At 48.5% G+C, this 282,258-nt stretch overlaps 8 protein-coding genes across 22 annotated transcripts in view; 6 read left to right on the forward strand and 2 right to left on the reverse strand.

The window, feature by feature from the left end:
• PMPCA (peptidase, mitochondrial processing subunit alpha) overlaps positions 1 to 9,357 on the reverse strand; it is a 12,219-nt gene extending 2,862 nt beyond the window's left edge. The window contains exons 1-10 of one of the 2 annotated variants that reach the window (XM_084820663.1): positions 9,292 to 9,357; positions 7,861 to 8,063; positions 6,307 to 6,386; positions 5,235 to 5,317; positions 4,458 to 4,552; positions 3,225 to 3,325; positions 2,421 to 2,684; positions 2,007 to 2,099; positions 1,800 to 1,918; positions 782 to 872 (exon numbers count right to left, since the gene is read on the reverse strand). In XM_084820663.1, the coding sequence (XP_084676789.1) occupies positions 782 to 872; positions 1,800 to 1,918; positions 2,007 to 2,099; positions 2,421 to 2,684; positions 3,225 to 3,325; positions 4,458 to 4,552; positions 5,235 to 5,317; positions 6,307 to 6,386; positions 7,861 to 8,063; positions 9,292 to 9,338 (1,176 nt within the window). In that variant the 5' untranslated portion in view covers positions 9,339 to 9,357. The remainder of the gene's footprint in view (positions 1 to 781; positions 873 to 1,799; positions 1,919 to 2,006; positions 2,100 to 2,420; positions 2,685 to 3,224; positions 3,326 to 4,457; positions 4,553 to 5,234; positions 5,318 to 6,306; positions 6,387 to 7,860; positions 8,064 to 9,291) is intronic. The other variant, XM_084820665.1, reaches the window with a different exon arrangement.
• A 1,209-nt stretch (positions 9,358 to 10,566) lies between these two features.
• On the forward strand, positions 10,567 to 20,646 carry ENTR1 (endosome associated trafficking regulator 1). 2 transcript variants are annotated; one of them, XM_084820667.1, is made up of 8 exons: positions 10,567 to 10,694; positions 11,595 to 11,755; positions 13,206 to 13,601; positions 14,430 to 14,503; positions 16,037 to 16,148; positions 17,592 to 17,654; positions 18,454 to 18,593; positions 18,855 to 20,646. In XM_084820667.1, the coding sequence occupies exons 1-8, from the start codon at positions 10,616 to 10,618 to the stop codon at positions 18,946 to 18,948; spliced, it is 1,119 nt and encodes a 372-aa protein (XP_084676793.1). In that variant the 5' UTR covers positions 10,567 to 10,615; the 3' UTR covers positions 18,949 to 20,646. The 2 variants fall into 2 exon arrangements, with proteins under 2 accessions (XP_084676793.1, XP_084676792.1); XM_084820666.1 differs by having other exon boundaries at positions 14,430 to 14,569; positions 18,855 to 19,622.
• Positions 20,647 to 21,427: 781 nt separating this feature from the next.
• On the forward strand, positions 21,428 to 52,600 carry SNAPC4 (small nuclear RNA activating complex polypeptide 4). Of its 8 annotated transcripts, none has more exons than XM_084821161.1 (24): positions 21,428 to 21,766; positions 22,305 to 22,565; positions 23,892 to 24,017; positions 25,691 to 25,737; positions 26,745 to 26,912; positions 27,264 to 27,389; positions 28,531 to 28,609; positions 28,765 to 28,846; positions 29,070 to 29,174; positions 30,375 to 30,447; positions 30,914 to 31,078; positions 31,880 to 32,027; positions 33,328 to 33,434; positions 35,487 to 35,581; positions 36,651 to 36,745; positions 38,491 to 38,576; positions 40,101 to 40,571; positions 40,984 to 41,076; positions 41,792 to 42,017; positions 43,445 to 43,515; positions 44,016 to 44,123; positions 45,634 to 45,658; positions 46,736 to 48,477; positions 50,179 to 51,620. In XM_084821161.1, exons 3-24 carry the CDS (start codon positions 23,897 to 23,899, stop codon positions 50,368 to 50,370), a joined length of 4,425 nt encoding a protein of 1,474 aa, XP_084677287.1. In that variant the 5' UTR covers positions 21,428 to 21,766; positions 22,305 to 22,565; positions 23,892 to 23,896; the 3' UTR covers positions 50,371 to 51,620. The 8 variants fall into 8 exon arrangements, with proteins under 8 accessions (XP_084677287.1, XP_084677289.1, XP_084677292.1 ...); XM_084821163.1 differs by having other exon boundaries at positions 23,895 to 24,017; XM_084821160.1 differs by lacking the exon at positions 22,305 to 22,565 and adding an exon at positions 52,511 to 52,600 and having other exon boundaries at positions 21,429 to 21,766; positions 50,179 to 50,390.
• Positions 52,601 to 53,438: 838 nt separating this feature from the next.
• Positions 53,439 to 78,451, forward strand: CARD9 (caspase recruitment domain family member 9). 6 transcript variants are annotated; one of them, XM_084821169.1, is made up of 13 exons: positions 53,439 to 53,527; positions 60,337 to 60,676; positions 61,391 to 61,528; positions 62,756 to 63,081; positions 64,914 to 65,093; positions 67,675 to 67,827; positions 68,501 to 68,626; positions 69,552 to 69,743; positions 70,670 to 70,711; positions 72,093 to 72,141; positions 73,126 to 73,196; positions 74,012 to 74,088; positions 74,863 to 78,451. In XM_084821169.1, the coding sequence occupies exons 2-13, from the start codon at positions 60,412 to 60,414 to the stop codon at positions 74,957 to 74,959; spliced, it is 1,716 nt and encodes a 571-aa protein (XP_084677295.1). In that variant the 5' UTR covers positions 53,439 to 53,527; positions 60,337 to 60,411; the 3' UTR covers positions 74,960 to 78,451. The 6 variants fall into 6 exon arrangements, with proteins under 6 accessions (XP_084677295.1, XP_084677299.1, XP_084677300.1 ...); XM_084821173.1 differs by having other exon boundaries at positions 73,129 to 73,196; XM_084821170.1 differs by lacking the exon at positions 53,439 to 53,527 and adding an exon at positions 58,487 to 58,576.
• A 186-nt stretch (positions 78,452 to 78,637) lies between these two features.
• On the forward strand, positions 78,638 to 82,688 carry DNLZ (DNL-type zinc finger). Its single transcript, XM_084821178.1, has 3 exons — positions 78,638 to 78,905; positions 79,770 to 79,909; positions 80,342 to 82,688. Exons 1-3 carry the CDS (start codon positions 78,645 to 78,647, stop codon positions 80,487 to 80,489), a joined length of 549 nt encoding a protein of 182 aa, XP_084677304.1. The 5' UTR covers positions 78,638 to 78,644; the 3' UTR covers positions 80,490 to 82,688.
• A 443-nt stretch (positions 82,689 to 83,131) lies between these two features.
• Positions 83,132 to 168,595, reverse strand: GPSM1 (G protein signaling modulator 1). The gene is made up of 14 exons (XM_084821177.1): positions 168,447 to 168,595; positions 148,874 to 149,095; positions 148,141 to 148,276; positions 147,023 to 147,165; positions 145,697 to 145,820; positions 143,367 to 143,482; positions 140,598 to 140,753; positions 134,272 to 134,380; positions 129,884 to 129,998; positions 115,447 to 115,517; positions 113,800 to 113,979; positions 89,023 to 89,182; positions 86,760 to 86,968; positions 83,132 to 86,188 (listed from the first exon to the last, which is right to left on the reverse strand). The coding sequence occupies exons 1-14, from the start codon at positions 168,512 to 168,514 to the stop codon at positions 85,967 to 85,969; spliced, it is 2,031 nt and encodes a 676-aa protein (XP_084677303.1). The 5' UTR covers positions 168,515 to 168,595; the 3' UTR covers positions 83,132 to 85,966.
• A 29-nt stretch (positions 168,596 to 168,624) lies between these two features.
• CCDC187 (coiled-coil domain containing 187) lies at positions 168,625 to 241,803 on the forward strand. Its single transcript, XM_084821287.1, has 20 exons — positions 168,625 to 168,836; positions 170,086 to 170,275; positions 177,102 to 177,241; positions 180,329 to 180,444; positions 180,698 to 180,928; positions 185,248 to 185,316; positions 190,871 to 190,993; positions 194,355 to 195,040; positions 196,314 to 196,408; positions 197,325 to 197,986; positions 198,794 to 198,902; positions 219,164 to 219,261; positions 225,326 to 225,471; positions 227,751 to 227,938; positions 229,943 to 230,030; positions 231,944 to 232,096; positions 233,167 to 233,318; positions 236,157 to 236,341; positions 240,110 to 240,245; positions 240,333 to 241,803. Exons 1-20 carry the CDS (start codon positions 168,625 to 168,627, stop codon positions 241,738 to 241,740), a joined length of 5,187 nt encoding a protein of 1,728 aa, XP_084677413.1. The 3' UTR covers positions 241,741 to 241,803.
• A 6,660-nt stretch (positions 241,804 to 248,463) lies between these two features.
• Positions 248,464 to 276,033, forward strand: QSOX2 (quiescin sulfhydryl oxidase 2). Its single transcript, XM_084821257.1, has 12 exons — positions 248,464 to 248,780; positions 254,388 to 254,488; positions 256,262 to 256,310; positions 256,815 to 256,920; positions 258,757 to 258,847; positions 261,260 to 261,405; positions 262,679 to 262,822; positions 263,094 to 263,223; positions 267,771 to 267,893; positions 268,690 to 268,840; positions 274,135 to 274,323; positions 275,189 to 276,033. Exons 1-12 carry the CDS (start codon positions 248,504 to 248,506, stop codon positions 275,728 to 275,730), a joined length of 2,049 nt encoding a protein of 682 aa, XP_084677383.1. The 5' UTR covers positions 248,464 to 248,503; the 3' UTR covers positions 275,731 to 276,033.
• The last annotated feature ends 6,225 nt before the right edge of the window (positions 276,034 to 282,258 follow it).

A 282,258-nucleotide genomic window follows, 5' to 3' on the forward strand; every position in this document is an offset into this window, starting at 1 on the left:
ACTTAGCCATGCTGATAAGTGAGGGAGACGGGGGCTGGCCACTCGCTCGCCTGGAGAGCTGAGCACTAGTAAAAAAAAATGTCCCCCAAGCTCCAGCTGTAACGATCCACTCCTTTAACCACTTGGAGGTTTTAAAAGAGGGCAGTTCATGGTGTGGAAGAAATTCAGGCAATGGTGCAGCTAGGACTAGACCTCAAGCCCAGAGTCTGGGGCCCCAAATGAACACCCAGAGAGCAGCAGAAGATGGAGTAGCAAACAGGCCCAGTTGTTGGTACAGACACTGCTCACCAGAACATCCTTTCTTAAAAAAAAAAGTGCGTGTGTGTATATTATATATGGAAGGAAGGAAGGAAGGAAGGAAGGAAGGAAGGAAGGAAGGAAGGGCAGCAAGCCAGGCGCCTACATGGTTACAGGTGCTCATTTTATTATTTTTGACTTTCAAAATACATTATCTTTTCCTACATCAAAACAGTGCTTCTCCCCTAGTCAGTGTGTTTAGCAGCAGGGTAGCAGAAACAAACTCCATTTTATTCCACAGGGTGGTGCTGTGAGTTAAATGAGTTCAAAATGCAAAACTGCATGTGCACAGAGTATCTCTTTTTTCAAAAGCAGGGCTGGCAAATAGATCTAGTATATCAGGAATGAATCTGCAGTTGTGAAGTATGGAAGCATGGCAGTTGGGTGGGAATGGAATGTCAACTGTGTGCTTAAGGATTGCAAATAATACACTTGGATGTCTAAAGAGGGGCCCCCATAAGACCATGAAGGAGAATTCACCCACCTGTCTGGGGTCTGCACTAGCATGGATGCACAGAAGGCCTGTGTCCTCATAGCTGTGGTGGTACGAAGTAGCATTATACATCCAGTGATGGCTGGAAGGACAAGAGTGCAAAGATGAACTCCCACCAGCACCTCTGTGCTGTGGAACAAACTCCCAACTGGGCCTTTGCGTAAAGCTCCCCTAAGAAGCCCAACTCTGGAGAAGCCAATACTGTAGTAAAAGGAATTAAACTATACGCTGGAAGCTGAGTCACAGTGGCCTGAAGCAAGCTCCTCTTTCTCAGTCTCCCATCTGCAACGTGGCAATAATCAATAATAATAATACAAGCCAAACTTATACAAGCTGTTGTATATTCTGCAAACTTTACATGAAGCACTTTTTAAAAGCCCTGGAGATATCCTGTTCAATCCCCATTTCTCCCCTCCGTGGTTTCTGCAGTTGGTACATAACCACAGCACTTCATCAGACCCTCACACTTTAACCCATTTTGGACATCACAACCACCGAGGTTGTTTGGGTTTTTTTGCAACCCAGACTTTTGGCTTGTCTCTTCCTCAACAACCCAGAGAAACAACCCTTCAACAAACCACAGGTTGTTTCTCTGGTTTGTCGGGGAAAGGTCTGAAAAGTTTCAGACGTGATGCTAAACAAAAACTCTGGATTGTGACATACAAACCGGGCCTCTGTCGCGCTCTACAGAACCAACCATATAGCCAAGACAGCTGCTTTTGGATATTCTTTCACTTTAGGGGCACTGATGTCCGAAAATACAACAGCTCATCTGCAAGCACTGGAAGCTATGTATTTTCATTGATTTATCCACTTGGACAAACCCCTAGACCAGAAATGGGAAGTCCTGCCCAGACATACATGCCCCAAGGCAGAAGGAAACGCAACAAAGACCCCTTGAAGAGGGAACTTCGTGATTCCTACCGATTCACATCCAGCTTGGCTTGACCTTCCCCTCTGCCCAAACCTCCCCATTCTCTGTCATTGGTTGTGCTGCTCCTTGACTCACCGGTTGAGGACGTTGAGGTACAGCCGGGTGAACATGCCTTTGCCGGGTCCTCCAGCCGAAAAAGAGCCTCCTCCCCCCATCATCATGTTTAGGACCGCGAAGGGGATGAAGTCTTCCTCCTAGGCCAGAGGAGCAAAAGACAGTGGCTCACAGCTCTCCGTCAAAGGGCCCAGCCCACAGCCGAGGGGTTCTGGGGTTGACGCTTACCAGAAACGAACAGCTTTCCAGCCCAATCATGATGTGGGTCAATTCGGGGATAGGGGTGGGTCCCAAACTCACGTCAGACATGTCCTTTTCGAGCTGCAGGGAGAGAGACATTCATTGTGGATCTGGCCCTCTCGAGGGAAAGAAACCTGATGCTCAGCATACAGCAAATGCCTCCTCTGTGGAATTCCTTGTTAATGGTCCATTTCCAAGCACAATTCAAAGTGCTGGTGCTTATTTTTAAAGCCCTATGAGAGGGGTGCCAGCCTTCTCATCTTGACATCCCATCCGATGCTCCCCAAAGCCACCCACCTGCGTGCTGCTGTAAGACACCTGTTTATCTGCACACATTTGAGCACAGCCTGTGAATACATCTTTTGTGCAGGCTTAGAACCATGGCAGACTTCTCCTGCTTACCTTGAGGACCCCTCCTGTGTACTGGGCAATTGACCTGTCTACCCCTGTGGCCTTCCTGCTTCCCCACACTGGCTCAGATCCAAGGAGGTACTTCCGCGCACAGCCCACCAGCTGCTCATGCTCAATCCCCACACCAGCCAGCACCATCCTGTCGGGTGTGTAGTAATTCCTCAGGTACGAATGGAGAACGTCCCTGTCAATTTTCTCTACATTCTCGGCCAGACAGAACCTGTTCAGTCCTACTGTGTTTTCTCTGTAAGCTGCCTGTGAGAGACAAGAAGTATGGAGATGGCCAAGTTCAGAAAACAAGACAAAACAAAGGTGATCCACACAAATTCATCGACATTCCCTTGCCTTCTGGAAGATGGTGAGTTCCAGGGATGCAAGCCACAAGAGGTTATGGAATGTAAGCTGCAAGAGATTCACTGCTGGCTAAGAAAGCAAGTTTTCCAGCACTGCAGCAATTTTGTGGTGCTGGGGGGAGTGTGGCCCCCAGTGGGTTTGAGGGGAGGGGGAGTTGGCCCCTGGAAGCTGCCCACCTCTGCATTAGAGGAGAGGTGCTGAATAGTGCAACAGCCTCTCACTGTTCGTGGAATGTTCAGATTCGGCACACTGATTGAAGCTGCCCTTTGGACCGTAACAAATCAACCCAAGAAACTGCCAGTAGCCATAACCGGCCTCTTAGACACTGTGCTTTTTCAACTGCATAGCCACAGAATTTTCAACCACCACACACAGCAATCCATTTCAGCCTCAAGTGCCCGCTCCTGGGACAGATGGAAACAGAACCCTCACAGGACCTACCGCATGAATCATCTCGGTGAGCAACGGCTCTGGATCAGGCCTCATGTTCAGGTCCTCCAGCTCAAAGCGAACCGCCATCCGGGTCATCTCGATCTCCTCATCTGTCCCAAGAGAAAAAGCCTAGAATCCAGCCACCACACATGCAAGGCCAAGCTCCAACCCAGGCCAGGAATGAAACCACGGGCCACGCACGAGCCAACCTGACACAGAAGAAAAATCCTGCCCAAACCTCAAAACCATTTGTCCCAATCTGCAGAGTTAAACCTCCACTGAGTCTCCAAACAGCAAATCTTACTGGACAAGCATCGATGTCTCCTATCACTCTGCCTCTTTCCGGTCCCTGCCCTCCTCTCTCCCACTTAATCTTTGTTCTGTTTCAGCCTCCAGCCACACCTTTGTGTCAATGCACTATCTTGAGCAGTGGCGCAGCTAGGGCTGCCACGGGGGGCCAACATCTGGAGCCTCAAAGTCCAGAGGTCCCTCAAATGACCAGCCAGATAGCAGCAGGTGATGGTGACAGTGACAAACAGGACCAATGTTAGCACCTGGGCCCACGCCACTTACCAGGCCATCCTCTCTTCTTATTTTTAAGTTGCAAACCCATTCATGTTTAGACAGAAAAAAAAGTCCTCTAACTCCCAGCAGGCTAGCATTTTTCTGTCTAAACGTGCTAAGGTCTGTGCCCTCAAAGACATTTTATAGGGGGATGTGGCTGAGCCAAGTATATGCATGGTTTCCAGGTGCTCACATTATCATTTCCACTTTACAAACATCCTTTTTATCCTCTTCAACAAAACAGTGCTTATCCCCAGGACAACAGAAGGAAACCTCATTGTATTCCTAGGCAGTCATGATGATGCTAGGACTGCAGTGGGTTTAAAGCGCAAAACCGCACATGCTCAGAGTATTCCTTTTTTTTTCTTCTTCCAGGTGGCAAACAGTTGGGGGCAGGGGCTGCTTTAACATATTAGGACCGGAGAAGCACTTGTAAAGCATGGGACAGGGCTGGGGGAGGGAACAGAGCTGTTTGTGATGCGCTTCACACCTGCATACACACGGCTGCTGAAAGCCCCCATCCCGTAAGACCATTCAAGTCCAGGGTCTAAAATCACCCAGCAGCACCACTGATCACACCACAGCCATAGCTATTTCTGTATTTGTGGCCACAGAGGCTCAGGGAGCCAGGCTTTGAAATATTCTCTCCTCACAATCTTAAGATGTGTATTGTCTCACCTGAGAGTCTGGGTTGTAGCACCACATCAGCCAGCAAACTGACCACTGTGTCGAGGCCCCGGGCATCTGCAGAAACAGCATACATCGTGGTATCCCTGGAAGGGAAGCAAATTTGTGTTGACACTCAGTTTGGGACATGTGGCCTCCGTGAACCTGTTGCCCATGAGACACCTCCTACAGCCACATTTTATGGATTCTGTTAAGTCTAACGGTGCAGAACTATGATCGGGTAGGAGCCAAATTGCCTCTCTGCAAGCCCTACATGGACCAAATGACATCAGTGGGGCCCTCACTCATTTTGCCTTTCTCCTTGCTGACCCAAGCCCCACCCCCTAGAGGACTGCAATGAGGCTCTGTGGGCCAGATTGGATCTATGGGCCAAAGGTTCCCCATCCCTGTGTTAGCCCCTTCTGAAACTGAAATAAGCAGTCTTAAAACTGTGTATGCAGAAAGATACACTGGATTTGTTTCCAGTCACAGTCCAACATAGCTAAGGCTGCATTCAGGTGAAAGAGAGATCGTAGTCTGCCCTCATAAGCAGAACCAGAGGTCACGCTACGCAGGAGCTAAGGCAAAACACACAACAAACGATGTCAACCAAGACTAGCAGCAGAATATTAGTCACACATCCAGATCAGGAAAAAGGAGAAAGAAAAACACCAAGAAACAGGGGTCCCATCTGTTCAAGTAAAAGCCTGTTTCAGATGTCCATATATGCTCTGCTAGATTTGCAAGAACACCACCTTTTTAGCAGCGGATGCGTAAAGAAAGACGTACCTTGATGCCTGACAATCACAGATGCCACCATGTTTTTCCAAAGTGAGAAGGATCTCATCCTTGCTGCCAAACTGAGCTGTAGACTAAACATAAAAAGGTAAAGGTAAAGGTGTCCCCAACCAGTCGTGTCTGACTCTAGGGTGTGGTGCTCATCCCCGTTTCTAAGCCGAAGAGCCAGTGCTGTCCGAAGACGCTTCCGTGGTCATGTGGCCGGCATGACTGAACACCGAGGTGCACGGAACGCTGTTACCTTTCCCACCGAGGCGGTACCTATTTATCTACTTGCAATTTCTTGCTTTCGAACTGCTAGGTTGGCAGAAGCTGGGACTGAAGACGGGAGCTCACTCCGTCATGCAGCACTCGGGTCTCGAACTGCTGTCCTGCCGACCTTCCAGTCTGCAGTTCAGCGCAGTGGAGGACTTTGATTTAAACCATGGTTTAGCTCAGGGGTGGGGAACCTCTTTCAGCCGGAGGGCCAAATTCAATTTTGGAGAAGCTGTCGGGGGCCGCATGCCAGGGTGCAAAGGCAAAAGGAGCAGGGTGAAAGATACAAAAAATACCAGCTTATTTTAGCTCAAAGCTTCTACTGCTGGGAACTAAGCCTTAGGAGAGGCATTTCAGCCTTTAAGAATGAGGGAAAACTGCACAAAAGCCAGGAAACCACAGAATGCTTGTTTGTCAAGAGAAAGGGGTGGGGACAAGGAAGGCAGTGTGGCCATCCGGAGAATCTTGGAGGGCCAGATTGGAGTGCCAAGTGGGTCAGATTTGGCCCGCAAACCTAAGGTCCAACACCCTTGCTTTAGCTGTCTTTGCTTGTAACAGCTGGGAATTGTAGTCCAACAGATCTGTAGGACATGAGGTTGTGGAAGGATGGTATAGGACATGGAAATGCTGCCATGGAATTATAGGGATATACATCCCTTCATATACTGACAGTGTGGCTCACAGACTTTTGCAACATGAGTCCTACAATGCCAGGTTGCTGTTGTTTTTAGACTAGAAATGCCATTTCTAACCCTCCTGATTGCAGTGAAGAAGTTCAAACACATAATTGTCCCTCCACTTTACTTACAGAAAAAGCCAGCTTTTCCAGAAAGTGTGAAATGCCACCAGTGTATTTTGCTTCATATCTTGATCCTGAATTTATAAGGACTGTTAGCAAAGAGCAAGAAAAAGAGAGAGAAAAGGTCATGGGGAGTTACCCTCCAAAAATGAGCTTTCGTCAAAGCGATACCAGAATATCAACATCAGCCTAAGGTGTGCAGAGATGTCAATCCTGGGTCACAGGACATCGCTTACCCCTGACCTTTCTTTCTCCAACTCTGCATCATTGCATAGCCCAATTTTTCTACTCTTTAAAACCTGCCACCATGCTCCCCTGATGCTCCTGAGGCCTGGAATTCCTACATCATATCTCTTCTCTCTCCCTTCCACTTCAAAATCCACCTTTCCCATGAACCCTTTGGCCTAGCTCAGGGCTGGATCGGTGGGCACCTTTGGGAGCGTGCTGTGGGTACGCTCATAAAGCAGTTGCCCAGGGGCAGGGGGCTTTCCCATTCATAAAATGGCTGCCATCGTCTCAGTAACAAAACACACGCTTCCCAGAAGGCAAACTGGTGAGGCTGAGAGAGGATAACTTACCCAAGGACCTAAATACAAGGGAATACTCCAGTTTCTCTTTAGATTGTAGAAATGACAAGGCAGAGCAGGTAGGGCCTGAACTCCAAAGCACAAAAGCCCCTCTTTGGAACCCAAATAAAGATGGCGCTGGAGGGCAGCCCGTTGCTTTGAGGCAAGCCAGACCCAGTTAATTTTTTTAAAACTACAAAAATATCTTAAGAAACAAAATAAAAGTCAGGAAGGGCAGGGAGCCCCATGGGTACCAAGAGAGGTATCTGGGGGCATATTGGCACCCACAGGTACGATGCTGAAGACCCCTAGCCCCTTAGAACTCCTCTCCACCCAAAGGGGAAAACAGTCCTAGGTACATGTCACTGTTAACCCAAGTCAGGGTGATTCACACTCTCAGAATCTACTTCACAAACATAGCTCCCGCACCCAGTGAGGAGTGGTCCTTGGGATATCTGGAGAATCTTTCCCACCCGTTGAGGCTGAAAAAGCAGGACTGATTAATTATGTGAAGCACAGAAGAGTCTCCCCTGGCCTCCAGAAAGTGGCTGAAAGCCACCACTTCCTGCGACTGGCTAACAGACTTCAACTGCCATGTGGGAAAGAAAGACTGAGGGAGACAGGAGCAGGCAGGCAAAGGCAACCACAGGGCCTGCTCCAGCTGGACTCCCCACCCCCGCCCCTCAGAGATGAGAGGGGAAGCAGGACTATTCCACCAGCCCTGCTGACAGTCTATTTAATTTTCTCCTCTACCCTCCCCATCTTTTTCCTTGTGTGCTGTGTCCTTTTAGATTGTAAGGCTGATTGATTGTAAGATACTCCTTGAGCCTTTTTTTTTTTTTTTTTGAGGAGTGGGACATCCATATTTTAAATAAATAATGCAAAATCTGAGTGCATCTCCCACCCATGGACCATGGTCGGGGGATGGGGCTGCTTGTGTTCAAATAAATCTGGTCCCCCAGGAAAAGCTGCCCAGTTGCAACCAAGAGTTACTTACTCCCAACGGTACAGAACTGTCCAAATTTGTTTTGGGAAGCCACCTGCAGTCCATTCTCTAGGGTGGTAACCTTAGTCTCAAACCCCTCCTGGCCATCAACGGTTGCGAAGACTGGTTTGGGTAACCCTGGCAGAGGAGTTGTCAGGGGGATGCTGGGGTATCCACCCCCACTGCTGTATTTTCGGTAGGCAACCAATCCAAACCTAGAGTGAAAAGTAATTCGTATTTTTATTTATACAAAAATATTTTTATTAACATGTATTTCAGGGCGGCTTACAGGGCTCAAAGCCATTTTTATTTATTACATTTCTATACTGCCCAATAGCGGTATATAAATTTTGGAGGGCTCTTTCCCATACAGATGCCTTGTTTAGTTTATTTTTCTTTTTGTTGCTTGAATTTGTTTTGGTCACAAGCTGAGCACTGCAAATGCTGTGGGAAAACATAAATGTCTCTAATACAGTAAACAACAAAAGACATGCAGACACGGGCACAAATAGAAGACTGGGAGAAAAGTCCTAGCCCAAATTGCTGCCTGCTGTGCTAGCTTTCAACCTGCAGAGCTTCCCCCCACAGAGTGGCAATCAACCATTACTTGGTGTGGTTTTTATCTCATACACTGCCTTCAGAGGCTTCTATCCTTAAAGGCAGCTTAGAAATAATTTAAAATGATAGCTAATAAAGCAGCAGAGTCCATTCTACCGCTGCAGAACAGCACAACATTGTGGTCAAACATGTAGGACTAGGAAGACCCGGGTTCAAATCACCTTCTCAGCCATGAAGCTGACAGAACGACCTTGGGTCGGCCACTCTCCCACGACCTGACCTACCACCCAGGTTTGTTGTCGTGGTAAAATTGAGAAGGGGAAAAAGGAAGAAGAATTATGTATCCTGTCATGGGCTCCTTGGAGGAAAGGTAGAGTACAAACGTCATATACCAAGCCTTCCCCAACCTGCTGCCCTCCAGAGGTGTTGGACTACAGCTCCCATCATCCCCAGGCAGCATGGCCAGGGCAGTGCAATACGTCTGGAGGGAACCAGGTCAGCGAAGGCTGGAGGTATGACGTTTGCACGCCGCCTTTTCTCCAAGGAGTCCAAGGCTGGGGGATAATGGGAGTTGCCCTACACATCAGGAAGGCGCCAGGTTGGGGGGGCTTGGCTGGGAACGCTGGGCGTTGTAGCCCAACACACCTGGAGGTTGGGGAAGGCTGGCCTAGGCACGCTGGCTCCCTCTCCCCCCGCTGGACAAGCTGCACCCCCACGGCGCCTTTTCCCGGGAGGGGAGAACTCTGGGAGGAGGCAGCTTCTCCCTCCTCCCCCGCCCCGCGGCGTGACAAGCGGCGGGCGGAGCCCGACGAGGAGAAAGGGGCGGGCGTGGACGCGCCCGGCTCCCGTGACCCGCTCCCTCGAGCTCGGCCGGACCGGCCTCACCTGCGCGCCGAGCCCCAGGCGCCCCTCCGCGCCGCGCTGGCCGCCATCTTGGGTCCCCTTCACGGCGGCCGCCGGGCGGCCGCGCCGGCCACGCGCCGGGCGCGCGTTGTGATTGGCTGGCCGGGAGGGCGCCGGGGATTGGCTGGCGGCCGGTTTCGCGAGCCGAGGAAAACAGGAGGCTGTGAGTGAAGAGAGAGAAGGCGTCGGCGTCGCCGCACATTTCCGGATCCCATTGGAATGCTGCCCGCAGGAAAGCGGGTGGGCCGTGGCGGGGTCTGTGGGCGGGGCGCAGGCGCAGCAGCAGGAGCGCGTGTGAGGGAAGAGGTAAGGGGGAGGTCTCCGCCCGACACTTCCGGCCCCGGTGGGACACCGCCCGGGGCAGAGGAGGGGCGCGTCCTCCTCCGCCCCCCGAGGACCCGGCTCCGTTTCTTTCCACCTGCTCCGCTGGACGTGCGGAGAACCAAGGCCGCCGTGTTTTCTGCCGTAGGAAAAAGTCCACCTAGCGCAATACCTTTATTACACCGGCTAATAAAAAAATGTGCAAGCTTTCGAGATCTCCAGATCTCTTCGTCAGGCGTTACAAAGAGCAGGTTGGCGGGGCGGAATCGGAGGAAACAGGTCTGGGTCGCCGGGTGGATGCTGTGTTTCCAGAGCGGAGCATCAGCGCTCGCAAGCCCCTTTCCCCCACTGAGGCACCAGCCGGCAGAGCCCTCTGGGAAGCCGCAGAGCCGCCGCCGCCCGCGCGACCCGGCCGGGCAGAGCGCGCGGGCTGCTGGGCGGTACGGGGATCCGATGAAAGAACGGATACGCGGACGTCCTGGCTCCAACGCCCCGCTCCCGCTCGCCGCCGCGCTGCTCTTCGCAACACCGCGCCTGAGGAAGAGATCTGGAGATCCTGGAAGCTTGCGCAGTTCGGGCGGTTTTAAAGCCGGCCCGATGACGGGCCTGCGATACATGGCCTTGGGGACGCTCCGCTGAGAAGCGGGCCTGCCCGCGGGGGCGCTGGGCGTCGTGGGGCCAGGCGTTCAGGGCCCAGGCGAGGGGGGGCTGCGCTGACGGGGCTCCACTTGAAGCGGGGCCGCGCGCTGCAGCGCCGGAAGCTGGGCTGCCGCGCTCCTCTTCCCTTTTCTAGCTCTCCGGGCGGCGCGCGGCGCGGCGCGGCGCGGCGCTGATTGGCGGGGCCGTCTCCGACGCGGGGCGGGGCGCTGATTGGCGGGGCCGTCTGCGACGCCGCGCAGGCGGGGCCCTCTGGCCCGAGCCACGCCCCGCGGCCGCGAGGGACCCGGCGAGCGAGAGACCGGCCGGCCGCTCGCCTGCCCGCCCCATGGCCGGACGCGGCTGCCGACCCACGGGCGCGGCCGCCCTGCGCGGAGGCCTCGAGCGGCCCTGGGGGGCGCCCGCCGGTAAGGGGAAGTGCCTGGCGCGGCCTCTGAGCACGCGCAGAGCGCAATTCTCGCCTTTGCCGCAGCCTCCGAGCATGTGCAGAGCGCATTTCTTGCCTTCAGCACGCCCTCTGAGCACGTGCAGAGCGCATTCTTACCTGGAGGGGGGCTTACAACAAAAAAAAACCGAAATGGTGAAAATATTAGTGCTATTATTTACTAATTTACTTATTATTATTATTGTTAGTCACACGTTTATACTAAACGTAATTAAATAAATGTAAATATATAAATAAGTTATACAGTTAACGTTTCTGTACAATATAATGTTGTATATATCGTCATCACCCATTTTTACTGGCAGCGGAAGCGCTGCTGGCTTTGCTGTAATGTAGTTTAATTATTTATTACTTTACATTGTTGTGTTGTGTTGCATACGCATTTAAGTGCTTCTAAGCATGTGTAGAGTGCAAAGGGAGACGAAGAGGGGCTTCCAGGCTGGAGGGTCAGTGAAAAAGAACATGGAGGGAGCTCCTTCTGAGCATGTTTAGAGTGCAAAGGGAGCCCTCTCCTTGTTTACTTTAAAATGAGCCAGATGGCACAGCGCTTTTCTGCATGCGCGGTGCGCCTTCTTGGGATGGGATGGGGTGGGGGTTGTTTTGGCGAGGCAAGTACATCTGAGCTACAGTGGAGCGAGTGAGAGCAGGCTTTGTTTTAACTAAAACAACCCAAAGGACACGGGCCCCTGCAGCGCGCCTCCTCCTCCCCCAAGGGAGCGAGAGAAGTGGCTGCCGACCAGGATAGATTGCTGCAGTGTGCGGACGAGGGAAGCTCTGAGTGTCCCGCCGGATGGACTCTGGGGCTGCCCGCCCTCCCCTTGCTTCTAATTCTGCATCCCCCCCCCCTTGCTTCTCACCCCAGCTGGACCTCCCAGCTGCCCCACGGAGGAGGCCAATCCCTTTTCCTTCAAGGAGTTTGTGCGGAGCAAGAACCAGACCACCACAGCTGCCATCGTACCAGGCACCAAGGGTGGCTGCGAGGTGCCCCTGGAACTGAGGCCAGGCAGCAGCGCCAGCCCCAAGGTAAGATCATGGGGCGGGTGGGCATCCAGAGTCTGCGGGGTGACATCATGTGCCCCTCACGCCCAAAGACTCCTCCAGTAGGAAGTGGGAGGGAGGGGGGATCCCCAGAAATATCCTGGATCCAACCTGCAGTACTTCTTTATTGATTTGATTTCTCTCCCACCTTTCCACCCCTCAAATGGCACACAAGGCGGCTCGCAATGATAAAATCCAAGGATTAAAACAGCCACCTAATTAAAAGAATTGCCGTAGGCTGTCACGATTAGGAGCAGCAGCATTCTTTCTTTCTTGGTTGAAGAGATGTGGGTGTCTGTGGAATTCTTGCTATTACGTTTGACCTGTTTACTTTCTCCAGAGGTTTATGTGTCCTCTGAGGTTACAAGCGGTTTATGTTGTGGCAGTGGGAGCAAGACAGAATGTCTGGTACTGCATTTTCTCACCAATTGAAAAAGTGCTGAGAAAATGCAGTTATCTAGAACAGGAATGCCACCTTTTGTGGGAAAATAGCTGGATGCCCCCTGCAACCATTTATTTATTTATTATGAACTAACTGCCCAGAGAGCTTTGGCTATTGGGCAGTACAGACATGTCATAAATAAATTTAGGGTGCAATCCTATGCATGTTTAGACAGAGAAAAGGCCCACAACTCTCAGCAAGGCTGGCTGGGGAATGCGGGGGGTTGTAGGCCTTTTCTCTGTCTAAACATGCATAGGATCATGCCCTTAAAGTATTTTTAAAATCCCGCTCCTCAGCCAAGAAAGCTCACAGAGCGACTTACGTATAATCAGTAAAACCAAGGCAGTCTTTCTTGTCTGCCGGCTTGCAATCTAACAAGACACGACACTAAAGGAAAAAGAGATGGGGAGGGAAGAGGGGGGAAAAAAACTAGAAGGGGGGAACAGTTGTGGCTTTTTATTGAGCATGACGCTATTATCTGGAAAAGTCCTGAGCTTTCTTGAGCTGATGCAAAGATGGAACGGTTACCTGACTGGGGTGGCTTTCCAGGGCACTGAGTAGGTAACTGAGACTTAAATTAAGCCGACTCTTATCAGTATCTTGGCAACTAAACTGCGCAGAATGCAACTTACTGTCACTTGGAATGGACACGGGGTTGATTCTCTGCTGTGGACAGAGTCAGTGTGGTGGCTGATCAAATGTTAGGGTCATCTATCTATCTGTTTATGTCTATCTGATATCTATCTATCTGTTTATTTATTACATTCCCATACCGCCCCGTAGCCGAGCTCTCAGTCCCACTCCTCAGTGAAAGAAGCTCCCAGGGCATCTTGCATGCCATCAGTAAAACAAGCCCTCCAGTTTACAATCAGAAAAGGCAAGACGCACAAGGAAAAAGGAATGAGGAGGGCAGAGGGAAAACCCCCAGGAAGTAGTCTTTCGGAGGGCTGCTGGAATGGCCCTGCTTCCCACTCCCATTTTTTGTCATTTTAGGAATCCTCTGGGTTCTCCCTGCTAGATGACAGCTCCTTATCTCCTCAGTCGTTGGGATTGAGCTTGGACCTCCGAGAGCCGTTTTTCCCAGACCCGACTGTGACAAACTCCTTGCTGGATGATGACGATGACGACTGGAGCAGCACATACCAACCCTCAGCCATCGAAGAAGCCCACTCCGCCAGGGTCCCCAGCACCTTTCCCAGCAGCACCTATGACTCTTTTTACTGCGACCCGTCAGATGTGTCTGATCTCCAGCCATTTTCTCCATGGCAGCAGGGAGGGAATGACTGTCTGCTGCGCGGGATTCTTGGGAAAGGCGACCAGAGCTCACCTCGTGATGGAGCAGCTGCGGGAGATGGCCTTTCCCCGCCTCTGGAGCTGAGTTATGAAGAAGTGAGGGGCTAGGAAGCTCTCTTATGCACGGGATCTGTTCCTAATGCTCCTCCCTTCCTCCTAGAGATCCGTGCTAAACAGAGCAAGTCTTCTCCCCAAGCAAGCTGGGAGGCTAAAATCCTCACTGGCAATTTGCAGCAGGAGAGGAAGAACCTAGGGCCCTCCAGAAGTGTTGGACTACAACTCCCAGCATGTCGTAGCCGGCATGGCTGGCTGGGGCATGCTGGAAGTTGCAGTCCAACACTTCTGGAGGGCCCCAGTTTGTGGATGGCTGAACTAGAACAAATCATGCCCCCCTGCGTTCCCCAGAAAGCCACGCCCTTTCCCCTGACCATTTGGTGGTTTTTCAGCTTTTCTACAGTCCCCACCCCCATTCTAAAAGGCTGAAATGCCTCTCCAAAGACTTAATTGCTGTCAGTAAGAGCCTGAAGCTAAAATCTGCTGGTGTTTTTGGTATTTTGGCCTTGCCCCCTTTGACTTGCCCTGCCCTCTAGTGGAATGCAGCCCCTGAGAGCTGCTCTGAAATCGAATTTGGCCTGGCTCTGACCACAATCATCTCTGGATACTTTCTCCCAGTAATTCCAAATTCTTTCAGCGTCTGAATCTTGGAAGCAGAAGAAACTTTGCTGAGGAAGCAAATATAGTCCCATTTGCTTGGTTTCTGCACCTCTGGATGCTGCACGTGGGTTTTCTTGACCTCCCAAAAATGGATCCTTCGATTTTCCTTGATACCAACCATACACTGCCTTAATACGTTCTTGTAAATGATCTTGTTACTGATACGAGGCAAACGTCAGTTGAATGAGGTCCTTTTTTTCTCTTTTTTAGCTCAAACAAGAAAATTCCAAGTTAAGGAGTACCATCAGCCACATTCAAGCAGTTTCTGAAACTCGAGCGGAAAGGTGTGTAAGCTGCGTTTCCAGCAAAATTTGCCCCCAGGGAAGCTGCCTTCGGTGTTTTCTGATGAGGTGCAAGATATAAATACAATAAATAAAATAAGCAGTGTAATAATAAAAAACACTTTAGCATTCTTACAGCTGCAACAGTTAGGGCGCAATCCTACGGGGATAGTCGGATGCCTCCAAACTCGGAGGTGACTGACTATCCAATGCAGGATGTGCAGAGCGCGGAGGGGATCTTCTCCTCTGCACTCTGGCTGCCCTGCATTTGTGGCTAGACAGCCAATTTCAGCTATGTAGCCAGAGCACTTCAAAGCAGGGAGGGGGGAGGCCGGATGGCACATAGGAAGTGTTGTACTGGTTCTTCCGCGGTCCCTTCCCCACCCCCAGGAATGCCCCTTTCAGCCGCTCTGTGCTGCTCTTCCGAGTGCAGAGCCAGGGACGAACTGCGCTGCCTACAAGGGGGAGGGGATGGGGAGTTGGATTTGTGGGTACCGAGTTCAAAGCACCGGCTCCAAGCCTGGTTCCTATAAACCAAAAAATCCTATGTCCATATAGACGCTGTCTAGCAGCCATAGGATTGTGCCCTGAATCAATTAATCATTTGGATTGATTGATTAAAGCTCCTTTAGTCAACTGAAAAGGTGCTCCCAATGAATTGGGCAGCTAGTTTTTTTTAATGCATTTTTATTTAAAATATTTGTATTTTAATACAAGTGCTTATTAAAAAAACACACAGAAGGCAAGCGCCATCTTAAAACAAAGGAAGTATGCTTCTTGCTTTGGAAATATGGTTATATACGTGTAAATCTTTGCAAATGCAATTGCTAGATAAATCAACTTCAACTCATATGATGGATCAACTTAAAACTTCTTTAATCGGGTTGCAGCTGTGGGTCAGTGGTAGAGCCCCTGCCTTGCATGCAGACGGTCCCAGGTTCAAACCCCAGCGCCTTGAGTTGGGCTGGGAAAGGAAGGCCCTTTTCTGAAACCCTGGAGAGCCGCTGCTGCCAGTCAGCGTCACCAATACTGGTCTAGATGGACCCAGGGTGTGACTTGGTATACAGGATTGTCTGATGTTCCTAACTTTTTATAGCACTCTCTAGTGCTCAGAGCACTTCATGGACATACTCCCCATGTCGCAGGCGTATTCTTTTAGTTCAGGGGTCAAATCCGGCCTGTCTGTTGTCCCTTTATGTCGCCACACCATTTCCCCAATGGTCTGTTGGATTCCAGACTTTTGTGCAGTCCCCCCCGCCCCATTCTAAAAGGTTGAAATGCCTCCCCTCCTAAGGCTTCATTACTGGCAGGAAGAGCTTGAAGCTAAAATACACTGATATTTGGGGTAGTTTTGGTTTTTTGCTCCTTTTGCCTTTGGCCCTGCGTACCAGTGGGATCCGGCCCCCGAGAGCTTATCCGAAATAGAATTCAGCGGTTGGGGTGAAAGAGGTTTCACCCTTGTTGTAGTGTCTGAAACAAGTAGGATTGCTGAGCAGAAACAACAAGGCAAACACTTACTCCTCTCTCTCAAACTAGAGTGAAACAGCTGGAAAGAACACTAGAAGAGAGCAAACGGAAGGAAGAAAAAGAGGCCTGTGATTTGGAGGCCATGGTTCAGCAGGTGGAAGAGAATCTCCAGTTAATGACGGTGTGTCTGACGTGCCTTTGGAATCAAGTTCTGCTCTGGATGGCTGTGTAACAGGAGCTGCTCTTAGGTTCTCTTCTTTCCTAGGCCCCCTCTCCTGAATAATACACGGCTTTCCAGATGATGAATTCTCCATTACTCAAGGCTCCTATGTAGCCCTGAGAAAGAAGCCTATCTCCCCGCACCTTACCCCACTCAGACGCATCTCTGGTCCATGGGATCTTGCAACGTGCCGTTGAATATATTTCATCACCGTGCCATCTACCCCATCCATGGGCTTTCACAGTAGCTTTGAAACCAGTAGAGAAGCCAAGATTGTAATTTAAACCAGGGACATTGAACCTCAAGCCTATGGGCCAAATCCAGCCCACCTGAAGTCCTGATCCAGCCCTCTAGGGTTCTTCAGAAGACTATGGTCCCTTTCTCCTGACTGCCGATAGTTGGGTGGTTTTCTGGCTTTTGCATAGTTTTTTCCCCCACATTCTGCAAGATTGAAATGCCTCCTAAGGTGCTGGCTGGGGGAATGCTGGGAGCTGTTGTCCAGGAAGTCTGGCGGGCACCCTGTTGGGGAAGGCTGCATTAACTGGGTGCTTCCAGATGAGCCTTTTATGGTGCTATCACCCTGCCTTATTCACAGAAGTTTACAGGGGTGTCCAGATGTCGTCTTCCATGTGTGACCCTCCCGTGTTTTCTTACTGCCCCTTCCATGTTTTCCTTTAACGCAGAACATCCGTTAAGGAGAAAAAGATGGAACAGTGGCATAAGGTCTTCCGATTGCTAGCACTACGAGCCCTATGTCTAGAAGCATCTAAAATGTATTAATTATATAAAAAAACCTGTTCTGTTTTGATTAGGAATCGTCGTTCATTGTCTTGACGAGATTTATGCGTCATGCAACGTCAGGTGCAAAATATGGCATATTAACTATAGAGTTTGCAGGTTGAGTGTGAAATGAGACAAATTGCTCCCGCTTGTGGCCTGTCTTTCTTGCACCTTGGTCTCTTCCCACATCAATCCAGCAATCTTCACTATAAGAGTGGCACAGAGAGCCATTGTGGTGTAGTGGTTAAGAATGCTGGACTGGGGAAACCCGGATTCAAGTCCCCACTCGGCCGTGACACTTGCTGGGCGACTTTGGGCTAATGGCTGATTCTGAGCCTGACCTGCCTCACAGGGTTTGTGAAGATGAAGCGGAGATGAGGAGGACCATTTAACCCACCTTGAGTTCCCTGCAAGAGGAGAGAAGGCAGGATATGAATGTAATCGATCAGTTACATTTATTGGTTGATTACATTTCTATGCTGCCCAATAGCCAAAGCTCCCTGGGTAGGTCACAAAACCAACCGTGAAACTATAAAATACAGTGACGTAGTAAAACATCTGTTTCACTTTGTCCAGTCCTCATGTCTGCAGAATAAACTGTTTTTGTGCTGCTTTTGATTCCAGAAACGAGCCATGAAAGCGGAAAGTAGTGCCGTGAAGCTGAAGCAGGAAAACGCGCTCCTTCAGGTACAAGCTGGTGCCCCTTTGTCCTGGGCCTTCAAACACTCACACTCGCTGCTCTGAAACAGTTTCTGAGCCCCTGCTAAGAATTGGGGCGGGGTTGAGGGTGTCAGTTGCAGCTCTCAAGGCTTCATCACACAAATTTCTGTAGCTCAGGAGACCAACTTATAGATGGATTATTACCCACTGTGTTTACACACTTCTAGGTGGGTTTTTACACACTGCTGAAGCTTTCCAGCAAACTCGCCCATAGTTCAGTGTGTGTAGGCTGGGTGTAAAAACTACTGATGGCTAGTCATATTTCTCTCTTGTACAACGTCACACACCCACGCTGCAGTATTTATAGCAGGCTTGCCTAACCGTGTGCCCTGCAGATGTGTTGGACTGCAACTCCCATTATTCCCAGCCAGCATGGCCAATGGCCAGTGTGGTGTAGTTGTTATCGAGTGTTGGACTGGGAGCTGGGAGAGCTGGGATCCAGTCCCAATGCTGCTATCAAGCTCACTGGGTAACTAGGCTAGTCACTGACTCTTGGCCTAACCTGCCTTGCAGGGTTGTTGTGTGGATAAAATGGAGAGGAGGAGAGCCATGTAAGCTGCCTTGGGCTGCTTAAAAGGGGGAAAAAGGGGGATATAGCTGCAATAATTAAATAAATAAAAATCTGGAGGGCACCAGGTTGGAACCAGGCTGTTCTAAACTAATACTGCTTTCTGGGATCCAAAGGGTCCGTTGTGTTTGCCCCTCCATGTGTCTCTTTCACTGGGGGAGACACTGCCATAACAGACCTCTCTCCACTTCCCTAAAGGTTCAGATGGAGAACTACAAGCTGGAAAATGAGGCCTTGCGGGCGGGCCATGTGGCAAACCTGGCTGCAATGAAACAAAATGCAGATGTGGCCTTGCACAACCTTCTTGCTGTCATCACAAAGTCAAGATCGTCAATCAAGTAAGGTGTTTGTTTTAATCTGTCACTGGTAGATGAAAATGCCGTGTGGCGGTATAGCCTGTAACTCTTACCGGCTTCCGATGATGTGAGCCGTGGTTGTGGTACAGGGGTGCAGAACCAAAATCCGGCCCTCAAATGGAAGTTGACGCATGGACTGAAAGAGGTTCAGAACCCTGCTACTGAACCTTACTGAAGAAATTAACTTGAGTGCCCTTTGCACATGCACCCTGTTACCTCATCCGGCCCCTGCTTTCGTTCCAGGCAGCTGGTTTCTGGCGCAGAAGACCTGCAGCTGGTGGCCGAACTTCTGAAGTCCATAGACAAAATCTCCGTGCTGCCACAAGATTCCCGATGAAAACCACTACACAGACTCTGGGGACCTGTGGAAATCAGGATTTAAAAGACATTTTGCTATTGCCCTTTAACTTTCCCTGACTGCATCAGAGTCTGCAACACTAGGATACTATGTCTTGATGCAGCATTTTGGACAATGCAGAGGTGGTCGCGTCTTTTCTCACTTCACTAGGACTGGCTGGTCAGCTGCAGATGTCAGGGCTGGACAACATCTTGGGGTCAGGGGCTGCCTTGCCCCCTCCTGGAACCCACCTGGGGCCAGATGCCTTCCCACCTCTGCGTTTGCTGCCATGTACACGCAGAATCGGACTCCCAGGAGGTTTCCAGGAGCACCATTCTCCTTCCAAATATGTAAAACTGTAGCAAAATTGCAGGGGTGGGGGTTCCTGCAGTGGCAGATTCGGCGGGGGGGCATAACATCGGCCGGGTGGTATGCACACTGCCTGCGGGCCACATGTCGCCAACCCCTGGCATAAGATTCTGGTTTAAACTTTCTAGTAGACGCCTGATTTTTCATTTATCATGGGACCTAAAGCATGCTATGTGTCTGAATCTACCTTCTCCGTGGAAAATGTGTTTTGAGTTTACTGCCGTGTGGAGTAAGGCAGTGGCAATCGAGGCCTTTTATCAGCTTTTGTATAGCAACATATTAAAGATTTAACAAATGCTTTCCTGAATTCATTGTTCTAAAGCTTCTGAATTCCTCCAGGTTTTGTAATGGTATTACTTTTAAATCAAAATGGACTTGCAAGTATGCCATACTCCTCTGTTTGGTTTGCTTCATGTATGAAATCCTTTCCTACCTTTCAGTAGCTGCTAGTGAAAATAGGTACCTAACAGTGCAGTCCTATGTATTTCTACGCAGAAGCAAGTCTCATTGAGTTTAATGGAGTTTACCTCCAGGTAAAGGTTTTAGAGAATTGCAGCCGAAGCGAGTGGCACATCTTACAGCTGTTTGCGCTCTACTGCTTTTTCAAAAAAAGACACACGTTTGCTTCAAAAGAAATACACACCAGGATGACTTTATTTTACATAAGTATCACTAGCTTATGTGCGCTGCCTGCTGAACTGAAAGCACATCCCAGTTCATATCAAGGTACTGTGTGTGAAAGCTGCGTCTGGAGAGACAGACAGCAGCTGCCTGTTAGTTCCCTAAGAATATCTGAAATGTTAAATTCCAAATCCTCCATTCCAAATCCTCCTTGCTAAGCTGCAAGGGGCCTGGAGCAGGCGCATGCACAGAGCTCCTGCAAGCTGGTCTGACTTGTGCATCAATTACATTTGTATTGTGCCTTTCCTTTGCTTACAACATTCTCTCCCCCCACCACACACACACCCCTTTTATGCTCACAACAACCCTGTGAGGTAGGTTAGGCTGAGAGAGAAATAGACAGAGAAGGGCTAGCCCGCTGTTGCCCCGTGAGCTTTGTGGCAGGATTGGAACCTGGGCCTCCGTGGTCATCCTGGCCTGATGGTTTTGCTTGAGCATCTGCCTTAATGAAAAGCTGCTTCCAGGGATTCTATACTGACGATGAGATAGAATGGGCTGAAAACTTAATCTGAACGGGGAAGCCGTTAACTGATGAGCCATTACCTCATCCAGTGTCCATGTTTTATTCGTTTTTGTTTCCGTATTTTATTTTAATGAATTTTGTACACTGCCCTGTGCTTTCGTAATTAAATGTCATACTTTAAATTTAAGACAAACCCAAAGCCCTCAGTTCATATTTTTGTATTATTATTTTTTTAGTGCATTTTTATCCCGCCTTTTTCCGTCTCGCAAGGAACCCAAGGCGGCCTACATAATCCTCCTCCCCATTTCGTCCTCGCAACAACAACCCCATGAGGTAGGGTGGGCCGAGAGTCTGCGACTGGCCCGAAGTCACGCAGCGAGCTCCGGCGGCCGCGTGGGGACCGGAGCCCGGGTCCCCCGGCCCCCCGTCCGGCAGTCTGGCCGCTGCACCAGGCTGGCGCTCTCGTCTTAGTTCATCTGGTTATGAAGGGTAGCGAAGGCGGTGAAATTTAGTATTTCAAAACGCCTCAGTTGAAACTTGGCGTTAATGCATAGGGGTACGTATTATCACATTACGCGCATTTATTAGCATGTACGTGTGCATATATATTTGGCTGCCCGGCCTCCACCCGGCTTAGGGCGGTGTACATGGTTCTCCACATGCTATCCTCGCTATTTAAAAGTATTTCACGCCGACTTTCTCAATCCAAACGTAGGCGGCCGTGCTCGCGACGACCCTGCGAGGAGGGCCAGGCTGGCGCGTGCGCGCCAGGCCCAGCTTCCCTCGGCGGCTGAGGAGGGATCCCGGCGCTCCGCTTCCCTGCCTATCACGGAGCGACATCCCGCCTGCCCGCCGTTGATTGGCTGCAGGGACTTGGAGACCGCCCCTTGCCTCACAGCCGTATCCCGCCCTGGTTGCGGGCGGGAGCGGCTTGTGCGGCGCATCACGTGCTACGTGAGGGGCGGGGTGCCGGGGGAAAAGAGTTCGCGGCCTCGCCCTCCGTCGCCCCCGCCACCCTCCTCCGGTTTCCTCAGCGGGCTGCGCCGCCCTTGGGCAGCGCCGCGCACGTGGGCGGGCGTTGCGGAGAGCGCGTTGGTCGGGGGCGGGGCCCAAAGGAAGCTTTGCCGGTGGTTGAGCCGGGAAGTGGGAGAGGGGCGTGGCCGTGCCCCAGGCGTTGCTAGGCAGCGGGGACGGACGGAAGGAAGGAAGGAGGGCAGTTTGGATTCCGTACAGCGCCGGGCCGGCGGCGTGACGTCACTTCCGGGCGGTGCACCCGCACGCTCCCTGCGTCCCGGCGGCTGCTAGGTAGGCATGGAAGCCCTTCACCTGAGGAGGCTGCGCTGTGGCGAGTTAGAGGCCTCTCTGGGCGACCAGACAGCAGATTGGGGAGGGGGGCTTGGAAGAGGGGAGGGGTACACCTGGGGCCCTCCAGATGTGCTGGACTACAATTCCCATCATCCCACTCTAGGGCCCTCGAGGTTTGTTGGCTTGCAACTCCCATCATCTACAGCCCATGGCCTTCTGGGTGTGCTGCTCTAAATCGCCCAGCATCCCCACCCAGCATGCTGGGAGTTGTAGTCCAACACATTGGGAGGGTGTTAGGTTGAGGAAAGTCTCTTCTGCTCCACTCTGGCATTGTGCAGACGTTTCTGACTACAACTCCCATCATCTGACCACTGCCCATGCTGGATGGGGATGCTGGGAGTTGTAGTCCAGCACCCCTGGAGGGCACCAGGCTTGAGAAGGCTAACATCTCTGACTGCAGCCTGCCAGGCACTTATTTAATTTTATTTATTTGTTTATTTGAAGCATTTTAAACTCCTCCACCTCTCACCCCCCACAGGCTCCTGGAGCGGCTTATGACAGTCAGTCAATAAGGCTGTAATCCTATACCCATTTACCTGGGAGTAATCCCTATTGAATTCAATGGGACTTCTGAGTAGACACGTATGAGATCGTGCTCTAAGGCTCTCCTGGTCCTCGAGCTTACAGTCTAAGGAACTTCTATGGATGTAGCAAGCAGGATGGAAAAGCAGTGCTCTCCTCAATACTTGGTGTGCTGCGGTATGCAGGGTGCCTCCATCTAAGTGGCTGGAGCTCTCAGGTAGAGCACATGCTTAGCTTTTGCATGCAGAAAGCCCCAGGTTCGATCCCTGACAGCATTTCCAGGTAGGGCTGGGAAAGGCTCCTGCCTGAAACCCTGGAGAGCCGCTGCTGCCAGTCAGTGTTGATAATACTGGGATAGATGGAGCAAGGATTTAACTCGGTATAAGGCAGTTTCATATGTTTGTTAGCTTAGTGGTAGAGCCCTGATTTCGGTGCAGAAAGTGCCAGGTTTGATCCTCAGCATCCCCAGGTAGGGCTGGAAAAACTCCTACCTGAAGCCCTGAAAACCTACTTCCAGTGAGTGCAGATAATATGGAGCTACATGGCTGAGAGGTCTCTGACTTAGTTGTGTAAGGCCTCATCCTTTCTTACTCATGAAGTGCCTTATCATGGTAAGCAGCTGATCCACACAGTCCATCTTGCCAGTGCTGTCTATTCTGATTGGCAGCAATTCTCTGCAGACTTAGGCTGGGCTGTTTTCCAGCCCTGTTACCAGAAGCCCTTCAACAGGAGCCTGGGACCTTCTGTGTGCAAAGCATGTGTTCCTCTCCCCCTGAACTATGCCCCCGCCCCCATCTCCAAAGAAAGCTCAGATCCTTCAAGGGAACTGAATTCGGCTCCCACTATGAGGCAGCTTTCTATGTTCCTGGGACAGATTGGGGCTTTGAACCTGGGGGTTCCACACCCGAATTATTTAAGATATTTCTAGAATTTCTTGCTGTCCTGTTGTTTTTTGGTTGCCTGTGTCTTTCGTTTGCCACAATTTTCACAAATCCGTGGTTAATGAGATGGCAGCTTTTGAGGCTTGTCTTAATCTGGTGGGCCCTTATTTTAAAAGGCTGAATGGGTGCTCATAACAGACACTCCCTTGTCTATGTTCTCATGGCTCTCTGATAATGGGTTAGATCCAAATTCATGCTGGATCAATTGTACTAGTGGAAGTGGACTTCCTCACCCCCTCCTTCCTATGGCACCCCCTCTAGCTCCCTGGAAATGCTCAACAGAGAATCAAGAGACCCCTGCTGAATGGGGTGAACTGTGGAGGGTGGTCCCCAAAAATTGGGCAGAGGGACCTTCCACGAGCAGAACCCTTCCTCTCATGAAGGCCTTTCCTCTTGGGGAAGGCAAATCCTGGATCCAACCAAAGATGTCCCTGACAATATTGTAGGTATTTAACTTCCCTTTTTTGAGGATGGGTTGATCGTATGTGAAAACTATCTTCTGGTGTATCTTAATGCATAGTTGTGTGATAGGCATGCTTACATTATCTTTTACGAACCTGACCTTTTCTTTGTATCGTTTCCTCTGCATTTTGACTTGGTAGTAGACATGTCAACGATGGATCTAGATGCTGAACGGGAGAAAATCAGACAGGAGATTGAAGAGCTAGAGAGGCGCCTCGATGTTCAAGTATCGGACTCTAGTCTTGAGTCAGATTCTGACAATGAAGGTACAACACCGCCTGAGCATTTTCCTTTCTTTTGCTCTTAAAGCTGTTCCGTCTTTCGGCTTCCAAATGTATTGTAACCTACTCAAGAGTTTCTGCAGTTTGGTGGTGCAGAAGAGCCAAATAAATGAATCCAAAGACTCGTGGGTTTGAGTATCACAGCCATTCATCACCAAGTATTTATTGTACACTTCTCCAAGTGCTTAAAATGCTTTGCGCATTTGCAGTTTTATTATATTTTCAATCGCTTAAGAGGCACCTGACATTTTCTGAGCGCTGTTCAGAGGACAAAAGATATGACAGTCCCTCCCCACAAGCTCACATTCTAAAAGACACAATATATAAGGAAAATATGATGGGGAGGGAAGTAATTAAACTCAGGCACCAATTCTTGGTTCCATAATCTGAACAGTTTCATCTGATCTGGACAGGTAGGCCTCCCTGCATTTAAGTACACACACACAGCAGGCCATAGTTCCCTGGCCAGTGAAGTTGATACAGCATAAATCTGGATCCAACCCAATATCAGGCAGTCATGAGAACATAAATATACTATGTAATAGAGTGTGCTTCCCTTCAGCTTGTTTTTTCTACCTGAAAACAGGCGTCCGAAGCAGCAGACAATACATGGAAAATATATAATAGGCATACGATTCTTTTTTTAAAGTAAGTGGTGATTTATGATGGCCCTACCAAACCTTTCACCCTGCTTCTACACCAACCTCATGCTCATATGTGTTGGACTCCAGCTCCCATTATCTCCAGCAATGTGATCATTTGGGTGAGGCTAGCTGGGGAGTACAGGAGTCTCTTTATCTCCACTCAGCAGCCAGTTGGAGACAAGAGCTCTTTCCTATTGGGATGAGGGGGTGGGGCTTGGGGTGGAAGCTGCTGAGTGATGAAGTTCTGCTGACTTCTGAGTAGCCATGCAGAGGCTTGCCCTGCTTACTCCTGAGTAGACATGCTCTTTGTGCTTACTCCTGAGTAGACATGCAGAGGCATGGTATTTAGGATGATCATTGAAAATCCTGAGTGATTGTCTTGCTTGCTTCTGTGTAGACATGCAGAAGCCTTGCCCTTACTTCTGAGTAAATAAGTAAGAATCACATTTTACCCTTGCCCACTCTGTCTTTGCCTGGCCCCTGCAGATGAAATGCAGCCTCCTTGACCCTTACCAGACTGGAATTTTGCCCTTGGACTGAAAATGGTTCCCCTCCCTTGTTCTAGCGAGGCAATCATGGAAAAGACCCACTCCCCAGGCCTTAAGTGTTGCTGGCATCGATGTGACTGTTTCAACAGCAGCTTTTATGAATTTGTGCTGACCTTTTGGTTTTCAACCAATGACTGACCAACTGATACAGAAGTGATCTTTGCAGCAATCCCTTTAGGCAGACTGGTATTATAAGCCCCATGTTGCAGTTTTCCTAAAACCATCCAGTGAGCTGTGGTTTGAAGTGGTGCTGCCCACTCATTCATTTATTCATTCATTCATTCATGTATTTATTTATTTCATTTCTATACTGCCCAATAGCCGAAGCTCTCTACCAAAGCACTCACTATTTGTTTCCTTAACTGCTACACAGCAATAGCATCACTCTTAGGTTTCCTCCTATCCTTGATAGCTTTCAAAATGTTTCTTCTCCATAACCTGTCTTAATATTTTCTTGCCCTATCAGATGACCTCGAAGATGATGGCGACAATTCTGACACTCGTGTTGACATGGCAAGTAACTAATTCAAACGGTGTCTTTCTGTCATGGAGGTTAGGAAGGAACAGAATTGGGTGACATGTAACACTCGCACACACCTTTCTGTTTAACAGTTCACCTCCATAGTCATAAAAGAACATCGGAAGCTGCTTTCTACTGGGTCAGACCCTTGCCCCATGTGGCCCAGTATTGTCGACACTGACTGACAGCAAGGGCTCTCCAGGGTTTTAGGCAGGATTCCTTCCCAGCCCTACCTGGAGGTGCTGGGAATCGAACCGGGGACTTTCTGCACACAAAGCAAGGGCTCTACCACTGAGCCATAGCCCTTCCCAAAGGGATGGCTGGAAAAGAGTTTGACCACTTCCATGGAAGTTCCCTGCTCATTCTGAATCACTTTTGCAACGTGTCTTGGCCTCTTCTATTAATTTGGGTTTTTTTAAGTCTTCTGGTGGGATTCCAGCGTAGAGACGATTCATACATTAAGTTTTCCACTCACAGGATCAGTCCTGAGAGAGAAATACGATGTGTGAATTGTGTCTCAGCCGCACAAATAGAGCAGAGTGATTTTTTAAAAAAAGCTGTGGCTGGATTCCTTCCATGAGGACAGGGTATTATTTATTTATAGTACGCCACTGGTGTATGTGGCATCTCAGAGAGTAACACAAGTGAAAACAGGACAAGAGGTTCACAGTCTAAATTTCAGCCGTGGCAGGGAGAGAACAGGTGGAAGGGAGAAACAAAGGTCATGAGCCGCAGTGAGAAGCGGGTAGCAAGCGGTGGAGATGAACCAACACAGTTGCACGTTCATGGGCGTTATTTCGGTTGAGGCTTCACAGGAAAGGAGAAATTTCAAGAGGGATTTGAGGAAGGGGGCACGTGAGAAGTATCTTTCACTCCCTGGCGTGCTTAATTAGTCCATTGTTGATTTACCTATATAAAGGAGTTTGCAGTCCCTGCCTTGCATAACATCCATTTCCCCGGCCATCTGCTTAACTCCTCCTCCTCTCTCCTCTTGGATCAGGAGGTGGACCCAGGTGGGGAGAAAGCTGCCGATGTGGACGAGGGTGAAATCGACAATCTCCCTGAAACCCCGGAGACCTGCCTGCAGATGAACCTGGTTTATCAGGAGGTGATTCAAGAGAAGATTGTGGAGATCAACCTCCTACTTGCCCAAAACAGAGAGCAGCAGGTGAATCAAACTGGGCAGTGCTCAAGAGAGCTCAACACCAGGGGTGCAAACAGTGCAGCCACAGACCCACTGCCGCGGAGAAAAATACATTTTCAGCCTTTGCCAGTGGGGAAAAAAGAAACGTAGAAGTGGGGAAACCACCAAAGGATGGGGGTGTAACCATCTGGGGAACCCAGGCCGGCCAGATTTGGGGTTCTGAACCTTGATCGGCACCATGTGGGTTGATCTGTGCATAATGTTGCCTTGGAACATGGGCGGTGGCCTTCCCATCCGTTAGTTCTACGTCGGGCCTGTTGAACATGCTGAGGTGTTTCTAAAAATCCAGTTCCTTCTCTTTGTAATGCCTTGCAGGAAAAGCTGACATGGGAGCTTGCTGGGATGAGAGGGTCAAAATCAGGCCATGGCAAATCCTTGCCCGCAAATATGTTTTTGGGCCATTTTATGAAGCCGTACTTTAAGGACAAAACGTCAGGGATTGTAAGTATATAAGTTGCCAGCTACCAGCCTGCCTGGGGCTCTTCTGCCTTAGCGTAGAGGCGGGTGCCCTCTGTTTCCTCCCCCAGTTTCCAGCCCTCACTTTTCGTGTCAAAATTAGGAGGGTGGATTCGCAGAGGGTGGAGTTCCTCCTCTCCAAAGCCTCTCGTTTTCAGGATTAAGCACTGCCCAATTGCTCTGTCCCATGTTGTATCTCAGGGGTGGTCAGAAGGTGGATCTCCAGATGTTTTGGATTTCAGCTCCTGGCAGCATGGCCAATGGTCACGAATGCTGGGAGTTGAAGTCCAAAACGTCTGGAGATCCACCTTCTGACCATCCCAGTTGTATCTCACTCTCCTCTTTGTTTTCGGCCTGGATTTGTTTTTACTAGAGCCTTTGTATAGATCAGCCTTCCCCAACCTGTCACCCTCCAGATGTGCTTGACTGCAATTCCCATGCTGGCTGGGGATGCTAGGAGTTGTAGTCCAACACCTAGAATGCACCAGGCTGAGGAAGTCTGGCATGGATGCTCTCATTTGTTCCCAAGAAATGTGTCAGAAACTACAAGTGTATAAAGCAAAAGGAGGAGGTCCCCCAGTTGAAGACACAAACTAAACAAACCAATGGGCCCGAAAAATGGTACTATATATAAAAAAAAGGTGCATGAATGTGTGCGCTACATATTGATTCTAGGTAAACGTTCCTCCTATTTCATGTTCGTTAAACAGGCGCAACCTGTCTAGTGTGTTACAATGGGTAAAATCCAACACAAGTACTACTTAGAGTAGACCAATGGAAATGAGTGGAATTTAAGTTAGTCATGACTAATATAAGTCTCATTTATTTAAGTGGGTCCGCTCCAAGGAGGACCTAAGTGGGATTTTACCCAATACCCCCTAGTTAGGTACTATTAGTTCATACCACGTGTCCTTCCAAGCACTGTTGCGTGCATTGCATTTGATATGTGTAGATGACTATTTGGGTGTACGTACACCACACGTGTGTTCGAGGTAAAATATATTTGCCTGTGCACACCCAAGCACTTTGGTTGTTGTATGTAAAAACTACTTGTGAGCACTGTCTTCAAGCAACAGATTGGGAAATGCGGAATTGAGTTGTGACGTCTGCTGGATTCTCCCCCCAGGGACCTCCTGCGAACAGCGACGCCCGTGAAAAGGCAATGCAAGGCATCAAGTCTTTTGAGGAGCTTGTCACTATCAAATGTAAGGGGACTTGGGGTATTATGCTTGGAGATTTAACTTTGAACCATTTGAACCAGTGATGGAGCTAGTAAATTGGCTTGGTTGAGTAGTATCCAGGCACCCGTCTTTTGACTGGATGCCTTCTGTAACCCCCCACCCCTGTATTTTTTCTCCAGGGAAGACCCGTGAGAAGCTACTGCTGCGTCAGTCCGTGGTGAGCGATCATTTGCAGCATCTGCTTCAGCCAAAGCTACTGAAGTAAGTACAGAGTCCAACAAAAATGACCTCTACCAAAGACAGGGGTGTCGAATCTCAGACCCACTGGCCAAATCCCAGTCGGGCCCTCTGGGGTTTGCCAGCCAGCCCCGCCCCTTCTCTCATATTTTCTAAGTTGTGTCCAGCATGTTCTTTACAATGCTGTTTTTTTGTGTGTATTTGGTGTGTGGGGTTTTTAAATTGTTCTAGAAATGCTTCTCAACAGGCTTGACTATCTGAATGAGAAACGGGAAAAATCCAAGGATGAAATGGGAAGACAGATCTTGGAAAAGCAGATCCAAGAAACGGAACGTGAAATCAGTGATATCAAGTGAGAAGATTTGTACTAGGCTTCCTCTTAGGCAGGGTTCCTCCTTTTCCCTGGTAAAAAAAAAAAAAAAAAAGGCGGGGGGGATGGAATGGCACGCTGTTTAAAACAGGGATGGGTCAGATGCAGCCCTCGGGCCAGATTTCAAAAGCCCTCTGCAAGCAACCACATCAGACCTCTGGCAAGAGCAATCTGTCCCTCCCCTGGAAGCCACTGAGCAGAGAGAGAAAGGGCTGGAAGAAAATAAATAACTAAGGGCGCAGTCCCATGCATGTTGAGACAGAAAAAAGTCGTACAACTCTTCGCATGCCCCAGGCAGCCGTGCTGACTGGGGAATGCTGGGAGCTACAGGATTTTTTCTGTCTTAAGTATGCATAGGATTGTGAAGAAATTAGTGAGTTAATTTCTAAGTGAAGAAATTAGACGGAGATAATCTTCTGAAGGTGGCTTGCCGAAGGGCCTGCAGAAACCTGGACCTCTCACTGACCAATGTGTTGGAATGATGTTCCATGAACTTCCACATATGCACACTCACTCTTGAAGCCTCCTAACATTTAAGGCTCAGTCTTTTCTCAAGGAGCTCCTCCAGCATCACCAGACAGGCCGCTTAACAAGATCAGCCTCGGATGGCCTTCCCTCTGTCCCATCAGCCAGGACAGCTGGGCTGATGAGGGAGAGGGCCTTCTCTGTGGTGGCCCCCACTCTGTAGAACTCCCTTCCTAGGGAACTCTGCCATGCCCCCTCTTTAATGAGCTTCTGCCACACACTGAAAACTTGGTTATTCAGGCAGGCATTTGGGGTGGGTTAGGGTATTTTTAAATAATGTTTTAATGTATAATTTTACTGTTTTAAATTGTACCATTGTACATCGCCCAGAGTGGCCGGGTGACTGGCCAGATGGGCAATTAAGTAATTTAATAAACAAATAAACTAAAATAGAATTTAAGCCGCCATGTCAACATGGCGGTGCTAACATGGCTGGAGCTGGGCAAGAGATCTATTTTCTTTTGAGAAAATACACCTAAACGGTGTCTGAGCTAATGTGTGTGTGTGTTGGGGGGTATTCATGGTATCTGCGCGGCCTCTCCTGTCCATGCACAGGCCACATGACAGAGGACGTTTTTAAGGGTGGCACAAGTCTGGGTGCAGGCAGATTAAAAAATGTCCCTCCACTAAACACAGTTGTGTCTCCTCTGGGTCTAGCCTGTTGCCGGAGGAAGCTTTGCTGGGAAACAGACTTGATGAACATGACTGGGACAAGATAGCCAACATCAACGTGAGTAGTTGGGTGCCTCCCACTCCATTACTTAAAAACCTGTGCCATATAAATGGCGGAAGGAGGCTGCCTCTGATAGCTCACATTGCATGGGGCTTTTGTTACTTTTGGGGTTGGATCCAGGATCTGCCTTCCTCAAGAGGAAAGGACCTTCTGAGAGAAGGAGGACTCCAGTCGCAGAAGGCCCCCCCGCCTAGTTGTGGGGGATGCCCCTCCTCCCCCCACACCACAGCTCACCCCCATTTAACAAGGTTCCCTGACTCTCTTTACAGGTTCACACATTAACGACAGCCGTGGGTTAAAAAAAAACCACAGGCTGTTGAGGATGGGGCTACTGTGGGAAGGGGGGTGGGGAAGTCCACTTCCTCCAGTGCAATTGAGCCAGCATAAATCTGGACCCCACCCTTGGTGAGGAAGTGAAATTTGAAGGCTTCTCTTTTCCCTCATCCTCTCCTCATCTCTCTAGTTCGAAGGGACACGCAATGCAAAAGAGCTGAGGAAATACTGGCAGAACTCTGAACACCCCAGCATCAGCAAGAAGGAATGGAGCGAGGAGGAGATCGAGAAGCTGAAGGAAATTGCCGCCAGGCACAACTGCCTGGGCTGGGAAGCAATAGCCCAGGAGCTGGGGGTAAGGCTGGGAAGGTTTGAAGACATGCCGTGCCAGCTCCAGGCTATTGGGAGCCCTTGGGGACCCTCCGTGGGCCCCCTCCCTCAGTGAGTCCACCTTCTCACTTCCATGGTCACCAGCTGCTCTCACTCCTCATCCTTTCCTCATCATTGCTCCCGCTTGCTTGGCAGGCAGAGAGCCAGGGAGCAAAGAGGCTGCTTCTTCTCACCAACACCATTGTCTGGGCCAGTGAATGAGCAGGTTGCAGTGGGGAAGAGGAGGAGCATCTCCAGGGGGCTCTTGTCAGTGGGCCCCTGCTGGGGTGTGGGCCCTCGACATGTGCCTGACCATGCCAACCCTTGACACCATTCCTGAAGACATGCATCATCAGGGTGTGCCAGCTATGTGGGGTGGAGCACGGATCCCCTCCTCTGTGGTTGGAGCGCCGTCTCCGACCACGGATCTGGGAATCCAAAGTTTCCTATCCCCCCCTCCCCCCGAGGCTGCTTAGGGGCCATAGGATTGCTCCCTAATATGGGTTGTAGCATTTTTCTTATGGTCAACTCTTACCTTTTAGGGTTGGGTGGGGGTTTTGCATGTGTGTCCTTGAAGTCTTAATTAGTTTTTTTAGCGCTACGGCAGTGCTCAGTCCAAATTCTTGCGACACTTTCTTGAAGTGTGGTTTACACTAACCCCGTTTTCACCCAGAAGGCCTACTCCAAGTAATTTAGCTCAAACAGCAACCCCTTCTCCCGTTCTCCCCCCCCACCTCCCCTGGCCTGCCCCCCCTCCACTCCCCACACGGTCTCTTGTCCTCCTCAGACCCAGCGCACAGCATTCCAGTGCCTGCAGAAGTTCCAGGCCTACAACAAAGACTTCAAGAGGAGCGAGTGGGCTCCAGAAGAGGACCAGATGCTCCTGCAGCTTGTGCAGGAAATGCGGGTCGGGAAGCACATCCCTTACCGGAAAAGTAAGCCACCCCCGTTTCAGGGGGAGAGATCATCTCCCGCTCGGCAGCGTTCCACCTCCTTTATGCTTCATAGCCTTCTGTGTCAGAGTCCCAGGATCTGAGTTGAGTTGAGTGAGGTGTTGAGTCTGGGGTGGCCTATCAGGTGCCAAGCCACGTTCGAGGTCTTGGCTATTGGCATATAAAATCATGAACAGCTTGGGACCAGGCTACCTTGCGGATTGCCTTTCCTGCTTTAGATCTGTGCGATGGCTAAGATCATTGGAGGGGGCCTTGCTGGTTGTACCGTGACCTGCAGGTTGCCATCTTGCAGCAGCCTGGAAACCTTCTTTGTGGTGGCACCCACTTCGTGGAAAGTCTTTCCCCGTTACGTGTGAGGGAGGCGCCAACTGCAGCATGTTGGTGGTGCCTATTGAACACCAGTCTTTTCGCTCAAGCCTTCCCTGGATGACTGTGCTACCCAGTTAATTTGTTTAGTATGTATTTATTTGTTACTCACTTTTATATACCAGCTTATCTGCTTGAAAGCCATCAAAGCGGTGTACAACAATTTAAAACAATGGCATCTTAAAACAACAAAAAGAACATTTTTTGTGTTGGTTTTCAATATTTCAAATGTTGTAACTGGTGGAGGGTTTTTTTTGTATTTATTATGTTTTCTGTTAATGTTTGATTTTGTAAAGCGCTGGGAGAGGTTTTCTAGATGTAGCAAGCAGTATATAAATTGCTTAAATAAATAAATAGCTTAAATTGAGAACCATCATATTTAAGAATATAAGGACTGTCTTGCTGGCCAGATTCCTGAATGCTGCTGGGGCAGTTTCCAGTTACATCTCTACCAGCCATGAGGATGAGGGGTGTTTTAATCAATAGACGTTGGACTGAAATGCCTTCCCCCTCCTGTCTGGCATTCCAGCTCCCCAGCTCTTGGATGGTTATTACTTTAGAGTTTGCCTTGGGTTGATATCTGAACGTCACGGCTCAAAAGCCAAAGTTGCCAGATGTCGTTGAGTCTTGGGTCAACCTTGCTCAAACATGGTGCATAGAAATGATAGTTCTGCAGGCACCTGGTAGTTGCGCTACACCAGAGGTAGGCAACCTAGTGCTCTCCAGGTCTGTTGGACTACAATCCCCATCAGCCCCATCAGGGATTATGGGAGCTGTAGTCCAAAACACCTGTAGTCCAAAATATCTACCCCTGTGCTACACCCTACGATTGTGCCTTTAAAAACAGGGTAAGCGGCATGAGTCTTCTGTTCCAGTAAAAAGAAAAAGTTGAGCCGAAACCCTCTGCCTTCCACAGTTGCCTACTACATGGAGGGCAGGGACTCTGCCCAGCTGATCTACAGGTGGACAAAGCGAGTGGATCCCAACCTGAAGCGAGGAGCCTGGACCCCCGAGGAAGATGCTGTAAGGGCCATTTCCAGTTGCTGTTGGGGAAATGGGTGAAGACTAGTCAGAGCATAAAGGACCCCACCGGGGAAGTGGGAGCAGAGTCCTCATGGGCCGTTTTAGGGGATTGTGTCCGAGACTAGTGCTCTGTTTCAGAGTCACACCTATGAGTGTGTGTGGATTTGCCTTGCCAGCCAAGCTTTTTGCTTATCTATATCTAAAATTATTTTTGGCCACCTTTAAGGGTGGAGCCCTCTCAAGATAAAAACCATACACAGTGAATACAGTAAAACATCAAAAATTGCCAATTAAAACTAAACTTACCCATATAGACCAATGGCCTCAACTTTAGAGAAAGCCAGTGAAAACTGGGGGGGGTCGGGGGGGGGGAGCTTTCCTGAGTACCTGCAAAGAAGGGGCTTGACAAACCCCTCATGGACATTGATTCCAGAGTTGTGGAGCCACCACTGAGAGGGGCCTCTCCCTTGTATTTCCCCTTCCTCCTTCCCACAAGCCACTCTGTTATGTCCCCATACCAGGTGCCAGAGCCCTGTCCCGAAATGGCTACGGCCAGTCAATGCACCTGTGGCTCCCTGCTCTTTGTACATGAGAGAGGAGCCACCAGGCGCGAAAGGTGGGTGGGACTGGGGAGAGAGCCCCAGCATGGGCCACCCTGGTGGATGTCACCCTGGTTTGGTTGATTTGGTACTTGGGAATCCAGTAGAGGTCTTCGGGGATGCAGTCCTGGTGGGACATGTAGTTCCCTTCAGGCTCTCGGCAGGGATGTTTTGCTCCTCCCTGGGTACTCTGGCTTCAGCCAACAGCTGGGGGATTGGGGGCCCCTGGGTGGCTGCACCCCCTGCTTCCCCTGAAAGATATCAAGGCAAGGCACTGTATGTGGGGCTACCCTTGAAGACGGCTCAGAAGCTGCAGCTCATGCAAATGTAGCAGCCAGGTTGATAACAGGGACAAGAAGGTCTGAACATAGAACACCAATTCTGGCCTGCTTGCACCAGCTGACCCTACGTTTCTGAGCCCAATTCAAAGTGCTGGTTTTGACCTCTAAAGCCTTACACAGCTCGGGACAGCAGTGCTCATCATCTAAGGCCCTCCTCCAGGTTCCTCCTCTGAGGGAGGCTCGTAAGGCGGCAACAAGAGAGAGGGCCATCTCGGTGGTGGCCCCCCAATTGTAGAATGATCTCTCTGATGAGGCCTGCCTGGCGCCAGCATTATTATATCTTTGGGGGACTAGGTCAAGACCTTCCTCTACTCTCAGGCATTTGGTAACATATGATACGGTTTTTTAAACTGGGTCCTGGGATTTTTTATTGTTGATTATTAAAATTGTGTGTGTGTGTGTGTGCACGCGCGCGTGTGTATATATGTGTTTGTTTCTGTTTGTATATACATTTTTTATATTAAGTATATTTTTAAAAAACGGTTTTTAATCTTTGTAAACCACTCAGACCTTTGGCTGTTGGGCAGTATAGAAATGTAATAAATGAAAATGAAACGGAGGGGGAGACCAACCTGGCCCCATACATCAGCCAGACAGGGAGAAATTGCAAGGAGCTCACTTCCCCCTTCCTGCCAGAAAGAAGACTCAGAGTCACCAACTACCTATAGCCCTGGGAATGCAGAAAGAACGGGGGAGAACACTCTGGCCTCATCCATTGCTAAAAAAGCCACCAGCTGCTATTCGAGCAAAAACTCCAGCAAGGAAAGATCAGCCTGGTCCGAAGAGCATTTAAATGCCTGCTTAGAGTTCACCTTGTTCTGGCCTTGAAAAACTGATCTTCCCTTTCCTTCAACTCCCCATTTCCCTCATGTTCATCAGCCTAATGGCAGGGCCTCTGTTTGTGAGCCACTTTGGGAGATGAGAATTGTCTGAAAAGCGGGATAAAAATGCAGCGAATAAGCAATTCTCACATGGACCTCTGTGCTCTCCTTCAGTGCTCCACTTAGCCGCTGCTGCCCTTTGGTCAGAGGGTGTGGGGGGATGATGTTGGTCCGCTTCCTCCAGTGGTGGACTGTTCACAGATGGAATCTGCTTTTGTGTTCCTCCCCTAGTTGCTCCTGAAAGCGGTGACGAAATACGGAGAGAGGGACTGGTACAAAATCCGGACCGAGGTGCCAGGCAGGAATGACATCCAGTGCCGAGACAGGTCAGTTTCACCTTTGCTCCGTTACTGGTGCTATTGGTCATTGGTGTTCAGGTTGTGCCCATTTTGTGCGGGTCAGGCATGTTCCCTTAGGTATTAATTTTGCAAAGGAGCTTAATCTAAGATTCAGTACAAAGAGGAAGGGGAGGGAAATAGAGGGAGGAGGAAATTGGACGAATAGGTGATCCTTTCAGTTACACCAGGGGTCCAGAACCTCAGGCCTCGAGTCCCACTCCAGGGCTCTGGGGTTCCCTAGATCAGGGGTGGGCAGAAGGTACATCTCCATGGGTTATGGACTTCATCTCCCAGAAGCCCCTGCCAGCTTGGTCAGTGGTCAGGAATGCTGAGGGTTGAAGTCCAAGACATCTTGGGAGCTACTTTCTGCCCACCCCTGGCCTAGATGGCCATTCCTGGGAATGATGGAAGTTGCACTTTTAACAGATCTGGAGGTTGGACAAAGATGGGCTAGCACAGAGGTAGGCAACATGGCCGCCCCTGCTGCTGCTCCCACCCTGTTGACATTTGGCAGTGAACCAGCCAAAAGAAATATTCTAAGCTAAATGTGGCCCTTTTGAGTCTCTCTAGTGGTTTGCCGCCAAATTTCACTGTTTGATTTTTTTGCCCCTGTGGGCAGTGTGGTGGCAGGAGCATGGCCCCCTTGGAAGAGAGGTCTAGGGTCTGGAACTTGGCCGTCAAACCCACCAAAGTTGCCCACTCCTAGCAGATCAGAAAGCACGCCACCCCTCCCATGGGAGGAGATGCATCCTGAGATGCAATTTCCGTGTGGTTCAATAAAAAGACTTTTGCACCACTAGAGTGAAGGCGCACAGAAGGATGGCAGAAGAAGCGGAAATGTTTGAAGCACCAGAGGCAGCTCAGCCCTAAAGCAAACGTTGCTGCATTTGGAGGGAGGGAGATGAATTGAAGGAAGGATCAGATATAGTTTTTGCAGCTGTGTTGAATCACAGAGCTTCTAGGATTTATTGACCAAGGTGAAATTGCATGCGGGTTCAGGGATCCTTAGGAAAGCCAGCACAGCATAACCGGGATATCGTTCTCCTTCTCATCGCAGATACTTGCACGCGCTGCACTATGACATTAAGAAGGGGAAATGGAGCGAGGAGGAAGAAAGGAAGCTCGTCGAACTAACGGAAAAATACGGCGTGGGTAAGGTGGCTGCAGCATGACAGAGGCAGAAAAGAAGCCTTAGGCTTTGACTCTCCAGGAAATTTCCCCCCTTTATTTTTGTAAAGCCAGCATGATGGTCTTATCCTTTCCTTTCAGTTAAGGAGATTTTGTGCACAGCCAAGGCAATTTGTCTTTCCCTACATTAATGCACAGAACAGTATCCACAGCAGCAGTGTGGTAGAGAGTCGCGAACCCCCTTGGTGCTGGGGTGCAAAACCTGCAGCCCGTGGACTGGGTCAGCTTCCCGTCCAGCCCACAGACAGATCTCTCCAGTCTGAGATAACAGGTCTAGGGTACTCGGAGAAGCTTCTGCGGAGATTATCTCAGTGGAAGGGCAATTCTGGTGGGAGCAGGCGGTCTTTCACGAACTCTGGTTCTGAGCTGCAGAAAGCTTTATAGCTTAACTCCGGCCCTTTGACTTGTGCCTGAAACACCCAGGAGGCCACTGGGGAGGCACTCGCACTGGTGCGAGGTGTTCCATGTGGCTAGTCCCAGTTAACAATGGCTGTGACCTAAAGCCCTATATGACGTGGGTCCGGGCTCCCTAAAAGACCGCCGTCTGCCATACGAGCTTGCTTGGGTTTTGTGATCTTCAGGGGAGGCCCGTCACTTGCTCCCACCACCATCAGAGGCATGTTTGGTGGAGATGCAAGACAGGGCCTTCTCGTTGGCCACTCTCAGGCTGTGGAACTCCCTGCCAAGTTTGGCTGTGTTGGCCCCCTCTCTGCTGTCCTTCCACTGGCAGGTTAAAGACACTTTATTCCAACAGGCCTTTGGCGTGCAAGCTGGTCTGTTGGGTTGGGTGCTGTTCTTATTATGTCATGGTTGTGTTTTTAATGTATTGTTTTATTGTATTTATGTATTATTATCTATGATCATAAGCCACTGTAAGTGCTATTTTCTTGGTAGGAAGGTGGGATACAGATAAAGTAAATAATAATATTACGTTATAATAACATACGTTATAATAACCATCTAGCCATAGTACTTTGGATGAACTGAAAGCTAAAGGTAATCCTCAATAGCAGCCCCACATAAACTGCATTGCAATCATCTAATCTTGACCATTCCAGGGCCGGGGGTTGAGTGGGCCAGGAGGGGGGAGCTACAGCTGAGCCACCGGCCTCAACCACTGGCTTCGTATATGCTTCTGAGCCCAATTCAAAGTGCTGGTTTTGACCTATAAAGCCCTACATGGGACCACAGTACCTGACAGAATGCCTCTCCCAGCATGAACCAACTCCTACACTGCGCTCTGCGTCTAAGGCCCACCCCTGAGAGCCTCTTCTGAAGGAGGCGTGGAGGGCAGCAACAAGGAAGAGGGCCTTCTTGGTGGTGGCTCCCCATTTATGGAATAATCTCCCTGACGAGATCTGCCTGGTGCCAACATTGTCATCTTTTCGGTGCCAGATTAAAACTGCCCTCTTCTCTCAGGCATTTGGCAGCGTATAATGAGTCTCTTCATTGCCTCTGGCTGATAGTTTTAAATGGTTTTAAATACATGTTGTTGTTGCGCGTTTGGTTTTATGTCATTATGTGAATGGTTTTTATATTTTATGTACTGCATTTTAATTTTTGTGAACCACCCGGAGAGCATCAGCTATGGGGCAGTGTAGAAATATAAGAATTGCAATGCAGTGATGCCACCCGGGCATCTAAAACAAGGGCCGAATCGCCGTCGCGACTTCCTGGGCAATAATCGGCGGACCGCTTTCTCTTCTTAGGCCACTGGGCCAAGATCGCCTCCGAGCTCCCCCACCGCTCAGGAACTCAGTGTCTCAGCAAATGGAAAGTGCTCCTGGGGTATCGGGTAAGTTAAAACTCCCCGTGGTGCTTGGGACTCTTACCTTGAAAGCCGGGATGGGGAACATGTGGCCCTCTAGATGCTGTTGCGCTGCAACTCCCATCATCCCCAGCCTACGTAGCCAGTGGGGAGAGATGATGGGAAAAAGGGAGCTGCCTCCTACTGAGTCAGACCCTGGGTCCGCCTATCCCAATATTGTCGACACTGACTGGTAGCTGCAGCTGTCCAGGGAGTTTTTCCAGCGCTACCTGGAGATCCAACCTAGGACCTTCTGTAGGCAAAGCAGAGGGTCTTCCACTCCCCAGTAAACAGAGCTATGGCCCCCTCCCCAATAAACAAGTGACTGACCATGTGCAGAGTGACTTTCCTAAGAAGCTGCCTTATACTGACTCAGATGCACTGTCCATCTAGCCCAGTATTGGTGACACTGGCTGGCAGCAACGGCTCTCCAGGGTTTCAGGCAGGGGTTTTTCCAACCCTACCTGAAGGTGCTGCCGGGGATCGAACATGGGACCTTCTGCCTGCAAGGCAGGGGCTCTTAACTGAGCTACGGCCCTTCCCTTTAGGGAGTCGTAGTCCAACACTATCTGGAGGGCCATACCTTCCACATCCCTTCGTTAAAGGATTTCAAGAGCAATAGAAGTGAGGATTAGATTTGGTGTGCTAACCCTGCAGTTTTGATTGCAGTGCTGTTCTGAAGTGGGGTATTAATTATGTACAGGTATGACTGGGTGCTTAAATGATCAGAATTAGGATTTTAAGTTTCTTTCTTAGAAACTAGCAAATGGACTCGGCTTTGCACGGGCTAGATTAGCCCTTCATTTGATACTGCAGATCCTTCAAGCAAACTTATCAAGTGTCAGAGTTGTACACATTGTGCCCACCCTGTCTGAATGCAGCTATGTCTGCTGGCACCCCCGGCCTAGTCTCTGCCATGGTGTACCCCTATAGCCCCCTGAGGGAGGGGTCTGTCCACTCTTTTCCTCCCAAGGGGAGCTGCCCCACAGCAGGGGGAGGGGAGAAGCCATATAACTCTGTCTCTCAGCCTCCTAATCTCCTCTGGCTTTGCATTGTATGGACGGCAAAGCTATGTGCTGGTTAAGGAAGTCCACCATCTAGTGACTGAAGATATTACTGCAGGTTTCAACCACAGGAACACATTTAAGTTAATTATAATTATTGCATTTAAAAAACAAAATAACCCAGAGGTACTGGCCCTTACAGGCCTTTTAGCGTGCTTGCCAAGTTTCCAGTCTCGAAGCTGACAGATGGATGGACAGACAGACGCGTATCCTCTTTTATTATGACAGATATCACTTTGTTCCAAATTATGTTGACTGCCTTGGAAGGGGAGGAATTCAGCACATCTACCAAGGGAAGTACACCCTGCCCCTTTCTCTCTCTCCAGTTTTATTTAAAGATGTTGTATCAGGTTGACCTTTATTAAAACAACACCCCCAGAAATCGACAGAGGTGTGTTGCTGGTCTCCCTGAGATTAATTTGTGCTGATGGTGCTTTTGTTTTTAAAGAGGAACAGGAGAAAGAAACAGGAGAACAAACTCCACCGGAAGCGGAGGCGCGTGCAGAGGGCCAGCCCCAGCCTTTCAGAGTCCAGCAGTGAAGATTCAGACCTGGATCTGGAGGAGGGAGACAGTGCCGAGGAGGAAGCGCCCAAGGCCCCCACCACCAAAGCTGACGGCCGCTGGAGAGTGCCGAGCATCGACCTGTGGCTCCCCACGAGGAGGAATCCATTGGACATGAAGCTGGAGGAGCTGGCCTCGGTGACTCTGCTTTCCAAAGGCTTTGACATGAATCGGAAGCGGAAGCAAAACCCCGACATCCTTCTCGACAAGGAAGAGCACCCAGTGCTGGAGGGTCTCGGCGGACTTCTCGACAAGGAAGAGCACCCAGTGCTGGAGGGTCTCGGTGGTTTAGATTGCGGGATTTTGCAGCCAGCCCAGAGCAAGGCGCAGGAGGGATCAGCAGAGGAAGGTAACAGGGTATGTACTTAAAGCAAGAGCTCTCCAGGTCTGTATCTGTTAAGTGTGCCAGAGTAAGAGTGGAAGAAAGCTCCTTCCAGTTCTGATTCTGTACGGCCTCCTTCTCCAACCTGGTGCCTTCTGGGAATTATGCAAGTTGAAGGCCAACATACCTGGAGGGCAGCAGGTTGGAGAACACCACGAACACCACTGCATAGTGGGGGGGGGGCAGGACTTGTGGGCCTCCAAAGTATTCTGCCTACAACTCCTGAGATTCCTCACTGTGGTCTGTGTTGGTCAGGGATGATGGCGTTGTAGGCTAGCACGTCTGGAGAGCCACAAGTTGCCCATCTCTGCCTTAAAAAAAGGAAGAAGGAGGGTGAATTAGAACTCCTATTTGGCTGGTGGGCATTTTCTTCCTCCTCTTCTGCAGAATTCCAGATGCCCCAAGGACTCATGGAGGGTTTCCTTGGCTTACGTGAAATGTGTGTTGAGAAGGAACAGCTACGAGCTACAGAGGAGAAGCGTAAGTGCCTTATTCAAGGGCGTCTCTTGGTTGCCTTAGTGCAAAGGAAATCAACTAACTTTGCTAAAATTAGGTTAAACAACATCAGGTGGGTTACTGAGTTTCTAAACCCCACCTTGGTTTAGAAACTCACTAACCCACCTAATCTTGTTGTAAGGTTTTCAGTTCAGGTTGGCTTTTGGCCAGTGATGTTAAGCTGGTAGCAAGCAAGGCTTTGACAATTTATGTGTTTTTTTAAAAGCAGTTTAAATGGATTTTAATGAGATTCATTTAATTTGGGTGGTTTGGTTGTGTGTGTTTTTCCTTTTAGATGAGATATAAGTTCAAGTCTGTGTATGATGGATTTTTCAGTGGACTCTAGGTTATTATTTTTGTAGTTATTATTTATTAAATTGATTACCTGCTTTTCAATATAACATAATCCCAAAGCAGGGTACAACCAATAAAAAACAATGAAGCCAAATGAAACAGGAGAACAATAGCAGATAAATAGCAGTTTATATGATGCAGGAAAACGAATGCGATCAAAACCTGGGTTAAATTCCTTTAGGGCACAATCCTATGCATATTTAGACAGAATGCTGGCTGAGCGGTGCTGGGAATTGTAGGACTTTTTTCCTGTCTAAACTTGCATAGGATTGCACCCTTAGGTGCTTGGGCGTCCCTCTGCCCAGAAGCAAGTGACAGAGTGTGCTCCTCCTCTGTCTCTTCCCAGCGAGAAATCACTAGAAAGAAGCGTTTCGCCTCCGCTTCACAGACAGGCCTCAGGAGGTCCTTGGTCCCAGCAGCCAGCGAATCTTACAGAAGCCATGGGCAGAAGGATGGCATGTGGAAGACGACCATCTACCGGAGGCTGATGATGGCAGTGGCACCCTGGGCTGGAAGTGCAGTTCAGACCTGGGCCCTTCAAGTCAAGATGGAAGCTTCTCGCAAGTCAAAAGGTACCTTACTGTCCAGCTGCGTTCAAGCAGGTTAAAGTCTAGGGAGCGAATGAAGGATAGTATGACAGTGGTCCTTTTATGCTGTCCCATTCATACAAGTTAAAATAAATCTCTCGCGCACAGTGTTTTATGTCTTTTAAAATATATATATAACCAAATGTTTCAGTCCAGCTAAACCGGGGTGCAAAACTATATGTGTGTGTGTGGGGCAGTTTGCAACCTGCCAGGGTCTTCCACAGGCCAGATGATATCAGTGGGTGTGGCCACACCCACTGACTACATTGCCCTGCCCATTTTTAGCCTTTCTCCTGAGAGAGGCAGCTGCCCTTCCTAGCGCCAGCTGATTCCCCAGCTGCCTGCATCCTACCAGAGTTTGGAGATAACAGCAGGCCTTCCTCTGTTGGGTGGAACTCAGAGGCCAAGCCCTGTTCCCTGGAGGATCCCATGGCTCTGTGGGCCGGAGTGGGGAGTCCAGTGGGCCAGGGGTTCTGCATCCCTGAGCAAAATGTTCGGTTCGGACTCCAAACCTTTTAAGCCACCAGAAGCCTCGAAGGGAGGATTTGAACTTGTCTTCCAAAACCCTCTTAAGGGCTTCCCCAGCTTCCATCCTCCATTTAGCAGCTACGTTAGGCTGCCTCTTAGCATGGGAGCTCCAGGGGCTGTTTGAGACCACTTGTGCCCTTCTGCATTGCACCGTATTCTCAGAGGTAGGCCGTATTAACTACCCTTCCATGTAATAGAATTGGGGGCTGCAGGAGGTCAGGAGCTCCTGACACTCCCTTTCAACCCTTTCCATATATCCGTCACAAAAAACAATAAATTGCAGGGGTGGGGGGGCTATTCCAGTGACAAAATAGTGTGCTTTGAGTGAGAAGAAGCCAGAACTGTGTGGAGAGGGACCGTAGGTGTGTGCTGAAGCCCCTGTTTTGCATGCAGAAGGTCCGCGGTTCAGTCCCCGGCAACTCGAGGGAGGGCTCAGAAAAATATCCTGCCTGAAACCCTGGAGAACCGCTGCCAGTTTGGACAATACTGGCCCAGATGGACCCAGGGCCTTATGTCATGTGAGCCAGCTTCCTGTGTTCCCGTTTAAATCATCCCTCTATTCAGAATCATGTGGACTAGAATCTTGCTTTATTTTTCAGGAAAGGGCTGTAGCTCAGTGGTGGAGCATCTGGGTGCAGGAGATCCCAGGTTCAATCCCCGGTTCATCTGGGTAGGGCTAGGAAAAACTCCTTCCTGAAACCTTGGAGAGGCACTGCCGGTCAGTGTCAACAATATTGAGTTAAGGGTCTGACTGGGTAGAAGGCAGCTTCCAGTGTCCCTGTGTCGGATGAGAACTTCTAAGAAACTGGCCACAGCAGCTGCCAACCAAGAGAATGTCCCAAATGTTTTGGCTGAATTACTGGACTCTCTTCTCTCCTTTCCAGCGGAATTCATCTCCAAGCAGCTGCAGACGGCCCACCTCACAAGCACACCTGTGTTCACCCTGTTCATTCAGGTGAGTCGTTTATGCCTCTTGCTGTTCCCACCACCATCTCTGCCTCCTCCCTATGTGAAACAGGCTCATTTGGGAATAATATCAGGCCAGGCCACGCCAGGCATTGATAATCCAGCAGTAGGGAAATTGCTTTGGGATTCAGCACCTGGCTTGAAGCCATAAGGTTGCAATCTGAACTGAATAATTCTCCATGGTAGCCTGTCTAGCCTGGGACTTCTTCCCGGGGGACATCTCCACTTGCCTGATACCTTCCCGGGCAAACCATTTCTCAGAGGTGTGTTTAACTGAGGCGTTGGCAATCCACGGAGACTCCTGGCCATGTTTATTCCAGATTTTCAGACACCTAAATGCCCTTCAAACTTCTCAGAAGAGTTGTGGCCACCCTTACAGTGGAGTGGCAGGGCCCCTTTTTTGCCATCAATCTGTGTGTGTCTGTTTTACACCTGCCCTTCTTGGGCCAAGCACATTGCCTGACCTCTGGGGATGCTTTGGCCTTGCAGCTGCTTCATATCGACGTTGACGGCTGCATGAAAGTCATCCACAAGAGGAAGTCCCGGCAGTCAGAGCTTCTGAAGGCCGTCGCTGGAAACCCAGAGAAGACAGGGAAGGTGCAAACCACTTTCATTTCATTCATTTATTACATTTCTATACCGCCCAATAGCCAAAGCTCTCTGGGCGGTTTACAAAGATCAAAACCCTTAAAAATACAATATTGTACATAGTATTAAAAAAACACATTTCCATACGAACATATAAACAGCACGGACTCACAAAAATATCTAAATAATTTTCACAATCAACAATAAGAAATCCTTATTAAAAACCTTATCAAATGCTGCCAAACGCCAGAGAAGAGAGTCTTAACCTGATGCAGTCTTGTTAACTCCGCAATGTTAATAGAACTTTGGATTCTGTTGATTGCCTGGACTCCCGCTCCAAGAGTTGCAACATTGTGTGTGTGTTGAGCAGTGACTGCCCACAGTTCTCCCACCATGAGAAACAGGTCTTTTTTTAAAAAAAATAGAGCTAATACTTGGTGGCAGGGCCCAGATCAACTAGATCTTTGCAGTTGAAGCTCACTTCTCACATAAATGGGAGATACTTCGTCAGTTTATGGTTTGTCCAGTTAAGAACATAAGAAGAGCCCTGTTGGATCAGACCAGGGGTTCAGCTAGTCCAGTGTTCTGTTCCAACAGTGGCCAACCAGCTGCCCACAGGAAACCCACAAGCAGGACATGAGTGAAGCAGCGCTCTCCCGCCCATGTTCCTCAGTAACTGGTACACACGGGCATACTGCCTCTGGTACTGGAGGTAGCCCAGAGCCATCGGGACTAGTAGCCACTGATGGCCTTCTCCTCCAGGAATTTGTCCGGTCCCCTTTTAAAGCTATCCAGATTGGTGGCCATCACTACGTCTGGTGGCAGCAGCATCCATAGCTTGACTTGGTGCTGTGTGAAGTTCTGGATACCACATTTTAAGAAGAGCAACCAGGTTGGTGAGAGATCTGGAAACCAAGCCCTATGAAAGTTCTGGGTATGTTTAGCCTGGAGAAGAGAAGATTGCTGGGGAACATGATTGGGAGAGTTCTGTTCTCATGCCCTGCCTGTGGGTTCCTGGTAGACAGCTGGTTGGCCCCTGTGTGAACAGAATACTGAACTAGATGGGCACTTGGTCTGATCCAGCAGGGCTCTTCTGATGTTCTTAAGATTAAGAGGAGACATGAGAGCGATCTTCCAGTAGCTGAAAGGCTGCCATGCAGAAGATGGAGCAGACGTTTTCTCTGTTGCTCTTGAGGGCAGGACTAGGACCCGTGGGTGGAAATTGCAGGGAAGCAGATTTCGGCTAAACATTAGGAGAAAAGAGCTGAGGAATAGTGGGACAGCCTTAGGAGGTGGTGGGTCTTCTTCCCTGATGAGTCTGTATCGATATCCACCGCCCCACCCCACTGATGAACACGGAGCACCATCCATTGCCAAGTTCGTTCTCTGCAAGGGGCACAGCTCCTGTTTCTTTTGGCGCGCTTGCACAGGAGAAATGGGGTGGGGTGAGGGCATGGGTCAAACCTGCCTGCCAGCCATGTGAGTTTAACATTGTGTATTTTTATTGTATTTATTGCAGGCCTCTTCTGGGAAGGATGCTAAAGGTATCTGCCCCTTTCTGCTTTCCTTTAATCCGCCAGCAAGAGAGAGTAAGTGCTGTGCCGTGCCGTGGGCGTACAGTTAGCTGGCAAGGGAGGAGTGGGGCCCCACTGTTGCGGGGGTGGCGTTGTCCTGGGCTCCAGTGTAGTGCTGATGAGAGCATGCCATGAGGGGCTCCCCTGAGCATGGTGCCTCTGGTGTGCAGCTGCTGGTGTTCCCCTCCATGCTTCAAGCTGCCCTCCCCGGCCCTCCTGGCTTGTGTGAGGCACGAGGCTGGCCTGTCTGTTGTTCTCCCCGGCCTTTTCCTGAGCCGCAGAAGCTCATGACTAAAGGTGGGGACAGGGAAGGCAAATCCCATCTTCCACCAGAGATTGCTCAGCAGAAAAGCTGTTCCTAAGGGGGATCGGACATTAAGGGGCAGTTAGCAAGACACAACAGCCTGTGGGCTGTTTTAACTCATGGGTTGTCGGAGACAAGCAGGAGAGAGTGGACTAAGCAACCCCGCGGTGAACGGGTTTGTTGTTGGGTTAACCGCTGGGCTGTTTAGCCCCTAAACAACCCAGTGTTCTGGTTTTGAATGTCACACTCAGCATCCTATGAAGGAACCACTTGTGGGTTGCTGAGTAAAAGCAGAACTGGCTGGTGCGTGGGAGGCAGGGCGCCCTCCCTCTCCGCCCGTGTGCAACAGCCCCTGGGTTGTTTAAGCCATGGGCTGTTGTGTCACGCAATCCAGGTCTAAGAGTACTGTGGGATACGGAGGAAAGGGCATCCTTGCTGAGTACATAAGCAGGGCGTTTCCAATTTCCATTGAGAAGAGAGCCCAAGCACCACAGCTGTAGGAGGAAGAGGAATGGTAACAAGAGTAGTCATAGTAGTAGCAAGAGGAGAAGAAGGAATAAGAGGAGGAGATAAAAGCAGTTCTTTGGGTGTGCTCAGTCTGCATATCACATGGCAAAAGTTGCATAGTGGGACGTGACACTTTTGACGGGCTCGCTTGGGCGATGCCCTGCACAAAAGCGTCTTGACCGTCCCAAATCTGCACTGGCTTGCTCAGCTCTCTGTTCAACGTTGTCTTTGCCCAGCCCAGCCCAGCCTCCCGATGGCCAGTCCGCATCCCAGCAAGAAGCTCATCCCTCTGAAAGCCAAGGAAGGCCCCGTGCCGGCCTCCTCCTGGACGGTGCGTTGTTCTGGTCCGACCCCGAAGCCCAAGACCGTCTCCGAGCTGCTGAGGGAGAAGAGGCTGAGGGAGGCGAAGGCCAAGAAGGCTGAGCAGAAGAGGCTAGTCCTGGCCCCTCCACTGCTTCTGCCCTCCTCAGTGATAATCCAGCCCCAAAGGGCTCCCGCTGCCCAGGGGCTGACCGGCCCTCAGAGAGTGGGCTGGCCAGTCCCCGCAAACAGCCAGGTGTCGCCGCTGCCAGCAGCCGCTCCTCTTGCGGCCCCCACCCCTCCAGTCCCACCCTCGGAAGTTAGTCTGGCCCCCCTTCAAGGAACTTCAGGGGTCTGTTCAAAAACAGGAGCGGCGAGGAACAGCAAGGGAGAGGATCCCCCTGGGAATGGGGACGACAGTGGCAGGCAAGAGAGTGTCCTAGCTGGCCAGAAAGCCGCCCCTTCCTTGCCTCTCCAAGTCTCGGCACAGGGTGCCACGGGCCCCCTTCCCTCTCCAGATCCTGCCAGTGGCTGCTCACCAGCCTCCCGTGCTCAGCAGGACCCGGTCAGCGTAGTGCCCACGGTAACGGCTTCCCAGCCCAGCTCCAACGGGGTTCCCAAAGCAATCCTGCCCATAACTTGGGTGTTGACGCCACAGGGCCTTATTCCCATGACGATTGTCAGCATTCCCAATCAAGGAAAGCCGCCCATGAGTGGTCCTGGCACATCTCCAAATCTAGGCCAGGCTGCGGAGGCATCTTCTGTCAAGGCTGCGAGCGTGAGCGCGGTCCTGGTTCCGGACGGATTAAATCAGCGGCCTGTTGGAGCCCAAGCACCAGGAGTCCCTTCCAGCAGCCCACAGGACAACGCGGGCCCTCAGCACACTGCCTTGACCCCTTCTTCCTCCTCTTCTCAGCTCCCTCCTGCAAGCTCAAGAGGGTTGCAGGGCAGCCCATCCACTGCTTGCCCATCCACCGCTTGCCCTCCAGCTCCCCCCTCACAAAGCCCTTCCTTGGGGAGCGCCCATCCCATCCTGCCCGCCAGTGTTGCTCTGCCGCTGGCCCATCAGAACCAGGTTGTGGGTAATCCTCCGCACCCTGCCCCTCCTGCCATAGTCAAGGACCCCACCTGCCCCGTGCCGCCTCCACCGCGGGAGGACAAGGTTTCGCCCGACTATAGCCTCCTCTCTCGAGAAGAAACAGCAGCAGTGAAGGAGTGGGCAAAGGCAGGGTCGGACACCAGGGCTCCCATGTCGGGGGCCTGCCTGCCTTACCTGCCGCCTTTCCTGTGCAGCTTAAAAACTTTCTCAGCGCTGCTGCTCAATAAGGAAGCGCTGGAGCGCAGCGCCGCGTCTCTTGTGAGCCCTGAAGGGCAGCAGGAGGACCCCGGCCGGCCGGACGTGAAGGCGCTGAGGACACTGGTGCGTCAGCAGCTCTGGGACAACCCGGCCTACCAGCTCCTGAAAGGCCGGTTCTTGGCGGCCTTCACCTTCCCGGCTGCCCTTGCCGCGCTGCCTCCTTTCAGGGTGACGACGACTCTCTCTGGCAGCCAGTGGTGGGAAAGCAGCCCCGGTGAAGACTCGTGCCCATCGTCCGAGGAGGAGGAAGACGGTGAGGCTGAGAGAGAGCCCCAGGGAGCAGCGGGGTACAGGACGGCAGACACCAGTGAGGAGCAGGAGGTAAACATTGGTGGTCTGACGGGAGCTCAGTCATCCCAAGAGAATCCTGTTGTTGCCGCCTCCTGGCTAGGCTGCAAGTTCTTCTGACTGCAGGGATTTCAGATGAGAGTGAATGCCTGAGGGAAGGGAAGCGAGTGGTGCTGCTTGTAAAGATCCAGATGTCTCCTTCTCGATTTGAGGGTTCTGTATAAAACAATACTGTGACCTCTAGCAGTTTGTCTCTGGAGTGATTGCAAGTCCATCCCTCCTCTTCCTAACTATAGAAGAAACCTGAGACATTATGACAGGGGTCCCCAACCTTTTTGGGTTGGTGGGTACATGTTTGGCATTTGAGAGCGTGTTAGGGGCACTCTCACAAAATGGCAGTCAGGGGCGGGCTTGCCCGTTCCTAAAGTGGCTGACCTGATGGGTGTGGCTGGACACAGAACACTCTTCTCCCAGAAGGCAAACTGGTGAGACTACAAGAAAAAGAACTCACCCAAGACCCAAAGTCCAAGGAGTGGTCTGAGCTCGAAAACCTCTGTACCACTCTCTCATTCTTGGGATGTGATTTAGATTTGCAATGCTTCGCATATGCTATAGCAGCAACAGTTGTGTGATAAAGGAGTGTTTCCTTATCCTTATTTATCAGGCCCTTTAAAGTTTGTTAATAAAAATAATCTTCAGGTCAAGAGGTAACTTTTCCCCTAGAATTGTATTAACTGATGTTTGTTGCCCGTGGCGATGTTGACACATAATGCTAAGCCATGGTTTATGTTAACCATGGATTTTAGCTTTAGCCATGGACATGCATATGAGCAAAGAGACAATGGCTTGCTTTCCCAATTTGTTGTTTCTCTCTGGCCCGTTTTGTCAGCCCTCAGAGCTGTTTTGTTTTCAGGTTGCTCTTTCCGGGCACCTCTGTTTCAGGGCGGACGGCAGCATAAATAAACCAGGGAGTAAGCCACAGTTTAGGGTTCAGGCCTCACAACAAGCCATGGTTTAAGCAAGCCAGAGTTCATGAGCCAACAACAAACCAGGGCTTCCTTTTGTTGTTTGTAGCTTGTTAACAAACGAGGGTTTGTTTGCAGGGATGGGTTCAGATGCAACAACAGGCCAGATTTCCACAAACCACACTGCAGCTTGGTGCAGAGATAGGCAGCTTGCAGCCCTCCAGATGTGTTGGTCTGCAACTCCCATGATCCCTCTCCCATGGTTTTGCTGGCTAGGGCTGATGGGTAGGCCAAAACATCTGGAGGGCCACAACCAGCCCACCCCTGGCTCAGTGCTACCATTGTCTCTTAGCCCAGCTTTCCCCAACCTGATGCCCTCCAGATGTTTTGGACTTCAATGCCTGTTAGCCCCAGTTAGCATGGCCAATGACTAGGAATGCTGGGAGTTGTAGTCCAAAACATGTGGAGGGCACCAGGTTGGGGAGTGCTTTCTTCTCTTACATTTCCAAATACTCCTGGTGAACGTTTGCCAGCCTCGCTGGAGTTATATACCAGTGTGCTCATATTTTCATTGTAAGCATATTCTAAAGTAAGAGCGGTCTAATTTCCTTCCTCTCTCTTCCACGTGCTTTCTGTGTCAGCCAACCACAGGCACACAGCTGCTGTCCAGCAGAGGTGCATGGCATATTGAAGCGAGGACAACGAGGATGTCTTGCCTTCTGCTTCTGGAGTTCCACAGTCTCTTATCCTGTGAATCTCTCCTCTGCAGGAGCCAAACGTGGACAGTGCTGACTCAGACCAGTTCAGTGCACCCGGGATCCGAAGAAGCACACGCCTCCAGAGAAGGAGAAGCCAACTGTGCGAGGAACAGGGAAAAGCAGCCAGTGGGTTTTGGTCCTCTGGCCTTCCCAGCCTCAGTGGCCTTCAGAAGTATGGAGCTGAAACTCCCAGCAGCCCCTAGCCAGCGTGGCCTTTTCTAATGTAATGTGAAATTTCGTTTTCTTTTTTAGTCATTTCTTGGTTTTTTGACCCCGTATTGGAGTCACGATTGTGTGAGCAAGAGACCCTTTGACTGGGTTTACACAACACGGCAACCCAGAGCATGGCTTCTTGTTGAATCATGGGTTGCTGTATTGTGCGAACCCAGCTGTGCTAACAAACTATGGCTTGTTAACCAATAACAACCCAGAATTCACAACCCAACAAGAAACCATGGGTTCTCTTCATGGGTTGTTCTTGGTTAGCAAACCATTGTTTGTTAGCGTGACCAGGTTCACACAACACAATAACCCACGATTCAACCCATACTCTTGAGTTGTCGTGTTGTGTGAACAACTTCTTTGGGTGTTCTCATGTGGCAGGTTTCCTTGAAACATCAGCTGCATCTCCTCAAAAAGAGAAGGTGGAGCAAGGACAGTTTGCACTAACTACGAGCAAGCCATAAATCTTGTTGGGAAAGGAAGAGGGAGACGCTACCTGTTCCAGCCTGCTTAATGGTGCACCTTGGAGCAGGGAAGGCCACTTTTTGGTTTACATGGACTGTTCCTTGTTTTGCTAGCTTCTGACAGGAGGTCAAAGCCAGGAACAGAGGAAAATGAAGGAGGGAGAAGTAAACACTTATTTATAATTTTTGTAATATACCTGTCTCAGTTGAACTCCTGTGTGTCTGAGAAAGAGAGAGAATAATGTTTGCTATTTGTATATTTGAGTGTTGGGTGGTTTGGAACGGAATGTTAACTGTTCTAAGCAGGGGGATTGTTTCAGAGTTGAGTCTGGCTTTCTTTTTTGTATTAAATATGCTTATATTTCACAAAGCTGTCTTGTTCTTACTGATCACATTTGAATGAGGATTTGGGGACATGGTCTCTCCTTGCCCCTGTGCCGCATTAGAAACTGCACCCTATTCTTTTTACATGCACAGATAGCTAGATTATATCCCCCTTACCTAGGAGTGGAGAAAAGAAAGGCATCTCCCAGGTATTTCCTAGTGGTCATTCAGAAGACTTGAAGAAGACTGTCTAACAACCAGCTCCTGTGGAGAAACATCACTGGAATATCCCAGACGATTAACACTCCTTTGTCAAGTCCAAGACTCTGACCTGGTATTACTGTAAGGCAGCCCAGAGTGTTAAAATCTTATTCACAGAATCGGATAGCAAAACTCATTATAATATTCACCAAGCACTCAACTTTTGGGGGTCAATGGGCACATTTTGAATCTCGAGACAGTGTTGTGGGCACTCTCACAGAATGGCTGCCATGGGGGAGTTTGCCAGTCACAAAACATCATTTCGCAGAAGGCAAGCTGGTGAGACTAAAAGGAGCTTGCCCCAAAAGGCTGAGTACAAGGCAGAAGTCTGAGCTTCTTGAGGCTCACAGACATGGGGCACAGAGAGGCATTCTTGGACATAAAGATGGTGCTGGAGGCTGACACCACTTTGCAGCCTCCCATTAATTTTGTTTTTAAATTAAAACATCTTAAGAGATAAAATAAAAATCAGGAGGGGCAGGGAGCTTGATAGGTGCTGAGAGAGATGTCTGTGGGCACCACTTTGGAGGTGAGTCAGGGTTCCCCTTATGACCTTGACCACCTGAGCAACTCCTTAATGATATCTGGCCTCCTTAAGAGTCCTTCCTTCCTTCCCCTTCCCCTTCTCCTTTTCAATAACATGGAATTTAGGCTGTAGGTGTGGGGTGAGTGACACTCTAGACACAGGATTTGACCACATCAGTTTACTGGTAAAAGCAAGCAAATCACAACTAAAGGTATTTACACAATAGAGCTGAGTGATACAAAAGACATTAAGAGAAAATAAAAGTTGCAAAACGCAAGTTCTTTTACCCTAGCTGTACTTGGACTTTCCCAGGCTGCTGCTTCTTGCCCCGTCTTCAGGCTCTGCTCTGGTCTTTCTGTTTATCTCTTTATACCCTCCTCCCCCAAAACAGAAAGTACTGTTTCAAAACGGAAGACATGAAACTTAACTGGGGAAATGAAACTGAAACTTAACTGGGGAAATGAAACCACTCCTCTCAAGGATACCCCCTCCCAACAAAAAACCCAAGTCTCTCAGCCTGACCTTTTTCTCCCTTTGCCTCCGTAGGCCTCAAACCTTCACAAGGTGCCAGGATAATTACAACGTGGCGCACCTCGAACACTTGAAAGTGTTATACAAATGCTAAATGTTCACGGAAAAGACCAAGCAGTTGCTAGCTACGGCAGCGAAGTGAAACCTCCGTGACCAGGTGTGATGGATAAACCACAAGGGACGTGTGGCTGCTGCCGTCCTCCACGTGCTCCAAAGCTGTCTTGCTGAGAAGGGTTGGAAAAGGAGCAGTGGTGCAGATGGGCTGCTGGTCTGATCCAGCCCAGCAACCTCCTGCTCCCAGTAGAGGGCAAGGACTGGGATTCATCCCTGGGACGGAGTAGGGAAGGGCGGGAGGGGTGGACGGAGTCCTCCTCGGAGTTTACTGCCGTGATGCTCCTTCCTCAGACGACTGGGGCGAAGTGACGAAACGCCAAAGATTAGACGCTAGTTCAGGGGTGCTGAGCCTCTTTCAGCCTGAGGGCTGGATTCCGTTCTGGAGAAGCTGTGTGCCGCTGGTGGGTGGGGCTGAAGCCAAAAGGGGCAGAGCCAAGCCCAACGATTTTACCTTGAAGCGCTTACTGCCAGTAACGGAGCTGTAGGAGAGGCGTTTCAACCTTTCAGAACGGAAAGCTGCAGCAAACCCGGGAAATCGCCAATCGGTGCGGGGGGGGGGGGTGAGTGGGTGCCATCTAGGAAACCCCAAAGAGCCAGACTGGTGGGCTGGATTTGACCTCGGCCTGAGGTTTTGTACCCCTGCTTTATTGCTTGACAAAGTGCCGATTTGGGACGGCTTTGGCTTCCGGGCCTGCTCTAATTTAATGGAAACGCAGTTCTGGATCCTGCGGCATCCTGCCTTATGACTTCCTCTTTTCAACAGGGAAAGCGTGTGTGTGTGTGTTGCTGAGTTCCCCTTTCTCTCCTAGCCGGCTTGCAGCAGTGCCTTGTTTACTTTGTCCGAGAGACTCTTAAGGGAATTTTGGAGGACAGCTGTGGCCCTGCCAGAGGTGTTTCCATCTTGAAGCCCGTGCTCAGGTTGGTAGAAGTTTGTTGTTTAGAAGCTGCGGGAAGGAGGGAGATCCTATTTCTCCCCCCAGTGCCCAGGCTGGAGGTAGCATGGGAGGGGGAAGCCCTTGACTCCTCTGCTGAAGCGGTCTTTCTTCTCGATCTATACTGCTGCCGGACAAGTGCCATGATAAACCAGTTAGCCTGGGCAGGTGTCAAGCACCTTGAGGGTTCCCTTAAGAGTTTCTGCTAGTTAAGTAGCATGGTTAAGCTCAGGGGATTTTCCTGAAGGCCTCGGAGATACTGGAGGAGCTGTGTTTGAATCCCTGTTCCATTGCAGTTTTAACTGAACCATTTTGGTGGCTTTCCCCATCCTCAAAATGAGCACATCGGTCCTGCTGCTCGTTCTGCATACGGCGTCACTGGATCTTTCCCGACTTCGATGGTGGGGGCCAAAAATAATTATCTTGGGAAGGGAAGAAATATTCCCCCTGCCCCCCAAAACACTTAATGTGAAAACATCCAGCTGTTGCTTCTTTCCCGATCAGCCATATGGGCAATTCCCAACCGATTGAGGATTTCATAGCAAAAGGAATGGCTGAGTTGGGGATCAGATTTAGCTTTGCAACAATGGTTCAGCTAGGGTTGAGCCTCGGGGGCACAGCCCAGAGGACCCCCAAATGACCCCCATTAGCAGTTGGGCCAAGTTCTCCCAGGGCTGTCGCTGCTCACTGCAGAATCCTTTTATTTTAAAAAACATTTTATTGGTGGGGGGGGGGGCGTGGGAGCGGGAATCTAGTTACAGATGCTTGCTTTATTCTTTTCTCTAACAAAACGGCACTTCTTTCCATGTTATTGCGTTTGGTGGCAGACGCAAACTCTCCATTTTATGCTGGTGTAGTTGGGATGAGGCGATGATTCAAGAGAGCTGAAAATGCAGAACTGCACATGTTCAGAGTCTCAGTTTTTGCCCTGTAGATGCAGTTCTAAAGCACTGAATGGTGTTGATGGTGTGCATGTGCAAAGAGAAGAGAAACATGAGTTGCATGCTTCACGACTGAAGTAATACACATGGCCGTCTAAAAGCTGGGGACCCGTGAGACCAGTAAGTCCAGGGTCTAAAGTGACCTAGCTGCAACATGGCTATGCGGTGACCAAGGGCAAACGGAGCCATAGCTCAGCGCATACACTGCGCTATTTTTGCCAGCAGTGTCTTGAATTTGGCTGGCTGTTGAAGCTGGCACAGTGGGGAGAGGTGAACTACTGATGTCCTGGAGGGAGCAGTGGGGCATGAGCGACTTGTGATTTGCCCTCGGGGGCTGATTCACCAGTGCAGGATTCTTCAGGCAGTCAACGCTGCTAGGGTGTCTGTGGCTGCCGAGTTCACAGAACTTTGCACGAGGTTGTCTGCTCCGACTTCCACCAACTTTTCACCACGCACACCCTACCTATTTGCTTCCCATCCAGGCAAAGGGCTTCTCTGCATTTATGGCTAAAAGATGAAGGCATTATTGTCCTTTCATCATCGAGATGACACTTTTAATCCCCAGACTTGACAGACTTCCCCCACCCACCCCGATTTATAGCCCAGCTCAGCCTGGTAGCAGGAAGCAGGTAACAAAAAGCAGAAACAGGAATGGATTAAATCTGCGGTCCTTAAACTTTTTGCGTCAGTGGCACATTTGGGATTTTGAGTGTCATGGGTGCTCTCACAAAATGGACCCCATGGGGTGGGGTCTGTCCATCCATAAAATGGTTGCTGTGGTGGCCGTGGCCAGTCACAAAACACTCATTCCCCAGAAGGCAAAGTGATGAGGCTAATAGAAAAGTCACATGCCCCCAAACCAAGGCTGAGGTGGGGGGCTGAGCTTCTTTTGAGCCCAAATCAAGATGGCGCTGTAGCAGGGCCGGCCCTACCGTTAGGCAGAGTGAAGCAGTCGCCTCAGGTGACAGATGCTGGGAGGCGGCAGCAAGGTGTTGGAGGAGAGAGCTGCAGGGCCATATGGACAATGCTGTCTCAATGCCAGCGTCAAAGGAAAATTCAGCTGCCAGTCTAGTTGGCTTTTGTACATGGAATGGGAGAGGGGGCGCTATCTTGTCCTTAGCCCAGGTAGCAAAATGTCTTGGGCCAGCCCTGCGCATTAGGGCAGCACTTCGCTTTGCAGCATGCCAGCCTCCCCGTTGAAAATAATTAATTTTTAAAAGCCTGAAGAACTAGGATTAAAATTAGGAGAGGCAGGGAGCCTTGTGGACCCCAAGAGAGGTGTCCGCAGACACCGTGTTGGAGACCCAGGCATCAACTGAGCAGAACATTTCTTCAGAATTACTGGCTTGAGCCCTCAAAGGCTTCCTAAAAGTGCTCAGGCTTGAGAGACTGGTGGGTCTCCAGCAGGAGGGTTCTAGAATGGTAGGGGACGGACCCAGACACAATTCTGTTTGTGCCCTTGCAAGTAGACAAGGGACTCCTCACTGATCTCAGAAATTGAGTTGTGGCAGGTGGGAGCAGTAGTGCCACTAGGTAATCTTAGACCCTGGATTTAATGGGACCAGGATACCTGAGAGAGTGCCTTCTCCCTTCCTAACCTGCCCGGTCACTGTGGTCATGGGAGGGCTTGCTCCTGGTGGCTCCACATGGACCTATGGCCCGACTGGAGTCCACCAGAAGAAGAGCCTTCAGTGTGGTGATCCCTTCTGTCTGGAACTCCCTGCCCCTGGAGGTCAGGCAGGGACCAACACTGTGTTGTTTCCAGCGCCTCCTGAAAACAGCTCTATTCTAAGAAGCTTTCCTTGATTGACTAGTCATGGTTTCTATTGGCATTCTGTTTTTTAAAAAACATGATTTTAAGGTGGTGTTTTAATCTTTTTATTATTTTACTGTTTTATCTATTGTGTTCATCGCTCCGAATCTGATTTAGATGTGCAGCGGTATACAAATACTGTAAATAAATAAATAAATAAATGGTGTTATTTCCCCACCACCACCACAAGACCATTAAATCCAGAGTGTACTGGCACCACTGTCTCCATGTGTCACAGTAACCAGGAGGAAATGGCTATTTTGCATCCTGGGTCTGGGGAGAACTCAGAAGATAGAGGCAACGGGGAAGTGCTAGGCTTCTCTTTCACTTCTTGCTTCCTCCATCATTTATTCCAAACATGTCAAGCCCTTTTTTTAGGTTCCTTCCTGCTCAGGCAGTCTCACAAACAACCACCAAGGGCCTCTATCCATTACTGTTCCTGTTTCATTAGGAGGGGAACTGAGAGGCTTTCCACACAAGGCATTTATCGTGCGCTCATCATTGCCTACTCACAGGTGTTTAGATGACAGCATAACCCTCCAGTCTCACTTCTGCATCTAATCGGCACTGAAAATGCCACATTTAATTGTGAAAGCAAAAGAAAGTGCAATTTCCACATGTGTATTTGCATTATTCCACTATGCCACAGTGCCACCTAGAGGTTATGTAGCAGAAAAGCAGGAGAGGAAACACTCTTTGTGAAGTTCTCGGATCTCAGTTCTGCAATTAATCTGAAAGTAGATACAGCGGATTAACAGCCTCGTGTAGAAAAACTCTAAAGCAGGCTTGAATACCGGAAGGGAACTCCATGAACTAGTACTAGGGGCTCAAGGCATTGCTCTGAAAAGGGGCCGTCCAAAGACTGCTTCCTTCTCTGGCTTAGGCAGAAGTCAGATATGTTGTCTCTTGAGCCCTGAGCATGGCATCCAAGCATCACATCGGCACTGCTAGGTAATTTTAGACCCTGGATTTATGGGCCGGAGTTTATCGATGGCTGTGAGCATTACTTTAGTCATGAAGCTCACAATGAACATTTCTCTTTCTCTCCCCTCCAACTGCCATTCCATGCTTCACAGTTGCATCTACACTCCCAGTGTCTTAGCACAAAATAGAAAGAGATACTCTGAGCATGTGCAGTTTTGCATTTTAAACTCACTTGAATCATAGCATCATCCTGACCACACAGGCATAAAAGGGAGTTTGCTTCTGCTGCCCTGATGCTAAACATGGGAAGAAACTCTGTTTGGTGCAGAAAAGGATAATATATTTTAAAAGTAAAAAATGAACATCTGTAACCATGTAGATACCCCCTAACAATAAAATGTTACTAACAATTAGAGGAAAGGATTCTGCAATGACCAGAGGCAGCCATGGTAGAACCTGGCCCTAGTGCTGATAGGGGTCATTTGGGGATCCCCAGTTGCAACCCCAAGTTCAACCCTATTTGCACCACCATCACAAAGGGAAATCTGGTTTCCAACCCAATCATCCGTTTCGCTATGAAGTCTTCAGTCAGTTGGGATTGCCTGTGTGATTGATCAAGAAAGAAACAATGAATAGATGTTTTCACATTAAGTGTTTTGGGGGAGCACGGCAAATATTTCTACCTTTTCCAAGTAAATTATTTTAGGCCCCCGCAATTTAAATCAGAGAATATTCCGTGTTGCCCTATGCAGACCCTGAACTTAAAAAACAACAGTCTACATTCCTGATCATGTGCACTTTTGCATATGAAGCTCACTTAAATCATAGCGCCATCATGACTACACAGGAATAATGTAGATTTTGCTTCTGCTGAGGGCATTTCCTGACTGATGAGTAAATGCCAGCCACTGTTGTATTGATCTTTTTTGATGGTAACGTCTTGTGTTTTTAACTGATCGGATGCCACTCCGACATCTCTCGACGTGGAGTGCCTTAATAAATTCCGTACTAAATAAATAACTGAAATAAATGAGTAGGCCTGGTTGTAAGCAACCAGGAGAAAGGAGACCCTGTGGCAGGAGAAAAGCAGGATGGTTGCACAGCTCATGAGGGACAAGTTTGAGAATGTTGAGACTTCGCAGGGATGTGGGCGACAATACGAGCGGGGACCAGCAGCACACCCACTGTCAAACTTCAGGGGACAGCTGTGTCCCAGCAACTAGGGTGAAGTTGCGGTTTTTCTTTTCCACAGAAGGGACGATGCAATGTTTGTATGACACAAGGAGAGCGCGTGCTTGTGCAAGCATTTTTAGTGCCACTCGGACCTTCGTGGGTCGTTGGTGCAGATTCTCAGAAGGTACCAGAAACCGGTCCTCCAGAGAAATGTGTAACTTCCCCTCCTAGGGACAGGGTGCCTGGCTTCCCTTTGCTTCCTCAGTGATTCAGGGACTTCCTCAAAAGAAATGTCGCCGGGTTTTCACTGGCATATATTTTGCAATTGTGCCCGGTTGGGCCTCAGCCACGCTCAGAGTCAGGCTGCGACATGGGGGTCCACTTCTGACACCATCAGACCAAGGTGCAGTGAGACAGACAAGGCAGTGAAAGACAGCACGGAAGTCTTCTCCAACCTGGTTCCCTCCGAATGTGTGGGACTGCAACTCCCAGCATGCCCCAACCACCAATTTGGAGTGAGTCCAAAGCACACAGGCAAGGAGGGAAAGCAGAGGGAAGCGAGCCCATTCAGCCACTTCTCCGGAGAAGGAGTTGCTCGGCCAAGGGACCCGACCCAATGGCAGGACGTTTTTAGAGGCTGGTGGGGTCAGACAAGAGGATTCAGGCCGGTGCTGGTGCTTAGATGGCACCTTTGTGCTGTTAGCTGACCAGGCTTGGAGGGGAGGCAGAGTGCTTGCTGATCCTGCAGAGCAATCAGGGACGCTTTGGTTAGGGCTGTGTCAAGGGTCAGCATGGCTGGGCAGCTGCCGAGGGCCCACACCTCAATAGGGTCCCACTGACCAGAGCCCCCTGGAGGTGCTCCTCCCTTCCCCACTGCAACCTGCTTCTTCACATGCTTCTCGCTCTGGCCCAGACAGAGGAGCCGACCCAACGTCAGGACTATTATCGGGGCTGGTGGAATCAGACGAGAGGATTCAGGCTGGTGGTGGCGCTTAGTGGCCCCCTTGTGCTGTTAGACAACCAGGTTTGAAGGGGAGCAGAATGCTTGCTGATGCTGCAGAGCTATCGGGGACACTTTGCTCAGGGCCGCGTCAAGGGGAGGCATGGTGGGGCCCCTGCCAAGGGCCCACCCTCAGCAGGGGCCCACTGGCAAGAGCTCCCTGGAGTTGCTCCTCCCCTTCCCCATTGCAACTTGCTTGTTGTTCTGCCTCTCGCTCCAGCCCAGACAGCGGTGGTGGTGGTGAGAAGGAGGAGCAGGAGACAGCTCTGCCAACTTGCTCCCTGGCTGTCAAGGAAGCAAGTGGGAGCCATGACGGGAAAGAGGGGGAGGAACAAAAGCAGCTGGTGACTGGCGGTGAGAAAGTGGAGTCACTGAGAGAGGGCCCCCCGTTGAGGGTGTCTTGAGCAAGCGTCCTTCAGGACCCGGAGCCAGCAGTGGCTCTCCTGGTATTTGTTCATGCCGGTGGCCCATCTCAAGTTCTGCCAGCATAACGGGGCTTCTGCCAAACTCAAAAGCCCCTTGGCTGGAGGATCTCAACTACAGGATTGCCCCTACATGTCTGTAAAATAAATGCTGCGGCCCTTTGCAAAGCCTGTGTTGGTGGTCACCCGATTATCCTGGCGTTTCCGACTTCATGAACACCTGTTGTGGGACAAGAGACCACGCTCATGATTCAAGCTAGATGGAATCTCGAAAACCTCGTGCTCTCATTTTGCAGAAAGTTTCTAGGCCTCATAATGAAGGAGAGAAGATTGAAGGTGTGTTTCTGCTAAACCATAAAAAGCAGGTGGTTGGCTGGTCAGCCTTTCCCATCTTGCACGGCTGCCTTCCTCTATTTGGGTTGTATCTCATGTTAGCCATACTTAGAGCAGACCCATTGGAATTAATGGGACTTAAGTTAGACTAACTTTGGATATGACCCTTTGCTTCCTTCCTCCCAACAGGCATCAATCAACCTGCCCCCCTTCTCAGTTACCACCCTGCTTCTATAGCATCTTCTTCCACTGGTCTTCCAGTTGATGGCTGCCGTTCCTGCTGCCTTATCCAGCCCTTCTAGAAGAGTGGCAGAGGCCAGACACAGCTTAGCTCCCTCTGCCATGTCTGAGCTGGACGACGACGACGAAACATGCTGGAATAATCTGGAGAACTTCCGAGTCAAGCTGATTTCGGTGGTTGACCCTTCCAGGATCATGCCGTACCTCCGGCAGTGTAAAGTCATAAACCACGATGACGAGGAACAAATACTCAATGACCCCAGTCTGGTGATCAGGAAAAGAAAAACAGGTATTTTTATTTGTTTTTTATTTAAAGTCTTTTAAATCCTGCCCCTCAGCCAAAGAGGCTTACCTGCAGTCAGAAAAACAAGGCAGTCCCAACCCGCAGGCTTACATCTAAAAAGACATGACACGCAAGGAAAAATCGTTGGGGAGGGAAGAGGGAAAAAAATGAAGAAGTCTTTCTGCCTGGCTCTTTTAGTATGTTGATGTTGTGGTTGTGGTTTTCTGTGTGTTTGTGTACGTACACACACACATACACACACACACACGTGTGTGTGTGGGTGTGTATGCTCAAATCTCAGGCACATTCTGTCGGTTATCTCAACAGCAGCTTTGCAAGTGATGCCAACATGGGAGATTTCTGGAGACGCCATTTTCAAAGGCTGTTTTGCCATAACCATGAGGTCTGGGAACTTGCTTCTCAGCTCTTCACCAAATACCAAATTCCGAGCATGTAGAATGGTATAAGACAGCCATCCCCCACCTGACACACACACACCCCGACACCCGTGGATTAAATGTACAAAGGATTGTACTGTTAGTGTTGGCAAAAGTATTCAGCATTCTGAGATGGCAAAACTGTGTGTGCCTGTCTGCCTGCCTTCTTGGCATGGTGCCTCCCTCTGTACGCCCTCACTAACCACGGCCCTCACTGACCTCAGCCCCTTGCTGCTGCTTTCTGATATTTTGTGCTAAATGCCTCTTTGTTCTGCAACTGCAGGGGTCCTCCTGGATATTCTCCAAAGGACAGGCCAGAAAGGTTTTGTGGCATTCCTCGAGAGCCTGGAGTTGTACTACCCTCAGCTTTACAAGAAAATAACGGGCAAAGATCCCACCAGGGTCTTCTCTATGATTATAGGTAATATATCAATCTGACAGATTTTGACAAACCTCCATTGAAGTCCCCTCTCTTCAGAGGTTCTAACTAAGAGACTGGTTTGCAGCTCCCTGCCTTATCCAGAGTCGTACGCTGTCTCCTCTAGGCATAATTTCTGATTTAATATATTTATTCATTTAAAGTAAGTTTGTCCTGCTCTTCAGCCAGACAAGGCTCCTGGAATGGCTTGCATATAAACAGTAAAACAAAACAGTCCCTGCCTGCAAGCTTACAATCTAAAAGGACATAACACACAAGGAAAAACAGATGAGGAGGGCAAAGGAAAAAAGCTAAGTCCTTCAGCAGGGCTGTGGAATGGCCCTGTTCCCCCCCCCCCCCAATCTCTATGTTGGAATGGCTGCTGGTAGTGACAGATAATGATAGTAATGTATTCTTTATATGCCACTTTTCTGCTGTTGTACCCAGAGTGGTTTTCAATATAAGGATAAAAACAGTACCACATCACCATAAAAAGTAAATGAGGATAGATGGTTAAAACATATAAAAGACACAAGGGAAGATCAACCATGCTGAGGGGGAAAGATGTTAGACATTTGAAACCTAAAGCAGCAGGGCTAAAAGATGTTAGACATTATAAGCCCATTGGAACAGAAGTGTCCAATATCTGGCAGGGAACCTGATGGATTTGGATGAGGAGGGCATTCCAGAGCTGTGGCACCAGTGCAAAAAAGACTGTGCTGTCTCTCCTGCTCATCCAGCAGATATTCTGAGATGGCGCTGAGAGTGAGGCCTCTGCAGCTGATCTTCATTCCTGTTTCAGTTCTATATGGGAACAATGTCGGAGCCCCTAAAGCCAATCTGGCTGTTCAGGGTTCGCAGATATCCACACCCCTTTCCCCTGGCCCCACCCCCTTTTCCCAACCACTCCTTCCCCTTAGAAACTCTCCTCTTCCTCCTCCTTCACCATCTTCTTCACCTCCTTCATTTCCTTCTTCATCTTCACCACCTTCTTCCTCCTCACATTCTTCTTCACCTTCACCACCACCTCCTCCTTCTCCTTAGAAACTCTTCTCCTTCTTCTCCCTGTTCTTCTTCACCTTCTTTTTGTTCACCTTCACCACCTTCTTCCTCTTCCTCCTCCTCCTCACATTCTTCTCCTCTACATTCTCCTGTCCTCCTCCTCCTTCTCCGCACTTCCTCCTCCTCCTCCTTCACCCTCTTGCCCACACGTTTTTCTCTGCCCCGCAGATACGGCCGGGGAGTCCAGCCTGACAGAACTGCTGATGAGTGAGATCTCGAAGCTCCAGGGCACCATCCGCGAAGAGAGGCAGAAGGTCCAGGAGCTGAACCTGCTGCTCAGCACCAAGGAGGACCTTATCAAGGAGATGCGGGTGAGGGACAATGTCCTGCGCAAATACCAGGAGAGGGCACATAAGATGAAGGACGAGAGGGACAACCTCAACAAGGAGCTGAAGCACTGCAAAGACGAGAACTACGAGCTGGCCATGAGCTACGCCAAGCAGAGCGAGGAGAAGAACGTAGCCCTGATGAAGAATCGGGACCTGCAGCTGGAGGTGGGCCTCTTCGCCCCTTGTTGTGAGCAGAGAAGAGCAGAGGGATCATAGCAATGGGAGTGCAGTTGGAGAGGGAGAGAGAGGAAGACCCAGTTCTTCAGTGAGGCCTCTGCTGCTCTGGCTGCCTTCACCTTCCATCTCTGACTGCGTCTCGACCACAAACCAGAGAGGAAATATATAGAACAGGGATGGGGAACTCTTTCAGCCCGAGGGCCAAATTCACTTTTGGAGACACTCTCGGGGGCTGCATTCCAGGGATGGGCGGGGCCAAAGGCAAAAGGGACAGGGCCAAATACTTTAAAAATGCCGGTATCTTTTAGCTCAAAGCTCTTCCCAGCAGTAACTCTGCCTTCGGAGAGGCATCTCAACCTTTTAGAATGGGGAAAAACTGCACAAAAGCCGGGAAGCCACCAAACGACTGGTGGCCAGGGGAGAAGGGGGTGGGGCCATGGGAAGGGGCATGGCCATCAAGATCTGGAAGGCTGGACTGGGATCCCAGGTGGGGTGGATTTGACCCTCAGGCTTGAAATCCCCCCCCCCCCCGGTATAAATATTCCACTTCAGATTCGGAGACCCCAGGATACAATTTGCAAATCCAGGACTAAAGATATGAAGGCTTGGAAACTACCACCACCCCTGGAAAAAGCCCCTATTCTTTTCCTAAATTTCCCCAAAAATTCCTTGGAGGAAAACAGAGTCCTCCTATTTTCCCTGAGTTTTTCCAGAACCTCACAACTCTACCAAGCAAGTACACCTGCCATAAGAATTCTTTGCATGCCGATAGCACTTTAGAGTGTTCAGAATGATTCCCATACATTATCCCTGTAATCCTGAAAATCAGCCTAGTAAGCATCACTACTGAGACCTGAGGCCTAACTGAGTACAGACAGCGATGATTGCCTTACCAATTCCCATTCGCAAAACCCTCGAGGGTGTTTTGCGAACGGCAACTGTTGCATTTCAGGTTTAGGTCCAGCATGCGTATATACATCAGCCAATTAGAGATTAACTCTTCACGCATCAGATGAAGTGGGTTAGTGTCCTCAAAAGCTCATGCCAGAATGAATTTGTGAGTCTTTAAGGTTGCAATTCTATGCATATTTAGATAGAAAAAAAAGTTCTACAACTTCCAGCATTCCCCAAGCTGGCTGGGGAATGCTGGGAGTTGTAAGACTTTTTCTCTGTCTAAACACGCATGGGATTGTGCCCTAAGTTACCACAAGACTCTTTGCTGGTTTTGCTGCAACAGACTAACACAAAGGGTACAAACCCCTCTGGAATAACTTCTGCAGTTTCCCAACGGTTAGCTATTACCCTGCATAGTTCCGGCTCTGAGTTTTAGAGGGCCATTGGGCAGGACACCCTCCATGGCCCTCCTCCCTCTGTGAGTCCACCTTCTCGCCACCATGGTCACCAGCTGCAATTGCCCCTTGTCCTCTTTCTCCTCATTGCTCCTGCTTGCTGGTTCGGCAGGCAGAGAGCCATGGAGCAAGGAGGCCACGGCATCTCCTGCTCCTCCTCCTCACCACCTTCGTTGTCTGGGCCAGAGCGAGAGGCTGGGGAAGAAGCCGGTTGCAACGGGGAAGAGGAGGAGCAAGTCCAGGGGCCTCTGGTCAGTGGACTCCTGCCGGGGTGTGGGCCCTCGGCAGGTGCCCAGCCATGCCAACCCTTGACTCCAGCCCTGACCCTGCAAGCTGCCATCAGCATGGACATAATTCCTTCGATGTCACCTTTGCAGTTTGCTTTCGCCATGCTTTATGATTGTCCCCATTTCTCTCCCCTCCGTGCGTTTTGTTTCTTGGGGTGTGTGTGGTTCCCTTCCTGCCCTGCAGATCGACTCGCTGAAGCATAGCTTGATGAAAGCTGAGGATAACTGCAAGCTGGAGCGGAAGCACACGCTGAAACTGAAGTACGCCATTGAGCAGCGGCCCAGCCATGAGGTGGTGTGGGAGATCCAGCGGGAGAAAGACCTGCTCTTGGCCAAGAATAAGGAGCTGGAAAGCACACTGCAGGTTCTTTGGGCCAGGGGAAACCTCTGGGAGAATTGCAGCTCATTCAGGAGATGGTTCTTCTGTTGTCCTTTCAGTTCAGCAAAGTGTTTCAGAATCCAGCCACCCTCTCCACCCCATGAATCTAAACAACAAGCCAGTGAGGCAGGCCAGTATTATTCCCACAGTCAAGAGCAGGGAGGTGAAGTTGAGAGCTGGAGTGCTTGTCCAAGACCCAGCAAAGGAAAGGATGGACTGGAGCCAGAATTTGAAGACTTCCTGTATTTGTTTTTAAAAAGTGGGTTTCTAGTCCCTGTGGTTTTCGAGAAAAGCCTATAAATATGGGGGGGGGGGCAGTGTACAGCAGTGGATAGAAGAGCCACTAGAATGATCAAGGGGCTGGAGCAACTCCCCTATGAGGGAAGGTTACAACAGCTGGGACTGTTTAGCTTAGGAAAAAAGTGAGTAAAGGGAGACATGACAGAAGTGTACAAAATTATGCCTGGTGTGGAGAAAGTGGATAGGGAGACATTTTTCTCCCTGTCTCATAATACCAGAACCCAATGGGGTCATCCCATTAAGCTGAATGGTAGGAGATTCAGGACAGATAAAGGAAAGTATTTCTTCACACAGCGCAGACATAAACTATGGGACTCACTTCCACAAGATGTAGTGATGGCCACCCATTTGGATGGCTTTAAAAGCAGGTTAGACAAATTCCTGGAGGAGAAGGCTATCGCTGGCTACTAGTCCTGGTGGCTCTATGCTACCTCCAGTACCAGAGGCAATGTGCCTGTGTACACCAGTTGCTGGGGAACGTGGGCAGGAGGGTGCTGTTGCACTCGTGCCCGGCTTGTGGGTTTCCTGTGGGCAGCTGGCTGGCCCCTGTGTGAACAGAACGCTAGACTAGATGGACTCTTGGTCTGATGCAGCAGGGCTGTGCTCATGTTCCTACATTCTTAGTGTCCGCTTAAAGGTAAAAAAAAAAGGGGAAGGGGTGTGTGAGTGAAAATTCTATGACCAGACAACGAGGTATCCACTAAAGCGCTCCTTAAACTGAATTAGGAGAACCAAGAATCAGGACGCATCTTTGCGCAAAGTGACCGCCAGAACTTGGGTGCGTTTTCTCCTGCCAGTTGTGGGGCAATAAGGTGATGGCCACATCAGGTCAGCAGAGGTGGGGGAGGGGAGAGCAGCGCCCCCCGCCGCCCCCCCCCGTCTACAGCCCCCTGCGAGGGCACAGAGGGAAGTGACACCATGATCCCAAAGGCAGGGGGAAGGAGGGAGTCAATATGGAAGCGTGGGACAGAAGGAAGGGGATGCCACACCAGAGCTGTGAAGAAAGGGGAAACGCTTCGCCCAGAAAGAGGATGCAAATTTGCATGCGCTGAACTCAGTGGAGGCTGGTGGCGCCGATGTCAGCGGGGCGGCGAATCCCCTCTGGGTTTCAGGCAGAACCAATCAGAAATCTGAAGGAGCTCTCCAAGGCGCGAAGCACCCTTAGAGTTCTGACAGGTTCTGACTGAAAGCAGGAGCAGATTCGCCGCCCTCGACTGGCTCAACTACGTGTACAGATGCAAATGTAGAAATAATGATTAGAACTCTAATAGAAGTATGGAACTCCTCTCCACAGTGTGGGAGATCCTGCCCGGGTGACGTGTGTGCCTGCCTCTTGAGCCTGCTAACTGCGGATGGGCAACAGTTCTGATGATTCCTTATCTTTAAACAGAATGAGGAACCTAGGAAGCTGTTGTGTACAGAGTCAGAGCCGGGGTCCATCCAGCCCAGTATTGTCGCCACTGATTGGCAGCAGCGGCTCTCCAGGCTTTCAGGCAGGGTTCTGTCCTAGCCCATACTGGACATGCTTTCAGGTATTGAGCCTAGGACCTCCTGCATGCAAAGCAGGGGCCGTGCCAGTGAGCTACAGAGCTTTCCCTTTAAAAATCAAAGTAAGATTCCAGTCCTCATGGTTCTGAATACATGACTGATTTAAATAGGAACATAGGAAGTTGCTGTATGCAGAATCAGACCCTGGATCCAGCTACCCGGTATTGTTGACACTGACTGGCAGCAACTTTCTGGGGTTTTAGGGAGGATTCTTTCCTAGCCCTACCTAGCTGCTCGGGATCAAACCTGGGACCTTCTGCATGCCAAGCAGGGCTCTACCACTCCACTACAGTCCCTGCCTTCAAGGGACAGCCCTTCAAATAGAGAACACCTTCAAATTAATCTAGAGCTAGTGTGGTGCAATGGTTAGAGTTTGGACTGGGACTCGGGAGACCTGGGTTCGAATCCCCAAACACCCATGCAACTCACTGAGTACCTCTGGGCCAGTCCCTGACTCTCAGACTCACCTACCTCACAGGGCTGCTGTGAGGATAAATTGGAGAGGAGGAGGAGCATGTGAGCTGCCTTGGGCTCCATGAAGGAAGAAAGTGGGATATGAATGTAATAATAATAATACGAACACTACTACTAATCAATAAATAGATGGCCTTTCAGCAGTCCTTCAAATAGAGGACTGTCCTCGTAAAAGAGGACACGTGGCCACCTAGAACAGGGGTTCGCTCTGCCCCTTTCACCTTCTTTCCCCGGCCCCTCGTAGGTCACCAAGAAAGACGGCTCTGAGAGGGACAGCGTCTCCATCCAGGCTCTCGAGGCAGAGCGGAGGCGGATGCTGGGCGAGCACCAGGACCTGGTCAACGCCATCTATGACGTGCGCCAAGTGCTGCGTCAAGTGGAGGACACGCGGGACAAAGTAAGCCACCGGGGGGGCTGTCATGTCACTCGGGGCTGTGAAGCAGGCCTTGTCAGACCTTGGAGTGGCACTAACTATCCTGGGGGGAGAGAAGAGGGGCACTGAATTTGGACTGCGACCGAGGACGTGGGGTGACCTTGGCAGCAGCGGTGTGGTCAGTCATGAAATGCAGGTGCTCATCGCGCTGGTCCCCGTAGCCACGACCCTGAGGAGAGTCCAAACATTCCTGCCATGTTGGTCCAGATCAAGACATCAGTTCCAGCACATTTCGTCTCCACCAAGAGCAAGCCTTTGGTGGAGCAAATGGGTCTTAATTACCCATTCAAGACCAAGCCATTCTGCATTTCAACAGGGAAAAATATATTGCTGCTGGGGAAATTAATTTCCAGCCAGCTGCTTTGAGGATTGCAGCTAAGCTCAGAGGGAACAGGGGAGTCTCAGCGGGGCGGCCTAGAACGTCAGCATCCCTGCTAATACGAAAAGTCCTGGAGTTTGGTGCCCTACATCACTTTATCTTGGACACAGATACAACATGGGAGATAGCCGTGGGCAATAGCACGCTCTTCTCCCTGTGCCAAAAATCCCCCCCTCCTAGGTGGGAAAAACTGTCCCGCCATGGCTAAAGCCGTGGCCTGCATACACTCCTCAAGTCCATCTGTGCTTCTTTTGGCAGCTTGTAGAAGAGAAGGAGTTGTTGGAGCTGAGCTGTACATCTCTGCAGAATGATAACCAAATCTACCAGGATCGCATTGAGGCCATCCTGAAACAGATGGAAGAGGTGGCCGCCGAAAGAGATCAGGTAGGGCTGGGGTCCCTACCTCTTTGGGTCAGTAGGCACATTTGGAATTTTGAGAGTGTCATGGTGCTTTCACAAAATGTCTGCCATGAGAGTGGGGCTTGCCCATTCATAAAATGGCTGCCGTGTCGGTCATGGCCGGTCGCAAAATGTCTCCATCACAACATCTGCTGTACTTTTCCTCATCCTACTCAGGGGTCCCCGACCATTTTGGGCCAGTGGGCACATTTTGAATGTTGAGGGAGTGTCATGGATGCTCTCACAAAATGGCTGCCAGAGTGGGCGTGGCCGGTCACAAAACACTCATTTCCTGCCACAGTAGGCAAACTGGCGAGACTGAAATAAAAAAGTCACTTGCCCAAGAGCCTAAGTCCAAGGCGGAGGAGGGGGTCTGAGCTCGAAAACTCAGAACCACTCTTTTAAACCCAAATAAAGATGGCACCGGAGGTGTCCCTTTGCTTGGCAGCACACCAGCCTCCTAGTTTGTTTGTCGTGGCTCCTACTCCTAGGCATGGCTCCTGGCATTCTTGGACCGATTGGAGAGCCTTTGGACTACCTCAGGGGAGGGGAACCCCTTTCAGCCCAAGAGCCAAATTCCATTTTAGAGAAGCTCTTGGGGGCCGCGTTCCAGTGATGGGCAGAGCCAAAGGCAGAAGAGGCGTGGCCAAAAACACCAGCCAATATTAGCTCAAAGCTCTTACTGCCACCAGTCAAGCCTTCAGAGAGGCATCTCAACCTTCTAGCATGGTGAAAGAAATGCGCAAAGGATTGGTGCTCAGCGGAAGGGAGTGTGGCCAGGAAAGGGGGACGAGACCATTGGAAGAACCCAGGAGGGCTGGATTTGGCCCACATCCTGGGCTAGCTGCTGAGAAGCTTTTGTTTTTCACGAGTATTTTTTGTTCCCTCTTTCTCCCTCTCCCTCCGCTAGGCCCTCCTGACTCAAGAGGGGTTCCACAGGCAGTACTCCAAGAGCCTGATGGACAAGGATCTCTACCGGAAGCAGATCAGAGAACTCGGGGAGCGGTGTGATGAGCTGCAGCTGCAGCTGTTCAAGAAAGAGGGGCAGCTGCTTGGCACCGAAGCCAAGCTGAAGAGGCTGCGCCTCTATCCTTCCACCTTGGTGGGTCCTCGATCAAGCGGCAGGGGCTGCCTCCGATCGGTTTGTGTGCCTGTTCTTTTCTGTCATATGAAGATGGCTCTAAAAGGGTCCGTGTTGGCCGTGAGTCCAGGGCCTTCCCTCTCGTCCTCAACATCCTGCAGTTGAAGCTCTTGAAGCTGTAATTAAAAAACACATCTGGATGGGGCGTTGAACCTCTTTCAGCCAAATTCCATTTCAGGGAAGCTCTCGGGGGCTGCATTCCAGGGGTGGGCAGGGCTGAAGGAAAAAGAGGCGAGGCCAAAAATACATAAAATACCAGCCTGTTGTAGCTTACAGCTCTTACTTCAACTCAGCATTGGGAGAGGCATTTCAATTTTTTAGAATGGTGGAAAGAACTGCACAAATGCCGGCAAAGAACCAAACCATTGATGCTTGGGGGAAGGGAGTGAAGTTAAGGGAAGAGGGCATGGCTATCTGGGGAACCCAAGGAGGCCTGGATTTGGCCCCTGGGCCTGAGTTTCCCCAGCCTGCCCTACACCATCTTGGTCCTCAGTGTTTTAGGAAATGTGCTGTATTTAAGTGTATTCTTGTTCATTGAACCAGTGCTGGGGGTGCTTTTTATTGAATGCATGTGACTTTACCTTTGCTGTCACTGTCATTCATGCCTTAGTAACTGGGGCGGGGGCGGGGGGCAGGATTGACTACTGCAGTGAGCTGAATGTGGGGCTGCCCTGTATAGAAATGTCCGGTGGTTCAGCCTGCAGCCTTTGTGGAGCAGAAGGGGTGCTGAGGTTCAGTCTAAGTATCGCTCCCTTCCCTGCCTACTCACTGGATTCTGATCTTAGGCAGTGCTTTCTCTGAGCACTTGGGCCCAGGTGCATAACTTTATTTTTTCCAGCACATTGTCACTTCCTAACTGCTTTCCAATGAACTTCTTCCAATTCCAGACTTCGGACCCTGAAGAAACTTCATCCAGAAGCTCCCAAGAAGTGAGTTGTGTTTCATTAACATCCCACGGCTAACACCATTTTCCCTTAACATAAAGCCCTTTTAGGCTTTAGTTGAGAGGAAAGGTCGCCATGCTGCAGTCAGCAAGAGGCCCTCTCACCGTCTTTCTGTCTCGGCGCTTCCTATTTCTTTACTGAGTCTCTCTGTTTCTTTACTCATGATACAAGTTGTGTGTAACATGTCTGGTGCATCTATGGATCTTGCTCCTTTTGTCTGCCTTGGTTGGAACAGAGGGGCAGTGGTGACCTTCTGCTTTCTTTTCAACTCTAGAATTCGATGATGATTATGATGTTGAAATACAGCGAAATGAATATACATAGCACTTTACAACATTAGTAGAAAGGACAAATCCCTGCCCCCAGAACTTACAATCAAGCTTGATAGTGAAGAGAGAACAGAGAGGGAAGCGATGGGAGAGGCTGTGGCTCAGTAGTAGAGCCTCTGCTTTGCAGCCAGAAGGTCCCAGGTTAGATCCCCGGCATCTCTAGGGAGGGCTGGAAAAACTCCTGCCTGAAACCCTGGAGAGCCGTTGCTGCCAGTTAGTGTCAACAATACTGGGGTAGATGGTCTGAGGGCCTGACTCTGTATGAGGCAGCTTCCTGCCAGTTGAGTATTTTTTTAAGGTTGGACTGTGCATCTCAAATTACAGAGACATATTAAAAGAAAGACACAGAATGGCTATTGACAGACGTTGGTTCTTTCGGAAAGGCCGTAGTGACCTATGCAGGATCCATCCCATCCCAGTGCATCCCAGCTAGCAATACTTTTGTTTTGTTTAGCCATGTGTGGAAAGAGAAAAGGGATCCACCTTTGGTGCTCATATGAGGGCAGGGGGGCTTTCAAAACGGAAAGACCTGAATTAAATGTACGAATGCCAGCCCGGACTCCTGACAGTTTTAGCCAAATCATGTTGCCCCTCTCGTGGCTTTCTCAGTTTCATTCTGCACTGCTTTTACTGTTTTAATGTTTGCACTGTATGTTTTTAAATGTATTATTGTACATCGGCCAGAGACCTTTGGTTATTGGGCAGTTTAAAAGTACAGCAGATATATAAATAAATAAAAGCAATATTTAAGGAGGCTATCACAAAATCCATAAGGGGGAAGTTCAGTCTCCACCCCCATCCCCTGGTAAACTGAGCACTGATTCTCTTGCTGGTGTTAAGCTGGGGATAATCTTCAGTTCTGTGACTGCTAGAAAAAATGTGCGCAATATTGATTGTATCTGCAGAATTCCTATAGAAAACAGCTCTCTTTCCCCCCTCTCTGTTTCCTTCGTGGGAAATGAGAAAAACAATCAGTAACATTCATTCACAAAAAGGGGCTATTCTCTCTCCCGACCCTCTCTTTTTCTTGCATGAAGCTGACTCTCCTCGGAAATCTAGATGAAGATGTGAAAGGGGCTGAAAAAAGTAAGTTGTTTTATGGCGGCTGGTATTGTTTTCTCTCTCTGCTTAAGACAGGGGGCCAAATCTTGCTTGGGTGGGGGCCCAATCTGGCCCTCCAGAGTTCCCCAGAAGGCCCTGCCCCCTTCACCTGGCTCCATCCCTTTCCTCCAAACCACTGGTCAGTTTCCCAGCTTTTCTGCAGTTTTCCCCCAATCCAAAAGGTTGAAATGCCTCTCCTAAGGCCTAGTTACTGGCAAGGAGAGCTTCAAGTTCCAATATGCCAGTATTTTTGGCCCCACTCCTTCTGCCTTGGCCTCACCCCCTTTTGCTTTTGGCCCCACCCACCAATGGAATGTAGCCCCCGAGAGCTTCTCTGAAATGGCATTTGACCCTCGGGTGAAAGAGGTTCCGCACCCCTGACTCAGACTGCCCAGTGTCATATTTCTGAAACAGGTCTCAACCAAGCATTGCAATCTCAGGCTGCACAGAGGTCTGCATTTTGAAGCTTCACTGCCATTTGACCAAGGACATTCCTCCAGCGTGATCCAGGAATGGGCAATATGATGTTCCTATGTTACTTGGTCTTTTCAGGGCCAGGCACAGAAGACCTTTTATTCTCCCAGGCATTTTAAGAATTAATTTTGGTGCTTTTAGGTCATTTTATTGCTGCTAGTTTTACTTTGCTTTTATGTGCTGGAGTGTTTTTATTTTCTGCTGCTGGTTTTATCTGGGTTTTATGAAGTGTTGTTTTGATTCATTGTTTTATTGATATTTTATGTTTTTAATGCATCATACCCTACACAGAGAACTTGGGTTACTGGGGGGTTCAAAAGTGTAATTGAGTAATTGATTGATTGATTAATTAATGTGTGTGCCCACCTTGTTTTCACATGTACCAGAAATGATTGAATACACTTTGATTCACCATGGGGATAGTATTTTGGCTAGCAAGTAATAATTGGTCAATTAATTTGCATTTTGTTTATTGTTTCTCTCCATCCTTCTCAGAAGAATGCTCCGACATTCAAGACCAGCAGTTCAATTCTCTGGGAAATAGTCCTCTTCTTCAGTCACCACAGGTATTTGTTTGTTTATTTTACTCTTCTATAACCTACTCAGAAAAATACAATAAAAGAACAAGCTCATCGAAATATAAAAGATGACAAGCTTTGGGAGACTATTTTTGTATTTCTTTGGTGGTGGTGTTGTGTGTGTGTATGTGCGTGTGCGTATACAGTGGCAGCTGAAGGGCTGTGATTTCATTCAGGTTTTAGTTTCCACCAGCCAAAATGTTAGTGGTGCTATCCAAGGTGCTGAAATGTGCTATCCAGGGTGCCGAAACCTAGCCACAAAATAGGTTCAGCACCTTAGATAGCACCGTTAGAGTTTTGGCTGGTGGTAACTAAATTCCCTGAGTGGAGTCGGAGCCCCCCTGGACCGGGAACCACCAGCCGCCACTGTGTGTGTGTCTGTCTATCCCAACTGCTCAAATCTCAGGTACATTCTGTGGGTTGCCTCTGCAACAGCTTTGGGAACGAGGCCAAAATGGGCACCGCTTGCACATTCTCAGAGGCCTTTTTTGCCATAACCATGAGGTCTGGAAACTTGCTTCTCAGCTCCTCACCAAATACCAAGCATGTAGAATGGTACATAGCAGCCATCTCCCACCCAACACCCTCCAGATGGGTTGGACTACAAATCCCATCACCCCCAGCTAGCATGGGCTGTAATACAAACCAGCCACCTGTACCACTCCCAGATGTGGCTTCTTGAGCTCAGCTCTGGCCGGTCAGACTCTTGCCTGCCCGCTCTGTTCTCTTGCAATTTAGCCATGTCAGCTTGGGCTACACCCCACTGAAAGTCGTCAGGCCCTGGTTTTGCTTTGCTTTTCCAGGAAGGGGGCCTCCTCAATGGGGAGATAGTGGAGAAAGGCCGCCGGCGAATGAAGGACAGCTTTGAGCATTACCGGAGGTAACGCCCCGTGCCGATTTCCTGATGCAAATCCTTACCCCCAGCTGAGATGGGGGGAAACATACAGGCATATTATGGGCATGTGCCTATTGCTACTAAGGCGGGAGTGCAGAATGTTTGTCAATCCGAGGGCTGCATTCCACACTCAGGGGCCACATTTCACCAGTGGGCGGGGCCGAAGGCAAAAGTGGTGAGGCCAAAAATACTAGCATATTTTAGCTTAAAGCTTTTACTGCCAGTAACTCAGCCTTAGGAAGAGAGGCATTTCAGCCTTTTAGAATGGGGCGGGGGGGAACTGTGCAAAAGCCAGGAGGCTCTCAAACAATCAGTGGCTGAGGGAAAGGGGCTGCAGCTGAAAGAAGAGGGATTTGGATTGGGACCCCAAGTGGGCCAGAATTGTCCCCAGACATGAGAGTCCACATCCCTCTTTTAAGGGAAAACCTGGGAGCATGGTGGATTCTAATGATTTCTGAAAACTTTAAAGGGGTTGCTAGATTTTGCTAACCCAGGAGTTGTGCGTGATCATGTTGTGTGAAGCGTATTGCAGAGCTAGAAAAATGCCCTTCCCTTTTGGAGCTTGCACCTCAAACCTTCCTTAGTCCCCTTGGGAGAGGGAGACCCATGGAAGATGGGATGGGATGGGATAGGTACGGTCCTCACATCGTTACAATGACCACCAATTGGCTGGTGATAATGAATTAGACAGGTTTTATTGGCCCATGGTGATTGTGGACACCCCTTCCTCTAAAAACATACCTGGAACCTCCTTTGCAGAAAGAGGGCCCTTAGAAGAGTGCAGAAGGGCAAGTACCATGAAGTGGACTGGGAAAATACGTCGGGGAGTGACAACACGGACACCGAAGGCTCCTGACCGCATCCGCGACATTGGGGGGAAAGCGGCAGATTTTGGAGACCCTTTCTTGGAGACAACTTTCCACCAGTCAACCCAGCTTCCTGCTTCTCATTCCCAAGTAACGTGGAGGATACTCAGATGATCCATTGGACCGAGTAGCATTTAAAAGGCATCTCACCCGATGAAGAGATCTGGAGATCTCAAAATCTTGCACAGTTTTTGTGATTGTTAAAATAATAATAATAATAGGGTTGCAAACCTAGTACAGCCTAATTCTGCAGCCAGGAAATCAGAAGATGTTTACTTCTTGGGAGGACAGCAAGACAAATCTTGATAAAATAGTTAAGAGCAGAGACATCACACTGACAACAAAGGTCCGCATAGTTAAAGCAGTGGTATTCCCCGTAGTAACCTATGGCTGCGAGAGCTGGACCATAAGGAAGGCTGAGTGAAGGAAGATAGATGCTTTTAAACTGTGGTGCTGGAGGAAAATTCTGAGAGTGCCTTGGACTGCAAGAAGATCAAACCAGTCCATCCTCCAGGAAATAAAGCCAGACTGCTACTTTGGCCACATCATGAGAAGACAGGATACCCTGGAGAAGATGCTGCTGCTAGGGAAAGTGGAAGGCAAAAGGCAGAGGGGCCGACCAAGGGCAAGGTGGATGGATGATATTCTGGAGGTGACGGACTCGACCTTGGGGGAGCTGGGGGCGGCGACGGCTGACAGGAAGCTCTGGCATGGGCTGGTCCATGAAGTCACGAAGAGTCGGAAGCCACTGACCGAATAAACAACAACAACACAGCCTAATAGAGAAATTAGTAAATATAACAAAAGAGAGAGAGAGAGAGAGAGAGCGCGCATAATTTTCCTGTCAGACAGGACTGGCGCCAAGGGTAGGCAAGGGTAGGCCCAGGCACCTGCCAAGGGCCCACATCTCAGCAGGGGCACCCTGACAATAGCCTCTGATCTTGCTCCTCTTCTTCCCCATTGCAAACTGTTTGTTCACCTGCCTCTCACTCTGGCCCAGGCAACAGAGGTGGTGAGAAGGAGCAGCAGCAGATGCCAGGGCCTACTTGCTCACTCCGTCAACCAAACAAGTGGTAGCAATGAGGAGGAAGAGGAGGAGGAAGAGCAGGTGGTGAGAAGGTGGACTCCCCGAGGGAAGGAGCCCATTGAAGGTGCCTTGCCCAAGGTTCCCCAGAAATCTGGAGCTGGCACTCAATATATACAGCTGCTGTTCCTCACGCTGTTCAGACCTGACAGAACTGTAGAAGGCAGGGAATAAAGGCACGAGGCATATTCATTGCATCAGCAAAGATTGAGATTGATGATGGACTCGCACCAGGTGAGGGAAGGTGAGATCTGCACTTACTTGTTTCAAGGTGAGCAGGATCACCAATTGGGAATCCTAGAATATGTGACGCTGCGTCCCACCTCCCTCCGCACACAAAAGGCATGTTTATTTTTTCCTGCCAAGCTGGAAGAAGAGCAAACGCTCTTCTCTCTCTCACACTGCTGCGTGGAGGGAAGTCAGGTCCATATTGGGGGGCTACAACACGTCCAGATGTATTGGACTACATCTCCCAGTATCCCTGGTGTGTAATGGTTAGAGTGCTCCCAGAGGAGGCTTGTACTGTGCAATTTCCCTCTGCTTCATTCAAGGAATTTTATGAGGGAATTACGTTGACTTCCACATGTTCTCCCAGCTTTTCTTCTTCGCACTAAAAATCCATTTAGGAGGAAAAGAGGATAGCTGCACGATGCCTTTTGATGGGTAGCACTTAGTGCCCTCTTTCTGCACACAACCTTGAACCAGAGCTAGGGAAACCAGCGAAAGCAACGAAGACTCTTGTGGGACCTTGAAGACGGATACATTTATTCTAGAGTAAGCTTTTGTGGACACTCATCCACTTCATCAGAGTTTAGGGAAACCAGAGTTCAAATCCTCCCCTAAGCCATGAAACTCAGTGCCTTGGTAAGTCACCTTTCTCAGCCTAGCCTATCTCACAGGGTTGTTCTGAGGATAAAATGGCCCAAGTCCTCAATCAAAGAAGAGAGGATCACTGGGTGATCTTGGTCTAGCCACTGGCCAACCTTGCAGGCTTGTTGTGATGCTTAAAATGAGGGAGGCGCCACATAATCTACCTTGAGCTCCTTCGAGTTTGTTCATGGTTAATTCTTTGGTTTTAAATGCTTTCTTTGAGAAGGTGTGTGTGTGGGGGGGTTAAATGGAGACATTTGGTATTCTGTTTTTAAATGTTTTAATTGTAGACATTTTATATTTCAAACGTTTGCCTTGTAAACAGCATTGAGATGTCTGTCTAGATATAATCAAGCAGCCTGTAAAATTATCAAGATAAATAAATACAAATGTAATACTTAAAATAATAAAGGAGTGATAAATGCACCTGAACTGCAGCGGGTGACGTTTTGTAAAGGGGCGGCCGAAGCGCATGAAAAGGCCCGTGCAGGTGGGCAACCTGGAGCATATTTACTTGGGAGTAAACCCTCCCTGTCCAATGGGCTTTCTCTCAGATGAATGCACTGAGGGGCCCTCATCCAGAAAGTGCTAGAGACCCCTCCTCACTTTACATGGGGGTCAGGTTGCCATTTAAATCATGGGGTTTAAAGCTCAGGCTTTTTAAGTCTTTCGAAGTATTTTTTAATACTATGTTTTAGCATTTTATTATTTTACTCCCTGCAATGTGTGGTTCTACCTCTTACCCCTGACACTCAGGTGGGGATCCAATCAGGCTTAGAGTAGGTCTACTGAAATCAATAGGACTGAGAAGCTGTTCCTGCCAGGCCTGCTTGTCCCACTGATCTCATTGGGCCTACTCTAAGTGTAACCAAGTCTGGATCCCAACCCATAGTATTTGGTGCTGCGTGGGCACACTTATTAATTTTATATTGCTGATACTATTATTATTACTATTTATTTTATTTATTTATTACATTCTATACCTCCCAGTAGCCAAAGCTCTCTGGGTGGTTCACAGGAAGCTATACGTAGTTTTTATTTTTATTTTCCCAGGCATTTTTTTTTTTAGCATTTTAACATTTCAAGGTGTTTTTTTTTTTAGCTCTGCCGTCTTAAATCTGCTATTGCGTTTTAAATATCTGCACTGCCGCTAGCTAGTTTTACTCCGGCTGTATTTTTATTCCGTAGTTTTGATCTGTTATGTTTTATATTGTATCTTCCGTTGTATTTTCGTGGTTTTAATTTTGTGAACCGCCCAGAGACCTTTGGCTATTGGGTGGCATAAAAATGAAATAAAACACATAAATAAAATCTATTATTATTATTATTTAATGGATTATTTAATGTATTATATTCTATTAACTATTACACTCGTTTATTCGGAACCGCTATTCATTATTACATTTACTTTTGCATTTAATATTATTTATAATTAATATTTGTTATGTTTTAAACTGTAAAATGCCCAGAGGGATTTATTTTATGAGGCTTTTACTAAACCAGTAAATGAATTAAGGGCGCAAGCCTAGGCAGGTTTAGGTAGAGAAAAGGCCTGCGACTCCCAGCATGCCCCAGCCAGCCATGCTGGCTGGGGCATGCTGGGAGGCGCAGGCCTTTTCTCTACCTAAAGCTGCCTAGGCTTGCGCCCTGAAAGGAGGAAATCGAGCAGGCCGCAGCGAGGGGAGGAAGAGCAGGAGCGCCTTTCTCTGCCCTTAGTCAAGATGGCGGCCGCGGCCTGCTCCGTCCTTCCGAGGCGCCCCGGGGCCGCCGCGGCCGTCGGTGCGCTCCTCGGCCGGCGAGTGTCGCGGGGGCTCGGCGGCCCGCTGCGGCGCTTGGCTCCGGCGGCCTCGCCCCTTGCCGCGGCTCCCCAGCGACGGGGGCTGAGGCTGGGCCTCGGAGGCGCAGCGCGTCAGGCGGCGGCGGAGGAGCAGCAGCCGCCCGTGAAGGCCGCGGCGCACTACAGGCTGGTGTACACGTGTAAGGTGCGTGTTTGTGTGTACGGACTGATACGCGGTGGCGGGCGCGGGGAGAGGGTCCGAGGCCGAAGGCCAAGCCGGGAGCAGCGGCCCGTGAGGGGGGGAAGCCCACGCGGCCATCTTGGGGCCTGGCAAAGGAATCCGCGGCTTTTCTGCCACCTTCCCCAACCTGGCGCCGTCCAGATACGCTGGACTACAACTCCCAGAATCCCCCTGGCTGGCTGGAGGATGCTGGGAGTTGCCGTCGAACACATCTGGAAGGAACCAAGTTGGGGACGGCTGAAAGAAAAAAGGGGACAGGTCTCTGCCCTGAGGACCTTACAGTCGGGGCTGGGACCGGGAGGGAAATGATAAGACTCGGCCTTCCCCAACCTGGTGCCCTCTAGGGGTGTTGGACTACAACTTCCAGCATTCCCCAGACAGCTGGGAGTTGTAGTTCCACACCTCTGGAGCTGCCAGGCACTTTACTGGCTTATTTATTTAGGGTGCAGTGCTGGGCATATTTAGACAGAAAAAGGTCCCACAGCTCATGCTGTGAGCTGCAGGACTTTTTTCTGTCTAAACATGCATAGCGTTGCTCCATTACAGTATTCTACCCTGCTCCTCAGCCGAAAAAGCGGCTGACAAAGATGCATAATGAGACAGGTTTTGTCTGCAAGACACAACACAAAAGGAAAAGGGATTGGGAGGGAGGAGGAAAGAAAGCAGAACTCAGGCACCAGTTCTTAGTTTCTTAGCTCATACAATAACACTGCTGGTCTAAACCACGAAGCGATGAACTGGCTCCAAGGGAAAAGAGGTTTTCGTGGTGCGTCATCCAGACAACCACTTTTAAAGCCGATTGAGATGTTGTTGGGGTTCTTTTTTCAGGTGTGCGGGATGCGGTCAGCCAAAATGATTTCCAAGGTGGCCTACCATAATGGCGTAGTGATAGTGAAATGCTCAGGCTGCAAAAACCATCACATCATTGCAGATAATTTGGGCTGGTTCTCGGACTTGGCTGGCAAAAGGTGAGCAGGGAGGCCTGAGGGCTGGGGCTTCGGGGGGGGACGGGACTGCAGAGCCAGAATTTGACGCTGAGGACCCATTCAAAGCTCGCATTGCCGACTGTTTTTTCAAGCAAGTTCTTTCTGTGAGTCTTTAACAGATGCTGGACAGGCAGAAATTTAGCAGTGACAGCTGCATGCTAGAAAAGGCCTCACCTGCTTGACTTCTGCCTGCCAAGTGGCTGTTAGTGACACAAGGAGACCTGCCAGGAGACAAAAAGACAACCAACCACACCAGAATTTCCAGATGTTCAGGCTGCCTTCCTGCAACCTGGCTCCCTCTAGACAGGCGTCCAACCCATCAGGAGGGCTCCAGGTTGCAGGAAGCCAAAATTAGAGGAATACAACCTTCCCTCACCATTCCCTTTTAATGCACCCTCTTTGTTTGTGATGAAGGAACATTGAGGAAATCCTTGCAGCCAAAGGGGAGAAAGTGAGGCGAGTTGTTGGTGAAGATGCCGTGGAGCTCCTGCTTGATGACCCGGAACTGGTGGGACCCCCAAGCCAACACACAGAAGGGAGCGGAGAAAAAGAGCGCAAATGACCAGGGGTTGCCCTAGTCTGGGACTGAAGGGGAAAACAACACACTCTCCATTTGATTCCCTCTTACGTCAACTCAGACTTTTTTTTCCAAAGAAAGACTTTGTTGAGCTTTAGGTGAACGTGTCTGTTCTAACCTCCCAGCCTGTCATTTCCGAATGAATGCCTTTCACGTCCCGAAAGGACACGTCTAGCCATCGATGTGGTTTTATTTGTACTGTTTTAGGAAGGGTGGAGGGAACGTGGGTGAGGTATCAGACCTGAGGTCCTTCACCCCAGTGTGGTGTGTGTGTATCCTGGATCTAACAGTGTGTGTGTGTGTGTGTGTGTGTGTGCGCGCGCGCGCGCTGCAAGTTGTAGTCCAGCACATCTGGATGGTACCAAGTTGGGGAAGGCTGAGGGAGGGCCAACTTCCCCCAGGGCCAACTTCCCCCAGGGCCGCATCCAGTCCCCCTTCACCTTCAAGGCATAAAAGGCCACATATTAGGAGCAAGAATCTGGCTTGTGGAGGATCCTGGATGGAGGAAGTATATTGCGTCTCATTCTGAAATTTACAGGACATTGGAGTGTTGAGCCAACACATCCATTATTTTCATTCTGGAACGAGCTATTCAAATGCGGCAGCCCTTGAGAGGGAAAGCGAGGTCAGTAGCCAAGTCTGGCTCTGAATGTATGATGTATCTAGCAAGCGTTATGAGTCCCAAATGCTGGACTAGATGAACCCTTGGGGTTGGATCCAGATTTATACCGCATCAGCTGCTCTGGCAGTAGACTTCCTTGCCCCCTGAGGATGCTACACAGAGTGCCAGGAGCTGCTGCTGAATGGGGTGCGCTGTGGGGCGGGGGAGAGGGGAGGAACCCCTCAAAATCGGGCAGAGGGACTTTCTGTGAGCAGACCCCTTCCTCTCGAGGAAGGCAGATCCTGAAGTCCTCCCTTGGTCTGCTCCAGCATCGCTCCTCTTTGTGCGCGAGGGGGTTGCTGAACCTGCCTTGTTTGTGCCACCCGTTCATGTGCCCTGTTTCCACTTCCAGGGACTGCGCTAGCCATTCGGCTTGGGGGGTCTGGGAGAAGATGCTGGGTTTATACCACCCTCCTGTGATGTGTGGTTTCCCCACCACCACCACCAGCAGGTGGCAGTCGTGCAGCAAAAATGAAATGCGCGGGGTGGGGGGGCTGAGCTCAGTTGCCGTTCTCCCCACAAAACAAGCAAGCAACAGGGTGACCGTGGGCTTTCACCTGAGAAGCAAAGGATTTGTTCCTCTCAATGCACTATAAATTTGTCCCGTCTGCTTTTCTCAAGCTGAATTGTTGAGATTTTGCCCATTTGGACAATCTAGAGCCATTTTTTTCTGTAATGTTTTCCTCTCTGCTTGCACTTACCATAGCATGGATTGTACAGGTGAATTTGGGGGGGGGGGGCTTGCATTTGGGATGGGAGGCTGGCCCAGCGGATCCCTGCTGCAAAGCTTCCACGGCTCGAATCTGAGATCTGTTGTTGCTGGAGAGCGAGCCCGCCTCATGGAGGCAAACAGAGTCTCTGCCCCAGCAATAGAGGCAAGGCTGCCTCCAGGTTTTTGAGGGCCCTTGGGCAAGGAATCCTCACCAGGTCCCCCTCCCTCGGTGAGTCTATCTTCTCACCACCATGGTCACCACCAGCCGCTCATCCTCCTCCTCTTCCTCACCATGGCTCCCGCTTGCTTGCTTGCTAGGCAGGCAGGCAGGCAGGCAGGTAGGCAGCCAAGAGGCCGTGGCATCTCCTGCTCCTGCTCCTCACCACCACCGTTGTCTGGGCCAGAGCGAGAGGCAGGGGAACACGCCCGTTGCAACGGGGAAGAGGAGGAGCAACCCCAGGGGGCTTTTGTCAGTGGGCCCCTGCTGGGGTGTGGCCCATTGGCATGTGCCCAACCATGCCTACCTGTGACGCCAGCCCTGGAACAACTGCTTGGGAGCTGCTGCCTGCAATTTTGGAGGAGGACTACACCGTTTAGCAGTTTGTTAGCTGGGCTGATAGCCCTCGCATTCTTGGGGGGAGCCTTCTGACCTCTATGGGCCAACCTGAGCAAGAAATGTCTGATGCTGTAAATGACAAATTTAAGAATTCCCTGAAATACTATTTTAACATACTGCTCAATTAACAAGGAAGGTGGGAGTGGCACAATCCATTCATCCAGGGCTGATTTTTAAAAAATTTTTTTAAAGCTCTCTGTCTCTCTCAGGCTGATTCTGGTTTCAAAATCTGCTAATTTTAAGGTCTTATTTGCCTGCAAGGTGTGTTTCCTGGCCCTCTGCATTGCAGGGAAGAGACAGTTGCTTCTCAGGAGGCAGTGTATCAACAGCATCCTTGTCCAAGCCGGCACCTGCCAGATGCGTTGGACTACACCTCCCATCAGTGCCAGCCAGCATGGGAAAAGCTGGTCTTAAGAGACTTCTTGCTGTATTGCCCCGATCCCTTCTGACCCCTTACCCAGCTCCATTTGTGTATCAGAGGGGGCTGAAACTAGGGCAGCTCTCCACAGCTGAGAAAGTAGCAACTCCAAAGAGTTTGGATCACAAAATCTTTTATTAAACGCCCCCACCCTTTCCCTGTATCTCTCTATATATGAATTCATTTGGCAGCAATTTGTTGTTTTTTTTAGGGGTGGGGGAGAGAAATGTACCTTGTGGATCAAGATCCCCCACCCTGAACATAACATCAAACACACTTAAAAAATAAATTAGCAAATACATTCAAGTATACGGGCAACCATCTTCTGCCAAGCAGCGGCCTGATTCCAGTTCATTCAGTTCACCGCTGCCTGGGAGAGTTGGTGGGGGCATAAAAAGCCACATCAAAGTTGCTCCTGTCCTCTTAACTAGCCCATCCAAGCTGGCTTTGTTATATGATGAGATGGGGCCGATTTTCCCAATTCGGACCTTCTACTCTGGAAAGGTGGATGTATCGGGCCTTTGGCACATACACCTTTGTTGCTTTTCCCGCTTACAATGGGCCTGTTTGCAAGAGTCGCAAGCGGCTGGTTGCCCAATGCTTTTAATGGCACGGTTCTCCGAGAAAACCAGTGCCTGGTGTAAATTATTTGCTGCAGGTTCGCAAGGGGCTCAAATTTTACTCCCCACCTGCCCCCAGACATGTATTTTTGGCTTGCGTCTGGGAAGCAGAGACGCCCCATGACAAGAGGGTGCCTTTCTGGATGCGGGGCTGGTGACTAGGTGATTGCTCATTCCTCTGACTCGCAGGCGAGGTTCTCTGCCACAGAACCTTTCGTTTTGGCAATGTGTTAAAGGAGGGTGATGGAAGATGTTTTGCTGATGTGCTCTTGGCCTCAAGATCATTTGCGTGGCCAAAGAAACCTCCTCTCCCCGCTTCCTGTCCCTTGGCTTCAACCTGCACATAAATCTGGCAGGGCCAGCCACAAACAATTCCCTCTGGGCCGGCCCTTTCATTGGATAGATTAACGGTGAGGCAGAAAGCACAGCTGGCTATGCCCGTGCGGTTAACTTCCCACTTCCCAGGAGCAGGCATGCCCAACCTGCCAAAGGCTGGGGGCAAGGGCGGGGGCGTGGCCCTCGGGAACACGAGAGCGCTGGACTGGGACCCCAGGAAGGCCTGAGGTTCCCCAACCCTGCCTTAAGACACGGCCGGTCTTTACGTGCTCTCGTTGCACCGATCATCCTTCCTCAACCTGGTGCCCTCCCGATGTGTGGGACTACAACTCCCAGCATGCTAGAAGTTGTTGTTGAAGACATCTGGAGAGCACCAGATTTGAGATGGGCAGGCATAGATAACTATGGGCAGTGGCGGGAGGTTTCTGGAAACTTGAGAAACAGCCAGAGGATTTGAACTATGACTAGGACTGCCAGTTTCCATCTGCAACAGGGTTTGTGTCTGTCTTGGAATTCTGAAGCTAGCAGGAATTCTACGGGTGTCCTAGAAACATGGAGGCTGGGGAAAACTTTGCCTGCTGAGTTTGTCCCAGTCCCCAAGAGTGTGGCAACTTGCAATATAACAGGATCCTTGAATAGGTCCTTGCCAGGGTTGAGGAATGCCAGGAGTGAGTGGGGAACTGGATGGATTCTGGAGGCTGGATTGCCTCCTGGATCGAATCCAGTGTGCCTCTCTCTCTCCCTGCCTCTCTCCCTTCTCTGTAGGTGCAGGGCTGTGCTTGAGGCTCCGCGGCCCAGATGGGCCAGCCTGGTGAGCCGAGGTTCCCCATCGCTGCAGTAGGCCAAGTTAGTAAAAGGAAATACCCCCTCTCTCACTCAACACCCCCCCCAAAGATTAAAAATGCGCTAGAGCAGCTTACATGAATGATTTTGAATCTAAATTCCCTTAATTGGCAAATAAAAGACAGAACTTTCACATGGAACCTGCTACCGAGGGGAACATCACAAGCTTCTAGTCCTCATCATAGCTTTAGTGAGTGCAGCAGGCAGCGCTTTCTTGACAGCTCTAGATGGTTTTACCTCCTCTTCTCTTGTTGCCTCTTGCAAGCATGGATCGCACAGCCCCCAGACTGTGCCTGAGGTCAAAGCATTCCGGCTGAGCATATTATGCAAAACAGGATTTACAGGTACACTGACTGATTACCGTCAAATGCAAAATTGGAGTTTGCTTGGCACAGAATAGATTTAAAGGGATAGAGGCACAAATTGGCCTGCCGGAGGGTAGCGGCTTGGGCTGGCTTCCCCCCACCTCCTGCAACCAATTTTTCTTCTGCTCCTGGTAGGCAAGGCCCTTTGCGGCATGCACGCAGCTCTTTTCCTTACCCTGCCCGGGATGAGAGTCGCCCTGCTGGGTCAAACCCAGGTGGGGCCACCTTAGCCCAGCACTGCTTCTCCAGCAGGTTCCGTCCAGATACCTCTGGGCTGTGTCCGTCCCCAGAATCTGTTTGCTCAGAGGTAGACTTCCCTCAATTGCAGAGGTACCATCCTTGGCTCTCTGGACTGACGGCTGCGGGTCGACGGATGACCGCAAACGTTTCCCAGAACGTCTAATGGCCATCACCGCAACGGGCGTCTCCTTCAGCACCTTCCTTTCATAGCTCCATTAATCATAGAATCATAGAATAGGAGGGTTGGAAGGGGCCTACAAGGCCATCGAGTCCAAACACTGCTCAATGCAGGAATCCAAGTCAGAGCATCCCTGACAAATGGCTGTCCAGCCTCGTCTTGAAGGCCTCCAGTGTGGGAGAGCCCACCACCTCCCCAGGTAAAGACCGAGCTCTCTGTTACTCGAGCTTGGTCTTGGCAGTTTGTACGGGGAGAGAACACCAGTCTTCTCGTGAAGGTCTCACCCCCACCGACGCTGCCCTGTTGTCACAGAGGCACCTCCAAGATGCAGCCAGGAGGGGGCGCAAACCACTGCCTCTCCCCAGTGGGGTACAAGAAGGGAGAAGGCGCTCTTGGGAACACGTAAGAACGTCAAGGTTCGGTTCTTCGGTGGGTGACGCTCCGGACCCTACCCCTTCCCCTGCACTGATGTCTTAGCTGAAGGTGGGTCTCTGTTGCTGATCCGGCGGCTGTTCCTTGGCATGATCCTCCTCCTCCCCCTCCCCCTCCTGAGCTGATGCCAGGTCCACTCTCTGTTCGTCCATGCGCTTGGCTTGGACACGCTGGATGAGGCTGAAGAAGTCCTCATCTGGCACAGTGGGGCCACGGGGGATGGAGTTGGGTGGGGCACACCGCTGGTCGTCGATTCGGGATGACTGCAGAAGAGCAAAAGGGAAAAGAAAGGAAAGTAAGCATTCTCGGGGAGGTGGTGGTCACTGAAATGAGTTACAGGGAGCGGGGGGGGGGGTATTCAGATGGATTCCTGGAGAGGATGCCACCAGCTAAAGCAGAGGTCCCCAAATTTTTGGAATGTTGGGAGCCTCATGGGTTCCCTCACAAAATGGCTGCTATGATGGGCATGGCCAGTCTCAACCCCCACTCACCCCATTTTCTGGAATGGAGAGGGGTGAAGCGGGGGGGGGGAGGAAAGTAACTTGTCCAAGAATCTTAGGTTGGAAATAGGCACGTTTTGGGGCCTACTCCCCCCTACTCCTGGGCACATTAAGCAATTTGAAAAATGGTCGTGGGCACTCCCACAAAATGGCTGCCACTGAAACTGTGGCAAAGGGCAAGTCTCCTGCCCCAAAGACTGAGCCCAAGGCAGAGGCAGAGTCTGTGCCCCACAGGCCAAGTCATCTATTTTCATGGTGGCTTCCCCCAGAATTGGTGCTCCAGTTATCCCGAGTGTCCCACAGTGGCATTGGGAAAGGGGGGCTGAAGCAATACCTGGCATTTCATGAGCATGTTGAAGAACTCGTCGCCCGGCTCCTGAGCATCGCCTTCCATGCGCAGGTGGCCCAAGTTGTTGTGCGTGATGCGGAGGCCGGGCAGGTTCCCCACGCTGGCACGCTGGTCGTCGAGCCGCCGGCTCTGGGAGCTGGCAATGAGGTCGAAGAGCTCCTCCGTCTGGGGAGAGGCCATGGACGAGGACTGGGCTGGGGGGCAAGAGGGACACAGTGAGGGTCTCGCCAGGGGCGGGTGAGGCACGATGGCGACCGTGGCTGGCGACACCCAATGACGTCACAGAAATCACTGCTGTAAAGACGTGGCGGTGGCCCCTTGATTGCGTGGACAGCTTTTTGTGAAAAGGCATTCATGGAGTGTTCTCTGCCTAGCCATGCCCACCATGGCAGCCATTTTATGAGTGCCCACGACACCCCCCTCACAACTCTGAGTGTGCCCACCAGCCCAAAAAGTGTGGCAACCTTGTCTGTGCTGAAAAGGATTCTAGGGTGCACCATGTCGCCCCTTGCATGATCCCGGTGCCTTGCTGCTCCCAAGCTGCCTGTTGCAAACAAGAACCAAGACAGGGACAGTGGCTGGTCCGCGGGGGGGGGGGGGGGGGGCTTTGCAGATCTGGGCCCCTGTCCTCCGCCTAATCTAACCGACCTCCGGCACTGGGGCGGGGAGGGTCAGCTGGAAAGAAGCGAGAGCATCCAGAGATGCTCCTGCATCAGAAGCCGGCTTGATCTCTGGGAAGGAGCGAGACTGGTCCCTGGTGCTATTTTAGGAAGGAAACGGCCCCCGCTGCCTCAGAGGCCCATCTGCCCTCCTTGTCATAACACAGCCTGACCTTTTCAACATCTCTGCATGCCCGCTTCGCAGGCTCGCTGTTCCCTCGGTGGTCTCCCTGCAGCGCTTGCGTCAGGCTTTTGTCACCGTGCCAGGATATTCTCCCTGTTGTGTTGCTCATAATCCCCCCACGTGCCCCCCCCAATCACCACCTTAATACAGACTCTGACTGAAGGAAAAGGTGGGGTATTTATGCCTTTTCTCATAGTGAGGAAGATCCACGTATTTCTCTCCCAGCAGGTGGATGCTTCCAGTTGTAGCTCCTGGGTGTCGGTTATCAAAGCCCTTATAAGTGCTTTTTTATTTTAATTGATTAATGATTTACAGGATTTTTACCCCACTCTTCAACCAAAAACGGCTCCCAGAGCAGCTTATGAAGATGACTCAGGAGGCAACCCCTGCCCTCAGGCTTACAATCCAAAGGACAGGACACCAAAGGAAAAGGGATTGGGAGGGAGGAGGGAAACAGAGAGAGAGCAAAACCCAGGAACTAGGGCTTGGGTGCCAGTTCAAACAAAGCCCTGTTAGGGCCCCAGCCACAACCCAAAACGAAACAGGTTTTCAAAGACCCCTGTGCTACCAGCGTTCATAAAATCCTTTTGAAATGAACCCCACAGGCTAACTATGCATCACGTTTTGCAAATGCTGCTTTTCGTAGGAACATTGGAAGCTGCCTTATACGAAGTCAGGCTATTGGTCCACCTAATTCTGTCAACACTGACTGGCCGCGACAGCTCTCAAGAGATGCAGGCAGGAGTTTCCCCCCCAATTCTACCTGGAGAAGCCAGGGACTGAACCTAGGACCTCCTGCATGCAAAGCTGGGGCTCCACCACTGAGGTACGGCTCCTCGGCAGCAGTAAATCACACAACACAACCCCAGGCTTGCAAGGCAGCAGCCCCACGCTGACATCTGGGGACGGTCAGTACACACCTGGAAGCAAGGAAGATTACGGGGACTGGCAGGGCCCTCTTGTGTCCACGTTTTTAAATCAACACGTACAACATTATCACATCCAAGAGCTATCCATGCCTTAGTTACATCATGGTTAGACTACTACAGTGTGCTCTACGTGGGGCTACCCTTGAAGAGTGTCCGGAAGCTTCAACTGGTGCAAAATGCAGCAGCTAGGCTGCTAACCAGGGCATGGCATTGTGACCACAACACCCCTTTGTTGAAAGGGCTACTTGATTTGCCCATTGCAGGTTAACCGTGGGTAGTTTAAGCCACAATGAACCTATAGTGTCTGGGTTCAGACATCATGTAGCAACCCCTAATGGGGGGTTCAGTATTCAAAATGGCCGTGGAATGCACCGCTAATTAACCCATCATTTGCCATGTTACATGGGAACCAGGTCATTGTAGCATTTAAGGAAACGCGGCCCAAAGGGCACTTGACAGCAGCCCAGCAAACTTACAGAGTCTCTCTTCCAGGGCAGGCACGGGAGTGGCAACAGCTCCCTCTGGCTCCTTTTGGGACTCCTCCAAAGTACACCGCTGGTCGTCCATTCGGTTGCTCTGGAATTTGCTCAATAGATCAAAGAAACACTCCTCGTCTGAAGGAGCCCGCTTGATTTTCTGCAAATAACAACAACAACAACGTTTTCCATTATAGATTTTCTATTCTATTTAGAGCGAATAATCAAATATAATGGACAAAACCAGAACTGGACTGTTAGATCTCCCCTCCCTCACCACAATCCCATAGCTTTCCTCTTCTCAAAATAAGACCATGAAATACCTCCTACAGTGTCCTAGAGTCCTAATTTCCAGCATATCAAACTGCTGCCCTGGGGACCCATTTGACTAATTACTTAAATAATTACCTGCAATAAAAACACCTGTAAAGGTCTTTTGCATAAGAAGAGGGGGCAACAGAAGCCTTAAACTGCAACTCTTAGCAAATTGGTAGAAGTTTTACTGGCTGGGTTTAATTGCAAGGAGGACTGAATTCCACTTTAAGGTCTGTTACATCAACCTGACAGTTCCAAACCTGTTTATTAATTGAAGCTTTAACAATTATTCTTTAAAAAAATGTTTGTTCAGGTACAGCAACACCGCTGCTTATGAAATATTCCCTAAAAGAGGCAATCCAGAAAGAAGAAATTATTGTTATAAAAGAGGTATGGTGACCAATCGAAAAGAACCAGGAGCAGTCCATGTTCCTGGAATCTGTAAGAGATAGAAGTCTTTCTCCGCGGAAGTCCTGGTTTCTTTTGGGGACCTAAACTCACCTGAGCATCTCTCTCCAACTGTCCTGATGCAGCTGAACAGCAGCGGCTGAAGCTCTGTTCTACTCCAGGAGGTTTTAATCTCCACCCCACGTATGTCAATGCACTGGCTGCATTGGTATATACCAGCCTGCTTCTGAAGCTGCCAAGGTCCCGCCCACCAGCCCCTCTCCCTGTGCCCCACCTCTTTCTGGAGGAAGCAGGGATCTGCAACCAAATGTTTGCCTAAAAGGACATTTGTTGTGCATAAGAGATTCCTGGTCATTGGGCAAGATGTCTGGGGCTGGATCCAGGATCTGCCTTCCACGAGAGCTCGTGGAAGATCCCTCTGCCACATTTTGGGGGACCCCCCTCAACACCACAGATCACCCCATTCAGCAGGGTCTCCTAACTCCCTGTGTAGCATTTTCAGGGGGCTGGAGGGGCTGCTGTGGGGAGGAGGGGGCAGGGAGACACACTTCCATCCGTGCAGTCGATCTGGCGTAAATCTGGATCCAACCCATGGAGAATTTCAAGGAAAACCCAAGGAGTTTCAGCAGTGACACTCATTATTTTCATAACACTTTTTGGATTGCTTAAAAGCACTTCGGATACAGCCTGTATTTCAAGTGGATGATCAGAGATGCCGGGGAAAACCAGAACTAGGCTTGTGTAGACTGCCCCCAGTAATCCTCATAACAACTCTGTAAGGGAGGTTGGTAATATTATCCCCATCTTGTGGATGGGGGTGGGGAAGGGACATTGCTTAATGCCTCCTGTGAGTGAGATTTGAATGGGAGACTAGCCAGCTCACGCTGTCAACCATTTGAGTCCTTCTAGGTCAGTCTTTCGCAACCTGGTGCCTCTTGATGCTTTGGACTACAACTCATGCCCTTCCTAGCCAGAAGGTGCAGGCCAACATACCTGGAGGTCACCAGGTTAGAATGTAAGAATATAAGGAGAGCCCTGCTGGATCAGACCAAGGGTCCATCTCATCTAGCATTCTGTTCACACAGTGGCCAACCAGCTGCCGCAGGAAGCCCACAAGCAGGACACGAGTGCAAGAGCACCCACCCGCCCATGCTCCCTGTCAAGGGCTCCTTGGAGGCCTCTCTCAGTCTAATCTAGTAGCCAAGTCCAGACACAGACAACGGGATTCTTTTCAAAGCTTTATTCCTCTTTTACAACTTAACAACTCTACTGTTAACAACTAGATATGAGCAGCAGAGTACCTATGCCCTAAGTTGGAACAGTTGGTCCCCATTTGAAAGGGAATCACTGGCAGACCCCTGAACTTAAGGGCTAGGGAGAGTCCCTCCCCTTTTCCCTTGGATCCTCTGGGCGCAGCTGTTGTTTGCGCGCCAACCGGGCACTACGCCTCCTTTCCGCACCCTCCATTTGGCGCCGCTCTCTGCGTCGGCGTCGCGCGTCCATCAAGTCTGCTTCCGGCGCTCTGTCACTCCCAGGACTGCTATCTAAGCCAGGAATGCCGGTGGGAGGAATCTCCGTCAGCTGTTGGCCCTGGGAAAGAGGAGCGCGCTCCTCTCCCAAGAGCGACTCCTCTTCCTCAGAATCAGAACTACTCTGGGATTCTATGGGCTCAGTGTCCACCCTAACACTCCCCAGCTCCTACGTGTGTACATAGGCACACTGCCTCTTGTCCTGGAGGGAGCGCATAGCCATCAGGACTAGCAGCCATTGATCGCCTTCTCCAGGAATTTGGCCAACCCCCTTTTAAAGCCATCCAAGCTGGTGGCCATCACTACATCCTGCAGAAGTGAATTCCATAGTTTAACTCTGTGCTCTGTAGCAAAGTCCTTCCTTTTGTCCTGAAGCTCACAGAAATGGGACAAGGGAAGAAGGTGGAAAAAAATGGCCAGCCCCCCAGAGGAGGGGGAAAGTCCTTTGATGGACAGGGCAGCTCGACCATCTGCAGGCCCCTCTGATCTCCAGGATGCTCTTAAAAGGCGCAAGAGCCCCACACAGGGCAGGAGCTGGTAAATCAGAGCGACTCCTTCTCCCCAGCTCCCCTTCTCCCCCTCGCTACCCTGGCAATATCTGCAGGTCCCCTTGTTCAGTCCTGACCTCACCAACAGGCAAAGCCCGCTGGTGCTAAAAACAAACAAACACAGCTGCACAATGCCACTAAATGACAGCTTTTCGGGATAAAACGGTTCCAGAGAGAGAACGCGAGAGCCAAATGAGCACCTTTCCCCAGACGGCGGTATTATTTTTATCCAGGCCTGCCTGCACAAAGGGTTCGCAGTTCAAGAGAGGGAGGAGGTTTCTGCCTGCCGCTACAGGCGAGGGGAGTACAGACAACCCTTTGCCAAGGGGGTGACTTATCACAGAACGCTCGGCGGAACAGGCCCTCCAAGGGGCGGAGGAGGATTTTGAGCACCCCCAGAGAGGAATCAGGGGAGGCGAGGGGCAGCAGGCGCCCCCTCACCTTTCGGCAGCATGAGACAGACAACTTGCTTGGCAAGCACAAATGGGCAGTACGGGCGACAGGCACCAAAAGGTTGCATCTCCTGCAAGGGGAAAGGCTCAAGCAGTTCTGCACACACCAGTCTCCAGACAGGTAGCCGTGTTAAAGACCATTGCAGCAAAAACAACAGTCTTGTGGCACCTTAAAGATGAACACACTTATTTTGGCCTAAGTTTTGTGGACTATTGCAATGCATTATTATTACTACTACTACTACTTTTATATCTCACTTTTTCCCCTCCTGCGTGGAACGCAAGGTGGCTTACATGGCCCTCCTCCTCTCCTTTAAAAAAAAAAATCCTCTCAACAACCCTGTGAGGTAGGTGAGGCTGAGAGTGAGTGACTGGCTCAAAGTCACCCAGTGAGCTTCATGGCTCAGTGGGGATTTGAACCCGGGCCTCCCCAGTCCCACGCTCTAACCACACACCACACTGGCTCTCCATATGTGCATGGAATGCTTGGAATTCTATGGAGAGTTTCAGTTTATATACAGTGCATACGCCGTGCGGGTTGGGGGGAAGAATTGTAAATGGGAAATTAAATGCAGAAAGTGACAATCACATTGTAATGGACTAAGGACACAATCCTATGTTTGTTTAGACAGGAAAAACGTCCTACAGCTCCCAGCATTCCCCAGCCAGCCATGCTGGTTGAGGAATGCTGGGAGTTGTAGGATGTTTTTTCTGTCTAAACATAAATGGGATTGTGCGCTTAACACACTTATCCTCTGGATGACCACCGCTAAGAATGGATTGGATCCAGGATCCACCGTCCATGAGATTTTGGGGGATCCACCCCTACACTACAGCTCACCTGTTTCTGCAGGATCTCCTGACTCTCCGTGTAGCATTTTCAGGGGGCTGCCGTGGGAAAGAGGGTGCAGGAAGTCTGTTTCCACCAGCACAGTTGATCCAGGCATAAAATCGGATCCAAGCCAATAGGACTGTCACTGCCAATACTTTTTGCATTTAATTTCCTTCTGCCCTCACTGTTGACATTCCTTCCCTACCCCAATGTGTACTGTATATACACCTGAAACTCTTCATACTACTTCACGCCTCTGATGAATTGTGCGACAGCCCTCGAAAGCTTCTGCCAGAACAGATGCGCTGGCTTTTCAGGTACCAAAAGACTTTTTGTTCTTTGTTACACCCACCCAGCGACTCTCTTTATAAACGACTGAAAGCGTGGATGAGGATCCACCTATGCATTTTAACTATGGCTAGAGTTATTCTGATGGATCAGAAAGTAACGGCAAACGAGCTTCACAGGCCTTTGTGTCTGCTGGTTCAACACAGCGGCCTTTAAATCTGGTTGAGGAGAATCTCTTTCCCTCTCTCCAAAGTGTGCTTGTCTTCAGAGCTCCCATCAGAACGGGAGGGGTGGGGTGGGGGGTGTTAATGGAAGAAGCAGGCACTTTGGATGGAGGACTTCACACAGCAGTCGGGGGAGAACTCTTTGCCAGCATCGATGGAGTTAATGCCATGGTTTGGTAAACGAGGGAAAATAATTCATCTCCTCCTTAGCAAAGTTGACAAGAGACGCACAAGCTTGGCTTCTATTTAGGGCAGCATCAAAATTAGCAACTCGGGTGGTGCAATCAGGCCCTGAGCAGCCTGAAAGCTGATCGGGAGTGGAATTAAAAGAGAAAACAGAACTTTCTCCTTCTCACCCACTGAGTGGCCATCTGCTAATTGAAACGTTTCCCCAAATCCCACAAAAGCACACAAGATGGGAAGAGACTCGTGGAAGCTGAAATGGAAAGTGATGGTTACAGGTTCTGCCGCACCAGGTAGCATGGTCCAAATTTGTACCGGGAGGGGACTGAACCAGGTCTCTTTAAGCAACTGCTTCAAACCCCCACTCCAAATTGGGCTGATATAAATTTGGGCTGTGAAGCAAGAGATTTTCATTTTTTGCTCATGCATGGAAATCGAAAGTGCGAATGATATGGAAAATCTCAAGCGAGATGGGGGATTGTCACACCCTCACCTGAACGCCCAAGTGAACCCTTCACAACTTATGAAATAAAGAGCAAAAACTACACATTATACAGAATGTGGCAGAATTTGGACTGTAGCTGAGGGTATTTAACCCCATTCCTGAGTCAGTCTGATCTGGCAACAGGTTTCCATGCCTTGGATACATCATGGTTAGATTACTGAAATGTGCTCTACATGGGGCTGCCCTTGAAGAGTGTCCAGAAGCTTCAATTGGTGCAAAATGCAGCAGCTATGCTGCTATCCGGTGCAGGGTACCGTGATCATATCTGAAAGATCAGCACTGGTTGCCAGTTGCTTTCCTGGTTCAATTCAAGGTGTTGGTGTTAACCTTTCAAATTCTACATGGCTCAGGGGCCAGCTATTAGAGGGCTCACTTATCCTGGTATGAAGCTGCTTGACTACTAAGATCAGTGGGAGAGGCCCTGTGGAAGATGCCCTTGCTTGTAGAGAGGAAGGAGGGTCAAAACACATCTTTTCAACTTGGCTTTTTACAGGCTTATGGTTTTTAAGGTTATTTTTAAAAATTTAATGTTTTTCTTTGAGTACGGATTTTATTTTCTGATCTTAAACTGCCTTGGTTGTTTTCAGAAAGGCAGTACAGAAATACAGTTATTCTTATATTTAAATACTCGCCAATGTAAAGAGTTCCTTTCATGTAGTAAGCTAGCACATCAGGGAAGAAAGTATAATGGAGCCCTCTCCCTGATGCACTGATTTTCTAAGCATAGGGAGTCTTTCTTGTCTTTTTTTTTTTTTTTTAAAGCACCGTGGCAGAGTATTTAAAAAAATCTGATAGCTCCTTCTTTGTACTTTGTAAAGCTGGGAGACCATGATAGTTTCTAAGGGACAGGTGGAGTCTGGTAGGGACTGCTGCAGTTGTAACATCTGTGACTTAAGGAAGGAGAACTAAGGCTCCATTCTGACAGCTCAATCAAATTTATTAGGCTATTATTGCACACCACCTGGATGTCATGCTGCTATTGTAAGGAGGAGAACCTGTTTTCTGGATACCATTATCCCAGCATGTTTTGTATGCAAACAATGAAAAGGCCATTGAAGAAAATGAGCCCTTTGTGATAAGTGAGACCTTCCCATGTTGCATAAGGCACTTCCCCAAAGAGTATCAGCCATTTCCATCCTTAATTGAACAAATGCCTTTTATGCAACCGGTCTGTGAGATTGTGTGTGTGTGTGTGTGTGTGGGGGGGAACCTACTTAAACTCATGCCAGTGGGGCTTACCCCAGTATAATTGGGCCAGGTGTTGTGTGTCAGGAAGCATTTCTACAGAAAAATGGCACAGGTTTCCAGCCGTGCGCTTTATGTCATCAATCAGATGTCTGTTGCAGAGTGCTTAATAAGCCTCGCATTCCTTGAATGCACACAGAAAAGTTAATCTCTTGCAACGGATAGAAATTAGGTTCCGATTCTTCCAGGTGATCCACCAGGGTCCCATCCAAGAAGAGGCAGCGGTCTTGAGGTATAATTGGTTTGTTTGTTTTTTCTAATGGCATGTGCTATAGGTGTTGAACCTCAGGCCTGCAGATCGGATCTGCCCGCAGCCCAGATTCCCCGTTCTAAAAGAATGAAATGCCTCTCCTAAGGCTTACTTACTGGCAGGGAGACCCTTAGGGCGCAATCCTACCAGGATGCCCATCCGCTTCCGAACGCGGAGCCTGATGGGCACCCTATGCAGAGTGGGGGGAGCATGAAGGCCATCTTCACCTCTGCACTCCTCCCGTTCTGCAGTTTTTCTAGACTGGCGTTTTTTGCCCTTCTAGCTGGGGCTCTGTGGAACAGGAGGGAAGGAAGCTGGGGAGGCTGGAGGATTCTTTGTAAGCTGACCTCCCCACCCACAGAACTGCCCCCTTTCCCTCCTCTCAGAGGTTGCTTTTGTTCGCTGCGAGGGGGTGGGGAGCTCACCTTCCTGGGTCTGAGGTCGGAGTGCTGTCCCCGACATCGGATCCAGGAATCCGAACTGTCCTGCGGCCCCCCAGATGCTCTCTAGGGGCCATGGGACTGCTCTCCCCAGCTAAAATATGCTGGCATTTTGTCCCTCCCCCTTTTGCTTTTGGTGCCACCCACTGCCGGAATGTGGCCCCCATGAGCTTCTCTGGAGCTGGATTCAGCCCTCAGGCTGAAAGAGGTTCAAAGATGCCTGGTGTAAGCCAATGTTTTCTACTCTTCACCATCAGATGTTAAGAGGGCGACTCCCTTGCGTGATGGGCACATGGATGAGGGGGGGATCCATGCAAATTCTGGCCTGGGGGTGAGGAAGTCACATGAATGTTTCAATGGATGGCCAGGCTCAGGCCACACAAGGCCACCTTTATGGTGTCACTGCAAAGCCACCCAAAGCGGACAGAATCGTGAAGCAGAGTCACGAAGCCGGGTGCGAACTGGGCCTGGAAATGGATTCCCCGTTCCTCTTCTCCTGCAACCAGTGGTGCAGCTGGCATTGCACCTTGGGGACAACGTCCCAGGGGACCCCCCCACGACTGCCCAGAGAGTGGCAGACGATGTGGGCAGTGGCAAAGAGGCCCGGTGCAGCGTCATCACCGGGGCTAAAGCTATTCACTGAAGCATCCTTCCTTTCTTCTTCTTTAAAGTGTTTTTTGGGGGTAGTCCCCCAGCCAAGGAAAGAGCCTGTATCAGGATCGCTGGGGGAAAGAATGTCACAGTGGCAAGGAGTCATTGTGCACCCCTAACGCAAACAGATACAGATTTCAGAGCCCCTGCAAAGCATGAAGACGGGACTCTCAAAGAAATGTACCCTTTAGCCCTGGTTTACTTCTCAGGCAAGCCACAAAAAGCCTCTGGTGTGACTTGAAGATGGACAGCAGACCCATAGCCTCACTGACCTGGGCAGAAGACTGGTCACTTCCTGCATCCAGACAGCCCCCAGAGTCCAGCCAGACGGGCACCTTTGTTCAGGAATGGCTACTTTCCCCTCCCTCTTTTTTTCATTTGAGCCTGGAGAAAAGTTCTGTGCAACCCCAAGAGTTGTATTCTAAGCTCACTGCGTATTTTCACCCCCTCCTCTGCAACCCTAAGAGCTGGAAATGATGCTGTTGGCCTGCTGCACACATGACACTCAGCCAGAGTGGGCCCCCAATGGGGTGTGGGCCCTTGGCAGGTGCCTGGCCGTGCCAACTCTCGATGCTGGCCCTGTGCCCAGCTCTGCCAACAGGAACACAGCACAGCTAAAGGTCACTCTTGGGCATTTCCACCAAAACTGCACCCACCAGATTCATCTGTCACCAAGTGCACCATCACCTTCCCAACCTTTCGGGCTCCTGCAAACATTTCTCCTCCTGCCGTAAGCCGAATCGTGAGCCTCTTGTTTTGTAGTCGGAGTGGCAGAGTAAGGAACACAGGGCAGCTGGGGTCACTGTGACCTCCACGTCCCGTCCTCTGCCTACCTCCATGAAGCTGAAGGACTGGATCTCAAAGGTGCTGAGCGAGGCTTTTGCCGCTGTCACGAGGATGCCCGCATGCAAGCTGACCTTGAAGATTGTTTGGATCTCGCACCTGCCACCTGATGGGGGTGGGCTGCCAGGACCACATTCTACGAGTGCTTCAGGGCTCCTGAGCACCCAGAACTTTACCATATGTAAGTATCTTGGGAGAAGCTTCCTTGCATTGAGTCAGAGCCTGGGTCCATCCAGGCCAGAATTGTTGACTCTGACTGGCAGCTGCAGCTCTCCAGGGTTTCAGGCAGCAGTTTTTCCAGCCCTACCTGGAGATGCTGCCGGGGATCGAACCCGGGCCTTCTGCAGGAAAAGCAGGGGCTCCACCCCTGAGCTACGGCCCTTATCATGTGGTCTCCAACATGAGCCCCAATGTGCCCACACAACTCCCTTGGCACTGGCTGGTCTCCCTGCCCCTCCTGATCCTTATGTTAAGATGTTAAAAAGCCATTTTTGTTTAACTGGGAGGCTGGCATCCTCCAAAGTGACGTTCTGCCTTCCAGCACCATCTGTATTTGGGCTCCGAAGACTGGTTTCGTATTTTGGAGCTCAGACCACCCACCTCTGCCTCAGACTTCGGTTCTTGGGCAACTGACTTTTCTTTTAGCCTCTGCAGTTTGCTTCCTGGGGAACGAATGTTCTGTGACTGGCCATGCCCCCCGCCCCGTGACAGCCATTTTATAAGTAGGCAAGCTCCGCCCACATGGCAGGCATTTTGTGAGAGTGCCCATGACACTCTCAAAGTTCCAAATGGGCCCACTGACCTACAGATGTTGGGGAGCCCTGGCCTAGAGTGACATGGGCCCATCACGCTGCCTCTGTCACCTCTAAAATCCTCTTAGTTTGCCCACGTAGCTGTACAACCAGTCTGGCTGCTTCTTGCCCAGTCTTCACAGGGTCGGTTTCTGTCCTTGGCACTCAAGACAGGGGCTCCAGCTACTGTTACAGTGCAGCTCAGATGCGCTGGCTTTCTGGGCATGTGCATTTTGTGCTATTCGCTGCACCGGCGTTGCCCGAAACCCTTGGCTCAAGAATCCATTTTGTTCTGGAAGCAGCTGAATAGTCAGCTGCCAGGAAGGCTCTGGAGAGCTGCAGAGGGGCAGAAGGGTGCGTGTGCCATCTGCTGATGAGAGCAAAGTAGGGGCATGGAGCTTCTGGTCTTCCCCTTCCTACTGGGCTCCCCAGTCCAACTCATGGAACCTCCTTTGGTTCCTCCATGGTAACAGTAATTGCAATGCATTGCGTAAGTGTCCTTAAGCTCTTTGCAAGGGAGGAGGATGGGGACAAAACTCTATCTAGTCGGCTCCTCCTACTGTGGCCCCTTGGCTCCGCCCACCTTTAGCAGTCTTGACCTCCACTCCACCAGCTGCACTGGGCACCAGCCACTGCTGACCCCAGCCCATTATTCCACACATTGAACTGCAAGCACTGGCCACCTCAAAACAAATGGTGTATACATCCAGAACATTATTGCCTGCCCAAAATACTGGGCTTTTGATATACCAAGAGCTTTAAGATCAGAGTGGGAAAGGTTTGGGGGAAACGAAACAAGGTCTCCTCAAACCTGCTTGCAAACCATCAAATTTAGATGCTCTTAAGTCAAGCTTAGGGTGTATAATTGGGGTGATAAAGCAAAAGTGGGGAGCGCGTGGCCCTCCAGACATTGTTGGACTGCAAGTCCATTCAGCCCTAGCCAGCGTACCCAATGGCTTCGCTCTGGCGGAGTGGGCACAATGTGTCCCACTCTGACCACTGTGCATGTTTGCCCGAAGGCTTCTCTGTATCAAACTAAGGGCTGTTCCAGCCTGCGCCAGTGAATGGTCGTCTCAGGCTGGGGTGGGGGCGGGGGGAGAACAGTTGTCTGCAGACCAGGTTGCGCCTGATAGCTCCACTTTAGGAATGAATGATCTGCAGTTTCTCCTTTGTATAAACAAGTAAATTCTGGAAACCAAATAATCAGCACTGCTAGGCACTTAAAAAGATTGGGGGCTCAGGCCCATAGGTCACAAATCTGCAGAAAACCTGCCTATGCTCATTTAGATCTACTTTCGAATTTAGAAATAATGACTAGGATTTATTTAGAATTCACAGGAGACAAAGGCAGCCAATTCATTTCTCATCCAAATCATCTCAAATCAATTCTTCAGTTGATTTGCACCCTGCTCCAGATCATCCCAAACCAATGGAAAATGTTTTCTTTTTCAAAGCTGAATTCCCATGTGGGGGAAGTTCTTTGTGTGTGTGTGGGGGGGGGGGGTTGGTGTTGCAGCATGTGAGGAGGAGAGAATGAACCCCTCCCCAGCTGCAGCCCCGCCCCTCTCCTCTCAAAAATCACCCCTGACAGGGCAATTAAGCTGAGGAGGAAAAAAGAAAACTTCCCTTAAAAAAACTTCCCTTGGCACCAATGGACACTCATGGCTCCAGGGAATAAATCCAGGGCCTTGGGAAAATGGATATGAGGCACGTGTCCCATGGACCCAGGTCTAACAACACCCCTTTGTAAAAGTGATAACTGGCTTTCAAACGCTCATTAAAAAAACAAACAGAAAAGAAAAATCTTTAAGCAGATCATGAAAATTAGCACACTTTTTTCACTGGGCTTTTTTCCAGCCAGTTCTGATAAAACCTCATACCAGAGATAGTTAAAGCACTTTCCTGTATATACAGCTCTCCTCCTTCAGAGACATCACCTGCTGGTTATAAATACCCTTTCCTGGCAGAAAGTCATCCCCCCGCCCCACACACGTACATACACACATGTAGCCTCCTGCTGCCTCCACAACATTTTAAACTTAGCTCCCAGCCGTATGGTGCCGGAAGATTAAGACAACCCAGCAAAAGGAGTTGGACAGAAAGCTCAGGCTAATGTTAAGAACATGAGAAGAGCCCCGCTGGATCAGACCCAGGGTTCATCTAGTCCAGCATTCTGTTCACACAGGGGCTGACCAGCTGTCGACCAGGGAACCACAAGCAGGATATGGATGCAACAGCACCCTGTTGTTTGCCTGTCCTTCTCAGAAGGAGTAGGGAAAAACACCCCAGCCTTTCCTTCTAGATAGCTTTAGAATTGGAGAGCCTAGAATTATTCAATCCAACTCCCCTGCGGTTCTCTAAAACACGGGGCCAAATCCATGCCATATTCCCCTGGCCCCATCCTCTTTCCTCAGACTGGCCCATCGTTCGCTGGTTTCCCAGCATTTGCACAGTCTATTCCCCACTTCTAAAAGCTTGAAATGCCTCTCCGAAGGCTCAGCTACCGGCAGGAAGAATTTAAGCTGAAATATGCTTTTTTCCTCCAAGGAGCCCAAGGCGGCATTTGTGATCCTAGCTCCTCCTCTCCATTTGATCCTCAAAACAACCCTGTGAGGTAGGTCAGGCTGAGAGCTAGCAGCTGGCCCAAAGTGAGTGGGGACTAGATCCTGGATCTCCCGAGCCCCAGTCCAACCCTCTAACCACTATGCCACACTGGATGATAAGGACTGTGTGTTCGCACGGACAACACAGCACCGCTTGTCAAGGAGGACTGGCACCATTTGGCATCAAGTGAAGACAGTGGTTCACTTTCTTCGTCAGGATGAGTAGCAGCCACACCCTTGCTGGGAGAAAGCCAAGGAGTGTGGTGGCCTGGGATACTATTGCAATGGGGGGGGGCTAAACTTGCCCCCCCCAGCCCAGGTGCCCCCCAAGGGCCACCGAGAATTAGCCCTGCTGCTCCCATCTCCACTGCCCTGCTCTAGGCTCTGACCCTTGGTCACACTTGCGTGCGACGTAATTTTTAAGAACTTGCTTTAGAAAGAAAGAAAGAAAGAAAGAAAGAAAGAAAGAAAGAAAGAAAGACAGACAGAGTGGATTTACTGACACACCAGGAGTTCATTCTGTGTATCGCTGATGCACTAAACCAACCTTTCCCCAACCGGCAGCCTCCAGATGGGCCAGACTGCAACTCCCATCATCCCCCAGGATGATATGAGTTGTAGTCCAACCTATCTGGGGGGCGCTGGGTTGGGGAAAGGCTAGTCTAAGCATTCAGGAGGGAAAGAAGAGCCCAGAGGTGGGGACCTGAGGCAACTGAGTGGTCTGTGACGGATGGACTGTCACCGACTGAACTTTGCCATCTGGCTTGTCATGGAAAAAACAAACACGCCCACCCCGGGATCAAAGAGGGAGAGCGGGCAGGGGTAAAGGGATCCCCACGAGCCAGGGAAGGACGGGCAGAAACAGCCAGCTCTGAGGCACTGCTTGCCAGGCGTGGGAATCTCTACAAATCGACCCCGCTGGGCTGATGGTCCTTGTTGGCATCTTAAAGGGGGCAGGGGAGGGGGGGCATTTCCCCTTCGCCAATGCAACACCGTGCGCCTGGCCCACTTGCTCGGAAATTATCTCTCCGTACCGCATGTTCCCTCTCTCTCCCGCACTCACTCCATTTCAGGGGAGGAGGCTGTAGCTCAGTGGTGAGCCCCTGCTTTGCAGGCAGGAGGTCCCAGGTTTGATCCCCGACGTCTCCAGGAAGGGCTAGGAAAGAATCCTGCCTGAAAGCCTGGAGAGCCGTGGCTGCCAATCAGCGTTAATAATACTGGGGTAAATGGACCAAGGGGCTGATGTCATGTAAGGCTGCTTTCCAAGTTCCCACTTAAAACAGTCCTTTTTCAGAACCGTGAAGAGTAGGATCTTGCTTTATTTTTAGGGAAAGGGCCATAGCTCAGTGGTGTATGGCAACTTCATATCATCTGCTTTAAAGCAGCCCCTTAATCAGCACCATGAGGACTAGAAGCTTACTTTGTTTTTTTTTTAGGTAGAATGGCTATAGCTCAGTGGAGGAGAAGGTCCCAGTTTCGATCCCCAGCAGCATCTCCAGGTAGGGCTGGGAAAGAATGCTGCCTGAAGCCCTGGAGAGCCATGGCTGCCAATCAGTGTTAATAATGCTGGGGTAAATGGACCAAGAACTCCCTTTTTTCAGAACCTTGAAGGCTGTAATCTTGCTTTATTTTTAGGGGAAGGGCCGTGGCTCCATGGTAGAGCCCCGGCTTTGCATGCAGGTCCTAGCTTTGATCCCAGCAGCATCTCCAGGTAGGGCTGGAAAAACTCCCAGGAGACCCACGGCTGCCAGTCAGTGTCGACAATACTGGGCTAGATGGACTCTGAGTCAGTAGAAGGCAGCTTCCTATCATCCACTTTAAAGCAGCCCCTTTATCAGAACCGTGAGGACTAGAATCTTGCTTTATTTTTAGGGGAGGGGCTGTAGCTCAGGGGTAGAGCCCCTGATTTGCATGCAGAGGGTTCCAGGCTCAATCCCAGCAGCATCTCCAGGTAGGGCGAGGAAAGAATCCTGCCTGAAGCCCTGGAGAGCCGCTGCTGCCAGTCAGCGTCCAGAGCACTGAGCTAGATGGCCCCAGGGTCTGACTCAGGAGAAGGCAGCTTCGTAGGCTCCTACATTAAAGTCAGGATCCAGAAGTACAACAGCCAAGTTCAGATGGAAAGGTTTCTTTTCTGGGCAGCGGGCGGCGGGGGCGCTTGCCAAAGACACAGTCTCCACCCGAAACTTCGCGCTCTGCTCTCCAGCCAATTCCAACCCCGGTTTCCAAGCCACCTGCGAGAGGTCCGCCCCCCCACGACCCTCCCCGCGCCCCAAATAAAACCCACCTCGGGGAGGAGAGACCCTCCAAAGGCGCCTAGCTACTTACAGACCCCCCAGGCGCGTTTCGAGGGCTCTCGCATCCCGGGAGCGGCCGCGGCGGCGACCCAAGCGCCTCGGCAGCGAGCTGGAAGGCGGCTTGCCGGAGCGCGGACGGAGGCGAGGCGGCGCTCGCTCAGCCCTGGGCGGGGAAAAGGCAGCGGAGGCGTCCGCGCCCCCGCCCCCCCCGGCGGACGCTCACCTTAAAGCCACAGCGGCGGCGGAGCGCAAACGGCGACACGTGTCTGTTGAGCGTGCGAACGCAAGCGCGCGCTCACAGACACGGGAGCGCAGCAGCAGCAGCCGATTCCCCCGGGACGAGGGCGCCTAAAGCGCAATCGGATCCTTCCCATCCCAGGACAAGAGTTCGTTTTGCTCCCCCGCTCCTCATCCAGCACCTGTCACCAGTTCCTCTCAGATTAAAGCAGCCTTCCCCAGCTGGGTGGCTGGAGTGGGACTACAAGTCCCAGCATCCCCCAGCCACCTCTGCCCCAAAGAATGGCATGACCTAAAACAGCCTCCCCCAACCTGGTGTCCTCCGGACTGTGGAACTGCAACTCCCAGCATCCGCCAGCCAGTATTTAAGCGCCTTAACTCCCATCGTCCTTAGCATTTGGACACTATCCCACAGCAGCTCCATGGGGGTGGGGGGAGCTCAGGCCGTAATCCGGGACACGCTTACACAGGAGTCAGCCTCCTCGGACATGACTGGACTTCCCTAGAAGCAAAGGCGCCTCGGATTGCTTCTTCGCCTGATGAAAAGGTAACACCCGCGCACCCACCCCCATCTGCTGGAAGCCCTTTCCCACTTTTCTCAGCTGCCCTGTGGCTGGGGGTGGGGGGTAGAAACATGAACAGGCGGCGTTCCTTAGATTTCAGCAGGCGTGTTTAACTTTCCCATGGAAAATGACAGATTTTGGACAGGCGCAGCCGCAGCAAAAGCTGCCTGAACGTTCCGCACAGTTGTGCTGCTCATTTCAAGACAGCAACTTCTGGACAGGAATATTGTCAAAATAAGTACATCTGCACCCCTATATTTGCCACATTTGCAAAGTCAATAGGCCAACAATATTTATTTATTATTGCAGTGATATCCTGCCTCCCTCCCCATCCCAAGGAGCCCAAGGCAGCTTACATGACCCTCCTCCTCTCCATTTGATTCGCACAGCAACCCTGTAGAGTGGTTAGGCTGAGAGTCAGGGACTGGCCCAAAGTCCCTCAGTGTGCTGCATGGCTGAGTGGGGACTTGAACCTGGGTCTCCCCAATCCCGGCCCAACACTATGCCACACCTGCACTCTCTCCCCTGCCCTCAAGGATTGAACTAGATAAGATAGTTAGATAAAATAGGGATAGTTGGATAGACTGACCGATCAATCGATCGACAGATATGCTTTGGCCCTCTGGAGTGATCAAGTTGACTTCTGATCTGTGGTGCAGCAGGAACTGGGCCTCAGGGCTAAAATCCAGGGCAAACGACCACACAGAGACCAGCAGGCAATGCGGCCACCGGGGCAACAGAAGCAAGCTCCATTTATTCCTGCAGTCACGATGGTGCTCTGATTTAAGCAAGCTAATGCGAAACTGCACATGCTCAGAGTCTCTCTTTTATCAGGCCCAGCAAAAACTCTAACCTGTCAGGAATGTAGAAGCAGTTGCAAAGCATGGGATGGTGGCTGGAGGGGAGGGAGGGTCTGTGCTTCACACACGGCTATTAAATCTAGGTCTGAAATTACCTCGTTGCACCACTGCTTCTGATGCCTTAGACTCTCACGACTCTCGTGTGACTGTGGTTCAAAAAGAAAGAGGGCTGGAAAAATGCGCCAGTGTCTGCAGGTGCTTTGTTGTTTTAACTTCACCAGACACAGAGAAAGAGAGGCAGACCCAGGCAGAAGACAGGAGCTGGGCTGTCGTGGGCAGTGAGCCACGGTCCTCTTCAGAAGATGAAACTCTGATAATGGCCAAAGATGGACTGGACAGACGCTTGGAGAGGCGAGGAATATTATAGCCATTTGGCTCAAATGATGCCTGGTCCTTGCCAGAATTCAAGGGCAAAAGGAAGTCTGGAAGTTGAACCAATTTAAGAACATAAGAAGAGAAGAGCCGTGCTGGATCAGGCCAAGGGTCCATCTAGTCCAGCAGTCTCTTCACACAGTGGCCAACCAGCTGTCGACTGGGAACCCACAAGCAGGGCAGGAGCACAACAGTACCCTCCCACCCATGTTCCCCAGCAACTGGGGTACACAAGCATGCTGCCTCTGATACTGGAACCAGCACAGAGCCATCTGGACTAGTAGCCACTGATCGCCTCACCCTCTGAATTTGTCTAATCCCCTCTTACAGCCACCCAAATGGGTGGCCATCACTACGTCTTGTGGTAGTGAATTCCATCATTTAACTTTGTGCTGTGTGAAGTAGCACTTACTATTTATTTTTGAAACTGAAAAACCATCCTTCATCCACAGGAACCCAGGGCAGTGTACCCAACATTAAAAAACAAACCACACAAATATAAAATATATAAAATATTATCCAATATAAAAACCATAGAATTGTACACTAAAAAAAAAAATTCAACCAACAACAACAACAACAACAACTCTTAATCTGGCAAGTCGAACAAAAACACGACAATTGATTCAGTTTAAAAATAAATTTCAAATGGATAAAGTATTTTCCTCTCTGTCTTGAATCTCCCAGCAATCAGCTTCATGAGATTTCCCTTTTGGGTTCTAGTGTAATGAGAGAGGAGGAAAACTGTCTCCCTCTCCACTTTCTCCACACCAGGCATAATTCTGTACACCTCTATCAAGTCTCCCCTCGCTCGCCTTTTTTTCTAAGACAAACAGCCCCAGATGTTGTGACCTTTCCTCACAGGGGAGTTGCTCCAGCCCCTGGATCATCTGGGTCGCCATTTTCAGCACCTTTTCCAACCCTCCAATACACTTGTTTTGGTTTAAACAACTCCACACTCCAAGACAACGCCTCCTTTTTTAAGATTCAGACGACAACTCCTTACTGAGAAGTGCTGACAGGACCCCACTGCGCACATCCTGCCCCCAAAATAAGAACGCATTGCTGACAGCAAGGAATGGGAGCTGCTCTCAAATTGGATGGGTGTGCAGCATTGCTTGTCGGACACAGTTCAGAGAACAGGGCCCACTGGGAAAAATGGGCACGTTTCCCTAGAAGGGAGGGTCGTTCAGTCAAGACTAGTTTAACAGGAGAAGGCGAGATGCAGTGGTGGAGCTGCGTAATTTAGAAGCTGGTCTTATGCCCTGTGTGTATCACTGCAGCTGCAAAGCTCACAAGTAATGTGTGTGTGTGGGGGGGGAGAGTGGACTCATTGTTTAAGAGCTCTTCTACACAAGGCTGTTAATCCACTGTATCTACTTTCAGTTATGTCACAGAACTGAGATCCGAGCACTACGTGAAGAGCATTTCCTTTCCCACTTTTCTGCTACATAACCTCTAGGTGGCACTGTGGTGTAACAGAATAGTGCAAATACACAAACGGAAATCACGCTTTCTTCCACTTTCACAATTAACTGCCACGTTTTCCTTGCGGTAAAAAAACCCTCAAAGAAAGTGCTGGTTAGACACAGAAGCAAAACTGGAGGGCGTTGGCTAAAGAACCCATAAACAACTGTGAGTAGGGAATGACAAGCACACGAGATGGAAAGTGGGAGGAAGGGTCTGCAGACATTAGAAGAAGGCTCTAGCACAGCCTTGCCCAAACGGATGCCCTCCAGTTGTGAGGGACTACCATTTATAGCACCCCCCAGCCAGCTGCGCTGACTGGGGGATGCTGGGATTTGGAGGCCCATGCATTGGGAGGGCACCATGTTGGGAGAGGGTGCTCTAGCCGGCGATGGGAGGGTTTAGGGTTCACCCGGAGCTGCCCCTTGGGCTGCTGGAAGAAGAAAGCTGGACAACTTTGATCCCTCATTTTTGAAAAGATAAAATCCAGCTGTTAACTGTTTTCTTCTCTCCACCTGCAACCTGCTTTTTTGGTAACATTTGGCCTGATGCAAAGATCTGGAGATGTCAAAAGATTGCACATTTTGGGCAGCCCCCCCACCCCGATATTTTGGTTGGCCTAACAGAAATATTACTCTAATATGGGTTTGGGAATTTTATCTGATGGCCACAAGGCCACCTGTGCTTTTTGTATCTCTTGCCACAAAACCCCTTCTGATGGCCCCAGAAAGCTCCAGCCCTTTGCTTTACCTGCAGTTCATAACTCCTGCATAACATCTTTCCCCAGCCTGGTGCACTGCAGATGTTTTGGACTACAACTCCCAGCACTCCTGACTGCTGGCTATGCTGGCTGGGGCTGATGGGAGGTGAAGCCCAAAACATCTGGAGGGGGACAAGGTTGGGAAAGGCTTTCCTATGACTTTCCCTGGGCATCACTGCGGGGGGGGGAACCCCCCACACAGAAGACAGTTCTGTGATCTTGGGATGGTTTAGTTGGCTCTTTTTCTCAACTAAACAAAATGGGTGGGAGGAGGAAGAGACAAAGAAGAAGAAGAAGAGGAAAAAGAAGAAAAAGAAGCAGAAGCTGCTGACACACTCCCCTTGGAAACGAACCTCCAAGCAAGCGGAGATCTCTAGGGCTGCCTGAGGTTTGCCTGCAGCATTTGAGAGGCCAAGCACCTTCAGCAAGGAGAGAAGCAATCCTTTTGTAGATTTGCCGGAGCTGATTACTTTGGGGAGAATTAAAAATAGCGGCAAGCAAAAGTGTGAATTGAGGTGGGAGAGAAGCCGTGAGCAAGCGAGAGCCCCATATATTCTCTCTCTCTGCTACTTCCTAAGCCCCATCTTTAATGCTTTTTATACTACTGAGATTTCAGGAGCGGTCTTGTTTATTTTCTCTTGCTGGTTGCATGTAGAGTAGCCTAACAGTAGCACCAGGGTCAGGGCCACCACCAAGGGACGGCACAGCTGGGCACCTGCCAAGGGCCTGCACCCCAGCAGGGCCCCACAGGCAAGAGCCCCCTGGAGTTGCTCCTCCTCTTCCTCATTGCAACCCACTCGTTCACTGGCCTCTCACTCTGGCCCAGACAGCGGAGGTGGTGAGAAGGAGGAGCAGGAGATGCCACGGCCTCCTTGCTCCCAGCTCTCTGCCTGTCATGCAAGCAGGTGGAGGCAATGATGAGAAATTCCCAAAGTGCCAAAAAAGGTCGGGGGACCCCTAAACCTTCACTTTTCTCTGGCGGGCCACAAGGGATCAGCTCTGCGGCCTTGGTTGAAAGTGCGACACTGGCATCCGTGGCTCCAGAGACTCACTAACAGGGTTCCATTTCTGCAAGAGCAGACAGCCAAGGAGGAACCATCACTACGGAATGGCTCTGGATCACGACAGAGCCCTGCGTGAGCCTCGAAGGAAACCTCGAACCGCCAACCCCTATTTATCGCCATCTGGCCCCAAGGAAGCGCCTTTATTCCCATGCCAAGATGAGCATCTCGCCGGCCCTTGCTGCAGGAGACAGGCCCAGAGAGAGCAGCATGCATCCAGCTGCAGCAAAGAGAAAACCCCCACATGCGGTTAGCAAGTGTGTCCGTGAGCTGCACAGATCTGCCAGCGGGAAAAAGGTAACCTTGCAGAAGAAGCCGAGGGCCTAGAGGGGCAGGAAATAAGTTGCTTTTTCGAATGACCTCCCAGATTTGGAGATCATTAGGGAAGGCCTCAGCCCCAGAGCTGCACAAAGCTTCAGCGAAACGAGACGAGGGCTAAATTTAGGCAGTCATCATTTATGATCCTATCAATCAGAAAGGGAAATGGGGCCACCAAAGTCAAGAGAAAATATTAATTTGTAAATTTAAAAGAAAAAGAAAAGGGAGGGGATAGCCTGTTAAAACCCTTAACAGCTGACAGTATCTTGCAGTTGGATTTCAGTGATCTACAGCCACCCTGAAACTCCCATTTCATCCCCCCACGCTGGCAGAGCACCAACAGTGGGACATGTTGAGCATTCCGGGGATGTACCGGGGGCCCCCAGCAGTGTAGGTGTTGTCCTACCCATAGACTTCCCGCTCTTCCGACGGCACAGCATGTACACTGTTTTCTAAACCTGGGGTGGGCAGAAAGTAGATCTTCATATAGTTGGGCCAGAGTCAAACAAAACTGGAGAACATCCAGAATAACCCAATGGAAAAGAGACAAAGTCTCAGGAAGTTGGGGGGGAAAAGTGTTATTCCTTGAGGAAGTCCAACAAGTTTTGTCCCTTGATATGTGGGCCTTCTTCAGGGGTTAAATTTTCAAAAATTGCCTACAGAGATCTCCGGAAAAAAAATGTCTCTGAGAACATGTTCCATTTACAGGGATTGGTAGTAGGACAGAAAAAAACACACACACAGAAGAGCAAAACACATCCACCATGGAGATTTTCCCAGCCCAGATTTTCCCAGAGCACTTACATTCCCGACGTTGTAGATTTAGGTTCCACCCTTGACTTGGAAATCCTCACTTCATGGCAAAAATTAAGCTGACGAAAGTCAGTCAAGGTGCAACCCTGTGCATGTTTAGGCAGAAAAAATGCCCGACAGTTCCCAGCATGTGACTTTTTTCTGTCTAAACATGTGTAGGATTGTGACTTTAGGAAATGCAATATCACAACTATGATGAAGGAAGGGCACCGCTGCAGGGCCAGGATGAAGGTTTGGGGGCTAGTTTACAAAGCCCTAATTAGCTCAGGACCAGGGTACTCAAGAGATCCCCTGACTCTTTAGTGGTCCTGCTTCATTGCTGCACTCCTCAGGAGATACCGTCCTGGTATTACCCAAGATTTCAGAGGTCTGGTCCATCACAACTCAGAACAGGGCCTTTAGTGTCATAGCCCCACTCTCTGGAACTCCCAGCCGCTACGAATTAGGGGCGAACCCTTCTGAGTTTTTGGCATGTACTGAAAGCATGCCTTTTCCAACAGGCATTTGCAGAAAGGTAATGTTGTCCTCTGTAGGAAGACTTGTTTTCTGTACATAGCCCAGAAATGTCTTTAATTTCAGCAATTCACAAATATTGTTAAATAAATAAATACATAAATAAAGTTTGGATGAATTCAGATCATATTCCTAAAGGCACGTCACAAGCAGAAGCTTTATGATCTTTCTTACTGCCACACATTAAAGCTATTGGGGTTCTAGCTATAGTCGGCAATTTCTAATCCGTTTCCAAGGTTAATCCCAGTTTTGTTACCAACCCTTTTGCAAGAAGCATTGATTTGATCTAGCAACTCCAATTGCACAAAGTTTATCTAATTTCTCCTATTTCCAGGCTCCCAGTGAGGTCAGAGGCAGGTATGAATCAATTTAAGGAAAAGAATGGAGTGCCAAGGTCGTGTGCAAAGACTCCCTAACGTACGATAATTCTCTTTAAACAGAAATGTAAGCAATTTTTTTTATTTCCTAACCTAGGGAAGAGAGGGGGAAAATATTTTCAAAGATTTCTAAAAAAACCATGTTCAAAACCTTTTGCATAATGCAATGGAGCTGTTCTGAAAAACAACAGGAGGAGGATGGAGGCCATTCTTAAAAAAAAATACCAAAGAAAAAGAGATAAATTTAATCATAATTTATTGGGGAGAGGAGCTAGGTTTTAGAAACAGCAAACAAACGGTACATGAATGCCCCAGGAACAGTGAAATGGACAAGTGAAGAGTTCCAGACTCCCAGAGAAATCAAATATTTGGAGTTTTATGGGCCAAGGACTGCCTTGGGTTTATTCCCTTTTATTCCTGCAATTCCTCTCCCCTGATGTGACAGCTTCGGAGAACTAGCAAAGCCAATGTAATCTTTTATTGTCTTCTAGCAACCCCATCTTAGCCACGTTTAGTGGGGAGGGGGAGAGACACTGTGCAAAAACCAGGAAACCACCAGACAATTGGTGGGAGGGGGAAAGGGGTCACTGCCATTTGGTGAACCCGGAGGGCCAGTCTGGTACTTCCAGTTGGCTGAATTTGGTCTGTGGGCCTAAGGTTCAACACCCCTTCTATAGAGCATCTGCAGGAGGCCATGCTGGTCTAGATGGCTTCCACTGTTCCTCTGAGAGTGAAAACTCTGATTCTATCCCTCCTGGAGGACATCTGGTACATATCAAGGGACGTACGCCTGCAAGTCGTCATCCCTGATTGAAACTGGTCCTTTCTTTCTATTGACTATAAATTGCCTTGCTTGAGAGAAGGTGGATGACAATAACAGGGACGCTTTCTTTGGGCAGGACATTGTCAACAGACGCAAAAGCCATTTGGACTTGGAGCTAAGCATTTTAAAGTTCTGCAAGACGGCAGGAAGATCGGAGCTGCTAGATTGAACCAATGCTTCTTTTCTGTACCAAGAAAAGTTGAACTGAGCAACTGTACCTAAGTTCTCTTACACGGCATAGTTTGTTCTGGTTTTGCTAGTCCTGGGATGCCTCTGAGCAGGGCTAAACTCCTTCACCAAGCCCTCGCTGGTTCCTGAGATCCTTTAATTCGTGCTAAAATTAAAATGCCCTTTTGCTTAGTGCAAATTTTTAAAAAATGATTTAAATACAGAGAGAGAGAGAGACAGAGCTTTTTCCAGTTGGTTAAAAACAACCAACAAATGCTAAACAGCACACACACACAAAGGAGAGAAGGAGAATAATTACCACACCTTGGGTTCCTTGCAGGAGGAAATGTAATAAATAAACCACTAGAATTAAACTAATGAACTCTAATATGCTTACAAAAGTCTTACATACATTTTAGCACACACACACACACACACACGTATAGATCATACATGAGATAAGTTCCAAACAGATGCTGCCTGAAGCAGGGGTTCCCAACCTTTTTGGGTTGGTGGGCACACTTGGAATTGTGAGGGAGTGTCATGGGCACTCTCACAAAATGGCTACCATGGTGGGCATGGCTGGTGACAGAACACTCTTTTCCCAGAAGGCAAGGTGATGAGGCTAAAAGAAAAGGAATGTGCCCAAGAAGGCGGAGGTGGTGTCTGAGCTTCAAAGGTGAATCACTCTTTTGAACCCAAATAAAGATGGTGCTGGGGACCGGCACTTCAGTTTGCAGCCTCCAGCCTCCCAGTTAAAAAAATGTTTTAATTAAATAGGAAAAAAATGAAATGAAATAAATATCAGGAGGGCAGGGAGCCCAGTGGGCACCAAGTTGGAGATTCCCCAGGTAAAAGCTAATAAGCAATAAACCCCACCCAAAGATCCAAGAACCAAAATGCAGACGTGAGATGCTGGAATGAAAGGCACTGAGTTCTAAATTCCTGAATAGGTATGTGTAGATTTTTAAAGAAGCAACACATGGACAAAGAAAGCAAAGCAGTGAAGGGCAACCAGGAATATCCTGTTTTGCTGAACTTCGTCAGGTGCCACAGCTGAATAACCACGGCTCTTCCGCCACATACACACTACTTTCATTTCTTCGCCAACAAGGACCATGAGCTGCCTAAAAGCCAAGATCATCTTAGAAACGCCTTCTCAAATGTTTCCTCGTTCTCTCCAATAACTCAACGTGCGTACAATGACCAACTGAAGTCTGCTGGCTGCTGTTGAACCCTGGCAGGCGAGTCTCTTAACTGCAACTGCAGCCTTCATTTCGTTTTGCTTTTTCCGGTTGGCGCCATTTGAGCATCACGTTAATTCCCCACCCACCCCCCGGCCAATCTTTTAATTAACACTAACACACTCTTTTTAGCCTATCTTTTGAAGAGCTCTTCAGTGCAAATTAAAGATTTTATTTTATCATTATTTAATATAGTGCTCTAAGAACTGTGCTCGCCTTGCCCACAATTACATCACAACCGCTAGCGTGAAAATAGGCCTTCTACTGAGTCAGATGCCGGGGATCAAACCGGGGACCTACTACATGTAAAGCAGGGGCTGTACCACTGAGCTATGGCCCTTCCCTGGAAAATAAAGCAAGATTCTAGTCCTCATGGTTCTGAAAAAAAGGGTGATTTAAATGGGAACACAAGAACCTGCCTTCATGACATAAGACCCTTGGTCCATCTAGCCCAGTATTGTCAACACTGACTGGCAGCAATGAGTCCCGGGGGTTTAGGCAGGGTTTTTTCCAGCACTACCTGGAGATGCCGCCGGAGATCGAACTAGGGACCTTCTGCATGCAAAGCGGGGGCTCAAAACAGCTGAGTCAGACCCAGGAGGTTTTCTCAAGGGTTTCTATTTGTGCATAGTGTTTATTTATAAACCTTATCCATTCCTTTCTTTTCAGCCGGAAGACACTCAAGGTGACTGCCACAATGATTAAGTCAATATAAGCAATAAGAACCAAAGCTTGGAACATGTCAGTCAGGAACCCTACAGTTATAAGATGGCTGCTCCCTCCTCGAGAGCAGTTCCTACCAGCTGAGACACCTGGAGACGGACGTCACTGGTTTCTAGCGGGGATTCGCTGGGCTCCAGAGGCTTCCCTTCCAAAACAGACTGGTTTTCCCTGTATTTATTGGATCTGACCGGCAACGATAAGAAATCTTTCCCAGTGATCTTGAGGTCTCCCGTGTGAAGGCTCGCTCCATTCTGGTCCTGAGACAAACAAGAAATGGGTGCTGTAGCACAGGGGTTGGGAAACTCTGTCAGCTCCAGGACAAATTCCATTTCAGAGAAGCTCGCAGGGGCTGCATTCCAGTTGTGGGCAGGGGCCGGAGGCAAAGGGAGTAGGGCCGAAGGCAAAAGGTTTGAGGACAAAAATACAAAAACACCACTGTATATTAGCGTAAAGCTCTTCCTGCCCAGTAACTAGGCCTTAGGAGAGGCATTTCAACCTTTTAGAATGAGGAAAAAATTGCACAAAAGCTGGGAAACCACTGAATGATGGGGAACCCAAGAAGGCCAGATTTGGCCTCAGGTGGGCGAGAGGTTCAACACCCCTGCTGAAGCAAAAGAGACAGCTGAGGGAAGTGGAAGCAAGAGACCCCTCCATCAGGGCCCACGCACATCAGGGCTACATGACATGGGCAAGAAGGAGCCACCAAGCCCTGGGAAGATCCCAGTGGTGGAAGGGATGAGATTTCCATATGTTGCCTGAAGGCTGATTGGCACTGCAAGCGAAGTGCAGGGAGAGACAGCCCATGACCCTGGGAGGAAGAGCTGAGAACAGTGCCGGCCCTGGGTCTTTGTGGGCTCTTGGGCAGGACACCCTCCCTGGGCCCCCTCCCTCTGTGAGTCTGCCTTTTTACAGCCATGGTCACCAGCTCCTCACCCTTTCCTCATCAATGTCTCTACTTGGCTTGCTTGATGGGCAGACAGCCAGTGAGCCAGGAGGCCATGGCATCTCCTGCTCCTCCTGCTCCTCCTTCTCACCACCTCCATTGTCTGGGCCAGGGTGAGAGACAGGTGAACAGGCAGGTTACAATGGGAAGAAGAGAAGCAATTCCAGGGGGCTCTTGTTAGTGGGCCCCTGCTGGGGTGTGGGCCCTTGGCAGGGACCCCACCATGCTGAACCTTGACGACAGCCCTGGCTGCATGCATAAGTATGAAAACATTTGCAGAAAGAGCTTAGCAAGAGGATTGAACTTAAGTCTGCTCCTGGGAGAAGCAGACAATCACAGCAATTCATTTTCTGTTTGCTGGCATTTCCTGGGGAGACCACTTGAACTGCTTAAGGCCTCAGCCTTGTAGAGCATCAAGGGTGACTTTGATGTTTTGCTCCCAGAACACACTGAACATCACACAGTTCTAAAGTAATAACGAGGTACAAGTTGCCAGCAAATATGTAGGGCAGGTAGAGATCAGCTCTCATCTTCCTTAGAAAGGGTATATTGCAAAGGAGGAATAAACACGGCCCCTTTTGGCCTGCCAAGCTCTTGGTTGGATAATTCCCTTGATTTTAGCCCTATCTGCTAACTGCAGATTTTCCAATTAGCACAGCTCGTGGAGAAGCCATTAGTCTTCCAGAGACTCTTAAGCTTGTAGGGCAGCCAAGATGAGCCTCATCTACCTGGGCGTCAGCCGGCCTGCTCCCCTTCTCTACAGATCGACATCCCCCTTTACCTTTTCAGAAGGGAACTTCAGGAGATCAAGGCTGTTCATACTCTTCCTCTGGATTTGTTTTGGCCTGGCCCCTGGAAAAGAAAGAGCGGTTGGACCAGATGAGGAGCTATCTCTTAAGATGTGGTTGCCAAGGCAGGAAAACTGGTTAAACATTCAATTAATGGAGCAGGCGACTTCCTTTTAAGTCACAAGCAGAGGTGTAGTGGAAGCAGGGCTCACAGGGTCGAAGTCCCAGGACTGTTTGATATTCAGGGACAACAATCTCATCTGCCACCCTGTAGGGGCTGAGGTTTCTTGGATGTTCAAAACTCTCGTGTCCCCCCCCCCCGCCCCACTACACTGGGCACCTAAAACTTTGGACAACACCTCGAGGAACAAGAGAGGCTGACAATTAGCTTCCACAAAATACCAGGTTTCACAGCAGCGCCGGTGGAATTAAGTTCATGGGGACATGTTGGGATGAGACACCCATGTGGATTCTTCCTAGGAAGATCCCACAAGCAAAACTTTAGGTTCTCAGCAGCCTCTACTTGAATCACTTTCAGCCCACGGGCCAGATTTAATTTCGGAGAAGCTCTCAGGGGAGTCCTAGGGAAGCAAGCTTGACACAAAAGATATAATAGCCTAAGAACTGGCTGTCAGTTGAGAGCTCAGCCCATTTACTGGCTGAGCTGGTGAAATCATAGAACATTCCCCAAACATGGAGCCACTCAGGGTTCATACATCGCCTTGGAATCATGCCAGCTGCCAACAACAGACAGAGCCTATTACTCCTCTGTTCCATCTGTCTCCTAAAGAGAAGAGCTCCATGGCTTTCCCCATTGTTCACACTTTGAGGGGCTGTATGGTGCTGCGATTTTGCTAGGTAAAATCTCAACAGGCTGATTAAAAAAAAATTGGTTGTAATTTAAACATTTCTGGGCAATGTCCAACAGTGTCATTCCGCAAACTTAAATAGTGCTAATGGAGCTCCGCCAAATCTTTCTGTTGCGCAAGGGTTGCAGGCCTGGTTGCATCTCTGTAATACACAATGGGTTGCACAACCCATTGCACAAGTGTAATGCGCAACAGGTTGTGGAAGCATCATGCACAGCTGCTTGTGCAGTTGCACTTGCACAAACGTAACTTGAGTTGGATTCCCCTTTTGGAATCGTTCGGAACCTAGTTCCCACTAGCACAATGTCTTTTGCACTAGTGGAATGACACAATTGCATACAGCCCTCTGTATTGATTGTCACGTACTCAGCTGCTTGTGCAGTTGCGCTTGCACAAATGTAACTTGAGTTGGATTCCCCTTTTGGAATCGTTCGGAACCTGGTTCCCACTAGCGCAATGTCTTTTGCACTAGTGGAATGACACAGTTGTATACTGCCTTCTGTATTGATTGTCTCATACTTACACTCAGATCCTCTGGGCTTCCTTTCCAAAGGAAAAGCAAGGTACAAATAGGAAATGGAATGAAAATGGTTTGTATGTTGGGAATAACAGGCCAACAAAGTTTATTCTACAAAGCAGATGTGATCACCACCAGCTGCTAAGTTAATGCATCACACTGGGTGCAACATGACTTTGGCCAACCCTGGGAGTCAGTGCCAGCTCCAGGTTTCGGAGGGCCCTTGGGCAAGACACCCTCCCTGGGCCCCCTCCCTCAGTAAGTCTGCTTTTTCACCACCATTGTCACCAGCTGCTCATCCCCGTTCTCATCATTGCTACTTCTTGCTTGCTCAAGGGGCAGAGAGACAATGAGCAAGTAGGCCATGGCATCTCCTACTCCTCCTTCTCCCTGCCACCACTGTCTGGGCCAGAGCAAGAGGCAGGGGAACAAGCAGGTTGCAATGGTGGAGAAGAGGAGAAAGTCCAGGGGGCTCTTGTCAACGGGGCCCCTGCTGGGGTGTCCCTTGGCAGGCACCCGACCATGCCTACCCTTGACACCAGCCCTACTGGGGATAATGATGCTCTTAACCCAAGATGCCCAGAAACATAACTGGACGCCAAGTGCCTCCCCAGGAAGAAGCTGGTTTTTTTCACCCAGATTTTCATCAGTTAAGTGCCAGCTGGGCTTTGGAAATGAAGACATCAAAAAACACACGAAGTTGTTCCCGTCTGCCTTGAACGCCGTGCTTCCAGAGGCAAAGCGTAGTGTTCTGAGACCGGAGCTTCCTCCTTGCATTGGCTTCCAAGGGAGGAAGAGAAATGGGTTTGATTAAAGAAATGCAGAATGTTCAGTATCACTGAAACTCTAGTTAATTATACAGGTGCTGAAGGGTATTTTGTAAAACTGCCGGAGCGAAACCATGTATCTTTGATCCGAAAGCCCCTGCCTGCCCTTGAATCAATCCACATACTAGCTGTTAAATATCTCCTACCCCTATACAGGCAGGTTGTGCAAGGGAGGGAGCTACTCCCTTAGTAACTCGTGCATGTTAGCGTAACATGACTCTCGTCACTTGTGTGCTGCCAAAGTCTTATTCCATTGATGGATATCCTGCCTTTCGTCAGAAGGAGCCCAGGGCAGCTAACAACCCATATAAAAACCATACAACACAAACACTGTTAAAATCATAACTCTGATATTGCAAATACATCATAAAACACCATCAAACCCAGTGGAAGCTGGTGGCTCTGATGTCAGTAGGGCAGTGAATGGCTCCGGGTTTCAGTCAGAACCACTCAGAACTCTAAAGGGGCTATCCAAGGTCCACTGATCAAACCATCAGTACAACACCAGAAAACCGATAAACCCCTCGCCTATACCCCAAAGGCTTGTACAATGAAATACGCCTTTTACTGGTACCTGAATGACGACAGCGTGGGGGACAACTGAATCTCTACCAGAAGGGGAGTTTCCACAGACAGGGTACCAACACCGAGAAGTCTCTGTCACATGTGGTAGCCTCCAAGGGCCACATTTCTTGAAGGCGCTACAAGCAAAGTCTCTGCGGCCAATCCCAGGTTAGTCAGTACTGGGAAACATGGTCCTTCCCAATTATATCCCACTATTGCTATCCAAGTATTCATCCAAGGAGCTGCAGGGGGGTGTACATCGTTTCCCTGCCCCTAGTTTTATCCACACAGCAACCCTGTGAGGTAGGCAAAGCTGAGCAGCACTGACGCGCCCCAGGTCATTCATAAACAAGGAAGAGTCTTGCGGCACCTTAAAGACAAACCAGTTTACCCTGGCATAAGCTTTCATGGACACTGTCCACTTGATCAGCTGCATTAAACACAGACATTCATGCCCGCTGACTTCAGTGCTACTCATGGGAGCATTTTCACCCAATGGAAATATATTTCTGAAGGGCAGATTTAAACGTTTCCAAATAAATATATATGCATGCCACCTCCTCCTGTCTCTACAGGAGACATCAGACTCTACAGGTAGGGACATCGGAAGCTGCCACAGACTGAGTCAGATCCTTAGTCCATCTAACCCAGTACTGTCGATGCTGACCGGCAGCAATGGCTCTCCAGGGTTTCAGGCAGGATTCTTTCCCAGCCTTACCTGGAGTTGCTGCCAGGGATCAAACCTGGGGCCTTTTGCATGCAAGGCAGGGGCTCTGCCACTGCGCTAGAGCCACTCTGCTTAAAAACAAAGTAAGATTCTAATTCTCATGGTTCCAATACAGCTTTAAAGCGGTTCACAGGAAGCTGCCTTATACTGAGTCAGAGCTTGGGTCCATTCAGCCCAGTATTGTCGACACTGACTGGCAGCTGCGGCTCTCCAGGGTTTCAGGCAGGATTCTTTCCTAGCCCTTCCTGGAGACGTCGGGGAAGTCAAACCTGGGACCTTCTGCCTGCAAAGCGGGGGCTCACCACTGAGCTACAGCCTCCTCCCCTGAAATGGAGTGTGTGCAGGGGGGGGAGAGAGAGAGGGAGAGAGAACACCCCAGCACCAACAGAAATGATGCTTTAGTTCAGCCTTCCCCAATTTGGTGCCCTCCAGATTCAAATCCCATCAGCCCCAGCTAGCATGACCAGTGGTCAAGGATGCTAGGAGTTGTAGTCTAAAAGGGGATGCTTTACTAGCTTGACATAAATACTTGTTCAGAACTGGAGAGGCCTTCTGATTCACTCTGCTACGAATTATTTCTAGTGATCCACGCAGCACTCATTGATTTGCACACAACTTTCAATTATGTTACGTTACTTCTCCATTACAATAGTTCCACGAGGCAGGATTTACATGTGGGAAACTGAGGCCGACAGCGCGTGATTTCCCAATGGTCACAAAAAGTGTTTGGAACCCACCTCCTCTCCAAAACTCCAGGGCCAGATTCTCCCCCAAAGGCTCGCTCTTTTTATTCGCGCTACGGCAGAAGCAAGAAATGTGAAGGCAGATTGATATCTCCTCCAACGCTTGGGGCTGGGCGACCTACTCACCCAAGAATTGAAATGGCTCATGCATCTTTTCAGGACTGGACATCTTTACAGCAGGTTTCAAAAGCAACATCGGGTCCCTTTCCAACGGTTCCTTTCAAAGGGTTCCTTGCTGTTGCTGCCTTCAGGTTTTCCTCCAGCCGCCCATGCCTGGCCCGGCCTGGCTGCACTAGTGGTCTTAATATTCAGTAAAAAAATAATAATGTTTTCCTGTCTGTCTTTCTCTCTCTGTTTCTTTCCCCTGATGAACAGCCTTCAACACAAGAAGATTCAGTAGCTGGGGAAACACCCCCTCCCCCCCGCATTACTCTGGACTTTTCTCCACCCTCCCACGTAGCTATTGGCATGTTTACCGAAAGGCACTATAGGCAAGCAGAAAACCTCAGGGGTGTTTCTAAATGCTTGCTCTGTCTTTAAGGTTGCTCGAGGTCTCTAATCTAGCGAGTCGAAAACTTTCTGGAGAGCTTCAGCCCAACCACCTGGGTGACTGGCAGAATTCACGCCTATTTTTAGAAAAGCAGAGGACGATTTGGGTGTGTTTGTAGAGCTTTCGAATCATACTCTGGATTTTTAAAGAAAAAATGTTTTCCCCATCCCAGGTTATCTTCACCTCTCCCATGTCTCCATTTCCTCTCCCTTCCTGATTTTTTTCCCCCCTGCATGCTACTGCTGAAATTTAGATTGGCAGTTCTTGGGGCAGAGACCTTTAGGTTTTGTTTGTTTTGCTTATGAAATTCTTTCCAATGCTGGGCACACTGATGGGGCTTTATAAATAAAGCTTTTCATAATTCAAATATGAGGAGGCATTGTGTGTGGGCATTCTGAGAATGGGCTCCTTGTCATCAATGAATGTCACAGGCACGAGCCCAGGGAGGGTGAAACTCTTTCAACCCGACGGCCGAACTGCCCATATTTACATTTGTGGTTTTCACTGTTGTGAACCGCCCAGAGAGCTTCGGCAATTGGGTGGTATAGAAATGTAATCAATCCAATTAAAATAAAATAAAATAAAATAAATAACTCCATTTCGGAGCAGCCTTAGGGGGGCACGTTCCAGTGCTGGGCAGGGCCGAGGTGGAGTCTAAGCCCTAAAACACAAGACCACAATTTGGAATCCAAATACAGATGGCGCTGTAAGGCGGCCCTTTGCTTTGCAGCGTGATCCCCCCGCCCCCCGTTTTTTTTAAAAAACCAAGAAACAAAAGAAAAATCCGGAGGGACAGAGAGCCTGGCCGGTGCCAAAGGAGCGCCCACGGGCAGCATGTTGGAAACAGCAGCAGTAGCGCTCAAGTGTTAGCTTCGCTACTCCACACGAAAGAGAGAAGCACATAACCTCCATGCCATGGTAGTCACCGAATATTCACGTCATTAAATAAATAGGCCATTTAAGAACTCTAGATATGAGTTCAAAGACTTCAAAGTAAAGACTCTGCACAAGCAAACTGAACATTTTGAGAAAAACAAGTTCACCAAAACTTGGTGGCTCTTTAAATGCTCCGGCAGAACTTCCATCCAAAAGCCGAGGAAGAGAAAGAGCGGAATGGTTCTCCCCCGGGGCAACTGCCTGTATTATCCAGAGTGTTCCTCCTTCATTCAAACTCCCACATAGAGGAAAACGTTTACAGGGCACTTAGAAAAGGCTGCTGCCAAAGCTGAACTGGCCGAAAGCCACACAGGCCTTTCTGGCTTGGTGAGTGCACCCATTTGCCGGTGACTCCAGCCCCCCCCCACACACACAATTCCGATCGTACACCTCAGAAGAACACAACTTCCCATTAAAAAAAGAGAAAAGATTTGGGACTACTGAAGTCCTCTATTCGAAGGGGTGCCAGAGGACCGTATTTGAAGGCATCCCCAATTTGCAGGGCTGCTTAGGCTGGCCAGGTGTCCTCTTTTAGAGAGGACCGTCCTGTCTTTGAAGGTGTCCTCTATTTGAAGGCCTGTTCTATCCAATTCCAGTTTAAAGATAGGGACCCACCAGAACTCTTTTTCACCCATCACCATTTAGCACCCATCCAGCAGACTGAACAGCAGGTACACAGCTCACCTGGTCACCATCTTCCACACAAAAGCAAGATGGACTGCCTTTCTCTTTACATTCGAATAACTATTTCTAAATTGGCATCAACCCATATAAATTAGCACATGCCAGTTTTATGCAAACCACTGTCCTCTTTTGTCCTCTTTTTTGGCAATGCACAAGCGGCTGCCCTAATATGTGCAAGGGCATGTCTATCTCCGTTTCTGCTCTGCACATTTGGCTCTGGGAAGGGATGTTCCAGGGCTGCACTCGTTTATGTTGGGGCCCGGGCCTAACAAGGCTCTTTCTTTACACAGCATCCTTTTTACAGCTCAGTGTTGTCTCATGGGCTCCACATGCTACAGCTTTCCCCAACCCGGTAGCTTCCAAATGAGTTGGACGGCAAATCCCATCATTCCCAGCTACTGAAGTCCAACACATCTGGAGAAGCCAGGTTGGGGAAGGCTGACATATAACATGTACTTGCTTCCCCCTGTTCAAAGCAAGGACCGAAGGAGAGAATCTCCCCAGGGTTGGTGCTGCAGCAATGTTCTTTCGTCCCCTTCTGGACCTGCCACTCTTGAGGCAGGTTCTCCAGAGCTACCGGAGAACGTCCCCTTCCCTGACGCCTGTGAATTTATTTTGTCCTTTATTTATTTGTTTGTTTGTTTGTTTGATTTTTACCCTGACTTTCCACCCACCACCCCACCAAAAAAGACAGCAAATGCCAATAAAACCCAGATTAAAATAAACTTTGTTAACACAATCATAAAAAAAACAAATAGATCAAAAAGCACAATTAAAAAACCACAATCAAATAAATAAAAAAAGAAAAGGAAAACAGCACACCACTAATTCAAACCTCCTTCAGCAGCAGATCAGCTTACATGCCAAAGGCCTGGCTGAATAAAAGATATTTTCCCCTGCCGGCGGAAGGAGAACAGAAAGGGAGCCAACCTAGTCTCCCTTGGCAGGGAGTTCCAGAGTCTGGGAGCAGCTACCGAAAAGGCCCTATCTTGCATCCCCAACAAATGTGCCTCTGATGGTGGCGGGACCGAGGGAAGGGCCTCCTCAGAAGATCTTAAAACCTGGGCAGTCTCGTATGGGAGAAGCTGGCCTTTCAGGTACCTGGTCCCAAGCCATATAGGGCTTCGTAGGTCATAAACAGCACCCTGAATTGTGCCCAGAAACCGACCAGAAGCCAGTAAAGCTGTCGTAACAAGGGGGATACATGCTCCCTGGAACTATCTCCCAGTGCTGGCTCCAGGTTTCGGAGGACCCTTGGGCAAGACGCCCTCCATGGGCCCCTTCCCTCAGTCAGTCCACCTTCTCACCGCCTGGTCACCAGCTGCTCTGTCTCCTCCTCCTCTTTCTCAACCTGGCTCCCACTTGCTTGCTTGGCAGGCAGAGAGCCAGGGGGCAAGGCGGCTGTGGCGTCTCCCACTCCTCCTCCTCGCCACCTCCATCACCTGGGCCAGAGCGAGAGGCAGGGGAACAAGCTGGTTGCGACGGGGAAGAGGAGGGGCAAGTCCAGGGGGCTCTTGCCAGTGGGCCCCTGCTGGGGGGTGGGCCCTTGGCAAGTGCCCTATCATGCTGACCCTTGATGGCAGCTCCAGTCAACAGTCTGGCTGCAGCATTGCAGATGTGCTGAGCTACGATACAGCTCTGCCTCCTTGCAGGATGTTATCAGATTAACTGAAGGCCATCCAAAGAGCTTCATCAAAGGCTTAGGAAGGAGCACCCAGACTTTGCTCCCCACCCCCGCCTCTTTGCCGAGTCCTCTGAGCGCCTTGCAACGCTGAGCTGCTTCTCGGAATAAGTGAAAGATTAAACACACAGACGCCCCAGAAACCCCAGTCGGTTCCGCCGCGAAGCAGTAATTAACTCGGACAGCATCTTGAATCAGCCAAACAACTGTAATTAAAGCGGCTGAACCGAACGCTTCAGCCAGGCAGAGAAAAACAAGGGGATCAGGATGTCTATCAAAGGAAAACCCTCCACGAATATCCCGGCAGAGAGAGAAAGCTGAAAAAGCTCAGGCCAGGCACAGCACAGCAAGCGCGTACCCCACTCATCTGCCTCTGTTGGAGCGCAGAAGACCGTGGCAAGGAGCCGGCTTTGGATTGGAAACTAAAGCAGACTCTTGAACTGGAAAAACAGGAAAAGGTTCAATAAATATATGGTTCCCCTATAAATCAGCCAGAGAAGGAACAGCTGCAGGGAGCTTGTTTCACCCTTCCCTGCCAGAAAGAAGACCTATAGGATCTTTTAGACTAAGAACCAGTGCCTATGCTCTGCTTTTTTCCTCCTTCCTCCCAATCCCTTTTCCTTTTGTGTCATGTCTTTTAGATTGTAAGCCTGAGGGCAGGAACTCTCTTTTTATTCACCTCTGGGAGCCACTCTGGAAGCCTTTTTTGACTGAAAGGTGCGGAAAAAATGCTGCAAATAAAGACTTTATTCATTCTAAAATATTCATAGCATTATGGAGGGGGAGGGGAGAGGTTATTTTAGTGGATAATTATTTTTAGCTGTTTTAAATGGTGTAGGTTTTAATTTTGTTGCAAGTTGTCTTGAGTCTTTTTTCAGAATGGTGTCTAAATAATCCGAATAAATAATGGTGATGATGGTGATGATGGTGATGATGCACACACAGATCTTCCCTTCGTGTCCCAGGGCGCATTTCTTTCATGACCATGTAATTCAGCCTTCCCCAGCCTGGTGTGGTCCTGATGAGTTGCGCTACAACTCCCAGGATGCTGGCTGGGAAAGATGGGAATATATCGGACTGCAACCTTTTCTAGTTTTTTTTAACCAATTTCTAAGGAAAATACACAGGAAGGAGTTATATTGGACAAGCCTGTCCATTTTTAAAATAAAGGGGTATGGTCAGAAGTGAAAAGTACACTGCTAAAGAGGCATGGTTAACATCCCAGCCTAGCCCCAGAAAATTCAGGGATGTGGAACCTGCTGCCCTCCAGATGTTATTGACCTCAGAAGAACAAGAGCCCTGCTGGATCAGACCCAGGGTCCATCTAGTCCAGCATTCTGTTCTCACAGTGGCTGGCCAGCTGTTGGCCAGGAACCCACAAGCAGGGCATGGGTTCAACAGCACCTTCCCACCCATGTTCCCCAGCCACTGGTGTACATAGGCTCACTGCCTCTGGTACTGTAGTTGGCCATAGCCATCAGGACTAGTAGCCATTGCTAGCCTTTTCCTCCAGGAATTTGACCAACCCCCTTTTAAAGCCCTCCAAATTGGTGGCCATCACTACATCCTGTGGTAGCGAAGTCCATAGTTTAACTCTGCACTGTGTGAAGAAGCCCTTCCCTTTCTTCTGTCCTGAATCTCCCACCAAGAAGCTTCTTGGGATGACCCCTTTGGGTTCTAGTATTATGAGAGAGGGAGGAAAAAGTCTCCTCCACTTTCTCCACACCACGTATAATTTTGTACACCCCTATCATGTCTCCCCTCACTCACCTTTTTCCTAAGCTAAGCAGCCCCAGAAGTTGTAACCTTTCTTCTCATGGGAGTTGCGCCAGCCCCTTGATAATTTCAGATACCCTTTTCTGCCCTTTTGCCAACTCTACAACAACCTTGGGGGGGGGGGGTTGACTCCAACTTCCATCACTCCCAGACAGGATGGCCAGTGATCAGGTATGATGGCAGTTGGAGTCCAAAATATCTGGACGGATGCAGGTTCCTCATCCCTAGAACTATGGTTGCTCAGTTTTGCCAATGTTTTTGTACCCTTGCTTATCCTTTGACCAAGGGGGAGGGGTTGGGCGGAAAAGATGCAACTTCCCTTAACTTTTGACGGAATTCACAAGAGAAGGAAGGGTATGAAAACTACTTATATCAAGCTTCTCCTTCTCCCTTGAAGGACTGAATAGCAATGGGGAGGGGAACGTATCTAGCCAAGGGCAAATATGTCGCCGGAAGAGAGCAGCGACTCAGGGAGCCTTGCCGTTGGGGGACAATGAACTCTTGTTTTCCCAAGCCAGTTGGCAGACAGGACTGGTAGCACAGAGTACCTTGCCTACAGGGTGGAGTTTGCTGACCTCGGTCTCCTTGGCGGTGCACAAACAAGCCAGATAAAGGCTTCCTTGTGGCAAGACGCTTTGGAGGGCGGCAGTGTACTTGCACAGCAGCAGGATGCGGCCAGCCTGCTGTGGATGGCTGAGACCATTTAGAGATGCTTCTTGGGCAACAATACAGTTGCCTGGCATCAGCGTCCTCCTTGGATGGGTGCCTCTGCTTTCAGAGCGGGTTCACTACGAACAGGAAACTAAGCAGGGTAGCTTCCACATTCAAAGTCAGGGGTGCAAAACCTCAGGCCCAGAGGCCAAATCTGGCCTGCCGGGGGGCTAAATGCTAAGGTTCCCCCCCAGAAGACCATGCTCCCTTCCCCGGCTCTGCCCCCTTCCCCCTGATTGTTCGGTAGTTTCCCAACTTTTGTGTGGTTTTCCACCCATTCTAAAAGATTGAAATGGCTCTTCGAAGGCTGGGTGACCGGCATGAAGAGCTTCAAGCCAGTATGTTGGTATTTTTGGCACTGCCCCTTTTGCCTTCAGCCCCACCCACCACTGGACTGCAGCCCCCGAGAGCTTCTCTGAATCCGGGCCTCAAGCTGAAAGGGGTTCAACAGCCACGTTCTAGGTAATCAGACCTGAAATTGCTCCTAGAACAGCCTTCGCCAACCTGGCACCCTTCAGATGTGTTGGACCACAACTCCCAGAATCCCCAGGCAGCATGGGGTGATGGGAGTTGTACTCCAACACATCTGGTCAAGACACTCCTAAACACGGTGCTTTAGGGAATTTGGTTGCCCTGATCTAGACTGGGAGAGGCAGGCCCGTGTTCACAAAAGGAATGCATCTCCAGGATGGCGAAGGTGGACGAGTCACAGACAGGAAGGTGCTTTGCACATAAGAAGATCCATCCACCACAGTTAGGAACACAAGGAGCATCATGCTGGATCAGACCAAGGGTCCATCTAGTCCAGCATTCTGCTCACACAGGGGCCCACCAGTTCCTCCTCCACGAATTTCTCTAATTCTCTTTTAAACCCATCCAAATGGGTGGCCATCACTACATCTGGTGGTAGCGAATTCCATCATTTTGCTATATGAAGGAGTAGTTATTTTTACCAGTCCTGAATCTCTCAAAATTCAGCTGAATGGGGTGACTCCAGTGGGTATTATGGGACAGGAGAAGAACTTTTGCCAAACCATTTCCTCCACACCATGCCTCCGGAGAAGAAGGCTGGAGAAGCAAGCGATCGCACATTTCTAAACCAAACCACAGCCACGAAGGCTATAAATCTGTTTTTATAAAAAGAAAATAAAGAGAGACCTCAGACGGACAGACTCCAAATTCTTAAGCCAGCACCTCCTGCAACATGAAGTCAGGTTTTGCAATATCATGGCCTGACAGATAAGAAATTCACAGCAGATTCCTTATTTCCTTTTCAAAAACGAATCCAGCAAATTGCGATGCTGGGCGGTGTCAATTCTCCCCCCTACGTCTGCCTAGTTCCTCCCTCTCTTCTTGGCTACTTGGTTTTTGTTTTTGGGGTTGTTGTTTTTTCCCTTTTGAGTACATTTTGTACTCCTGATTGGAGCATGTCTGACCTTGGGAACCCGATCAATGAGGCCGCTGATGAATGAGGTCATTATAGCCCTATAAAAGCTTCAAAGAAAGAGCACTGCTTGATTAACACAGCTCACAATCCAAAGAGCTTCCTACTTCCTTCTCCCGTAATTACGCTTGCAAGTTCATCAAGCACAGTCGTTAACATGCCGCTATCAAGAAAGAGAGAATAAATTGGACCCCGGAGCGGGGGGGCTCGCCAATATTCGCCGGAAGCTTGGAAGAGACAGATGCTCTGATCCTGCCCTAGCTTTCCCACCTCTCATTGTAATTTTATTTTTACTTACTTACTTACTTACTTACTTACTTACTTATTTATTTAATTTAAAACATTTCTTGGCCACCTTTCAGGGCAGAAGCCCTCCCAAGGAGGCTTACAGCCACAAAATATATAAAAATAGTTAAAATATTAAAAATGATAAAAACATAAAAACAACAATAAAAGCCAACAATAAAACCAGTAACAGCAACAACAGCAGTCATATCAAGAGAAGGCCATGGTAAAATAATATGTTTTCAAGGCCTTCTTAAAAGCCTGCAATGACGGAGCATGGCAGACCTCTGATGGAGGCTTGTACCAAAGGTGTGGGGCCACTGCAGAGAAGGCCCTCCCACGGCATTTATTACATTTATATCCTGCCTTGTTTCCTCTTGCAAGAAGCCCAAAGCAGCTCACATAGTCCTCCTCCTCTCCACTTTATCCCCACAACGACTCTGTGAGGTAGGTTAGCCTGAGAGTCAGTGACTGGCCCAAAGTCATCCAGTGAGCTTCATGGCCCAGTGGCGACTTCAACCCAGGTCTCCCAAGTCCCAGTCCAACACTCTAACTGCTAGACCACACCGTCTGTCCAGTGTGAGCCAGTGTTCCATGATTTCTCGATGCGTTGTTCCTTCCCCCAGGTCACAGATGCCAAGTGTGGCACATCTGGCCCACTCTCTGGGGTTCTCCAGATGGCCGTGCCTTTCCCCCAACCACCAATCATCTGATGGTTCCCCAGCATTCATACAGTCTCCCCGCCCTCCATTCTAAAAGGCTGAAATGCCTCTCCGAAGGCCTAGTTACTGGCAGGAAAAGCTTCAAGCTAAAATATGCTTGAATTTTTGGCCAGGTCCCTTCTGCCTTTGGCCATGGCCACCACTGGAATGTGGCCCCCAAAGCCTTCTCCAAAATGGAATCTGGCCCCTAGGCTGAAAGAAGTTCTGCGTCCCCATCCTAAGGTGGCCTTAAGTGTGCTCCCTGCCATCCCCGAATTTCCTGCTATGCACCCCTTGTTTTAAAGCTTAATTTGGCCTTTTCAGGCCACCATCATGGTTTGCCACTGAAACCGGGCAGCGGATGATCAATTGTTTTGCCGCTGCCACCAAAATTAGCAGTGTGCAGTAGCGGTGCGCCCCCTGCTGGATTCCGGGGTGCTGGAAATTGGCCCCCAGCTAGGAGTTGTGTAAAATCCATTGTGTCTGCGTTTCATGGATTGTCAGGCACTTCTCGTTCCGTCATCCGCTCATCAATGGAATTGGATTCTTCTTCGTTTCCAAATTTGCGCAAATTTTCATTTGGGCAAATTCGCACTTGCGTAAATTTCCGCTCGCACAAATGCATTCCCCCCCCCCCCCAGTGTACACTTTCATGCTTTAGCCTATGGGGGAAATGTGCATTTCTGGCCATCTTTTAAAATGGCGTGTCTATTTCTATTACTGAAGTTGAGCAAAATTCTGGAAAGTTAGAAGAATGCTCCACAAGTCTGCGGAATCTGCCCAACTAGGAAAAAGCCGTTCTGCTGTGGAATCTGCAGGTCGGATTCACAAAAATCTGAACTCATATGGTTCCATTGTGGATTTCTCCAACAGCCCTGCCGCCAGCACCCCCAAAGTTGCCCACCCGTGCCCTAAGGCGTATCTGGCTTGGTCTTGGGATCTTGTGAAGATGCTCACATGTGTCAGGATGACATCCTGGGCAACCCTGGTTGAGCCAGGACTTGGGTCAGTCATGATTTTCACCCAAGTGATGCAACAGGCAGAAAATGGCTTCCCCATGTGTCCAGGACATTGTGGTGCATTAACAACATGGGGCATAATCTATGGGGAAGTTCACCTGTGGAGGCCTCATTGGAGCAAGTGGCTGTTGTGCCAAAGAACTTCCTGCTGGATTGCACCCCTGGTGGGGCGGATCCATCTCCCTCCTTCTTCTCTGCCCCCAAGAGGACATGGCCTTCTGGGAAATCCCTTCTGGGGATCTGGCCAGCCTGAGGTTCCAGACCCTGGAACTAGGGTCTGGAAGGCATATACAAGATAAAGAAAAAATGAACAAATGAACAAATGACAGAACAAAAGTAACCAAGATTCAAAGAACTGGAGGAGGCACGGAAAGATCTTGGAAGAAGGAAACTCACCCTGGACTTCATAGCCAGATGCATCTAACTCATCAACAGTCTGCTTCAGACCCAAAACCGACCTCAGCTGTGAGATGTTCGTATGTGCTGTGATCTCCCCACCGTGGTCTCCAATCTGGAAATAGTGATAATCTATGATTACCGTTCAATAAATTTTAGACCTCAGTTTACAGCATCTGACCAAACAAAATTCTATATGCAAAACGGACTAAAACATCTACAATATTTGCAAAGGAACGGAGTGCCTTTGTTGATGACTGGAAATGAAATTATCATCTAGAAATGAACATATATGCATGCTTCATTGTCTCCTAAGTGTCCAATTTGTTTTAGGTGAGGATTATATATCAGAGTTAGTGCAAAGTGTACTATTTGTTGATGTATTTCCTATTTATTGATATATTGTTTTATGAATTCTCATATAAAGTAATACATTAGTTAATGATATTACTGTATTAATTATCTGTGATGTAAATAGTTATCTATTGAACTTCTTGTGAAAGTTTTGTAATAAAAATTTAAATTTAAAAAAGAAAAGAAAAACAGGAGCAGCAAATGATAAATTAAAGAGCAAACACAAATAAAAAACAATATGCTGCAGCTGTCTGCTGTATATTGTCCTTTCAAAGGATTTTTGAAATGGCCAGGCCGTACTTGACCTTCTCAAAATCAGAACAAAGCATTGCTGACAGCCTTTCATAAAGAGGGAATTCTGCAAAAAAGGGTGCCACCACAGAAAAGGCCCCACTCCTCCTAGCAATCCACCTGATTTTTCTTCATTTATATCCTGTGTCTTTAGCCCCAAGAGCAACTAAGAAGCACATAGAAAATCACCAAATCATATGAAAACAACAAAACTGTAAAGTATAAAAAAAATAAAACAGCTGTAAACTACCAGAGGAAAAAACCTGGAAACAGCAAAAAACATCCTAAATTTTAAAGAAAAAGTGATCAGAAGTCAAAAACAGTGGGTTGGATCCAAATCCTTGGTTCCACCAGCGTCCGGAGAAGGCCCCCACCTCACAAGGTAGTGATGTACAGAACAGAGCTTCTCCTGATTACAATATTGTATAGGTAGGTTCAGGTTGGAGGAGACTGTCTTTCAGATATCCAACTTTAGATGTCTTCTGCACCCTTCAGAGTTCACTCAGGAGGAGAGGGTGGTTGCTGTATGCCCCGGCCATGGGCTGCTACGGCTTGGTGGTGCCAAGATAATGATAAGCCAGATCCAGGTTTGCTTACAAGGAGACTTTATTGAGTATTTACAGCACACAGGCGTACCCAGTGGTTGGATCAGCCAGCTTCTCTGAACCCAGAGCCAAGGGGTACAATGGGTCTTATACCATACATGTCAGCAGTGAGGCAGCATGGCAGAAGCAAGCGTTAATTAGCGTTCATTTGCAACTTTCCCAGCATAGGCTAATAGTACTTGTTCAGAGGGAAAACAATCAGAACTTTCCCAGCACGGACATCTGTAACGCGGCATAAACATAGTCTCACATCTCAGGCACATCCTAGGCCCCGATAAGATACTAGCTTTCGTTAGCCTGGAATGTGCTGAGGCCGCGCTATCGACCTTTGACTTATCTCACATGCTCAGAGGCCCACTAGCAAGGAAACTGCGGCAATAATGAACTGAAAGAGAGCACTATGGATCTCTTTGTTGTTCAGTCATTCAGTCGTGTCCGACTCTTCATGACCCCACGGACCTTAGCACGCCAGGCCTTCCTGTCCTGCGCTCTCTCCCGGAGCGGGCTCCAGTCCATATTCATTGCATCAGTGATGCTATCTAGCCATCTCATCCTCTGCTATCCCCTTCTCCTTTTGTCTTCAGTCTTTCCCAGCATCAGGGTACTACAGGTGACTTGGTTACACTCCTGGGGCCATTACAGTTGCATTCAGATATGTGTCTACAGCAGGGGGTTGAACTTCAGGCCATGCAGGCAAATCTGGCCTGCCATGGGCCAAAAGTCAGTTTGGCTTGCCAAACCAGGCCTGGCTAGATGGGGAGACTCAGGCCTGAAAGTGGCCTGAGGCAAGGAAGCCAAGGCGACAAGGAAGCCAAGGGGCATGGGACAATGGAGAAACTGGGATGAAACCCTCAGGAGAACAGCAGGTGGAACACAGGGAGGAGGAAAGGCAGAGCAAAGGCATCAGGAAGAGCGTCTGAAAATGATGGAAGATGCCAGACGGCCCAAGGAAAAGAAGAGCTGCAGGTTGGCAGGAAGCAGGGAGAGAAAGAGTGCTGAACAAGCACAGTAATGTAGTGAATATGGAGTTTTGTCAAAGGTTCAATTCTCTGATTCTGAAGTGAGGGTTCTTAAAAAGAAAACACACAATCTGCCCATTTATGATCCTTTTTCCTGGGCTTTTTCCTGGCTAGATGGATCTGTCCTGGACCCACTTAGCACCGAAGTACTCTGGTAGAGCGATATAGCACACCATCGGTTGAGCTGGCTGTCCCCCTTCTTACCATGGAGATGTTTAACCCCGGGAACAAATCTTGTTTATATCTTACATTTGTATCCCACCATTTTTCCTCCTGCAAGGAACCCCAGGTGGCATACACGATCTTCCTATTCTCCATTTTCATCCTCACAACAACCCTGTGAGGTAGGTGAGGCTGAGAGTCAGGGGCCGGCCCAAAGTCACCCAGGGAGCTTCGTGGCCCTGTGGGGAGTCGAACCCAGGTCTTCGGGGTCCCAGTCCAACACTAACCCAGCCTTCCCCAACCTGGTACCTTCCAGATGTTTTGGACTACAACCCCCAGCATTCCCAACTATCGACCATGCTAACTGGGGCTGATGGGAGTTGAAGTCCAAAACAATTTGAGGGCCCCAGGTTGGGGAAGCCTGCTCTAGCCACTACACCACAGTGTTTACCTAAAGCCATGAGAAACTGCGTTAACGCATGAGGAATTGTACAGCCTCCTCGGAGTGGGCGCCAGCTCTGAGCTCTTCTCCAAAAAAGGAACACGGAAGAGGAGCTGTCAGCAGAGCCCACTCCAAGCCAACTCTGCCTTGTAATCAAGGGGGCCGCCCTCCCACCCCACGAGGCTCAAATGCCTTCCCCGCCATCCGCCTCCGGGAAACGTCCCATTGTTCTATCCCCATCTGGCACTGAGTAATCAGACCCTCCACCGAGGACTGCAAACCCAAAACACACACCCGAGAACGTGTTGTTGTGAAAAGGCCAGCAAACAAGATTTATCGGGAACAGCTGACAACTTAATAATATGGGTGTGTGTGTGTGTGTGTAACAGATATACTAAGGCTCTGGCCCTCAGACTTCAGGATTGAGGGGGTGGGTTGCTTCCCTGCTGCGGCCTTGGTCTCTGTCTTGTTTCTCTTTGCTTGCATATAGCAAAGAGGTGATGGTCTAAACGCAGGATGGGCAGACAAGCAATGTTCCAGATCACCAGGGTCCGCCAAACATTGTCTCACCACTTGTCTCGTGCCTGATACTAAAGCACTTGTCTCGTGCTGCTAAATGCCTGATACATTAGAGAAAGAAAAGAGAGAGACTCTGTGTCATGGTCCCAGGTGTCCTGCCGCCACCAGAGTCGTCCCCAGGATTTTGACTTCTGCCTGGATTTTGACTCTGCTATTGCATTGCTCCTTGTGTTCACTTGCAAAGAGCCAAGGCTCAGTCTAGAGCAGGACACTCTGAGCGTGTGCAGTTTTGCATTTTAAATCATGTGCAGTTTTGTGTTTTCATAGAATCATAGAATAGTAGGGTTGGAAGGGGCCTACAAGACCATCAAGTCCAACCCCCTGCTAAACGCAGGAGGCCTGATTCCCAGGCAGTTTCCCATCCAAGTACTAACCAGGGCTGACCCTGCTTAGCTTACGAGATCAGACGAGATCGGGCGCATCCAGCAACCTCCAAACGCACATAAGCCGTAGCACCATCATGTCTGCACAAGAATAAAAGGGAGTTTGCTTCTGATGCTAAACACACTGATGGGGGGAGAAGCACCATTTTGTTGCAGGAAAGGATCATATATTTTAAAATATGAGAAGGTGCTACCCTTAAAGGGATCATTTTAGACAGACAGAGAAAAGTTTTAAAAAAGAAAGAAAAGAATAAAATGAGCATCTGTAGCTACGTACATGCTTGGTTAGTGGCCCTCTGACAATAAGATGTTTTGAAAACTAAGAGGAAAGGATCCTACTGGCGTCAGCCCCTGGTAGAACTGGCCTTGGTGCTGACGGGTTATTTGTGGGTCCCTGGACTTTGTTTCCACTGGTAATAATTGCACCTGGAGCTCCTGCTCGGGATGAACTTTCTGGCTTGTCCAACTGGCAACTGTTCGCTTCCCCCCAAGCGGTGTGCAATCAAATAATTAAACGAAACAATGAAGAACAGAACAATATATTTTGCGCTACCTCTTGGGAGATCTCAAGATGTTTCTCCGCAAAGTGCAAGGCTTGTTCATGGTTCCCGAGGGAGATGTAGGCATTTTCTAAACTCCAGCAGGCTCTTCCTTCTCCCACTCTGCAAAACCAGGAAATAGTTACTACCTACCCAATGAGAGGTATCAACATCCAACCACAGAAACTATAGTCCACATTTCCTTGTGCAGCGGAACGGCACACTCTGGTTGAGGAGATCTGTGTTGCTGCACCAGCACACATTCTAGTAATTTTGTATTTCCCATGGAGCAATGATGGATAATTTCTTTTCTTTTTTTAAAAAAAGAGAGATGTTCTAGTCCTCAGGGCTATAGGGTAAAAAACCAAAACTATGAAATTGCAGCACAACCCACAGATAGAAAATAGGGAAACAAGAACTTTGGTACCACAGCATAATTTTCAGGGCTGCGGTTCTCTCCCCGCCCCCATGACGGTACATCACAAATGAGTTTGGGAAGTCCCCTTGGTTTACTCAAACAATACAAATCTAAGTGCCCACCCCATCCCAATGTCCAGAATGAGATGCGCCGTTCTTTGGACCTTGACAGAATCCCAGTGACATTTTGGAAAGCATCAACTTTTTGCTCATCTGTTGGAAAAACGATTCTGTAAAATTCCATAAAATAATCTCACATAAGTATGAAGTCTTGAATATGTTAATTGCTATACCCTAGATGAAAACCTTGCCTCCCCCTAGTGGCTTCAACCGACTATACAGATTCAGAATCCTTTCCCAACAATTTTCATAGAGAGAAGCCCAAGACGTAGTAGTAGGGAGCCTGACGAAAGTTGTGTGTTGAGCTGGTGGGCTTAAGATGTATTTAGAAGTGTTGGTTATCACCTTCGAAGCCCTAAACAGCTTGGGACCCAAATACCTGAAGGAACCCCTGCTCCCATAATATCCTGCCCCTACTAAGGTCTTCAGAGGAGGTCCTTCTCTGAATACCATCAATGGGAGAAATTTCTGAATGTATATATTTTTTAAAAGCTCAAAAGGCGGGGGGGAATCAGTGGGAGAAATACACTGCATTTACAAAGGAGACAGCCTTCCTTGTGGTGGCCCCCAAATTTGGAATAAGAACATAAGAAAATAAGAAGAGCCGTGCTGGATCAGACCAAGGCTCCATCTAGTCATAGAATCACAGAATAGTAGGGTTGGAAGGGGCCTATAAGACCATCGAGTCCAACCCCCTGCTCAGTGCAGGAATCCAAGTCAGAGCATCCCTGACAGATGGCTGTCCAGCTTCATCTTGAATGCCTCCGGTGTGGGAGAGCCCACCACCTCCCTAGGTCATTGATTCCGTTGTCATATTGCTCCAACAGTCAGGACGTTTTTCCTGATGTTCAGCCAGAATCCAGCTTCCTGTAACTTGAGCCCATGATTCCATGTCCTGCACTCTGGGATGATCGAGAAGAGATCCTGGCCTTCCTCTCTGGGACAACCTTTCAAGTACTTGAAGAGCGCTATCCTGTCTCCCCTCAGTCTTCTCTTCTCAAGGCTCAACATGCCCAGTTCTTTCAGTCTCTCCTCATAGGGCTTTGTTTCCAGTCCCCTGATAGTCCAGCATTTTGATCATCCAGTGGCCAACCAGCTGGCCACGGGAAACCCACAAGCAGGACACGAGTGCAACAACAGCATCCTCCCAAAGGAGTTAGAATGGGCACCAACTTTGTTTTCTTTTCGGTGCCAAGTTAAAACATTTCTTTCTGCCCAGGCATGTGAACGTTTTAATTTGAATATGCTAAAATGGTAAATGTAAGTTGCTTTTTTAAAAAACACACGGAATAGTTATGTGTTTTTGTTAAGCTTGCTGTTCGCAGAGTCATTGTCGTTGTTTACATTTTTTTTGTACTGGATTTGTTGCTTTTTTAACACTGCATATGCTGCCCTTGGATCCTGTGGATGAAGGGTGGTTTATATATTTTAAAACTAAATCAGTCAATCAATCAATCAAGCCCAGAGTCCTTGGTCCAAAGTAGGCAGTCCAACCAGGAAGACACAGGACTGGCTATCACGACAAACCCCTCCAGCAGCAGGACTGCCCAACTGTTTTCTCTCTCTCGCAGAGCTGCTGTGCCTGTAACAGCTGCATGGCAGGCAGTAATTCAACTGGTCATGCTCCCCCCTCCCCGATCACTCTATCTCTGTGCTCCGAAATGTGACGTGGAGTTTCTGCCAAGGAAACTCAGCATTTTTTTTTTTTTACAGGCTGGGGAGGGCCCAGCCACAAAAACCCTGGCAGCACCACCTTATGGAAGAATGAAAGGCCAGTAACAGTCAAACCAATTGGCCCTGATCCGTCTGGCTGCTTGCGTTCCGTTAGAACACGCCTGCACAGAAAGTGACCCGACAAGCTCAATAAACCCACAGGCCACATTCTCTCCAGCTGCTGCCAACTGGGGTGGCCACTTACACAGAGGAAATGCATCACCCAAAAGGCGAGGGCAAGCGAGTGATGCCACGTGTGTGGTTCGGCTCCTGGAGCACGGCACATATCAGTCTGGAACTAGGCCAGGGGCAACATGGCCAGCAGTTGAAAGGGGGAGTCTCCTCAGTTCTCCCAGGGTTGTGGGGTGAGGCTTGAAGGAGCTGCTCCACACTGTGAGTGGGTTCCAGCAATGGAGCCTGGAGTGACGCTGCCCCTTTCACAATGGGTAGACCCGGCCTCTGAAGGAAAGAAACCCTGCCTGACCAAGGGGAAGAGCTTCTGCCATGGCTGGGGGTGAAGCCCCCAGAAGAGTTACTGGCTGGGAGGCCTACTCTCCAAGCAGCCTACCCTTTCAGGGACGAGGTCTGCGCGTATCCCTTTTGATAAGAGACACGCGGCGTATAATGTCACGCCAGCTACAGTTTGACTCATGTTCCCTTGTGAAATTGACTCTATGGGGAAATCCAGATTTAAAAATGGGAAAGGAAATGTTTTTGTGGCAGACCTGGACAGCTAATGATTTTTACCCTGGATTAATCATTGGGTGCTGATGACGAGTTTTTGCCATTTTCAGCTTTGTGAGATAAATTTGATTTGCCTGCTACTGCTGAATGGCAGTATTTGCAATTGAAACATTTGCTAGAATCTAGATTTGGTCCTGCTGCTTTTTCCACCTTGGAGTCCCCTTTGCTACTGGTAACACATATGGAAGCTGGGTAGGTCCACCGACCCAGGATTCATGTTTATAAATACTTATTATCAGTGGATAAATATGATACATGGGGTCTACAGCAGGAATGGAACAGGGAATTAGAATGTCCTATTTTGCCTAATCAATGGACTGGTCTTCTGACATCTATATCTGATAACTCTATGGACCTCAGGTTAGATCTTATTCAGCAAAAACTTTTGTTTCAGGTCTACTGGACACCACAACATCTCTTTAATAAAGGCTTGTCAAACTCAGCCAATTGTTGGAGGTGTAATGCAGTTAACACTTCTTTTATTCACATGTTTTGGAAATGTCCAATTGTTGCCTCCTTTGGGGAGGAAGTTATCATACGGGTAAACTTTGTATTGGAAAGCTCTTTAATATTTACTGATGCACATGTCCTCTTAAATTATTTATCGGCTTCTTGCAATGTATCACATGGTCAGTGTAAATGGATTTTTCACACCCTCTTGACTGCTAAAAGACTGATACTACAACCCTGGAAGGATAAAGGCTCATCACCTATAATGCAATGGATTGAAGATCTAACAAGATCTAACAACACTAGCAACATTTGAAAGAGTGGTATATAGGCCCCACTCATGAATGGACTTGTATTTGGATATTCGGTCTGCTTTTACTGAAGTTTATGTGTAATCTATTCCTCCCCCACCCCCGCCTTTTTTAGAATGTTGTAATATTTGAAACTGAGGCCTTCAAAGCATGCAATTACACTTGTGATTTTCTTTTAATTTTCTGTTGTGTTTGTTTTGTTTAATTGAAACTTAAAATAAAAAATAAATTAACACCCCCCCCATACCCATTACCCGTCTTCCCCACGACACCTCTCACTACCCAGGGCTACTGGCTTCCCCCACTGCAAGGCCTGGCTCCACCGCCATCCTCTGGGCAGAAGACACGCTGGTATCCGCATCGGAGGGCAGCACTAGAAGCAGAAGCAGCAGTTATCAGCTCCAGGGAAGCAAGACCTATTGCAGCAGTAAAAATGGCAGCAGTGACAGCCTTGATAAACTGGCAGCAAGAGGGGAAGATATTTTTCCCTGTGTTTTTTTCTGTCTTTTTTGGAGGGAAAACTGCTGGTGAAATCAGCAACAACTTCAGCGGTGGGGGGAAGGTCACCGCTAGGCACTCAGTGGGCTGTACAAGTGGACCTCGAGGGCCGTATGTGGCCCAAACGTTACCCACCTGTGCCTGAGGGAAACATGTCCTGGGTGTATTGCTGCCCAGCCTGTTTGGGGTACCACTACCCTGGTGGCTTTTGGATGTAACCTTTCATGGTGGGTGTGTATGCAAGACAGCAACCGGGTCAACTGCTAATGGGCCTGCATTCAGAGCTGGCATCAAGGGTAGGCATGGCTGGGCACCTGCCGAGGGCCCACACCCCGGCAGGAGTCCACTGACCAGAGGCCCCTGGAGTGGCTCCTCCTCTTCCCCATTGCAACCGGCTTGTTCCCCTGCCTCTCGCTCTGGCCCAGGTGATGGAGGTGGCGAGGAGGAGGAGTGGGAGACGCCATGGCCGCCGTACTCCCTGGCTCTCTGCCTGCCAAGCAAGCAAGTGGGAGCAAGGAGGAGGAAGAGGAGGAAGAGCAGCTGGTGACCATGGTGGTGAGGAGGCAGGCTCACTGAGGGAGGGGGCCCATGGAGGGTGCCTTGCCCATGCGCCCTCAAAAACCTGGAGCCACCTCTGCCTGCATTCCTACACCCCCTTCCCACCTTTTTGTTCCACTTGTTTCTAACAAAGCATTGTTTGTAGTTTGGAGATGGGGGGGTCCCTCATGAGCCGACTGCAGCTGCTTTGGGCTCTCCTCCACTATCGGCCATAACAGCGTTAGGGAGGGCATGGCCCGAGCGCCAGTTTCTGGGGAAGATGAGCGGGGGGCGGGGAGGGTTCCTGTCCTGCTTGTGGGTTTCCCACAGGCATCTGGCCGGTCCCTGTGGAAACAGAACGTTGTGCTAGATAGGCCTCTGGTCTGGTCCAGCACTGATCTTCTTATCCATTGAGCAATTCTAGCCAAGAATTACTAGATTAATCGATTGATAACTATTAATAGTGCTAGGTGATGAATAGCGGCAAACAGATAAGGAGCTCATAGCCTTTGCTCTGTTCAGTTGTGAGTGGGCAGACATTTCCATTTGCCAAATTGTACATCTGGATTACTTAATCGATTGTTGTGCCTCCTTCGCCACACTTTTTCTCTCCATTTGTTTCTAACGAACACCCATTTGTAGCTTGGAGTCTGTGGTTTCTTCTGGCTTGCCGTAAACTGGATAGAGAAGGAAGCCCTCTGCCCTAGGGAGGGAGTTGTCCTCTCCCAGAGGAAGAGAGGTCCCCGTCCGTTCTGGGCAACAACTGGTTCCTGGCTAGAACCAGTGGAGGCTGGTGGCTCCAATGTCAGTGGGGTGATCAATCCGCTCCAAGTTTCAGTCAGAACCAGTCAGAACCCTAAAGAAGCCATCCAAGGTGCTCTTTGACTGGTTCTGACTGAAACCCAAATTCACTGCCCCACTGACATTGGAGCCACCAACCTCCCCTGGCTGGAACGGAGCACAAAATTGGAGTTTTCAGTAGTAGGTCCCCTCCACTCAGCACTGGTTAGGCCTCATCTGGAGTACTGTGTCCAGTTCTGGGCACCACACTTTAAGAAAGATGCAGACAAGCTGGAGAGGGTTCAGAGGAGCGCAACAAAGATGATCAGGGGACTGGAAACAAAGCCCTATGAAGAGAGACTGAAAGAACTGGGCCTGTTTAGCCTTGAGAAGAGAAGACTGAGGGGAGACAGGATAGCACTCTTCAAGTCCTTGAAAGGCTGTCCCAGAGAGGAAGGCCAGGATCTCTTCTCCATCATCCCAGGGTGCAGGACGTGGAATAATGGGCTCAAGTTAAAGGAAGCCGGATTCTGGCTGAACATCAGGAAAAACTTCCTCACTGTTAGAGCAACACGACAATGGACCCAATTCCCTAGGGAGGTGGTGCGCTCTCCCACCCTGGAGGCATTCAAGATGAGGCTGGACAGCCATCTGTCGGGGATGCTCTGACTTGGATTCCTGCATTGAGCAGGGGGTTGGGCTCGATGGCCTTGTAGGCCCCTTCCAACCCTACTATTCTATGATTCTATGATTCCCAGACCTCCTCTTACCTATCACCAAGCTCCTGGGCGATGGCGAGATGCTTGAGGTGGTATTCAATCGCTTTCTCATAGTCCCGGAGGAGGGTGTACGTGTTTCCGAGACTGTAGCAAGACTGTGCTTCCACTGTTTGGTCCTTCAGTTGCCTAGAGAGCTGTAGTGTTTTCCTGTATTAAAACAGACAGAGGGGCTCATGAACTAAAAATAAAGGCCAGCACATGACACGTTCTTTTCTTGGGAGATATACACAGTGGTCCGGTATCAGGGCCGTCTCTCCCATGAGGCAGAGTAAGGCAGTTGCCTCAGGTAGCAAATATGGGGTCTCATAAATGGGCAGCAAAGTGTTAGTTATTTACCTTGCTGTTATGGTAGTTCTACTGCAGAGGGAGGGGTGCTTCTGGCATTTTCTGCCACATGTATGAAAAAAATTCAGCTAACTTTGATGTGGGAAAAGTGGTACTGAGGTGTAACCTTGACTTGGGGGTGGGCAGCTCTGCCTCAGGCAGCAGCATACCTTGGGCCAGCCCTGTCTGGTATTGGTGGAACGGACATAGATAAGAGACATGGGCCAGTTTAAGAACTCTGGACTAAAAATGCTATTTTGGATTTGGCCAGCATAAGGCTTAGGTTATGCCCCGCCCTTCCTCAAATTCATTGCACTCCAGCTCTGAACATGTTTTGCATCCCATCCCACCCTAAGGGGATGTGCCAAATTCAAAACGATCACCCGTCGTCTGGCTGACGAAAAAGCAGAGGCTTCTAGACCTGGGAGTAACGCTTTCCTCCAAACTGTCAAGCTGTCTCATTTGGAGGCAAAGAGGTTCTCACTACATCAGCCTTTCCCAACCTGGGTCCCCCCAGACGTTTGGAGTACAACTCCCATCAGCCCAAGACAGCATGCCCAGCCATCGCAGATGACGGGAGTTATACTCCAAAACACTTAGCACAGGGGTGTTGAAACTCAGGCCTGCGGACCAGAAACCAATTGGGCCCTCTGGGGTTTCCCAGAAGGCCACACCCCCTTCCCTTGGCCACATCCCCTTCCCCCCAACGACCGATTGTCGGGTGGTTTCTTGGCTTTTGTGCAGTTTTAGCCCAGTTCTAAAAGGCTGAAATGCCTGTCCGAAGGCTTTAGTTACTGACAGTAAGAGCTTGAAACTAAAATATGCTGGTATTTTTTGGTATTTGGCCCCAGACAGGCCAGATTTGGCTTGTGTGCTTGAGGTTCAACACCCCTGCTTGACTTCTTCTTCTTCTTTTTGAAGGCTGTGATGGTTTCCCTTTGCAATTTGTAACCGCAAAAGAAAGCCTGCAGTAAATTTGGAACGAATCGTCTAAACTCTTGTGTCTGCTTTGGATTTTGGAGCTTTCTTGCTGCCAGGAGGTGGCAGGATTGTGCACAGCAATTCTGGGTTGTGTGTGTGTGTGTGTGCATGCGTGCATGTGTGAACAACACAAAAGACTTAGCATTTTAGACTTTTTTCTACAGTGGGACAAAGCAGGCAGGAAATTCCTGAGGCTGCAGCTAGCCAGCTGGCTGAAAATTGAAGAGCAGAATTGTTTGGGGCTCCCCTTGTTCATGGCTTACAACGGACATCCGGAATGTAAAATATTGATGAACAAAATGGTACACAGGGCTGGCGCTTAGTCCCAGCTCTCTTAATTAGTAACAGGGTGCTGCTATAGATCCATAGGACTGAACTGATCTACTAGGTGTAATTAAAGTTACACATGACAAGGGGAAACCATCATATCCTGCTTGGTTTTTTTAAGAAGCAGAGCAGGGGCGTTGAACCCTGGGGGCCCAATCCTAGGGCCTAAGCTAGTCTCCCCCCTGCCCGTCTCCTCTCCTCCTGTTCTCCACCTGCAATGTATGAATGAAGCGTTCTACCGTACGCTCAGGAAGAAAACCACACATTGCCAACCAACAATCGTACTGAGCTGTTCTTCTCAGCCAGCCAGAACTTAACCTATTGCAACAGAACTTTTCCACTCATGGGGTTGTTTCAAAAAGCCTTCCTGTAAAGTGGGAATATAAACATTCACGGAGACACCCTCCACTTTACGGGAGCAAGGCATTGCAATCTCATGACAGCCTTTTCAACCTGGTGCCTGGCAGATGTGTTAGACTGGAACTCCTGTAATTTCCCTTAATTTTGGCATATTATGGCTTCCTGTAGCCATCGGAAAAAAAAGTAGCTAAGGAGCTAAATTAAAAGGTGTGGGGGGGGCGGTATGCTGCCTCCGCGCCCCCCCACCCCCCCGTAATCCAAGCATTTATTATAAATTTGCAGGCAGGAACTGTATTTGTTTTTTGTTTTTTAATGTATGTGCAGTGGTCAGAAAACCAGGTATTTTATAAATACTGACAAATTTGAAGGAACAGCAAGTTGTTTGGCACTCAAACCTAAAGTCCCATTTTACAGCTGGGGAACACAGAGAGGTCTTATAGGCCCCGTCCAACCCTACTATTCTATGATTCTACTATTCTATGTACACTTGGTCCGTGGACTGGCTAGTAAGGCTGCGTAGGTCTGTTGCTGCTTTGTTAAAACAACTGGGAGTCGGAAGCCCTTGCGGAGGTACTGCAAATCTCACGGGAGACTGTGAGCTCTTCCTGGCCACCGCACTCCAGGCAGAAATCACAAGGAGGGATGAAAGCACCCAGATGCTTCCCGGTTAGCAATGGACAATATTAGCAGACCAAGGGTTAAACTGAGCTGATCGACAGGGTGTGAAGAGAGGGTGCTTACTTCTCCCAAACACAACAATCTGCTTACTTGTAGTACTCGGCAGAGATGTCAAACCTCCCAAGGAAGATGTGGGCGTTCCCTAAATTGCTGTGCGCTCTCCTCTCAGCGGATTTGTCCCCAAACTCCTTGGCAATGGCGAGTCGCTGAAACAGAGGCAGGCAGGGAGCTCTTTAGCTGCTGGGACAACAGCATCCTCTGGCAATGGCACATCCTCTCCACTACCGCCCGCCCTGATGCCCACGGCACAGCTAAGGGCGCAAACCTGTCACAGACACATGGCCGCTGGAGCCGGGGTCACGTGCGCTTGGCGCGATTCCCATTTCTGGGCAAAGAAAAGCTGACTGCTGCAACGTGTCTAGATGCTGTGAAGCATTTTTGTATAGTTTATCCTGCTTGTGCCAGTCATGGGAACTAAAGCTGCCCCCTCACTCCCAAAAAACATATCCAGCCTTCCATTCCGGCTTCGGAGATTTCACCAGCATTCCCCACATATTTTACATATGGAGGGAGATGGAGGGGGGAGGGGGGTGATTCCGCCAGCCCTGCTGGAAGGCTATTTAATTCCCCCCTTCCCTTCCCCCCCCCTTCACTTTTTCCTTGTGAATTGTGTTTTTTTAGATTGTAAGCCTGCAGGCAGGGTCTGTCTTGCTGATTGCACGTAAGCCATTTGGCAGAGGAATGGGGTTAAAATGCTTTAAATAAATAAATACAATATTTTCAAGCCCATCATCTTCACAGTAGTCATAATGGCTAGAAATGAATGAAAGAGAGGAGGGATTCTCTCCATAACATTAACTCCACAGCCAAAACCACTTCCTGTGCTTTTCTCTGGAATTGCATAGCAGCAGCCCTCCAATTAAACACGTGGCAAATTAAGAGACACCCAAGCCAAAGATCTCCAGGGAGTCCACTGTCAGCCTGGGAGTGTTTTGACACTTTGTCTTTTGTACTTTAAAGCATTTCCAATTAGAAACTGCCTTGAAAGCCTTGGCAGAAAGGTATAATATAAATGCAGCAGACCGATAAGTAAAAGGAGGTGTCTGTCTGCCAGTCCATCTCTCAGCGCCCAGAAACCCAGACAGCTGAAGCATGGTGTGCATACTAAAGGGACCCTAGGGGTGTGCACCTCTGGGTTATTTCGTTTTTAAAACACATTAATTAATTTTAATTAATGTGTTTTAAAAACATTCGTTAACTTTAAGTAATTAAATGTGACCATGCGGCTGAAACCTGCAGAACCCTCTTCAGCTACTAGGTGGCAGACTTCCCTCCGTGCATAGCTTTGCAGTCCATACCGTTTGAAGGCTGGGGAGACTGGGAGGCCAAGGGACAGAGTTGTACGCCTGCCCCCTGGTGTGGGGCAGGCCCCCCCAGAGGAGTGGAGAGAATCCTTCCTCAGGGGCCTGAAGGGGTGCACCATGCCTAGGGGTGCCAGTGGGCATGGCTTCACTCAGACGGTGTGGTCACAATGGGTCTCACTCTGAACACTGGGAACATTTGCTCAAAGCCTTCGCTGTATCAAACGAAGAGTTATTCCAACCCGTGCGAACCCGTTCGCTGGTAAATAAAATAGTCAAATCAGGACTTTGCCCCGGGCGACCGATGTGTAAGGAGTGTCTGGCAGTGAGCTCTTGTCTCAGGTTTCAGCCGCAGCTGAGCCTGCACGTCTGTCTTTCTGGAGCCTGGGCTGGAACGGGCCCAAGGGGTCATGCGGAAGTAGTCCTGTCATATTAGACCACACTTGGGTCACCCAGTAGAGGGAGAAGGAGGCAACGTGGCCGAAGAAGTACTGAAGCCAAGAAAGGCGGCTGAGCCCCAAAGGCCTGACAGACTCCACCCAGGCCCACTGTAGCTGGTGAGCTCTCAGCAGACGCTGGAAGCTCATTTCTACGCTATTATCCGTAGGCATAAGGCAGGGGTGTTGAACCATAGGGCTGCAGGCCAAATCGGCCCTCTAGCCACGCCCCGTGCTCTGCCCCCTTTCTCCTGACATACAATATTTTGGTGGTTTCCTGTGGCATAAGGGCTTTCCTTTCTAAAAGGCTGAAATGTCTCCTGAGGCTTAGCTACTGGCAGGATAAGAGCTTTCAGTGAAAATATGCAGGTATATTTGGCCCCACCCCTTTCACCCTTGATTCAGCCCACCACTGGAATGCGGCCCCAGAGACCTTCTCCAAAATTGAATTTAGCCTTTGGGCTGACACCCGTGGCATAAGGACTAGAAGCAAGCTTTGCAAAAGGGAAACAAACATACTGCTGTTTGATGCAGAGATTCTCCGTTACGAGATTACAATGGGTGGAAAGGAAAAACCCCTGAAAGGCCCAGGGACGGGCTTAGAAACGTCGCTGAGCCTTACTTGCTTGTGGAAGATGACGGCTTTGCTGAAGTTGCCCAGCAAATAGTGGGTGTTGCCCAGATTCCCGTAGGCCCGGCCCTGGGCAGCCCGGTCCCCCAGCTCCTTGACGAGCGACAGATTCCTCCTGGAAGACATGAGAAAGGGAGGCAGGGTTGCAACACTGATGACCTCGAGGCCGAAACATGGAACCCTTCATAAGCTGAGGCTATTAAGAAGCTGAGAAAAGGTCCACTTAGCTGAGTATCAGAGTAGACAACACTCTACATCTGGAAAGACAGCATCATGCAAGGGAATCTCCCTTGGCAGAGTTTGGAGATAACAAGCGGATTTCTCTCCCTCTCCTGCCTTTTTCCAAAGCCCCAAGCAGCCTCCAGGCCAAGGGGGGAGCCCTGCGGAGGGAGCCCAGGTTTCTGTGAGCTGGATGGGCAACCACTGCAAACATGTGCCCCCCAAATAACACCTCAAAGGGGGCCCATGTGGCCTGGAGTCTGTGGGTTGTGCACCCCTGCACTAGAGTCAAGATACACGTACACCCCATTGAGGGATATAAGAAGGGGCCTGGAACATAGGAACATCGGAAGCTGCCTTCCATAGAGTCCATCTTGGTCCATCTAGGCTAGTATTGGCAACACTGACTGGCAGCAACGGCTCTCCAGGGTTTCAGGCAGGATTCTTTCCTGGCCGTACCTGGAGATGCTGGGGATCAAACTGGGGACCTCCTGCCTGCAAAGGAAGTCGTGTACCACTGGCCAGCTTCTGAGCTGATTGAGTGCTCCTGTCAAGACTGGCAGAGGATGTGGCATCCGGATGCAGGCCCCAGAGTCCATCCCTAGACGGAGCGCATAGGGAGGGGTGAATAAGCGACGTTCAAGATCGCAAGGATCCTCCAAACATCGTCTCTCCGCTTGTGTTGTGCCTGATTCCTGTTTGCGATTGCTTCTTCTTCTGCATGAATGGGAAAATTGTCCAGATCAAGCAGCGATCAAACATGGAATCTGCCCCAATTTTGTCATTTGTGCAACTTTCCTCCATAGACTAAAGCAGGGTTGGTTCAGTCTACAGGGGAAATTTGCGCAAATTTGGAAATTTGCACAAAATCAAACTGGGAGAGTTGTGCAAATCAAACGAGAGCACACGTCGGTCAATTTGTGAATGTGTTCAGCTTGCGTTCGGGGCTTCAAAGGCACACTCGTGTATTTTGCGAACAAAGACGACATTCTCATACATCCCGAAATGGATCGCGGACACACCGCTAGTGAGCCAGCTCAGGGGGCCCCCGGTGGGAGGCCTGGCTGCTCACAGCCACGAACAAGGATCGGTACTCACTCATAAAATTCCGACGCCCTCTCCAATGTCTCCCGGACTTCCCGGGGCAGCTGCCCTGGCTCCTGTGGTAAACTCCAAGAGAGCTGCTTGCCTTTTGCGTGATAAACGTTGCCGACATTGTACAAGGCTCTTGCCTCCCCTACCTTGAAAAGAAAAGGGAGGTTCTCTTTAGTTGGGATTTCTTTCCTACACTTGTCAGGAGGGCCAGTGACCACATCCCTATATTTCCATTGTTCCTGGCCTTCCCCAACCTGGTGCCCTCCTGATCTGCTGGACTACAACTCCCATAAGCAGGGAGCTTCCAGTGGGTACTTCTCAAATGTGGAATTTCCTTCCTGTGGAAACCTTCCAAAGCCTGAGCCTGTCTACTTTCTGGAAGCAGCAGAAGACCAGTGCTGGGAGGCCTCATTCATTCAAGAGTGTCACAATCAGACTTTTGTTCCATGAAGGGGTACTTTCCCCCAACTTTTCCCTATTTGGGGGATCATATTCCCCAGATAGCCACACCCCTTCCCCTGGCTCCACCCTCTTTCCCCCATTGATCAATCATTTTGTGATTTCCTGGCTTTTGTGCGTCCCCGCCCCCTTTCCATGAGGTTGAACTGACTCCCCTACAGCATAGTTCTGGGCAGCAAGAGCTATAAGCTAAAATACGCTGGCATTTTGGTATGGTAGCCCTGTCTCTTTTGCCTTTGGCCACCCCCCTTTGCTTTGGCACCGCCCACCACTGGAATGCAGTTCCCAGGAGCTTCTCCAAAATGGAATTCGGCCCCCATGGGCTGAAAGAGGTTCTCCAACCCTGTTCTATTTTAATTAGTCGATTCTTATTTGTTCTGATGGGCTTTTGGTGGTGAGGTGCAAAAAAGAGTGGATTTAAGAAATGGAACTCGAGTCTTAGGACTAATACCAGTCCTTTTGGATGAGGAAGAAGATGTCTAAATAAATCCCATCAGTCCAACCAATTCATCTGAAGGTTCTCTTGCCTGAATGCTCTGTCCCAGACTCAACATGGAGGCGCCCACCCAGTCTTTTACCCAAGAAGGGTGAGGTACTTCCACCCCCTTTTCCTCCCTTAGGTGCTGGGTCATTTTCGAAGCAAGAGGCCGGGTCCTCTGTACCTTGTCTCCTTGCTCCTGTGAGATGTCCAAGTGCCTCTGGCAACAGACAACGGCTTCGTCGAACTGCCCCAGGACCTTCAGTGTGTTGCCAAGATTGCCGCTGGCTTTGCCTTCTCCGATGCGGTCCCCGATGGTTCTGTGGAGATAATCGGAAAACACTGCGAGTTTTCTCCCCGGAGGACAGCCACAAGCACAAAAAGTCCCTTCCTTGGTGTGGAACAATACCTGATCGTGATGACTGGCCACCAGGGCAAAACACTGGATAAATATCCCCCTTGGCCAGGGCTGGGTCCAGAGTCGGCATAGTTGGGCTGTTGTCAAGGGCCCACACCCCAGCAGGGGACCACTGATGAGACCTGGAGAGGCTCCTCCTTATTCCCCATTTCAACCTGCTTGTTCACCTGCCTCTCGCTCTGGCCCAGGGAGTGGTGGTGGTGAGAAGGAGGAGCAGGAGAGCCTGAGGCCGCCTGGCTCCCTGGCTCTCCGCCTGCCAAGCAAGCAAGCGGGAGCCATGATGAAGAAGGGGAGGTGGAGCAAGGTGGTGACAACGGCAGTGAGAAGGTGGGCTCACTGACGGAGGGGACCCGTGGAGGATGTCTTGCCCAACAGCCTTCCGAAACCTGGAGCTGGACTACAAGTGCCATCATCCCGGGCTTGGCACCAGTCTGGAGAAGGCTGGCTAGCTGTCTCACCCCTCCTCTGGGAAACACAGCACTGGCGCCACAGCACTGACCTGGCTAGGGTGAGATCGTGCTTATGGTACTCGAGAGCTTTGGCAAACTCTTTCAGGTAGAAGTAGGCATTGCCGAGCTGGCTGTAGATGGCACTCAGCGTCTTCAGATCTTCAGTCCCCACCTGCACGGCGGCTTCGAAGAAGGCAACTCCAGCTGTGAAGTCCCCAGCTTTGCACGAACGCTCTCCCTCGAGGGCCAGCTCCAAGCAAGACGCCTCCATCCTATGGGGAAAATGATCAGAAATGTGTCCTCTATTGTTTGTCATCGAAAAATTCCATGGCAGAAGAGAGATCAGTGGGGTGGGGTGGAACATGTATGCACACAGCTCTTCAGGCACACTAAAGTTAGCATGTGAATAGTTTTCAGTGGCCTGGCTTGTCCATAACGCTAAGCCATAGGCTTGGTGCGCATGTCACAACAAACCAGGGTTATTGTTTTATAAAAAACTTGGGTTGTTGTGAATGAAGTGGGACCCGGCCAGAGTGCTCATTCCTGCACACTGGGTTAAGCCATGGGTTCTAACTCTGGGTTAGAACTAACTCTCTCCTGCAACAGCCCAGGATTCCTGTCATGCTAAACAACCCAGGGACGGAACGTGGCCATCTGAAGAACCCCAGCGGGACAGAGTGAGACCGTAGGAAGGCCGGATTTGGCCTGCAGGCCTAAGGGACTGTAGCCCTGAAGAAGGGACCACCAAATGAATGTTAAAATAGGGTTGTGCTTCTCAGTAGAGCTTCCTCAAAGCTCCTGTACATGAAATATTAATGCACAAGAATAAACTCCGGAGCCAGGAGTATTCCTTATGGGGGCAGGGAAACACTGTTCCTGCCAGCCCTCAGGCCTATTGCTCCATCTTGCCCGTGAGAAAGGCAGCCAATGTTTTCTTTGAAGGTCAGCCAGTGAAAACTCACCCCTATGACAGAAATTGAGAACCTTAGCCAGTTTGGATCCAAGCAACTGCCGCAGGCCGCCGTCTCTGGCAAGCACAGTTGCTGAGCAACTACATTGTCCAGGCAAGGCCTGCAAACACATTCCCAAAGGGACTTGCGGTTTCAACGCTTCTGCTGTCCATTTTCCTCTCATGGGCATTCTTTGTATTGTGGAGCTGTGCGCATTCTGTCTGTCTCCCTCCCTCTGTCATACACACATACATGAACATACTGAATCGAATATTTATTTATTTCTATTATTTCTATTTCTATCCCGCCCTTCCTCCCAAGGGGTCCAGGGCGGCCAACAACCCATGCAAAAACCACACAGCATGCGAACCCCATTACTCTCATAACACAAAAATTACTAATTGATTGCAATAAATTACAATACGTGCTGTTAAAACCGTAGCCCTAAAATCACAAATTTGCTGGCTGGCTGGGGAACGCTGGGAGTTGCAGGACTTTTTTTCTGTCTAAACGTGCATAGGATTGTGCACTTACTGCACTTAAAATACAATAAACCATAGCAAGCAACTCAGAAGAGGAGAGGAATAGACCCCAAACAGAGATTACTTTAGAGCTCTGTCTCACGGCTTCATTTTCTTTTTCATTTTTACTCTACAAGGAGGCACATGGAGTGTGATTCAGTTTGGGAAGGGGGGGGCTTTTAAGAGCCACATTGGGGACACTGTGGCTACTCTAAAGTAGAAATGAACAAAAGACATAGCCGCAAGACACATATTTTAAGTAACGTCTATTTTGGCCCTAAAAATACATGGCGGAGAATACAGAAGCTTAAGGACATAAGACAGGAGTTAGGCAATTTGTAGCGTTCCAGATGTTTTGCCTTACAAAACCCATCAGCCCTAGCCAACATAGCCAGTGGTAAAGGATGTTTGAGAATTGTAGGCCTAAACATCTGGACAGCCACAAGTTACCCACTCCTGACATAAGAAGAGCCGGGCTGGATCTGAGGTTAGCTGGATCCGGCACCGCCATGCATGGTGTGGAGAAAATGGACAGGAAGATGCTACCTCGCCCATAATACTAGTGTCAGGGTGGACACTGAGCCCATAGAATCCCAGAGTAGTTCTGATTCTGAGGAAGAGCAGTCACTCCTGGGAGAGGAGCGCGCTCCTCTTTCCCAGGGCCCACAGCTGACGGAGATTCCTCCCACCAGCATTCCTAGATTAGAAAGCAGTCCAGGGAGTGACCGAGCAGAGATAGCAGACTTGGTGGATGCGCGACGCAGACGCAGAGAGCGGCGCCAGATGGAGGGCGCGGAAAGGAGGTGCAGTGCCCGGTTGGCGCGCAAACAACGGCTGCGCCCCGAGGATCCAAGGGAAAAGGGGAGGGACTCTCCCTAGTCCTGAAGTTCAGGGGTCTGCCAGTAATTCCCTTTCAAACGCGGACCAACTGTTTCAACTTAGGGCATAGGTACTCTGCTGCTCAGATCTAATTGCTACCTGTAGAGTTGTTAAGTTGTAAAAGAAGAATAAAGCTTTGAAAGGAATCCCTTTGTCTGTGTCTGGACTTGGCTACTGGATTAGACTGAGAGAGGCCTCCAAGGAGCCCATGACAACTAGAACCCAAAGGGGTTCCCATGAAGCTGAATGGTGGGCGATTCAGGACAAACAGAAAGAAGGACTTCTTCACACAGCACGTAGTTAAATTATGGAATTCACTTCCACAAGATGTAGAGATGGCCACCAATGTGGATAGTTTTAAAAGGGGGTTAGCCAAATTCCTGGAGGAGAAGGCTATCAATGGCTACTAGTCCTAATGGCTATGTGCTATCTCCAGTATCAGAGGTAGTGTGCCTATGTACACCAGCTGCTGGGAAATGTGGGCAGGAGGGTGCTGTTGCACTCATGTCCTGTTTATGGGTTTCCTGTGGGTGGCTGGTTGGCCACTGTGTGAACAAAATGCTGGACGACCTGGACCCTTGGTCTGATCCAGCAGGGCTCTTCTTCTGTTCTTGTGTAGACCAAAGGCTTGTCCAGTCCAGCATTCTGTTCCCGTAATGGCCGAGCAGGTGACTCTGGGAATGCCACCATCCTGCTTGTGCCCCCCAACAACTGGCATGCAGTGGCTGCAGATAATGGAGGTAATGTATTGCCATCATGAGTAGTAGCTGTTGGCCAAACTGGCTGAGAATGATGAAAGTTGCCGGCCAGCACACCAAGTTGGGCAAGGCTGACCTAAGAAGTGAACTGCACATCGGCGCACACAGAGGTTTGCACACTGTCTTTGCAAGCGCTTGGCTGATGTTGCCATGGTTACTGCCGAGCCCGGCACAATGGTGGGGCTCGGCTTCCTCGACACATGCAGTCTTTAATTAAAAATCTGTTTCTCTGAATCTCCGATGCACGAAATTACTATTAGTGCTCATTTGCTACTTGAGAAGGGTGGGAATACTCTCCTAAAAAAAAAAAAAAAAGACAGTGGGGAAAACTCCACATCAGTTGGGAGGAGTCCTGCTTCCCCCTGACCCCCCCCCCAACACAAAATGCAGTTTGCCTTTTAAACGCTAAGCTGAGAGTGCCCTGCCAGGACCGGCCCTGCCATGAGGCAGAGTGAAGCAACTGCCATAGGTGGCAGATGCTAGGAGGCAGCAACAGGATATTCGCTTCCTCTGTGCCCTCCAAGTCCCTGGTGGCTTCAGGCATGGCAGAGGATGATATGTCATCATCAGCATGGAAGACAATTTCATCTCCCAGTCCAGTCGGCTTTTGTACATGGAATGGAGGGGGGAGGGCATCTTTGCCTCGGGCCAGCCCTGCCCACCTGATCTACTGCAGAAAGGATCTGGCCCAGAAGTTCCCCCGGAAACCTTCACCTAGTAAGGGTCACACAGCCCAGGGGAAGAAAAAACAATAACTGAAGCAGGGTCTCTAACCAACCTTGACCTGGGAGGGGATTACTTCCTACCCCGCAATAGGGCGATCAAATCAGTCAGGCCTGGAGTATGACGAAATGCCAGCTGCTGAATTTTACCAGCTGTGGGTGGGTGGGAAGGAAATGAAAGTTTAACTGGGCTGGTGACTTGGGTGTCAGCTAGAAAACCCTACACCTGTGTGGCAAATTTGCAGACTGCCAACATCACACCCAAGCTATAACCACCTTGTTGGCTTCCATGTTGTGGAAGCCAACATCGGAGGGAGCCACCCTACAGGAGGGGCATCCCTGCGAAGCCCGTCTGGCCGAGAAGTTCATGCCCAGACTGCTGGCAACTTCTCTAACTTCCACTTTGGCTCCTGTCTTGATATTCATAGATGCGTGGATTAGCTGGTTCATTGCAGCCTGAGAGTTTCCAAGAATTTGCATTTGTAAAGAAGCTAGTTGTTAACTAATAAAGTAGTGTTAGCCTGAAGCCTTGTTTCCTGGAGTGTGTTGACTGCGAAGGGGGAGGATGAGGATGAAGGAATGTGACCCTTGCAATCCATTTCCAACCACAATGCAGAGTGCTAGCATTAACCTTTAATGCAGGGGTTGGGAACCCTGGGTCTGTGGACCATATCCTCCTGGCCCTCTGGGGTTCCCCAAAGGGCCATGTCTCCTTCCCCTGACCACTTGGTGTTTTACCAGATTTTGTGCTGTTCCCTATCCCACTCTACAAGGTTGAAATGCCGCTCCTAAGGCTCAATTGCTGGCACTATGCTAAACTATGCTGGCATTTTTGGCCCCACCCCTTTTGCCTCCATCCCTGCCCACCTGAATGTGGCCCCTGAGAGCATCTCTGAAATGAAATTTGGCCCCCAGGCTGAAAGTGGTTGGGCACCCCTGCTTTAAAACTTTGGCTCATGGATAGCTGAAGGGCTATTTACTCCTGCACGAACTGCCCCAGTTCTAAGATCTTCTCTTCTGAGTGTGTCCCTGGTGTTCTGAAGGGAAAGGGCCTTTTCTTTAGCAGCACCTCAGGTATCCAGCTCTCTTTCTTTTATCCTGCTAGTAGCAAGAAAAACTCTTTTTATTCAACCTGGCCATTTAATCTTTTCAGTGCTTTCACTGATACATTGCTGTTGTTTTCGCCTTTTAGCCTGCCGTTGTTTATAGCGTTCAGTTGCAATGACATGTTCTTATCATTCTAATGTTCTTTATCATGAGATACCTTGGAAGCTCATGTTTGAGCAGTGTGTGTGCGGGGCAGGATATTCCATTGAATAAAATAAAATAAACAAATCAAATGCAAACCAATGGCAGAAAGAAGTAGATGCAGTTCACCGGGTATCGCATTAACGCCTGCAAATCAATTAACCTCAACAAGCTTATGGCTGTGTCAAGCAAGCACACAATTGCCACCAAGTAACAAAGGAGCTGCATGACAAGCAATTAATCAATTACGCAACTGCTACAGGGAAGGGGGTGAGGATCGAGTGTGCCGGCAGGGCGGTGGGGAGGCGGTTTGTCAAGGTCACTGGGAAAGGAAGCAGTTTGAATGCCATCTGGCATATGTGACTGGGCATTGTGTAAAATCTGTTCTGACTGTGTTTCGGGGATTGTCTGCTGCCTTTTGTTCTGTCATCTGCCCATCAATGGGATCGGATTTGTTTTGTTTCCAAATTTGTGCGAATGCGTATTTTCACAATTGCGCATTTGCACAATTTCACATGTGCAAAAATGTGCAAACTTCCCCAATATGCACATTTTCATGCTTTAGCCTATGGGGGAAATGCGCATTTTCAGCCAGTTTTTTTCATGTTGCATATTTTTCAACTGACGAAATTTGCACAAAATTCGAGGAAGTTAGAAAACTGGCCCACAAGTCTGCAGAATCCGCCCAACAGGGGAAATGCCAGTCCACTGTGGAATCTGCAAGTTGGATTCATGAAAATCTGAACTCATTTGGTTTTGTTGCGGATTCCTCCAATATCCCTATATGTGATGTGACCCAAAGGGGCAAACTTTAGCACAATTTTCCCCACCCTGCTAACCTCCAGATTTGTTGCATGACGTCTCCCATCACTGTATACCAAACAGCTTTAAAAACCCTGGAACCTCTTCTTCTAGTACTGCATAGGGAGGGGAAGGATTCGCCCTTTTGGTTTACGTTTCTACACAATACCAAAAAATATGTAAATAATCTGCCCTTATTCTCTACACCACCAGCATCTTTCGTGTTCTAATCTATCTATATCTATTCTTTTGGTCATGTTCCTCCGTCCTCTTCCTTTGCAATCAACACACTCCAGGAAACAAAGTTCCAGGCTAATACTACTTTATTGGTTAACGACTAGGTTCATTGCAAATTCTAAGGAACTCTCAGAGTGCAGTGAACCAGCTAATCCACACATCTGCAAATATCAACAGAGGAGACGAAGTGGAAGTTAGAGAAGTTGCCAGCAGTCTGGCCATGAACTTCTCGGCCAGACTGGCTTGGCAGGGATGCCCCTCCCTTCGGGTGGCTCCCTTCTACGTTGGCTTCCATGAATGGCCAACCTGGCGGAGCGTCTGAGCCCTGCCCCGCACTTTTCCCGCTTTGCTCTGCAACAGACCTTAGCATCCCTCAAGTCATGCTCCTCCTCCTCCTCTGAAACTTGTATTCTCATGCTGGAGGAATGGGGGAGCCATTCGGGCTGGGCAATCTGTGTGTCAAGGTCTTATTTATTTATTTATTTATTTATTTTCTTAATCGCCCGTCTGGCTGGTCACCTGGCCACTCTGGGCAATGTACATCAGTACAGTTTTAAGACAAAAAAAAATTACATTAAAAAATTGTATTTCTAAAAATACCCTAACCCACCCCAAATGCCTGCCTGAACAACCACATTTTTAATGTGTAGCGGAAGCTCATTAAAGTGCGGGCATGGCGGAGTTCCCTAGGGAGGGAGTTCCACAGAGTGGAGGCCACCACAGAGAAGGCCCTCTCCCTTGTCCTCACCAGCCTAGCTGTCCTGGCTGATGGAACAGAGAGAAGGCCATCCGAGGCTTGTTAAGTGGCCTGTCTGCTGCTGCTGGAGGCGCTCCTTGAGATAGACTGGGCCGGAAACATATAGGGTTTTAAAGGTCAAAACCAACACCTTGAACCTTTCCTTGTCTTGGAAAGAAAGTCTAACCGTATCTGGGCTCAGTGGGGAGTGTGCCTCTCTCTGTTCCCATTCTGATTCTGAATCTGAGCTGCCAGACATCTTCACATGATCAGATTAATTCCTGACACTTTTAAACTTATTTATTTATTTTATTTAAAATATTTATTGGCTGCCTTTCAGGGTAGGAGCCCTCCCAAGTCAGCATACAGCAATAATGCTCACACAATGAGAACCGATACAGTAATAAAAAACCCAGTAAAAATAGCAATAAAAACAGTAACAGCAGCAAATGTTCTAAAAAATCGACAAACATCAGCATAAAACAGGATGCATAAATGCAGCTACAACTCCTTCTAAAGGGTTAAGTATGATTGGTGCAGTGTTTAAAACAAGTTTTGCTTTGGCATCGCATTTTATTATATGTTGAGCAAACTCACGGGATACTGAATATCGATCAACCTATTAGGAGTGTTGCTGAATTATCTTAGAGATTGTGTGGAGAGCTGTGATACAGAAATGGTCATTAATCTAGTGTTTACCGCTGCAAAAAAATCAGTTGCGGACTACTGGAAGTAGAACATCATACCTCCTTTCTCACCAGTGCCGGCTCCAGGCCTGGGGCAAGACACCCTCCATAGGCCCTCGGGAGGTGACCAATCATGCTGACCCTTGGCACCAGCCCTGTCTCGTTGTTTGGGAATTTGGGACATGGTCACTATGAGAGCCAGTCTGGTGTAGTGGTTAGAGCTTTGGACTGGGACCGAGGAGACCCAGGTTCGAGTCCCCACTTGGCCATGAAGCTCCCTGGGTGACTCTGGGCCAGTTACTGACTCTCAGCCTAATGTACCTCACAGGGTTGTTGTGAGGATAAAATGGAGAGGAAGATGACTATGCAAGCGGCCTTGGGTCCCTCGCAACAGGAAAAATGTTGGGATAGAAATATAATTAAAAATAAACAAACAAACAAATGATGAAATTGGCCTATTATATCTGTGCCAGAGAAAATAATTAAGTGGAGATTAAGTTTGTGGAATGATGGATATCGTATTTACATTTTGGAATGGCAAATTCCAAGGTAATATTCATCCATATTATCTTTTTTTCATCACTATGAAGTTGATATTATGTGGGTTTACCTAAGAAGGAGAATCCTACCCCCTGATTCATTTTTCATTTGGGAAATGGCGGAAGACAACATGAACGTTAAATTTCCAAGTAGCCAGCCGTTGTTGCTCCCTTTTGTCTGTATGGCTGCAGGGCAACGCCTTAACAGTGTACAGTAAATATAGTATCTGCAAATGCAAAAAGAAATAAATAGAAAGATCCGGAGAAGGAAACAGAATTCACCCTTTCGCTTGAGCCAGAGGTGGGGAATTTCTTATAGCAGAAGAGTCGAATTCAGTTTTGAAGACCCAATGGGAATGTTGGGAATTGCAGTCGGCCACATCTAGAGAGCCACAGGTGGTTTAGAAAGCAGCCACGAACGTTCTTCACCCAACCACAGCCCCAAATGAGCATCTGCGGAATCCATGCAACAGGGCCATGCTTTTCTCTCTAGCCTCCAAGTTAATTTTTGGGGAGTTAAATAATTGCTATTTAGGAATACACATTTGCCCAGCCATTGTACAGCTTGGGGGGAGGGCGGGGGAAACCATGTAAAATGTGGTTCATTAATACTACAAACTCCGGAGCCAAAAGATGATTCATCACACAATGATGAGGTTTTGAAAGAATCTGGATCCAGACCCCAACTCTGCAAGTTTTCCTGATGTACATTTTGCAACAGGACACGCTTTTTCATGTGTATTTCCCAAACGTACACATTTTCCGAAGACATTATATTTTGTTCCTGGAATTGCATCGCAAAATCAGAAATGTACTGAGGATGCAGATTGCACTCGAGTCCACATTAAGATCCAGGAGGTGCGGAGTAAATTCTGGTCAAAAACAATCTGAAACAGGAGGGGTTTGGGGTGGGGGAAAAAAAAAAAAACTATGGCCAGGAGCTGAATTTCACATACAGATTTGAACAAACCAGGAAGATTTTTGCAGCTCTCGAATGGGCAATAGCCAGACAGCATGCTACCTTTGCAAGACAGGCTGAGGCTGCAGGATATAATAAGAGCCTTGAAGGAAAAGCTTGCAGCAATGCAGAAGGCATCCAGTGGCATGCCCTCTCCCTGACTTACGTCCCTCCCAAACTTTCACCAGTTCTAAGCGATGAACAGCTCCCTTGGGAACTGTACAAGGCAAGAAAAGAAGTAGCTCTCCGAAAGACAAGCGGCCTTTTCATTGCTCGTGAACACTGCTAAGCACTCCCAAACTGGAAGGAGAACGACTGCCCTCTAACCCCATGGCAGGAGGGAGACAAGCCAGGCCATTCTAAGGAATGCAGGCACCGAACTGCTCTCGGAGAGCTCAGTCCATGAGAGACACCGTCTCCTGTACCCAAGAGGCCAAGACGCTTGGGTGAGTGCGAGGAAGCACAGACAAGAGCAGATGTTTTGGATGACAGCTCCCAGCACTCCTGGCCATTGGCCATGCTGGCTGGGGCTGATTGGTGTTGAAGTCCAAAATATTTGGAGGGCATTAGGTAGGGAAAGACTGGTTTACGACCCTCTCCTCTGCAGGAAAAGCTGGGAATACAAAATTAGCTGTGAACACCCCCCCCCCCGCACCCGCTTGTGACCATCTCAGAGGAATCTGCATGGCTGCTGTTGGAGATGGGGGTGGGGGAAGCCATGTTGATTGGTTTTGCTGCAACAGGCAAAGAGTCCTGTGGCATCTTAAAGATGGCCACATTTATGAAGGCATAAACGTCAATGGCCTAGGACGTGCTTCATCACATGCATGAAGAGATATCCTCATAGATCGGGGTGCTAAACCTCACTCCCTTTCTCCCAGCCACTGATCATTTGCTGGTTTCCTGGCTTTTGTGCAGTTTCCAACAGGCTGGAATGCCTCCCCAAAGGCTTATTTATTTATTTTACTTAAAATGTCTGTAACCCTATATGGTTAAGTTCTCAGGGCAGCGTACAAATAAAACCAATTTAAACACTATAAAACAATAAATAATTTAAACAGCTAAAAGCATATTAAACCATTAAATAAGCTAATACCAATTAAAATCTAAAGCAATAAAACAGTTAAAACAGTGTGTTACTTTAAGGAATGCATTTAGCCATCAAAGGCTTTGGTAAAAAGCCATGTTTTTACTTTGCACCAAAATGAAACCAATATATGCACCAATTGGGCGTCCAAGGGGAGGGCATTCCACAACCGGGGTGCCACAGCAGAGAAGGCCCTCTCCCACATCCCACCGTAGTGTATGTGTCACACTGGTGGGAAACAGAGGCAAATCTCCAACAGATCTCAGTCCTCAGGCAGGCATATATAGGAAGATGCACTCCCTCAAATATTGACTGCTTAGTTACAGGCAGTCGGGCCTTTAGGGTGCAGTCCTATGTACGTTTAGACAGAAAAAAGACCTGCAACTCCGAGCATGCCCCAGCCAGCATGGGAGCTGCAGGACCTTTTTCTGTCTAAGCATGCATACGAGTGCAACCTCAACTAAAATATGCTGGTATGTTTGGGAATTTTCTCCCTGCTCCCCTTTCCCTTCCGCTCCTTACCGCCGGAAGCCCCTGAAAGCACCTCTGAAATTAACTCTGGCCCTTGGGCTTTTGCACGGGCTTTCCCCCATCCTAAAAGTTTGAAATCCTTCTCTTAAGGCTTAGTTGAGGAGATCAGCACTTCATGCATCTGGTGAAGTGGGCTCTGGAGCACAGAAGCTCATGCCATAATAAATGTATTTGTCTCAGAGGAGCCACAAGACCCTTCGTTGTTTTTGTTGGAGACTGGAGGCAGAACTAGATGGGGCCCCTTAGTCTGGCCCAGGAGTGCAAACTTTGATGTTCTTCCCGCAGCGCTGAAACCAGATATTTCTACTTGGCGAGTTGGGGTGTGTGTGTGTGTGAGAGTAAATCCTGGCGACACATCTGCTCGTGGTTTTCTCAGCAACTGTATTTATCCAACATGTTTCGCTCACAGCAACGTTAACTGGAGAAAAGCTGGGAGTCGAGAGACAGCGTTTGATTTGGCCGGCTGGATGGTTCTCGTCAATTCCGACTCGATTACAGGCTGTACCAAGAACCGGCTGCCAGGAAATGGCTCCTTTCATCTAGCTGGGAACTCGGCGTTCGGGCTCTGCACATCCATCCACTTCTCGTGGGGTCGGACTTTGCGCAGCGTAATCACAGAGGGAGCTTCTCCTGTTCCCCCTACAGCTCTCAGCTCAGATTTGGGCCTATTATGGCAATCAGATGCTAAATCAGCTTTGCCCAACCAGGTGCCTTCGAGACGTTTGGGTCGTGGCTCCTATTAAGCCAGCATGGCCGCTGGAAATTATGGGAATTGCAGCCCAATGCAGCTGGCAGGAAGGCAGGACTAGGCAGACCTTTTTTTCTCTCCAGGCAGGCAGTTCTTTGGAGATCTTGCAACTTTTCCTTACTTCTGAAAGACACTGAGGCTGCATTCACACGCAACAGGAAGCCAGGCTTCTCCTGCCAGCATGACCAGCTATAGCAGGGGTGCAGAACCAAAACTGGGTGGGGGGCCAGATACTCCCCCCCCCGCACATACACAGAGCCTGTATGATGTTGGAAGGGGCAGCAACACACAAGAGAATTTCCGCTGTTGTTTACGATCTATGATCAGAGATAACCACCACGTTCCTTCATCCTCCCCCTTCGCAATCAACACATTCCAGGAAACAAGGCTTCAGGCTAAGAGTGGCTGGGCGACCAGCCAGATGGGCGATTAATAAATTTAATAAATAAATAATGCTACTTTATTAGTGAACAACTAGCTTCTTTAGAAATGCAGAGCTGCGGAAACTCTCAGACTGCATCGAACCAGCTAATCCACACATCTATGAATATCAATAGCGGAGGCAAAGTGGAAGTTAGGGAAGTTGCAGCAGTCTGGGCAAGACCTTCTGGGCCAGATGTGCTCCGCAGGGATGCCCCTCCCTTAGGCTGGGTCCCTCCTATGTTGGCTTCCATGAGCGGCCAGCCTGGCGGAGCGTCTGAGCCCTGCCCTGCACTTTTCCTGCTTCGCTCTGCGACAGACCCTAGGGTCCCTCAAGTCACACCCCTCGCCCTCCTCCCAACCCTGAGCTCCCATGGGGGAGGAACGGGGGAGCCGCTCAGGCTGGGCCATCTGCGTGTCAAGGTCTTGGGAAGAAAGTCTCGCTGTACCTGGGCTCACTGGGGAGGGTGCCTCCCTCTGTCCTTGCTGTTCCCGTTCTGAATCCGAATCTGAGCTGCCAGTCATCTCCACATGCTCAGGTTCATTCCTGGCAATAACAGTGGGGATCCCTCCCCACACCTCCTCTCTCACCCCAGTAGGGGCGGGGCTTGCGGAGAGGGTGGGGCTTGCAGAGAGGGCGGGGCTTGCAGAATTGAGGGGGCAGGCTCAGATGCTCTGCCAGGTTGGCCACTCGTGGTTGGGGAAAAGAGGGTGGAGCTATGGGACGGGTGATGGCTATCCTAAAAACACTGGAGGGCCAGATTGGAAATTCAGGTGGGCCACGGATGTGAGGTTCCCCTGCTGTAATGGGAGGAGCCAAGCTGGTGCAGCCAGGCTGCATGCAGTTCATGGTAAGCCAAGATTTTCCAGAATCCAGGCATACCACTGTGGACAAAAGCTAACTTTGTTTCCCTGCTGTCCTCACCGCACATGCTTCCCAGAATGCTCCCATACTTACACTACATATACATTCCCTTTGCCATAATGCTCTCTCTGTTCTTGGCTTATGTGGGTGGCCCTTGTCATTTTCTCTCCCCCTGCTTTTTCTTTGACATCATGTAAGGTCTGCGTACAGCATAAACCATGCTCCCTTTCAAAACTGCTATCTATATATGCAGGAGATGTGGAAGAAGAGGGTGGATGGGGAAAATAAGTCTCTCTGTTCATGGAGATGGCTTGATGTGGGAGTTGCACAAAATCAGAGTATAACATTTCTAAAAACCACTTAGAACCAATATTTTCCAAAAGTCACACAATTTACTTATTATTTTTAGCTATTTCCTTTATTTGTACCCCGGCTTTCTACCAAAAATGGCACTCAAGGCTGCTTACAGAAACAATTAAAATGGATTAAAACAACAAATACAGTAAAATACAATAAAACGTAACAATTACAGAAAAAAAGATTAAATGTAACCTGTTGTTTTCACTGGGTTGAATCTATATATCAGAAATATGGCCTATTTATTTTGCATCTCTATCTGTATAATTTCCATATATATTAATAAGCACAAGTGTGATAACATACTATCATATGATAGCATGTGTTCTAAGTATCATATAATGCAAACCCATGATGGAAGGAGGCCCAAAGTCGTACACAATTCCTCAAGATGGCCTAGGGATACCAAAAAATCCAACTTTTAGCTCAGCATTCCCCAGAGTCCCTCCAGACTTTTGGACTACAACTCCCATCAGCCCAGCCACCGTGGTAAATGGTTGGGGATGGGATCCAGAGGCCAAAACATTTGGAGCAACCCGAGTTAGGGAAAGTTAATTGTAAGGGATGCTGTGGTGAGGCTGGTACCTCCAGCTGCTGTCATAATCAGTGGAAGAGAAACCCTTTTCCCTAGACTTTTGTTTAGCTGAGCAGCTAAAGGTATTCCCACAGCAGGCACTAGTGGTTAGATCAGGGGTGGACCACTTGTGACCCTCCAGATGACTTGGCCTACAACTCCCAGCAGCCCCAGCCAGCATAGTCAATGGGATGACGGGAGTTGTATTAGGCTGAACCGTCTGGCGTGCCACAAGTTGCCGCCTCTGTGCTAGAAGATACTTAGTCAACAGCTTTTGATGGCTGGTGACTCCTAGCTACAGTTAACATCTTATACACTTGGGCAGGATCCACAGAGAATGGTTGGCTGTTTGAATGTCAAGAGTGAAAGAGACTGAAGTCTGTTTTTGCTGCTTGGGGGGAGAGGGCTCCAAGGATATGCTATTTACTTGGGGTGGGGGGACTGATGATGTTTTAAAGCAGGCATGGGGAACTTCAGGCTCAGGGGCCCAATCTAGGTCCCCCAGATGGCCCCACCTACTTCCCCTGGCCCCGCCCCTTTCCCCAACTGCCAATCATTTGGTGGTTTCCCAGCTTTTGTGCAGCTCAACACCCTTTCCTTTAAAGGTAAAGACTGCTTTTTAGGAATTTTGCCACACTCCACCCGTAAGATCTACAATGCTTGCAAATATAAAAAGGCAACTTCATAATTCCCACTTTTGTCCTTGCACGGAAATCAATGGAAATCAATGGAAATCGACAGTGTAAAAGGCAGCCCCTGGAACCTACTGCCAGGAAGTACAAAACACTACTCCTGAAGTACTAATTTTTCTGTTAAAACAGGAGATGGAGCCGGGGGGGGGGGGATTAAGGTCAGAAACAGCCAGCGATACATCCCTCACCAGCCCTTCCCCCAGCAAATATCACATGAAACCAAGCAAGGACAAAGCTAGGAACTGCGACAGTGCAAGGTCACTCCAGTTGCAGCAAAACCTCCAGCAAAACCCTATAATTTGACGCTCACTAAGTAGAGGGTTGCAATTCAAAAATGCTGTCACCCGTTCTCGTTGCCCGGCGGTAGTCAACCGTAGCCCCTGTCAGTAGCCCGCAAGGCTCCCAAGTGGTCATTAATTTTAGCTTCGAAGCTACTTCTTTTCCTTCCAAAGATCCAGAATACCAGGGACACGGCTGTACCATCCCAACATCTGTTTTGACAGCTGCAGCGTGGTCAAAGCCCTGGGAATGGGGGGATGATTGCTAGAAGCAACAAGGCTAGAACTGCCTGATGGATCACAGGATCTGTCAGGGATGCTCTGACTTGGATTCCTGCATTGAGCAGGGGGTTGGACTCGATGGTCTTAAAGGCCCCTTCCAACCCTACTACTATACAATGATTCTATGATCTTTCATCTTGGCTTTGATTTGGGGAACTTCTCTCAAAAAGAATCCAAGGCCACCTATTTCCCAATGTCATAGAAAGTTGCCTTATAATATATTATTTATATTATAAATACTGTTCATTTCTATCTATCCTACCCTTCCTTGCAAGGAGCACAGGGTGGCTAACAACCCATATGAAAACCTGATTCACACATAACACTAACCTATAGTTTATTTAACCCATGGTTTGTTGCCCAACTCAGCAACCTGGTTCCCATGTAACAACAACCCAGAGTACGGATTGAGTATGGGTTGTCGTTGAATCATGGGTTGTCATTATGTGCAAACTGTGCACTATGGTTTAACTATGGGTTGTTAACCACAAACAAACTGGGAAGAGAACCCATGGTTTGTTGTTGGGTTGTGAACTCTTGCTTGCTTGTGGTTAACAACCTATAGTTAAACCATAGTGCAGAGTTTGCACATAGCAACCACCCACGATTCAAAGACAACCCATGATTCAATGATAACTCACAATTCAACCCATACTCTGGGTTGTCATCATGTGTGTACCAGGCCATGGTTTGTCTGGCAGATGATCAAACAAACAATGGTTTGTTTTCTCAATCCCTGGGTTGGTTCCCTCCTCCTTCACCTGCTCCCTTGCTGTATCCCAAATGCCTTTGGGCTGCTGTAGTACTGGCATGCAGTGGAGCCATTTTTTTTTCACCACTCTTGCTCACCACCTCTATAACCTGCCAAAACAACCCAGGAACAAGCTATGGTTCTGAGTCTGCACATAACAACTCATGATTTCAACAACCCAAAGTTCATAACAAACCATGGGTTCTTTCTGGGTTGTCCGAGCTTAGCAAACCATGGTTCATTATTGCGGCCAGATTCGCACATCGTGACAACCCAGAATTCGACAACCCGTGAGTTAAATAAACCATGGGTTAGTGCTTTGAGTGAACCAGATCAAAACAACGCATGAACACCGTTAAAATTATAACTCTGAAATTACAAATTCACAATAAAATACAATAAAACCATCACTACAACACCGCAACACAGATTATGATTATGATTTCTAGGCAGCCTTTCAAGGCAGAAGCCCTCTCAATACCACACAACATATCCCAGGGATTGAGAAACAAAAACACACACAACATATCATGACAAAACAGCAAAATTCATAAAAACAGCGAACATCAGCAATAAAACATCTGACCGAGTCACTGCTAAAATTGACAATAGAGATGCAGCTAGAAACCTAGAAGAGTCCAATAAAACATAACAAGGGCAAGGCCAGAGGAAACAAGTCAGTTTTCAGAGCTTTCCTAAAAGCTTGAAATGAGCCTCATAGCCTCCTGATGGCTACCCATTCCAGATGTGTGGGGTCACTGATAAAACACTCACCTATACTCCCCAAAGCTTGTGCAAATACATACGCCTTTCATTGAAGCCTGAATGACAACAGTGCTGGGGACAACCAGATCACTACCAGGAGTTCTGCCGTCAGGGTGCCACCACAGAGAAAGCTCCGCAGTATGTGGTAGTCTCCATGGGCCACATTCTTTGAGGGCACCACGAGCGATGCCTCCTTGGGCATCTTAAATCCCCAGCTGGTTGGGAGAGGGGGAAGCAGCCCTTCAAGTAGTCAGACTATTTGTACATCTAAACAATCATCCTCAGAGTCTCAGGCGCAGAGAGTGTTTTGCATCACCTCCCACCTGAGAACTTTTTCATGGAAGAAGCTGGGAAACTAACTTGGGACCTTCCGCACGCAAAGTTTATGCTCTACCACTGAGAGCCACTCGTGACCCTGGTCTCCTTTCCTCCCTCCCCCAGAAAGACAACAGAAAATAAACCATTACAGTATCATCACCGCTTGCCCCTGAACAAGCTGGCTTGAGCAACCACAAGTATTGCCTTCAAGTCAGCTAAGAAGATTATCCAAGCCGTTAGTTAGAAATCTCTAGAGCTAAACACAGTACTGAACTAGGGCTAGATCAGGGGTGTTGAACCAAGAGCCCGGGGGCCAAATCCGGCCTGCTTGGGGTCCCAATCTGGATTCCTCACACGGCCACACTGCTTTTCCACAGCACCACCCCTTTTTCCAACCGCTTGTTAGTTTCCTTGTTTTCACAGTCCCTGCTATCCTAAAAGGCCGAAATGCCTCTCCTAAGACTTAGTAGTTACTGGCAGTGCTTTAAGCTAAATATGTTGGAATTTTGGCTCCTCCCCTTTTTCCTTTTGGCTCCACCCAGCACTAGAACACAGCCCCCGAGGGCTTCTCCAAAAAGGAATTCAGCCCCCTCGAATAAATGAGGTTCGACACCCCTAGGATCGACACCCGGGGTCACTTCCTTCTCACTTGCTCGTCTAGGAGACTTGACTTATCACATGCCACCTTTTAGTTCCTAGAAGCCAGAGTGAAGACAACCTGGTTGCCTCCAGATGTTTAGGACTCCAGCCAGCTCCCAGAAGCCCTAGCCAGCATGGCCAAAGATCAGGGATTATGGGAGTTGTAGTCCAAAAGATAGGGAAGGCACCAGGTTGCTTACTCCTGCTATAAACAACATGAATCTTCAAAAGCATCAGTTGATGTCGTTTTTTAAGGGTGTAATAATATGCATGTTTAGACTGAAAAAAGTCCTACAACTCCCAGCATGCCCCTGCCAGCATAGCTGGCTAGGGCATGCTGGGAGTTGTAGGACTTTTTTCTGTCTAAACATGCGTAGGATTGTGTCCGAAGTAGCTCTACTTTTGAGCCCTAAAGTTCCAAACCAACATGGGTCCCATATTCCTTATGGACTTCTCCCAACACTTGGAGGGGGTGTGCCAAATGTAATCCACAAACCCACACGGGCCCCCAACTCATTCCCTCCTCATCCCAGTTCAAGGAACCAGGAGATATTAATGACATGCGGTGAGGATGATCACTCTAAGGACTAACATGCATTCTGCACACTAAAATGGTTTAGAAATCATCAGACCCAAACCAGAAGCGTTCCTTGCACCGGGGCCACTGCAAAAGAACTCTCTGGCTCTGGAGACATGCCAAAGTCTGAGCCTGAGCATTTTTGCAAAAGCAGCCTATCTATCTGAGGAAGTTCATAGCCGGTGCATTAAGCACTCTGAAACACACCTGCACACCTGCATTTCCAATTCTGTGGGGGTAGCCTCTTGAATGGAGATAATGTGACCAGGAGGAAAATGCAGAATTGAAGTCTCCAGCATGAAGAACATCCTGGCGCACGCTTGCCACCACAAGTCACATCTGTCTGGACCCTTGCTGCCATCGGGAACATCATGCTCAGAGAGTGCATCACGCTCAGAGAGTGCATCATGCTCAGAGATTCAATCCCCAGCATCTCCAGACCAAAGAGTCAAGGCCAGCCAACAAGTGTAGACCAGCTATCTGCAAACCTCCAGAGGGTTTTGGACCAAGTCGCAGCAGCCCTGGCCAGTGAACAGTCAGGAACGATGGCAGCTGTAATCCAAAAGGTCTGGAGGGCACCAGACTGGTATAGGCCAGGGATGGAGAACATGTGGGTGTCCAGATGTTTTGGCCTCTGGTGCCCATCAAGCTTTACCCTCAGCTGTGCTGGCTGGGGCAGATGGGAGTTCTAGGCCAACCACTTCTGGGGGGCCTCACGTGCCCTGCTCTGCTCCTGGTGCAGACAGCTGGATGGAGCCATGCTCTCATTCGGATGTGGAAGCTCCTAGGCGCATTTGTTGGCCTGCCACATCAGAGACCCTCCAGGAAATGCTCTCTCCAGGCCTGACGAGGGCAGCCAAACTTACTCCAGAACGGAGGCAGCACGGCACGTCCCTCCCTCCCTCCCTCCCTCCTTCCTTCCTGGCCCGCCTGCCTCTGGAGCATCACAAGGCCAGGAAGAGAAAGGGGCTTCTCGCCAGCTCCTTCGGCTACCTTGACCCTGGAACGGCTTCCTTGCCAAAATGGCCCCTGGGCAGGGGCAGCACATTAAAGGAAGAGAACGCAAAGGGCAGAGGAAATTAAAGAGCTGCTTGTCTCTCCCCTGCCCCCCCCCCCAATCGCTGGGCAGGGGTGCCTTGCTCACAAGCTGCTGCTGCCGCCTTGATAAAGAGACCTCCCCCCAGCTGGTGCCCCACAGACGTGGTGGATGAGAACTCCCATCATCCCCTGAGGGTAACGGGAGTTGCAGCCCCAACACATCTGGATAGTGCCAGAGTGGGGGAGGCAGCAAAGCCCGTGCTGCCCAAGGAATGATGGGAGTTGTAGTCCAATACGTCTCAAAGAGCGCCAGGGTGGGGACGCATGCTGAAGGATGATGGGACTTGTAGCCCAACCCATCCAGAGGGCATGGTGTGGGTTGAAGGCATGCCGAGGGATGATGGGAGTTGCAGTCCAATACGTCTTGAGGGCAGCAGGTTGGGGAAGGCATGCCGAGGGATGATGGGAGTTGCAGACCAATCATCCCTAGGGCGCCAGGTTGGGGGGAGGCGGGGTTCGAGGGAGAGACACCTGCAGGAGCGCGATGGGGCCTCCCCGGGCGCCCCCTTCCCCGTCGCCTCCCCGCCATCCGGGGCATGTGCGATCGCGGCTGGCCGCCCCCGCCGGGCGAAACTTTCCCTCTCCGGGCTGTGCCCCCCCCGGCACCTGGAATGCAGCCTCTTGCTGGACGAGTCCTGGAGGAGGAAGGCGTCCTGGGGGGCCAGGAAGGACATCGCCGCCGCCGCCGCCGCCGCCGCGTCTGCAGCCCGGGGAGCCAGGCGGGACCGGGGGGCGTCTCTCCTCCTCCTCCGCCCGGGGCCGGGCGGCATCTGCGAGGACGGGGATGCGGAGCCGACTCCGCCCCGCCCCGCCCCGCCCTCGGCTGCGACGTCAGCGGCCCCTCCCGCTCCCCCCTTGCGAGGAACCCCGCGGGGGGAGACAGGCAGGCCGGAGGGCAGGCCGGAGGGCTGCGGGCTCCCCCTCGCCCGCCGCGGGCGCCGGAGAGCCTCCTTGCCAGGCGGGCGAGCGCGCGGAGAGGATCGGGCGCGCGGCTCGGTTTCTTTTTTCCACCCGCCGCCCATTTCCGCCAGTCTAGAAAGTCAGCCCAAAGATCGCTGAAAGACCCCAAACCCCCAAACTGTAATCAAGCGACTTCTTTGGCTCCAGGACTTCTAAGGGGCGCATCGCTACATCCTCCCCCTCCACCACCACCCCAATATTCCACCACGAGGACTAGAAACGTGCTTTGATTTTTTAAAAAACATGGAGGGGGGAGGATCAAGACTTTCAGCGCGCGCGATCCTATTCGTGTCTACTCAGAAGTAAAGTCTGGAGGAGTTCGATGGGATTTACTCCCGGGGAACCGGGTACAGAGGGTGTGGTCTCGGGACTTCTTCATTCAGATGTCTTCCAGTCCTGACTTTGGGAAAGAAGAAGAAGGGGGGGAGGCCGCCCCTTGTGGGGTGTTTTCGAGAGAGAGATCCTGGCCTCATCCGGGCTGGTGGGGCAGGATGCGAAGCGTCTTGTGGGTGGGGTGCTTTTAACCTAAGAACCACCTCCCTGCTTCTCATTTTCCATGGCAGGGACCGTTTCCCCTAGGCTGGGAGCCCTCCAGATGTGCTGGACTACAACCCCTATCATTCCCAGCCAGCTGGCTGGGAACGATAGGAGTTGTGGTCAGCACACCTGGAGGGCGCCAGTTTGGGGGCCCTGGAATCAGGGTTCATTTTCCCCCTCCCAAGGAACATCAAGCATCACCCCACACACACCAGGCCTGCCAGATTTCCGCCCCCAGCAAGGCTGCTGTGCTTTCAGCAGTTGCATGAGAGGGGAAGATCCAGCTGGATAGACTTTTCCTATCCCCACCCCAGTGTGCTGGGAAGAAACAGCCCTTCTGGAGTGTGGCATGGATGGAGAGAGGAAGAGCACGGCGCTTCGAGCTGGCTCGTAGCAGCAGTTTCCCTCCATCTGGGCCTTCCAGATGTTTTGGACAACATCTTCCAGAACTCCTGACCATTAGTCATGCTGGCTGGGGTTGATAGGAGATAGGAGCATCGGAAGCTGCCTCAGACTGAGTCAGACCCTGGGTCCATCTTGCCCCATATTGTCCACACTGACCGGCAGCAGCGGCTCTCCAGGGTTTCAGGCAGGAGTTTTTCCAGCCCCACCTGGAGATGCTGCCGGGGATCGAACCTGAGACCTTCTGCGTGCAAAGCGGGGGCTCTGCAAAGTGGCCCCCCGTGTGCTTCTCCGAGGTTTGACACCCTTGCCATATAGTCGGCCACCACTCCCCGTCACAATGCAGGTGTCTTACAGCAAACCGGCTTTGCTACAGCAGGAGAGAACAGATTCCCTTTAAACTCCAGCTGTGGGGGACTAAACACAGGATATGCACCAGCGTGTCCAAATGGTGTCCAGAGAACCACGTGTGGCTTTTGGCCAGGTCGGCTGCAGCTCTTGAGCCAGAAGAAGAAGGAGAAGAAGATCTGCCAGTGGTGAAAGCAAAGAGGATGCATCTGGCCTGCAGCAGAGGGAGAGAAGCAGCAACAAGGCCTGGAAAAGCACACAGGAGAAGGAAGAGGGAGGAGATGGCTGAAGAAGCAGGGAAGGGAAGAGACCCAGGCAACTGCCAAAGAGGCAGGGGCAGCTTGACAAGGAGGCAGGGCTGCCAGGGGCCTTGCGGGACACTTAAGGCGCAATCCTGTGCATGTCTAGACAGTGAAAAGACCTACAACTCCCAGTGTTCCTGAGCCTGCACTGCTGGAGTTGTAGGGCTGTTCTTCTGTCTAAACATGCACAGGATTGCACCCTTAAAGATTCAAGGCCCAGGCTACAGGACATACATCTGCACAAACCTTGCATTGGCATATGCATGTGTGTGTGTGTGCCTGTGGGTGTAAATTTAGAAATAATGACTACGATTTATTTAAAATTTCCCAGGAGCCAAAGCCATCCAGCTAATTTCTCATTCGAATCTTCTCAAATAAAATAAGCTCTGCAACTAATTTGCAGCCTGACCCAGATCATTCCAAGCCAATGGCAAATATTTATTTTTCTAAGCTTCATTACCATGCAGGGAGAGATGGGGGGGGGGAGGTATGTTCCAGCATGTGGGGAGAGGAGAGGTAACCCTTCCCTCACCTGCTATGATCCCCTTTGAAAATCCCCCCCCACATAGCAATACAACTGAGCGTGGGGGAAAACCTCTGTTGGTACCACTCAGAACTCTGGGAAATAGATTCGGGGTCCTGCGAAACAGATTCCAGGCTGGAGCATGCTGGCAGTTGTATGGTGTTTTTTTCCCTGTCTAAACATGCATAGGATTGCACCTTAAGTTAACATCATCAAATTCAATAGGACCATGACATGGCAAAGACCTGTCAACTCCCCCCCCCCTTTTCCATTTCCTTAATTCCAATAAAGTAGAAATGCAAAGGGGCACTTATATTCTGCCTTATAGTCCTGTTACTGTACAGGAGCTACAGCAAGGGTACAGACCAGGGCCTGAGGTTTTGCTCCCCTGACCTACAGTATAACTCACTCTTATTTATTTACAGACAACATTTATCAACCACTCTCCCTCGAAAACAATTCCAGAGTGGTGAACAGTAACAATACGTATCTAAATGCAAAAAAGAATAAAGGATTTAAAACCAGATAGTATGAAGAATACAACAGCTGGTCTTTTGCACAGGAAAAGCTCGTTTAAATAAAAATGTGTTTCGCAGGCACCAAAAACAAAACATCCGTGCCTGGGTGACATCAAGAGGCAGAGAATTCCGCAGACAAGGAGCCAATACACTGAAGGCACTACCCTGAGTGGACTCTAAACGGACCTCAGGTCCATGCAGAACCTTCAGGAGTGCCTCTTTCAGTGACCCCCGGGACCAGGCAGGCTGCTGAGGAGGAAGGCCCTCTCTCAAACATCCTGCTTCCAAGCTGTGTGGGGCTTCGTATTTCTTTATTTCATGTATTTGTTACATTTCTATCCCGCTTTTCCTCCAAGGAGTGCTAGGCGGCTTACATGATCCTCTCCATTTTTATCCTCACAACAACCCCGTGAGGTAGGGTTAGGCTGAGAGTCAGTGACTGGCCCAAAGTCACCCAGTGAGCTTCATGGCCAAGATAGGACTTGAATCTGGGTCTCCTGCATTGAGCAGGGGGTTGGACTCGATGGCCTTGTAGGCCCCTTCCAACCCTACTATTCTATGATTCTATGATTCCTCAGTCCAGCACTCTAACCACTATAGCACACTGGAGTAGACGTCTCCCTCATACCTTTGACCATCAACAGCTGGACACACCAAAGCGAGGCAAAATTTGGCTGCTGATCATTAAGCTTCAAGGTTTGCTTTTATGTATCTGGTTCCACTGTAAAATAAAACAAAAACAAATGTCCTTGCCCCACAAAAGCTGCAGCTGTAGAATGGCTGAGAATAAAAGATTTGAGCCAGCACATCAGCTGTTGGAATGATCACCTCAGCCACAAATTCATTTGGTGATCTTTAAAAATCTCCTCCCTCAACTGAGGATAATACAAGATTAGCCTACACTACCAGGTTCAGGAGCCTACAAGACCCTCGAGTCCAACCCCCTGCTCAGTGCAGGAATCCAGGTCAGAGCATCCCTGACAGGTGGCTGTCCAGCCTTGTCTTGAATGCCTCCAGGGTGGGAGAGCCCACCGCCTCCCTAGGTCGTTGGTTCCATTGTCATACTGCTCTAACAGCCAGGAAGTTTTTCCTGATGTTCAGACGGAATCCGGCTTCCTGTAACGTGAGCCCATTATTCTGTGTCCTGCACTCTGGTTGTTGTAGTGATGGCTAAGATCATGTGTGTGATGAGCTTTGAACATTCAAAAAAGTGCTGCAGAAATAGGATGTATTGTTACTATTATTGCTTTCATTCAAAGAAAGGCAGGATTCTAAAACATACTTTGAAAAGACCTTGTTATCATGGACTGCGTATGTATTCCGTATGTGTCCTCCTACTTTTATTGCTGCCTCATCGCCCTGATGTATCCTGACAGCTCGTTCTTTAGTCCAACTGTGGGGCCAGAATAAGGAAATGCATTTTTCTCTTTGCTTTTTTTTTTTTTTTACCTGTGCATCCTGTTCTCATCTCAAAACTCCATTTTACTACAGTCTGTCACCATGGAAACATCTCTGCATCAGTCCGCACCATGTGCTATCAAGGCAGCTGGGTCCCTCAGCCTTTGGATTCTGGTCACACACCACAGCTGTCCTCAATCCTGCAACCCTCCAAATGTATTGGGCTATCACTCCCATCAGCCTCAGCAGCTGATGGGAGTGGTAATCCAACATGTCTGGCAGACAGCAGGTGGGGGAAAGCTAACATATAATATTGTTTTGGTGACTAAAGTGTCTCAGAACATGAAGATATACAGACAGATGTATTTCTGACACAGAAAAAGAAAAACCTTGAGCTTGTTGTGGCTGTCTGCTTCTCTGCATGGAGCCAAAAGGCCCTCATGGCCCTGGGCAATGTTGGGATAAAAGAGATGCTTTGTTAACATCCAGAGTAATCTGCCCCTTGGGAACAGCAGCATCCCTGAGACTCCTGCTCCCAGTTTAGCATCTGTGCATCGCTAACCTTTGGTTCATGCAAATGCAAGACCATGTGCCATCTGCCAGCCAGAAGAACACATCTCTTTTCCTTCCTTTTCTCCCGCTTCTTTAAAATGTTACCATCTGATTATTGTTGATGCCCAAGAGAAGGTAAGAGGAGAGGCACTTGTAATGCAGAGAAGCGCTTTCCTTTCCCTAAGCATCACTCACCTGACCGAAGCCGCTCCCTGCTCAGTGTGTGAATATGCTTTGGAAGAAACACATGAGGGGTTCTCATCCTGGCACACTGTGTATAGGGGAGAGAATTTGGAAGGAAATCTGAATGCTCATCCCAGCCAATGCAAGCTTTACATTGATGTGAAAAACCAACAAGGGAGGGGGAATTAAAGATGCAATCCTATACACCAGGTTGTCAAAACTCAGCCCTGCTGGCCAAATCCAGCCCTCCAAGGTTCCCCATATGGCCACGCCTGCTTCCTTTCACTCTCCCTTTCCCTCCCCACTGAACATTCGGCGGTTTCCTGACTTTTCTGTGTCCTCCCCGCCACACACCCTTTGTGAGTTTGTTAGTGATGCTTAGGGAAAGGAAAATGCTTCTCTGCATTACAAGTGCCTCTCCTCTTACCTTCTCTTCAGCATGAACAATAATCAGATGGTAACATTTTAAAGAAGCATGAGAAAAGGAAGGAAAACAGCATATTCCGATATGCTGTTGGTAGCCACCTAGAGACCTGTAGAGTTTGGCCTAGCCGGCAGCTTTATAGTTAATTAAGGAGCCCTTTCACACAGGCTGGTAGTTTACAGCTTTCACCTGAAAGCTGTTTTGGTCAGCTAGATTATGTCATCCTATAAGGTTTCACTTCCCATGGGGAAGAGAGCTCCCGCCCCCCATGGGAGAGGTAGCTTGTCATCTCCTGAATTAAGCTGCAAAAGACTTATAAAATCCTGCCTGTAGGCTTTTATCCTTGGTCTTACTCCAAGGGGGACTAAGCATGATACTGTCAGGAATGAATCTGAGCATGTGGAGATGTCTGGCAGCTCAGATTCAGAATGGGAACAGCCAGAACAGAGGGAGGCACCCTCCCCAGTGAGCCCAGATACAGAGAGACTTTCTTCTTAGGACCTTGATACACAGATGGCACAGGCTGAATGGCTCCCCCATGCCTTCATAGAATCATAGAATAGTAGGGTTGGAAGGGGCCTACAAGACCATCGAGTCCAACCCCCTGCTCAATGCAGGAATCCAAGTCAGAGCATCCCTGACAGGTGGCTGTCCAGCCTCATTTTGAATGCCTCCAGTGTGGGAGAGCCCCCCACCTCCCTAGGGAATGGGTTCCATTGTCGTATGGTTCTAACAGTCAGGCAGTTTTTCCTGATGTTCCGCTGGAATCTGGTTTCCTGTAACTTGAATCCATTATTCTGTGTCCTGCATCCTTCACCATGAGAACACAAGTTGAGGAGGAAGAGGGGGTCCAAGGGCATGACTTGAGGGATGTGAGAGTCCGTCACAGAGGGAAGCGGGAAAAGTTAGGGGCAGGGTTCAGACACTCCGCAAAGTTGGTGACTTGTGATAGCCAATGTAGGAGGGAGCCACCCTAAGAGAGGGGCTTCCCTGGCCATAAAGTTATTGCCCAGATTGCTGGCAACTTTCCTAACTTCCACATGGTTAACTTTCCTAACTTTCCTAACTTCCACTCTATTAGTATTCGTAGATGTGTGGATTAGCTGGTTCATTGCAGTCTGAGAGTTTCCTAGAATTTGCATTTGTAAATGAACCTAGTTGTTAACCAATAAAGTAGTGTTAGCCTGGAGCTTTGTTTCATGGAGTGTGTTGACTGCAATGGAAGAGGACAGAGGAACATGACATACCAGCCTGGATAACTTTTGCCAGCTCTGAGGGGAGCGTCTCGTATATCTTGAGGGCCCAGGTATACTTATCAGCTGCGGCAAAGGGGCCTGCTTTGTCAACTGAAGGGACGTGAGCTTTCTTTGTATATTCTTTCTGCCTCCATATATCACCTTTTTTAATCAAACTGCTAAACTGATCTGTTTGTGGTTTGTTTAACTGTGGCAGATATATGAATCTGGATTAATTGGGACTTAATAAATCAGGATACCACAAATCAACACACCATCAATTCGAATAGGTTGACAGGCCTCTCCTGAGGCTGACTTACTGGCAGGGAGAGCTTTAAGCAAAAATGTGCTGCTAATTTTGACCACACCCCTTTGGCCCCACCCACCACTGGAACGCGGCCCCTGAGGGCCTCTCAGAAATGGCATTCGGCCCTCGGGCTGAATGAGATGGGAGGCAGGGAACTCAGCCAGTTCTGGGATGAGTGCCTTTGCACGCTGTCGGCTGACTCTCCTTCACTGTGCTGGGAGAGGCACGAAACTCATGGAGAGAGGCAAAATGGCCAGGGGTGGGGTGATGGCATCAGTTGGCATGGCCATGCCTGCTGACATCGACTTTCTCCACCCCATCCCCTGGTCATACATGCCCAGTGATATTATTGAGAGCCAGTTGTGGAGTAGTGGTTAGGGTCTTGGACTCAGGAATTCCAGGTTTGAGTCCCCCCTTGGCCATGAAACTCACTGGGTGACTGTGGGTCACTCACTGACTCTCAGACTAACTTACCTCACAGGGTTGTTGTGAGGATCAAATGAAGAGGAGGAGTTAGTTAAAATGTGAAGTATGTGTCTGTGCCAAAATAAATCTGTTATATTTGTGCAAAAGCTTTGCACATTTGATGGGCAACAATGCTCTTTACTCACTTTTGCAACAACTGACAGTTCCCTGGGAGGTCAAACTCTGGTTCTCATCCATTGGCCCTGGGAGGCAGTGCCCCCTGCCTTCTAGGAAGAGCCTCACAGCAAGGGGGAGACTAACCTGGCCCCCCATATATCAGCCAGAGAAGGAACAGCTGCAGGGAGCTTGTTTTGCCCCTCCCTGCCATAAAAAAACACCTATAAGAACTTTAGAATTAAGAACTCCTGCCTACATTTGTTTTGTTTTTCCTCGTCCTTCCCAACCCCTTTTCCTTTTGTGCTGTGTCATTTAGAGTATAATGCTGAGGGCAGGGAATGTCTCATTATTCATCTCTGGAAGCTGCTCTCAGAGCCCTTTTCAGCTGAAGAATGGGGTAAAAACACTGTAAATAAACAAATAAATACATCTCCAGGTAGGGCAGGAAAGACCCCTCCCTGAAAACATGGAGAGCCACGGCCAATCAGTGTCAGAACTGGTGCCCGAGTTTTGGTGTGGTTTATTTCCCTCTTCCCTCCCAATCCCTTTTCCTTTAGTGTCATCTCTTTTAGATTGTCAGGCTGAAGGCAGGGACTGGCTCATGATTTATATTTGTAAGCTGCTTTGGGGGCCTTTCTGGGCTGAAGAGCAAGGTAAAAAATGCCATAAATAAATAAATAACTTTGGGGATCAGCAGCAGCAGCAGCAGCAGTTTGTGGCCAAACTTGGAAACGTTTCCATTTGTTATTAACATTTCCAGTTCTGATATATTCTTGGCAACCTGTATGTTTGGCCTGGATCGCTGGTGATCTTCCCTTTCTTTTTAATATAACACAATCGGTTTAAAATAGGAACCTCCTTGTTTTTTCTCTAACCAGCCACAGATCCTGTTATGGGACAGTGGAGGGTGTGTTTTGCCTGTGGGTCCTTAGCAGCCTCTGCTTGGTACTTGTCCGTAAACAAAGGTGCGTCTCCTTCCCGCCTCTCTAGCCGCCTCGGCACCGGCCTTGGTCTGCATTTGCCTTTCAGACCTGCTCGCTGCTTGGCACAGGCGGAGAGCTGAGGAAGGAGAGTGTCCTGGGTTCCAGTTTTCAGGAGGCAGGTAAAGGAGTTGCTGGAGAGAAAGGCGTGTACGTGTGTGTGTTTGTAGGGTGGCCATACACACTCTTTTACAGAGAACAGTCCTGTATTATTATTATTATTATTATTACTACTACTACTACTACTACATTTATATCCTGCCTTTCCCCCTCTTGCAAGGAACCCAAGGCAGCTTACATGGTCTTCCTCCTCTCTGTTTCATCCTCACAACAACCCTGTGAGGTAGGTGAGGCTGAGAGTCAGTGACTGGCCAAGGTGGCTTCCTGCCACCAGTTCTGCCCCCTCTGTAGACTGCCTCTGTGCCCCCCACAGACCTCTCCCATTTGTTGTGGGGCCCAAAATACCAGCCTATTTTAGCTTAAAGCTCTTGCCGCACAAAAGCTGGGAAACCACCAAATGACTGGCAGTTGGGGGAAGGGGGCAGGACTATGGGAAGGGGCGTGGCCATCTGGAGAACCCCAGAGGGCCAGATTAATACTCTAGGTGGGCTGGATTTGGCCCACAGGCCAGAGGTCACGCAGCCCTGATGTAAAGGATTGCCAGAATGCAGGATTGTCACCCAGATGATGTCGTTGGTACAAGGTGGCATTCTTGCCAGGGTTTCAGGGAGGAAAAGGCAAGGGTGCAACTTTCACAGCATGGCTTTGGGAACAAACACCAAGTCTGTAACTGAGAAATCAACCTCTTGGGCCAGTAAGCGGATGCCAAATACCGCTTTGTCTGGATCCTGGCCAAAGCATGATTAAAAACAAAAAAGAAAGAGGGGCTGGCGTGGACCGGGGAGGTAGGTAAACAGGTATCCACTAGGAAAAGGCAGGTACTTCCAGTCCTTGGGTAACCAGTGGATACAAGGGAGAAGCTTGCTTTCGGCAGACAAGACCGTTTCTGCCAATTTCCTCCTCCTCATCTCTCACAACGTCGAAAATACCAGCTTTCTGGCATGCCCAGGCTTGCGGGTGTTTGTACACACAGCTGCTGGGAGTGAAAACATTAATCAGAGGCGTGTTGGCTGCCAGCAGCCAAAAGGCTACAAAATGCACCATATGGTCCCCTTCGGGGTGGTGGTGGAGAGAAAAGTGTGCCTGGTTCCTCTCTCCCTCCCTGTACAGTCGCAGAGGGATGGGAACCAATTTGATCACTGCAAGCAGGTCACCATACCAGGATGCAAAACGTTAGGAGAAGGCTGAAGTGGGAAGCAAGTCCAGGTGAGCGGTGAATTATCAGCAAGGAAATCTATATCCTATAGCTGGGCAAGAAACCTCTGGCTTCTTTTGCTGTTATCTCTGATCAGTGATCAGAGATAACAGGGTATTTAAAGGCAAATCAGCCCTCAAATACCCTGGAAAGACCTGAGTTGTTGCAAAGAGGTTGAGCTGTGCATTTTGCAGGCAAGGAAAGTTTCTGACTTGTGAGCAGACATACAATGGCTTAGTATTTGAGACACTCTTTGGAAGTGCTACTGAGTGTGTCAGCCCAACTTTTTTCAGAGCAGACGTGCAGAAGCCACGCCCTGCTTACCTCTGAGTAGGCTTAAAATGGGAATAATCACCTTTGGCCCTGTCTGCAGGTGGAATGCCCCAAGACCTTTCCCAGTTTGCAGTTTGGCCCTCAAGTTGAAGAAAGGGTTCCCCACCCCCGAATTATACAAATTTATTGGATGCGATTTATTTATGTATTTCATTTTGATACCACCCAATAGCTGAAGCTCGCAGGGCAGGTTCGCAAAAAGGACCAACCATAACTACAGATACAAGGTAATAAAAACACAATTTCAAGTTTTTTTTAACATACAAAGTTTTAAACAATTTGAATAGCTAAAACAGTCACAATAAGATAGTGGGCCTGCTAAAAACAACGGACAGAAATGTCAGGTTGTGCTCTCTGAGGTGGGGAGTGTTATAGGCAGACGGGAGGTCTTGGGGGCAAAAGGGGGGAGCCTTCTGGGGAAACCCGCGGGCTGAATTGGGATGTCATGAAACCTACTCTTCGGCTGCCCTCTTGTGGTAGGAAAAGGTTTGCCTCGATATAGCTTTGGAGGAAGCGGTTGAAAATGCTTAGAACGGGTTACCTCGAGACCGTCAAGGTAACAGCTACACCAAGAAGGATAATTGCTCATCTTGGTGTTCTTTCTTTCCCAAGGTGGTATAAGAAACCGTCCATGAACAGAGGCATCATGCAGAGGAGGAAAATGGGGCTCCTGCACTTTTAACAGCAGTTTCCAGAGGGGTAGCTGTCAGGTTGTTAGGGTGTTGCAGCCAGGTTTTGGAGGGCCCTTGGGCAAGACTCCCTCCATAGGCCCCTCCCTCCCTGAGTCCACCATCAGCTGCTCTCACTCCTCCTCCTCTTCCTCACCATGGCTCCCGCTTGCTTGCTTGGCAGGCAGAGAGCCAGGAAGCAAGTTGGCAGAGGCATCTCCTGCTCCTCCTTCTCACCACCTCTGTTGCCTGGGCCAGAGCAAGAGGCAGGTGAACCCGCAGGTTGCGATGGGGAAGAGGAGGAGCAACTCCGGGGGGCTCTTATCAGGGGGCCCCTGCTGGGATTGGGCCCTCGGCAGGTGCCCCACCATGCTGACCCCTGGCGTCCACCCTGATGTTTTGTTGCAGCCAAAACGACAAAGGGTCTTGCAGCACCTTAAGGACAAGCACATTTATTCTGGCCTAAGTCAGATTCATGAGGTGTTAACCTCAGAGTGGCAGGTTTATATATGCAGGCTGGGGTGCGATGTAAACTGTGCAGTGTAAACACTTCAACAACACAGTTTACATCTTTCCCCCTCACCAGATGTGTATATAAATCTGCCAATTTGAGGTTAACACCTCATGCATCTGGTGAAGAGAGCGGTGTCCACAAAACCTTACGCCAAAATAAATTGGCTCGTCCTGATGATGTTGCAAGACACTTTGTTTTAATGGCAGTGTCAATGCAGAGATTTCGGGCTCTGCCGCTTTTCTCGCTTCTGCATGAGAAGTGGCATGGGCTGGAATTCCCTCTTCTGCAAATGGGAGGAACTTGGGACAACACCACTTTTGAGAGTGTGTGTGTGTGTGTGTCTGTGTCTCAGTCTCAGCTCCCCCAGTAATGATTTGTGCCAGCTGGCATTTTCCGTCTCTGCTTAGGCTGAAGGATTTCTTCCAGATCCCCAATACGAGGGAGACTTCACCCACGATAGAGCGCCTGCCTGTTGGGAATGACCCAGATTCCAGGATGACCTGTAGATATGCTACTCAGCAAGGTGACTTGCGGCCTTGTCCCTTTTCTCCTGCAAGGAACTGGCGGAGGCTGCCAAGTTCCATACCTTTTAGCCGGAAGGGGTCCATGGAACCCTCTACCTAAGGGATGGACATGCTTAGGTGTGCTGGCCACCTCCAGCCCTCCTAGAGTTCCAATCCAGCCCCCTCTGTGAAGGGCCACCAGTTGGGAGCACTTGGAACGTGGCTCCTACCCAGCCAGTATTATTTTGCCTGCCATCCTGTCTCCTCTCCCAGTGAGTTGCTGTCTTGCTTGGAAGTTAGAAGCCCTCAAGGAAAACTCTCCTGGTGACCACAAGTTGCGGAAGCTGAAACAGAGGATTCTTGAGCAGCGACGGCAATGCCGCTCCCAGACCCTGGGAGAGAAGGCACCAACCCATAGCTGTGTGGGTCAACTCCTGGGCACACCGCCCCTCAAGAGGAAGGTGTGCAAGGTGGCCTTTGCTTCCCTGGCACCAACTCGTCCAGGTCAGTCCAATGGGTTGTCAGAACACTCTGAGGACAATCTGGGTGCTTGATCAGAGACCTTGCTAGAGACTGAAAAGATACACGGCCTAAGCCCACAGGGCACAGATCTGCTTAAATTTCACACACTCTTTTTATATGTTGTATAAGTTGTACATTTATTCTTTCATTAGGTATCAGGCTTCTACTTAGGCTGTTTTAGTGTAGCTGTTCCGTAAGCATATTGGTTATAGACTAAGAATTATAATTAGTGAATTCCTTTGTTTCTTTAGTGCTCTTGATTTATTATTATGTATGTTGTTCTTTTTATTGCCTTTATTTGTTAACTTTATTTCAAAATAAAATAAAATTTCATGATAAATAATCTGCATATGTTAATCTATATCTCTATAATATGAATTATAAATATAAATCAGCATATGCAAATTTCTGTCCTATGGGCCTGGGCCCTGAATCTTTTAAGGCACAATCCTATGCCCGTTTAGACAGAAAGAAGTCTTACAACTCCAAGCATTCCCCAGCCGGCATGGGAATACTGGGAGTTGTAGGACGTTTTTCTGTCTAAACATGCATAAGATTGCACCCTTAATCCCCAATATTTAGAAATAATTAGTAGGATTGATTGATTGCATTTTTATCCCACCCTTTTTTCCCCGTGCAAGGAGCCCAAGGCAGCTTACATGGTCCTCCATTTCATCCTTACAACAACCCTGTGAGGTAGGTTACACTGAGAGTCGGAGATGCCTTAGACTCATAAGCAAACACTGACAACCATGAGGGGAGGGGAGAGGAGGCAGTTGAGGTATGTGTGATTGCATCAGGAAAATGGGAAGTGTGGAAAAGGTTAGTTTCCCCCTCCCATCGTCCCAATTTGATTTTTCAATCAAAACCACAGCCTCCCAAATGTGATTTTTTATTTAAAAAATAGGTCAGGGCCTCCATGTCTGAGTAGAGATGGGGGACAAATTCATCCTAATTTCGCACTGTTGAATCTGTATCAGTTTGTTGTTGTTCAGTCATTCAGTTGTGTCCAACTCTTCGTGACCCCATGGACCACAGCACGCCAGGCCTTCCTGTCCTGCGCTCTCTCCCGGAGCGTGCTCAAGTCCATATTCATTGCATCAGTGATGCAATCTAGCCATCTCATCCTCTGCCGTCCCCTTCTCCTTTTGCCTTCAGTCTTTCCCAGCATCAGGGTCTTTTCCAGGGAGTTTTCTCTTCGCACTGTATCAGTTACCCTTCAATATTTGCACTTCTCTGAATTCTGCGACCAAGTTCTTCAGTTTAAAAAAAAATGCATGCAAATGTTTGTATGTTAGGGGACAGTGCACACAAAAATGCACACTTGAGCGAAAATCACATTCACAAATGCATTTGATTAGGAAAACTGCTTGCAAAAAAAGTCTGTATATTAGGCAAAATTGTGTACAAAAATGCATGCAGTAAGAGAAATGGACTGTATGATGTACAATACGGAATTTCATGTGAACGTCTTAGCAAAGTTCAGGACGATCCGAAATTAAAGATTGGAAAAATGCTCAGTGTTTGGGACAAACTGAACTTGAGATTGGAAAAGTTCTCAAAGTTCAGGATGAATCAAATTTAAGACTGGAACAATGAGGAATGGAGAGAAAATGAAATTGACAGATTCACTGTTTCCTACTTCTGAATAGACATAGAATCATAGAATAGTAGGGTTGGAAGGGGCCTACAAGTCCATCGAGTCCAACCCCCTGCTCAGTGCAGGAATCCAAGTCAAAAGCATACCTGACAGGTGGCTGTCCAGCCTCGTCTTGAATGCCTCCAGTGTGGGAGAGTCCCCCACATCCCCAGGTAATTGGTTCCATTGTTGTATTGCTCTGTCAGGAAGTTTTTCCTGATGTTCAGCTGGAATCTGGCTTCCTATAATTTGAGCCCATTATTCCGTGTCCTGCACTCTGGGGTAATGGAAAAGAGATGCTGGCCTTCCTCTCTGGGACAACCTTTCAAGTACTTGAAGAGTGCTATCCTGTCTCCCCTCAGTCTTCTCTTCTCAAGGCTAAACATGCCCAGTTCTTTCAGTCTCTCCTCACAGGGCTTTGTTTCCAGTCCCCTGATCATCTTCGTTGCCCTTCTCTGAACCCTCTCCAATTTGTCTGCATCCTTCTTAAAGTGTGGTGCCCAGAACTGGACACAGTACTCCAGATGAGGCCTACCCAGTGCTGAGTAGACGGGAACTAGTACTTCCCGGGATTTGGAAGCTATGCTTCTATTAATGCAGCCCAAAAGAGCATTTCCCTTTTTTGCAGCCACATCACATTGTGTTGGCTCATATTCAGCTTGTGGTCTACAACAATTCCAGGATCCCTCTCACTTGTAGTATTGTCTAGGATTGCATTGTTTAGCTGGCAAACATGACACCCAACTTTACAGAACTTTGCTCATAAAAACAGGCACATGTGATCCGTCATATCACATATGGTGATGAAACGTAAGAATGTATGAATATAAAGAAGAGCCCTGCTGGATCAGACCAAGGGTTCATCCAGTCCAGCATTCTGTTCACACAGTGGCCAACCAGCTGTCGACGAAGAGCCCACAAGCAGGGTATGAGCGCAACAGCACCCTCCCGCCCATGTTCCCCAGCCACTGGTGTACCTAGGCTCACGGCCTCTGGTACTGGAGGGAGCACATAGCCATCAGGACTAGTTGCCACTGGTAGCCTTCTCCTCCAGCAATTTGTCCAGCCCCCTTTTAAAGCCACCCAGGTTAGTGACCATTGCTACCATAGTTACATACGTGCTGCTATAGAACAAACAAAAGTTTATTAAAGCTGCAACCCTTACGCACAGGATCACCCATCAAAAGCAGTGCAATTATGGGATGTTGCAGCTGCTGGTCCTGCTCTTCCTGCCCGGAGGTGTTTTGTTACCTCAACCCTATTTAAAATGCATGAAATATAAAATAATTTTCTTCTGCCCTCCCCTCCCCCCCGAAATGTGCTTTGTTTTAATGGATTGCTTGAAAAACGGCTCAAAGTTCTTCCTCAACGGCTGGGTCATCATCTCCCCGTCCCACGCAAAACATCCATCATTGTAACTGTCAGTGCGGGTGGGAGTTGTTGCTGTCCATTAGTTCCTGTCAGCGACAAAGCCAAGATGGGGCCAAGGGGAGATGCATGTGAGGTGGAAGGTCAGAGGCGAAGCACTTCGTGGTTTGATGAATTAGGAATTTGCAGCAGTTAACAAAAAATTAAGTCAGGCTGGTTGTAAAATATTCATCTATTCATGGAAAGAAGTGTGTGTGTGGGGGGGGGGATGAGCCTGTGTGGACACAGAGATGCTGTTGTCACATCCTCTCCATGAAAACCCCTCCAGTGGTTAGAGAAGATTGTCAACATTTTATTATTTGCGTAAAAACATTATTTCTATACTGCCCTTCATTCCCAAACTGCTGGATGGTGTACAGATCACATCAAAATGGTGATCAATTGGGAGGCAGTGTGGTGCGGTGGTTAGAGTTTTTGCCTGGGACCCAGGAGATCCGGGTTGTAGTCCCCACTCAGCCATGAAAGTCACTCTCTCGGTGACTTTTGGGCCAGTTGCTGACGCTCAGCCTCACCTACCTCACAGAGTTGTTGTGAGGATAAAGTGAAATGGAGGAGGATTGGGTAAGCTGCCTTGGCTAGTCACTGACACTTGGCCTCATCTGCCTCACAGGGTGGTTGTGACAATAAAAAATGGAGAGGAGGAGGATCATGCGAGCCACCTTGGGTCCCTTGCAAGAGGAAAAACAGTGGGATATACATGTAATAAATTATGTATTTATGTATTTATTATTGTGTTAATTAAATACAAAAATAAACACATTACATTAAATACAAAGATAAAAACAACCACAAAGGAAATCTATCAAACCAGGTATTAAAACCAGCAAACGCCTGGGTATACAGATAGGTCTTCAACAGGTGCCTAGACACCATCCAAGATGGCACCTGTCACACTATTGTGGGGAGAAAGTTCCAAAGGTGGGGTGCTACAACAGAAAAGGCCCTCCCCCTAGTTGCTGTCAGATTTAGCTGTGCAGGGGAAGGGACAACCAGGAGGCCCTGTGTGTCCATCTCCGTGAATGGGCAGCTTGATAGAGAAGGGTTGATATGGGACGTGACTTGAGTGTGCGGTTGCGGGTGGACAGCGTCCTCCAACTTCGTGCCTTTCAGATGTGTCAGGCTGCACCTCTCATCCTTCCTAGCATGGCCAGCCAGGAACACCTGTGAGAGTCTGACCTTGTACAAACCGAGTAATCTAAGACAAAGCTGATATTCTCTTGCTTCTCTTTCCGAGGGTGGACACTTATGCATCTCCCCCAACGAGGAAACACATCCCCCAAGAAGAGGACCAAAGAGGACACAGGTGTGCACAAATTTGGCATGTGTGTAGATGCAAACTTGGAAACTTTGCTTTAAAAAGAAAGACAACTCATCTTCCCGTCGTGGGGAAGTCTGAGGCCAGGTGAGCTGGATCTGGGATCTGCATCCTGCCAGAGGAAGAGGCCTTCCACGAGAGGAAGAGCTCTGCTCATGGAACTCTACCTGGTTTGGGGGGTTCCCCCTTCTCTCACAGCACAGATCACCCCCATTCCTCAGAGTCACCTGACTCTCCATGTAGCATTTTCAGCGGGGCTGGACAAGCTATTATGGAAAGGAAGGGGCAGATGCGTACATCTGGATCCTGCTATTGAGGTGCCAACCGTTGATGGGCAACTTCACAGCCCAAGTTCTCCCTTCCAGGTTCTTTACCTTTAAAGTCAACTTGGACTGGGCAGCCCTTCAAACAGAGGATGGTCCTCTGTGAAGTGGGACACATGGCCACTCTATTCCCTCCACTTGTAACAGGTTGATAGGTCCTACAAACTATACAGCACTCTTGCTGTTGTTTCTAAAGGGATTAGTGTTGTATTAGGTGCTTAAGACCAGAATAAGAGCTGTGCTGGATCAGACGAAGGATCCATCTTGTCCAGCCTTCTGTTCCAACAGTGGCCAACCAGCTGTCCCAATGGGAAGTCCACAAGCAGGATATGAGTGCTCTTATAGCACCCTCCTGCTCATGTTCCCCAGCATACTGCCTCTGATACTGCAGGCAGCATATAGCCATCAGGACTAGGAGACATTGATAGCCTGATCCTCCTCCAGGAATTTGTCCAATCCTCTTTTAAAGCCATCCAAGTGGGTGGCCATCACTACATCCTGTGGTAACAGCTTCCATTGTTTAGGTATGTGAAGTAGTACTGCCTGTTTATTAATTTTTGAAGTTGATAATCCATCCTTCATCTACAAGATCCCAGGGCAGTGTACCCAACATTAAAAACTAACCAACAACAAATCCAATATAAAAACCATACAGTTGCACCCTAAAAAACAAAACGAATTAAACTAACAACAACTCTTCAACAGAGTCCCATTAAGTTCCATTCATTTAAATGGGTCTACTCTACATAGAACTACAACTGGATACTACCCAAAGTGTCTATCTAGTCTAGCATTCTGTTCACATTGACCAACTAGCCGCCTGTGCGAAGGTCACAAGCAGGACATGAGTGCAACAGCACCCTCCCACCCACATTCCCCAGCAACTGGTGTACATAAGCAAACGGCCTCTGGTACTAGAGTTAGCCTATAGCCACCAGGACTAGTAGCCACTGATAGCCTTCTCCCCCATGAATTTGTCCAATCTCCTTTTAAAGCCATCCATGTCAGTGGCCATCACTGCATCTGCTGGTAGCGAATTTCATAGTTTAAGTCTGTGCTGGCTGAAGGAATCCTTCCTTTTCTCTGTCCTGCATCTGGTGATAGATAGGGTTGTTGGGGAAATCCACAGTGGATTCAAACAAGTTCCAATTTCTATGAATCTGATCTGTGGATTCTGCAACAGTCCGTCTTTTCCTGAGTCATGTGGATTCTGTGGAGTTGAGGACTGGGTTTTTAATTTGGGGGGGATTTGCACTAATTTTCATTAACTAATACACATTTGCATACATGCACATTAGCGCTAATGCACATTTGCACCAATGTGTTTGTGTACATTAGCTCTAATGTGAGTGAGCGCTAATGCGAATCAGCACAAATTCTGCTAAAAAAAAAAAAAGAGGCCGATTCTGTCAATGAGTGGACGATGGAACAAAAGATGTCTGACAATCTGCAAACACAGAACAGATGTAACAAAAATCCATACACCGCTAGTGTTAGGTACTGTGTTGGGAAAATATACAGATCTGTGCCATATAAAGACTGCTGTTTTGCTTCTAACTGAATATTAGTTCTCATAGCAATTTACTAACCAGCTCTGTACTTAAGGGAGTCGACTACTGGTGAGTCACCAAAAAAGACGACACAAACACATTTGGATAAAATTTGCATTTGTATATGTATAGATGCCAATTTAGAAATAATTACTAGAATTTAAACAGAATCATAGGATCATAGAACCATAGAATCACAGAACAGTAGGGTTGGAAGGGGCCTATAAGACCACTGAGTCCAACCCCCTCGACTAGATGGACTAGAAATGCAGTCCATCTCAGCATGGTGTGGAAGACGGTGACCAGGTGAGCTGTGTCTGCCTGTTCCATCTGCTCTCCAGGTGCTGCTAACAGGTGTTGAGCAAGAGTTCCTACAGTTCTTTTATCTTTAAACTGGAATTGGTCCAGGTACCCCTTCAAACAGAGGATGCTTTTAAACAGAGGACTGTAAAAGAGGACACATTGCCGCTTAGTTAATGATAGCAACTGTTTTTCGTTTATCTCAATAGCACAGAGATCAGCAAAGATTGGCGAGTATGGTGGTAGTCACGTCCAGTTATGGCACTGAAATAGCCTTGGTCACCCAGTGGGATGACCTCTGTCAAGGGAGCGATGTGGGAGTACAACCCTATTGATTCTCCTTGACCTCTCAGCAGCTTCTGATACCCTCAGCCGTGGTATCCTCCTGCAGCAGCTGTTGGAGTTAGGTGTGAATGACACTGCTTTGTGGTGGTGCTGCTCTTACCCGAAAGGATATTTTCAGAAGGTGGTCTTGGGGGATTTCTGCTTGACTCCTTGGTTTGGGGTCCCTAGAGAGGAGACGGCCCAGAAAAATTAAGACAGAAAAAAGGCGGGTCAGGAACATTCAGCGGGGGACAAACATTCTTTCCATATTTTCTGAGGCAGTTTTAGAAGATCTGGGGGGTGGGATTTGGATTTTTCTGCCCCCCATTTTTGCAGGGTTTCCCCCCCACCCCAGGCCTTTACATCTTTAGAGGTCCTGCAAAGTCCCATCTTGTCTACTACTTGTCAGGGTTGCCTCTGAGCATATAGAGAGCCAGAGCAGTTCAGATTCTGAGGAAGAGCTGCAACATGTGGGGGAGGAACTTTCCCAGGCTTCAAAGGCACAGCTGGATGGAGAGGCCCTCCCTTCACACTTCCCTGTGAATGACAGTGAACAGGGGGAGGCGAGGAAAGGACAACCTGAACTCTTAGACACCAGGTGCAGGCGGGAAATTGCGGGGGCTGAGCTTAGGCACTCTGCCCGATTGGTTCGGCGTCAACAGCTATGCCTAGAGGTGTCACAGGAGAGGGAGAGAGTTTCCCCTCCCACTCCTTAAGTTAAGAGAGTTTACCACCTGTTGCCAAATGGAGACCAACTTTTGTAGCTCCCCTTTGAACTCCTTGAAGGCTTTTCCTTTGTAGTCTGTGAGTCTCTAGCAATTTGCATCTGTATGCCTCATTAGGGTAAATGGAATTAAAGCCTTGGAAATGCAGCCTCTGGTCAGAGTGTTGATTATGGCTATTGGAGTTTTCAGCAGGGCAAAAGGGGAATCCTGACACTACTGCTGTTTAACATCTACATGAAGCACTGAGTGAGTTAACTGAGTGAGTTAGGATTGAGGGCTCTGTGCCACCTCCAGTACAAGAGGCAGCGTACCCGTGAACACCAGCTGCTGTGGAACATGGGCAGGAAGGTGCTGTTGCACTTGCATCCTGCTGTGGGTTTCCAGTGGGCAGCTGGTTGTCTACTGTGTGAACAGAATCCTGGACAAGATGGACGCTGGGTCTGATCCAGCAGGGCTCTTCTGATGTTCTTAATTTAGGGATTTGGAGCACATTGTCATCGGTATGCAGATGTCACCCGGTTCTATCTCTTCTCTTTGGAGAAGTGATGCTGGGGGGTGCTGGCCACAGTCATGGGCTGGGTGAGGCTAAACAAACTGAGGCGTTAGTCCAGACCCACTGCTAGGGCGATTCCTCAGAATGGATGAGGGGGATTCAACCTGTTCCGGAGGGGTGGCATTCCCCCTGAAAGTCAAGGGGGTGTTCCTGGATCCATCACTGTCACTAGAGGCTGCAGGGGCCTCTTCTCCTGCTCCGCCTGGGATTCAGTTGTCCGCTCTGGGCAACGGTTCCGGAGAAGAGGCACAATGCGGGCGGGAGAGGCAACTGGAACAGGAGCGGCTTCAGTACCATGGCCAGCACCGCAGTACCAGGGCCTGGAGTAGCTTCAGTCCCACGGAGAGCAGCCCTGCAGCAAGGGTCTGGCCAAGTTACCCCGTTTTTTACAGGGCCAGTGCCCTCTCTTGCAGTCGCTGGTTTCGTTCAGGCGCTGAGGGTCCGAGGAATTAAGAGCTGGTCAGGGAACGCCCTTCACAGCCACACCAGAGGCATCCAACACCCACCGCTCAGAGTCAGAGGGCAGCGTCACCTCCTGGGGATTAACAGGGTGTGGGATCCAGTGTGGAGGGCCCCACTTAAGAAGGTCCGGCAACTGGTTCCAACTCCTCTTTGGAGCCACTATCAGTAGAAAACTCAGTCTCGGAAGGTCCTCAGTCCTGGGCCATGACACCTCTGTGGCATGCAGTGCCTTTTACCAGCTGCAGCTAGTGTCGCAGCTACAACCCTATCAGGAGGTAGATAACCTAGTTGCAGTGGTCTGTGCCCTGGTAACCTTCAGGTCGAATCATGGAATGGTAGGGTTGGAAGGGGCCTATAAGACCATCGAGTCCAACTATAGTAAGGTTGGATTACTATAATGTGTTGCATGTGGGACTGCCTTTGAAGGTATTCCAGAAAATTCAGCTTCTGCAAAATATGGCTGAGATCATTCCAACCAGGACCAGGAGGACCTTTTTGGTGGTGGCCCCCAGGTTCTGGAATGCTACCCCAAGAGAAGCTTGCTTAGCACCCACACTGCCATCTTTTTGGCACCAGTCTAAGACCACCATGGCGTAAAGGTGGAATGTATGTCCCAGATGTAGCAGGATCTTTTGGGTGGGTACACAAATGAGATCAATAATAAGCATGGTGGACTATTATTCTGCAGCTCAGTGACCCTATGGCCTGCTTTGGATGCTACACTAAACCATGGTTTAGCATTATGTGCACAAGTATGCACAAAGCTTGCCTCCTGTGATCCATCCTCTCCTCGCCTCCTCTGGTGCAGCCATAAGGAGGAGCTTGGAAGCTTTTGCTATTTGTGGCTCAGTGGGAAGGACTATAGCTCAGTGGTAGAGCCCTGCTTTGCAGGCAGAAGGAACCAGATTCGATCCCCAGTGCCTCCAGGTGGGACTAGAAAGTCTCCTGCCTGAAACCCTGGAGACCCGTTGCTGCCAGTCAGTGTTTACAATACTGGGCTAGATAGATGAAGGGACTGACACAGCAGAAGGCAGCTTCACATGATGCTTTTTGTAAGGATTTTGTAAAAGTCAATAAAACCTTGATAGGAAAATGGATGTGTTCGGCACACTGTAGAGTCACATCACTCAAGGAGACAAGTGGGTACTGCCTCTTTAGAGTCTGACTGTGGGGTGGGGGGAGACCACAGAGAAATGGGAGGGCAGTGGAGCAACTCACAGGAAATCTTGCAGTGGGAAAAGCACACAATCGCTCCCACTTAGAGTGTTTGGTTTTTCAAAAGTCTCTGTTGTGTTTATGTTCCAGGAGCCAATTTATTTGGTGCTTCAGCCTGGAGAGAAGGCCAGAAGCTGGTGAGGAAGATTCTTGGACCTCCCCTTAAATATCCAAAGAATGGGTCTGAATGGGAAGCAACAAAGCTCACCATAGGTACTGTATTTTCTGATCCCCCCCCCCAGCCCAGTTTCCTGGGAGCAAAGGTTTAAGAACACTTGGCACCCAGAGCCCAACTGAAATTGTTAGTTGTGTCTTCCCTTTGATTCTGGTTATTCCAAGCTTTGAAATATTCATATTACTAAATATACCCAAGTTGGTCCCCTGCTGAGTTCTGAAAAGGAAGATGTTAGGTCCTCACCCACTTGTCCTTAGTTAGACTTGTAATGAACGTAAAACCAAGACTGCCAAAGAAGATCTTTGAAGAAGTGCCTTCATTCTGATGATACCCTTGAAATGATAATCAAAAACATTGGCTAAGCCCAACCTTTTTGGACCTGTGGGCACATTTGAGAATTTGAGAAACTGCTGTGGGCACCACCACAAAATGGCTCTCATGGAAGATGTGGCTAGTCATATAATGGCTGCTGTTGGAGCCTGGAGAGTAAAAAGACAAGCCATTCACCCAAGAAACTGAGTTCAAGCAGAGGAAGGGTCTGAACTCCAAAGCCAATCCAAGTATTTGACCCCACAGCAGCACAACAAAATACCCATTTAAGGTTGCAATCCTATGCATGCCTACATGGAGCTTGGTGGGAATTACTTCTGAGCAGATCTACCTAAGATTGCTCTGCTCATTCTATCCACACACACACCTATATCCAGCCTCAGTGGAAAGGAAAATGCCCCCAGCCCCATAAGGAATGAACAAGTTTTCCCTGCCTTGACCCCAGACTCAGCCACTCCATTCCTCACCTGGCACTCCTATCTCCTCTGCCATCAGAACCCTGGCCAGGAAGGTGTTGTGTATGTCTGTGCGAAGAATGAGAGAAAGGGCTGGGAAGGGAGATAAAAAGAGCAAGGCTAGGGGTTTGTAGAAGGAAGAAATAGTGAGAGAAAGAAGGCAGAGAAAGAGCAAGGCTAGGGACTGGGAGGAAGAAGAAAGAGAAAGAGAAAGTGGGGAGAGAAAGAGCAAGGCTAGGGACTGGGAGGAAGAAGAAAGAGAAAGAGAAAGTGGGGAGAGAAAGAGCAAGGCTAGGGACTGGGAGGAAGAAGAAAGAGAAAGAGAAAGTGGGGAGAGAAAGAGCAAGGCTAGGGACTGGGAGGAAGAAGAAAGAGAAAGAGAAAGTGGGGAGAGAAAGAGCAAGGCTAGGGACTGGAAAGGAGGGGAAAATCCTGAGACAAATAGCAAGGCTAGAGGCTAGGAGGGTGGAGAAACAAGGAGGTAAAGATGTGGGGGAGAAACAGCAAGGTTAGAGGCTGGCAGTGGAGAGAGACAGAGAGCAAAGGGGAAAGGTCTGTGTGGGTGGAAGAAGATTGGGTGGGGCCAGGAGGCAACTCTCTCCTTCTCTTTCTGCCCCCCTGAACAGCCGATCAGCAGCAGGATCAGGAACTCTTTTAGAGTTCTTTGAGAGCGTCAATAAACATGTAGACAGGGGTGATCCGGCAGACATGGTTTACTTGGACTTCCAAAAGGCTTTTGACTCAGTGCCTCACCAAAGACTTCTGAAAAAACTTAGCAGTCATGGAATAAGAAGACAGGTCCTTTTATGGATCAGTAACTGGTTAAAGGACAGCAAGCAGAGAGTGGGATTAAATGGCAAATTCTCCCAATGGAGGGAAGTAAATGGTGGGGTTCCACAGGGATCTGTATTAGGACCAGTGCTTTTCAACCTGTTCATAAATGATCTGGAATTAGGAGTGAGCAGTGAAGTGGCCAAGTTCGCGGATGACACCATATTATTTAGCATGGTTAAAACAAAAAGGGATTGTGAGGAGTTCCAAAAAGGATCTCTCCAAACTAGGAGAATGGGCATCTAAATAGCAAATGCCATTCAATGTAAGCAAGTGTGAAGTGATGCATGTTGGGGCAAAAAATCCCAACTTCAAGTATAGCCTGATGGGATCTGAGCTAGTGGTGACTTACCAGGAAAGAGATCTTGGGGTTGTGGTGGACAGCTCGATGAAGATGTCAACCCAGTGTGCAGCTGCTGTAAAAAGGGCAAACTCCATGATACGCATAATTAGAAAAGGGATTGAGAATAAAACTGCCAACAGCATACTGCTCCTATACAAATCTATGGTGCGACCACACTTGGAATACTGTGTCCAGTTCTGGTCACCACACCTAAAAAGATATTGTAGAGCTGGAAAAGGTGTAGAAAAGGGCCCCTAAAATGATCAAGGGGCTGGAGCATCTCCTCTGTGAGGGAAGGTTACAACAGTTGTGATTCTTTAGCTTGGAAAAAAGGAGGGTAAGGGGAGACATGGTAGAGGTCTACAAAATTATGCATGGTGTGGAGAAAGTGGATAGGGAGACAGTTCCCCCCCTCGAAATACTAGAACCCAGGGTCATCCTATGAAGCTGATTTGTGGGAGATTCAGGACAGATAAAAGGAAGTCCTTCTTCACATAGCACATAGTTAAACTGTGGAACTCGCTACCACAGGATGTAGTGATGGCCACCCATTTGGATGGCTTTAAAAGGGGGTTGGAAAAATCCCTGGAGGAGAAGGCTATCCATGTCTACTAGTCTTGATGGTTATGTGCTACCTCCAGTACCAGAGGAAATGAGCCTATGTACTCCCATTGCTGGGAAACATGGGCAGCAGGGTGCTGTTGCACTCATGCCTTGTTTGTGGGTTCCTGGTTGACAGCTGGTCGGCCATTGCGTGAACAGAATGCTGGACTGGATGGACCCTTGGTCTGATCCAGAATGGCTCTTCTTATGTTCTTATGTTCTTAATCCAGTATCCTAACATTTTTCAAGGTTTTTTTTTTAAAATTAAAATAAAATTTTGAAGGCGGCAGGGCATGGAAAGCTTTGTGGGCACTGTTGGAGGTCCCCACAGACACACTGATGCTGCATTGGAATGGTGAAGAGGAGAAGCAACTCCAGGGGGATTTTGTAAGTGGGTCCCTGCTGGAGTGTGGGCCCTCGGCAAGTGCGCAACCATGCCTACCTCTAATGCAGCCCTGACCTCTTTCATTGTACACCCTCCATGGGCTCCCTCCCTCAGTGCGTCCACCTTCTCACCGCCCTGGTCACCAGCAGCTCTTGCTCCTCCTCCTCTTCTTCATCCTTGCTCCCACTTGCTTGCTTGGCAGGCAGAGACCTTGTGAGTGAGGAGGCTGCGGCATCTCCTGCTCCTCTCCCTTGCCACCGCCGTTGTCTGGGCCAGAGCGAGAGGCAGGTGAACAAGTGGGTTGCGGTGGGAAAGAGGACAAGTGAGCTTGGGATTGTCTTCATGGAACTCAGGTTGGGTCAATGCCATGTTGGAGACAGAAGGAAACAATCCCTCTGTAGGGGTATATGTTGTGCTCTCAACTATGGTGTGCTCTCAACTGCTTTCCACAGGATCTGAAACAGCTTGGTTGACAACGGCCCAGGGAGAACAAAGCCTTCGAGGAAACTGTCAAGCCATACAGAGTGAGATGGAGGAAACCAAACGGGCAAGAGAGGTTGGAGAATTAAACCAAATATGTGGAGATTGGGAGAGCTCTCATGGGATGAACAGCAGGACCTTGAGGCTCCAGAAAGATCCAGATCTCGAAAAGAGAACAGTAGATCAGGAAAGACCAACCAGAAGGAAAGGAAATGCAGGACCCATGTGTGTCCCTGATTGGCTCGGGGGCAAGCAATCTCCCAAGGTCAAGTATGCACCTGTGGATGCCCTGTTGGAAGACCCCAGAGGGTCCTCCACAAATTGCAAGTGCAGGACAGCAAGGTCTCCTCAGAGGAGTGACCATTCCGGAAAGGAGAACCAACCCCAGAGCTGTGGCAGGCCAGAAACATGCAGGAGGAATCCCTATAGCCCTGAAGAGGTCCAGGAATTCATGAAAAAAAAGGTGGCTGAACGGAACAAGAGGAACCAGGAAGAAAAACAGTCATTAAGGCAGGCCCGTGAGGCAAGAAATAAAAGGCTGCAAGAAGTCTACAGGAAACAGAAAGAAGCTTTTGGCAGGAAAAAGGGCAGGACGGAGTCCCAGTGGTCCCAAGGGGGAGCAGCTCCTGCAACGGACACCAAGCATAATCGGGGCCTGGTAAGAAGGGGGGGAGGAGGAGGAGTTGAGGAGGGAGCTAGGGTGGCCATGTGTCCTCTTTTTCAGAGGACAGTCCTCTAGTTGAGGGTGCCCTCTATTTGAAAGACTGTCCTGTCCAACTCTAGTTTAAAGATAAAGAACCTTAGGAACTGTTAGCACCTGAACAACGGACTGAACAAGTGGGCCCACAGGTCACCTGGCCACACTCTTCCACACTATGGTGAGATGGACTGTATTTCTATTTAAATTATAATAGGTATTCAAATGGATTCAGATGAGTTCAGGTTTCTATGAAACTGACCTGCAGATTCCACAGTGGACAGGCTTTTTCTGAGTCACACAGACTCCGTGGATTTGTGGACCGTTTTTTACTTTGGGGAGGATTTTTGCAAACGCGCATTTGTGCACGTGCGTACTTGTGCTAATGCTCATGAGCACAAATGTGTATTTGCAAACAGGAACAAAAGTCTGGTACATCCCTAAAAAAACATAAATCTGATTCTGTCAATGAGAGGACGACGGAACAAAAGACATCTGACCATTTGTGAAACACAGATGGAATGAATTTAACAAGATCAATACATCCCTAGTTTGTGGCATGGGGGAGTAATGTTAGGCAGTTTCTGAATGGTTCGGCCAGCGTTGGCCTGTTACATCCCCCCTTTTCAAGTGATAAACCAAAGAACTGTTCCATGTTCATAAAGGTGCACACATGCTCATTGTGGGGGTTCCCAAACTTTTTTGGGTTGGTGGGCCCATTTGGAATTTGGGGAGCATGTCATAGGTGCTCTCACACAACGGCTGCCATGGGGTAGGGCTTGCCCATTTGCAAAATGGCTACCATAGTGGGCATGGCCTGTCACAAATCACTCATTTCAGAAGGCAAACTGGTGAGGCTCCAAGAAAAGTCACTTGCCCAAGAACCGAAGTATGAGACAGAGGTGGGGTCTCAGCTCCAAAACACAAACCTGCTCTTTGGAAGCCAAATAAAGATAGCTCTGGAGGGTGGTGCTTCACATTGCAGAAAGCCACCCCCCCATTTAAAAACAACACATAATGTCTTAAGAAATGAAATTAAAACCAGGAAGGGCAGGGAGACTGGCGGGGACAAGAGAGGTGCCCCTCAGGCATCTGGTTGGAGACCCCGGTTCAATGTCACAAGCGCCACTTATATTACTCAGCCTATATCCAATCAATGGGGAGAAAGGGTGCTCCTCTTGGTTTGTGCTATAAATTTATTCCAGCATTTTCAAACACTGTTTTTAAATTCCAGAAATGTGCAAACAATAAACATCCAGAACTAGAAGTCACAGAGTGGGTCCACCAAGCATCTTGTGCTCTGCTAAGGAACGAGGTGGAATTGCACAGGTTTGTGAAATCCAGTTAGTCCCAGCTATATAGGTGTGTGATGTGACAGATAAAAGTAAGGGTTCCCGGCAGGCTCAGACCCCTCTGATAACTTGCACCATCGCTATTAGCCTGGCTCAGGGGTGTTGATGCCAGAAAGTGAAGGGCTTGGCATAAACCAATAGTCTCCGGCTAAGCAGCAGAATGATTAGACAGCAGAACAAACCAGGTCAGGCTTCTAACAGAATGAAACCACAACTACTGCAGAGCATAGTGAACACACTAGTCTTTTTATGCTCACAGACCCCAGGCTAAAATGGAAACTTCTCTGCCGCTACCTGGCTGCTACGCAACATTTCCCCTCCACGCATACACATGCACTTGTGACCCCTGTTTGCACGAAGGCTCTGGGATGCATCCAGTGCTGTTAATTCCCTCTGCTTCCTGAGTGATCCTTGTTACCACACCCAACTGCTTTAAACCCCTCCACAAACAAATTTAACCCTTAGCTTGCCCCTTTATTTGGTGTGATCCCCTGCCATTGCGGTTCCAGGAATAAGAAGAGCCCTGCTGGTTCAGGCCAAAAGCCAATCCAGTCCGGAATTCTGTTCCCACAGTGGCCAACCAGATGCCTGAATGGAAAACTCTCAAGAAGGACATGAGTGCAACAGCACCCTCCCACCCATGTTCCCCGGCAACTGGTGCACATAGGCACACTGCCCGTGGGAATGCTGGGTGTCCAACACATCTTGAGGGCATCGGACTGGCAAACACTGGTGGTGTCTAGGATTACAGCCCACATAATCCCTTGGGATCACCTCAACATGGGTGGCATGACCTATTTTGCACCATTTTAGTAGTACATCACTAATAAGGAAGAGACTTGCTGTCATTAAAGCGTGCCTTCCTTTGCGGTTCTCTCCTTGTCTTCTGCTAGCGACCTGTATCCAATGAGGGCTTGCATGGCGGAAGTGACCAGAATGCCGGATTTGCCTCTTTCTCTTGCACCTGAAGGTGGCATCAGCAGCCCTTTGAACCTGAAGGACTTGTTCATCGCCTCCCCTCCTAGAGTGCAATACGTACCAAGTCCTTTTCTTCCGCCAAAAAGGCCCACTGAGGCATGGGCGTCTTCAGATACCCCAGGCCTTTCTTCATATCAAAATAAGCAAGAAAGAGTAAGGAAGATTCATATCCTAGCTAGGGACCTCAGTGAGCGGCTGGAGAGAGAAATGGAAAGGCTGCAGGTGAGGAACAGGCTGGCGGACTCCAGAGACCAGAGCTGGCTGTCCGGAACTCCAGACCTTTCTGAGAAGGTTCATCGCATCTCCGAGCCCATAGCTCCGCAGGAGGAATTTGGCGTGACCACGAATGCAGGTGCCGCTTTGGATCTGAGCCATTTACAGAGTCTGTCACCCCATGGTCAGAAGGGACAAGAGAGGACTTGCCTTGAAGAAGAATCCACAGCCCAGGCCGCTGAGGAGAGGATCCAGGCCTTCTTGTCAATTGCCAGGGCTGGCGGTGAGGTGTTGCGATCGCAATCCTCTCCTGAGGGAACGGCAGGCAGAAGCCATACTATGTGCCTGAAGAAGATGCCTCAAGGTTAGCTGAGGCCTTTTCTGTATTGTCCTCTCTTGTTTTTCTACATCTGAGGTAGGATTTTTGTTAGAAATAACGACAACAACAACAACATGCTTTTTTGATGTATGGTATTCTGAGAGCTTCTGTTCTGGGACAACTCATAAATTAAGATGATAGGCTTTTATGATGTTTATTTATTTATTACATTTCTATACCGCCCAATAGCTGAAGCTCTCTGGGTGATTCACAGAGATTAAAAGCACAAAGTATAGAATAAAAACAGTATAAAATATCAAAGCTTAAAACTACAGTATAAAAATGCAACCAGAATAAAACCTAGCAGCAGGCATATCACCCTGAGAGCTTCTCCTCTAGGATGACTCATAAATTGAATTAATAATGCTAAAATTTAATTTAATAGATGATTAAATACAATTTTTTCCAGTGTATGGATAGGCAAAAAACTATTAAGGCTTTCAAGGGAAACTGTTCCTTTAAATCAGGCATGTGGAACCTCTTTCAGCCCAAGAGCTGAATTCCATTTTGGAAGCTCTGGAGGGCCTGTTCTGGGGTGGGCGTGGCCAAACACAAAAGGGGTGGGGCCAAAATGCCAGCACATTTGAGCGTGAAGCTCGTCCTGCTGGTAACTAAGAGATAGGAGAGACATTTCAGCCTTTTAGAATGTGGGGAAAACCACGCAAAAGCCGGGAAACCAACAACTATTCAGTGGCTGGGAGAAAAGAGGCTGGGGTCAGGGGAAGGGGACATGAGGAATTCTGGAGGGGTGTATTGGGCCTGCTCAGCACAATCCCACTTGTTCTTCTGAAGGTGCTGCTGTGAATGCAGAGGGATTTCTGAGGGAAGGAGGCCTCCTCCCAGGAGAGCCAAGAGCCCAGTCTGCATTGCCGCCGCCACCGCCCCAGTTCCTCACTGAAAGGTAAGCGTTCTGCACTTGAGGCCCTCCTTCATGCTCATGGCTGGGGAAGGTGCCAGGGGAATGGACAGGGGTGTCATGGTCAGTTTGGAAGTGCAGGTGTCCATCATGACAGTCCCCATGGCCACCCCCCCCCCACAAGGAGAGTCCAAACACTGCAGGCAGCTGCATTGATCCATATCAACAAACCAGTTCCAGGAGTTCCCATCTCCACCAGGAGCAGGTCTTTGGTAAAGCTGATGGGTCTGAACTGCCCATTCAAGACCAAGCTATCCCCCAAATACTTTGCATTACACCAGGGAACAACATATGGTTGTTGGGAGAATCCCTTTTCTCCTGGGTGCTGTGGGGATTGCAGCTCAGAGGGAACAGGGATGTCTGAGGAGGCTGGCAGATGACATCAGCACCCCTGCTAATAAAAAAAGTCCCAGAGCTTTTACCCTGTGAGCCCTGGTGCCCCTCACTGTACAGCGTGATTCCTCTCGTTGCCTAGGAGGGCATGTGTGGGAGTGAAATGTAGCTCCCTCTCTCTTCCTTCTCCTCCTCCCCATCCCTGTCAGCACCATCAATTCTATGTTGCCTTGCATTCCCACATGGCTAATGAAAAAGTGCTGGCACTGAATCGCCATGAGCCTTGCCTCCTGTACACTGCGAGGAATCTGTCTGTCTGTCTGTCTGTCTGTCTATCATCACCCCCCCCCTCTCTTTATATCTCAGCACAGCTGCCTCTTCCATGAAGAGTGCCTGCATATAAAAATTGACCACAGCACCTCCCAGAAGATTGTGCCTTCCTTCACAGCATGCCGTTTGGATTACTTGCAAATTTCGCTTGGAGATGGTGCCCGGGAACACCAATTCAGCCTGCCAGAATCTTTGGGAACAGTCCATTTGTGGTGTGCTATTCACCAGGGGTTTGGGGGATAAAGCAGGATCCCATAGAATAAGTGCAGTTTAGTCATGGTCCACGAGGTGGCACTGTGAATTCACTCAAATGCCATCCGCGCTGCTCTGAAGGGAGAATGTCTCCAACTGTCCGCAACATTTTTAGAAAACAATATTTTTACAAAATCTGTGGATAAGCACAAGAATTAGCCATGATGGCTCATGAGAAAAAAATAGGGATGTACGAAAGTTCCGCCACGGATCTTGGGGAGGCTGAATGCCAGTGCATTCGGCCCCCTGAAATCGGTGGTGGAACGCCCCCCCCCCCCCCGGGATGGGACTTTCCTTGGGCGGATCTTCCTGGTGGCAGTGGCTCCGGCAGCGGCTCTGGCAGCGGTTCGGTGGCGGCGGTGGCCGGTCTTCTGACCAGCTGCCACCACCACCATTTCCAGGTTAAAACAAACAAAAAAAGTGATAGGCTACGTAAAGATTTACGTAGCCTATCACGGCTAGATTTTAAAAAAACACTGTGATAGGCTACGTAAATGTTTACGTAGCCTATCATGGCTGATTTAAAAAAAAAAAAAAAAACGCGCGTACGCAAATGGTGGCGGCCATGGCCGCCGCCATTTGCATTCCTTATTTTGGCATGTCTTAGTCTACGTAAACATTTACGTAGACTAAGAAGGCGAAAATAAGGGGAACGCAAATAGTGTAGAAGCTACGCTATTTGCGTTCCCCTTATTTTCGCCGTCTTAGTCTATATAAATGTTTACGTAGACTAAGATGTGCCAAAATAAGGAACACAAATGGCGAAGCCCATGGGCGCTTATCATGGCTGACTGCAGGGACGCAAATGGCGGTGGCTACGGCCGCTGTCATTTGCATCCCTGCTAGCCAGCAGCCGGATGTCTGGCTGCTGGTGGAGCCGGCCGGCGGCTCCGCAGAATCGCTGCAGAGCACAGCCAGCCGGCCAGGATTCCGGGGGTGAGGAACGGAGCGCCTCCCCCCCCGGCCAGGATTCTGGGGGGAGGGACAGAATGCCTCCCCCCCACCATCAACATAATCAGCAGAAAGGTAAGTCACTTTCGTACATCCCTAGAAAAAAAGCCACTCCCAAATCCTCAGTTTGGCAATACCACTATTCAGGCCAGCCAAAATGCTGCACAACATTGTGCGAGCTTTTGAGTTCTGCAGAATTCTTCGTCAGGCAAGCCCAGCCTTGGCCAACCTGGTGCCCTCCAGATCTGTTGGGGTCTTATCCAGTGTTAGTCCTACTTAGAGTAGACCCCCTGAATGAAATGAGACTTTAAGTTATGACTAAGGTAAGTCCTACTCATTTTAATGGCTCTACTCTGCATAGGACTAACATTGGATGCTGCCCTTGGACTGCAACTCCCATCATTCCCAGACAGCATGGCGACTGGCCATGGGGGCTGCAGTCCAAAACATCTGCAGGGCACCAGGTTGGGGAAGGTACTAGAGGTTCTAGTCCCTCCACTGCAAGCACCATTCTAGACTTTCCTGAACAAACTAAGTTTCTTTTTAGAGTAACTCCCCCTGGATCCCTCCTGCAATATGAGTGGTGACACTTGCCTAGGCCAGCCTCCCAACCACCACCTGTTGTTGCACCACAACTCCCATCATCCTCAGCCAGCATGGAACATCAGAAACTGCCTTACACTAAGTCAGACCCTGAGTCCATCTAGCCCAGTATTGTCAACACTGACTGGCAGCAGTGGCTCTCTGGGGTTTCAGGGAGGAGTTTTCCCAGCCCTATCTGGAGATGCCGGGGATCGAACCTGGGACTTTTTGCATGCAAAGAAGGGCTCTACCACTCAACTACGATGCTCCTAATAAACAGTGGAAGCTGCCTCATCGTGAGTCAGCCCCTTGCTCCATTTAGCCCAGTATTGGTGACACTGACTGGCAGCAACAGCTGTCCAGGGTTTCCTGGAGGAGTTTTTCCTACCCTACCTGGAGATACCAGGGATCGAACCTGGGACCTTCTGCCTGCAAAGCAGGGGCTCTGTCACTGAGCTGTGGTCCCTTCCCTCTGATGGGGATGCTAAGAGCTGTAGTCTGACACATCTGGAGGTTGGGGAAGACCTCCACCTCCTTCTGCATTTAGCTCCCCCCTCCCTCTTTCGAGACAGTGTTTAAGCATCTGGCAGCAATGGAGCTGGAGTCAATTTGTTATCTTTCAGAGCACCGATTTAAATCCCCACTGATCACCCCTTCTGCTAAGCCTGAACAAGAGATTTAACCAAGTGGATCCCATAGGTTTATTTACAGAAATCGTTTTCACTCACTGTTCTTTTCTTTTATAAATCCCCCTTGCAAAGGGGAAAGTAAATATTAAGCAACAATTGTCTGTGTACATATTTTAGTTATGAACACAAATGAGTGAATAGCTTTAGTACTGTTTAACTTTTATAGAGTGCAGCCTCTCCCAACCTGGGGCATGTCAAATGTGTTGGACTATAGTTCCCATCATTCCCAGGCAGCATGCTGTGCTGGGCATCAGGGCTTTGGAACCTTCTTTTTCCCTGCCTTCAGATCTTCCCAGCACCAGAGATAGGATTGCTCTGTAGGCTGCGAATCAGGAAGTCCCCGGTTTGAATCTTGCCTCTGCCATGAATTCATTAGGTGGCCTTAGGCAAGCTGCTCCCTATAAGCCCTGCCACAACCCTCTAATATGGGCGATAATAATACTGACTGGCCTTACAGGATTTGGCGGGGGGGGGGGGGCGTGTGATGATTGCAACTAAATAAGGTACATGAAGTGCTCTTGCATACTTGGAAGGGCTCTACAAATGTTCGGAATTATTATTAGGAATATGGAAACCAGCCAATCAGGAAAGAAGAGGTAGAGGTGAAAGTTCTGTCTGCCCCTACCTCCTGCTGAGTCTCGGATCCCCCTCCCCCATTCAGCTGTCAGAAATTTGTTGACCACCCCATCCGCCCCCCACTTCTGCCTCCCCCCCCCCCGCCCCAACAACCAGTGGGTTGCATTGTTTTCTCTTCTCCTTCCTTTCCTTGCTGCCCAGGGATTTACCCAGATAAGCAACGAATGGACGTTTGAGGCACAGCCATCCCTGCGTGTCCAGATGGGAGGACCGATCCTCAGCTGTAATTGACCAGACTTGGGACAAAAGCTCAAACAAGACGGATGGGGCAGTGTATTCGCCCCCCACTCCCCTCTGATCAATGCAATTACTGAGAATGCAGAAACGGCTTTGTCTCAACGGGCATAGCTGGAATCCTCCCCATGACCAACGCAAGGGGACGGCGGTGCGCTCTTCGGTTGACAGTACTCGTGCGGCTTTGCAAGATGAGAGGTGCCGCGCGAGAGGGCGAGGATGCCCTTGAGACCCAGGGGCGGGGCGGGCGGCATTTCTGGCTACCGTTCCCATCAATAAAAACAGCCACCACAAAGTCTCGTGAAAGCCTTATTATTATGGCAGGGGCTTTTGTGGACGATAGCCCACTTTGTCACATATTATTATTAATCTATATAATAATTATTTAATAATGTATATAATTAATAATAGTTTATACAATATTTAATTAGCAATTTATATAAATAATAATACTTCTCTACTATTTGATATGGAAAAATCCCTAAGCAGTTCATACTAAAATGCATATGCAATACAATAGAAAAACAATATAAAATGATAAGTAATTTAAAGAAGCATTACAGCAAGGACAACAATAAAACAGAGCAGCACCATAGTCCATTAGTGGTCAGAAAAAGCCTGAGTAAATAAATATGTGTTCAGGTGCACGAAATACTATGCTTAGTGAGTGCACACAGACACACACTCAGAGATATGCACACCCACTGATCCTTTGATGGTTTCCCAGCATTTGAGCAGGTTTTCACCCTATTATAAAAGGCTGAGAAGTGGAGTTTCTCCACTTCACATCCATCCATCCATCCATCCATCTATGTTTCTCCCTCCCTCCCCCTCTCCCTCTCACACACACACACAGAACGGCTACTGCCACCCGCATTTCTTTAAACAGCCACAGTTAATGTCATGTCTCTTGTTTGGTCCTCAAGAAAGGAAAAGCAGGGTGCGAACAGAGGGAAGGGGATGTGAGCGATGCCAGCTGTGTGGGAATGCAAGGCAGCATACAGCTGATAGTGCCTGTGCTAACAGGGAGGAGGAGACAGGGAACTACATTTCACTGCCACAAGTGCACCAAGGCCACGAGAGAAATCGTGCTGTACAGTGGTGTAGTGGCACCAGAGCTTGCGGGGTCAAAGGCCCAGGGCTTTTTTATTAGCAGGGGTGCGGCTGTCATCTGCCAGCCCCCTCAGACTTCTTTGTTCCCTCTGCAATATATTGTTCCTTCTGGTAATGCAAAGTATTTTGGGGATAGCTTGGTCTTGAATGGGCAATGCAGACCCATTAGCTTTACCAAAGACCTGCTGCTGGTGGAGGTGCAAACTGCTGGAACTGGTTTGTTGACATGGATGGACACACTTGCCTGGATTTTTGGACTCTCCTTGGGGACACTGCTAGGGGCTGTCATGATGAGTGCCTGCATTTCAAATTTACCGCCACTCCACTGCTACTGCAGTGGTGATTTTGCCCTCCTGTGGCCACCTGCTAAGGGGGCAGCCTCTCCTCTCTTCCGAGCCCTTTTTCTCCTTTTCATGGGTGTGGCAGCATCCCAAATTTCGGTCGATTGGAGGCTCACCTACCACGTCTAGCTGTTTCTGGGTCATTCGGCAGCAGGAAAAACAAAGAAAAGCTTATTAAAGTGAAAAATGAAATGAGATTTTCTCTAAGCAGATTGCTGATGAAATAAAAACATTTTCTCCCCCCCCCCTTGGGGGGGCAGGTGAACATCTGCTGTGGTTTCATCTCTTTGCTCTGAGCTTCTGCCACATCTATAAATGTCCAATTTCTTCTTCTTTTTCACACATTTCTTGCTAATCCATTTAGCTAAGCTTGGTGCGAGGTGTTTTGCAAAACAGGGTGATGCTTGGGTCCTAGTACCAAATCAGCGGCTTTTAGCTCAAGTCCAGCCTCGAAGTGGCCCAACTTCTATTCAGCCAGTGATCCCAGATGCGATCACTGGGAGCAACTTCTAAAGGAGGGTGGGGTCTCTCCGACCTCTTCAAAGCCAGCAGTTCCTTCTGCTGCTGTAACAATGGCTTTTGGCGGAGTTTTGTTGAAATGGGCTTGTTCTTATTTTTACATTTGATTCAATTTTATTTTTTCACTACTGAACAAACCTGGCTTCGCATGGGTAGGAATACTCCTTACATTGACACTGCAAAGCCTTTGAGCAAAGTTACACAGCTGTCAGAGCTGGACACACTGCACCTGTCCCATCTGAGAGAAGCTGTGCCCACCGGCACCCCTAGGCATGGCCCCTGCCATGCTCCCTGAGGGAGGGGTTGGTCCACTCCATTCCCCAGAGGAGGGGCTTCTCCATGGCAGTGGAGAGAGGGTAGGCCTATAACTGTGACCCTGGGCCTCCTAATCTCCCCTGGCTTCAAACTGAATGGACTGCAAAACTATGTGCTGGTTAGGGACGTCTGCCGCCTAGTGACTAAAGATGCTACTGCAGGCTTCAACCACAAGGACATATTAAAATTAATTAATGCATTTAAAAAACAAAATAACCCCATGATGCACAGCCTCAGGATCCCCATCATATGCATGCCAAGTTTCAAATGTCTAAATGTCAAAGTCTTGGCGCTATAGTGGTGACGGACAGACAGACACACATCCTCTTTTATTATTATAGACTAACAGTTTTTAGTTGAGGGGAAATGCTGTACGAATAAGAGGAGATAATTGAGAGGATCTGTCCAGGCTCAGATCCCATCAATTACTGATTACAGTTTTGCAGTCCTTTTTTTTTTTTTTAACTGTCTCTTTAAATATCTTCATTATTCTTTGTTTCATCATTTAATTATGGTTAGCCACTTTGGTTTCTTTTTGAGAATAAAGCACAATTTTTTAAAAAATGAATAGAAACAAATAAGCACAAATAGTTGTTGTTGTTCAGTCGTTCAGTCGTGTCCGACTCTTCGTGACCCCATGGACCATAGCACGCCAGGCCTTCCTGTCCTGCGCTCTCTCCCGGAGTGTGCTCAAGTTCATATTCATTGCATCGGTGATGCTATCTAGCCATCTCATCCTCTGTCGTCCCCTTCTCCTTTTGCCTTCAGTCTTTCCCAGCATCAGGGTCTTTTCCAGAGAGTTTTCTCTTCGCATTAGGTGGCCAAAATATATGAGCTTCAGCTTCACTATCTGTCCTTCCAATGAGCACTCAGGGTTGATTTCCTTTAGGATGGACTGATTTGACCTCCTTGCAGTCCAGGGGATTCGTAAGAGTCTTCTCCAGCACCACAGTTCGAAAGCATCAATTCTTCGGCGCTCAGCCTTCCTTATAGTCCAGCTCTCACAGCCATACATTACTACTGGGAAAACCATAGCTTTGATTAGATGGACCTTTGTCGGCAAGGTGATGTCTCTGCTTCTTACTATGCTGTCTAGGTTGGCCATAGCTTTCCTCCCAAGGAGCAAGCGTCTTTTAATTTCATGGCTACAGCCACCATCTGCGGTGATCTTGGAGCCCAGGAAAGTAAAATCTGTCACTGCTTCCATTTCTTCCCCTTCTATATGCCAGGAAGTGATGGGGCCAGATGCCATGATCTTAGTTTTTTTATTGTTGAGTTTCCAGCTTTTGCACTCTCCTCTTTCACCCTCAACAAGAGGCTCTTGAGATCCTCTTCGCTTTCAGTCATTAGGGTGGTATCGTCTGCATATCGGAGGTTGTTGATAATTCTCCCGGCAATCTTAATTCCAACCTGTGATTCATCCAACCTGGCGTTTCTCATGATGTACTCTGCATATAAGTTAAATAAGCAGGGTGACAATATGCAGCCTTGTCGTACTCCTTTCCCAAGTTTGAACCAATCGGTTGTTCCATGTCTGGTTCTTACTGTTGCTTCTTGACCCTCATACAGGTTTCTCAGGAGACAGGTAAGGTGGTCTGGTATTCCCATCACTTTAAGAATTTGCCACAATTTGTTGTGATCCACACAATCAAAGGCTTTAGCGTAGTCAATGAAGCAGAAATAGACGTTTTTCTGGAATTCTCTTGCTTTCTCCATGATCCAGCGAAAGTTGGCGATTTGATCTCTAGTTCCTCTGCCTCTTCGAAATCCCGCTTGTACTTCCGGTAGTTCTCGGTTCGCATACTGCTGAAGCCTAGCTTGTAGGATTTTGAGCATCACCTTGCTGGCATGTGAAATGAGCGCAATTGTGCGGTAGTTTGAACACTCTTTGGCGTTGCCCTTCTTTGGAATTGGAATGTAAACTGACCTTTTCCAGTCTTGCGGCCATTGTTGAGTGTTCCAAATTTGTTGGCATATTGAATGCAGCACTTTAACAGCATCATCTTTTAGGATTTTAAATAGCTTAGCTGGAATACTGTCATCTCCGCTAGCTTTGTTGTTACTAATGCTTCCTAAGGCCCACTTGACTTCACTCTCTAGGATGTCTGGCTCAAGTTCAGTGACTGTACTCTCCTGGCTATCAGGGACATTCAGATCTTTCCTGTATAGTTCTTCTGTGTATTCTTGCCACCTCTTCTTAATCTCATCTGCTTCTGTTAGGTCCCTGCCTTCTTTGTCCTTTATCATGCCCGTCTTTGCACAAAACGTTCCCTTGAGATCTCCAATTTTCTTGAAGAGATCTCTAGTCTTTCCCATTCTGTTGTTTTCCTCAATTTCTTTGCATTGTTCATTTAAGAAGGCCTTCTTGTCTCTCCTTGCAATTCTCTGGAACTCTGCATTCAGTTGGATATATCTTCCCCTTTCTCCCTTGCTTTTTGCTTCCCTTCTTTCCTCAGCTACTTGTAAAGCCTCATCAGACAGCCACTTGGCTTTCTTGCACTTCTTTTTCTTTGGGATGGATTCCGTTGCTGCCTCCTGAACAATGTTACGGACCGCCGTCCATAGTTCCTCAGGCACTCTGTCTATCAGGTCTAATCCCTGAAATCTATCCTTACCTCCACTGTATATTCATACGGGATATGATTTAGGTCATACCTGAATGGTTTAGTGGTTTTCCCTACGTTCTTCAATTGAAGCCGAAATTTTGCAACAAGAAGCTCATGATCTGAGCCATAGTCAGCTCCAGGTCTTGTTTTTACTGACTGTATAGAGCTTCTCCATCTTTGGCTGCAAAGGACATAATCAATCTGATTTCGATATTGACCATCTGGTGATGTCCATGTGTAGAGTCGCCTCTTGTGCTGTTGGAAAAGAGTGTTTGCTATGATCAGCGTGTTCTCTTGGCAAAACTCTATTAGCTTTTGTCCTGCTTCATTTTGTACACCAAGGCCATGCCTGCCTGTTATCCTGGTGATTTCTTGACTTCCTACTTTAGCATTCCAATCCCCTATGATGAAGAGGACATCTTTTTTTGGTGTTAGTTCTAGAAGGTGTTGTAGTTCTTCATAGAACCGATCAACCTCAGCTTCTTCGGCATCAGTGGTTGGGGCATAGACTTGAATGACTGTGATGTTGAATGGTTTGCCTTGGATTCGTACTGAGATCATTCTATCGTTTTTAAGATTGTACCCCAGTACTGCTTTTCCCACCCTTTTGTTGGCTATGAATGCTACTCCATTTCTTCTAAGGGACTCTTGCCCACAGTAGTAGATATGATGGTCACCTGAATTAAATTCGCCCATGTCTGTCCATTTTAGTTCACTGATTCCCAAGATGTCGATGTTCAATCTTGCCATCTCATGTTTGACCACCTCCAGCTTACCTTGATTCATTGATCTTACATTCCAGGTTCCTAGACAATATTGTTCTTTACAGCATCGGATTTTCTTTTCACCACCAGACACATCCACAGCTGAGTGTCCTTTCGGCTTTGGCCCAGCCGCTTCACTCTTTCTGGCACTAGTTGGAAATACCCTCTGCTCTTCCCCAGTAGTATATTGGACACCTTCCGACCTGAGGGGCTCATCTTCCGGCGTCATCTCTTTTAGCCTTGTGATACGTTCCATTGTAGCAGCCATATCGGGGGTCAGACTAAGTAGCCTCATGCAGTCTCATGCTTCATGTTCTTGCTGAGCTCATTCTCCCTTGAATATATTGTTGTAAGCTGACAAGACACAGGAATTCCTTATCTTGTCAAAGGTCATACAATTGTATATCTTGTTCTCTGCTGTTCTCTTCTGTTCTCTCCTTATCATGGCTACCCTATAACCCAGTTCTTGTATTATAAACAATGGTGCTAGGAGAAGAAATGTTGAGGACTGCAACCCCACACGGGAAGGGGAGGAGGAGCCGTTTCATATGTGTCACAATGTCTATAAAAACAATGTGCTGATGTATTTCGGGGCTTCTGGCTCTTTGGAAATGATTCCAGCCTTAAGCCCGCGCGTTAAATAAACAATCTCTTTTTCCTTCACTCCGTGGTCTCTCTGACTCTGGGTTCTGCAACATAAATGGTGCCGTGACTCGGATGTGGCAGGCTCTGAGCCAGACAGGTGACATTTGCCTGCTCTTGATCGCCGCACCGGGAAGACGAGCTCGGCGCATGCCTCCCTTTCTTGGCGCCACCGACCTTTTTGTCGAGTGAATGGGAGAAAGCCTGCACTGGGATCGCCCAAACGGCAGCGAGCGGCAAGAGAACCTTGGGAAGCGGAGGAAGAAACTTGAGCCCTGCCTGTATCGCAGCTGCAATTGAGTTGAAACCCACATTGGAAGCCTTCAGGAGAAAGGCAAGTATATGGGAAAAAGAGGGCCCCGCCTTTAGGGAGAAAGGCCACTGGGCAGAAAAAAAGAGGGCCCCGCCTTATGAAGAAGGTCAGTGTTGGTGGTATACGTATACAAAAAGAACCTACTCCTTGCGGGTAGAAGGGGGGCCTGATCACACCCCCGAGTGGGCGCCAGTACCCAGCACGCCAGTACTCAGTAGGAAGCTGGGGAAGCCGCTTTCCGCTCTGGTAAAAAGTGGGAAAAGTGGGTGGCAGGGACATATGGATGCAGTGGAGAGGTTGATGATTGTGTGAGTGGCTACTGCGGTTTCTGACGCATACCGTTGACCGTCCGGGTGCCCAGGCCAGTAGCAAAGTGCGTGGTGTGTAAAATCCTCTTGTGTCGGCCAGTGAGACCCCTTACTCACTGACCAATTCCCATTCCCTAATTGTGTCTGTCTTCAATTTAGGAGGGAGGCTATGGGTGTTGGGGGAAGCAAACCTTGCACCCCCTTGGGATGTATGCTAGCAAATTTTAAGAAAGGTTTTAGTAGAGATTATGGGGACTGCCCCATGAATCCTCAACAGTTGCAGACTTTGTGTGAAATAGAGTGGCCGTCTTTTGAAGGATATAACTTGTTCAAAAAGAACAGGAGGAACAGAAAGGGAGGCGGGGTTGCACTGTATGTGAAAAATACATATCTCTGCACAGAAATACAGGAGGAGGAGCTTGGTAGCCCCATCGAGAGCATCTGGGTTGAAATAAATGGAGCAAAGAATAAAAGGAACCTGGTGGTCGGAGTCTACTACCGGCCACCCAATCAAGGAGAAGCCAAGGATGAAACTTTTGAAAAGCAAATAGCCAATGTTTTAAGGAAGCATGATGTAGTAGTAATGGGGGACTTCAATTTCCCCGATATTTGTTGGGAGACAAATTCTGCAAAACATGGCCCCTCCAGGAAATTCCTGACTTGTGTGGCGGATAACTTCCTCCTACAGAAAGTAGAGGAAGGAACTAGAGGATCGGCTATCCTTGACTTGATCCTAACCAACAGAGATGACTTAGTGGATAAAGTAGCAGTTACAGGAACTCTGGGGGAAAGCGACCATGTTGTACTTGAGTTCTTGGTTCTAAGGGAAGCAAAAGCCGAGTGTACTCAAACGCGTACCCTGGATTTTAGGAAAGCTGATTTTAATAAACTCAGAACAATGATCAGTAAGGTCCCATGGCAAGCAATGCTAGCGAGAAAAGGAGTCCAAGATGGGTGGGAACTTTTAAAAAAGGAAATTCTCAAGGCACAATCACAAACAATTCCAACAAGAAGAAAAGGTGGAAGACAACAGAAGAAGCCAATGTGGCTTCACAAAAAGCTTAGGGATGACCAGAAAACAAAAAAGGACACATATAGGAAGTGGAAAGAAGGCCAAGTAACAAAGGAAGAGTACAGGCAGGTAGCACAGAATTGCAGGGATGGCGTCAGGAAGGCTAAAGCGGAGAACGAGGTGAGGTTAGCGAGGGATGCTAAAAACAACAAAAAGGCTTTCTTCAGCTACGTGCATAGTAAAAGGCAGAGGAAAGAAATGGTTGTTCAGCTATTAAATAAGGATGGCAAAATGATAACAGAGGACATAGAAAAGGCAGAGGTGCTCAATTCCTACTTTGGCTCAGTCTTCTCCCAAAAGAGGGTCTATGACCCCCCTGGCAAAGGCGAAGTACAGGCTGAAGGGGCAGGATTGCAGCTTGAGATCGACAGGCATATGGTCAAGGAACACCTCATTACTTTGAATGAGTTCAAATCTCCAGGGCCAGATGAACTGCATCCTAGAGTCATAAAGGAACTGGCAGAAGAGCTCTCAGAACCGCTGTCTATTCTCTTTGAGAAATCATGGAGGACCGGGGAAGTGCCAGATGACTGGAGGAGGGCTAACGTTGTCCCTATCTTCAAAAAGGGTAAAAAGGAGGAACCTGGGAACTACAGACCAGTCAGTCTGACATCAATCCCTGGGAAAATTCTGGAGCAGATCATAAAGCAATCCATCTGGAAGCACCTTGACAACAATGCAGTGATTACTCGAAGCCAACATGGATTTGTCAAAAACAAGTCCTGCCAGACAAATCTGATCTCATTTTTTGATCAAGTCACCTCCCTTGTAGACCGTGGGAATGCTGTAGACATCATATACCTCGACTTCAGCAAAGCTTTCGACAAAGTGCCCCATGATATCCTGATGAGCAAACTAGCTCGAAGTGGGCTAGATGAAACAACGATCCAGTGGATCCACAGTTGGCTACAGAATCGGACTCAAAGAGTGCTTATCAATGGGACCTTCTCAAGCTGGGGAGAGGTAACGAGTGGGGTACCGCAGGGCTCAGTCCTGGGCCCAGTGCTCTTCAATATTTTTATTAATGACTTGGAGGAGGAGGTGCAGGGAATGCTGATCAAATTTGCAGATGACACAAAATTGGGAGGGATAGCTAATACTTTGGAAGACAGAAACAAAATTCAAAGTGATCTGGATAGACTGGAGTGCTGGGCAGAAAACAACAGAATGGCATTTAATAGGGACAAATGCCAAGTTCTGCACCTAGGAAAAAGAAACCAAATGCACAGTTACAAGATGGGGGATACGTGGCTCAACCACACTACGAGCGAGAAGGATCTTGGAATTGTCGTCGATCACAAGCTGAATATGAGCCAACAATGTGATGTGGCTGCAAAAAAGGCAAATGCTATTTTGGGCTGCATTCATAGAAGCATCGCTTCCAAATCCCGGGAAGTACTAGTTCCCCTCTACTCAGCACTGGTTAGGCCTCATCTGGAGTACTGTGTCCAGTTCTGGGCACCACACTTTAAGAAGGATGCAGACAAGCTGGAGAGGGTTCAAAGGAGGGCAACAAAGATGATCAGGGGACTGGAAACAAAGCCCTATGAAGAGAGACTGAAAGAACTGGGCATGTTTAGCCTTGAGAAGAGAAGACTGAGGGGAGATATGATAGCGCTCTTCAAGTACTTGAAAGGTTGTCACAGAGAAGAAGGCCAGGATCTCTTCTTGATCATCCCAGAGTGCAGGACACGGAATAATGGGCTCAAGTTACAGGAAGCCAGATTCCGACTGAACATCAGGAAAAACTTCCTGAGTGTCAGAGCAATACGGCAATGGAACCAATTACCTGGGGAGGTGGTGGGCTCTCCCACACTGGAGGCCTTCAAGACGAGGCTGGACAGCCATTTGTCAGGGATGCTCTGACTTGGATTCCTGCATTGAGCAGGGGGTTGGACTCGATGGCCTTGTAGGCCCCTTCCAACCCTACTATTCTATGATTCTATGATGTAGGATGGCCTACTAAAGGCTCTTTAGAGCCCAGCAAAATCAGCCATGTATATGCCATTGTGGTTGGGAGACCTGGGCACCCCAACCAATTTCCCTACATAAACTCGTGAGATTCCATAGTCTGCGCTTCTCCTCCATGGCTAAAAAAATGGCTAGAATCCCAGGCAAAAGTTTTGGTGCTCAGAAAAGAAAAATTGGCCAAAAAGAAATTACAACCAGTGTTAGAAGCCTCGTGTAAAGATCTGGCAGAGCTAACGGCGTTTCCACCTGCTTATGCCCTGCTTCCACCACGGGCCCATGTTACTGTAAGACCGCCCCGTCGAGATCCAGATCCTGTGCCTCCTGAGCCCCTGCCATCCCCCCTACAGAGGCATTGCCCCTCGCTTTGACTTGGAACTGTCGCCATCAGCTTCAAGCCCCACCGGCAGTGATTCGCCGATTTCAGCTACGGTCCTCAACTCCCAGGTATTGTCTGCTGAGACTTCCATCTCTACGGGATCGGGAGGTTCCCCTCTTACACCTCAATCAGCATTAATAAAAGAAACTGAAGAATTGAAGTGTTGGGCAGAAGATTTAATAAAATCGGCAGTGACCCTTAAAAAGATGTGTTCTCACAAAAAAGAGGAGGCGAGCTCGTCTACTGCTCAAGACTTGCACCCCCTTGAGATGTATGTCAAACAAAGAAGGAAAAGGGTTTTTTTTTAAAGATTCAGAATAGAGAGAGAAAACAGCAAAAAGCTCAAGGTCGAGCTGAGAGGAAAAAAAGAACAAGATCTGAGGCTGTTAATTAGAAAAATGTTGCAGGACAGTCTGGCTTTTAACAAAGCGTGGGAGCGTGAGAGTGTAAGGCCGAAGAAGTAGCTGTTAGCCTAGCGCCGAGAGGGGGGGGGCAGGAAAATTGCCCGCAACGTTCTGAGTTGTGCAACATCATCACCTCGCCTAATTGAGATGAAATCCCTAAGAAATGGAAACTGAAACGAAGTCCCAGAAAATGAAGGCAAAATAGAAAATAAAGGTGAAGAATCAGCCCCCAGAGCACAGGCTAGACCCCTCTTCGAGTGAAAAGTGTGCCATAAGACTGTCCCAAAGCAGAATGAAGCGGAAAGACCACGTTGAAGATCTCTGTCAAGGTAACCGTGTTTAGCTTTGAACTGTGTTAGAATTGCATAGAGCCTGTAGCTACTGACCATCGGCTATATGATTTCTGAAGAGCGTAACCATTAAGCTTTTGCCGTGGGATTCCCTGCAATGAAGAAATCTCACTGATTTAAGTGTCCAGTGTTACACTGCCTAAAGTGTGTGCGCTGAAGAGACCGAGAAACCAGACAGCATGTTCCTGGCCAAGCCAAAATCACGCTACCACCATGCTCCTGAAAGCTGCAATAAACTGTGTAAGCTGGGAGACCCAACCTGATTGAGAAGAAAAGAAGATATTGGAGCAACTGTCTTAAAAAACAATGAGATCTGTGTAGCTGGCTGGCTGACGCTGTCAGCGATGTTACAACTTTAAATTAAGACTGTTTTCCTGTTTGAGACCCCAGCGAAGAAAGCTGACCCGAGTTATTTGTTGCCCATGCCAAAGCAAAGATTTAGCTGCCCTGTACCTCATCATGTCCTGTTTTGAGCTTGGGATTTACAAATACAAACAAACTGAGAAGCTTGCCTTTGAAGTCCTGCAAATCACCCCACTGCCTCTCCGAAGATTAATGGCTGCCTGAAAAATGCAAGTATAAGGCGATGCCCATCACCCCCCAGCGTCCTGAGTTTTGGCACTCAGTGTTTCAGTGCTTTCGTGTACCCGGTTAGAAGAGAAAAAAAAAAGAGTAAGTTTTTAAAATGTCTGTGAGAACTTGACAGAAGTAGAATAAAATTTACAGAGGAGTTGCCCAGGTTAAAGCGTCACGGCTAGAGAGCTGAGCTGTGCCGCTCTGTTTAGACAGAGGCCTTGCTAAAAAGTTAAAGGCCCTTGTCTGTCAGAAGGGGTGTAGGGCCACACTTCCCCTTTTTAAACTGATGCAAAAGTGGAGAGCCTTTGCTGGAAACATCGCATCTTCATTGCCCAGAGCCTTCTCTGTTTGCCTCCATCATCATCTGGGCTTTTTAGAGACACTCTGCACATGAACTAAAATTTTAAATTGTCAAAGACTTGCCATGGACAGTGCTGTGAAGCTTTTGATAAACTTGAACTCTCATCGCTGTGGACCGTGTGTCTGTGTTTGTAGTCAGCTCAGTGTACAGCAGGCTGAGTTTGATCTATGACTTTTAGATTTCCTTCTGCCAGAACTCATGCAGCAGAGAGTTGCCGAGGCAAAAATGGTGACCTAAAACTCTTTGCGTGTGTGGCTATGCCTGTCCCTTGATTTTAATGGGCCCTGAGCTTTCAGCCAGAAGAGCAGTATGATTGCTGGATCTGCTCCATCATGCCTTACTATGCAAAAAGTGTTTTCCATTCATTGTGTTAAATTGCAGAAAAAGTTTGTTGTGTATATTTTATGATTTCTTAGATATCATAAAATATATGTGATATTTGCAGATTAGTGTTAGTTGCAACTCCAAATGATACTAAGTGTGGTTCCCAATGGATGACAAGGAGAAAAGACAAAGGCAAGTAGAAAAGAAGGAATAGAGAAAGTAGCAGACAGAGAAGAGAGAAAAAAAGAAAAAAGAAAAGGCAAGAGGCAAAGAAAAAAAACATTTGTAGAAAAGAAGCGTGGCCATAGTTGCCCCCAGGGTAAATTAAAAGCAGCTGATTGTGCCTGGAGCTTATTACCTGGGGTAAAGTAGCCACAATAATGTAATAGTTCTTTAAGATGAAGAAAATGTAACTAGAAGGAGAAGAAGAGCCTATCCCAAATGTGTGTCATTGGGACTAGTGTAAGGCAGAAAGGTTTAAGTAAGTGAGTTTAACTTGAGAAAGACAAAGAGACAAGGCTGGTGCATGGAGCAGAAAGTTTTATATAAAAAGTTTGAAACATGATCTGCAATACAGGCAGATCAGCAAAGAAAAAGAAAGCAAAAGAAAGAGAAAAAATTTGTCTTCCCATACTAATGAATAAAAGTGTTATCAAGCACTTTGGGAAGCGAAGTTGTTTACAGGAAGCTGTGCCTGAGAACCAAACACTTCTAGCCTATGCTGAAAATGCTTGCTAGTGTTGTGTTGCCTCATGGGTAACATGTATGGTATAAAACCCATTTAGCCCAATAGTTCGTGGTTCAGAGAAGCTGTCTGATCCAACCATTAAGTACGCCTGTGTGCTGTAAGTTACCCAATAAAGTCTCCTTGTAAGTAACCCCCCCCCCCCGCTGGAATCCCAAAACACAAGTGGGGCTAGTGCACCTCACCCAGTATCAAACCCTGCTGTTAAAAGCCGTAAAAGCAGGTATAAAGAAGTCAGTTAATATGACCAAAGTGTCTAAAGTGCTGCAAGGTGCCACCGAGGCCCCAGAGCGTACTTGGAGCGTCTTTCAGATGCCTATCGCCAGTACACCCCCCTCGACCCAGAGGCCCAAGAAGACGTAAACAAAAAAAGAAAAGAAAAAGACCCGGCAGAGGCAGAAGATTCTTAAAAAAGAACCAGTGTGCCCAGTGTGGACAAGATGGACATTAGTGGCATGAATGCCCAAATAAAATAAATCAAATACACAAAGGAGAAAACCAAAGGGGCCAGAATGGGCGAAGAGGGAGACAGCTTGAGAGGGGCCGTGACATTGACTTCATGATTGACACTGGAGTGGCATCAAGAGCAAGCAAACGTTAGCCTTAAACAAGAAGTCCAAACACTGAGCAAAGTTCTTCAAGCCCAGCGTCGCTTTGTCTTACAAAATAAGCCATTCCTATCACAGAAGTTCATCCTTTCCGACCAAGAGTTAAAGTATGAGTTAAAGAGGGAAAAATAACCCTTTGACTCCCAGATGGAGAGGACTGAAAACTGTCATACTTTCCACCCCCGCAGCTATGAAAGCAGCTGGAGTTAAACCCTAGATACATTGGACACGAGTCAAGAGAGCAAGAGGGGGAGAGTAGACTGTAAACAGAAATCCTGAAAATCCTTTAAAACTCATTCTGAAAAAGCAGTAAGAAGACTCAGGCTAGACCTTACTGTGGACACACCAGGAGACTGTCCCCCTGCATACGGTCAGACCTGCAACTGGAGAATTGAAGAAGGGGACTAGACCCTACTGCAGCTTGCCAGGTGAATAGCCGCCCAGCGTACGGTCAGATCCCAAAGAAGATCAAACATGCGTGTTGTAGTGTTAGTAGTGTTGCATTGTGTCTCCTTAATAAGGTGCAAAAAGGGGGGTCTGCCCCTGGAAGGAGAAGTTTGTCCCAGCGATTTGCTGATCATTACTGGCTTCACCTGGCTAACATCACGAAAGTAAAACATTTTTGTTTGCCAAGAGGTATACCTGCAAACAGGCTTATTAGCTCTTGCCTAATACCTGTCTGTAGACATCCTAGGAAAATTCAAAAAGATACCATGTTAAGAGTTTATGGTGTAAGTTTAACTTATTCCCAAAATGCTAATTGGGGCGTGGTTGCAAAGATCCTACCCCCTACAGAGTTCACTCTACGCACCCCCATCATTGCTGAAACAAATGCTATGTGTGCACGAATGCTTAATTGTCAAAAATTTTCCAGAAAATATAAAGCTATCCCTGGCTCCCTTCCACTGTAATAAAATTCAAAACATATCTTTTAATGATGCCCACATGCTTTTGCCTCATGGATGGTTTTAAACATGTAGTTCCCGCACTTGGTCATTCATTCCTGCCAACTTGTCTAATAACCACCCATGTTGCCTCAGCCGCCAATTGAACTGGTGCCAATTCTTCCCCTGTGGCCCGAGAAAATCCGTCGACGGCAGCCTCGAGCACTCCAACTAACTAAAAATTGTAATAGTCATGTGCAGTTATATTCTGACTCAGAAAAATTGGCCTTAGCAATGTCACTGGTTGGGGTTCCAGGTTTAGCCTTGGCTGATGGTCTGGAGATCAACCGGTTAGCTTGCAGCTTACCCAAAAGCACAAATGCCACCTCATGAGCATTGTCATTGTTAAATAAAGAGTTGCGTGATCTAAGAGGTGCAGTTCTAGAAAATAGAGCTGGTATAGATTACCTCTTCCTTCTTCATCATTTAAGTTGTGAGACCCACCAAAAGCTCTGTTGTTTTAACTTAACTGATAATGGCAATGCTGTAGATGAACAGATCAACAAGCTGCACAATATAGTAGCTAACAAAACAATAAGACAAAACAATTAGCTAAATTAGTTAACCCCTTGGCTTCCAGATCTTAGCTGGCTTAAAAGCATTGTTCATCCTAATTCTACCAGTGTTGTTCATAGAGATACTGTTATGTCTCTGCGTTCCTTGTCTTATGCGCTGTTTAACCAATCTGTTTTATGTCTCAGCTAGTAAAACTGCTGCCCTCTACACTCTAATAGCCCAACAAGAGGCTAAGTAATATGTATGTCACAAAAAGCTTTGTATAGTTATCAGAAATGCTATAATTGTAATGAAATTATGCATTTAAGGGGGGAATGTAGCAGCCATATCGGGGGTCAGACTAAGTAGCCTCATGCAGTCTCATGCTTCATGTTCTTGCTGAGCTCTTTCTCCCTTGAATATATTGTTGTAAGCTGACGAGACACAGGAATTCCTTATCTTGTCAAAGGTCATACAATTGTATATCTTGTTCTCTGCTGTTCTCGTCTGTTCTCTCCTTATCATGGCTACCCTATAACCCAGTTCTTGTATTATAAACAATGGTGCTAGGAGAAGAAATGTTGAGGACTGCAACCCCACACGGGAAGGGGAGGAGGAGCCGTTTCATATGTGTCACAATGTCTATAAAAACAATGTGCTGATGTATTTCGGGGCTTCTGGCTCTTTGGAAATGATTCCAGCCTTAAGCCCGCGCGTTAAATAAACAATCTCTTTTTCCTTCACTCCGTGGTCTCTCTGACTCTGGGTTCTGCAATACCATGGGGTTTTCTTGGCAAGAATACTGGAGTGGGTTGCCATTTCCTTCTCCAGTGGACCACATTTTGTCAGAACTCTCTGCCATGACCTTTCCGTCTTGGGTGGCCCTGCACGGCATAGCTTATGGCTTCACTGAGTTACGCAAGCCCCTTCGCCACAACAAGGCAGCGATCCATGAAGGGGATCACAAATAATCCATGAAGGGGATCACAAATAGTTGTTAGGTGATGACAAATGGGGGTTGGGGAATGAACTCTGTTTGGGGTGTGTGTGTCCCACATTGAATTCACATTTCTCCCTCCCTATTCATTGTAGACTCCCTCTTAGACCATCTACCAGCCCCAAGACTGATGGCTACAGTGGCCCCCACCAGAACACTTGGATGGATGAAGGCAGCAGCAAGAAGCATCTTGGTAAGTTGGCATGTGAGACAATGCAGGCAGCTCAGGCAGGACCGGGCCTCCCATGAAGCAATGTTCTCCCCAGCCTCAGGTGGCAAGAGAGTTTGGGCTGGGGATGAGCTCACGGGTGCAGAACCTTTTCCCTCCATCTCTCAAATTGCTAGAACCCAATGGGGTCATCCCATGAAGCTGGTTGGTGGGAGATTCAGGACAGATGAAAGGAAGGGCTTCTTCACACAGCACATAGTCAAACTATGGAACTTGCTACCACAGGGTGTAGAGATGGCCACCCATTTGGATGGCTTTAAAAGGGGTTGGAGAAATTCCTGGAGGAGAAGGCTATTAATGGCTACTAGTCTTGATGGCTCTGTGCTACCTCCAGTATCAGAGGCAGTGAGCCTATGTACACCAGTTGCTGGGGAACATGGGTGGGAGGGTGCTGTTGCACTCATGTCCTGCTCATGGGTTTCCTGTGGGGAGCTGGTTGGCCACCGTGTGAACAGAATGCTGGACTAGATGGACCCTTGGGCTGATCCAGCAGGGCTCTTCTTACGTTCTTAGGTTCTTAGCTCTTGCAGCCTGAGGGCTGAATTCCATTTATTTATTTATTACGTTTCTCTGCTGCCCAATAGCTGAGGGTCTCTGGGCATTTCAGGGAAGTGCTTGGGGGCCGCATTCTAGTGGTGGCCAGGGCCAAAGATGAATGGGGTGGGGCCACCCTACCAGCCTATTTTAGGTGAAAGCTCTTACTGCTGGGAACTGAGCTTTAGGAGAAGCATTTCAATCTTTCAGGAAGCTCAGAAGCTGGGAACCCCCTGAATGTTTGGTGGCTGGGGACAGGGGGTGGAACCACAGGAAGGGGGCCCTGCACCCCTGAACTAGGTGGTCTTTATATTAACAAACCTGGAAATAAATTTAGACGCTCTGCTGGGTTAAAAACAAAGAGTCGAGCAAAGGGCTGGATGCGCCCGATCTTGTCTGATCTCAGAAGCTAAGCAGGGTCAGCCCTGGTTAGTACTTGGATGGGAGACCGCCTGGGAATCAGGCTTCCTGCATTGAGCAGGGGGTTGGACTTGATGGTCTTGTAGGCCCCTTCCAACCCTACTATTCTATGATTCTATGAGTCCATCAAAGCCCAATGCTCTTGCACCCCAAAACGAGGCTTTGGGTCACCCCATATTATGTACCTTGACGTAGTTTTGAGGGCCTTGCAGTGCGGGCTGCCCAAAACTGTTTCCTGGTGTTGCTCCCATCGGCTCCTCCTTGGAAGCTTCTGCACGTGACACGTTGAACTTGTGACAGCGAGAAGCCCTAGAAGGGAACGGTGGGTCGTAGGACCGAGCGACCGCTCGCCTAAGCCAGCCGTGGCAGCCAGGAAGGAAACGGTTAAGCAGGAGACAATAGCAGGAGAAAGAGAATGGGCTTTTGTGTCTCTTGGGCAAGCACAGATGGAATATTGTTCGAAGGAGACAAAAACACATCAGGTAATCTTGGCTGAAAGCGGGAAACCCCTTTGTTCAGCCCCTATTTTGTTCTCCACACTGCCTCCATAGACATCCACAAGCAAACAAACTGGGAACTAGCCAGATATGGGGCCGATGGGGCAGCCGGGACCATGTGCAGAAGAGTGTCTGAGCTGATCTTGCATGCTTCAGGGTGTGAGAAGAGAACGTGAGCATCTGCCCAAGTTATTCTGTGCTTTTGCCTTCGCCTCAGGGATCGGTTTAAGCTCAGGGGTTGGCAACTGGGTGTCCTCCAGGCCTTTTGGACTACAACTCCCATCAGCATGGCCAATGATTGAGGATGGTGGGAGATGTCGTTTAAAACATCTCAAAGCTGCCAGGTTGCCTACCTGACATCTAAGGCAAAGTGGATTCAAGTGTCAGGTGAGAAGAAGCCCTTAGCAGCCCTCAGCCCTGGGGAAGGCAGGTTAAAGCCTCTTCCCTCCCCTCACCCAGCATTCCCTGCAGGAAAGGCAGCTGTTTCCGAAACAGTGATCTTGATTAGGACTGCTGGTGGGGGGGGGGTTAAAGCCCCTCCCCCCAGAAATGCTTATGAAGATCACTGTTTCCGCACTGCTCACTGAGGGAGTGGGGAAGAGGCTTTAACCCAGGGGTGTGGAATGTCTTTCAGCTGGAGGGCCAAATTCCATTTCAGAGAAGCTCTCAGGGGCCGCATTCCAGTGGTGGGCAGGGCCAAAGACCAAAGGGGAGGGGCCAAAGTCCAAAAATGCCGGCCTATTGTAGCTTAAAGCTCTTCCTGCCAGTAACAGCCTTAGGAGAGGCATTTCAGTTGTTTACAATGCGGGGAAAACTGCACAAAAGCCAAGAAAGCACCAATTATTATTTCTAAATCTGCATCTCTCTACATTAATTAGCATATGTAAATTTAATGCAAATACCTTTCTTCTTGTTGTTGCTTTGGTGATGCATTTCCTCTTTTTTGGCATGGTGTAAGTGCCAAAACCTTACACTTTTTTGTAAGGTTTTGGCACTTACCAAAAACCAAACTGGACTCAATGGACTCAATGGTCTTATAGGCCCCTTCCAACCCTACTGTTCTATGATTCATCTCTGTTAGGAGCAGGTCTTAGTTAAGGCAAATGGGTCTTCAATGCCCATTGGGCATTGAAACTGGTGGGGAAGTGGGTATTAAATCAGACTGCTTTTCCCCAAGCTATGTAGGGCTTTAAGGCCCTATTGACTGTGAATTGTGCTCCAAAATGGACCAGTAACCACTGAAGATGTTTAAGCAATCCCTCCAATGACTGGTCCCAGTTAAAACTCTAGCAGCTGTGTTTGGGGCTAGCTGAAGTTTCCAAACAAACTCCAAGGGCATTTAAATGTAAATTTTGCAGCTTTTTCATGATACATCTGCCAATTTATGACTGTTTCTTAACTTTTCAGTAGTACTTTGCCAACTTGGCAACAGCGTCAGCTGCCTCATGAACCTTGGTAGAAAAGAGGAATCAAAATGAATGAATAATTAAAATAAATACATAAATGCATTGGATAGTCCCTCAAGAAATTGTGCTCCGCGAGGAAGAAAATAATATACATTCCTGTAAGGGGTTCCATAGTCTTTCTTTCTTTTTGTGCCATCAGAGGGTGCTATTTTCTTATTTGCATGTGCAAAGAGAAATTAAATAAAGTGTTTTTCACATGAGACAATCCCCTGCGGTTTTATTCTTAGCACCACAGGTCTACAATTCCTGATCCATCTCTTATCTGAGATAGCTGGCTGGTCCACCGGGGAGGGGGGATCCAAAATCCACAGTCGGGCAATACCTGTACTAGAACCAACCAAAATTCCACAAAAATGTGCAAGCTTTCGAGCACTCCAGAACTCCTTGTCAGGCTGAGTAGAATCACTCTAGCATGCAGGTTTGCTTTGGCAATGGTTAAGGTTGCAGTCCTATACACAGCTACCTGGAAGAAATTCCCATTGAACACAATGGGGCTTACTTCTGAGTAGATAAATGGACTGGATTGCTCTGTTGGCAACTCCACCTTAGTCTCCAATCCTTTGGGTGGAGTCTCATTGTTACTCAGTGGTGTAGTGGAGGCAGGGCTTTCAGGGTTGCAGCCCTGGCACGTCTTTGTTAGTAGGGATGCTGATGTCATCTGCCAGCCCCCTCAGAGTTCCCTGTTCCCTCTTAGCTGCAGTCCTGGGGGAAAATGGTAACTGGGGGGAAAGGGATTTTCCCAACAACAACAACACATTGTTGTAATGCCAATTTTGGGGCGGCCTACTCTCGAATGGGCATTGAAGACCCATTTGCCTTAACAAAGACCTACTCCTAACAGAGATGAATCATAGAACAGTAGGGTTGGAAGGGGCCTATAAGACCACTGAGTTCAACCCCCTGCTCAATGCAGGAATCCAAGTCAAAGCATCCTTGACAGATGGCTATCCAGCTTCATCTTGAATGCCTCCAGGGTGGGAGAGCCCCCCACCTCCCTCCCTAGGTAATTGGTTCCATTGTCGTACTGCTCTAACAGTCAGGAAGTTTTTCCTGATGTTCAGCTGGAATCTGGCTTCCTGGAACTTGAGCCCATTATTCCGTGTCCTGCACTGTGGCATGATCGAGAAGAGATGCTGGCCTTCCTTGTGTTGGAAAACTGTTAGAACGAGTTTGACCTGGAACAACCCAGTTGTCTGAATATTTGGACTCTCCTTGGGGGCATGGCTCTGAAGACTGTCGGGATGAGTGCTTGCATTTCAACATTCACCACTACATTGGTATTCTTGCTGCAGTTTTTTCAACATCCAAGCATGTGTTTCTGGAATTAGGGATTGCTGACATCCGCGAAAAAGCGGGGGTTGGGGACGTTGCCCTTGAGAGAGCGTGCGCCTGTCCAGTGTGAAGCGATGAGAAAAATGGGTCTCCAGCTCCGGCTTCTCTTCCTTTAATTAGGAGTTTTGTTGAAGTCCACTTTAACTCTACAGATGTGGTGGAGAAAGCCATTTAATAGATCAGCAGGCGAGAGTGATTTTAAAATAGTGCCTTCAGATGCAATCCTAGTAGAAGTGAGAGTTTGGAGGGGGGGGGCGTGATACTTGAGACAGATAATGCAAGGCACAGCAGTCTAAGTGTCACACAATTAGGATAACATGCAAATTGCGGGGGGTGGGGGTAGGATTAGGGATGAATGCCAGAAGAGTCGTTGTGTAATTGACAGAGCAGACAACCAATCATCCCTCAGTTGCATCTGATGAAGACAGGGATCACATCTGACATAGGAAGCTGCCTTCTACTGAGCCAGACCCTTGGTCCATCTAGCCCAGTATTGCTGACACTGACTGGCAGCAACGGCTCTGCAGGGTTTCTTTCCTGGCCCTACCGGAGATGCTGCCTGGGATCGAACCTGGGACCTTTTGCATGCAAAGCAGGGACTCTACCACAGAGCTACAGCCCCCTCTCTAATAAGCAAGTGCCTCTGACCATGTGCAGAGTGATTTACCTAAGAAGCTACCTTAAATCCAGTCATACCCTCTGTTCACCTAGTAGTATAGAAAGGTAATATAAATCAATCCCTGAAGTCTCCCCCCTCCCCCCGATTTAATTTACCCTGGTCATGGCTAGAAAGAAGCTCTAGGCTTGATTAGTAACTTTCACCTAGTTCCTCACCTTGATATCTGAAGTTTCTTGTTTGGGATTTGCTGAGTTTTCCAACCATGCCTTTTGCTTCCGATTTGCTGCACCCTGTCTCTGTCTGGGGATGGTCTCCAGTCAGCCGCATGCCCAAGATGAGAAGCAACCTTCTGGGATTTGTGGTCTTAACTTCGGGTCCCTTGGCTAGCTCTGCCGTCGTTGCTTAGGCAATGTTTATTTCCACTAAGTTTCCATTTGCTTTCCCACATGTCCCCTGTGCTTTAATGCTGTGCCTATATTTCTTTCCTTGAATAGTATGCAGCATTTGTTTAAAGTGTTTCCACTTCCTCTGCACGGCGGGGTTGGGGGAGTTTCTGGTGGTGCTTTAAGTCAGAGTACTGAACCTCTTTCAACCCAAGGGTCGAATTCCATTTCAGAGAAGCTCTCGGGGGCCGCATTCTGGTGGTGGGTGGGGCCAAAGCCAAAAGGGGTGTGGCCAAAACACCAGCCTATTTTAGCTTCAAGCTCTTCCTGCCAGTAACTCAGCCTCAGGAGAGGCATTTCAGCCTTTTAGAATGGGGGAAATACTACATAAAAACAGGAATAGGAGCAAAACACTGGTGGTTGGGGGCAAGGGGTGGTCCCAGGCAAAGGGGTGTGGCCATCTGGGCAAACCCAGGCAGGCCAGATTTTGCTCCAGAGTGTGAAATTCTGCACCCCCCACTTTTAGCCTTTGAGCCAGTTTTGTGCAAGTTTGCCACCCAGAGTGCAGCAGCCATGCAGAATCATGCAAGCTCTGTGCAAGGGTTTTTGGTGGTGTGTGTCGAAGCTAGCAATCTCACACACCCTTACTTGGGCTTAAGTCTCCTGGGTCTCGGTGGAACCTACCTCACAGTAGATGTGTTCAGGAGGGTGTACTACGCCAGCCTGGGCGTCCACACGATGCCAAGACACGGAGTGCTGAATGTGCTCTTTCTCTAGGGCTTCAGCCTGGACAGTGTTCACCCCAACAGCGGCACCACACCTCTGGCCTGTCATCAGCCCCTTCTGGCAAGCCGCCCCACAGCAAAACCACCGCTGCAGGAGAGTTGGGCGACGGCCGCGAGGCAGCTGATTCCACCAGCCAGGTACAGGGGTTTCCCCTCACTTCTTGTCTGCGTCCTCCCAGAGCAGCGATGTGGCTTTTCTGGAGAATGCTCTATGCAAATTAGGCTCATTTGCATAGGCTCATTTGCATCAGGAAGTTTTCTGTTTGCACTGGGAAACAGAACGCTGGATTAGATGGACGCTTGGTCCGTTCCAGCATGGCTCTTCTTGTGTTCTTATATTCTTATGCTCACTGTGGATGTCAAAGAAACCCACAACAGATTCAAATGGGTTTGGGGTTTCTATGAATCTGACCTGTAGATTCCACAGCAGACCAGCTTTGTCTGAGTCACGTGGATTCTGTGGACTTGGGGACCATTCTTTCAGTTTTGGAGGGGATTTGCGTTAATTCGCATTAGCGCTAATTCACATGAGCGTATGTGCGCATTTGCACAAGTGCACATTAGTGCTAGTTCGCACTTGCAGTAATGCACATGTGGTAATGTGTACAAGAGTGAAATTCTTTTTAAAAAAATCCATCAATGAGCAGATGATGGAATGAAAGATGCCAGGCAATCTGAGAAATGCAGATGGAACAGGTTTATCAAAATCTGTACATCTCTCATGCTCACCAAGGTTGGACCCAAGGTTGGACCCTTGGAATGGCACTTCCTGTGTTCATGTGTTCTTCTGTTCTTATGCCCCATCCCTCCCACTTTTTAAAAAAAAAATTAACACATTTTCTTACCAGCAGCTAAGACTGCTGTGAGATAAGTTTCTGGTGGTGCTGAAAACTGTGGGTTCAAAGGAGTTCTTTAGTGTGGTATGGCTTGGACCCACCTCTGCCTTGGACTCAGGCCTTTGGGCAAGTTATTTGTCGTTTGCCACACCTCCCTTGGCAGCCATTTTGTGATGGTGCCTAGGACAGTTTCTCAAATTGCCCGATGCGCACAAAAGATTCCCTAATCCTGTCCTTGGGTGCGATCAATTTTAGCTTGTTTATTTTCCTTGTATTTAGTAAACAAAGCTAAAAAAAAAGACAGTACCCTCTGCTAATTTTTTGTCCTGATTCATCACAAGTATTTCACCTGAAACATTTGAGGGCGGGGATTAAAGCTTACTTAGGGCATAATCCTATGCATGTTTAGACAGAAAAATGTCCTACAGACAAAGTTGGCCAGAGAATTGTAGGACTTTTTTCTATATAAACATGCATGGGATTGCACTGTTAAAGTGATTTAAATGTAGTGTATTGGGACAGAAAAAAGAACATGGGGTACTTCTTTTTTAAAGATTTGTTGTTTCTTAAATACAAAGAAGATAAGCATGCTAAATTCGATCACTCTCTTCCGGATCATAACATTTTCCAAAGCAAATAACCCTCTGCAAAACAGCCTCATTTGCACGGGAAAATTTCCCAATTTATTTTCCCCCACAAAACCCACATTACTAAAGAAAACAGGGGAATCTGAGGTGTGTGTGTGTGTGGGGGGGGGGCAGAAGATGTCATCTTCTCTGCTAGTCAAAACGTCCCAGGGCTTTGACTCTGCGAACCTTGGCTCCAGTACGCCACTGGCAGGGGCGGAGAGGTACAAAGAACAATGAAAGCAGGAGGAGATGGTATAGATAGATAGATAGATAGATAGATAGATAGATAGATAGATATTACCATGGTAACAAACATAGGATGCCCTTCATAGTGGAAGAGGCCTAGAGACAACTATGGGTCGGGATATGAGGGATCCCCTTGGCAACAGCGGCCCCATCATCATCTTTACCATCATCACATTTATATTCCACCTTTTTACCTCTTGCAAGGAACTCAAGGTGGCTTACATGGTCCTCCACTCCATTTCAGTCCTCACAACAACCATGTGAGGTAGGTGAGGCTGGCCCTAAACAGACTGCAGGTCCCCACAGAACCACCAGGAGCGGCTCATCCAGTGACCTCAGGGACCAGGAAGGCTGCTAAGGGGGAAGGCTCTCTCTCAGACATCCTGGTCACAAGCTGCGTACGCCTTCATATTTCTTTATTTCATTTATTTGTTACATTTCTATCCCGCCTTTCCTCCAAGGAGCACAAGTTGGCTTACATGGTCCCCCTCCTCTCCATTTTCACCCTCACAACAACCCTGTGAGGTAGGGTAGGCTGAGAATCAGCAACTGGCTGAAAATCACCCCGTCAGCTTCATGGCCGAGTAGGGGGGACTCAAACCTGGTTCCCCTGAGTCCCAGTCCAACACTCGAACTGCTACACCATGCTGCCTCTCAGCGAGGCCCCCAGATGGCGCGGCACAACCTGCTGTGATTCTGCTTTCAGTGGAGTGAGATGAGCCAGTTCTATGGGGGCTCCAGCACGTTTTGCCGTTTCGGCTTGACGATGGTGGAACAGTACCTGAGGGAAGAGGAGCTCCGAGCCCGACACCAGAGCGCCCTCCTCCGGCTGCGGGAGAAAGCCCTGCAGGAGAAGGCCAAGGCGGAACTGGCGTGGCTGGAGCACGAGAAGCGGTGAGGCTGCCTCTTGTCTGCATCAAGTGTAAAAACATCACTGGTGTTTGGGAAGCTGCTTGTCTGGGGTCTCCAATGTGGCTCCTGGGAGCCCCAGCAGGCCCAGGAACACCTTTCTTGGTGCTCAGCAGACTCCCTGCTTCTCCTTATTTTTATTTTATTTCTTAATTATTATTAAAAAAAAATTAAACTGGGAGGATGGCATGTTGCAAAGCAAAGTGCCACCCCCTGGCACCATCTTTATTTGGGTACCACAGAGTGTTTTGGGCCCCTCTGCCTTGTACTTGTGTTCTTGGGCAAATTACTTTCCTTTTAGTCTCACCATTTTAATCCGAGGAATGAGTGTGTTGTGACCGGCCATGCCCACCACGCCAGCTGTTTTATGAACTGGCATGGTGCCCACCATGGTGGCCATTCTGTGAGAGCGCCTACAACTTTCTCTCAAAATTTAACTGGGAGGTTGCCCTGCTGCAAAGCAAAGTGCTGCTCTCCATCACCATCTTTATTGTGACTCCTTTTTTTTTTTTTTTTAAGTCTCCCCAATTTGGTTTCTGGGAAATGGGTGTTTTGTGACTGGCCATGCCCACTATGGCAGCTGTTTTATGAATGGGCAATGGGCCCCCAATGGCAGCCATTTTGTGAGAGCACCTGTGACACTTCCAAAATTCCAGCTGCACCCACCAACCTGTTGGTATGGCCAGTGGTCAGAATTGCTGGACGTTGTAGTCCAAAACATCTGGAGGGCACCAGGTTGGGGAAAGTTTGTGATGGGTGTGTGTAGACCACATGGTGAATTGCCTGGCTGGTCTTCTAGGTTGATGGCTGTGCTGGCTGGGAATGCTGGGAGTTGTAGTCCAAAACATCTGGATGGCACCAGGTTGAGGAAGGTTGGCATGGCCTTCCTCATCACACAAATACACTCACACGCCCTGTGGAAGAGGAAGTGGTTCCCAGAGGGTCCAGAAAGCAAGAATAGGTCCACTGTATCTGGAGGGCGAGATGATCCCAAGCGCTGCCAGAAATCATTGGAGGCTGGTGGCTCCATTCTGGGTTTCAGTCAGAACCAGTCAGAACTCTAAAGGAGCTCTCCAAGGTGAAAAGTTTGAATATAGTCTATTTGCGAAGCATCTTGGAGAGTTCCTTGAGAATTCCGACTGGTTCTGACTGAAACCCAGAGCGGATTCACTGCCCCACTGAGAGCAGAGCTACCAGCCTCCACTGCCATAAATTCTGCAGCCTTCACGCTGCAGGTTATACACCCCAAGCAAACAGATTCAGTCTGAGGCAGAGGGTAATGACGATTGTTCCTTTGCATATGTATTTTCTCCCCCTCCACCCCAAGCCATGCTGGTTTAGTGTAAACAGATGGAAGCAGAACAAAAGGAGAAACTCTCGGGGACTGCATTCCAAGGGTGGGTGGAGCTAAAGGCAAAAGCGGCGGGGCCAGAATATTAAAAAATACCAGCCTATTTCAGCTTAAACTCTTCCTGCCCCTAACTAAGCTTTAGGAGAGGCATTTTAACCTGTTAGAATGGGGTGGGGGGAAACTGCTCAAATGCCAGGAAGCTATGAAACAATTGGTGGTCAGGGGAAAGGGGGCATGAATAAATGGGGAACCCCAGAGGGCTGGATTAGAATCCTAGGCAGGCCAGATTTGCCCCCCCCCCCCGGTCTGAGGTGCTGCACCCTTGATATAATATAATAAACAATTAATGCAAGAGTAATATATGTATTTTGTGTAATTCTTCAAGAGCTGATCTAGCAGAAGAGTAGCCAAGATATCAAATAATAATAACAGTAATAGTAATAACAACCACCACCACCACGCTAGCATCGCCCATGCCAGACCATCGTCACTGACTCAGTTTAGACTAAACAGGCTGAAGCAGGTGAATTGAAGAAGATGGCCTGGAGTCACACAGACCTCCCACGTTATCTGAGCTTTGGTTGACTGAATCCAAATTCGCTTTCTGGAGTTTGATTCCAGTCTCTTCCTGCTTTCAGCTGCCAGGATAGCTTGCAGGATGCAGCAGGAGTGTCGGCCACTGCTGAGAAACAGCTCACGCTCCTAACCAGACTGAAGCAGGAGCAGGTAAGGGAAAGGGGGCAGGGCTGTCACTCTCCCAGGCGGCGTTGTGGGTGGGAAGTGTCCTTAAATGGCTTTCCATTCAACCAGGCATGAGGAACCTTTGCCCTGCAGCTGGATATGGCCCATGGGAGTTCTGCATCCAGCCCATGAGTTCCTTTTCCAGGATCCGACCTCTTTCCCTGCAAGGAACAGCTCTTCTCAGCAGCTGACCAGAGAGAAGAGCTTTCCCTTGGTGAGCACTGGAAAAGGATTAACTTTTCCCAAAGGAGAGGGCTTGGGGCTGGGGGAAGAACCCACTGAGTGAGTCAGTCAGTCCTACTTCCCTCTGAAGCTTTCTCAGCCACAGCAAGTCTGCTCAGAAGTAAGCAGGACTGAATCAGTCAGCAACACTTTCAAATAGCATCCAACTACCTGCCATCTGCAAGGCTATGCAGAAGTAAGCATGAGCAGCATGCCTACTCACAAGCACACAGGACAAGCCTTTGAGGTAAGCAGGACTGAATCACTCACCAGCATCCTTCCCTGGCCCATCCCCCTCTCCCCTGCAGGGAAAAGCTCTTGTCTTTGATCAGCAGCTGATTGGAGACAAGAGCATTTCCCTGCCAGGAGAGAGGGAGGGACTTAGAGAAGAAGCTGGCAGAGCAGATGAGGAACTATAAGGGAAAAATTAGGTTCCCCAAACTAATATGGGGTGGGGTGGGGAGGGATATCCAAGTGTGAAGGGGTTGCTCAATCCTCCCCCATCACTGAGATTTCCTTAGGCTGCATGTACATAGTTTCCTCAGCTCCTCCTTGAATCCAAAAATGAGCTCAGCTGGGGGCAAAACAGCCTCATGGGTGCATTTGCTGGGGGAAATTGTCAGGGCCCCTCCTCATGCTGGCATTATCTTAGCAAACATGCAAAGAGGCCATTCTGCTGCTGGATGGGAATGAGAGTGGATGGGCTGTGATTGTGTCATGGATCAGAACCTTGAACCATCATCCTCGGAGGATCCTGATCCCTTGTCCTCTGAAGAAGAGGTTCCAGAGTAAGCAGCTCAGGAAAAGGACCTGGTCACAGAAAGGCATCATGAAGCTTCCCAGTCCCCAAGACCTAGTTCCCCAGAAAGACCCCAGGGTTGGCTCTCCTGCATCCAGAAGAGGTTGCCTTGCCATCTGCAGACTCTGAAGACTCCGGCCATGAGGACAGTCGCATGCAACAGCCACTCCATGTCGTCACAGCTTGAAGCTGCTGAAACATGCTGCCCTTTGAGACAAAGCCTCAGTCCATGTGGAGGTGGAATCAATCGGCCTAAATGTAACCAAATTCTTCTTTAAGGCTGAGTCTTGAGCTGCTCCTTGTTGGAGCAACATAAGGCAGCCCTGTCTGGCCTCCAGCCCCAGCACCATTTGGAGCTTTCCATGGTGCTGATGTCTTCCCATCTTGCTTCCTGAGAAACCCAACCTACTCTGACTGCAAGCAGACCTGGCAACCCAAGCTACAGCAGCGCCCAATGACCTGCCGCCCTCAACACAACTGAGGCAGAGTAGGGCATCGACAGCTTTCTGTGGTGCTGATGTATTCCCATCTGGCTTCCCTCAGCAACCTGAGCCTTGCTAAAGATCTGACCCATAGCAGTACCCTGTGCAACCCAGGCAGAGCATCCACAAAACCCACGGCCTCCAACGACACACAGCAACCTCCAGTCAAGGTCAGGCGTCTCACTTTTGAGGAAACCATAAATGGATTTTATGGAATTTGGATCATAGAATATTAGGAAGGTTGGAAGGGGCCTACAAGGCCATCGAGTCCAACCCCCAAGTTGGACTCAGGTATAATCGGATCCTTCGATTATACCTGAATTATCCATTCTGGTTTCCGGATGTAACAAGAAGAGAGGGGATCTCATTCCTTTCTTTCCTGTGTTTCTTTGTAGGCAGAAATTCAGCACCTGCAGAACATTGGCAGGGCTGCCCACCAGGAAAGGAAGCTTCTCCTGAAGCAGCAGAAGGAACTCTTGCTGGTGCAGCAGTCCACAGCGCAGCTCTGGCAACAGCTGTGCAAGCTGGCAGGAGTGCAGCCACAGCCGGTTAGTCGTGTCCATAAAGAAGACGCCTCTGCTGTCCTCTCAGCCTCCTGGATTATGAGGGGGACCCCGAGACAGACACGCTAGGGCCACAGGGGCCAGGAACACTGCTGCCCCCTCTGCTCCCCCTGCTCCTTGATATAAGCATGTGTGGGGGTCACATCGAGGGATGTCGAAGATATCCGTAACGGATTCAAATGAGTTTTGATTTCTATGAATCTGACCTGCATATTCTGCACTGGAGTGGCTTTTTTTGAATCATGTGGATTCCACGAGCTTACAGACCAGTTTTTCACTTTGGGGGGGGGGAGGATTTGCGTTAATGTACATTAGCGCTGATGCACATTTGTGCAAGTGTGCATACGTGCTAATGTGCACTTGCAGACTTGCGCAGATGTGCATTAGTGCTAATGCGAATTAGCACAAGTAGAACAAAATTCTAGTAAAAAAAAATCCAATTCTGTCAATGAGCGGACAATGGAATGAAATACAACTGTCAGTCCTCAAAACACAGATGGAATGGACAGAACAAAATCCATACTTCCCTAGTCACATTAGAGTTATGGGGTATGAGGCATACCTAAAAAATAGCAGTGCAGCTGCGTTCCTTAATAACAAAGGGCAGAGCAGGTGCTTAATTTGAGTCTGAGCTCGCAAATGCCAGACCTCAAGAGCTGTTTCAGAAGTCAACCTTAACTTGGTCATGGGTTAGTGGCTTGAGACCCGCATTGCTCCATTCCCAGCCTCCTGTCACCCTGAGTATTTAAGTGCTCCACAAGGTCCTGCTCCAAGTTCCCTCAATAAAGAAGATCGGACATGTGTAGTTTGGAACTGGGCCTTTTCTGTGTTTGCCCCCAGGTTCCAGAACAAATGCTGATTCTGTGTCTGGCTTTGGGCTTCTGGAAAGTGGCGTGAGGCCCGACTGATGGCAAGGCTTTCCACATTGTACAGATTAAGCATGTGTTATTTCTGTGCCCCGGGATGGAAAAGAAGTGTCTGAAATCCAAGTGCACTCAGGCAGAAAGAGGGTTATATAGAAACCTGGTTTCATAGTTCTGCCTCTTCCTTTCCAGGATGCTGGGAACACAGCCAGTTTTGAAGGGGCAATTGTCCTGGGAAAGGAACAGGGCGAGGAGACATCCAGTCTGGCACCCTTCATTGCAACATTTTCTGGAAGATCCAGGAATGGAAGCAGCCATGGCCCACAACAGGGCAGGAATAAAAAGTAAGGGAGGGAGGGAGGAAATCTCCTTTTTTTGGACTGGCTGGTGTTTTAAGGCTGGCGGTCGACTTGAAAAAAGGCTCTTTCAGCCCAAGAACTGTTTTGGAGAAGTTCTGGGGGACCACATTGCAGTAGTGGGGGTGGGAGGGGTGAAGGCAAAAGGGGCAAGATCAAAAATCCCCAGATGCCAGCACACCTTGGCTTAAAGCTCTTCCTGCCAGTAGCGAAACCTTGGGAGAGGCATTTTAACCTTTTAGAATGGAGAAAAACTGTGCAAAAGCCAGGAAACACCAAGTCATTGGTGGCTGGGGAAAGGGGCGTGGCTTATGGTGGAATGGATCTGGCCCCTGGATCTGAGGTTCTGCACCCCCGCTTTGTGTCAATGTTGTGCAAATTCACCCACCAGAGAGCATGGGCAGCAGCCATGTAGAATCACGCATGCTCTGTGTCTACATACTGGTGTGCATCTCAGGTACCAATCCTAAGTGCACCTACTAAGGAGTAAATCTCATGGTTTTATTCATTCATTCTTTCATTTCATTTCATTTCATTTCTATACTGCCCAATAGCTGAAGCTATCTGGGCGGTTCACAAAAATTAAACCCCCAAAGTGCAGCATAAAACAATATAAAATATGAAAACTTAAAACCACAAAATAACAGTACAATCAGAATAAAATCTAGCAGCAATGCAGAGATTTAAAATACAGATTCAAAACACCATCACTAAAAGACTAGGAAGCTAAAATGCTAAAATACTGGGAGAATAAAAAGGTCTTCACCTGGCGAATGGTTCTTGGTGGAACTTACTTCTGAGTAAACATGTTTAGGAATATGCACATAGGCAGTGTGGTGTAGAGATTAGAGTGTTGGACTGGGTCATGGGAGACCCGGGTTCTAATCCCCCCTTGGCCGTGAAGCTCACTGGGTGACTTTGGGCCAATTCCTGATTCTCGGCCTAACCTACCTCACAGGGATGTTGTTATGAGGATAAAATGGAGAGGAGGAGGATCGTATATGCTGCCTTGGGCTCCTTGGAGGGAAAGGCAGGATATAAATGTAACAAATAAATAACTAACTAAGAGGGTAGAGCCGGGAGAATGGCTCCTTGGGGTCTTCACCAGACAGTGAGACTACCAAACCCCCAAAGACAGTGGAGTTAGATTAACAATATCCCTCCACTGCAAGCGAGGCTCTCCGTCAAAAGGAGCTAAAGTGATGCCAGCAATCCTTTTTAAAAGGTACCGGTGACCTATAATCAATAGCAACATGAATTATAGATCAGTTTCATGCAAAGATTTATTTGAAAGTGTTTCCATTAGTCAAACAAATGGCCCGGCACTTAGCCACCCTGCTCCTCAATGGGAACTGACAAAAGGGAAAACATTCATGGCGGGCTTCTGGAACAGTCAGGATTGATCATGACTGCATCCCTTGAGCATGGCTAAACCTTCATGCTGATTCAAGGTTCCACAGGCTGCAGGAACGTTTAGCGTTCCAGGGGATGAGATGAAAGGCAGAGCAGCGATGGGAGACAGGGCCAGTGGCAGACATCTTGTGGCCTGAGGCATAGGAAAAGATGGGCCGGCCCCACTCTCATTGCATGGACAAAAGCTGACTGGCCTGGCCACTGAATCGTTCACCCACCACAGTGAATGCGCCCCCAAGGAGCTTCTCCAAAATGGCATTTGGCCCTCAGGCTGAACAAGGTTTTAGGGCAAAGAAAATTTACGAGCTCTACTTGGAAATATCTTTTTGGGGAAATGAGATGTGTCCTCCTCTCCCTGCCCGCCCCCTCCCCCATCCCTGGATAAAGGAGCAGGTTATTCTTCAGGGCACACTGCCAGCAATGTAGGAGGACACCTTTTTGCCCGAGCTACGCAGTTGAATGTAGAATAACAAATAAAAAGTAACAGTAAATTTTCATTGCTCAGGGTTTGGTCTTGGGTGCTGGATGGATGCAGCACATTGTAGTGAAATGTCAGTCTTTGTGATCTGACCAGTGTAGTGGAGGCAGAACCCACAGGGACACAGTGCCAGGACTTTTTTATTATCAGGGATGCTGATGTCATTTGCCACCCCCCGCCCCGCTCCACCATCTTCAGCTGTCCAAATGTCTCCCGCTTACTCAAAAGACATATTTGTCCCTTGCTTCCCCTTATGCCTGGAATACCGAGCCCAGAACCTCTATATTGCAGGACCCCTTTCTCTTCCTCTAGCTTCCAATCCAAGACCCACCTTTGCAGCCTGTGGCTTAACCCCTTTAGATGCCGTATCCTACTGAAACTAAGTCTAAATACATGTAACTGTATCAAACGTTATCTTCTTCCCTTATTTCCCTTCTCCTTCCTGTATTTCCTCCAGGTTTTAGACAGTAAACTCCTTGGGGCACAGACCTTTCTTTTTGTAAGCCCTATGCACAACGATGGTGCTAAGTCAGAGGTGTCAAACCTCAGGCCTGCGGGCCAAATCCGGCCTGCCAGCGTTCCCCAAAGAGCCATGCCCTTTTCCCTGGCCACCCCACCCCCCAAATCCAGCAATATGTTTGGTGGTTTCCTGGCTTTGTTTCTCTCCATCTAAAAGGTTGAAATGCCTCTCTAAAGGCTGAGAACCTGTAAGCGCCTTAAGATACAACATGCTGACATTTGTGGTGGTGCTGGGGTGGGGTGGGGTTGACCCCTTTTGCCTTTGTTCCCTCCTACCACTGGAATGCGGCCCCCAAGAGCTTCTCCAAAATTGAATCGGGACCTCAGGCTGAGAGAGGTTCGACACCCTTGTGTTAAATAAATAAATAAATGGAACATAGCCCTCAAATGATTTGCAGATGTTGAATTGTTTACAGTCTTTGTGCGGAGAGCGGAGAAATATTGTCACAAGGAGGGACAGCGGCAGAGGAATCTCCAAAACGGAAGCAACGGCTGGGAGATCAAGATGCCAAACCCTTCAAAGTGACAGCCAAGGACCAGCCTGCCTCCACGGAACGCCCCGTAGGCCCCACCCTAAAAGCTGGAGGTGTGGAATTTGGAGGTAACTGTGATGTGGGCAGAAGAAGGCACCCATCAAAGGACCTGTCCCCTCCAAACAATGGGTGTGTGCATAAATATGGGGACCGCGGGAAGTGAGGATATGCAGGGTGAAGACGCTAAGGCACCATACACCCTGCTAAGCACCCCCTCCAGTTTCTGAGGCTACGTTTTCATCTTCCACAATCACTGCTCCAAAATGGCAAAGGAGGTTCTGCAAACTAGAGAGAAAGTCCGGTGTGAGACGGCCCAACACTGCCAACTGCTCCCATAGCCTTTGTAGGCTCTGGGAGGTGGGCGGTGGTTATGATGATGATGAACATTTCTATACCGCCCCATAGCTGAAGCTGTCTGGGCAGTTTACAGAAATTAAAAACATTAAAATAGGGCTATCTATTGTGCTTAGGGCTACCTCTTCTTGTCTTGGCCCTGTGCCAGTGCCTTTAATGACATGGCTAATGTGCAGAAATTCAACAGGTGAAGCTTTGTCTGGCACAGAGATAAGTTTGGGAAGGGCTTGATTTCTGTGTATCAGAAAGCGGGTTATTTATTTAGGGTGCAATCCTGTGCATGTTTAGACAGAAAGAAGTCCTACAACTCCCAGCGTTTCCCAGCCAGCCAGTGCTGGGAGTTGTAGGTCTTTTTCCTGTCTAAACATGCATAGGATTGTGCCCTTAATCAATTTATAGACCGCTTGACTATATCTAAAAAGACATCACAGAGCGGTTTACATCATAAGGACTGGATCCAGATTTAAGCTGGATCAACGGTGCTTGCAGAAGTGGACTTCCCCTCCCCCTCCTTCCCACAGCAGCCCCCTGAAAATGCTACTGTCAGGAGTCCCTGATGAATGGGATGACCTGTGGTGGAAATACTGAGTCATTGATCTATCTTGTTTTGTATTGTCTACACCAGGAGTGGGTAGATAGTAGATATCCAGATGTTTGGGACCAACTCCCAGCATTCCTGAGCATTGTCCATGCAGGCAGGGCCTTTGGGAGTTAAAGTCCCAAACATCTGGAGCTCTACTTTCTGCTTGCCCCTCCTGTAGACAATACAGAGCAATGCCCAACCTGATGTTTTAGGCTGGTGGCTCTGATTTTGGTAGGGTTTGAATCCATTCTGGGTTTCATTGAGAATCAGCCAGAACTCCAAAGGAGCAATCCATGGTGCTGAAGGGTTCAGCACCTTGGATAGCTCCTTCAGAGTTCTGGCTGGTTCTGACTGAAACCCAGATTCACAGCCCCACCGAAATCAGGGCCAGTAGCGTCCACCCCAGCCAGCGCAGCCAATGGTCAGGAATTTTAGGCATTGTAGTCCAAAAGCTCTGGAGGGCACCAGGTTGGGAAAGCGTGGTGTTGATAATACTGAGCACGATGGATTAATGATCCGACTCAGTATTAGGCAACTTCCTATATTCATGTGCTTTGTTGTAGCACATTTCTTTCACCAATTTCTTTCACAGCCAATGCTTGTAGGTGGCTCACAGCTTCCAAACAAGACAGAGGCCTGGCGTCTCACTCCTGCAGTGGTATAGTGTCAAATTCTGAAGTGTAGGTGGTCATCATGACAATCCCCACATCCATGCCCCCAAAGAGAGCCCCAAATTTCAGGCAGCTGTGTTGATCCATGTTAACAAACCCATTCTATCAGTTTTCCTCAGGTCTTCTGTAAATCTAACTCGTCTTCATTGCCCATTCAAGACCACACTACCCTAACATACTTTGCGTTATGACAAGGAACAGTGCATTGTTGTTGAGAAAATTCATTTCTTCCCAGCTACTGTGAGGACTGCAGCTAAGCTCAGAGGGAACAGGAAAGTCGAGGGGGGTGGGGGTGGCGGATGACGTCCGCATCCCTGCTAAGAAAAAAGTCTTGGGGCTGCGTCCCTGTGAGCCCTGCCTCCACTGCACTCCTGATGAATTTAAATTCTGATTAAAGCACCCGGTCTCAGGAAGTGCCTGTGTGCGTTTCTTGGGTGTGTGTCTGTGTTAATTACTGGTTAAAGCTAGAAAACTGTTTGTAAGGTGAGATGTTCTTGACGGAACCAACAGATTCTCTGCACTCAGATAGACGTGGCGATCTGCAAAGCTATTTCACGGGGTAACCTTCTCTCTGCAACTTACGCCGTTCTGAAATACTCCTCAAGGAGGAGATAAATTACACTGATGGCTGTTATGTCTAATTTGCTTCAACCATTTCAATCACACTTTAATACAGACAGAAAGAGCAATCTTCTCATTTATTACTAAGTGTCCTGCTCAACATCTCATGGGTGTAAATCACACAAGGGCCAAGATGCTAGAGATCAGCCCAAGGTTTATTATAGAATATGATTATGTGGCTTCTTCAGAACAAAATCATAACTTATTCTGATTGTGCTATTAAAAATGTGCTTTCTTCTGAGGCCTTTCCAACATAATTTAAGAGACCACATTCTTCTTCTTTTTAAGAAAGACCCCCCCACCCTGCAGATATATCAACTGAAGATAGAGCTGGATAAGAGTGATTTTGGTTTCTTGGTTTTATCCTCAGTTCATATTTCTTCTTCCTTCCCACTCAACTTACAACAAGTACATCCAGATCTTATATATGAGACATTTGTATAATTTATATAGTCTTGTGGGATGCCTCATCCATGGGAATTATAAAATATTATGTGGGCGGTTATAACTCTGCATAACCATCCTCATTCATATCATTTTAAACTAATTGAATATTATTTATACCATAAAAGCTCACCCAGAGGGTATTTCTGTCAATTATTGTAGTGGCTAATAAAAATTATACTGCTAACTAGTAATATGCCCCAAAGCCCCTGGCAATAGGTACAAGATGGTAACAACAACAACAACTTTAAGGTTTGCATGCTGACAAATCCCAATAAATTTAATTCTGCCCCGGAGTCAATTCCATCCCAGCTAGATTCTGTAAATCCACCGTTAATTCTGATTGAGCCAAAATATAGTGGTACTCCTAGGTTGAATACAGTCACCATGTGCCTTGTATTTGTTCTTTACATCTTTCTGCTCCCTCCAGGAATAACTGATTTTGCATTATATGTAAACATGGCTTTCTATGGACTAATGATCTGAACCTAGCTGGGTTTGCATAGCACTAAGCGAAAATCTGATCGATGGGACCTCTTTGCCCTTTGAAACTGTATGAGACATTCGGAAAGAGTGCAATGTCTCTCCTAAGGCTTAGTTTCAGAACCACATGTAGCCACCTTGAGTTCCACAATGGAAGAAAGGTGGGATATAAAAGTAATAAATCAATAAATAAATGTTACTGGCAGTAAGAGCTTTAAGCTAAAATATGCTGGTATTTTTGCTATTTTGGCCATACACCCACCCTGTTTTGGCTTTAGCGCCATCCACCACTGGGATGTGGCCCCCGAGACTTTCTGCAAAACTGAATTCGGCCCTCAAGCTGAAAGAGGTTCAACACCCTTGGAGTAAAAGAACGGAACAACAGATAATAAATTGTTGCAATATCTGAGCATACTTGGAGTCTCCGAGAACTGCTAACCCCTTTGCCCATCCGCGGCTCCTGTGTCTTTGACACCTACAAAACAAACAGAAATGTAACTGGTATGATATTTCCCATCACGGAGCTGGTGTGATGATGAGAAAAGTGCTTCCTGTTAGATTTCCCCCCTGCCATGCCATCATTAAGAGTACAGGAGCCTCAGACGGGAAAGGAGTTGGCAGCTCTAGAATCACCGTATGAACTGACAATAAAACAATATCCAATTTCTGTTGTTTTCTAGCTCATTTGGTGAGCAAGGAAGAGGAAGAGTATTGTGAGGATACTGGTTTGATAAAGTGTTCCAAAGAAGATCATCCTCGTAGCTCCTTGGATAAGGGACCAGTGTCTTTGGCTTCTACAGCATCCTTTGCCAAATGGTATGGGTTCTCTCCAGACCTGGAAAACCCACAATTAAATCATGAATTTCAGAAGGCCCATGCAATTCTGATTGATGTCTCTGGAAGTTCTCTTTCAGCCTCAGATCTAGAAGCCAACAATGCCGATGACACAGATGTTAGCCTCCCAGAGGAATTTGTATTTCAGGAAGAGCCGCACGAGAACTCCAGCGGTGCTGTATTTTGTGATGCTCCAGCAGTGCCACAGATAGCAGTAAGTGTGGGGAACACACTCTCATCACCTGGCAAGAGATGCCATGTTCAAGCGCCTTCTGGTCATTCAGATCTGGAGAACTCATCTTTCATGAGTAGCCAGGAGAGGACCCTGGAAGACATGTCAGATGGTGATGGGATCTGTGAGTCTCATTCTGTGATGTTATCCAACAATGGAAAGCCAAGACTCAACACATCTCGGACAGGAGAGTCCCTTTCCTTTCAGGACCATGCATCTCCTACCAGAAGGAAGGCAATCTCTTTGAAGAGCAACAGTGTGAACGAGACGGCCTCTCGAGGAACACCTGCATCACAGGCTTCTCTATCATCCAGCAGTGTGGCCTCTCACTGCCCTGAGGACCAGAGACAGCAGGGTGCTGTACCTGCCATTAGCATAGCAGAAGCAGAGGATGACCATGACAACACATTCCATTCTAAAGGTAAATATGAGGCCATGACGTTTCCTCCTGATGTTTCCTTGAAGAACACCGATTCCATTGGCGATCCATTCCAAGGTTCTGTGCTTCGAATGAGTGGCAATATACGATCATTTCCATTAGCAGCACTGAGTTCCTCCAAGGACCAGTTGGTTTCTGACAGCAGACCATATTCTGCAGAATGTTCAGTTGATGAATGTGAATCCAGCAGGCCAGAAGAAACAACTGCCCAATTTGCCAAAGAATCCACGGGTTATGAAGAGGTCAGTTTGCTTTGTCCTAAAACCACAGAAGGGGCAGCTCAAGAAAATCAAAACAGTTCTCCAACAAACAGCCAAAGTGCCAAGGAATTTGGGATGCTGACGTTTCCTTCAAGCTCACCGCAAACTGGGAAGCTATTTCAAGCCAAAATCTGCCTTCTGAGATGTGAAGATGATACAGTACTTCTCAACAGTGAGCGTCTGCTGAAAATGGAGGATGATATATCATCTCCTGTTGATGAAGTGCTGTCATATGGAAGCACTGATCTGCCATCCTCTACTGAAAAAGATGCTTCTTTCCGATGTGAAGACCTTCCTGCCCCACCTGAAGACCTGATTGAGAAGAGTGATGACTTTGACTTCAGCCTGCAAGACTTTCCATCTCCACCAGAACAACTTGTGTTCCCTGAGACAGAAGAACTTCCATATTCCATGGATGAAGATGCATCCATAGAAATAAGTGACTTGCCCTCTTTATCTGATCACCTCGGGCTGGAGGGCTTTCTGTCACCACCTCGAGCATTGGCAGATGTTTCTTCAGCTCCTGAGTTGCCTTTGGGGCAATGAAAAACATTGAGCGGGAAAGGAGGGCTTCAGACAAGATGTATTGGGTAGTGCATTCCAGCAATGGGATGGATCTCCTGGATTGAATAGCATTTCCCCTGGGATGTATCGGGCGAAGATCTGATCACATACAGGAGCAACAGAAAGGCTATACTTAATACTCTCCAAAAGTCAGAAAGACAATGGTGTTGACCTTTATTATCATTTGAAGTTGGAAATTGGGTATTAGTGAAGCCCAGCCAACCTGGAACTCTTGACACTGAAGCATGCACCTCTATAGTAAAGATTTAGGGCATGGGCAGCTCTTGATCAACTGGCATGGAACAGGACCCTGAACTCTCATCCTGAGATGACTCCCACCGCTTGTCCACAGAGGAGGCTCCAGAGTTAATGGTTCAGGGAGGGGATTTGGTCACGGAAAGGCATCATGAGGCTTCCACCTCTCCAGGACCTAGTTCCCCAGAAAGATCCCAGGATTTGGCCCGCCTGCATCCATAGGAGATTGCCTTGCCATCTTCAGGCTCCGAGGAGTCTGGCCATGAGGACACTCGCATGCTACTCCCACATCATCACAGCTTGAGGCTGCTAAAAGAGGCCAGGCACCTTTAAGAGACAAAGCCTCAGTCAGTATGGAGGCAGGAACAACCAAGCTAAAGGAACACATGCTTAAGGCTCAATCTTGTCTTGCTCTGTGCCTTGTTGGAGCAACATGCAGACAACTGTCTACTTTCCACCCCTATGGTGCTGATCTATTCCATCTGGCTTCCCTGTGAAACCTGACCTACTCAGCCCCCTGCTAAACATCTGACTGCTAGCTAGGGATGTACGAAAGTTCCGCCACGGATCTCGGGAGGCCGAATGCCAGCGCATTCGGCCCCCCGAAATCGGTGGCGGAACTGCCTGCCCCCCCGCCCCCGGGATGGGACTTACCTTGGGCGGATCTTCCTGGCGGCGGTGGCTCTGCCGCCGCCATTTCCAGGTTAAAAAAAAACCAAAACATGATAGGCTACGTAAAGATGTACGTAGCCTATCATGGCTAGGTTTTAAAAAAACACTGTGATAGGCTACATAAATGTTTATATAGCCTATCTCGGCTGACTTAAAAAACAAACAAACGCGCGTACGCAAATGGCGGCGGCCATGGCCACCGCCATTTGCGTTCCTTATTTTGGTATATCTTAGTCTACATAAACATTTACGTAGACTAAGACGGCGAAAATAAGGGGAATGCAAATAGCATAGATGCTACGCTATTTGCATTCCCCTTATTTTCGCCGTCTTAGCCTACGTAAATGTTTATGTAGACTAAGACGTGCCAAAATAAGGAACGCAAATGGCGGCGGCCATGGCCGCCGCCATTTGCATATGCGCTTTTTTTTTTAAGTCAGCCGTGATAGGCTACGTAAACATTTACATAGCCTATCACGGCTGACTGCAGGGACGCAAACGGCAGCGGCTACGGCCGCCGCCATTTGCGTCCCTGCTAGCCAGCGGCCGGATGTCCAGCTGCTGGCGGAGCCGGCCAGCGGCTCCGCAGAATTGCTGCGGAGCACAGCCGGCCGGCCAGGATTCCGGGGGAGAGGAACAGAGCGCCTCCCCCCCGTCCAGGATTCCGGGGGGAGGGACGGAGCGCCTCCCCCCCCACCATCAGCATAATCCGCAAAAGGTAAGTGATTTTCGTACATCCCTACTGCTAGCAGAACCCGGCAACCCAAGTTAAGCAACACACAATGTCCTGAAGCTCTCACCACAACTTGAAGGACAATCGATAGGACCCACAGCTAAATGGTACATCAACCAGAAAGTGATCATGATGGAAGCTATGGAGCAGTAAAGTATGTTTCAGCGTGCTGTGGCATTTTGTGCAGTACGATACCATTTCATTGGAGTGCCATTTGGATGGCAATGTGGGGTATATGTTTAATAAATAAATACAATACATTTCTTTTGGAAGTTTTGGAATGTAGTTCAGGCTTTTCTGGAGGTGAAGATAATTTCTATAAGAGCAGATCACCTTCATGAGTGAAAGAGAACCATGGGGCAGCAGGAAACAATCCACAAAGAGGAGAAAAAGAAGAACCGAGGCAGAAGTCTTTGTTGAAAGATGAAAGAAAGAAAGAAAGAAAGAAAGAAAGAAAGAAAGAAAAGAAGATGGTGTCTACAGAAGGGAAGTGAAGGCAGAAGCAGGGGAAGGCAGAGGGTTATGTTGGGAGACCAAGTTGGGAAGAGGTCCCAGGAGGTAGAGGATCACAGAAGCATAGAGTTGGAAGGGGCCCTTTGGGCCATCAACTCTAACCCCATTATAGGCCCTATAAGGAGCTTATAGTCAAAATGCCCAGAGGCAAGGAGCTGAAGGACAAGAGATAAGGAATAGGTAGATAGTGGGTTGTGAAAACACTGATTAAGGTGCAATCCTATGCATGATTAGACTGGCTGGGGAATGCTGGGAGTTGTAGGACTTTCTCCTGTCTAAACATGCATAGGATGGCGCCCTTAAGGTATTTTTTTGTGTATGATCTGAAGTTAAATCTGTGTGTTCCAAAACATGTGAGTGAAAAACAAAACCATTCACTTTGCCTTGATTTAAAAGATAAACTTGTGTATTCCCCCACCACCACCTTTGTGTGCGGAGTGAAAGAAAAGCAAGGGCTGTTTTGTGATTTCAACAAACAGCAAATTTGTCTCATGGCCATGTGCGGTGGGAGGGTGGGGCAGTTCTTGATGCAACAAATCGTCTGAGTCTCTGGCATTGTTCCTTTAATCCAGCAAATCTTTGTAAACCAATATGCAATGAGATAATCAAATATGGGCTGTACATAACTGTTTTAATTTAAGGTACCATGTGTCCTGTTAAATAAAATTAAATGATAAACAAATACATGTATGTATTGGGGAAGGATGAAGGGGGAGTTGGATGGAAGGACACCTGAGAGTAGTGTGGTGAATTGCCAAAACAGAGGACATGCATCACCCCAAAAAGAGGACAAAAGGGGACACCTATTTTCATAAAATTAGCATACGCTAATTTGTAAGTATAGACGCAAATGTAGAAATAACAATGATTATTTAAATAGAAATTCAGGGCATCTCACCATCATGCAGAAGACTGTGACTGGGTGACCTGTGTGCCTTGCTTGGTCTGTTGTCCAGGCATTGTTGATGGGCATCTTCAAGGCCCAACTCTTCCTTTGGATGGTTCTTTATCTTGATACTGGACTTGGACTGGACAGTTCTTCAATAGAGGATGCCTTCAAAATAGAAGACCAAATAGAAAATCCTATGGTAGCCCTGCAGAAAAGAGGACACATGGCCACCGGAAAAGTAGCCACACTCCTGTTCAGGGTGCCTAAAGAAAGGTTGCCTGTTGAGTAATGGCATAATTCAAATTCAGTGTTGAATTTTGGGGGAGGGGGGAGTCATTTTTCAAACTGTTTAAAGAGGAACCAGTATGAGTCCCAACCCAAGCAGTGCAGTAGGCAAGAGGCCCTTCAGAGCAAATTAATCTGGAAGCTGAACTGAACATGGCCGACATATTAACGTCTCTCTGCCATTATGTTCATGATGCTCTCCGTGCTGACAGCCAGATATATTGTCCTCCTCTGTCAGTGGCAAGCCTTCAATATCAAGATTATTCTTACTTCAAGGTCTAATATTTTCTTTGCCGCAGCTTTGATCAATATTAACCTCTTGGGTCAATAAATCTTCGTACTAGCCTCCAGAGAAGTCATTAGCTTTCATAGAAAATGATTATTTCTCAGTTAAACTCTGCATTTAATTTTCCCGTAATCCATCTTTTTCAGACTCACACATGTAGCAATTCTTCTGAACAGCCACACAAAACAATGGTCTCTATAATATATAAACATCATCCCATTTCCAACCCTCCTGCCCCCCGCTTCCCTGGTTCCTTGATTTTGAGATGCTTTTGGTTCATTGAAATTCTGTTCAGGGAACGAAAGCACTTTCCTTGGCTGAGGACAGAATAGGAAACACTCAAAAGCAGTGAATTCTCTGGGTTAAAACTGGGGGTGGAAGAAAGAACAGCATGTATCACATCTTCAAAAGAGTTCTTTCACCCAGGGTACAATCCCATGCATGTCTGGACAGAAAAAGGCCTACAATTCCCAGCATTCACCAGCCAGCATGTCTAAATATGCATAGGATTGCATCCTTAAGGTATTTTTAATGCATAATCAGCACTTGATCTAGTAGAGGGTAGAATATGTAGGGCTCAGTCCTATGCAGGTTCAGACACAAAAAAGTACAACTCCCAGCATTGGCTGGCTGGTGAATGCCTGAGAGGTATAAGACTTTTTTTCCCCATCTAAACATGCATAGGATTGCATCTTTAATTTCATATTTATCCAACTCATTATCCTATATTTGGGTTATATGCCAGAAGGACGCACAACCCCATGCAAACATGCTTGCTCCCCCCATTCCCCCTTGTAAATCCAAGATTTATATTTATTAATTCCATTTAATAAAAATCCTGCCTTGTAAACTCAGGAGTTGCATCTAGTGTTTTTGTTTGTTCATTGTATCTGGTACTATATTTTAAATTTTTGCTGCTAGCTTTTCTTTGGTTATCTTATTTTTATCTTGTAGTTTTAACCTTTTATGTTGTATTTTCTCATCTGTATTTTATTGTTTCATGTTTTATGGTTTTAATTGTTGTGAACCACCCAGAGAGCTTTGACTTTGTAATAAATAAATAAAAAGTAAACAAACAAATAAATTATTTGCAGAGTGCTTTATACCCGTTTCTCTGTTCTGGGGCCTTGCTCTATTCTCTAGACAGGGGTTCAAGGACTGCCTGTGCCTCTTCCCACACAAACAGCAGGGCTCTACAATAAAGCTGTCTAAACATACTTTATTATAGATATGGAACAGAGATCAGTATTAGCAGTAGGCCTGTCACCTGACTGAAGAAACTGCAATTGAATTAACAATATGTGTTTTAGTCAATTACGGTGCAATCCTATGCATGGCTGGGGCATGCTGGCAGTTGTAGGACATTTTTCTAGATCCATTTCAATTGGGCTTCAGGCCTGGGCATGGGACAGAAACGGCCTTTGTCGCCTTGGTGGATGATATGAGGAGGGCTTTGGACAGGGGTGAATGCTCCTTCCTTGTTTTCCTCGATCTCTCAGCAGCTTTTGATGCCATTGACCACGGTATCCTCCTGGACTGCCTGGAGGGATTGGGTATTGGAGACATCGTATTATGGTGGTTCTGCTCCTTCCTCTCCAGCAGGTACCAGAGGGTAGCACTGGGAGAGGAGGTTTCAGACATGTAGCCGCTCACTTGTGGGGTGCCACAGGGTTCCATCCTCTCCCTGATGCTATTTAACATCTGTGTGCAGCTGCTGGGGGCCATCATCAGGTTTGGGGTGCAGTGTCATCAATATGCGGATGACACGCAGCTCTACCTCTCGTTCAAATCTTCACCAAGGCTGGCCGTAGAATCCCTGTCCAAACGTCTGGAGACGGTGAGTGGCTGGATGGGGAGGAATAAGCTGAAGCTGAATCCTGACAAGACAGAGGTACTTTTGGTGGGAGACAAGAGGAGGCTGGGGGATGTTGACCTGGTGTTGAATGGGGTGCCACCAGAACTAGAAGGAGTATATAAAATGAAACCACGATGTGGGAGGATTTATGTGTTTGGTGGTTTGTGCAGGGCTTCCTGGGCAGGCAGGGGAAATAGAAAGGTCTTGCTCTCACTTCAATAAGCTGTTGTGGAGCAGCGGATCGTTTCCCAGGGTTTAGTCCAATGTAGTATGAGGCTCAATGGGTGGTATCCAATGTTAGCCCCACTTAGAGTAGACCCACTGAAATGAATAGGACTCAAGTTAGTCATGACTAACATAACGGCCATTCATTTCAATGGGTTTACTCTACACAGGAATAACATTGGATACTACTTATTGAGCCAGTACAGTTGCATCTTTCCAGATTTCCCTCAGCTGATCCATAGCAGTCTTGAAGGCCAGACTTACTTCTGAGTAGACATGCCTATGATTGCAGCCATAGCTGGAAAGGTGACCACAGTGTGTGTGTGTGTGTGTGTGTGTGTATCTATCTATCAACTATCTTGTTTACAGGGTATTTGTTGCTATTATTCCTTAATATTCTACTACATTTTTCTTGGTTTAAACATTATCAGGTTAAAGTTTTTTTAAATGTTTTAATTGGATGATGCTTTGTAATGCTTTGATTGGATTATGGCTTCTAAACATTTTTTAAAAAATATATTTTTATTGGATTAAGCTTTTAAAAAATGTTTTTAAAGCTTTGATTGGATTATGGCTTTTTAAACTTTTTTTTATTGATTACAGTTTTAAAATCTTTTTAAATGTTTTTTATTGGACCACATTTTCTGTTTTTGGATCATGGTTTTTCAAAGCTATTTAAATGTTTGTTTAATTGGGTTGCGTGCGTTTTTCCTGAACTTTTTGTAGACCGCCTTGCTCGGCCTCGGAAAGGCGGCGCAGGAAGACAAGGCCTCGGCCGCAAACGGCGACGGAATCACGAGGCCGAGCGCCGCGCCGCGCCCCGTGGAGGCGACTTGCCCTTTAATGGCGGAGGAGGGGGCGGGGCCCGCGCCGCGCCCCCTCGGCTGCGTCCGCCTCGCTGATTGGGTGAATGCGACGTGCGGCGCGGCGGGCAGGCTGTGCCCGCCCCCCCGCCCGGTGCATGCCGGGCTCGTCGCTAAGGCAGGCGCTCCGTTGCTAAGGTAGGCCTCGAAGCCTAACTCCTACCCCGAGATGGAGGAAGCCGGACGTAGCCCCTCGGAGGGCGGCCTCTTCTTCTTCCCCGTGCCGTGGCGGTGGCCGCTGCTGCTGCTGCTGGCTTGGGCGTCGCCGGGCGGCTCGCGGCTCTACCCGGCCGGGGTGGATCCGGTGTGGGTGCTGGAGGCCGGCACGGTGCGGCAGGCCCTGCGCGACTCGCCCTCGGCCTGGCTGGTGCAGTTCTACTCCTCGTCGTGCGGGCACTGCGTGGCCTTCGCGCCCACCTGGCGGGCCTTGGCCGGAGACGTGCACGGTGAGGGACCCCCGGAGCGCCCCCCCAGGCCTGCGCGCCCCCTGCCGCATCCCGGGGCTTCCTCCCCGCGGCCACCTAGGGGAGGTCTGCCCGTTGAGGGAGGCCGCGGGGCTGCATCGTCGTGGGGGGCTCCCCCCCACCTGCCTCTTTATCCAATTATATTTATGCTTCGTTTACAGTAAGAGAAGTTTCTAAGCCAGCCTTCTCCCGACCTGGTACCTTCCAGATGTGTTGGACTGCAACTCCCAGCACCCCCCCAGCCAGCATGGCTGGGCGTTGTAGCCCAACCCATCTGGAGGGTTCCGCATCTGGAGGACACAAGTAGCACCAGCACATCTGGAGGGTGCATTGCGGGTTGTGGGATGTTGGGAGTTGTAGTCCAACATATCTCGAAGGTGCCAGGTAGTCCAAACATCTGGATGGTGCATAGCTGGCTGGGGGAAATTGGGTAGTGTTGTCTGACACGCCTGGAAGGTGTCATGTAGGCCAAACACATCTGGATGGTGCATAGCTGGCTGGGGGAAATTGGGTGTTGTCTGACACACCTGGAAGGTACCAGGTAGTCCAGTACATCTGGAGGGTTCATAGCTGGTTGTGGGATTCTCAGAGGTATAGTCCAGCGCATCTGGAGAGCTCCAAGTTTGGGAAGGCTGGAATCTAAGCAGTGCGCAAATATTACAGTATAAGATGATAAGTAAATGCTGTGTGTCACCCTTCTCCAGCCTCGTGCCCTCCACATGGGTTGGGCTATAACTCCCAGCGGCTCCCAGCCAGCATGGCCAACTGTCAGGAATGCTGAGGGGCGCAGTCTGAAATATCTGGAGCGCACCAGGATGGGGGAAGCTGCTGTGTATGATGATATTACTTCCCTGGGGATGTTTGTTGGGAGAAGAATGTTTTCAGGAGGTGTCGAAAAGCCAGACGGGCTGGTGCCTGTCTAATTTGTAGCAGGAGAGAGTTCCCCTTTCCTTCCTGTGCTCTTCCTTGCAATATTTGTCAGTGTTGTTTTTTAAAAAAATACTCGTATTGAATCTCTCTGTCCAGTGTGTTTGTGCATGTGTGTGCATAAATGCAACAGACATAGCTGCAGATGGCAAGTCCATGAGAGAAAAAAGAGAATGGTGGTGGGGATGGAAAGAGGAGAAGGGGGCACGGTCAATGTTCAAAGGTTGTGTTGATTATCTGAATTTTCCATGTCAAGGGGAGGATATCGTACACAGAATATCCTCATAGCAGAGAAGCTGTATAGCTTTGTTGGTCATCTCGCTTCTGCCGTGTGTGTAGTGAGCGAAGGTATCCCTTGTGTCCATGGATGTGGAAGGGCTGTTGCACTGTGGTAGAATACGTGCTTTGCATGCAGGTGAACACAGGGCATTTGCAGGTAGGGATGGAGCAGTCCCCTGTCTCAAACCTGGCGAGCCACTGCCAGTCAGTGAATGTAGTCCAGTCTTCCCCAGTCTGGTGCCCTCCACATGTTTTGGACTCCAACTCCTGTCATACCTGACCATTGGCCCCACATTTCCTCCGTCTTGTTCTCCAGTTTGCTGGAGCTTTGGTGGAGCTCAAATGGGAACTAGGAGATGTGTCTGCCATGGGACACTCCTGGTTCAGAATGTGAGAAAGGAAGATACCAAGCCAAGCAGGCTCCCTCCCTCCCCTGAAGGTTCCTTGCTAAGGGTGTTGCACTAACTGGGTGAATAACTAATGATCAGATTTAGAAAGAAACAACCCTTCACTACTAACACAGCCTGCCCAAACCAGCTCAGTGCGATCTCAGTGCTTCCATTATAACTGCTCTGATACCTACATTGCTATGAACAGCCTGGGAAAGAAATACATTTTTTATTATTTTATTACATTTCTATCCCGCCTTTTTTTCCTCCTTAAGGAACCCAAGGCAGCGTACATAATTCTCCTCCTCTATTTTATTCTTACAACAACATCCCAGTGAGGTGAGTTGGGCTGAGAGTTTATGACTGGCCCAAAGTCACCCAGTGAGCTTCCATGGCCTAGTGGGGACTAGAACCCGGATCTCCTGACTCCCAGTGCAACACTCTAGCCACTACACCACACATGGAGAAGGTTGGGGGCTGTGCAGTCAGATCTTCAGCTTTGCCAGGCCCTGCTACATAAGTTATCTTACGTAGAGGAGTAGGGATGGCCACAGTATAACCAAGACAGACTATGGCTCTGTGTAGCTCAGTATTATGCTGACGGGCAACAGGTTTGAGACAGGTTTTTCTCAGCCCTGCCTCTTGAAGCTTGGACCTGCTGCATGCAAAACATGTACTCCAAGTAGGGATGTCAGAGAATTCTGCCACGGATCTCGGTGAGGCCCCCTGAAATCAATGGCGGAACAAAGCCCCCCCCCCCCCCCCCGTGAAAGGCGTACGAAACAGAGCACTTGCCTGCTGCCGTTTGCGCTGCTTTGCGAATGGCGGCCGTGTCTGCAGCCGCCATTTGCTTCTTTGGACGCAAATGGATGCACCATTTGCGTCCCTGTGGAGGCCGTGATAGGCTACGCAAATATATACGTAGCATATCACGGCGAAATACAGGGATGCAAATGACGGCGGCTACGGCGGGCGCCATTTGTGTCCCTGTGCAGCCCAGCGTCTGGATGTCCAGCTGTGGGCGGCCCTGGCTGGCGGCTCCGTGGAGTCACTACGGAGCCAGCCAGGGAGAATTTCGGGGGGAGGGACGGAGCGCCTCCCCCCCACCGCGAATGTCACCCTTCGAAAAGGTAAGTGACTTTCATACATCCCTAAGGCCTGCTTGTATATAAGAGAATCGGTCTGTGTAACAGACATGCTGGTAGGGTGAGCCGAACGATTTGTGCAATGCCTTTCTTTGTTTAAGCTGCTAGCTTATGCATTGGGCAAGGAAGTTTTCAGTGTGCTACAACTGGAGGTTCTTTTTACTACTTATGCCCCATTTAAATGTTTGCTAAGAGAACTATAAACAGGTGCTGGAACATGCAGCGCCCCCTTAATCTGTCTGCCTGTACAGATGTTTTTGGCTAGAGAGTCTTCTTGCTGTTCTCCTGGAGAATGCAATTTGAGTAGTGCTGGTGTTGAGAGAGCTCTTTGGTATACAATGTGTTGAAGGAAACAAGATGGACCTAAGCATTACTACAAAGAGATATAGCGTGCGGACAATGCAGAAAAGAACTGGCTGCTTTGTGCCTTTTCTCCTTCTGTTGCTTCCCTGTGTCAATTTTAGATTGTAAGGCCCTCTGGGTAGGGACATACCACACCTGTTCTCTGTAAAGCATCATGTACATAGATGGTGCTGTATAAATAATCATAGTCTGGGAAGTGTGGGCATGACAAAGCCTCCAGCACTCACTGGGTCAGATACACAGTGGTGGATCGTTCTTAAAACCATGCCAAATCATTTGCAACTAAGCCCTTAATTTAGGCTTGCATGGTTTTTATTCGTATGTTAGCAGTTCGTTGTCATAAACTAGCATATAAATTATTGATGCACTTCAGTCTCCGGCCTGCTTCCTAATGTGAAGAGAGAGCCTGAGAATGAACTGAAGACAAGGATGGATGGAAGCATGGCTGCCATCCTTTCTCTTTTTCTCGGAAGCTCCCTTATGCTGAACAACTCGCCTGGCAGCTGGTGCACTTAACCAAGTATTTGTCTCAGAGCGGGCATTGTTGTGAAGGAGATCCATTTGCATTGGCTTTATACAGCTCCTGTTCATTGTCGTGTGAGGGTCCGAGACAGGTGGGAAAGGGAAAAGCAGCGGTGCTGAATCATGAATGAGGCAGATAACCCGAAGCCAAACTTTTTGAGCTTGCCTTTTTGTGTGTGACGCCTATTGTGTGTCTGCCTGAATGCTGGTCCATCTGCTCAGAGATGCTTATAGTTATCCTGGTGTCCGTTCAGCTGTCTGCATGTTTATGTACAATAGCAGTTTTCAACAGGCTAGTAAATGCTGCATCTTTCAAAGGAAAACAAAGTTGGGAAAAGATGCATTTCTGCAGGAAATGTGTGGGGAGGCTTGGGGCTTGATGATGCCTCCAAATGTTCACTGTCCTTTTTCTATGAAAGCAGGAATTGTTTTCCTTTCTGATGTGTGTTTTATTCCAGGGGTTCTAAAAGAGGAAACCTCCACAAAAATCCAGGATACAATGGCCTGCAGAACTGACTTTGCAAACAGAGGGGCGGATGGGGCTTTTAGACTTGTGTCTATCAAGCAGCAGGGCTGCCCCCTCCCAACCACAAATGCCACATGGCAAGATTCTTGAGGTGTTTGTGGCATGGCATGGAGGCCTGCTGCTTAAAAAAAAGTGGCGGGGGGAATGTCTCCCACCTTAGGTGTATTGAAAGTAAGGTCCTGGTCTGGGCACCTGCAGTGTTAGCTTTGGCTTCTTCTCTTTCTGCTTGGAGTCTCTCTCTCTCTCTTTCCTGCAGGTGGTCATGTCATAACCCGTCTGTTGCTAAACAATTGTGTGTGTGTGTGGATGGGAGTTAAGTATCTCTAACTTCTCCAGTGGTTCAACTGGAAACTCTAATATAATTAGCAAGAACACCTCAGCACCATTTGTCCTGAGTGTTTCTTAAAAGCATTTTTTTCAGAAAGTGTGTCATTTGCTATGCCAAACAGATGGGGGTATTAACTGTACTGTATTGCTTGCATGCAACTCGAGATTTTGGGAAGATATACCGGTGATTCCTGTGCCATTTGGCTTCTTCAACAGGATGGATTAAGCCGATTACACAGATTATAATCTTTAATGTTAACCCTCGTATATGGTGCACCTCTCCATAGTGGGGTTTACTAGGTGTGGTCCCTTGCTACGAGTATTTGTCTGACTGTCTGGAAACATTTTGCTTTTGGTCTTTTGCATATAGATGTGTTTTGCTTCTGGCAGGATCTCCCCTGGTACCTCTTTAATGGATTTTTAAATATACTGAACTGTAGTTAAGGATGGGGGAGAAATGTGTTTGGTTTGCATATCGATGTGAATTTACCAAATTTGCACTTCCTGAACCTAAACATGAACCAGAACACAGTTTGCTGCTCAAATCCATACATTTCCGAAGTTTGTAATGCGATTCTCAAAAAAAAAACCCATGCATTTCAAAAAATGAACACAAAAAATGCATATATTTCCCCCAAAGGCACACCAAAATAGTGTATATTTGCACAAAAACCTTTATTCAATGAGGAAGATGTGTACATTTGCAAAACTGCACACACAAATGGGTACATTTGGAAAGAATGTGTACAAAAATGTGGATTTTTTTAAACTGTGCAAAATGGAAACAAACGTTTCTGCAGACTAAAATGAATTTCACAGTCTGATGCAGAATTGGGCTGGATCAAACTTGCCACTGGAAAAATGAGAACCTGAGTGAAATTGAGCTTGACAGATATGCTCATCTGTATCTGTCAGCTCTGATTGGTTGTAGGGAGCCAATTTGATTAAAGTTCTGGAAACTGTAGGTCTCTCCTCCAAGACAGGGGAGGAGGCTTGGGGGATATTGTTTGGTCTCATGCTCGTGTCTCTAATGTCCTTGGAGAACCAGGTCCAGGGACATGCAATTGCTGTATTGAAGTGAAAGGACAATAACAGCTCTGTTTTCTTTCAGAGTGGGAACCTGCCATTAGAGTTGGAGTGCTGGATTGTGGGGATGAGGAAAACTTTGAGACATGTAAAGAGTATGGAATCCAGTACTATCCCACTTTCAGGGTAAGCGTTTCCGGGCACACCAGAAGGTAGATTCATGTTGTTCCACTTGGTTAAACACAGCCTGAAATGTGTGTGGCTTTCCCCCCTTAAATCTTACCACACAAACTGTGGTGACTGTTTGATTGCTGAAATTGCTCCCTGCCTTCCTGTTAACTTTTTCTTTTTGCAGAGCAGCTAGATGGAATCTAGGAAGGATGCCCTAAGCTTTCTTCTTTTGCTGCTAAGAACTATTTGGTTCTAAGGCCTGCATTCACCTTTGATCAGTTTCTTAGGTTATCACAGTACTGCGATTGACATTTTTACAGAAACCAAAGGAAATTGGAGCAAAGATCATAAGTGTTCATAACAGAGCACTTCTCAGCGACTGAGTCCCCACTGCAAGGTGGACTTCAAATAATTCCTCAAGATTTTTTGTGCATCCATGACATATAATGTTGTTTTGGAAATAATATATTAATCTGTGTTGGTTAACAAAACACAAATCTCTTCATGGTCACGCAACTTTCCCTTCCCTGCCCGCTCTCCAGATTAGACAAAAAGGTAGACAAAAATACTTCCTTAGGGACACTATATAAAAAGTCATATAGCATATAATGAATAATGTTTTTAATTTAACTCTAGTTGCATATGTATCTCTGCTCTTCTGGAGTTGCATATTCGCCATCCCCAAAAAGCTGTTAGCATGGCTTGAAATTTCAGGTTAGTTAAAGGTTTCCTTAAGAAGTAAAATGTCAGCTCTTAGAAATCCATTCATCAAACTGAACCCATAACAAAAACTGCATAGAGTTTCATTCCCATAGCCAAGAAAATATCCTTATTAAAGAAGTTGTCTTTGATAAACTTCTTAAGGGTGTTTAGATAAAACATATCCATCAATATTATTATAATGTATATTATAATTTAGAAGCAAAACCTGCCATTTCTTCAATTTGTGTCTACTGGCTGTGATTGAGTTAAGACCAACTTCTGCCCTCAGTGTTTTGACTGGAGGACTTTGTGGAAGGCACAAAATTACTTTCAGAAACTGGCTCTGAGTGATCTCAAAGGAGTTTAGCTCTCTCGTACTCCAAATTTCAGCACCATATGATATCTTTCCCCACAAAAAAATTAATGGGTGGGGCAATTAAATCCCCCCCCCCCCCACTTCAGGGAGAAAATATATAGCTTGAGCTGAGAGCTAGTGTGGTGTAGTGGTTAGAGTATTGGACTAGGACTGGGGACATCTGGATTTTAGTCCCCACTCTGCCGTGACGTTTTATGGGTGACTTTGGCCCAGTCACTGACTCTCAGCCTAGCTTACCTCACAGGGTTGTGAGGATAAAAAGGAGAGGTGCTCCATCTTTATTTGAATTCCAAAAAGTGGTTTTGTGTTTTGACCTCAGAATCCCCCTTTGCTTTGTACTTGGGTTCTTGCACGAGCTCTTTTCCTTTGAATCTCACCAGTTTGCCTTCTAGGAAATGAGTATTTTGTGACTGGGCATGCCCACCATGGCAGCCATTGTATGAATGGGCAAGCCCCACCCCCATAGAAGTCATTGTGTAAGAGTGACCACAATACTCTCAAAATTTCAAATGTGCCCACCAACCCAAGATGGCTGGGGACCCCTGCTGTAGGTTAATTACTAGTATTACAAGGCTTCATATTTTGCTTTTTTAGAAGGCTTAATGTTTATTGTCTCAGCTGAACTCCCCTAGAGTTGTTTGGCTTCATTATGAGCAGTGATGGCTATTCTTAACAAACACTTTTCTTTCTCTCATTCCCCCCCCCCCCAGTTTTTCAGAGCTTTTACAAAGCAGTTCACAACTGGAGAAAGTCACCTTGGTAAGATGATTCCCCAGGAAATGTGCATTTCTTCCCTCAAACAACACTTGAGAGTTTTTTAGCAAAATACTAAAGAAAAATCAAGGTGGTTTCCAGTAAATGTAACCTAACATTTGAAATAAGCTCTCAAGTTTAGAGTCTGGTCAGTAGCATCTCTGATTGACAAAGTGAAACTAATAATTAAAAGATTATTGAAAGATGGTTTCTTGCGTTCCATGTTGGGCTCTGTCGGGTCCCTTGTGGGCACGCTGGTGCAGCTGTATCCAAATCCTCCCATCAGAGGTGCCTGCTTCAAACCACCAAGCAGCACTGAGTGATGTACTGCCCTGCAAGAACTGCTTTGGGCCACCAGTCCCATGTTCTGCATGCTTGAACCCTTCTGATTGATCAGAGGAAGTTTTTGGGTGGATTACTGTGCTTCTAAGCAGCGGGCATGGTAAGGTGCCAAGGGGGCCTCGGATTAGGAGTCCACACTGAAGTGTGTGGTGGTTCTCTCCTTAACAGGCTCAGATCGGGAACTTCAGACTGTCCGTCAGACAATGATTGATTTTCTGCAGAACCACTCCCAAGAAGCAAAGCCGTCTGCTTGTCCCCCTTTGGAACCAATTGGGTGAGTGTCTTCCATAGCTGTAACCAGTGTGAGGGTGTCTGGCGATGTTCTTCAAAAGAAGGCTTTATTTATTATTTATTTATTAATTACATTTATATCCCACCTTTTTTCCTCTTGCAAGGAGCCCAAGGCAGCTTACATGGTCCTCTTCGACTCTATTTTATTCTCACAACAACCCTGTGAGGTAGGTGAGGCTAAGAGTCAGCTACTGGCCCAAAGTCATCTACCGAGCTTCATGCCCAAGTGGGGACTTCAACCTGGACCTCCTAAGTCCTAGTCCAACACTAGCCACTAAACAGAGTAGCAGGCTTTCTTTTAATTCCTGTGGAACAAATACATTTGCTGATCCGCCCCTCTGGGATTCCCTGGATGGCGGTGTCCCCTTCCCATGGCCCCACTCCCTCTCCTCCAGCCGCCAATCGTTTGTTGGTTTCCTGGCTTTTGTGCAGGTTTTTCCCCTTTCTAGAAGGTTGAAGTGCCCCTCCTAAGGCTTAGTGACTGGCAGGAAGAGCTTTCAGCTAAAAGATGCTGGCGTTCGGGGCATTTTGGCCCTGCCCCTTTCTTCCTTCCTGCTAGAATTCGGCCCTCAAGAGCTTCTCTGGAAAGGAATTCAGGCCCCAGGGTCTGAAAGAGGGTTATCTCCTCCCCCGCCCCCCAGCCTAGGCAGCTGGGCAACCTGTTTATGTGGTGATGAGCAATATGGGTCCGTTGAAGCCTCTGTTACCATCCAGTGTGTGATAAGGCTTCTAGAACCCAGCCCGCTTCATGGTGATTGCATTGCCGCATGCATAGCTCCACCCCGAGTGCATGTTCCTCTGCAGTGGGACTAAGACGGGCTTTGGAGTGGGGTGCCAGAGAAGATCCTGCAGAGCTGAAATGGTGAAGTTCCTTGTATCAGAGGAGGGCAGACTGCAGAGTTTCAGGGTTGACTTTTTTTTACAAGAAACCTGAGGTCAACCAACTCAAGCCAAGTGCGATGTAGCAGACATATTCAAATTAAGGAATTGCCTCTGAGCACATGCTTTCGGTACTGAAAGGCGTGGTTCGCACATAACACTAAGGCATGGTGTGGTTTGTTGAACTCTGGCTTGTAGTTGTGTCTTAACCATCCCCTCAAGCAAACCGTGGTTTGTTAACTAGCTATAAACCACAAATACAAGCCATAGTTTGCTGTTGGCTTACAAAGTCTGGCTTGTTTGAACCATGGCTTGTGATTTCAGAACCCAGATTTGTGGCTTATTCTCTGGCTTGTTTGTGCTGCTGTCCGCCCACTTTGAAGGCTGGCAAGATGGGTGAGAAAGAAACAAAGCAGAAACAGGGAAATTATGCTGCAGTTTGTTTGTCTGTCTGCAAGATAATTCATGGCGACAGCAATAAACCATGGTTAACATAAACCATGGCTAAGCATTATGTGTGAACACAGCCATAGTGAGCTTATAGTTCTTTCATACAAAAATCTACTCTTAGTTTTCTCCCCCAAGCTTTCTTAATTAGAGCAGTCTAATTTAGAAATAAGAGCACTTTAAGACACAACCCTATGCATGTTTAGACAGAAAAAAGCCCTCTCTCAGGCTTTTAACAACTCTCAGCCATGCATAAAATTGTACCCTTAGGCTGCAATACTATAACACTCCCCTGGGAGTAAGTCCCACTGAATTCAGTGCGGCTTACTTCTGAGTAGACAAGCCTAGGATTGCACTGGTAGTTGCTACTGTTAAACAATTGGGATTCAGAAATCCTTGTAGATCTTTTGCAGATCACCCAGAGATCTACCAGTAGATCCCAGTCTACCTTTTGCACTGTATGTCAAATAACTGTTGTTGTTTTTTTAAACAGGTCAGAAGAAATGTTCTTCCTTTTTGATAAAAACATTCCATATTATACTGCTGTTATTTTTGAGGACGTGAACTCATATGTTGGGCGAGAGGTAATACAGTCTTTGAAAGCTTTATCCCGCTACTGAAGTATAAACATGATTTAGTATATTTTTATGTCATCCTGTATGTTTAAAAGACTGGGCTGTTTATACACTAAACCCCTCACTTGTGTGGTGGGAATGAGAATATGTACAAATGCTACAATTGTACTGTGGAATGAATTGGGTTTGGGCCAAATTCATCCAAAAAGGAATGTCAGAGGTCTTGGTTCTGATTGTGCAAGTTTATTTCTGCACTGGATGAAAAGTCTTCAATTTGTCTGTTTTCAAGTTTGTCAGATAATTTCAACATCTAAAGGTCTCTACTACTATGCAGCACTACAGATGCAAAACAAACAGTGTTCACACCATAACATCTAGCTGGGGTCTCCTTGGTGCCCACCAGGCTCTCAGCCCTTCTGATTTTTATTTTATTAAGATGTATATTTTTAATTGGGAGGCTGGCATGCTGAAAAGCAAAGTGCCATTCTCCAGTGCAGTCTTTATTTGGGTTCAACGGAGTGTTTTGGAGCTCAGACTCTACCTTTGCTTTGTACTTGCATTCTTGGGCAAGCCCCTTTCGTTTTAGTCTCATCAGTTTGCCTTCTGGGGGAATGGGTGTTCTGTGACTGGCCATGCCCATCACAACAGCCATTTTATGAATGGACAAGGTGTCCCCAGTGGCAGGCGTTTTGTGAGAGCTGTCGCAGTATTCTCTCAAAATTCCAGATGTGCCCACTGACACAAAAAGGTTGGGGGACCCCTGACTTATGGTGCCCTTTCCTTCTAGGTGGGTTTATCTATACCAGTTACAGAGATTCCTCCTTTGCAGACATAATCCTTAGCCTTGACTTGTTTTCCTTAATCCAGTTATGCCTGAATACCCAAACCTCGATTAAAGATTGGCAGCAAGCCATGATGTGAATCCTTGTTTTGAAGTTACCATGGATTCACATGGTAACTCGGGATAAATGAAATTACATTGGAGACACTGTATTGCAGTGGTTCCAGTCCTTCCTCTCCGGCAGGTACCAGAGGGTAGCACTGGGAGAGGAGGTTTCGGACCCGTGGCCACTTACTTGTGGGGTGCCACAGGGTTCCATCCTCTCCCCGATGCTATTTAACATCTATGTGAAGCCGCTGGGGGCTATCATCAGGAGGTTTGGGGTGCAGTGTCATCAATATGCGGATGACACGCAGCTCTACCTCTCATTCAAATCTTCACCAAGGTTGGCCGTAGAATCCCTGTCCAAATGTCTGGAGATGGTGAGTGGCTGGATGGGGAGGAATAAGCTGAAGCTGAACCCTGACAAGACCGAGGTACTTTTGGTGGGAGACAAGAGGAGGCTGGGGGATGTTGACCTGGTGTTGAATGGGGTACGGCTACCCTTGAAAGACCAGGTCCGCAGCCTGGGGGTCATTTTGGACTCCCAGCTGTCCATGGAGGCTCAGGTGTCAGCTGTGAGCCGGACAGCGCTGTATCAACTCCATCTGATACGGCGGCTGCGCCCCTTCCTTCCCGACCATCTGTTCCCATCTGTAGTACATGCCCTGGTCTCCTCTCGTTTAGACTACTGTAATGCGCTCTACGTGGGGTTACCCTTGAAGACAGTTTGAAAGCTGCAGCTGGTACAGAATGCGGCGGCTCACCTGATTAAAGGCAGCCGCCGGCGAGATCACATCACTCCAGTGCTGAAGGAGTTGCACTGGTTACCAGTTGTTTTCCGGGCCAAATTCAAGGTGTTGGTTTTGACCTTTAAAACCCTATATGGTTCCGGCCCAGCCTATCTTAAGGAGCGCCTCCAGCAACACCAGACAGGCTGCTTAACAAGATCAGCCTCAGATGGCCTTCTCTCTGTCCCATCAGCCAGGACAGCTAGACTGGTGGGGACGAGGGAGAGGGCCTTTTCTGTGGTGGCCCCCACTCTGTGGAACTCCCTCCCTAGGGAACTCCGTCATGCCCCCTCTTTAATGAGCTTCTGTCGTGCATTAAAAACGTGGTTGTTCAGGCAGGCATTTGGGGTGGGTTAGGGTATTTAAAAAAAAAATTATGGTAGAATTTTATTGTTTTAAATTGTTTTATGGTATGTTGTACATCGCCCAGAGTGGCTGGGTGACCAGCCAAATGGGCGATTAATAAATTTAATAATAAATAATAATAAATAAACATGTGTACTGAGCAAAGCGTGATTAAGGCACTTTCTCTGCCCCTTTGCTTGCAAGCGTTTCAGCTCAGCAAATTACACCATGGCTTCATTGCCTCTGAGTAAACCTGGGTGGGCTGTTAAGTCGTCTCTCTGGACGCAATGGCTCTATGAAGCTGATTATAGCATATCTGCACCTTCTGAACTTTGCTTTTCCATGAAGCGTGAGTTGAACTTTCAGCAACATCAGTTACTTGCGTGTATGTGTTTTTCTACCCAGGTGATCTTGGACCTGAGTCAGTACGAAAACATTGTGGTAAAACGAGTGCTGAATTCTGATACTGCTTTTCTGGAGAAGCTTAGTGTTACCTCAGTCCCTTCATCTTACCTGATCTATCCAAATGGGTCCCATGGATTAATTAACATGTAAGTATGGATGTGAGGTTTTAGGCACTGTGTTTCTGAGGCTTCCGTTAAGCTCTGAAGTGAGTTGTTGTCTTAGCTGCCTCTTAGATAACTCAGTTCATAACCAGCTAACACGTGGCATTGACAGGCAACTCACTGGGAACTGTCAAGTGGGAGCCCCATATAAACTGTGTGCCCTTGGTTTATACAGGAGTTTGTTTGCTTTAATATATTCTATATATCATTCTGTATGGCAGTGATGTAGAACCTCAGGCCCGTGGGCCAAATCCAGCCGAACTGGGGCCAGATCTGGCCTCATAGGAATGTAGGAAGCTGCCTTATACTGAGTCATACCCTCGGTCCATCTAGCCCAGTGTTGTTGTCACTGACTGGTAGCAACAGCTGTCCAGGGTTTCAGGCAGGTATTTTTCCTGACCTATCTGGAGATGCCAAGTATCGAACCTGGGACCTTCTGCATGCAAAGCAGGAATTCTCAAGCTGAGCTACGGCCCCTCAGTGGTTCTCCAGATGGCCACACCCCCTTTCTCTGGCCCCATCCCCTTTTCCCAACCGCTTGATGGTTTGGTGGCTTCCCAGCTTTTGCATAGTCTACCCCCCCCCCCTTCTCAAAGGTTGAAATGCCTCTGTTCCTAAGGCTGAGTTACTGGCAGTAAAAGCTTTAAGCTACAATATGCTGGTATTTTGGCCCTGCCCCTTTGGCCTCACCTACCACTGGAACACAGCCTTTGAGAGTTTCCCCAAAATTGAATTTGACCCTTGGGCTGAAAGAGGTTCAACACCTCTGCTGTATGGGATGATTAAAGTTGATAGTAAATTAGAATTCTCCTTCTTTGAGACAAAAAGTAAAGCTGAACATTAGTAATACTTGGGTAATTCTGCTGTCCTGGAAAGTGTGGCCGCTTTGCTGAGCTACCGGTCCTCAGGATGTGCCAAAGGAAATGGAGCTTTGATTATTTATTATTATTAATACTTACATGCTGCTTAATATACTATTTCTAAGCAGTTTACACAGAGTCACAGTCTAAAATACGCTATTAAAAACTATTTCTGCTGCAATAATGATAAAAGCAGTACAAAAACAATGAAACAGCAGCTGCATAATTACAGAAAACCTGCTCAAACGAGTAAAGCTCTTTAGCTACCTGTGTGGCAGATGTCTAACAGATGGGAAAATTCCATAAGTGGATATGATGGTTATCCAGATAGTAGCGTCAGGACAAGATGTTTAGCTTGAGGCTTTTTTTTAACCTTTACACTGTCCTTCCATACACAGTTTGAAGCCTCTTCGGTCTTTCTTTTCTTCCTATTTAAAGTCACTCTCTGGTGTTAGAAGAAAGCTTCCTTCACAGCTCTCAACACCTGTCAGGCAAAGCAGAGAAGACAACATGGACATCAAGGAATGGAAAGACTTTGATAAGTAAGTAATGCTGGGTTGCGCTTTTAATGGCATAGTTTCTGCTATTTTTATTGTTTGTGTTTTTGCTGAATATATGTTTTTTATTGTATTGTGATTTAAATTGTTGTGAGCTGCCCAGAGTAGTACATAATAGTGTGAAATAGAAGATGCTAAGGATAAATATCTGTTCTGAAATGTTAAAAGCACCAACAGTTTAGTCATTTTGCCTTCCTGACCTGTGCAGGTAAAACCAACATGCCACTTTCAAAGTTGTCTGTGTGTCTTTTTTCAGATCTAAGCTGTATATGGCTGACCTTGAGTCAGGGTTGCATTACTTGCTCAGGGTAGAACTTGCCACTCACAAAACTCTTGAGGGAGCTGAGCTAAAGACCTTCAAGGATGTTGTTATACTCCTTGCCAAGGTAAACATTTTTGATCTTTCAATTGCGTTTACAAGAGTGCCGTAAATCTAATGCGGCAGAGGCCTCTCTTAAGCTTCTGGAAATTTCTAATAAAGCAAACTTTGATACGTTTACGTGGCGGTAGGGGAAGGATTAATAGCTGCCAGCCTGGCAGCCCATTGCCAAGGTCAGATTAGAACCAAGGCTGCTAGTTGCTACTATGCTAGAGTAGGGTAGTGCGGCCTCATGAAAACAGCGCAAATCAAAGTGGTGGGAAACTTTTTTATATTATATAGAGCAGATTACAGGATACAACATTCCCGAAAATCCTTTAGGTACTCTGCTAAATCATTCATACAGCGTGGTTGAAGAGACTGACGTGGAGGTGGTAATCATTTTGTTAACAGCAGCTAAAATAACTGTAGCCCATTAATGGAAGCAATCGGTCAAACTTCCCCTTTCTGCGTAGTTTTACAGAATTTGGGTCATGGCTGTCATGTTAAAGCTAATGTAGAAAGAAAGTTCTGAGGTAGGATGTACAACATAGGATGTTTACAGAAATGGGGAATATTGTGGTCTTCTGGAACGATATGTTTTCAGATGATATTAGGCTGTGTGCACTTTCCCCCTCAATCTGATGTAAATGTTTCCTGTTTTAAGATTGGTTTGTTATGGATGGATGTTTTGTGTAAACAATAATGATGATTTAAGGAAACTGGTATGTGTGTGCTATCGCCACTTACCAGGATGAGTGATGGTTTCTACCTGATCTATGCTCATCTTCTGTTCCCGCTCAGTAACTGCATCTGATTCTAGACTCCTGGTAACTCTCTCTCCTGAACTTCCAAAGTAATTTCTCATGTTAATCTGGGAATGGCCATTCCATATATGCCCTTTTGGCAGGCAAGTTAGAGTTTTGCATCAAGTGCTGTGTTCTGAAAGGGAGCCCTGCCTCCTCCCAAAATGCTTCTGTACAGATGGTGGGGACTTGAACATAGAGAGCCCCTGCTTAAGAGCAGAAACAGTTCTGTTAGGGTGAGAAGATGCAGTGACTGTTTGGAGGCTTCCAGTTACTAGTATGAATAGGAACACACAGAATGTGGAGAGAGAGCAGCAGGGTCCCCAGTAGACCTGAGAGACCACCCCCAGTTTCACTTCAGTTCCCTTTTGTATTGTGATAATATGCCTTACATTAGCCTTCCCTAACCTGGTGCCCTGCATATGTGCTGGACTGCAACTCCCAGCATGCCCCAGCCAGCGTGGCAATCTCAGAACAGAATCTGACCAGCCTTTCCCCAGAGCACATTGTTTGGAACCCGCACCAAATTTGAAACGAACTGTGATTTTTAAAAAAAACATTAGGAAGATGGACATTTTCAAGCTCTGTGAGACTCACACATTGCTTCATCTCCCTTTGGAGTTTGTATGTGTTAAGGCAGGGGAGGGAACCTCTTCCAGCATTAGGGGTGAGACTAAAGGTGGAAGGGCTGGAGGTTAAAAACATACAAAATGCCAGCTTATTTTAGCTTGAAGTTCTTATTGCCAGTAACGAAGCCTCGGGAGAGTTCTTTTGGAATGAGGAAAAGCTGTGGAAACACTGGGAAACCACCAAACAATCGGGAGACATTCCGCAATTGGGGGAAAGGGAGTGGTGCCGGGAGCTGGCAGTGTGGCCATCTGGGGAACTTCAGAGAACTGGATTTGGTCTGTGGGCTTGCAGTTCCTCACTCCTGTGTTTGGGTATAGCCAGGCAAACAGTGATGTCATCTTTATGATGTTTGGCATAGCCAGGCAAACAATGATGTCATCTTTAGGTGGTGCCATCTTTATTATAGAGCATGGATGTTTGTGTGGGAATATACACATGCAGGTTTGAACCCCTGCCTAGAGTAAAGAGCAGAGAAACTGGCCATCTGTGGTATAAAGCACTCTACAAATAAATAAATTAATAAGATACAACTCCTGAATTTACAAGGCAGACTTTCATTTTTGTATTATTAAATACAAATCCAGGATTTACAAGGTGGGTGGGTGGGGGAAAGCAAGCATGTTTGCATGGGGTTATGCATCCTTCTGGTATACAACCCAAAACTAGGATAATGAGTTGGATAAATACAAAATGAAAGGTGCAATCCTATGCATGTTTAGACAGAGTAAAGTCCAACAGCTCCCATAGCTTGCTGGGGCATGCTGGGAGTTGTAGAACTTTTTTTCTGCATAGGGTTGCACCCTACACGTTCTAGCCTCTTCTACGAAGTGAGAAGCTGTAACAATTTAAAACAAGGCAATGTATAAAATAAGAGGCGCCAAGGTGCTGAAACGACTCCAGCTAACAACGGAGGTTTGCGCACACTCTGTTAAGGATTTTCTGTTATAGGCTTTATTATTTTTAAGCAAGGCAGATCAGTTTTAGTTTCAGTGTGGCGAGGAGAGAGGGAAGGTAATGTGTCCAGGTACCTGCTGTTACATGAAAATTATTCAGGCATGCTTTCAACCCCGTGGCAGTGCAAGGTCAGAAATTGCCATTTGGCAGCTTGGGAAGGTGATGTTAAAACTGTCCATCATGTTATCCCTTTCTTCTCCCTGATGGAATTTGCCTGGCTAATGCAATTTACTTGGGTAGCTGTTGGTGAATAAGTGAAGGTGGCCCTCGTCTGGATCTCGTTTTTCTCCCCCCTCTCCGTAACCCTCCCCAAATGTGCCAGTTTGGGTTGTGGAGCATGCTCTGTCAAAACCAAACAAAAGCCAAGCAGGCCTTTTCTGAAATTAAGAATCCGTGGCATTATCTTCCAACAAAGTACAGAGAGGTTGAATTGTAGCCCCAGCCTGTGCTCTGTTTATGTGCTCCCCCTCTCCTGAAGATTTTAACTCCATTTTTATCGTAAATATTTTAGTGTGAAAACAGCTTGGCTGATGCCAGATTATGGGATGTCTTACACTGTACTAATTTTCTAAAGAAAAGCACTTAGAGCATTTGTTGCTAAGTCACCGGACTCTGTGTTCAGTTTTCAGACCTGGGATTTTGATGGTTATAGGATTACTTCCTTGGCTTTTAACGCAGCTTGCAGTAATGTTGCTTTCTCAGCACCCTAAGACTGCAGCTTCTTTCAGGTCCCACCAAGAGCCCCCCCTTGTGAGTGCTCTTTGAGTTCTGCATGTGGAATCCTGTGGGATTTCTGTCTGAAATCTTCCTTTCCTTATTCTACATGGGGGTTGAGAGGTTAGGGCATGCTGCCAGTGCCAGCTTGTAAATCCCTGCGCAGCAGTTTAGGTCTCGCAAAAGAACATAGGAAGCTGCCTTCTACAGGGTCAGACTTTGGGTCCATCTAGCCCAGTATTGTTTGCACCTACTGGCAGTGAGTCTTCGAGGATTCAGGCTGGATTCTTTCCTCGCTCTGTCCGAAGAAGCCGGAGATTGGACCTTCTGCATGCAAAGGAGGGGCTCTGCCACTGAACTATGGCCCCTATCCCTGTAGAAGCTGACCCAGCTTTTAATGACTTCTTTGACCAGTAAAGATCCATCCAAAGTCTGGTTTTCATTGCTTGTTTCCTACTCTGGTAATGTTTCCCCCCTCCTTGGTTTTGATGTATTTCGGGACAAATATATTTGAGAGGGTTATTTTAAAGTTGAGATGGGACTTTATTTATAAATAAGGAACTTGCTGGGTCAGATCAGTAGTCTGTCGAGTCCAGCAGGGGGCAACTTGACGCCCTGGGAAGCTCAGAAACAGCACCGAATTGATAGAGACAGCCACCCCTGCTGTTTTTCCTCAGACGTGTATTGCCCCTGAACTGAAGGGGTTGTCTCACCCTTTACATATCGTGGTTAGCAGCCATTGGAGTGGTTCACACATAATGCTAAGCATTGGTGTGGCACTTTGAAATCTGGCTTGTCGTTACATCTGGGCCCATCCCTGCAAACCATGGTTTGTTAATTAGAAGCCATGGTTTGTTGTTAGCTTATGAAGTTTGGCTTGTTTAAACCGTGGCTTGTCATGATGTCTGAACCCAGAACCATGGCTTATCCTGGCTTGTTGCTCTGAAACAGGGGTGCCCAGCAAGTGCAGCCTAAAAATGAAACTGCTCTGAATGCTGGCAAAATGATGGGAGAGAAGGAAACCAGAAATAGGGCAAACAAGTCTGGATTTGTTTGCTCGTTCAAGATGATTCATGGCTAAAGCAACAAACCATGGTGAACATAAATCACCTCTAAACATACGTGTGAATGCCGCTGTTAAGAGGCCTATCTGCCAATATTTCCCCCCAAAAATAATTTATGAAATTGACCATTGCTGCATGTTGTGGCAATTCATTCTGTAAGTTAATTATGTGTTGCATGTAGCAGCAACTTTTATTGTTTGCCCTGTATCTGCAGTCAAAATTCTAAGAGCGTGTAATTGCTCTTTTGCCATTTTCACAGTTCATGAATCTATCATGTTGTATTTAGTAGTCTTTTTTCCCCAACTGATTGAGTCTTTAAGAAAAGGAAAGCAGATAAAAACATTATGCGTAGCATATGTTGGTGACGATAAAGCTTTAAGATGTGGCTAACCTTGTCTTTTGCACAGCTATTTCCTGGCCATCAGCCTGTGATGAAGTTGTTGGAGACACTGGAAGTGTGGCTGGTGAGCCTCCCATTAGACAAAATCCCTTATGATGCCATCCTTGATCTGCTCAACAACAAAATGCGGGTAAGCCATGACTCATTTTCAGCTTGAAAATGCAGGTTTAGTCAAAGGGGGGTGTTCTGTAATCCAAGACACGCTTCTGTGTGACACTTAACTCACAGCAGGAACAGCATGTATGGCAGTCAGCCTTTCAAGCAATCCCCATGGGCTGCTTTTCCTTGCACAGGGGTGTTAAACCTCTTTTAGCCCGAGCCAAATTCCGATTCAGAGAAGCTCTTGGGGCCCACATTCCACTAGTGGGCATGATCGAAGGCACAATACCCCAAACACCAGCACATTTTAGCTTAAAGCTCTTAATGGCGATAACTAAGCCTTAGGAGAGGCATTTCAACCTTTTAGAACGGAGGGGAAAACGGCACAAAACCTGGGAAACTACTAAACAATTGGCAGGTGGAGGAAAGGGATGTGGCCAGGGAAAGGGGCGTGGCCATCTGGGTATGCCTGGTGGGCCAGATTTGGCCCCCTGGCCTGTGGTTTAACACCCCTGTTGAACCTCAGAATCTTCTGCAGTGTGTATAAGGGAGAATAAGTTTCTGAGAGTTTAATTAAGTGGGCCTTGGCTTTCATGGTCTTAATCCTCATGATTTGAGGGTGTAAAAATGAAGTCAAATACACTGAAGGATGGGAAACAAAGATTCATGTCAAAGATCATGATTTTTCAACTTCCGTAATTTCCAAGCCCACGTATTGAGATTTTTTTCAAAAGTTATTCAGAATGGGTTTCTACCGAAGTAGCCTTTCCATCACTCTTGCCGTGTGTTCAGGCATGAGATGTTTGTGGGTCTTTTGCACTTTCTAGATCTCAGGACTGTTTCTCACCAGCCACGTCCAGTGGGTTGGTTGCCAGGGCAGCAGGCCAGAGCTGAGAGGATACACTTGTTCTTTCTGGAAGCTGTTCCATACGCTAACTGTTCAAGCGGCAATTCGGCCAAAGGCCTTACTCAACACAGGTAGGAGGTGAAAACGCCTGAGAGTTAAAGGGATGGGGGGATCTTAAATAGCCACTCAGTTGTGTTGTTGATGCTTGGGCAAGAAACTGAGTCTCTGTTCAGAGAGCATCCTTATAGCAACTTTTTTATTTATTAAATAATTAAATTAAATAATAATTAAATATTATTTATTTGTTACACTTCTATGCCGCCCAGTAGTCAAAGTTCTCTCGGTGGTTCACAACAATTAAAACCATAAAATATAAGACGCAAAAATATGATATACAAATTTAAAAGTTTGAAACTACAGTATAAAAAATAATAACCAAATAGAACCTAGCTGCCATACAAAGATTTAAAATACAATACCAAATTTGAAACAGAAAAACTAAAATGCCTTGGACAATGAAGTGTCTTCACCTGGTGCCAAAAAGAGCACAATGTAGGCACCAGGCGAACCTCTCTGGGAAGCTCATTCCACAACCAGGTGCCACAGCAGAAAACGCTGTCTTCCTAGTAGCCACCCACCTCACCTTCTTTGGCAGGGGCTCCTGGAGAAGGACTCCTAAAGATGATCTTAAGGTCTGGGTAGTTGTATATGGGAGGGGACAGAAGCAATTCAGTCTAGCGCAGTTGAGATGCTGGCATTCCAGCAATATTTCTTCTTCATTCTTGCAAGTGATCAAAGAAAGGTGCTTGCCTCCTGCCCAATTTTTAGAGCTACATGCCAAAGGATGCTTCACATGTTCTGGCTGGCCACTGAGTGAATAGAATGCTGGACTAGACGGGCACTTGGTCTGGTCCAGCAGGGCTCTTCTTATGTTCTTCTTTCCATAGTAGCAAAACCATGGTGCCATCAAGTGTACACTCAGCAGGGGGTCACAGCCCATTTATGCTCCCTAACCAGTGGCCCCACATGATAGTGCATGTTTGCAAGCATGTCCTTGCCACATTGGCTCAGGTGTTCTTAAGGATTTCCAAAGAGGTAGCTGTGTTGGCCAAGAGTCTTGCAGCACCTTATAGACCAGGCTTCCTCAACCTGGTGCCCTCCAGATGTGTTGGAGATCACCTCCCATTGTCCCTGACCACTGGTCATGCTGGCTGGGAATACTGGGAGTTGTAGTCCAATATGTCTGGAGGGCACAGGCTTGGGAAAGCTGGTTAGTCACACACTAACAAATTTATGGTGGCATGAGCTTTCGTGGACCCAGCCCACTTCTCCAAATGCATGAAGTGTTACCTCTGTTGTCAGGAATATATACACATGAGGGGTGGGGGGGGGATTCAATGTTAAACAGTGAGGTTGGTTAGTCTTTAACAGGGACAGGCGATGGCAAGTGTCTTAATGTCTTAAATAGCATTCTTTCCATCCTGTGATCACAATGGGTGACCGTACCAGATGGGGAGGGGATGTAGCTCAGTGGTAGAGCCCCTGCTTTGCCTGCAGAAGGCCCCAGGTTCGATCCCCGGCATTATCTCCAAGTAGGGCTTGGAAAGATTCTTGCCTGAAACCCTGGAGAGCCATGGCTGGCAGTCAGTGTCCAGAGTACTGGGCTAGATGGATCCAGGGTCTGACTCAGTAGAAGGCAGCTTCTGCGATTCCTATGTTATTAGTTCTTATCTGGTTGTTCTATTGCGGTACAAGGTTGAAAGTTTAAAGTCTGCTTCTTTAGGTTGGTGCTCGCTCGCTCGCTCTCTGTGTGTGTGTGTGTGTCTTCAACACACTTTGCTGTCCATTTAAACCAGGCCATATTTTTGATGATCATTTCTTATGGCCAAAGAATTGGGTCAGCCTGAGGCTGCCGGATTATGTCTTGGGAGGTTTTCCTCTCCTTCTTGCTTGTTTTAAATCCCATCTACTAAAAAGCCCCCTAATCCTTCCAGCCACAGGTGGGATTTTATGGTTCTTGCCACTTTAAAGATTAGGGTTACCCTGAATTGTAGCAGTTTTGAGAGGAAAGAGAAAGGGGGAGGGGATTGCAAAGAGATGTGGCAGCTGTTTGTGGAAGATGCCAGCTCTGGGCTGATAAAAGAAAGACAAACAGGATGAACCTTTCGGTGGCTTCTTTTAATTGTAAAGAGTTTGCTTGGGGATGGGGGTGTTCTTGCCAGTGATTTGAACATCTGCACAAAAGTGCTCTGTTTCTCCTTTGATCAGGAGTGGGCAACATGCGGCCCTTGCAGCTTCCCAATGCGGCCCCCACCACCACTTGAAATTCAGGGGGACCCCCAAAATATTTCAAAATGAACAAAATGGCATCACGAGCTGCTACGGAGTGCCCAAAGAGTCAGAATTAGCTTGTTAATACCTGCAAGGGGAGGGGCAGCCCTTGGGGAGAAGTCCGAGGAGGGCCCCTGGACCTCCCAAAGTTGCCCACCCTTGCCCTACATAGTTTGTTTATATTTCCCCAGATGAATTGGCTCCATTTTAATTTTCCTCAAGATCTTTCTGCAAGAAAAATGTAACTTCCAAAACAATCCCATGGTGAAAATTTGGTTAAACCATTTTATATTAGAATGTCTTTGTAAATGAAGAATTGTGGAGCTGTGTGCGTGTGTTTAGGGAAGAGATCAATGTCCACACTCGGGGTTTTCGCCTGCTTTTTCAGTGGCAACCAGTCACAGGAACACAGGAAGCTGCCTTCTGCTGTGTCAAACCCTTGGTCCATCAAGCCCAGTATTCTTGACTTTGATTGGCAGCTGCTCTCCAGGGTTTCTGACAGGGGGCTTTCTTTCCTGTGAATTACTGAAGTGCAATCACTTGCAGAGGTACGCACTGTCGTTTTTGAGAGTATTTTGTGAGTTGCTGAACCTGTGAAGGTTAATTGGGATCAAGATTATTTCAGGTTGTACTGTTTTATTGGGGCAACTGTGCTTGCCCCAATAAAATGGTACTTACATACCAATTCATATTGTGCTTACATACCAATTCAGAATTAATTGGTATGTAAGTACTTGGATCAGGGGCTGGGGGATGTTCTGAAGCTAGAAAGAATTAGGCACACGAGAGCATGATCTATGCAGGTAAGAGAAGGCCACACACAAAATCAGAGGTCTTGGTCCATCATAGCTCGATTAGGGCCTTTAGTATCATAGCACCCACCTTTCTGGGTTTTCAGCGCCTACTGAAAACATACAATTTCCAGCAAGCAGACCCTCTGGAAGGTAATCCTGTCCTCTGTCTTCTTGTTTTTGTTCATTGCTTAGAAACGTATCTCATGTAAGCAATTCATAAATACTGTTAAATAAAAATAAAATAAAGACCAGTCCAATTTTTATTTTGTTTGTATCTTAAAACAAATGATGGTTTCCCCTTGGTTGCATAGCTTGCAAGATCATGCTCTCATGTTCCCATTTCTTTCTGCCTTCAGAACAAATCAGTGTGTGTGTGTGTGTGTGTGTGTGTGAGTGAGAGAGAGAGAGAGAGAGAGAGAGAGAGAGAGAGAGAGATCATTTCCCTTTGCTGCACGGCTTGTAAGATCATCCCTAGCAGATGTAGTAACCAGCAGCCCAATCTTCTGCGTGTTTACTCAGAAGCAAGTCTCTCCAGGTTCAGTGGGGCTTACTTCCAGGTAATACCCTGATCCTCTTTAGAGTTAGGCTCACGTAAGCCCACTGAAATAAATAGACTTAGATACGCCTTGCTGCTTAGCATTGGGCTCTAAGAGTGCATAGGAGGATTACAGATGAAGAGTGCGAGCTGTGAAGTCACTGGTACAAATCTCTTCTCAGCCACAAGTTCGCTTAGGCAAACTGCTTGACCCTGGCCTTCAATATAGGGATGATAATGACCTACCTCACAGGATTGTTGCATGTTAAGTATAGTTGCTGCTGTGCCAAAAACTTCAATATGCCTCTGTCTATATTATACCTGTAATGTGTATCTAATGATTATTGAGATAATCAGTGGGGGTTGCAGGAAGAATGGCCAGTACCAAAGCAAAATGGGCCACACAGATGGTTTCTCTCCTGCCTGAAAGCCCATAGCAGAAATCTGCTCTGCTGCCTGGGTGATTATGGGAGTTGTAGTCCAGCAGGCTGGGGAAGGCTGATTTCAGTATTGGCAATTCTGAGGTTCTTTTGTATCATTTTTGTTTCCAAATTTAAATGAAACATAATTTCTTTTTAGTAGTGGACATTTTAGAAAAATCATTAATATTTCATAGCTGAATAAACTAAGAAGCATAGTAAAATATACTGACTTGCATTTGTGCTTTGCTTTTCCCACAAAATGCTCAGAATGGCATAGATTGTGGTGTTCTGTTTTATTCTTGTCCTGTGAGCTAGGCTGGACTGAGAGTGATAAGTTACCTGTTCAACCAGGGATTTGAAGTCAAACTTCCTATCCACTGTGCTATACTGTCTTAAATGTGTTGAAGGGTATGCAGAGGAATAGATTTAGATGGTTACAATGGAACTTCCTCATTTTGGAAGTAAAAACCTAGCACCTGCTATAACTTCCTTGGCTAGTTTACAATTTCCAGCATAAACTGTAGCCCTGTTCAGTGGCAGAGCCCCTGCTTTGCAGGCAGAACGGCCCCAGTTTGATCCCCGGCATCTCCAGGTAGGGCTGGGAATATTCCTGCCTGAAACCCTGGAGAGCTGCTGCTTCCAGTCAGTGTCGACAGTACTGGACTAGATGGACCAAGGGGCTGACTCAGTGTAAGGCATCCTTCTGGTGTTCCTATGTTTGTACTTCCAAAGCCAACCAATTTTGTATTAAAATTATATGGGATTGCACTTTTGTAGCTTAAGGTAAATGATGCCGGAGCCGGGTTGTCAAAATTAACATAGACGCTTTTGAATTTTAAACTCTCCTGTGACTCCAGCTTTGGTATTGTCCCCAACCTAAGAGTGTTGGGGCTGAAAAGACAAGGGGAAGGTGTGAGTGTATGGAGGCTGAATTGTGACTGAGCAGAACAGGTGAGACTGTAAGATGTGTTTCTTGCTTACATGCAATGAATCGTACCACTATAATTATTGCTTACATGCAGCTAACTTCCTGGGAGGTTAAGCCCAGGAACCTGAATGTATAATTTCCATGCCTTTGGGCATATGAGGGCATTCCTAAGCACCTCAATCTCTTATCTGAAAGAAAAGTTTTTATTTTAGAGTATAGTATAAAGGACTTGGAGAAAATGAAACTCTGGAGAGATGGTGAGGTTTAAAAATGGAGGGTTTGGAGGAGAAGTGGGGCAAACCAGATAATAACCATCTTCCAGTTTATTAAAATGTGTAAAGAAAATGTTTTATGTTGCATAACATGGGTGCACACCTGTATCCACTGAACTGTGTTTGCATACCACTCATGGCAGGTTTGGGAGGCGACCCTCGGGCGGTCCTGCAGGTCATGCAGAGGTACATCCAGGATTTCTTTGGGTGCCGAGCCTGCGCCCAGCACTTTGCAGAGATGGCCAGGCAGTCTCTGGATTCGGTGAAGACCTTGGATGAAGCTGTCCTCTGGCTCTGGGAGAAACACAACGTGGTGAACACCAGGCTGGCAGGTACAGGCAAAAGCTGCCTGCGGCTTTTTTGTTTTATTTTTGCTTTACTGATTCTGTTTTGGAAATAACAATGTTATTTCTTTTACTTTGACACTTCCTGTTACTGAATATACGTGTGGGAGGCAAAATGTTGCAGCATTTATTGCAGACAAAATGTTTTTTGCAGACAAAATGTGCAGCCTTATGTGCCCCTGTTTAGCTATGCCGTTTTCCAGGATACAAGTATGTCCGTCCGTCCCCCCCCCCCCCCCCAAGTCAGCATTCTTGGATGTTAGCTAGCTGGAGGGCTAAACATGTATAGGATTGGTTTTGTTTTCTTTTAGATGGCATTTTTTATAACTTAAGAATGCAATGGCTTTCTTATTTCCTAAACAAGGGTTATAACCAGAAGCTATAGGTAGAGCATTTAAATACTGCTGTAAATATGCATGTGTACACACACACACACACACACACACACCACACACACGTATTTGTCTTGCACCTGGTAAGCAAGCAGCAATGGGTAGGTATGATCAGGAGTGACAAATGCGACTGACTAGCTTTTTTTTAAATGCACAGGAGTATAAGGGAAGAGCAGAAAGGAAGCTCTCTGGTTCATTTTTAAGTTGTTTTGGCAAAATGCATCCTAAAAGTCCCCTGGATTTTCCTAGGTTTGGGAATTTCTGTATTAGGAAATGTCACTGTTTCATGTTTCTGCTCATTAGTAAACAGTTCCTGGCCAAATAAGAAGGTGAATGCCAAATGATGTGTGAAGCAAGTTTGTCTTCCTATCTCTTGGGTTTATAATACATATATTTGTTCAGGGCTCCTAGACTTTCTTGGTCCATTGAAGTTTTGCTTTTCTCCCACTCTCTTCTGACAGGTGATTTGAGTGAAGATCCAAAATTCCCTAAAGTCCAGTGGCCATCTCCAGATATTTGTCCTGAATGCCATGAAGAAATTAAAGGCGTACATGCCTGGAACAAGGGCCAGGTGTTACAGTTCCTGAAGCATCACTATGGCAGCGACAACATTTTGTATACGTACACAGAGGGCCAAGCTCATCCTGAAGAAAGTGAACTCCAAGAAGGGAGGGAGAAAAGCCCACTCAAGAAACAAAGCCAAAGGAATGAGGACAAGCTTCCGGATCCAGAGAAATTGTTAGACTCGAGGTCGAGAGTCTTTGACAGATGGATGGCCCAGGATGGCCCTGTCAAAGACCGAGGAAAAAAGGTGGTCGAGTCAGTGATTGAGGAGGAAATGAAACAGGCTGTGTCTTTCTTGGGCATTGGCTTCTCTAATGTTGACATGAGCCTGTGCATTGTTCTTTACATAGCTTCGTCTTTATTTTTAATGATCATGTACTTTTTCTTCCGGATGAGGTCCAAACGTTGGAAAGTGAGATATTCCCGTCCTTATGTATAGAATTAAACCCAAAGCCAAGTTTCTGTCTATAAATGGCTTGGTTTCGCTCAGATGCAGCTTTAATATTTATAATCAGGGATTTTTTTTTCTTTTTACAACATAGTATTTCTTGTTTTGAAATGGTGCTATCCCTCCTTGTTCCATCTGCTCACTTACTGATCTAATTCCCTATTGTTGGACATAATTGGAGTCAGAACATTTGCATGTAACAGCCAAAACGAACACACATGCAAAACATTAAAGTATTTCTGTGATCTTCTTGTTGCATGCTTTGGTCTGTAAAATGAAGAACTGTGTGAAGTTACTTAAGCCGGGTTTATTCAAACACTGCTTTGAAACATTTAATGAATGCCTGGATTCCTGTGAAGTGTGTCAATCAGGCCCGATATGCTTTCAACACTCAGGAACATATGGACCACTAAAGATGTGTTACTGGATGCAACTCTGGAATTTGATAGACGGCAAAAGAGAACCCTTTCTTGTATATTATTTACTTATTTACCGCATTTCAGACCACAGTTGCCTCAATTGGAGCCCTAAAGCAGCTCCAATCAATGAGAAAGAGGCCCTGCCGTTAGCCTTACAGACTGACATGCTGAGACACGCAAGGCAAACGGGGAGTGGAAGGAAAAGGAAGAAAAGAGAGATCAGCTTTTCAAAGCCAGAACAAGGTGGTGAGCTCGAAGCGGGCATTTAAATGCTCTTCGGACCAGGCTGATTTTTCCTTCCTGGTGTTCTTGCTTGAATGGCAGTTGGTGGTTCTTACTTCTTTGGCCAATGGCTGCGGCCGGAGTGTTCCCCCCCCCCCCTTGCGATCCCAAGGCAACTTTAAGGTGTATAATCCAAGCCTTTTTCCTGGTGGGCGGGGGGGGGGGGGAGCAAGCTCCCGGCAACTGCTCCTGCTCTGCCAGATGGCCGGGCCGGGTTGGTCTCCTTCTTGGCAGGATGCACTTCCTGGGAAACGGGGTGCAGTATATACAGGGTTGATAACATTGGTTTGTACCTGCTGATTTTTTTAATTTACTTGTTTATTGCATTTATATCCCGCCGTCTCCTTAAGGAATCCAAGGCAGTGTACATAATCCTCCTCCTCTCCGTTTTATCCTCACAACAGCAACCCTGCGAGGTGGATTGGGCTGAGAGTCTGTGATTGGCCCAGAGTCACCCAGTGTGCTTCATGGCCACGTGGGGACTAGAACTCGGTTCTCCCGCCTCCCAGTCCAACACTCCCTCCACTGCACCACAGTGGCTCTTATGGTGGTCCCATAAACCAAAGCCATTGTAGAGGATCCGAGAACCTCCTCCCAGTGTTAACTGGACCCAAATATCCCTCTTCTACTCAAGTTAAGGGTCGATGGTGACATTATCTGTAGCCGTGGAGGCGCCTATCACTGGGAAAGACAGTAGGCAACTACATTGAAAAGGGAGCTACTGCCTTCAGCTAGGGCTCACCAGGAAGTGGTACCCTTTTTGCAAAAGATCTAAAATGGAACAATTAACATGGATGGAAGCAAAAGGTGCAAAATTTAAGCTGATGCAGTCATGAAGTGGCTGGTTCGTTGACATTTCGAAGCTATGTATTTTTGAGCGACTAAGATAGATGAAAAACCTATGCTGGTGGTGACTCCATAACCGTCTTTAAAAAAACACACGCACACATCCAAGTACTTTGGCACAGGAGTGACACACTTCCTTGTGGTCAGCAGACCTGGAGTGGAGGTTTGTGTCTCTGGTTGTGTTGGAGAGAAAGCAGGCATGGTCTGTAAAGCTGTGTGACTCAATTACTGATAGGATGATGTGTAAAGAGAACTCTAACCTCTCCATCCCAACTAATTATTTCTGTGCTCCTGTTAGGACCCTGTCAGCCTCCATTCCAATAGAACTAGTTCCTTTTGCTCTTTCCAACTGTCCAGTTTCCCTCTCTGCCTCCCCTCCCCTCCCACCCCAAATCTCTTGGTTATTTTCTCTCTGCTGCCCTCTGGTGCCTTATTGAGATAGTTATTTTGTCCTCTGTGTGTGCATCTCTTTTATCATCACAATTGTGTCCTACTTTGAACCAGTTTTTTAAAGTGAATGAACTGGATTTGAATCTCTGCAGGTTGCAGCTCGCCTCCCTTAGCCTGAGGGTGGAATTTGGTGCCACTGGTGTTGGGCATGGGGTGGCCTTAACTGCTCTTTAACTGAGGGCCGCTTCATCAAGGTGGAAAGAAGGGATGTCCCCTGGCCTAGCAAAGGAGGGTGCTTCCTGTGCTTTCTTTTTTTGAGACAGGATCCATTCTGTGGCTTTTATAGAATCATAAGAGTGGAAGAGGGCCGTTTTGGGCATCAAATCCAACCCTCTGCTCAGTGCAGGAATCCATTTTAAAGCATCCCTGAGAGATGGTTGTCCAGTCTCTTCTTGAATACCTCCAGGGATGGAGAGCCCACCACGTTCCAAAGCAGTTGGTTCCATAGTTTGACTGCTCTGACCATTAGGATGTTTTTCTGGAGGTTCAACCGAAATCTGCCTTTCTGTCACATAAGCCCATTATTTGGTGTCCTACCATCTTGGATGAGGAAGAACAGGTTGCATCTCTTCTGTGTGACAACCCTTTAGGGACTTGAAAAGGGCTATCATATCCCCCCTCAGTCTTTTCTTCCCAAGGCTAAATAGACACAGTTTCTTGAACCTTTCCTCACAGGACTTAATTTCTAGTCCCCTGATCATCTTCGTTGCCCTTCTCTGAACTCATTCCAACTTACATGAATCCTTCTTAAAAGTGTAGTCTCCAGAACTGGACTCAATATTTAAGCTGAGGTCTGATCAGTAGAATGGAACAGTCACTTCCCATGATTTAGAAATCTGCCTTTTTTAGGTTGCCATCAGTAGAATCTAGTTTCCCCCAACTGTATCCCCTTTTTTTGAGGGAGGAACCCTAAAGTCACTTCACCAACTCACTTCTGTATTGGTGGTGTTCCTCCACGTGAGGCTGCAGTGTGCCCAGGTGAGGCTGCTGTGACTTCTGTCCCTGACAGGAGCAGAGATGGTCTGAAAGACACATGGCTCCCGCACCATCACAGTGGACTCTCTTTCGCCGCACCTCAGCCATCTTGGGATAGAGGTTTGCGAACCGCTGTACTGGGCTTTCTCCATGCCAGTCTCAACAGCACCCCTTTCTGCCCTTCATGGGGTTGACTCTGGCTGGACCTAGTTTCACAGGGCATATCCATGTTTCCTCGTGGTGAAACGGGTTCAGTAAAGGCTTGTACGACTGCCGGCCTGGCCTGCTGTGCGGTTTAAACTGGCCAGGGTCTTCACTGCTGCTTTCCACCCCAGGAGAGTGGATGCCTGTCTTGGCAGCATAAGTGACTGGTGCCTTCAGGGGATAGTTGTGGCACAGAGCCTGATGCGAGAAGCCTTGTGGCAGGGGCACACTTTGTTCACCAGCATGGCAGACACCCTCGGGGGAGCCCATGGGTGCTACCTGTACTCAACAGCTCTTTCCCTCCACCCAGTCCTTGGAGAGGGGGTGGTTGAAGTGATGAATGAGAACAGTATTGTAAGGTATTTTTCCCCCGAGTGCCAGTGCTGTAAATGAATGTCACAAATACAAGTGTGAAATTATATCCATCCTGCATGGCTGCTGTTTGTTAGAACTCATTGACAACTGTTAGATGTCACTATTTTAAGTGGTGTGGACAAGGGCAATTTCTGTCCCAGGTAAACTGGTGGAAGGCAAACATTCTTAAAGCTAGACTTATTAAGTATGTAGAGAAGAACAAGCCTCGCTGAGAAAGAGTCAGCATGGCTTCTGCAAAGGGGAAGTCTTGCTTTGCCAATCTTCTGGAGGTCTTTGAGAGTGTCAACATGCTAGTCAGTAGGGTTCACTGTGATTCCTGGATTTCCAAATAACTTTTGATAGTCTCTCACTGAATGCACCTGAACATGCGTAGCAGTCATGGGGTAAAATAATGGCTCATTTTATTGATTAGTAACTGGGCTTCCCTTATGGTGCAGGGAAGTAGATGGTGTGGTACCCAAGGACCTGTATTGGGACTGGTGGTATTTTACTTAATAAATGACATGGAAACGCAGATGAGTACTGAGATGGCCAGGTCTGCAGGTAATACCAAGTTATTCATTGTGAAGATGAAAGCCCAAATAGATTTCAGGGAATCCCAAAAAGATCTCCAACTTGGGTGACTAGGCAACTAAATGGCAAATCGGCTTCAATGTAATGTCAGAGTAAGGGAGGTTACTCTGTGCCCAGGGAGGGCAACATGTAGGCGAAAACATCTGGAGGGTCACAACTCCCATCAGCCCAAGCCATCATAGCCAATTGTGAGGGCTTTTGGGAACTGTAGGCCAAAATATCTGGACAGCCGCAAGTTACCCACCCCAGTGGCAAAGTGATGAACATGGAAGCAAAACAACTCAGCTTCACATATAGTAGTACATGGATGGTGTTTGAACTGGTGGTGAATAACCAGCTTTCTTTAAGTCTTGGCTTAAAGAAAAAGTGGAGCCCAGTCTCTAGCAGTTGTGAAAAAGGCAGCCTCCTTGCTAGACACCTCAGGGTAACTGTTAGGGTTTGATTTTTCAAAAATGGGGCATCAGCCATTCTTTGCTGCTTCTTCCCAAGAGTCCTAGATGTAACCTGAAACCATCGCAGCACCCGGTTGAGTCTAATTTGAACGTTGCTGTTGGGGTTATGGGAGTTGTCATCCTGGAGGGTGCCAAGTTGGGGAAGGCCAATGGAGCCTGATTAGTGCTGGAGAACTCGAAAGCTCGCACACTATTTTGTGCCCTTTGGGGTGGCCCAGGAAAGGTCTTGCCGCAATGGAGTCGAAACCCTGTCCAGTTTTTGAATGCTGTGGGCAGCTCTGGTTGCAACGGAAATGATTCTAGGAGGGGAGGGAGAGATGCATATTTCATCGGGAGGAAAGCACACGTATTAGGGGCCTCTTAAGAAGGGAGAGCAGGGCAGCTGCAGCTTCTCACGTCATGGAAGGTGGTGAGAGTCATTCGTAAGGATTCACTTTCCCCCCGGTCAGCCCATGAAGTGAAGCTGGGATAGGTCCCAGACCGGTGAAGGGAGTGATTTTGTGTGACACAAAAAGGTCTTTGGTATTTCTTGCTCTAGGATAACGGGATGCCAGCTGACTGGTTTGGCATCTCCATTGGGCCTTCCAGGCTGTCATCCTATGCTCGCTTACCTGGGAATAAGCCCCACTCAACACAAGTTTACAGAGGGGTAGCTGTGTTACGTCTGTTGCAGCAAAACCAACAAGGGGTCTTGTGGCATCTTGAAGGCTACCCACATTTATCCTGGCATAAGCTTTTGAGGACTGCAACCCACTTCATCAGATGCATGGAACATTATGGAGAGTTTCAGGTTTATAGACAATATATGTGGGTGGGTGGGAATTGTGAACAATGAGGTCAGCAGGAAATTAAATGCAAGAAGTGTCAGTCACATTATTAATACTGTTCATTTTTGGGGAAGTTGCTGGTGCTGCATTTTATTTCCTTCTGACCTCAGTGTTTACACTGGAAATAAAATTTAAAAAAAATACTTGGAAAGTATACCAGATTTGCTTTAGTTAGGCAAACCTACTACTCAGTAAAACCCTTAAGAGCAGGGAGGGAGAGCAGGTTTGATGGTTGCTAGCCAGTACTGAAAGTTGATTTTTCTCTCCCCTGGTGGTCTGCCAAAGTCTGAGCATTGTGTTGTTGTGGTGGTGGTGGTGGTAGTATTCAGTCATTTGGGCTCAATTGATGGGGGTTTCTTTTCTCTCCCCCCAATAGTATGTTTTGCTTTATAGCCATTTCGGGCTGTTCTGTTTTATAAGACACATGTTTTATATTTATATATAACTGTTTGGAGGTTAGAAATCCAAATAAACCAACAAACTGTGGCAAATTCTTAAAGAAATGGGAGTACCAGACCACCTTACCTGTCTCCTGAGAAACCTGTACGAGGGTCAAGAAGCAACAGTAAGAACCGGACATGGAACAACCGTGTCAGGGTGGACCCTGAGCCCATAGAATCCCAGAGTAGTTCTGATTCTGAGGAAGAGGAGCCACTCCTGGGAGAGGAGTGCGCTCATCTTTCCCAGGGCCAACAGCTGACAGAGATTCCTCCCACCGGCATTCCTAGCTTAGATAGCAGTCCTGGGAGTGACAGAGCGCGGGAAGCAGACTTGCTGGACGTGTGACGCCGACGCAGGGAGCAGCACCAAATGGAGGGTGCGGAAAGGAGGTGTAGTGCCCGGTTGGTGCACAAACAACGGTTGCACCCAGAGGATCCAAGGGAAAAGGGGAGAGATTCTCCCTAGCCCTAAGTTCAGGGTCTGCCAGTGATTCCTTTTCAAATGGGGACCAACTGTTCCAACTTAGGGCATAGGTACTCTGCTGCTCATAGCTAGTTGCTAACAGTAGAGTTGTTAAGTTGTAAAAGAGGAATAAAGCTTTGAAAAGAATCCCTTTGTCTGTGTCTGGACTTGGCTGCTGGATTAGACTGAGAGAGGCCTCCAAAGAGCCCTTGA

The sequence above is a fragment of the Heloderma suspectum genome, chromosome 14 (assembly GCF_057233095.1).
Source record: "Heloderma suspectum isolate Gila_16-S chromosome 14, 16-S_ref, whole genome shotgun sequence".
In the NCBI taxonomy this organism is placed as follows: domain Eukaryota; kingdom Metazoa; phylum Chordata; class Lepidosauria; order Squamata; family Helodermatidae; genus Heloderma; species Heloderma suspectum.

What these genes read in the sequence shown, in the direction of transcription:
- SNAPC4 (XM_084821161.1), top strand. Translation starts at nt 23,897, where the DNA reads ATGTCAACGATGGATCTAGATGCTGAACGGGAGAAAATCAGACAGGAG. An exon ending in CCCAAAACAGAGAGCAGCAG is followed by an intron (nt 26,913 to 27,263) that starts GTGAATCAAACT and finishes AATGCCTTGCAG; the next exon opens with GAAAAGCTGACATGGGAGCT. An exon ending in AAGTGCTCCTGGGGTATCGG is followed by an intron (nt 38,577 to 40,100) that starts GTAAGTTAAAAC and finishes TTGTTTTTAAAG; the next exon opens with AGGAACAGGAGAAAGAAACA.
- CCDC187 (XM_084821287.1), top strand. Translation starts at nt 168,625, where the DNA reads ATGCGGAGCCGACTCCGCCCCGCCCCGCCCCGCCCTCGGCTGCGACGT. An exon ending in CAGCTGATTCCACCAGCCAG is followed by an intron (nt 225,472 to 227,750) that starts GTACAGGGGTTT and finishes TTCTGCTTTCAG; the next exon opens with TGGAGTGAGATGAGCCAGTT. An exon ending in ACAGCATCCTTTGCCAAATG is followed by an intron (nt 240,246 to 240,332) that starts GTATGGGTTCTC and finishes TGTCTCTGGAAG; the next exon opens with TTCTCTTTCAGCCTCAGATC.
- ENTR1 (XM_084820666.1), top strand. Translation starts at nt 10,616, where the DNA reads ATGGCCGGACGCGGCTGCCGACCCACGGGCGCGGCCGCCCTGCGCGGA. An exon ending in TGGAGCTGAGTTATGAAGAA is followed by an intron (nt 13,602 to 14,429) that starts GTGAGGGGCTAG and finishes TCTCTTTTTTAG; the next exon opens with CTCAAACAAGAAAATTCCAA. An exon ending in AGAATCTCCAGTTAATGACG is followed by an intron (nt 16,149 to 17,591) that starts GTGTGTCTGACG and finishes TTTTGATTCCAG; the next exon opens with AAACGAGCCATGAAAGCGGA.
- QSOX2 (XM_084821257.1), top strand. Translation starts at nt 248,504, where the DNA reads ATGGAGGAAGCCGGACGTAGCCCCTCGGAGGGCGGCCTCTTCTTCTTC. An exon ending in AGTACTATCCCACTTTCAGG is followed by an intron (nt 254,489 to 256,261) that starts GTAAGCGTTTCC and finishes CCCCCCCCCCAG; the next exon opens with TTTTTCAGAGCTTTTACAAA. An exon ending in TTGTTATACTCCTTGCCAAG is followed by an intron (nt 263,224 to 267,770) that starts GTAAACATTTTT and finishes TCTTTTGCACAG; the next exon opens with CTATTTCCTGGCCATCAGCC.
- DNLZ (XM_084821178.1), top strand. Translation starts at nt 78,645, where the DNA reads ATGGCGGCCGCGGCCTGCTCCGTCCTTCCGAGGCGCCCCGGGGCCGCC. An exon ending in GGCTGGTGTACACGTGTAAG is followed by an intron (nt 78,906 to 79,769) that starts GTGCGTGTTTGT and finishes TTCTTTTTTCAG; the next exon opens with GTGTGCGGGATGCGGTCAGC. An exon ending in TCGGACTTGGCTGGCAAAAG is followed by an intron (nt 79,910 to 80,341) that starts GTGAGCAGGGAG and finishes TTTGTGATGAAG; the next exon opens with GAACATTGAGGAAATCCTTG.
- GPSM1 (XM_084821177.1), bottom strand. Translation starts at nt 168,514, where the DNA reads ATGTCCTTCCTGGCCCCCCAGGACGCCTTCCTCCTCCAGGACTCGTCC. An exon ending in CACAGGAGCAAGGAGACAAG is followed by an intron (nt 147,166 to 148,140) that starts GTACAGAGGACC and finishes TTTCTTTTCAAG; the next exon opens with GTAGGGGAGGCAAGAGCCTT. An exon ending in TGCCCTGGAAGAGAGACTCT is followed by an intron (nt 86,969 to 89,022) that starts GTAAGTTTGCTG and finishes CTTGCCCCCCAG; the next exon opens with CCCAGTCCTCGTCCATGGCC.
- CARD9 (XM_084821169.1), top strand. Translation starts at nt 60,412, where the DNA reads ATGGCTGCCGTTCCTGCTGCCTTATCCAGCCCTTCTAGAAGAGTGGCA. An exon ending in ATCGGGACCTGCAGCTGGAG is followed by an intron (nt 63,082 to 64,913) that starts GTGGGCCTCTTC and finishes CCTGCCCTGCAG; the next exon opens with ATCGACTCGCTGAAGCATAG. An exon ending in AGCTTTGAGCATTACCGGAG is followed by an intron (nt 74,089 to 74,862) that starts GTAACGCCCCGT and finishes CCTCCTTTGCAG; the next exon opens with AAAGAGGGCCCTTAGAAGAG.